At 50.8% G+C, this 213,916-nt stretch overlaps 76 protein-coding genes across 76 annotated transcripts; 39 read left to right on the plus strand and 37 right to left on the minus strand.

The window, feature by feature from the left end:
• Nucleotides 1-6,001: 6,001 nt before the first annotated feature.
• CTAM01_09055 (uncharacterized protein) lies at nt 6,002-6,247 on the plus strand (the record flags this gene model as incomplete). The annotated part of the gene is made up of 1 exon (XM_060525075.1): nt 6,002-6,247. One exon carries the CDS (start codon nt 6,002-6,004, stop codon nt 6,245-6,247), a length of 246 nt encoding a protein of 81 aa, XP_060380257.1.
• A 1,210-nt stretch (nt 6,248-7,457) lies between these two features.
• Nucleotides 7,458-7,790, plus strand: CTAM01_09056 (uncharacterized protein; the record flags this gene model as incomplete). The annotated part of the gene is made up of 1 exon (XM_060525076.1): nt 7,458-7,790. The coding sequence occupies one exon, from the start codon at nt 7,458-7,460 to the stop codon at nt 7,788-7,790; it is 333 nt and encodes a 110-aa protein (XP_060380258.1).
• A 600-nt stretch (nt 7,791-8,390) lies between these two features.
• CTAM01_09057 (uncharacterized protein) lies at nt 8,391-10,015 on the plus strand (the record flags this gene model as incomplete). Its single annotated transcript, XM_060525077.1, has 3 exons — nt 8,391-8,629; nt 8,723-9,914; nt 9,995-10,015. 3 exons carry the CDS (start codon nt 8,391-8,393, stop codon nt 10,013-10,015), a joined length of 1,452 nt encoding a protein of 483 aa, XP_060380259.1.
• Nucleotides 10,016-10,944: 929 nt separating this feature from the next.
• CTAM01_09058 (SNF2 family domain-containing protein) lies at nt 10,945-15,303 on the minus strand (the record flags this gene model as incomplete). The annotated part of the gene is made up of 10 exons (XM_060525078.1): nt 10,945-11,591; nt 11,655-11,961; nt 12,018-12,068; nt 12,154-12,865; nt 12,917-13,021; nt 13,075-13,127; nt 13,184-13,263; nt 13,319-13,396; nt 13,469-13,659; nt 13,712-15,303. 10 exons carry the CDS (start codon nt 15,301-15,303, stop codon nt 10,945-10,947), a joined length of 3,816 nt encoding a protein of 1,271 aa, XP_060380260.1.
• Nucleotides 15,304-16,257: 954 nt separating this feature from the next.
• On the minus strand, nt 16,258-17,106 carry CTAM01_09059 (glutamine amidotransferase class-I; the record flags this gene model as incomplete). The annotated part of the gene is made up of 2 exons (XM_060525079.1): nt 16,258-16,545; nt 16,633-17,106. The coding sequence occupies 2 exons, from the start codon at nt 17,104-17,106 to the stop codon at nt 16,258-16,260; spliced, it is 762 nt and encodes a 253-aa protein (XP_060380261.1).
• A 619-nt stretch (nt 17,107-17,725) lies between these two features.
• Nucleotides 17,726-19,008, plus strand: CTAM01_09060 (exopolyphosphatase; the record flags this gene model as incomplete). Its single annotated transcript, XM_060525080.1, has 2 exons — nt 17,726-17,834; nt 17,918-19,008. The coding sequence occupies 2 exons, from the start codon at nt 17,726-17,728 to the stop codon at nt 19,006-19,008; spliced, it is 1,200 nt and encodes a 399-aa protein (XP_060380262.1).
• Nucleotides 19,009-19,540: 532 nt separating this feature from the next.
• CTAM01_09061 (S1/P1 Nuclease) lies at nt 19,541-20,480 on the minus strand (the record flags this gene model as incomplete). The annotated part of the gene is made up of 2 exons (XM_060525081.1): nt 19,541-19,583; nt 19,645-20,480. 2 exons carry the CDS (start codon nt 20,478-20,480, stop codon nt 19,541-19,543), a joined length of 879 nt encoding a protein of 292 aa, XP_060380263.1.
• A 359-nt stretch (nt 20,481-20,839) lies between these two features.
• CTAM01_09062 (uncharacterized protein) lies at nt 20,840-21,130 on the plus strand (the record flags this gene model as incomplete). Its single annotated transcript, XM_060525082.1, has 1 exon — nt 20,840-21,130. A coding segment is annotated over one exon (291 nt), but the record flags the coding sequence as incomplete, so codon positions are not given.
• A 704-nt stretch (nt 21,131-21,834) lies between these two features.
• Nucleotides 21,835-23,670, minus strand: CTAM01_09063 (uncharacterized protein; the record flags this gene model as incomplete). Its single annotated transcript, XM_060525083.1, has 1 exon — nt 21,835-23,670. The coding sequence occupies one exon, from the start codon at nt 23,668-23,670 to the stop codon at nt 21,835-21,837; it is 1,836 nt and encodes a 611-aa protein (XP_060380265.1).
• A 950-nt stretch (nt 23,671-24,620) lies between these two features.
• Nucleotides 24,621-28,784, plus strand: CTAM01_09064 (DNA-dependent RNA polymerase; the record flags this gene model as incomplete). Its single annotated transcript, XM_060525084.1, has 1 exon — nt 24,621-28,784. The coding sequence occupies one exon, from the start codon at nt 24,621-24,623 to the stop codon at nt 28,782-28,784; it is 4,164 nt and encodes a 1,387-aa protein (XP_060380266.1).
• Nucleotides 28,785-29,610: 826 nt separating this feature from the next.
• On the plus strand, nt 29,611-31,215 carry CTAM01_09065 (methyltransferase; the record flags this gene model as incomplete). The annotated part of the gene is made up of 9 exons (XM_060525085.1): nt 29,611-29,793; nt 29,848-29,882; nt 29,939-30,024; nt 30,086-30,108; nt 30,162-30,291; nt 30,357-30,394; nt 30,451-30,488; nt 30,554-31,117; nt 31,173-31,215. 9 exons carry the CDS (start codon nt 29,611-29,613, stop codon nt 31,213-31,215), a joined length of 1,140 nt encoding a protein of 379 aa, XP_060380267.1.
• Nucleotides 31,216-31,965: 750 nt separating this feature from the next.
• Nucleotides 31,966-33,240, plus strand: CTAM01_09066 (uncharacterized protein; the record flags this gene model as incomplete). The annotated part of the gene is made up of 1 exon (XM_060525086.1): nt 31,966-33,240. One exon carries the CDS (start codon nt 31,966-31,968, stop codon nt 33,238-33,240), a length of 1,275 nt encoding a protein of 424 aa, XP_060380268.1.
• A 2,996-nt stretch (nt 33,241-36,236) lies between these two features.
• On the plus strand, nt 36,237-39,272 carry CTAM01_09067 (uncharacterized protein; the record flags this gene model as incomplete). The annotated part of the gene is made up of 1 exon (XM_060525087.1): nt 36,237-39,272. The coding sequence occupies one exon, from the start codon at nt 36,237-36,239 to the stop codon at nt 39,270-39,272; it is 3,036 nt and encodes a 1,011-aa protein (XP_060380269.1).
• A 757-nt stretch (nt 39,273-40,029) lies between these two features.
• Nucleotides 40,030-41,883, minus strand: CTAM01_09068 (cytochrome P450; the record flags this gene model as incomplete). The annotated part of the gene is made up of 6 exons (XM_060525088.1): nt 40,030-40,149; nt 40,223-40,712; nt 40,771-40,896; nt 40,996-41,342; nt 41,407-41,603; nt 41,682-41,883. The coding sequence occupies 6 exons, from the start codon at nt 41,881-41,883 to the stop codon at nt 40,030-40,032; spliced, it is 1,482 nt and encodes a 493-aa protein (XP_060380270.1).
• Nucleotides 41,884-42,864: 981 nt separating this feature from the next.
• CTAM01_09069 (methyltransferase domain-containing protein) lies at nt 42,865-44,644 on the plus strand (the record flags this gene model as incomplete). Its single annotated transcript, XM_060525089.1, has 12 exons — nt 42,865-42,909; nt 42,979-43,032; nt 43,095-43,185; nt 43,259-43,281; nt 43,360-43,378; nt 43,435-43,563; nt 43,625-43,647; nt 43,726-43,763; nt 43,841-43,978; nt 44,066-44,328; nt 44,400-44,556; nt 44,614-44,644. 12 exons carry the CDS (start codon nt 42,865-42,867, stop codon nt 44,642-44,644), a joined length of 1,011 nt encoding a protein of 336 aa, XP_060380271.1.
• A 202-nt stretch (nt 44,645-44,846) lies between these two features.
• Nucleotides 44,847-47,032, minus strand: CTAM01_09070 (uncharacterized protein; the record flags this gene model as incomplete). Its single annotated transcript, XM_060525090.1, has 6 exons — nt 44,847-44,891; nt 44,944-45,710; nt 45,767-46,222; nt 46,286-46,412; nt 46,475-46,761; nt 46,831-47,032. 6 exons carry the CDS (start codon nt 47,030-47,032, stop codon nt 44,847-44,849), a joined length of 1,884 nt encoding a protein of 627 aa, XP_060380272.1.
• Nucleotides 47,033-47,762: 730 nt separating this feature from the next.
• CTAM01_09071 (major facilitator superfamily transporter) lies at nt 47,763-49,598 on the minus strand (the record flags this gene model as incomplete). The annotated part of the gene is made up of 1 exon (XM_060525091.1): nt 47,763-49,598. One exon carries the CDS (start codon nt 49,596-49,598, stop codon nt 47,763-47,765), a length of 1,836 nt encoding a protein of 611 aa, XP_060380273.1.
• A 2,635-nt stretch (nt 49,599-52,233) lies between these two features.
• CTAM01_09072 (amino acid permease) lies at nt 52,234-54,042 on the minus strand (the record flags this gene model as incomplete). Its single annotated transcript, XM_060525092.1, has 2 exons — nt 52,234-53,497; nt 53,627-54,042. The coding sequence occupies 2 exons, from the start codon at nt 54,040-54,042 to the stop codon at nt 52,234-52,236; spliced, it is 1,680 nt and encodes a 559-aa protein (XP_060380274.1).
• Nucleotides 54,043-54,718: 676 nt separating this feature from the next.
• On the plus strand, nt 54,719-56,367 carry CTAM01_09073 (uncharacterized protein; the record flags this gene model as incomplete). The annotated part of the gene is made up of 5 exons (XM_060525093.1): nt 54,719-54,961; nt 55,390-55,449; nt 55,618-55,817; nt 55,942-55,972; nt 56,113-56,367. The coding sequence occupies 5 exons, from the start codon at nt 54,719-54,721 to the stop codon at nt 56,365-56,367; spliced, it is 789 nt and encodes a 262-aa protein (XP_060380275.1).
• Nucleotides 56,368-56,702: 335 nt separating this feature from the next.
• On the minus strand, nt 56,703-58,529 carry CTAM01_09074 (uncharacterized protein; the record flags this gene model as incomplete). Its single annotated transcript, XM_060525094.1, has 1 exon — nt 56,703-58,529. One exon carries the CDS (start codon nt 58,527-58,529, stop codon nt 56,703-56,705), a length of 1,827 nt encoding a protein of 608 aa, XP_060380276.1.
• A 1,045-nt stretch (nt 58,530-59,574) lies between these two features.
• On the minus strand, nt 59,575-60,026 carry CTAM01_09075 (uncharacterized protein; the record flags this gene model as incomplete). The annotated part of the gene is made up of 2 exons (XM_060525095.1): nt 59,575-59,709; nt 59,829-60,026. 2 exons carry the CDS (start codon nt 60,024-60,026, stop codon nt 59,575-59,577), a joined length of 333 nt encoding a protein of 110 aa, XP_060380277.1.
• On the plus strand, nt 59,626-60,515 carry CTAM01_09076 (uncharacterized protein; the record flags this gene model as incomplete). The annotated part of the gene is made up of 2 exons (XM_060525096.1): nt 59,626-60,401; nt 60,452-60,515. The coding sequence occupies 2 exons, from the start codon at nt 59,626-59,628 to the stop codon at nt 60,513-60,515; spliced, it is 840 nt and encodes a 279-aa protein (XP_060380278.1).
• A 956-nt stretch (nt 60,516-61,471) lies between these two features.
• Nucleotides 61,472-62,541, plus strand: CTAM01_09077 (zinc-binding dehydrogenase; the record flags this gene model as incomplete). Its single annotated transcript, XM_060525097.1, has 2 exons — nt 61,472-62,233; nt 62,299-62,541. 2 exons carry the CDS (start codon nt 61,472-61,474, stop codon nt 62,539-62,541), a joined length of 1,005 nt encoding a protein of 334 aa, XP_060380279.1.
• Nucleotides 62,542-63,994: 1,453 nt separating this feature from the next.
• On the plus strand, nt 63,995-66,105 carry CTAM01_09078 (uncharacterized protein; the record flags this gene model as incomplete). Its single annotated transcript, XM_060525098.1, has 6 exons — nt 63,995-64,272; nt 64,328-64,692; nt 64,753-64,859; nt 64,914-65,265; nt 65,325-65,645; nt 65,705-66,105. 6 exons carry the CDS (start codon nt 63,995-63,997, stop codon nt 66,103-66,105), a joined length of 1,824 nt encoding a protein of 607 aa, XP_060380280.1.
• Nucleotides 66,106-66,825: 720 nt separating this feature from the next.
• On the plus strand, nt 66,826-68,388 carry CTAM01_09079 (glycosyltransferase family 2; the record flags this gene model as incomplete). The annotated part of the gene is made up of 1 exon (XM_060525099.1): nt 66,826-68,388. The coding sequence occupies one exon, from the start codon at nt 66,826-66,828 to the stop codon at nt 68,386-68,388; it is 1,563 nt and encodes a 520-aa protein (XP_060380281.1).
• Nucleotides 68,389-69,648: 1,260 nt separating this feature from the next.
• Nucleotides 69,649-70,269, plus strand: CTAM01_09080 (uncharacterized protein; the record flags this gene model as incomplete). Its single annotated transcript, XM_060525100.1, has 2 exons — nt 69,649-70,007; nt 70,149-70,269. 2 exons carry the CDS (start codon nt 69,649-69,651, stop codon nt 70,267-70,269), a joined length of 480 nt encoding a protein of 159 aa, XP_060380282.1.
• A 1,195-nt stretch (nt 70,270-71,464) lies between these two features.
• Nucleotides 71,465-72,949, plus strand: CTAM01_09081 (TRI11; the record flags this gene model as incomplete). The annotated part of the gene is made up of 3 exons (XM_060525101.1): nt 71,465-71,893; nt 71,957-72,606; nt 72,691-72,949. The coding sequence occupies 3 exons, from the start codon at nt 71,465-71,467 to the stop codon at nt 72,947-72,949; spliced, it is 1,338 nt and encodes a 445-aa protein (XP_060380283.1).
• A 1,303-nt stretch (nt 72,950-74,252) lies between these two features.
• CTAM01_09082 (amino acid permease) lies at nt 74,253-76,161 on the plus strand (the record flags this gene model as incomplete). Its single annotated transcript, XM_060525102.1, has 4 exons — nt 74,253-74,603; nt 74,672-75,127; nt 75,227-75,988; nt 76,045-76,161. The coding sequence occupies 4 exons, from the start codon at nt 74,253-74,255 to the stop codon at nt 76,159-76,161; spliced, it is 1,686 nt and encodes a 561-aa protein (XP_060380284.1).
• Nucleotides 76,162-77,088: 927 nt separating this feature from the next.
• On the minus strand, nt 77,089-77,405 carry CTAM01_09083 (uncharacterized protein; the record flags this gene model as incomplete). Its single annotated transcript, XM_060525103.1, has 2 exons — nt 77,089-77,204; nt 77,327-77,405. The coding sequence occupies 2 exons, from the start codon at nt 77,403-77,405 to the stop codon at nt 77,089-77,091; spliced, it is 195 nt and encodes a 64-aa protein (XP_060380285.1).
• Nucleotides 77,406-79,701: 2,296 nt separating this feature from the next.
• Nucleotides 79,702-82,041, plus strand: CTAM01_09084 (uncharacterized protein; the record flags this gene model as incomplete). Its single annotated transcript, XM_060525104.1, has 4 exons — nt 79,702-79,859; nt 79,925-80,034; nt 80,096-80,120; nt 80,286-82,041. The coding sequence occupies 4 exons, from the start codon at nt 79,702-79,704 to the stop codon at nt 82,039-82,041; spliced, it is 2,049 nt and encodes a 682-aa protein (XP_060380286.1).
• Nucleotides 82,042-82,527: 486 nt separating this feature from the next.
• On the minus strand, nt 82,528-86,112 carry CTAM01_09085 (bifunctional P-450/NADPH-P450 reductase; the record flags this gene model as incomplete). Its single annotated transcript, XM_060525105.1, has 6 exons — nt 82,528-83,242; nt 83,304-84,910; nt 84,975-85,658; nt 85,710-85,745; nt 85,800-85,918; nt 85,992-86,112. 6 exons carry the CDS (start codon nt 86,110-86,112, stop codon nt 82,528-82,530), a joined length of 3,282 nt encoding a protein of 1,093 aa, XP_060380287.1.
• A 1,679-nt stretch (nt 86,113-87,791) lies between these two features.
• CTAM01_09086 (uncharacterized protein) lies at nt 87,792-88,076 on the minus strand (the record flags this gene model as incomplete). Its single annotated transcript, XM_060525106.1, has 1 exon — nt 87,792-88,076. One exon carries the CDS (start codon nt 88,074-88,076, stop codon nt 87,792-87,794), a length of 285 nt encoding a protein of 94 aa, XP_060380288.1.
• Nucleotides 88,077-88,572: 496 nt separating this feature from the next.
• On the plus strand, nt 88,573-89,614 carry CTAM01_09087 (scavenger mRNA decapping enzyme; the record flags this gene model as incomplete). The annotated part of the gene is made up of 2 exons (XM_060525107.1): nt 88,573-88,642; nt 88,707-89,614. 2 exons carry the CDS (start codon nt 88,573-88,575, stop codon nt 89,612-89,614), a joined length of 978 nt encoding a protein of 325 aa, XP_060380289.1.
• A 46-nt stretch (nt 89,615-89,660) lies between these two features.
• On the minus strand, nt 89,661-90,800 carry CTAM01_09088 (uncharacterized protein; the record flags this gene model as incomplete). Its single annotated transcript, XM_060525108.1, has 5 exons — nt 89,661-89,729; nt 89,785-90,020; nt 90,083-90,129; nt 90,200-90,279; nt 90,351-90,800. 5 exons carry the CDS (start codon nt 90,798-90,800, stop codon nt 89,661-89,663), a joined length of 882 nt encoding a protein of 293 aa, XP_060380290.1.
• Nucleotides 90,801-92,038: 1,238 nt separating this feature from the next.
• Nucleotides 92,039-94,099, plus strand: CTAM01_09089 (hexokinase-1; the record flags this gene model as incomplete). Its single annotated transcript, XM_060525109.1, has 3 exons — nt 92,039-92,226; nt 92,402-92,419; nt 92,536-94,099. 3 exons carry the CDS (start codon nt 92,039-92,041, stop codon nt 94,097-94,099), a joined length of 1,770 nt encoding a protein of 589 aa, XP_060380291.1.
• Nucleotides 94,100-94,856: 757 nt separating this feature from the next.
• Nucleotides 94,857-96,128, minus strand: CTAM01_09090 (uncharacterized protein; the record flags this gene model as incomplete). The annotated part of the gene is made up of 1 exon (XM_060525110.1): nt 94,857-96,128. One exon carries the CDS (start codon nt 96,126-96,128, stop codon nt 94,857-94,859), a length of 1,272 nt encoding a protein of 423 aa, XP_060380292.1.
• A 2,023-nt stretch (nt 96,129-98,151) lies between these two features.
• On the plus strand, nt 98,152-99,385 carry CTAM01_09091 (uncharacterized protein; the record flags this gene model as incomplete). Its single annotated transcript, XM_060525111.1, has 5 exons — nt 98,152-98,215; nt 98,282-98,442; nt 98,629-98,685; nt 98,724-98,795; nt 98,855-99,385. 5 exons carry the CDS (start codon nt 98,152-98,154, stop codon nt 99,383-99,385), a joined length of 885 nt encoding a protein of 294 aa, XP_060380293.1.
• Nucleotides 99,386-107,035: 7,650 nt separating this feature from the next.
• On the minus strand, nt 107,036-107,938 carry CTAM01_09092 (uncharacterized protein; the record flags this gene model as incomplete). The annotated part of the gene is made up of 1 exon (XM_060525112.1): nt 107,036-107,938. The coding sequence occupies one exon, from the start codon at nt 107,936-107,938 to the stop codon at nt 107,036-107,038; it is 903 nt and encodes a 300-aa protein (XP_060380294.1).
• Nucleotides 107,939-108,764: 826 nt separating this feature from the next.
• CTAM01_09093 (uncharacterized protein) lies at nt 108,765-109,484 on the minus strand (the record flags this gene model as incomplete). The annotated part of the gene is made up of 2 exons (XM_060525113.1): nt 108,765-109,018; nt 109,100-109,484. The coding sequence occupies 2 exons, from the start codon at nt 109,482-109,484 to the stop codon at nt 108,765-108,767; spliced, it is 639 nt and encodes a 212-aa protein (XP_060380295.1).
• Nucleotides 109,485-110,126: 642 nt separating this feature from the next.
• CTAM01_09094 (uncharacterized protein) lies at nt 110,127-111,283 on the minus strand (the record flags this gene model as incomplete). Its single annotated transcript, XM_060525114.1, has 3 exons — nt 110,127-110,382; nt 110,454-110,853; nt 110,935-111,283. 3 exons carry the CDS (start codon nt 111,281-111,283, stop codon nt 110,127-110,129), a joined length of 1,005 nt encoding a protein of 334 aa, XP_060380296.1.
• An 8,244-nt stretch (nt 111,284-119,527) lies between these two features.
• On the plus strand, nt 119,528-119,887 carry CTAM01_09095 (uncharacterized protein; the record flags this gene model as incomplete). The annotated part of the gene is made up of 2 exons (XM_060525115.1): nt 119,528-119,605; nt 119,849-119,887. 2 exons carry the CDS (start codon nt 119,528-119,530, stop codon nt 119,885-119,887), a joined length of 117 nt encoding a protein of 38 aa, XP_060380297.1.
• Nucleotides 119,888-123,037: 3,150 nt separating this feature from the next.
• Nucleotides 123,038-124,672, minus strand: CTAM01_09096 (uncharacterized protein; the record flags this gene model as incomplete). The annotated part of the gene is made up of 3 exons (XM_060525116.1): nt 123,038-123,351; nt 123,661-124,266; nt 124,393-124,672. The coding sequence occupies 3 exons, from the start codon at nt 124,670-124,672 to the stop codon at nt 123,038-123,040; spliced, it is 1,200 nt and encodes a 399-aa protein (XP_060380298.1).
• Nucleotides 124,673-124,927: 255 nt separating this feature from the next.
• CTAM01_09097 (uncharacterized protein) lies at nt 124,928-126,868 on the plus strand (the record flags this gene model as incomplete). The annotated part of the gene is made up of 3 exons (XM_060525117.1): nt 124,928-125,313; nt 125,455-125,787; nt 125,839-126,868. 3 exons carry the CDS (start codon nt 124,928-124,930, stop codon nt 126,866-126,868), a joined length of 1,749 nt encoding a protein of 582 aa, XP_060380299.1.
• A 694-nt stretch (nt 126,869-127,562) lies between these two features.
• Nucleotides 127,563-128,075, minus strand: CTAM01_09098 (uncharacterized protein; the record flags this gene model as incomplete). The annotated part of the gene is made up of 1 exon (XM_060525118.1): nt 127,563-128,075. The coding sequence occupies one exon, from the start codon at nt 128,073-128,075 to the stop codon at nt 127,563-127,565; it is 513 nt and encodes a 170-aa protein (XP_060380300.1).
• Nucleotides 128,076-128,998: 923 nt separating this feature from the next.
• Nucleotides 128,999-131,781, minus strand: CTAM01_09099 (fungal specific transcription factor; the record flags this gene model as incomplete). Its single annotated transcript, XM_060525119.1, has 2 exons — nt 128,999-130,118; nt 130,172-131,781. 2 exons carry the CDS (start codon nt 131,779-131,781, stop codon nt 128,999-129,001), a joined length of 2,730 nt encoding a protein of 909 aa, XP_060380301.1.
• A 2,336-nt stretch (nt 131,782-134,117) lies between these two features.
• On the plus strand, nt 134,118-136,649 carry CTAM01_09100 (ankyrin repeat protein; the record flags this gene model as incomplete). Its single annotated transcript, XM_060525120.1, has 4 exons — nt 134,118-134,781; nt 134,840-134,864; nt 134,919-135,497; nt 135,578-136,649. The coding sequence occupies 4 exons, from the start codon at nt 134,118-134,120 to the stop codon at nt 136,647-136,649; spliced, it is 2,340 nt and encodes a 779-aa protein (XP_060380302.1).
• Nucleotides 136,650-137,643: 994 nt separating this feature from the next.
• CTAM01_09101 (uncharacterized protein) lies at nt 137,644-140,147 on the plus strand (the record flags this gene model as incomplete). Its single annotated transcript, XM_060525121.1, has 5 exons — nt 137,644-138,183; nt 138,238-138,728; nt 138,819-139,180; nt 139,412-139,862; nt 140,108-140,147. Coding segments are annotated over 5 exons (1,884 nt in total), but the record flags the coding sequence as incomplete, so codon positions are not given.
• Nucleotides 140,148-140,723: 576 nt separating this feature from the next.
• On the minus strand, nt 140,724-141,413 carry CTAM01_09102 (mitochondria fission 1 protein; the record flags this gene model as incomplete). The annotated part of the gene is made up of 3 exons (XM_060525122.1): nt 140,724-141,053; nt 141,188-141,298; nt 141,375-141,413. 3 exons carry the CDS (start codon nt 141,411-141,413, stop codon nt 140,724-140,726), a joined length of 480 nt encoding a protein of 159 aa, XP_060380304.1.
• An 820-nt stretch (nt 141,414-142,233) lies between these two features.
• On the plus strand, nt 142,234-143,112 carry CTAM01_09103 (uncharacterized protein; the record flags this gene model as incomplete). Its single annotated transcript, XM_060525123.1, has 3 exons — nt 142,234-142,260; nt 142,368-142,500; nt 142,655-143,112. The coding sequence occupies 3 exons, from the start codon at nt 142,234-142,236 to the stop codon at nt 143,110-143,112; spliced, it is 618 nt and encodes a 205-aa protein (XP_060380305.1).
• Nucleotides 143,113-143,749: 637 nt separating this feature from the next.
• CTAM01_09104 (uncharacterized protein) lies at nt 143,750-144,478 on the minus strand (the record flags this gene model as incomplete). The annotated part of the gene is made up of 1 exon (XM_060525124.1): nt 143,750-144,478. The coding sequence occupies one exon, from the start codon at nt 144,476-144,478 to the stop codon at nt 143,750-143,752; it is 729 nt and encodes a 242-aa protein (XP_060380306.1).
• Nucleotides 144,479-148,255: 3,777 nt separating this feature from the next.
• On the plus strand, nt 148,256-149,476 carry CTAM01_09105 (uncharacterized protein; the record flags this gene model as incomplete). The annotated part of the gene is made up of 1 exon (XM_060525125.1): nt 148,256-149,476. One exon carries the CDS (start codon nt 148,256-148,258, stop codon nt 149,474-149,476), a length of 1,221 nt encoding a protein of 406 aa, XP_060380307.1.
• Nucleotides 149,477-150,137: 661 nt separating this feature from the next.
• On the minus strand, nt 150,138-152,613 carry CTAM01_09106 (uncharacterized protein; the record flags this gene model as incomplete). Its single annotated transcript, XM_060525126.1, has 4 exons — nt 150,138-150,938; nt 151,000-152,337; nt 152,389-152,459; nt 152,529-152,613. 4 exons carry the CDS (start codon nt 152,611-152,613, stop codon nt 150,138-150,140), a joined length of 2,295 nt encoding a protein of 764 aa, XP_060380308.1.
• A 1,291-nt stretch (nt 152,614-153,904) lies between these two features.
• On the minus strand, nt 153,905-154,213 carry CTAM01_09107 (uncharacterized protein; the record flags this gene model as incomplete). Its single annotated transcript, XM_060525127.1, has 1 exon — nt 153,905-154,213. One exon carries the CDS (start codon nt 154,211-154,213, stop codon nt 153,905-153,907), a length of 309 nt encoding a protein of 102 aa, XP_060380309.1.
• Nucleotides 154,214-155,060: 847 nt separating this feature from the next.
• CTAM01_09108 (fungal specific transcription factor) lies at nt 155,061-157,776 on the minus strand (the record flags this gene model as incomplete). Its single annotated transcript, XM_060525128.1, has 6 exons — nt 155,061-155,164; nt 155,285-155,986; nt 156,040-156,149; nt 156,222-156,839; nt 156,908-156,990; nt 157,375-157,776. The coding sequence occupies 6 exons, from the start codon at nt 157,774-157,776 to the stop codon at nt 155,061-155,063; spliced, it is 2,019 nt and encodes a 672-aa protein (XP_060380310.1).
• A 1,137-nt stretch (nt 157,777-158,913) lies between these two features.
• On the plus strand, nt 158,914-159,423 carry CTAM01_09109 (uncharacterized protein; the record flags this gene model as incomplete). Its single annotated transcript, XM_060525129.1, has 2 exons — nt 158,914-158,987; nt 159,045-159,423. Coding segments are annotated over 2 exons (453 nt in total), but the record flags the coding sequence as incomplete, so codon positions are not given.
• A 313-nt stretch (nt 159,424-159,736) lies between these two features.
• CTAM01_09110 (uncharacterized protein) lies at nt 159,737-159,961 on the plus strand (the record flags this gene model as incomplete). The annotated part of the gene is made up of 1 exon (XM_060525130.1): nt 159,737-159,961. The coding sequence occupies one exon, from the start codon at nt 159,737-159,739 to the stop codon at nt 159,959-159,961; it is 225 nt and encodes a 74-aa protein (XP_060380312.1).
• Nucleotides 159,962-161,189: 1,228 nt separating this feature from the next.
• CTAM01_09111 (uncharacterized protein) lies at nt 161,190-164,407 on the minus strand (the record flags this gene model as incomplete). The annotated part of the gene is made up of 3 exons (XM_060525131.1): nt 161,190-161,333; nt 161,410-163,820; nt 163,906-164,407. Coding segments are annotated over 3 exons (3,057 nt in total), but the record flags the coding sequence as incomplete, so codon positions are not given.
• Nucleotides 164,408-166,191: 1,784 nt separating this feature from the next.
• On the minus strand, nt 166,192-166,667 carry CTAM01_09112 (uncharacterized protein; the record flags this gene model as incomplete). Its single annotated transcript, XM_060525132.1, has 2 exons — nt 166,192-166,438; nt 166,540-166,667. 2 exons carry the CDS (start codon nt 166,665-166,667, stop codon nt 166,192-166,194), a joined length of 375 nt encoding a protein of 124 aa, XP_060380314.1.
• A 341-nt stretch (nt 166,668-167,008) lies between these two features.
• On the plus strand, nt 167,009-167,553 carry CTAM01_09113 (uncharacterized protein; the record flags this gene model as incomplete). Its single annotated transcript, XM_060525133.1, has 2 exons — nt 167,009-167,381; nt 167,414-167,553. 2 exons carry the CDS (start codon nt 167,009-167,011, stop codon nt 167,551-167,553), a joined length of 513 nt encoding a protein of 170 aa, XP_060380315.1.
• A 4,051-nt stretch (nt 167,554-171,604) lies between these two features.
• Nucleotides 171,605-171,901, minus strand: CTAM01_09114 (uncharacterized protein; the record flags this gene model as incomplete). Its single annotated transcript, XM_060525134.1, has 1 exon — nt 171,605-171,901. The coding sequence occupies one exon, from the start codon at nt 171,899-171,901 to the stop codon at nt 171,605-171,607; it is 297 nt and encodes a 98-aa protein (XP_060380316.1).
• A 2,018-nt stretch (nt 171,902-173,919) lies between these two features.
• CTAM01_09115 (uncharacterized protein) lies at nt 173,920-175,282 on the plus strand (the record flags this gene model as incomplete). Its single annotated transcript, XM_060525135.1, has 3 exons — nt 173,920-174,195; nt 174,264-174,994; nt 175,045-175,282. 3 exons carry the CDS (start codon nt 173,920-173,922, stop codon nt 175,280-175,282), a joined length of 1,245 nt encoding a protein of 414 aa, XP_060380317.1.
• A 628-nt stretch (nt 175,283-175,910) lies between these two features.
• Nucleotides 175,911-177,780, minus strand: CTAM01_09116 (uncharacterized protein; the record flags this gene model as incomplete). The annotated part of the gene is made up of 7 exons (XM_060525136.1): nt 175,911-176,063; nt 176,125-176,363; nt 176,420-177,025; nt 177,084-177,228; nt 177,289-177,428; nt 177,486-177,680; nt 177,732-177,780. 7 exons carry the CDS (start codon nt 177,778-177,780, stop codon nt 175,911-175,913), a joined length of 1,527 nt encoding a protein of 508 aa, XP_060380318.1.
• Nucleotides 177,781-178,605: 825 nt separating this feature from the next.
• On the minus strand, nt 178,606-179,094 carry CTAM01_09117 (endoribonuclease L-PSP; the record flags this gene model as incomplete). Its single annotated transcript, XM_060525137.1, has 3 exons — nt 178,606-178,898; nt 178,983-179,022; nt 179,056-179,094. The coding sequence occupies 3 exons, from the start codon at nt 179,092-179,094 to the stop codon at nt 178,606-178,608; spliced, it is 372 nt and encodes a 123-aa protein (XP_060380319.1).
• Nucleotides 179,095-179,839: 745 nt separating this feature from the next.
• On the minus strand, nt 179,840-181,277 carry CTAM01_09118 (uncharacterized protein; the record flags this gene model as incomplete). Its single annotated transcript, XM_060525138.1, has 4 exons — nt 179,840-179,962; nt 180,104-180,690; nt 180,750-181,041; nt 181,203-181,277. 4 exons carry the CDS (start codon nt 181,275-181,277, stop codon nt 179,840-179,842), a joined length of 1,077 nt encoding a protein of 358 aa, XP_060380320.1.
• Nucleotides 181,278-181,923: 646 nt separating this feature from the next.
• Nucleotides 181,924-182,770, plus strand: CTAM01_09119 (nitroreductase; the record flags this gene model as incomplete). The annotated part of the gene is made up of 2 exons (XM_060525139.1): nt 181,924-182,361; nt 182,423-182,770. 2 exons carry the CDS (start codon nt 181,924-181,926, stop codon nt 182,768-182,770), a joined length of 786 nt encoding a protein of 261 aa, XP_060380321.1.
• Nucleotides 182,771-184,010: 1,240 nt separating this feature from the next.
• On the plus strand, nt 184,011-185,730 carry CTAM01_09120 (uncharacterized protein; the record flags this gene model as incomplete). The annotated part of the gene is made up of 5 exons (XM_060525140.1): nt 184,011-184,139; nt 184,208-184,450; nt 184,525-184,719; nt 184,797-185,173; nt 185,250-185,730. 5 exons carry the CDS (start codon nt 184,011-184,013, stop codon nt 185,728-185,730), a joined length of 1,425 nt encoding a protein of 474 aa, XP_060380322.1.
• Nucleotides 185,731-186,235: 505 nt separating this feature from the next.
• On the minus strand, nt 186,236-188,094 carry CTAM01_09121 (FAD binding domain-containing protein; the record flags this gene model as incomplete). Its single annotated transcript, XM_060525141.1, has 2 exons — nt 186,236-187,332; nt 187,491-188,094. The coding sequence occupies 2 exons, from the start codon at nt 188,092-188,094 to the stop codon at nt 186,236-186,238; spliced, it is 1,701 nt and encodes a 566-aa protein (XP_060380323.1).
• Nucleotides 188,095-190,652: 2,558 nt separating this feature from the next.
• On the plus strand, nt 190,653-192,706 carry CTAM01_09122 (uncharacterized protein; the record flags this gene model as incomplete). The annotated part of the gene is made up of 9 exons (XM_060525142.1): nt 190,653-190,910; nt 190,962-191,063; nt 191,120-191,200; nt 191,268-191,351; nt 191,406-191,493; nt 191,561-191,654; nt 191,720-191,787; nt 191,844-192,072; nt 192,136-192,706. 9 exons carry the CDS (start codon nt 190,653-190,655, stop codon nt 192,704-192,706), a joined length of 1,575 nt encoding a protein of 524 aa, XP_060380324.1.
• Nucleotides 192,707-195,387: 2,681 nt separating this feature from the next.
• CTAM01_09123 (cysteine synthase A) lies at nt 195,388-197,362 on the minus strand (the record flags this gene model as incomplete). Its single annotated transcript, XM_060525143.1, has 7 exons — nt 195,388-195,960; nt 196,024-196,384; nt 196,436-196,496; nt 196,563-196,653; nt 196,710-196,833; nt 196,909-197,101; nt 197,170-197,362. 7 exons carry the CDS (start codon nt 197,360-197,362, stop codon nt 195,388-195,390), a joined length of 1,596 nt encoding a protein of 531 aa, XP_060380325.1.
• A 1,188-nt stretch (nt 197,363-198,550) lies between these two features.
• On the plus strand, nt 198,551-200,899 carry CTAM01_09124 (MFS drug transporter; the record flags this gene model as incomplete). Its single annotated transcript, XM_060525144.1, has 9 exons — nt 198,551-198,736; nt 198,825-198,958; nt 199,012-199,261; nt 199,424-199,599; nt 199,659-199,858; nt 199,924-200,281; nt 200,339-200,404; nt 200,466-200,519; nt 200,584-200,899. 9 exons carry the CDS (start codon nt 198,551-198,553, stop codon nt 200,897-200,899), a joined length of 1,740 nt encoding a protein of 579 aa, XP_060380326.1.
• A 1,213-nt stretch (nt 200,900-202,112) lies between these two features.
• CTAM01_09125 (L-amino-acid oxidase) lies at nt 202,113-203,885 on the plus strand (the record flags this gene model as incomplete). The annotated part of the gene is made up of 1 exon (XM_060525145.1): nt 202,113-203,885. One exon carries the CDS (start codon nt 202,113-202,115, stop codon nt 203,883-203,885), a length of 1,773 nt encoding a protein of 590 aa, XP_060380327.1.
• A 303-nt stretch (nt 203,886-204,188) lies between these two features.
• Nucleotides 204,189-206,084, minus strand: CTAM01_09126 (uncharacterized protein; the record flags this gene model as incomplete). Its single annotated transcript, XM_060525146.1, has 1 exon — nt 204,189-206,084. One exon carries the CDS (start codon nt 206,082-206,084, stop codon nt 204,189-204,191), a length of 1,896 nt encoding a protein of 631 aa, XP_060380328.1.
• An 842-nt stretch (nt 206,085-206,926) lies between these two features.
• Nucleotides 206,927-207,928, plus strand: CTAM01_09127 (short chain dehydrogenase; the record flags this gene model as incomplete). The annotated part of the gene is made up of 1 exon (XM_060525147.1): nt 206,927-207,928. The coding sequence occupies one exon, from the start codon at nt 206,927-206,929 to the stop codon at nt 207,926-207,928; it is 1,002 nt and encodes a 333-aa protein (XP_060380329.1).
• Nucleotides 207,929-208,146: 218 nt separating this feature from the next.
• Nucleotides 208,147-208,775, minus strand: CTAM01_09128 (uncharacterized protein; the record flags this gene model as incomplete). Its single annotated transcript, XM_060525148.1, has 3 exons — nt 208,147-208,185; nt 208,247-208,494; nt 208,586-208,775. The coding sequence occupies 3 exons, from the start codon at nt 208,773-208,775 to the stop codon at nt 208,147-208,149; spliced, it is 477 nt and encodes a 158-aa protein (XP_060380330.1).
• Nucleotides 208,776-209,338: 563 nt separating this feature from the next.
• CTAM01_09129 (glyoxalase/Bleomycin resistance protein/Dioxygenase) lies at nt 209,339-209,941 on the plus strand (the record flags this gene model as incomplete). The annotated part of the gene is made up of 1 exon (XM_060525149.1): nt 209,339-209,941. One exon carries the CDS (start codon nt 209,339-209,341, stop codon nt 209,939-209,941), a length of 603 nt encoding a protein of 200 aa, XP_060380331.1.
• A 1,085-nt stretch (nt 209,942-211,026) lies between these two features.
• Nucleotides 211,027-213,606, minus strand: CTAM01_09130 (uncharacterized protein; the record flags this gene model as incomplete). The annotated part of the gene is made up of 3 exons (XM_060525150.1): nt 211,027-211,603; nt 211,763-211,826; nt 212,007-213,606. 3 exons carry the CDS (start codon nt 213,604-213,606, stop codon nt 211,027-211,029), a joined length of 2,241 nt encoding a protein of 746 aa, XP_060380332.1.
• Between the last annotated feature and the right edge of the window lie 310 nt (nt 213,607-213,916).

Below are 213,916 nucleotides of genomic sequence, written 5' to 3' on the forward strand. Positions count from 1 at the left end.
TAAACGAGGCAGTGACCGGTCATCTGATGATCTCCATGGTCATGAGTGTGGCCATGGCGTTGCCATAGCTCCCCCACAATGAGCCCAGTTATAAGATGATTTGAGTGCTGGGTTCTTTGTGAAACGGTAGATGTCCCGGGTAGTATTGGATGCATAGTTTCGACTCGGCAAATCGGGGCGGCGAGTTGAAGTTCGTCTGATAGAACGCGGGTAACGATAGGCGCGCGACTGGTCATTGTACGTAACTGGACCCATGCCAAGAACAAACAACGTTCGCGCCAAATACTCTTTGACGGCAGAGAGACATCTCGTCCTACGAGTGTTGTATCAACATTGCCCTTTGAGGAATGTCTAACGAAGCTTCCAAGATCAGATTTCTGCCTCCTTCAAAGCAGCAAGAACGCAAAACTTCTTTCTGCTCGTAGATGACGGCACGGTACGAGGTCAAGTTGCGACAAGGAGATTATCGGCGATCGCCTACATACGAAGTAAGCAATACCCGAGTCGGCAAGACCGTAGAGGTTGATCGAAACACCCGTGTGAAGATGTTTCTTGCTGGCAAGAGTTTGTGCTAGTTGAGTCTGCCTACATAGCTTCTAAAGGCTGCATGGAAGGGATTTGGTGAGGCTGGCAAGTAAAGCATTAAAATGCCAAGACCAGGATGCGTGCTGTTTGAGCAGAGGTGGCGCATGATCTTGGGCATTAGCCAGACTGTATTCATTGATCTTCAAGTTTGGTCGCACGTGTCCGAGCCTCGATTTTGAACTCGGAAAGTTGAGTCGCCTCGGGACTACGGGATAACCTAGGTTGCTCAACTCAAGTGTGCTCAGGTGTTGTAGGAGGTCCTGCCAGAACCCTCCGAGGTATGAATAGGGCCGTCATCTGGAAGTTTAGATGGTTGCGAGAGGGTAACGGTTTTCTCAAACGAACTCAGAGGGCTTGCAGGTTGCAACAGGTCAAAGACCCGACATGCTTACCGGCTTTGCCCTCTAAGTGGCTGAACGGCGAACGCGGACTAGACCTTCCAAGCTACCCCGAAATGGAGCTGCCCATAATGTCCGTTCGCAAACGTATTCGCCGTGCAGAATATCGGTTTCGGTCTTTCGTAACGCTAGCCTTGGAGGGGCGTCGAGCACAGCCAGGGAAGATGGAAATAGAGGAAGAGTAATTATCCGCGTATGTGAAGGACGTGATGACAACATTGAATTCGGACGAATGGTCCCCCACAGAACCGATAGGAGCGCCAGGACAAAGTAGTCAGGCGCCACGTCAACTAAGATGCTCTGGGTCAGGACTGGGATAGTTATAGGATATTTACAGTTTCCCCAACCTCCGCAGGATTACAAGACCTCGGGGTCGAAAGGTAGCCGAGATGGATACTTAGGAAGCGCATGAATGACGAATAGTGTCCTGCTGGGTAGTAAGTTGGTTGAGGAGAGCCCAAATATGTGCGCCTGACTGCTTGGAGCGGGTTGTGTGTTGGTTGGCTGGCAGGGACAGCCCAACCTGGCTCACCGACAACAATGGTCCAAGTCCCGGAATGAAGGTTAAGCTTTCCATCGCCGACTAGGATGGCACGGCTCGAGTGGGAATAATCGATGCAATCAGCCAATCATGGGAATGTTGCGCAAGCAAGATCTGGACGATGCTCGGCAGATGGCGATTTCAGCGTTAGACAAGGGTCGGCGGGCAACCAAATTACCCCGTTTGAGCAAGGACTGCGGGAAGAATGAGCCCGGTTCAGGTGCTTGCGTGGTGGTAAACGCCCGAATGTGGCACCAGCTGAATCGGGATTGGGAATACCTAGGCTCAGGGTCAGGGCGACGGTCTGCCACGACGCTGCGTGGAGGCGGAGAGCGGCACATAAGAGGTGTCTGTTCCTTTTCCGACGCGTGTTGCGCAATTGACAATTGACACCTGAAGGACAGACACCAAAGGCTTTGCTTTTCGTCCAAAGGATTTCAAAAGTCGGACCTAGAGCCAAAAGAGGGTAAATTTGTCTTCGTATTCTAGGCACATACTGCAAGCTACCGCAGGCGACCGCAGGCGGTTTGAAAGAGCAAAGGCTAACAGACGGGGTCAGAGCTTTTTTGGATTGTTGGTCCACAGGATGACCGACGCGAGCGAGAGTGGTCTGCATTTCTTCGGTGATGGTGTGCGGGTGACGAAAGCATACTGAGTAGCGTTGCATGTAATGACCCTACTGAGGCACGATATCCAAATGGCGCTGAACATACCCGTCTCATGGTGCGGTTTCCGTAGATTCAATCTCGATAGCAGCAAGCCATCATGGGACTGTAGAGCCTGTTCCTATTGTGTTAGGACACACACTGCAAAATGCGAGAAAGTAGGTACCTAGCTAGGTAGGGAGATTGTGTCGGCGTGAAGAGAACCAAGATAACCCCAATGGCGCCGAGACCTGTCTCGCGCTTGTGTTCTCGGCTCAACACACTGTCTGCATCTGCAACTCACAAGAGATTGCGAACTGGGCTGGAAGGATGAACCAGCCCACATTTGATCCAATGGGCGACGGAAATGGGGGTCATGTCTCTGTCGCTGTCGGCTACAAAGTTTGGAGAGGGAGGAATGTGGTGCTGGTTGTCCCATCGAAAAAGAAAAATACGGACGTAGACCTGTTCCCAAAACACAACCCAGAAGGGGGAACACAGGGCATGGTGCCTAGCGTCTCGGATCGGTAGCCATACCAACGACGAGGATGGGGTGGACGGGTAGTTAATACCCTACCCAGCTTGCCAGGATGTCATGTATAGATATGTGCACTTTGGATTGACGCTTCGGATAACGTACAGTAGATACGCTTCGCTTGAGCTAGGTACGCCGGCCAAGTTGCCGTCAGAGATGAAGATGGCCGTCGGCGCCGTCCTTGGTCAGTTGTTGCTGCTGCCAGCGAGGCGCGGAAACGGTGGTGTTTCACCGCTCTTGGAGATCGTGAAGTGCTTCAAGATGACTCGGATCAGCGAGATCAGATGCCTCGAAGGAATTATGGATAGGCCGCCGATTGTCCAAAAGAAATCGGAGAAAATTAGTTGTCTGCAAGGTGGTGAGGAAGAGGGAGACAACAGTCCCTTGGATGAAGTTCGGAGTCGGTGAGTAGGAGCTGAGGAGCGTACGAAGTACCTTGGCTTACTCATGGGGTGTCTCGAGGTACGTAGCCAAGGTACCGTCATTCCAGCAAGCGAACAGCATCCGTCATTGTTCCTCACCTCGTTGGACAGACCAGACAGGGAGTCGATCTCTTCCCGTGGCTCGTGCTTCACATGGGGCATCGGATGCGACGCTCGGGCCAGCCACTGTAAGGCAAGTACCTACAGTGGGGACCCATTAGTTTCAATACAACCCACCAATTTACGCGTCCTAACGCGTCTTCTACTATATATTACTTTTCTTCTTAACTACTATAACTTAAGTAAATAGAGGCTAGAAAACGCGCTTTTAGACTTGAATTATTAGGAAGTAGGAAATTAGGTTATAAGCTAACTAAATATTAATAAGTAGCTATTATTACGTTAGTTATAAGTAGTAAAAGCTATTATAACGTAGTATCGCTTTTTAATTACTCCCTTAGTATAATATAAGTAGTACTTTAACGGTTTAATACTACTTATTCTTTTAAGAGCCTACCCCGGCTAGGCTAGTTAAAAAAACTTTTAAATATAGAGAAACGGGCTATAATTAAGTTTATAAAAGTTAATTACTAATAACTATATTAATAACTTATTATAGAGTAAAATAGTAAAATAAGCCTTAATATAATTAAGTAAGTTCTATATAAAGTAAGATATTATAAATAAATAGTTATAAAAAAGCCTTTTATAATATTAAAAATAGTAGTTTTACAGCTCCGATTTATAAACAAATAGTTTAAAAACCCTAAAAAATTAATAATAATATATAGTTTAGTAAAAAGACTTTATATAAAGATTTAATTACTAATTTTTTATAATTTAGGCCTAATTTTTTAATAAGAGCTTATACTAAAATAATACCTCTACCCCGATTTAATAAGTATTTAAGTTATTATAAAACCGCTAAAAAAAAGAATTTATTAATCTTATAAACTATATTAAGGTAAATATATTTATTATAATATAGGGAATAGTATAAATAGAGGATAAAAGTAAATTAGTCTTTTTTATTCGTAATAGCCGCTCTTAATAATAAAAATATAATATAAATAACTATATTAACTACTTAAAAAAAGGGTATTTATTTATTATAAATAATATATAGTATTTTATTTAAAATAATACCCCTATTTATATATTAAGTTAAATAGTTAAGTAGCTCTTAACTTAGGGAATCTCCTAGCTTAAATAGCCCCCTTATTTACTTAATCTAAACCTAATTAAGTATTACTAAAAGCTTATAAAGGGTAACCTATATTACTTATACTTAGAAACATTCTACTTAAAGAAAAATAAGTTAGATATAGAAGAGTTTAAATAATAATTAACTGTAGTATAGGAAGCTATTTTATAAAAAAAGATTTGGGCTATTATATAGTCTTTATTACGTAGACTTTACGTAGTAATTAAAGTATAGGGATAGTATATACGGTACTAAAGAGTAAGTTCTGGGCTTTCTTTTAACTATACTTTTACTATATAAATCTAAAATCTAATAAATTAGTTACTAGTGGAAGTAGTATAGTAAAAATGCAGGTGGTTAGGAAAATGGTGGGTGTATTGAAACTAATGGGTCCCCACTGTACGTAGTGACATGACAAGGACAGGGCAAGAGCATGAGCCGGGTAGGAAGATGAAATCAGGGGCTGCTTCTTATTCCTGTTCGCCATATTACTGTGTCCCTGGGCTTTGAAAGGTACGCTTAGTACATGATATGATGTAACAACGAAAGCAGCGGAGAGAGCAGTAATAGCGATAGTAATGGTGGTTAAGACGCTCGCTCAAGTTTAAAATGCCGGGTGATGGCGGCAGATCATGGCAGGGAAGGAGGGCATGAGAACCCCAAGAACGGTAGGCAAGTGCGTCCAATGCAAGCGGCTGCCCCGTGCAACAAGCAAGGAGCAACTATAGGCACATCTCGTCTCTTCGGAGCTGGGTCTTTCTTTACCATTTTCAGGTGAAGCACTTCAGCGACCAAGATGAAAGTCTGTCAAGCCGAACATCAATACGATCCCGAGATGCTACCTACTGATGGGCGGAAGGCTGAGCGCTATGCGAACCAGCCTACCAGGTGTATGAGGAAGTCTGGTTGGTGTTCAAAGCGTTGAGGGCCGGCTCTGGTGTACCTGAGGTTAGGTACCTTACCTCAAGAGATATTGCCCATTCTCTTCTAACCTAATTGTGCCCATTCGTACCTGCCTCATATCTATTCGTTCCTTCTGTAAGGTAGAGGTGCGCTGTACGAAGTACGTACTGGTTGGTTAGTGGTGCCTCTTGGACAGATGGAAAAAGGAAAGGGAAGCGCATCTCGTGCCCTGTGCACCGTGACCTGCACCTGCAGCTCTACGAACAACCACCATGGAAGGCAAGAACCTAGGCTACCTTACCTCATGTCTCTCCTTCCTGCTCACGTTGCTGCAACCTCAGCTCCTGCCCGTCGTCCCTACGTAGGTAGTCAGCTCAGCTCTATCCGTACAAAAAGGTACATTGGCTGCGCCAGCTCCTGCCTCATTTCTGGGTTTGCTTGGTTCTTGCCGATCATGAGCTGTTCCCGCCCGTGCTCCTTGCCTCGGCCATGTGCCCGTCGTGCCTTCCAATTATCCCAGTTTATTATCCCGTGCCACTTGCGCATTCTCTTCATCTGTGACACCGCATCGCACCCTCCAATCCATCTCACCAACTCACGTTGCGTCGAGACGGGATCTTATTTTCCCATTACAATGCAACTGCGCATCTTCACGATACGTCATGAGCACTCATTTGTTGCCGTAATGTTGCCGCGGCCCTCGGGGCTTTTCGATACATGCTTTGCACACGTCAGCACCAGTGCCGGGCCTTTACCGAGCCAAGCGATCATGGCTCCTCCGTCTCAACCTGAAGCTCCTCTATACAATTCCCTCCATACAACGCGAATCGGCGCATCCGTTGCCCGTTTTCGGCTTCAACCTGAAGGGATGGTCGAAAATACAACGTCCCGTCCACGTCACCTGGCAAACCGCAAGTTCGGGAAACGCACCGCTAGAGAGTCCCTGCGCACCCGTCAAAGCCACACCTCCTGTCTTGACCATTCCTGCGTTCCTCTACATCTACATCTCTACTGAGCTCGATCATCACTACGTTCGAACGGGCTTGGTTCTGCACAAGTTGCTTTATTATGCAACGCGCGTACAGACTCTGTCTTTGCGGACCACCACATACACAGCAATATTGCCTCGACCACCAGCTGAGCTGTTCCCTTCATAGCGAAGCCAAGGAGTGGACGGTCCCCATCCCCCACCATCATGCCGGCACTTCTATCTCCACCCACGGATTACCAGGCATTCAGTGCCGTTCCCGGGCACAGGGCAGCGAAGGTCAAAGTCGCTCAGCGACGGCCATTCCGCATCCGTGGATTAACTTAGATCTGGTTATGGCCATCGCGTCACTGTCCCATCAACCACTCAGTGACATTCATGTTTTGGAATGTTTCCAACTCGACGTGACTTTAGCCGACGGCGGCTGACGGGCGAGATTTCCGCCAAAATACCTACAAGCTACAACGGCATTGGTTGGCCGGGTTTCTTGTCCCTCTTGCCTCACCGCATCCAGGCCCGATTTCGCAAACGAAACTCTCGTTAAACCAGAAACTATTCGCTAGCTGGCGCTTGAGGTTTCCGCCATTCGTCACTTGTCTCGGTTCGCTGAAGCTAGTCATGGGCCTGCTTAGAGCTCTGCTGATGAGCAAACTCGGCCAATACCACCAACAAGGCAGAGCAGAGCACTTGCATACTGTTCGGCTGTCTGCTGCATAGGTCGAGGTTGTCGGCTTCTTTCTGACCATACGCATCGCATCGTGAGAAAGTCACGGCTGTCCTGGGGATCACACGGAATGGACGAATGCACATCGTCATCACTGATCGTCGCCTCGTTGTTCCCCCATCCGCCCACATCGCTGCTTACCTCAGTTTGGTACCATCACCTCAGATGCATAACCGCCCTGTTTGGGAAATAGACACGCTTTCTTGCTTTTTGTCCAACAAGCGCCTGGCGAACCAGACGAGAAAACGAGTCCAGCAGACCCAGACTGCTAGCCCGCCATCCGACCCAACCCAGCCGCTTTGCAGTGCTCCTTACCCCTGTGCCGCCGACTATACGGAGTACCAGCAAGTGACTTGTCTCTTTCATGTCTCTCGTTTTGCTGAGGTCGCCGACCCCCAAACCAGCGAGGATTATAGGTAGCAAACGCCCTCCTATTGTCTACCCCCCTCGGCTCAGCAGTACCTATCAACCACCAAACTCTCACACTCTGCCACACACCGACGCCAACGAAGCATGCTGGCTCGCTCGACAGACGCCCTCACCGCTCTCCACGCCCCCAATCACACGATCGACGCACAAACACACAGACACCACCACACCGCACCGGATGCCTATTCCCTTGGCCGCCTGTTTATTGGCCAAGCTGACATCCGCCCAAAAGCCTCAAATCACGACGCTAATAGCCTGTCTTGCTTTTTTGAGCGCCTCCGACCCCCGTCTCCCCTATTCGCGGTCAAATGTCTCGCCTGCGTCCGTCCCTTTTTAAGCTTCTGTCGCCCTTTCCTGAGCGACAATCCGATACCAGGCGGAGGACGGACCTCATATTCCACAGACCCTGCTCATTGAAGGCTGAAGGCTTACCAAAATAGGACTTACGTACCATCACCTTTTCCCTATAACCACCAACCTATCCTCTCCCACAACCTCTGGCCATCTGACGAGAAGAAGGAAATTTGTATCTCCCAGCCAATCCAATATTCAACTTCCATCCTGGTCCGTACACGACCGGAAATTTCCCCCGCAAGACCGTGGCTCGGGTAATCGCTGTACCCAAAGTTGTAACTGTTTTCGGTCATCGAGGCAAACAAAGCACCACGGAAACAAAGTTTCGCCCACTGATCTACGAATATCTTAAAAAGGGCCGGCCGATCACGAGAGGGGGATCTACGGACATCGAAGGGAGCGTTACACATTGCAGGGAAGCTGAATGACGGGTCAAAAAACGAGCACATCGCAGATACCCGCAGTTGGACAAGGACAAAAATCGAGGGGCATACAAGCAGATTCGCAGCTTCATCGCCGACTTTACAAACGCCAACACCAAGCACGAGGGTCGTCTAAGTGGTCACGATCATATCATCATGAGGAATCCGAAGCCTCCCACGTAAAACGAATCATCCCGCCGACTCCAAGGTTACGTCCGGTGTCCAGGAAACCACAGCCGTCATGGCACCGTGGCCCCGCGCACTGGACAACATTGGTGCATCACAATCACCAGCTGCGTCGCCGCCCGAAGTTATCAGCAGCCGTATAGATACGGCTTATACCCGCATTCCCGATGGGTTGACCGATCACCAGTGGACGATTATTCAATCCACGTCACTTGCTGCCGCTGCATTGAGTTTTGCGTCTGTAACTTTCGCCTTTTACTGGTTTTCTAGGAGGAGGCGTAGCTTCAGACATGAGTGAGTAACGTTCAATCGGGGGTGCATTGCCTTCGCTGGACAAAGCTATTCGCACCAAGACGGAAAACGGGCATTGTACTGACAACTTGACAGTCTCATCATGCTGCTCATGTCGAGTGACATGCTGAAATCGCTGTGGTTCATCATATTCCCGATCGTCGACTTCAAGAGTGGTCCAGTTGCCTCGAGGTCATCATTCTGCCAAGCCAGCGGCTTCTTCCTCGCAGTCGGCATAGAGGCATCGGACATTGCTGTTGTGCTTATCGCTTTGCACACAGCCATTTACATCTTCCGACCGCGGCATTCCGGGCGACAGAGCGGATTGTACCCCCACCGTCGTCTTGCCTTCAGCGCTTTTGCATTCTTCCCACTTTTGATGGCTTCATTGGCGTTTATCAACTGGCCCGGCTACGTCAACAACGGGGAGTACTGTTACCTGCCCGCCCGCCCCGAATGGGCAAGACTCGCCCTGAGCTGGGTTCCCCGCTACATGATCTTGCTCACCATTGTTGCGCTTTACGCCTACATCTATATCTATGTCACTCTTCGCATGCGGCGTTTCGGTCGACTCAGTGCCATGCGACGTGCGAGTGCAACACATATGTTGGACGATGGGCAGTGGGCCCATATTCCATCGGTGCCAGCCACCCCAACATCACGCCGCGGGTCGGAAACCTCGGTGGAAGACTCGGATCAGCAACGTACCTCTTCCACAAACACTACTATGACCACCGAGATTGAGCTTCTCCACAGCCGGCAGAAGATTCAATGGAACTGGCCGAGCTATGGAAACGAGGACGATGGCCGCATCCCGGAATCCAATGATAATGTCTCCCCCCGTGTATTCGAGGCCAGCACAAGTCCACTTTCCACCAACTTTGAACCTATTTCGCCTCCTCCGCAAAGCTACATACGCCGGGATACGGTCGACTTGAATCCGGCCCAGACATATTATGATCACGGAAGCTTCAGCACTCAGTGGCAACCACCCAGCAGCCCAACAAGCGCCCGAGCCAAGTCGCTCGCCAACATCTGGTCAATCCTCCGTCGAGGCACCTCCCTCGACTCTGACATAGACCACAACAATACTCCCTTTCTTTACCATCCTACTATTGACGGCACAGGAATGGCAAAGACTCGCGACAAGATTCGCCGCCAACTGCGACTACTTTTTGTTTACCCACTTGTATACATACTCATTTGGGCGGTTCCTTTTGTCGCCCACGTCATGCGCTGGGACAACCCAGAGCAAGCTGGCCCCTTCGTGGTTGTGCTTTTATCACTTGTGAGCCTGTCGATACAGGGTCTTGTTAACGCATGTCTATTTTGTGCCGTAGAGAAGCCGTGGATAGACACGCAAGCCAGACATCGGAGGACGCCGTCTAAATTACGGCGGGATAAAGACGAAGCCCGGCAACGGGCAGGAAGGAGAACATCGTTAGCGTAGTCATTTTTCGCCTTGATACCACATGAACTGAATGAACAGATATCATTATCACACTAAACCAATTTTTGATTAATGCCCCGAGCATACTCTGGTCGCTATGCTGTGCTCGGCGGTGGGGGGTTCATTTATCGGCAGCATCGGAGATGCGGACCCACAAACTCCGGCGCAGGAGGGCTGCACGCGCGGCAAGTTCGGTCCTTCGGCCCCACTAACGCCGTAGGAGCTTAGGACCGAAGTATGCAATGATGCCGACATATTTGCGACAGTGGTGAGACGTCCACCAAGACTGCATATGCCGGCACAAGAAAACGCCAAGTTTGCATATAAAGGTGTCCGACGCGGGGAATCGGCGAAGGATTGAATAGGATTGAATACGAGAAGTCTATTTTGAAAAGCAGTCTATGTGTTATGTGAGAGACGATGGCTGAAGTTGTTCTTCATGTCTCCTGAGCTCATTGTTTTAGAAGAATGTCTCTCTGACCTCCCTTGTAGCTTCTTCGTTTCCTCACGAAAAGCTCTCCTCTATCATTGGCATCAAGCTGTCCTTTCCAAGCTGTCCTTTCCACGCGCACTCCTCCCTCATCCAGGGTGCGTAAATTCCATCGCTTTGCCAAGGTAGACCAATCTCCTCTATTTTGTCAAAGCTCAATGTCCCAGTATGTTCAAGTTTGGTTGGATATGTTCCGGGGATATATGGCACCTTCTCGTGGTGCATTTAGAGAAGCAAGTGGTAGAAGTCAGAAACGTGTGTCGCAAAAACTGAGAAGAAAACGAGATGCTGCTTGCATCATGTCGCGCCGTGTCGTATGAGGGCAACTCCAAGCTATGATCTCGGTCCAAGTATGCGGGAATTCTCGGTTGTAGAGGTTCACTCCTCTTCCGACTCGTCAGAAAGCGAATCAGTAGCTTCCTCCTCGTCATCGGAGACAACGAATCCCTCAAGATCACCCTCTTCTTCACTGCTATCATCACTGCTATCATCACTGCTGTCGTCATAATCGTCGTAATTATCGTTGGCGTCATCATAGTCGGCAGAAACGTGGTGAATGGCTCCGTTTCTGAAAGTGATTTTGCCGAGAAGATTACCAATGTCCTCTAGGCTGAGCTTTGGCGCTCTGATCGTGTCATCTTGAAGGGCCGCATCGATGGCGTGTATCTTGCTGGCTTGCATCTGTAGCATACGCTGCTCGATGGGCGTATCCACGATAAAGCGCACAAAATGCGTCTCCTTGATCTGGCCGATGCGGTACACGCGAGCAAAGGCCTGCTGCTCCACGCCATGGTTCCACCAGAGCTCCATGAGAATGACACGGTTTGCCTTTGTGAGATTCAGACACTGACCACCTGCTCGGAGCGACACGATGAGGACTTTGATCTTGTCGCCGTTCTGGAACTCGTCCACGGCCCTGTTGCGTTGCTCGGTGTTTTGCTTGCCGCTGAGGTATGCAAAGTCGATTTTCTCAGCTTCGAGTAGCCGACCAATGAGCTTCATGACGACGTTGAACTGGCTAAAGACTAGAAAGATTTGGGTCAGTGATGAGCGATACATGAGGCGGGATAATGCAGCAAGGAGCGTACTGATTATTTTGTCATCTGGGGCTTCGGCCTGCCATCTCAGTACTGTCTCCTTCAAAGCCGTCAACTTGGCACTGGGGGTAAGTGGCAAATTTGGATGCCTGTCTGCCACTTGCAAGAATCTGACTGCATGCTTTTCGTCCTTGTCATCTTCTGTGTGCTGGAATCCGGTGTAGTCGAACCCCTTTGCGTACTCCTTGTCATTGAGGGTCTGCGTGGTAGACCCCGCATTTCCATCCTCCTCGTCGTCGAACGGCTTCAATTTATTGGGACGGCCAATCTCTCTGCGACATCTGGGACATTTCCTACCCTAAGAACACCTCAAGTCAGCGTTGGTCAATACTGCGGCAGTTGAATGGCACATACATTGTCTGCGAGGTGATCTACCACGCATTTGGGGCAGAAAACGCAGCCGCACTGTAAACAATGTTAGCTAGGTGAACAGGGTTTTCAAATTTCAAAAAAGAATGGATCCATTTGCTGGAACGATTTGATGACTTACTTTGCTGCCCTTGACTGGATTCAAAGGCGATCTTTGGTGGCAACTAGCGCATTTGGACCTTTTCATCTCCAAGACCTTTTCCAGGTACTGTATCTGTTTGGACATGTCGAATGCAAGACCAAAGTCGCTATGACCAAAAGGCTGAAGCTGTGAATCCTCCGTGTTGACATCCATGCCTTCTACATGTCCCGGCTGTGTTCTTTGCGAAAGGTAGCGCTCCGGGACCAGGCCATCCTCATCTTCTTCGGCCTCATCTTGGCTGTCGACCTCATCAGTGTCATCAAATATCTCAACAGCGCCCTCGCCGCCATTGAGCTGAGAAAGGCCCTGATTCGTTGCTTTGCAATGGACTGACTCATCAGTCTGGGTGATGTGTGTGTCAAGTAGTTCTTCGGTGCCATTCACAAGCTGCGGATTATTCAGCAGGCTTGGTTCTTCAATGAGACGACGGTTGCCAATCCGCTGCCTCTGAGTCCAAGAGCCGATCTGATTGTAGACGGTACTGCCACCTTTGAGGTCGTTCAACTGTTTCCGAGTTGCTTCCAAGTCACGCTGAGTAAAATACTTTGCCATCATGCCTTCTAGTAGAAATGGATGAGTCGATGCTTGGCGTAAGCGAAGTAGCATCACCAGATAAGATTTCATCTGGATGGCGGCGGTCCCCTTCTCAATGTCACGGTTGATTTTTCGACGAAAGCATCCCTCTATCATCCTGTTTCCTGTAAGAAGCTATAAAGTGCATGAGAGAGCTGCCTGGACTCACTTGAATATCACCATCTCTTCCTTCGAAAGTTTGAGATATTGGTGGGTAGGCTTAGTCGTTGGCAGGTTCAGAATCGGTTGGCCAAGGAAATATTCGCCCGGAGTTCTGACAGAATGTGTTAACGAGAAGACCTCTTAGAATTGAGCTGTGACTTTTACCTTCTCATCATCACATCATCGATAAGTTTGTCGTACTTTTTCCTAGCCGGAGTCTGACCAGAGTAAGTGTTATATACCTCTCTAATATTTGATGCAAAATGATACTCACTCCTGCGCGAAACTTGCGTTCAAATTCCCGGAACTCCTGGATTCCATGGCATTTGATGAACTTCAAGTAGGAGAAAAACTCTGTGAAAACGTGAGAAATATTCTGTCAAGATGTCTAAACGTCTTGATGACTCACCAGAGTCTGCGTTGATGAGTGGCGTTCCAGTCACCGCCCACCGGTACTTGGCCTTCAGCCGGAAGCTCGCATAAGCAGCTGCAGATATTGAGATTTCAATTAGCCAATGCTCTTCCTGTATCCAACGACCACTGCCGAGATGATGCTTACAGTGTGTTTGGTGGTTCTTGATGGCATGAGCTTCATCAAGTACTACCCGATGCCACTCGATTCGATGCAAGACGCCGGTTGACTCCTCAAGCCACTTCTTGTACTTTTTAGGGTCAGCAATCTCCTTCCGCTTCTGTTCCATTGTCTCGACGCAAGGAATGCTACGCCTCAGCTGATGATAGCTAGCGAATCTGTATCTGCCTATCAGCTTCCAAAGCTCAAGTTTGTTGTTCCATGACTTACACAATATTGAAGTAAGCTAGCGGATCAACATCCATCTTGTCTTTCTCTTTGAAATGGATGATGTGCCTGGCGAACTTCCTATTGCAGTGCTTCCTGACCTCATCCATCCATTGGGAGATCGTCTGCCCTGACGGGGCAACTACCAGTGTTGGTCCTTTCCCCTCGTCTTGAAGTTTCTCCGATGCTTGGTTTCTCACAATGCATGACAAAGTCTCGATTGTCTTTCCTAACCCCATTGCATCTGCGAGAATTCCACCCTTCGGCATTTTGGGGACTGTGTTTAGCTCTCGGTTCCTCATCCAAGCTCCAACAACGAGTTGGTGATTATGCATATCAGACAGCATACCCTTGACGTCCCAAAGGCCGTTCTTGGCGCGGACGGCACGTGGACCAAGACCCTTTGTCGCCTGGAGAAGTTGCCTTGCCTGGTCTCTCAAAAGTTCTGGATTGAAATAACCCGGCGCCGCATCCCTCAACTGCTTTAGTTGCTCGGCTCTTGTGGTCGCGATGATGACTGGCGCATCAGGCAGCTTACCTGCATCCGCTCGCTCCTGGATCGCGTCGACTGTACGTAGTATCTTGTTGATTTGGCGTTGAATTCCTGTGTCCACACCCTCTCCTCCCGCGTCTTTCAAGGTCTGGTCTGACTTCTTCATCCGTTTGACGTCGCGTGCCGTTCCTTGACATGCTCCCGGTCTCTTTTTTCCATGTGCTTTGCGGTCGTCGTCTTTCTTTTCGCGGTCTAGGCGTTTCTGTCCTTCGTGACGCCATAGTTTTTCGTGGGTTTTGATTAGAGCACTTGGCTTTCTCTTTGCTTTCTTCTTACTTTCTCCAGCCGTTCTCTCACCTAGATTGCTGGATAGAAATGGTGCCGCCTTTGGCGCGTTGTTCTCAGCCTTGGCTGCTTCTCGAGCTTGGCCGAGCTCCAAGCTGACCAGGTACATTTCCGAGATTTCTTCTCTGGTGATCGCACCGTTCAGCGCTTTCGAGTGCAACTTTGCCTGTCTTTCCTCTAGTCTCTTGATAGCAGACTCTTCATGTTGGGAAGAGGTGATTCCAAGAACCGAAACTTCCGTTGCGGGTTCTCGCCCAGTGTCTTCAAGCATAGGACTAAGACGAGTGTGCTCGACTTGCTCTGTCTTGACCATTGACGATGGAGTAAGATCAATTGTCCATGGGCCTCGTGGCTTGGACCATTCCTCTCGCGCTTTTGATGATGCTTCACCCTGGTCGATGATCATCAGATCAAAGTCATCGTCAGACTCCTCAGACTTGATGGGTACAGCGGCTTCATGAGAGATCTCAGCGTTCTGAACTCGCTCATCACTGAAAACAAAAAGATCGTCCATCTCGCTGTTGCCATGGTATGACGAAGTTGCAGCCTTTCCACTGCCATGAATGTCGCGACGACTTTCCTCGATCATGTCTTCTATAGACTCATCGAAAATGTCGGGCTCTGCTTGTGTGGCAATTGCTGGGCGAACTCCGCCTTCCACCGGACCGTCGTCGTCGTCGTCGTCGTCGAAACAGAAAGGCTGTTTCTGACGCTTGGCGCCCTTTGCCACTGCATTTCCAGATTTGAAGCAGCTCATGATGAAGAGCTTCGGAGTACCGCAAGTGCAAGATGTAGGCAAAATTTGGAGGTTTGAGGCTTAGAATAGTGGCCGAATGACGGCAGAGGAAAGTAGCCGATGAACGATGAAGTAAAGCTGCGTAACGGTGAGAACTTGGAACTCTCGAAGGGTCTGACTAGAAAGGCAGTAGCTACCCAAGCCTCTAAGATCAGTCAGGTAGGGTAGAGGAAGATAGTACGTGTGTGTGAGAGAGATAGAGAAAAGATGTATGAGGGAAAAGATAAGTGAGGGAAAAGATGTGAGAGGGAGAGGATATATGAGAGGAGGGGTATATGAAGTAAAGATGTATGCGAGAAAAAAGGTAAAGCGAAGGAGTAAGAAGGTGCTGTAAGAGTCTTTCGGCTAGGAAAGCGCGCCCGAGAGGGCAATTGGTACGAACCTGCTCAATGGCTTCTTGAAGTTTGGATATTTTTGACGAGGACGTGCTGAGAAGAGTGTAATGAGTTGAAGAAATTGTGTCAGGTACTGCAAGATGAAAATAAGAAGCTCAAGATGTTGGAGGAAGAAGGATCGGGTTTCGAGGTTGGCAGTGATATGGAGAAGTTGAAGAAGATAAGAGTCGAGAAGGGTGAGGTTGTAAAAGAGAAGGAAGAAGTCTACGATGGAGAGAGTAAATAAGGTAGGTATGTGTAGATGGCATTTGAGGAAGGAGGTAAGAGAGGAAGGAAGGAAGGAAGGAAGAGCGCGTAGTCCGTAACTACCTATGAAATACCAGCCGTCCTTCTCAGACGGAGGTAGTTGCGATGTTGGCTTACTCTTGCGCCGAGGGACTCCAAGCGGTAGGAGCCCTAAGCACGCTCAAGAAGGATTGCTGCACAGATCAGGTAAAAGACATAGCAGGTTGGGGGAGTGAGGTTGGTATCCAAAACAATCGCTGGTCTATTGAGGTAAAGAACTATGAACGAAGATGCATCATTCTCTAAGGAAGCGAAGGAAACCACGAGCGATATTGACACCGTCATGCTCAATATTTGCGCGATTGATGGCATCAGTAAACATCGCCTCGTCAAAAATGCCAGCCTTGTGGCGAACGTTGAGGATCTCACTGACGATGGGGCCGGTGAACTCGGGGTGGCCCTGGACTGTGATGAACTTCTTTGGTGAGTAGAATCCCTGGACAGGGCACAGCTCCGTGTATGCCAAAGACTCGGCGCCCGCTGGGTTCTCTGTTACGACATCGCGATGCATTTGGTGGATGCGCTGTGGCATGTGAGTACTTGTCCATAAAAAATGACCGCCTTTACTCGCGCCAAGTTGAGGGACGGCACGCCTGGGTTGAAAGCTTACCATCTTCTCCAGCTGGAAAATCTCCTTGCCCTTGGGCGTGAGGTTGACATCCACAACGGCAACCTCCCAGCCGAGGTCGCTCCTCTTTACCTCGACACCTAGTGACCGCCCGACGATCTGGTGGCCGAAGCATACTCCAATGACTCTGACCCGCCCGCTATCGATACACTTCTTGGTAAACTCGACCAACTTCAAGATCCACGGGTCGTTGTCGAATGAGTTGTGCTTGCTTCCGGAAATGAGGATGGCGTCGATGGAGTCTAGGTCTGGATAGACGGCATCATCGCCGACAGCGTGGTATACTGAAAGGTCAACGATGCTGTCGAGCGGCGCAGGCGGATCGCTGGCCAGGGCGGCGGTGCGCAGAAGTGCGGTGAAGACACCGCCATATCCGCCGTACTCGGCGTTAGTTTGCGGCTGCGGTGTATCAGCCTCGAGGATGGCCAGGCGGATGCGGGGTGGTTGAGAGCCCATGTTGATTGATTTCGACTAGAGTAATGTATATATACAGGACAGGGATGAATATGTTGTGTGAATGAGATTCAAAGTATTGCTGCAAGATGAGATTGGGTTGTTATTTACGACGAAAGACAATCAAGCCGGGGGACAAAGCAGATGATGAAGGAATCGTGAGAACAAAGCACGGGAGCAAGTGACAGGTGGTGGCTGTCCAGATGCCGGCGCCCCGACCGCGGTCCCGCGGCGATGGTGGGGTTCACGCGGGTCGCGGTTGAGTCAAGTGTTAGAGCGTCCACCCCAAGGTACCTGAGTGCCCCGCGATCCGATAGCGGGGGAACTTACAGCGATAAGGGACCGCGCTATGGATAAGATAGCGATAAGACATCACACCGTTGAAATCCACAAAAGTCAATTGGACCGCCAGTCAGACTTACTGCGTACCTTAGCTGAAGGGACCTAACGCTGTGCAACGTTCCGACGTCATCCCCACCACCGCCACCATCAACAGCTCCAAGCTGCGAGGACCGCGCCTCTTGATACTCCCCGCGGCAACCTGCATATGCAGTTCCCCATGCGTTAATACTACCAACGCTCGAAGCCTTGTTCCAATACACCGACCTGTCATAGTTCTTCAATGCCTCCAAGGGTCTCCCTCGGCGCTTTCCTCGCCAACGCGAGATCAGCCTTGACGGCTCCGCAACGGGCCAGTCCCTTGACGTTGGTCGTTGGCAACGAATCTGCAGGTACGAGAGACACCCAAGGCTTGGCATTCCTATATTCATGTGTAAATAAGCTAATGATATTATTATTCGCACCCAAAATTCAGACCTCGACTCTCTATGCTCTGCCGTCGTATACGCCTACCTTCGCAGCCACGCTGCGCCTCACACCCTCCATATCCCCATCTCGAATCTACCCCGCGATGACCTCAAGCTCCGTCCCGAGATGACAGCTGCCCTGGCGCATGCTAAGCTCAAGCCGAGCGACCTACTCACCCTAGACGAGATACCACAAGACCTCGCCGCGAAGGACTCCAGATGGGTTCTCGTCGATCACAATGCCCTGACGGGAGACCTCGCCAAGAAGTACGGCAGCAGTGTCGTCGGCTGCGTAGACCACCACGCCGATGACCACAAAGTCCCCCAAGACACGGGCGACGAGCCCCGCGTCGTCGAGAAGTGCGGAAGCTGTGCGAGCTTGGTGGTGGAGTACTGCCGCTCATCGTGGGAGGACCTCGCAAAGTCGGAGAGCGGAGCTAGCGAAGTGGACGAGCACCTCGCCAGGCTGTCGCTGGCAGCAATCCTGATTGATACTATGAACCTCAAGTCCAAGGATAAGACGACGGAAAAGGACGCTAGCGCAGTCTCCTTTCTGGAAAAGTTTACGAGCGGACGCGACGCGTTCTTTGACGAGATATCCGCCGTTAAGGAAGACATATCCTCGCTGGGATTCCGCGACGTATTCCGAAAGGATTACAAGCAGTGGGAGGATCTTGGCGAAGGTTTTGAGGCGAGCAGCCGCCATCAGGTCATGGGCGTGTCGGCCATTGTCCAGAACCTGGATTATCTACTCGACAAGGCTGGCGGCGATGATAATGTCCTGCTGGGCGAGTTTAAGGAGTGGGCCAAGGAGAAGAAGATGGATGTCGGGGTCATCATGACGACGTCGCATCCTGGTGGCAAGTTCCAGAGAGAGCTTCTCTTGTGGGCCTTCAACGAGGACGCTATCGAATACTGCAAGAAGTTCTACCAAGCATACAAGGATGATTTAGGCCTGGAGAGCTGGGGCGAGGGCAGACTCGATGAGGTTGGTGAAGGGGAGTGGAGGATGGCCTGGCACCAGAAGAGTCTGTCCAGCTCTCGCAAGCAGGTTGCGCCTATGCTACGGCAGACAATCAAGGGCGGCACCAAGCTTTGAGACAAAGAAGATGTGTTAATAGTGCGGCACTTAAACATGAAGCATGGAGTTATTATTCGGCGGACTACATCAGCTTGGGACAGGCCACGCTGGGATGTACGCAGGCAATCCCCAGTCACCTCGAAAGGCGAAATAGAGTGGTGATGGATGGCTAGCAGCTAAGTATCTGTAAATAATGGCACTATCCATTTCAAAATTCATCGGACTGTTCCTCATATCGAAAACAAAGCGAAGAAGCACGCTGGGTTTTGAGAGAGCAAGTCGTAGAGTCGAACAGCAGTGAAGCTCCCAGTCGCTGCTTCATAGCTCAATGTCTAATCACAAAGGCTGGTATAAACCACAATCACTGCCTTTCCCAAAACACGAAGCCCATCATATGGTCTCAAAACAGACCAGTGACCATCATCATATTATGGATTATCTTGTTTGGTCTGGCACCGCTACATCATCATTCATCATCTCAAATTTCATTGGCTTTTGTCTTATCCTTGGTATATCCAAAAAAACCTCATCTTATCCCCGTCGTGCTGCTTCAAGCCAGCTGGGCAACAATGGCATCCAGCCACTTGGCAAGTCTACACAACGTTAGTATCCCAACTCCATCCAACAAGCAAAAGACCAAGGGGCGGAGCTTACCTGTAACCCTGCTTGGCGACTTGCATGCTGACAGTAGGCTGCGCATTCGTCGTATACGCGCCACTAATATCCTTACCCTCCACAGCCTCACGGCCATCCGGCAGAACGACAGAGCACACAAACTTGTTACTCTCCGTCGCCCACGCGAGCGCCTGCGACTCGGGGTCCTCGAGGCTCAGCCCGCCGATCCAGCACTTTGACGCCGTCTTGAAGTCGCCAGAGCTGATCTCGGTGCTGAGCTTCGAGGCCCACGACTTCGCGACGGCCAGCACGCTGCTTCCCGTGCCCGTGATGGACTGCGGGATGTTGGTGTCCCACGCGGCGTGCAGGTTCGTGCTGGACCCGTTGAACTCGACGGCGATGCCGTTGCCGCCGAGCTCGAGGTTCTCGCAGTGCAGGGGCTGGCCGATGTCGCCGGTGAAGTGGATGACCATCTTGGCGGCGATCTGGCGCTGCTCGAGGGAGAGCGCGGGCTGCTGGAGCAGGCGGTTGGTGTAGTTTGCGTGGGCGGAGACGATGCAGCCCGTGGGGCCGCAGTCGCGGTCGAGGTCGATGCCGCACGAGTGCGGGGGGTCGTCGAGGGCGTCGATGTAGTGGAAGGTGGAGGTGAAGGCGCCCTCGGTGGTGTAGCGGTACGAGTCGGCCCAGCTGGCGACGTTGGCGAGGTAGTCGTCCGTGGTGTCGGCCAGGAGCTGCTGGAAGTAGGTTTTGGTCTCGGGGGCGACGAAGTTGGTGGCGATGTAGGCGATGGTCGCGTGGCCCATGGAGCCCCAGGCGAGGGCGGCCTTGGGGAGGGCGGCGGCTGCCAGGAGGGTGAGGGCGGTGAGGCGAGCCATGGCTTTTTGTGCCGTGGGATTGCTACCGTGTGAGAAGAATGAGAGACGAGGGGAGAAGGAGGAGGAGGGCAAGGAAGATGGATATGAAGGGCGGGAGATGTGTCCTTGGCGAGCGGGAAGAGAGGAGGAGAATGTCACGGTGAGGGAGCGATGTAGGTTATATGTAGCATTCTGGAGACTCGAGGTCCCTTCCGGCCCACGTGTGGCCAAGACCGGCGCGCATTAGTCCACTTCCATGATGGATGTATGTTCCATGGAGGCGGTAAAGGGAGTAAGATAGGCTGTGTTGGCACGGCAAGACAGGCGAGGTGCGGGAAGCAGGCCTTGGAGGCTGGGTTGGTGATGCAGCATTTCGCAGACCAGGACCCCCATCGTGTTGGCCCTCCTGCTTGTTCGGGCATCGCGAGCTTCACATAAGTACCGGGCTAAGGTTAACCTGGAGCGTCGATCCAGACTGCGGAGGGCGCATCCTAGACGCTCATTGGTCGACAAGATCCGAGTTGCACAGCTTTGCAATCAGACATTGCCATGCTATGCCGATATCCGGGCGCGAAAGAGAGAGAGAGCGGAGAGTCAGGCACTGGGAAATGTCTGCGTGTGATGGACCAGGGGCCGGGATACAACCTGCATGTTCAGACGACGCAGATTGACTGACGAATGCCATCTCCTCATTACTCACCCGTGTCACCACGGCTCGGCTGATTGTTCAGATGCTTCTCTTCTCTGCAGCAAGTTGAGGCGGAAACGCTGGCGCATTGAAGTTGGATTACACCTGCATTAGTGCCGAGGTGAAGTGGGAAATCCAAAAAAAATTGTGTCAATGTCAAATGATAATAAGGTAGACTCCGATCCTCCCCCGCAATCCTGCCGGGCTCACCCAGAGATAAGACGGAGCACTTCCCGAATAGGAAGGTCTGGGATTAGAGCTCGGGCGGGCTGAAAAGAATTTCATCGTCACCAACGCCGGAGGAGGCGAGTTGCAGAGTCGCATTGCCCATTCGTGCAGGTGTTTAGACGAGTGCGATATTTTGTAACATGGCCGTCTATCCGTAGTTGGCGTTGTTGTTATTACAGTATGGTACATTTGAAGTTTGCTTTTGTGTTGAGTGTTGTACATGTAGAGGTGAAGCCTCCATCTCTGCCGCGTCTTCCGCAGCTTCATTGCTCGTCGATATCACAATCGGTCAACATCGGTGAGCGCCGAGTTCCGCCATCGGACCAGAGACGCCCTTGTTTGCAGGCGCGCTATCTCGCCAAGAACATTTCTCCTGCCGTCACCCGTCCCGTCGACGTATTCCACTTCGGACCTTGAATCTAAGCTTGGAAATCGATTCCAGCTTCCACGTGAAAGGTCTCAAGCGTTCCTTCGCAACGCCTCGAGCTCCTTGAACATCTTGACAAACTCCAACTCCACAGTCTTCTTGCCGTCGTTGGCTACTTTACTGCCGGATACCATGTGAGCGCTGATGTGTTCCGCATTAGGGTCGGCGACACGGATGCAAGCCTTGATGTCGGGCCAGATCGTCTCGTCTGGCAGCACTGGGGGCTGCTCAAGAATCATCTCGGGTACACATCTCCGGAGGGCGTCGATGCTCAGAGACCTCCTGTTAATGCGCGCAAAGATGTGAAACACTTCTCGGTATAATGCTGACCCTCTGCGTTCGCTGTATCGTGGGGGAAGACTCCAAACCTCCCAAAATTGATCCATGTTCCGCTGAATGGCATACGCTCGGAGAAGACGTACGAGTTGCGTTTCCGAGGGACAAGATTGCATGCCCTTGAGCATCACAAACTCCAAGTTACTTTGAATGCCCCGCAACTTTCCTTGCTCAGGTCCGCCTCGCGCGGGTGATGTTGCGATCGCCTCGATAATTGTCGTGAGCATTTCGTGGTCCATGACTGGCATTTGCCGTTGGTGCATCGTCTCAATAACCTTGGTGGCGAGGTCCGCCTGATCCTGGCCCTGATCCCCCTCCGCTGTAGGCGCCTGGAAGATGCCCCTCAAGAGCCCCAAACAGTCCTCGACCTTCACCTGCTCCCCCTCCGACCGGATTTTCTCAATTCGCTGGCGATGTTTATTCAGCGGGTCTGTGACAGGGCTCGAACTTGCTGAAGGAGTAATACCTGCGTCTTTTGCGCCCACAGCCGCCTGCTCGGTGTCTGTCGAAGGCCGAGAGAGACTTGTGGAGAAGTTTCTCCTCTGCGACGTGTTTGCGTAGTTGGGTTTCCGCGCTCGGATCGTGGTCGTCGGCAAATCACCGTATCGGTTGTGATAGGAAGAGTCTTCGTCGGCCAGTTTACGTTCTTGAGCCTCGCTTCGTACGAGCTGTTGGCTCCATAGTCGTTCGAGGTCTAGTTCGTTACGCCGAGACTCGGTCATGACCTGGACAATAATGGTAGATCCAGTGGCTGGTCCACCGAAGCCAGACATCTTGCCTTGAGAATCGAAGCGTTCGCTTTCGCTGTATGTGGATCCACTGGTACCGAGGTTGACGCAGATCCATCCAGTCGAGATTCCATCGTCGCCGCCCTTTGCAACCATGGCACTCGAGCCGAGTAGCTTTGCCTTCCTCCTCATTCTTCGTAGCTTTGTCTTCAGCTCGCCCGGGCCAATCAGCCCGTCCGCGTTTGCCTCGATCTTGTGGTGAAAACGGAGCCACTTCACTAGCCGGGAAGCCGAGACGTGCAAGTGCCGCTCGCTTCGCGACGTTGCAAAGAGCATGAGAAGGTTGGGTCCCAAAGCAGGTGGCGGGTCGAGAGCGCGCAGGTCGAGGAGAGAAAGGTCATCCAGTCCCATTTCTTCGTAGACATACTTCAATAGAGGCTCGAGGATAGGAGGTGGGTTGCTCGGCAGTTCGGGTAACGGTGACACATCTTCTTTCGGTGGATGTATAGGCGCCTCGACCTCGAGGAACCATGGCGTTTCTTCTTTTTCGCTGACAACCTGGTCCCCGACGTTCTCCCCAATCTTTGCTTCAGCTTCGGTTGCATGGGCAGGAACTTCGCCTGACGTCTTGGGTGCCTCGGGCAGGCTCGAGAAAGCTCTTTGCAGGTTCCGAGGTCGCAGGCTTGCGGTAGTTGTAATGGCGGGAGCTCGAAGAAAGGTAGCTGAGTTGGAAGTGACGGCTCGTAACACAGTGTTGCGACACTGGAGACAGCCCAAAGCTGCAAACGCAGGTCGGGAGGCCATCTTCGCGTTAGCTTCCTGCACTCCTCGAAGACTGTGGTTGAACCCGGGAGCTTCCTGACGACAAGAATTGTTGGCGGCCAAAATTCTCGTCCTTCCAGAGCTTGGACCGTAGTGGCTTGGGAGCGCGAAAGTAGATTTTGGCGTATTACCTAATCACCCGGTAAAGTGCCCCATATTTCCGGCCCGTCGCTCCATGAGCCGCGAACTTTGATTGACGGGAAGGTACTCTCAACGGCATGAAATTGCACTGCAATGGCCGTGTTCGAAGGTATCAGTTCCCGATCAAAATGGCCGTTGATTCATGACTTACGTCACTCCATTTCGAGTTGCCTCATTAGAGCATACTGCAAGTAACTCGAATATTTGCGCTTTGGGTATGGGCCGGCGCAGTGGTTCTTGCCTCCCATCTTTTGAGGTATGAGACGCGCGCCTGCCATGTCTGCGTACCTAAAGATATGCTTACCTAATAGATGGGGACGCTGCTTAGGCGGTCACACTGACGAATCAAAGCTCAAGAATCCATGGACAGTTTGATTGGCTTTCTATCCCACCGTCCCCTTTTTGAGTGGACAGAAAATTCCATTCCAACGACGTTGTCCATTCCACCCCGGCGGGTGGAGTGGGACGACCCCGATTGCCCGAGTCAAAGGACAGGAAAAAAAGGACGGCAAAATTTTGATAGCTCGCGCCTCCTATCGACAAGCTCCCGTCCGCCTCCCCCCCAAAACTTCTCCCTCCACCCAAAATCTGTTGCATCCGCCTTACTGTGTATGCGCCCCAGCATCGCAACGCATTAGGTTCATTCTCTGTACTTTGTAATATAGCCACGTTCTTTTCATACTCCTTTATACTTAATGCACCGATACCTCTCCTAGATCTTCAACAGATTTCCTGTTGTTGAAACGACGTCACTTACCCCGGTCTGTCCTTTCGTCGCGTGAGCTTTCAAGATGCTCCTCAGGAACAGCCGGAGAAGTCTTTCCCTCCACCACGCAACCGTCTTCCGACCCTCTCGACCGACACCAAGATACCCATTGACGACAATAAACGCGAGCGTCAGAACCAAACGTTTTTTTGGCACACAGAACGATGGACGGCCCACGGCCAGAAGAGGTAGCCTCAGCGGCGGGCGGAATCTTGCCACCGCCGTAGATGACCATCAATCCATCGCGAGCTCCAACTACGACAGACTGGACAGTTCTGTCCTGTCAGCATACCAGAACGTCTCGGCTCGCCCGAGATACCACGAGCTGCGCGCCTTCGACCCCGCCTCGCCGCTGGTACTCCAAGAGAGCAACGCACCGCAACAACCTCGCGGGAAAATAAACAACTTTGGCGTTCCTGGCGATGTGGACGAACTGTTGCCGATATTCGATGCCTGCATCCGTGTCGGCAAAGTCGATCGTGCACAAATGGTCCTCAAGCGCTTGGCTGCTGTCCCAAGCTTCCCTGGCGAAGACTTGATTTTCCTCCACAACCGATTCATCCGAGCCTCCCTCGAGCAGTTGCGCCTCCATCCCGACCGGAAACAAGCCGAGAGCCTTCACAAATGGTACGAGTTGCACATCAACACCAGGGGCCTCCCTCAAACTGCCGAGACTATCGCTTGCATGCTCAAGGCCTCTCTTATCTCCGAACGCGACGCCAGCAGGCGTCACCGGCTGGTTACTCGCTACATGAGACTGGCACCCGGCGAGGCGGGCTTGCAAGTCCTATCGATGGCCGAGATCCTGAGCGACCAAGACCTCGCAGTCATTACGGAAATCTGCCCCATATACAACCTCGCGCCTGAAGAGGATACTTCAGCCGCTGAAGTCAATGATGAGCATGTTGCCATTGAAGAAAGTGAAGCTTTGAGTTCCGCTTCCACGAAGCCTATGCCGAAAGTCATGGCCACACCTCAGAAAGGCTTCGGACTGAAGAGTTTAAAGCAGACTCTGAGCCTTTTCGACGAAATCCCTCAAGAATGCGACATTTCCACACTTCCCCTTCGCGAACGAAGGGAGATCCAAGCCCGCCTCGAGCGCGACTGTGTTGACGCAGCTGTAGAGCGATGGCGCGAGGAGAACGAATCTCTACAAAAGATGGGACTCAATACTTCGGTAGCTCATGCATCACTCAACTCCCGCTTGTACGACTGGCAACTTGCACTGGAGGCGCGACTGAAGGAGGAAATGGTCAAAATCGAGAAGTCCGAGGCCGTCGCGAAGAAGACGCCTGAAGACTACGACCGATGCGTGTACGGACCCTTCTTCAGACTTTCTACGCCTAGTCGTTTGGCCGCTGTCACCATTCTCAGCACCTTGAGTTCCACTGCCATCACTGGTGTCGACCGTGGCATGGGTCTTGCTACCGCCATTAGCGGCCTCGCAAAACTCACCGAAGAGGATATTCGAAGTCAACTCGCGAGCCAGAAGGTGAAGAAGGCTGATAAGAGCAGAAAGGTCGTCATGGCTAAACCTGCGGAGGTTGCAGACGACAAATCATCAAAAGAGGTGGCCAGCAATGAATTGTTTAGCGATGAACAAGCCAGAGAAGCTGTGCTAGCCGATGCGGCCTGGCCCCCTGCGGTGAAGGCTAAGGTCGGCGCGGCCTTATTGTCTGCTCTCATCGAGACTGCCAAGATCAAAGTTGTGAGGGAACATCCCGAAACGAAAACCCTCGTCAGCCAGTTCCAGCCAGCGTTCTCTCACGCTACTCAGCTCAGGAGGGGCAAGAAGATCGGCATGATCTTGCTCAACAAGGAGCTCGTCAACATCATGAAGCGAGAACCTCAGGGAGACTTCCTGGCTAAACATCTACCTATGGTCGTGGAGCCGGAGCCCTGGCAGGCCTTCGACAAGGGTGGCTTTTTGGAAAGCAAAGCGAGTCTTGTTCGTATCAAGCAGGGCGACAAGGACCAGAGGCTGTACAGCGAAGCAGCGATCGCCCGCGGAGACATGGACCAAGTGTTCAAGGGATTGGATGTCCTGGGCAGAACCCCTTGGCGGATTAACAACTCAGTTCTCAGCGTTATGCTTGATGTTTGGAACAGTGGCGAGGAGTTGGCAAACATCCCGGCATTGAACCCCGATATCCCGACGCCGCCCGAGCCCGCGCCCTCTGAGGACCCCTCTGAACGCATCCTCTGGATCAGAGCTGTCAAGGCCGCCGAAAACGAGAGGGGTGGCTTGCATTCCGTTCGCTGCTTCATGAACTTTCAGCTGGAAATCGCCCGTGCTTTCAGGAACCAAACTTTCTACTTCCCTCACAACATTGACTTCCGGGGTCGTGCCTACCCACTACCGACATACCTCAACCATATGGGTGCCGACCATGTCCGTGGCATTCTTCGCTTTGCTAAGGGCAAAGAGCTCGGCGAGCAAGGTCTAAAGTGGCTCAAGGTTCACTTATCCAACGTTTTCGGTTTCGATAAGGCCAGTCTCAACGACAGAGCGGCGTTCACTATGGACAACTTGGCCAATGTCATAGACTCAGCCACCAATCCGCTCAATGGCAACCGCTGGTGGCTCAAGGCCGAGGACCCTTGGCAATGTCTTGCAGCTTGTTTCGAGCTCAAGGCAGCCCTTGAATCTCCAGAACCAGAGAAATACGTCTCTAGCCTTCCAGTGCACCAGGACGGCACCTGCAACGGTCTTCAGCACTATGCCGCCCTCGGTGGTGACATTTGGGGTGCTCGCCAGGTCAACCTCGTTCCCGGCGATAAGCCTGCTGACGTCTACTCTGCCGTTGCCAATATTGTCAAAGACCACATTGCCAAGGACGCGGAGGGAGGCAATCCTTTCGCGAAGGCTATGGACGGAAAGATCACGAGAAAGGTGGTCAAGCAGACCGTCATGACCAACGTTTACGGTGTCACATTCGCCGGTGCCAAGAAACAGGTCTGCAAGCAGCTTGATTCGCTGTACCCCAACTTGCCGAAGGAGTGCGGCTTCGAGAATATCGTTACTGCATCTTATGTGGCTACTCTCGTCTTCAAGGCTCTGTCGTCCATGTTCCGCGGTGCTCACGATATTCAGTACTGGCTCGGTGAGATTGGCGGCCGGGTTTGCAGGGCTTTGTCCGCTGAGCAATTGGAGCGGATCGCGAATGATGGAATCGTACCCGTGCTGTCCAAGACCAAGGCTGTCGAGAACAGAACCTCAACTGACGAACTCCTGGCACAATTCCGCGCGACTATTGTCTGGACCACACCGCTACGCATGCCCATTGCCCAGCCGTACCGCAAGAGCGGAACCCGAATCATCAAGACGTCCCTCCAGGATCTCTCCCTCACAATTCCCGAGCGCTCCGATCCCGTACACCGCAAGAAGCAGCTGCAAGCATTCCCTCCCAACTTCATCCACTCTCTCGATGCTACGCACATGCTGCTGTCCGCGCTGGAGTGCTCTGAGCTTGGACTGGACTTTGCTGCTGTTCACGACTCCTTCTGGACCCACGCCGCTGACGTCAACACGATGAACCGTGTTCTTCGTGACGCCTTCGTCAGAATTCACGAGGAGGATGTTGTTGGCCGTCTCGCTGCCGAGTTTGAGGCTCGTTACCGCGGCTCCATTTACATGGCAAAGATCAATGTCGGAACCGACGTCGAGAAGAAGATTGCGGCCCTGAGAAAGAAGAAGAAGGTGTCGTTCAAGGATGAGCTCCTGGCTGAGCACAAAAGACAGACGCTCCTGCGCTCCGGGGACCCCGAGCTGATTGCGGAGGCCAAGGAGATGGTCACACCCGCTAGCATCTTTGAAGAGATGGCGGCTACCGAAGCCCTTGTGAAGGGCGAGGACCTGAAGGCCATCGGCCTCGGTGAGATTTCGGAGGACGCGGACGAGACCGATGTCAAGATGGATTCAGGTGCTGGCGATGAAACCAACGATGCCGAGACATCTCATGCCATCAATGAAGAGCTCCTCAGCGGAGCCAGCTCCCGATTCGCCACGAAAATGCTGAAGAACATGGAAGAATCGCACTTCAAGCAACATCTTCTCGCTAAGCCCGGGAAGTCGACCTCACGTCCTAAGACGATTCAGGTCTGGCTTCCTTTGACCTTCCCCCCGATTCCCGAGAAGGGCGACTTCGACGTTCAAAGACTCAAGGAGAGTGAATACTTCTTCTCATGATTGCGTTTCTGGCCTTTGCATCAGAGCGGAAGCGAGGCATGCTCGTCATGCATGAAGAGGACGAATTATTGGGGAGATGTTGATTGCATATTCTATTTGATTGCATCCGCGATGGCGTTGATGATTGTATAAAAAGGGGGCGTTTTTCTGATGGTCTCGAAGGCGGCGTTTAAAACACAAAGAAGCAAGACAACTCCCAAGAAGGTGGTTTTGGGCATGTGTACGATGTTTGATAACTAGACAACTGTATAAATATGGTGGATGGGATGACAGAGCTCTTGGCTTCAGTTGTTGATGCCAGGCGTACCTCCCACTACACAAATAAAGATTTGTAAAACAGACATTTGATTCGCTTAGATAAGGGCGAGATCCCAACACGCAGTCGAAATGTCAAACGTAAGCTAGGGCGTAGTTATGTGTTACTGATTGCCTGCTAAACTTGCTAATATCGGAGCGACACTGGTTCTCGATTCTGACGATACCTAAGTATCTTGCCCAGTATTGGAGCTTTCTTCCCACGCCGAAAAACGCGAGGTTCGAGGATGAAAGGATCACCATGCTGTTCTCGGTAACAGCACCCTCGTCAACCGAGTCAACTGTGATTGGATCGCAGCAGCAGAGCCTGCTCCAACGGCTTGCGCCAACAGCGGTTCCTTTATCCATGTCTTTTGCTGCACGCCCACCCCCTCTGTTTGGTGCGTTGGTTGGTAAGGCTTGTTTCCCCCCCTCCTCTCATTCTTTCTTCTCTCTTTCTTCATCAGTCCTTGCGAAACGAAGCCAAACTTAATTTCAGTAACCAGGTCTCAGTCGCCTGTTTTTGTGAAAGATGGTTAACACGCCAGAGGCCCAGCCGGCTTCGCCTCCTGTCGCGACCTCACCCCCGGCGCCGGCTGCGGAACCCGCGACAACGGTCTCACCTCGAAGCCCACAAGGCAGCTCAACACCGGCGACCAACGCTCCCGCTGCAGTTGCGGAGTCGGATGCATTGGAGGCGGAGGACCCGGTGACTGTTCGTCACCGATTGAGTCTCAAAGTGACCATGTCCGCTGATTATAGGACCTAGGAAACGGATGACGGCGCTTCCATCGATGACCAAATGTAAGTCTTCCTTGGTCTCTACCGGAGACGTGTTCAGACAGATTGACGTCCGACAGCTCCTCGTACACGGCTTCGCTGGCATCGAGCGCCGTGGACTATCCCATCGAGTTCGGTCGTCGCTACCATGCCTTTCGACCGGGAGGTAAGGAGTCTTATTCGTGCATTAAAAACATACGGGTACTCTGACCATACTCGTTCCTTAGCTTACTTCCTGCCGAATGACGATGTAAGAAAAAGAGCGCTTCCCGTGGCGACAAGGGTGGGAGCTAATGTTTGCAGACTGAGATGGACCGCCTGGATATGTCTCATGACCTTACACTAAGGATGCTGGGATACAAGCTGTATTTGGCGCCGATTGAGAAAGAGAAGGTCAACAGAATCCTTGACATTGGAACTGGTACCGGAATTTGTGAGTCGCTGACGGACTCGGTTTTGTTTCCCGACCCAATTAGGATGACACTAACAAGATCTTAGGGGCCATGGAGATGGGCGATCTCTTTCCCAATGCGGAGGTATACAAAACTCTTGTTGTTGAGCACCTCATAGAAGCTGAACCAGGCATTTTTAGGTTTATGGAAACGATCTGAGTGCTATCCAGCCAGAATGGTGGGTTCCGCCAAAGCAACAGAGGAACCAAACCCATGATTATAAGCTAATGGCCGTGTCCATAGGGTTCCTCCGAACGTCAAGTTCGAAATCGACGACGTCGAAAGCGACTGGATCGGTGATCGGAAGTACGACTTCATCTTCTGCCGCTACATGATTGGCTCTCTCGCCGACTACCCAAAACTGATCAAGAACGTCTACGACAACCTCAACCCGGGAGGTTGGGCAGAGTTCTCAGACATGAGCGGCAAGTACTACTCGCCAGACGGCAGTCTCAAGGAAGAGCACGCCACGCACAAATGGAACAACATGCTCATGGATACAATCGCTTCCATGGGCCGCGAGGCACGTCCAGGTCCTCAGCTTGAGGGATGGGTCCGCGAAGCCGCGAATTTCCAAAACATTACGCACAGAAAGTTCATCCTTCCCATCGGTCCTTGGCCAAAGGATCCGCACTACCGGGAGTTGGGGCTGGTCAACTTGACCCAGATTTTGGAAGGACTCGACGGGTTTTCCATGAGGGTGTTTTGTGGCGTGCTGGGCTGGACCAAGGTTGAGGCCGAGGTTCTGCTTGCCCAGGTACGCAAGGAGTTGAAGGCGGTTCACACCTTCCATGCTCAATTTGACATGTAAGTCCGATTAGAAAGTTCAGTCTGTGGATGTTGCAGCTAACAGGGTGCGTAGTCATAATGTGGTGGCTCAGAAGCCTTTTGAGGAAGATTCTTGAGAAAGTCGGCTTGGGAGATTTCTGTTCTATATGAATTGCTCAGAACAGATCGTCTTATTCCCAATCATGCATTTCCTTGTGATGATGCGCATGAACGTCAATGGAGCTCAAGGAAGTTATCCCAATGTCGATAAGGTAGCTATACCAACATAGTAAGAAAGTACACAGCAGCACTCTTGCTGAATTAAATAATGGCCTTCGAGGCTGTGAGACCGGTGGCTTTGTTTCCGTATGACTTTGAAATTGGAATGAAAAAGGTTCTTGGGTCTGCGGGGGGGACCAAGTAATACACATATTGAGGGAAAGGTATTCCTAAGGCAAAGTGACCTTGGGTGCATAAAGCTCACCTCACCTTTGAATCTTTGCATTCTTATGCAATGGAAAGAAAAACTCTTCAAGGGGTGTGCAACAACACCATTATGGATCAAAGACGGGACTTTTGATCACAGACCACGGATATTCCGACCTTTGCGGACTCCAGAAAGTTCAAAGTAAAGTCACCAGCCACCCAGGTGCCGCTGAAATCACTGATTGAGGCTTGTTGACTAGTTATAAAAGGCACTCACCCTCATCGCTTAAATTTCTTTTCTTTCGCAATCATTGCTCCTATACTTCTCCCGCCATTTGCGCTTGGCAACATCAATTTCTTTAACAACCTACTTGCCTTACCTTCAGAACGACCCGCCTAGAACATAACACTCAACACACTTCACTCGGAATAGCCTTATCATACCAACTGGCTAGTCTCAAATGATGGACGATGCTTCGAAAGACGCCACAAATAAGCCTTCACCCGTGTCCGAAGTCACGCAACTTGCGTACATGCCCGATGTAGTGGTCCTTAACATCGTTGACATGCTGCTCAACGATGGCGACATCCCTGGGTATCTCGAGAGCGATGAAGAACGGTATGATGTCTGTACCGCCGCCAACCCGGAGGGTATGCGCAGCTGGGGAGTGCAGAACGCCACCAACTTGGCAAAAGTTTGCATGCGGTTCTACAACATCGTCAGTCCAGCAGTCTTCAGACACGACATTCAGCATCGTTGCGCATCCTCCTTGCTACTATCGGCCAAAAGAAACAACCTCGACGGTGTTTTAGCCTCACTTCGGCACGGCGCCAACATCAATCAGACTGATCAATCATTGATGCATGTCGAAGAAACCGAAATCATGGAGGAACATCGATTTGAATGCTTGTTATTTCCAGTCAAAACATCCTTGACCGCACTGCATTGGGCTTCATTGTACGGATACAAAGAGCTGGTACATCACCTCCTCAAATTTGGCGCCGATGTCCAACACAGGGCCGACCTGGGCTTTTATCACTACTTCAGCTGCGACCCGTACGATAACTGCTGGAAGGAGTATGAAACCGACATGGATGACCCTCATCGAGCTTTATTCTGCGCGACGAAGGCAGAATACAAGAAGTCGATAGATCGGAGCTCCGCTCAAAGCCAAAGGGAAACATTACCTTCGCCAATGGGCGCCAATCCGCTGTTCTTCGCCTTGAGAGGCAATTTTGACAGCGAAAACCGCGCGTTGTGGGAGGCAACTTCCACAGAATACTACAGATTCGGTACCGAGCCTTTTGTGGCCGATGACATAAGTGGCTCACGTCTCGACATTGTCAAGGCTTTGATCAAAGCCGGATCATCCCTGGTCACTCGCGAGAAAGACAAAGTCCATGCTCTACATCAAGCCTGTGCCTATGAGGACGTTGACGTGGCTCGCTTCCTCCTAGAAGAAGTAGGAGTCGATCCCAATACCGAGGATTCAAAAGGCGACACTCCTCTTCACTACGTGGCTGCCAGTCAGCAATACCCATGCTATGCCTGCATTGAAAGCAGCTACGAGCCCAGACGACGTACGCAAGAGATTGTGAACCTACTCATCAATAGAGGGGCAAATCTTGATTCCAAGAATCTCGACGGAAGAAAACCCACTGACTGCGGCTTGCTTTCCATTTACAACAACGAGGAAGAAAGAGAGGTGCTTGGTCCATTGGTGTTGTGCGCTTGACCACCTACGCAATGTATCTTGCTGTCGAGCGAGCACCAAACGCAGACAAGACGTCAAATGAATAGAGGCAAATAGAATAAACCTACTTAAACTGAAGCACTTGGTGATTGGGCCCTAATGAAATATTTGTATGTGATCTCACCTACACACATTGGCGCAATCCACAAATTCCGATGTCTCTGCAATGATAGAAACAAACACTTTCTTGCTGATTGAGCAAGGGCGCGGCCTGATTCATTACAGCATGAAGTTGGTCGCAAACTAACACCTCAAATAATCATCACGAACTTCTACGATTCCATCGTTGTTGCAGTGCTCATTGAGATACCAAAGGTACGTAAGTAGGCAGACACAGCTGCCATTGGCGAGCTACTACACTAAAGCGTCAACAAAGGACAATGTTAAATGTCGCGTGTTGAAATACTTTGGAGACTATGAATTGCCAGCGACTGAAGTTATGAAGGATGAGAAATCTTTGGAAGCTAGCTTGCACTAGATTGGTGTATGCATTCTCAGTGTTGAAGTAAGTCAAAGCACCCACTTTTGGGTACCCCCCCCTTTTGGGCACCCTAACAAAACATAGTATCTAAACATCAATACTAACTATAATTAATTAATTAATTACCTTCTACTACTATAATAATATAATTAAAATTCTTATTAAGTAATTCGACCCTTACGAATTAATTAGGACTAATTAAACGGTTACTAAAGTCCTCTTAAGCTCTCTATATATCTTAAATATTTATAAACTTAGTATTTAAGTTTATTAATATACTCTTCTTTTTCCTAAGCCTTATATACTTAATCCTAGCTTTAAAAACTCGAACTTAGTATTAAAATATAGCTAATTAGTAAGCTTATTTTTTAAAAGCCTTTTTTATTTTTTTAAATAATAATTATTAAATATTATTATTTAAACTAAGCTCTATAAATAGTTTTAAATAATTATAGAGCTCGCTAACTTTTTTAAGAGTTAACTAGTTAATAATAGAAGTTATTAATACCTAGTTAAGTAGTTTATTAGTATTACCAATCGTTTACTTAGCTTTTATACCTCTTTTAAATAGTATAACTTATATAAATAAGATTATTAAGTTAAAAAGTAGCTTAGCTATATTAAGTAATTATAGTTTAGTTATTTTTTATTTATTTTATATATTTAATAATATTAAACTAGCTAAACGAGCGAGCTAGTAATAACTTAAAAAGTATTACTTTTTAATAATAATAAAATTATTTATTATATCTTTTTTATTAAGCTTTTTTTTTATAATAAAACTTAATAAGCTTAAAAATAGCTATATTTAATAACTAAAGGATATAGGAAGTATATAGTAATAAAAATAATAAGTAAACGTTATTTTTATAATACTCTTATATAAATTCTATCGTTATATAACTCCTATACTTATTTAGTATTAATAATCGAGGCTAGTTTAGTTTACTAAGCCCCCTAATAAGAGAGGTCTTAGTTTATAATAAGAATACTTTTTTTAATTAGTAAAGGGTAGTTTTATTAATCATCTAGTTATTATTTATTACTATAAACTTCTAACTATTATAAATAATAAGTTAAAAGGGGAACTACTATTATTAAACCGACTTTTTTTTATAAATAACTAATAATTTAATAGCTTTATTATTAATAAAAATATATTTAATAATCGTTATTTAAGTATATAAACTAAGCTCTTTTTTTTATACTACTATAGCCTTTATTATATTTAAAATTAGCTTATTAGCTCCCTTACCCTCTATTATATTAGTTTTATTTATATTATACTTATTAGCCTATTTAATACTACTAATTTTTAGTATATTAAATAATTTAAACTATAATTTAATTATATTAGTAATAGCTCTATTAATACAGTATAAATTTATTAAATAACTTTTCTAAACCTTTATTAATAAATTTTTTTTAATAAAAGCGTCGATCTATTTTTTTTTAAGTAGTTTAGTATCTCCTTAGGATTTTAAAACTTGCTTAGTAAATTCCCTAACCTATTTATAAGTTAGTATAATACCTAAATAATACTAAATTCGAATTTACTAAACTAATTAGTTTTTTTATTATAAAAAAAGCTTTTAAAGTTTTATAAATACCCTTACCCTCGCTTAATAACCTCTTTTTTAACCTTAAAATATTATCCTAAGAACCCCGAACTCGATCGAGGCCTTTTTAATAAAAAAACTATTTTTAATAATATTAAATACTTATTAGAGCTTATTTTTGGTATATAATACTATTACTTATTAATTAGTAAGTATATTAAAAAGGAATATATTTAGATAATTTTTATAATTATTATATTAAATTAAAATAATAAGTAGGGTTTTAATGTGGTAGCTGGGAGGGATTTTTTAGGGTGCCTAAAAGGGGGGGGTGCCCAAAAGTGGGTGCTTTAACTTAGAACCTAGAACTAGCTTTCGCAAAACTATCGACTTATTTCACAAAGGGAAGACATAGAATGTCTTGGAACTTTAAGCACACAATGCCTTGATTGCAGGAAATTATATGCAGCTTTCTTTGATGATTGTGTTAGGCAAGCTAGGTGGAGTTAGTAAAAAGACGACATGTCTTGCAAGCAAACCACCTGGCTGAAAGGGCTTTCGTGACCTTCTAGAAGTAGAAGAAATCAGGAAAACACCTTTCTGCCTAAAGTAGATGATCAGGAATCTGGAATCTAAAGACTAATTCTAGGTTATTAAGAGGAACAATTCTCCCACATTGCTCTCAGACACACCAACTCTTGATGCCAGGAATCTACAAGCTGTCAATCTCATCTGATATCCATACTCAGAAAGCGAGCTCAACTTTTCCACAATCCCTCACACATATCATCTTAATTGACACATTTTCGTGTCTTCTCTCTATCTCATTACATCCATATCTTTCCATCTTATCATCTTGTCATCTCGTCATCAACTTCCCTTGTCGTCCCCTCCATCTGTGCTCTCTCCGCCCTCTATTCAAGGACGAATACGACAAGATGTCCCAGGGGCAGGGTTCAAGCGGCACCGTGCTCGACCCCGACAAGCGCTTTGCTGGCCACGAGAATGCCTTTGCGATTCGCCAACGCCACCTGGCATACCGAACTGCAAGTCTCTTTCTAATGCACACCAATTCGATCAATCCTGAGCATGGAAAGTACACCACATACTCCCATGTAGACGACCTGCCTCGGCTCCAAACATCCCAAGCTCAGACGCCACATGAGGTGAAGTTGACTTGCGACACCTTCATCTACTTGCAGAATCTCACCCCATTGCTCATCAGAGATTCCGAGATCATCTCTTTAACCCCTGTGTGTTCTTTCAACACTACCTTGAAGCCGCGTGAGGATGTAAACCCTTATGTTCGGCCGGATTCGAAGCCTTGGGTTGAAGTGCCTTCCACGCAACCTCATCTCAAGAAAATCTTGATCTCAAGTAATCCAGGTTGGGCCAATCATCGGATCCAGACCGCTCACGATAGGACACATTGGCCCTCTTTGGACGTCACCCTCGATCGTGCGACGCCTCTAGTCGACATGCCGAAATGGCTGGGAGGCGAGCTCGGTCCAGCTGCTGCTCTGCAACATCTTCTGCCTAAGGAGCCAACACATCGCGAATGGCGTTCAACATTCACCATCGACGTCCACTGCAGAACTGTGTTTCATCTGCTCGAGCGGCTTCACTTGACGGCGGCTCGAAAGCTCGATCAATCTGTTGAGGAGTCCATGGTAACGCTGCACGATTACGTCACGTTGACAAGTCTGAACAAAATCAACAAACGATGGGCATTCGGATTCGGAAAGAGGAACTTCGGTAGCATCTTCAAGACAAAGATGGTTGAGATCGATCATGACTTCCTCCGTTTGCCCTTTCATGATACGCACTTGAAACAGAACGTCCTTTCTGCCGGACGCAGGAGAATCGACTCTCCTATGCAGATCAGAACTATGGAGGCAATCTATCAACAGTTATCAGTGTGGAAGCGAGATGGAGTCCCTCTCGACATCGACGCCAAATTCTCGTCTGGCCGGTTCTACTTATTTGAGTGGAAACATAGTGATCTCAACATTCTGCCAGGTTCTACTTTCGGATCATCGGGAAGGACAGCCGGATACGACGAGTTGGGTCGCCTGGAATTCCAGAGAATCTTTTCTTCGCTTTCCTGCGCTTTCGAAACCTACACCAAGAATACCCGGAAATCGTACTCTATGATCAAGTTAATCTTCGCTAAAGAAGGAATACTGCCACCCACCTACCATGACAGAGTACTAGCCCTGAGCAGAGATTTGCGCAATCTCCAGATGGTGCTGCTGCTTCTGGGTCAGGTGAAGCTACATTTCGGGGACATCTTACGATCGCATCTTGTGTGGCTCAGCCAAACAAAGGCCGACGAAACCCAACATGTGTTCAAGGACAAGGAAAGCTTTCGAGACCACGTCGAGCGCGCAGTATCGGGCAAGAAGCCCAAGTTCAAGGCTATCCGAGCGTATCTTGGTGCCGGCGAGGGTGTTACTTTCGGGGAACACCTGACCATCGATCGAAATCAATACAATCGCTGGGTGGCAAAGAGGCAGAAGATGATGGCTCAGTCCAAATCCTCGGCTGATACGAAAGGAAAAGGGCTTCCTTCGACACCTGACCGTGGCTCTCGCAATGCTTCAACGGGTAGCACGTCACAAGCAACGTTGATCGAGCAACAGATGAGCCAGCTTCGCCTCGATGAACACCCATCTGAGAAGTTCAGGGGACCGGATGAACCTGAAGATCCCATCGATCCGGAGACCCTCGCAGTCGAAAGAGAACGGTTCGAAAGCGGCTGGGTGCCGGCGGCGGAATCCTATATCGGCATCGTCTGCCGATATCAGGATGCTTTGAGGACGATCATGGCTGAATTAGGAGCCGACTTTCTGTCTTTCTTCTATGGTGCTCGCTTTGAAGCCGAGGAAGGTCCCGAAATCCTTATGGTCAACGCAGAGCCATGGTATAAAGACTCTAGCGTCCTCAATTTCAAAGAATTCTTCAGCAAGTTCCCGAAGACAAATGGCGATCGTTGGTCAGAGCAAGAGTTGTTGACTATGGAGGACAACATGATGGCTCGCGTCTACGGCCCCAAGAAAAAGGACTGGCCGCCCAAAGATAAGTTGACTTACAACGGAACATGGCACGCAGAGACTATTGTGCTATCTTTGCATCACTTGGCGACGGAATTGTTTGAGCGGATGGACCAGACTCTTGTGCGCGAACCCACGAGATCAGCCCTCTTTGAAAGCCATCTCCTCCCCAAGTTACAGGTGCTCGGAAATTTCCTTGACCTCTCATCTGTTCTAGCTGTCTCGAAGAGATGTTGCCCCAGCTGCAACATGATGGTAGAAGTGACTGAGACCAGCCGCAAGATGCAGATTCTCCGCCCTGGTGATCACTCGGATTGGTTCAGCACCTCTCTACCCCCATGGCTTCCAGAGAAAATCTTTTCCAAGATGGAGGCTCGAATCTTTGAAGAGGTGTCAAGAAGATTGGCAACGCCCTTATCGGAAACCGAACTTCCAAGGTCTGGTAGCAGCGGAGGATCGGGACCGGCGCAAAGTATCCCTGATGCCCCTAGCCGCGATCACATGTTCGACGTCATGGTCTTGAATTGGAGGTCACTAGTCCGGGGGTCTCCAGCTTCATCCGTAGCGCCGTCTTCTCCAAAATTGGGTATAGCTGATGCCCTGGCTAGAGGAGGAGGTGGAGAAGGATGGGGATTCGGATCCAGGGGCTCGACTAACAACAATCGCAACAACAGAGGAAGTGCGGGTTCGCGGGGAGGCGGTAGCTCTCGTGGAATCAGCTTCCGAGGCGTCTCGCGCGGAGGTAGCTCACAAGGAAGCAGCTCACGAGGAGGCGGCAGTGCTCGTGGGAGCGGAAGTGATAGAGGCAGGGGTGGGCCGTCTGGACGTGGAGCTGGCTGGATTCAAGTCGGAAAGCGTGAGCCATCAACGACAGTCCCAAGAGAGTCTGACCCTCCATCCCCGAAGAAGCCCAAGTGGTGATGTACTTAGTGTGAAAGTGAGCGCGGGCGGGTTCAAGAATGGGCGGGAGCGGGTAGAAGGGTTGTTTGATGTCATTTTCTGATGGCTTGGTGCTGCTCAAGAGGTTCGGCCTGTTACCTCGATAGTTGTCCTCGGGTAGGTTTGCCGTTTCCTACCCCAAATGTACGTGACGAATGTCAGGGACCGAAATAGAAAAAAAAAAAAAAAAAGAACAAAAAGGATTCGTTTTTAGAAGGAAGCAATGCAATTCGAGAACGATATCATTTGCACGAGTAGTCGATGATCCCTTTTCAACTTGAGTCACTGACTTTAGCAATATAAAAAGCATAGACTTTATCCAATGATTTAATTAGTGTGTCCTCCAAGAGGTTCTCCGAAGCGCAAGGACATGTGATTAGTGCTGGTAGAAGTCAAGATTAAATCTTTCCTGTCCGGAATTATCAAAGTCGAGGCAACCTTAATCTCGAAATTGGTCTCAACTTTCACAGGGTGGGCGGAAGATAATCGATTGAAAAGGAGAGCTTCACAAGCGATAAACACCGTGAAATGGGGATAGTGGCTTTCGATGCACATATTCCACAGGCTTTAAATCGCGCAGAACGTTATTGAATTATTGAACGTAGTGAGAGCATTGACGTAGATATTCTGTGAGAATTGCTAAACCTGAATCAGTAGAATCTGAAGCAGCACGCCGGTTTTTCAGGTTCTCTGAAAGCCACACCATGGAGCTTCAAGGCACTAAAAGGATGCGTCATCTCTATGCTCTTAGCCTAGTGCATCCTCGAATCCAATATTGGGACTGCAAGAAGACACCGCTGCAGACTGAGTGCCACGGATTTGTTGGATCGATAACAACGAGGTCGAATCTCCTCAAGAGCTAGAAAGAAAAATTATCAGCATGCGGCTTCGTAGCTATTGGGTACGAAAGATACAGGATCCGAATGACTTACCTCCACGAAGACCTTGTTCAGCTCCATCAAAGCCACGTTTCGCCCCAAGCACTGCCAGCGACCATAGCCAAAGACAAGCTCTAGAGTACCCTCCATCAAGCGCAGCCTTTCAACGTCGGATTCTAGCCATCGTTCTGGCCGGAAAACGTGGGAGTCTTGACCCCAGATATCCTGCCTGCGAAAGATTCCCCATGCACAATATCCGATACGGGTGCCTTCTGGAAGATGAATACCCTTGAAGTCATCGCCAACTCCTCCATTCGAGACTTCCTTCGACATTTGGCCGACTACTGGTGGAAATATACGAAGACCCTCCTTGATGACGGCTTGCAAGTATGGCATCTCGCGAGCCTCTGCATCGGAGACGATGGGCCAAGACAGCTTGGCAGCGTCGATTTCGGCTCGGAGTGTAGCAGTTACTTGGGGGTTTGTGATTATGTGAAGAATGGTAGCCCGAATGGCGGTCGCGGTAGTATCAGAACCAGCTAGTCTTTTCAATATTAGTGCATTTGCCACGGTACGGTCGCCGCCTGAGTGTTCGATCTTACAACTGCATAAGAATCTCCGACTCAGCCTCAGCTTGTGTGAGCCCTCGCGCGACGAACGATCCAAGCATATCTTTTTGGACCTTCTTGTTTGGACCGAAACGCTCTGATGCAACTTTCTTGGCAATGCTAGACCCGGCGAAGAATTCCAAATGTGAGCAGAGGCGACGCGTAAAAGTGGCTGCATGGGCAGCAAGTTTTGCGGAAGAGCATGTAACTTGAACTTACCCCATCGTCTTTCCCACGCCGATTGCATCTTTTTCGGAAGGCATCATGCTCCTGAAAATAGGCGAAGAGAGGAGTGCAAGAAGCCATGGCAGAACACTCGTCACGAGAATTGTTGGCATGTTTTGCTCCATAGTCTTGATGTACTCATGGACATCCGAATCAGTTGCCAAGTCTCCAAACGGCTCACCGAAAGCCAGGTCAGAAATGACATCGAGGGTGAAGTATTGCGCCTTGGCTCCAAAGTCAAAAGCTTCGTCGCGAGAAGCATACTTCTCAATCAAACCGATGAGTCGGAGGACGTTTTGATCAATTTTGGCTTCGAGATCTTCGACTTCCTTACCAGAGTACTATCTATCGTCTTAGTTCACTGTGCCTTTCTCTTGTACATCGAGCATTTATGCAATTGCTTACACCTGCGGCCATTTTTGACCGGAGTTTATTATGCAGCTCATCATCTCGGGTGGATAAGACATTGTCTTGGCCAGGCTTGAGTCGCATTCCATCATACCAATTAGATCGCTTGTAAGTCGTCCGCACATTAAGCATACGCTTCATGAGATCCGGATCGCTGGTGATGAGATCATTCGGCCCGACACGAACTATTGACCCTATTTGGCAAAGATGGAAAACGGTTATTTTTCACAAGCGCTTTAGCGCAGGCTAAGGGGTTGAAGTATAAAACACACCATATTTCTCGCACGCCTCATAAAAGTCGAGGTGTGTCCTACCGCCGCCGACAGCGCGAACGAGCCACCATTTCGAAAATCCGGCGCTCGGTGGCCCCTTGATGTGCCGGAGCCGTAAGTATTGGCGAGCGATGGATACGACGCTGTACGCGATGAAGGCCGAGACTGCGATGCTGGCGTATGCGAGGTATTCCCGACTCATGGTCGCACTCGAGCCCACGAGGAACCGATTCGTGTATGAAAAGGTTGGATCATGGGATTGTGAGTGTGGATAAGAGGAGGAAACAGTGTCTCGGGCCACACATGGGAAGGGGAAAAAAGAAAGTCTGAGAGATCCTGAGACGAACTGCCTTCTCGGTCAAGGATGCCGCGGCACGGTGGAGGGCACGGGGAGCCTGGGAGGAGCTGGGGAATATTTTGACCGAGAGACTGCACCGATACGACGGTCAAATCCTTCAATGGCCCTGGAATAGCATACAATAGCAGCGAACATGACGCCGAAATGTTACCAAAGTTTCTGACGAGTTGACGACCCATGGCGATATCATTGTCGGTTCGGGGTCTCTGCCCAATAGCGTCTACACTTGCGACGGGTCTGGACCCCCTAGTCTTTAGGCGGCTTAGATGATTGACACGGCAGACTCGGGAATGCAATCTTCCCGCACGGAGCAGGGGCCGGCGTGACGGGGTTTCGATCCAATGAGATTGTTGCCGTGTTTTGCAATGCGCTGCTATCCCTCTCCTCCTCCTCAATCGCATCGGCAATGACCAATGCCAACGGATGCGTCTAGCGGGGGTATGATGCAACGTTTAACGGGCACGGCTTTGCCCGGGGGGCATTGCCTGAAGGAGGAGAAAGAATGCAGAGAGGGGGCAAGCGGTGAGGTCGCATCTCCTGATCTGCACCGTTAGATGCCATCTGCTGGTTCATTACGAGAGGCACAGCCCAACCGTCCAATTAGACTCTGCCTAATCTTCGATCTGGCGGTTAAGGAAGCTTGTGGCTTTTGTTTTTCTGGAGATTCTTCTGCCCTTCACATTTTTTTCGCGTTTCACAACTTTTCTTCAATTGCACATGTTGGTTTGGTCGCCGTTGAATTTTGAATTGACACCCCATTAAAAGGGTCTCATCGTTCGGTTCCTTCTTGAGCCTCGACCCTCCGAGGCTCCGACAGATTTAATCATGGCGGATCCAGCACCGGCGGAAGCCGGCCCGCTCGAAGCAGACGTCAGTTCGACGACCTTTCAACATATCTGCTTGCACTCGACAGACCTTGATGCTGATTCTTTTCGATAGAATGGAGAGGAGAACGACAATACCAATGATGACAGCGACTCAGCCATGGGAGTGGTGAGTAGCGGTACCTCGGTCTAGCGGTGCAATGTTACGCGTAAAGCTAACCCGTGTTGCAGTCTGTGCTCGGGTCATCTGCATCCATGACAAGCAGTATCATGCGTTACCGCGAAGAAAATGGAAGAACATACCACGCATATCGAGAGGGCAGTAAGTGATTCAAAGCTCTTCAGCTTGATAGCATCTCACATGTGCTATCGTACTGACCATAGCTTTTGCTTAGGATATGTTTTGCCGAATGACGCGGTAGGTGGTCTTTAGCAGCTTAACCGCCCTTCTCCAACCTCAACTTGGAACTAACGCGTCGCCTATCTGGAATCGCAGGTCGAAAACGACAGGCTTGGTAAGTGACATAGTATTTGTTCTCTCATCAAAGAGATACTCATGCCTGCGTAATAGATCTTCAACATCATTTATACACACTTACCTTTGATGGAAAGCTGTTTGTATCGCCGGCTGGCCGAGACAAGCCTTTAAAAAGAGTACTAGATGCTGGAACCGGAACCGGAATTTGGGCAATGGACTTTGGTAAGATAGCTGTATCCGCGAAGCTAATAACTCAAGATAGCTAATGCCCTATTCCTGGCAGCCGATGATCATCAAGAGACACTAGTAAGCTCGCCCAGAGCCCAATAATGACTCGCCCAGAGCCCAATGATTCCTTGTCAGGCAATATCTAAAGACTGGCAGATAACCGGTGTCGATCTCAGCCCAATACAACCGCCATTGTAAGTACCTTACCATCAGGATAACGATCCTGCAAATCAAGGATTCACGATGCGTTGATTCACTAATCAATGTTCAGTGTACCTCCCAACGTGACATTCTACATCGACGACCTAGAAGATGACTGGACATACTCCTACAAGTTCGACTTCGTCTTTGGCCGAATGCTCACAGGTTCCATAGCAGACTGGCCCAGGTTTATCCGCCAAAGCTATGAGTAAGTTCTTACTCACTGCACCCGGGCTTTAACACTGAATATATACGCCTCCGCGGCTCCGCCTTCTTGTCTGACGGTATATAATAGATACCTCGAACCCGGAGGCTGGATAGAGTTGTCCGACATCCTCTTGGATCTTCAAAGCGACGACGGAACAGTTAGCCCCGAATGCGCAACCCAAAAGTGGGCAGGGCACATGCTTGAAGCGGCAGCGATATGGAAACGACCACTCGACAGCTGCAAATTCTACAAGGAGCAGCTCGCCGAAGCGGGGTTCACCAATATTGAGGAAAAGATTTACAAGTGGCCGTCGAACCCCTGGCCAAAGGATCCAAAATACAAAGAGCTAGGTAAAGCGGCTTCCTGTTCAGCTCTCACCCGTGACATAGGACCAAAACGCTGACTGAATCGCTTTCCGAAGGGGTGTGGACGTACGAAAACCTAGGAAATGGCTTGTCGGGGCTTAGCTTGGCGCTTTTTACTAGGGCGCTGGGTTGGTCGGCGGAGCAGCTTGAGGTGTTCCTGGTGGATGCTAGGAAAGACATGAGAGACAGGTCTATACATGGATGGTGGCCAGTGTGAGCAACTACCTTTTCCCTTGTTACGAGATCGAAGTCCAGCTGACAGTATCTCAGATATGTGGTTTACGCACAAAAGCCGGAATGAAGTCAAAAGCAACCGAGTTGAGAACGCATCGAATGGAACGACAGTACACACGCACGACGAATATAGTTAACCCGCGCCGGCACGCAGGCATGGTATTCTGTGCTTGAGCCCAGCAAGTCTTCAAAATATTTACCTAATCAATCCAATGACCTGGATTATTTATCTGAAAAAGAGATTGCAATTAAAGCTCCCTCATTGTTGTTCAGAGTGAGGCGATACCATACTTTTTCTTGATGATATCCGCAATCTGCACTGAAGTTAGTAATCGCGTACTTAAGCGCTTCAGATGCCCTTCTTACCTTTTCTCCAGAGGCATAAGTCGTTGCCGTCGGCGCTGCAGTCAACACCATGGGCCAATAACTAACATCAATAACCCTCAACCCCTTAACCCCATAAACCTGCATCTCCGTATCCACCACACCTCCTTCTTCCTTGGGTACCATAGCCGCAGTACAACACGAATGGGCGTTCGAAGGTGACATGTTCGCAGCCAGCAACGTCTTCATCTCTTCTTTAGAAGCGGTATCATACGGTGCCGCCATCTTGGGCCCAAGAATCTTCATCGCCGGCGCAGACATGATCTCCTTCCCCTTCTCAAACAGCGCCACAGCGAGGTCGAAGTCAGTGGGATCAGAAGCAGTGCGAAAGTCAATGACGGGTTGCTGCAGCGGGTCCGTGGAGTTAATCTTCACCGACCCCCGGCTCAGCGCCCGGAGGAAGTAGAGCGTGATACTATTGCCGGTGCCCCAGTGGACCATGCCGAGGGGCACATCTTGTCCTGCGAGCTGGTCGAGAACGATTTCCCGCTGCTTCTTGTAGCCTTCTTGAACGGATGCAGGGGTACCTGGAGCAAGATACTCGGTGGGGTCGTGGGACTTTGCAGTGGCGAGGATGTCGCGCCAGGAGGAGGTTGTGTTGGCTAGCGGCGGTACGGCTAGGTTTGTGCTTAGGGTTCTGACGATGGTGTACGCTCCCTGCTTTTCGGCGTCGTAAAGGGCGCGTTGTTCAGCGTCGTATGTTTTGTTGGTGTCTAGAGCTCCAGAGTTGGGGAAAACATTGTTTTCAACTGTGTTGTTCCCTTCAGTCACTATACTTTTGCTCTCGAATTGAAATGGTACCAACATGTGAAGGGAACCTTTAGTTCACCCTGATCCATAAAGTTCTCGCCGACCCCAGGCAGATCTGCAATGGTATCGATTCCAAAGCTCTTCAAGAATTTCTTTGACCCAATGCCAGAAAGCTGTAGAATCTGTGGTGTATGGAGCGCCCCAGCTGCCAGCAGGACCTCCTTCTTTACGTAGACCTCGAGGGGCTCACCACCAGTTGAAGGTAGATACTCGAGACCAACGGCCCTCCTTCCCTTGAATAGGATCTTGGATACAGTGTGTCCAACCAAGATGTGGTAGTTGGGACGAGAGTCTTTGACGCGTTGGTAATGATTGATCCGCGCGTGGCTCCGGGTCCGGGTTGTTGCGTCGGCGAGGGTGGGGAAGTTGAAGAGACCGACAGCCCGGTCGCCGCCATTGGGGTCCGGGGAAGGGGTGAGGCCGCTTTGTAGAGCAGCTTGCCAGAAGTTTTCTACGTGATTTTAGTGGAAATTACATGTCGGAAACCTACTCCTCTTTGTATTGAGCTACATACCAGCACCAGGGAAGTAATAATTAGGATACGAGGCACGGACAGGTCCGTTGTGGCCGTGAGCCGACTCTACCCACGAGATGTTGGCAGCGTCAGCAAAGTTTTGAGGCGGGGTCGTGAAATTCTCGCTCTAGCAAAGGTGCGATTAGCATTCCCAGTTCCATGCTGAATGTATATCCAGATGGAACTCACTTTCCGAAAGTACGGCAATAGGTCATCCCATCCCCAGCCTTTGGCACCCAGCTGCTCCCAGGCCGCATATTCTGACTTTCCACCGCGCACAAAGACCATGCCGTTGACGACAGAACCGCCACCTACTACTCGACCGGCAGGCACTGAAAAGACGCGGTTGTTCAACGCAGACTGTGGTGCGCTATTCAAGTTGGGCCAAAGGTACGGAACAGGGAAGAAGGCACCTGGGACGAGGACGCTGTCTTCATCCTTGTCGAAAGGCCCGGTCTCGATGACTAGGACTTTGACTATATCACATGCATTAGGTGGAGGATTCACGTCTGAGGTAGATGAACTATGGCACGGTCTCTACTTACTGCTGGGGTCTTCGGTCAGCCGATCGGCAACGGTAAGACCCGAGACGCCTCCGCCGGCAATGACAAAGTCATAATCAGTCGCGGCAACCACATCTCGCGAGGCAATTGTGGCGTAGCGAGGGACCTGTAGTGCTAGTGAAGATGGGCTGAACGCCAGCAGTGCCAAAATGGCCTTCATGGGTGTTGTGAGAACACTAGGCATCTGTACTACTAGACTCAGACGAGGTTGAAAGGGTATCTTGAGGAGGTGAAGGAACAACGACGAGGAAGGACCGATGAAGAAGGAACACGCCGGAGACACTCTTTAAAGATGAGCTTCTCGTCAACGAGAATGGCAACGATCTCGCCATTGTCGCGATGCAGAAGCCCTGTACGTGCATATGCCAGTAAGCTGAAGTCTAAACGATGTTGCATTGGAGTAACTCAAGCCGGGAAAAGTCGCAGGAACGCCAATCGGAATGTGCTGCATGAGCTAGTTTCTAAGAACGATGGGGATGCTTAGGCCTAGAAGAGCGCGTGTTTGCTTTGTTTTGTAGAGGTAACGAATTGAAGTCGATCCTCAAATGACTATGAAGGGAATGACTGCATTCAAGTCGGGTTGTTCCGTGCGGGGAAGGGCTCAAAGTGCGGTATCAATGGAGGCTGGCACAGACGCAAGTAAGCAGTTGCTACGTCAAGCCAGTCTTGGCATAGTCTTCGTGATAGAGGAGTGGCCGTTATGGTTAAGCGCAGACGTAACCATCATCGTAAAGGTTGATTGTGAATTGGGAAGAATATTAAATTACGACCAAATCTTTCTGTGAATGGTATCTCTAACCACGATCTCTAAATGAAGACTCGACCCATCGTGCCTCGTACAGGGTTTCGGATACCCATGAATCAATTACGTGAAATCATTACATCAGCAGTCTTGGTACATCCAAACTCGATCCTTAAATCTTGCTAGGCAGGTTGTCATTGTTCTCCGCAGGGCGGATCTGAACGTCGTCAACCGCAAGAGTTTGCTGGTCGTTCAACTTGGGGTTCCTCAGGAGGAAGGCGAATGCGATAAGAGGGACCGTCAAGCAGATACCGGTAATGGTAAGAAGACGCTGGACGTGCTGGTACGAGTCGATAATGGCCGCGCGCTCGGGGGTTCCAACGGGGTACTCGGCGATGGCAACAAAAGGCTGAGCGTAGGTTACGGTAGCCAGAGAGTCATTGCCAAAGGGTGCAAGGTTCTCTTGAAGGACGGAGGGCAGAACCTGAGTCCAAATAGCGCCAGATACTGTGTTGCCGAAGGCAGATCCAATGTTATAAGTGGCGAGGTAGAGACCGGTCATGATTGCAAGGTGCTCGTGCTTCAGAGTGGTCTGGAGCGAGGCTTGCGCAGGATAGGGGAACATGCCACCTGCAATACCGAGAAGGACCTGGGCACCGATGACACCGCTTTGTCCGGCGGAGGTAGGAGAACCACGATAGTGGATCAACAGACCGAAAGCGACCATGAAGAGCATGGTACCGGCGATGATAAAGTATTTGAGGCGGCGGACCTTGAAGACGATGAAGCCCAGGATAAAGCCGGTGATGACACTGCAGAAGGAGTACAGCGACGTAATCCGGGTAGCGGACGCAATGCTGAAGTCGAAAGCAACGATACAGACGGTGTAGAGGTAGTCTCCCTGCATGTACCAAGCCCAGTTGAGACCCAGTGCAATACCGAGAGGGGCCAGGATACCACGGTCGCGCATCAACTTGAAGGGAACGAGAGGGTGCTTGGCCTTCATCTCCCACACAGCGAAGACCGGGATGCAAAGGATACCGATGACGAGGGGGGCAATGACGTGAGCCTCGCGCCACGTTGTCGAGAAGCCACCGGCAATGGTGAGAGGAACCAAAATTAGGGCGAAGATGGCGATAACCAGGATGATACCGATGACATCGAGCTGCCAGAACAGCTCAATGAGGAACTTCTTGGGGCCGAGCATGCGGAAAGGAGACGAGTAAGAGTCGAGCAGTCCCTGCTTCCTAGCGCGGCGGCCGACAATGGACAGGCTGATGATGAGGGGGAGGGCACAGACAGGGTAAATGATACACCACATGCCGATACCCCACTGCCAGGTGCTTTCGCCGAGAACCAGGGCGGAGATATTACCGCTGACCCAGGTGTTGATGATGAAAGGAAGCGCAGGAATGTAACTGAACAGCAGACGGGCGCGGGTGGAGGTAATATCGGCGATGATGACCTCGACAAGCAGCATGATCATGGTGTAGCCAACCTGGTAGATAACGGCGCCGGCGGCGAAGGCCTTAACCTCAGTAGCACATGCCTCGACAATGGTACCGACGACGTAGAAGATGACGGAGACGCAGATGAGTTCGACACGACCAAAGACATCGGCAATCTTGGCGGATGTGGGCTGAGCAGCAGCGGCGATGACGGAGCGAAGGACGTTAACGGTAGCCAGAAGGGAGTGCGTAGCGTAGCTGCTCGTGGCGGTGGGTTGGTAGGCGTAGCGAAGGGTTCCATCGAGACCATAGGCATAGGCGACCAAAAAGACGCCGAAGAAGATGAAGTAGCGGTCGGTAGTGGTGATGGCGGCAGAGAGGGCCTCGATTCTCGCAACACCAGGCGACTTCTCGCCGTAGATGTTGTTGGACTCATACGTGGGAGGAGGAGGGCTGTTTTGGGATAGAGGAGCATTCTTCTCTGCGGAGGTGAGATCGGCTGTGGGCGAGACGATATCCGAAGGAGACTCAGTCTCCTTCTTACGACCAAAGAGACCCATCTTGAGTGACTACGATACCCAGATGAGATGGATGATGAGAGGGCCTGGGATGAAAGTTAGTACGAGAACAGAGAGTTTTCGCGAAAGAGTTGTAGTTGAGATGAAGTTGAACTTCGCAAGATCCCCGGATGAAGTCGGCGAAACTCCACTTCCGCGCCGGCAACCTTGAGGGACCTGACGGAAGCTGACGTTGAAGGACGGCGGCACTTACTCGGGAAGGAGTCGGGGCTCCGGTGACGTCTTGCGGTCTGTGGCAGGAGCTGCGACACACCGAAGGTCAATGCGCCGAAGTGAGCGTTTACCGAGAAGGTGAGAGATTCGGGGCCTAGGTGAAGGTCGCGTCTCTGGTTTTCGAGTCTGCTCAATTGCACAGAGCGCACTGCGCAACTATTTGTTTACAAGCAAGAAGAGCAACGAGACAAGGTCAAACTGATGACCTGACCGGGGATGTAATGGATTAAAGAGGGAGAAAATTCAGAGAGAGGATCCGCCTGCAGGGACGACAGGGAAGACGAGGTGGTGAGGTTACATCCAGGACCCTTTTTAACTTTCCAGACATGGCGAAGAGAGCTTTATCAGTGTCTCTCAGGCTCGCAGACAGCCTGCACGCTGCCCAATCAAGGCCGCTCCATCCATCTTTGCCCATCGGAGCCATTTCGGTGGGCAGCCAGAGACTGGCACGACTGGGAACCTACGGGGAGGGGGCGAACCACTGAGCCAGTCGATCCAGCCTGACGCAGCTTGCGCTAGCCGTGATGATTTTTTCGCATCTTGTTAGTTATTGGACTAGCGCCGCTTCGATCCCTGGCCCCGGGTCTTCAAGCCTCGGAGTTGAAGTCCTTGAATGTGTCCAGCACTCCAGGTTGGTGGCGTGAAACTTGGTGGTGTCGGGATCAAGGACTCAAGCCATCAGAGAATTTTTTATCAGATCCATCTTATCTGATTTAGCGTGCGCCTTTCGCACCACAAACCGCTGCGATCGATACCGCAAACGGTAACGTCCTCCAAGCCGTCGTGGCGCATTCCATGATCCGCCCACCCATTCCTCGGCACGAAAGTTGCCAAGACAGAGAGTTTGAGTTGGTCTTTCTCTTTTGTCTCATTCTCACTCATCATCTCTTCTTCACTTGTGAAAAAGTACCGCCGCCAGAGAGAGGGCGTCAGCAGAACATCTGCTTGACTCGATCAGGCTACCCGCAGCCACCACCAACGACCTCGGCGCACTTCTGTCCCAGGAAATCTTCTAACTACAGACTCCCAGCCCATCTGACGACTACAGCGTTGCTACCTCGTTGTGCGCACTATTTTGACGAGCAATTATTGCAACAAGCGTTAGGATCCTATTCCCAGTCTGCTACCTTGTAAAGGACCACAAATTCAACCCAGTTCACCTCAAAAGTCGCCCACAAAGACAACCCACGAATCCACGACCCTGTGTCTCTAATTCTGGCCCCCACTCTATGACCAATCTCCGCATGCTCCCGGCTGGCTCAGGAACGGGGTGGCCAAGTGATCAGAACATCGGTCGACCCGGTCGCTTTTGACAAATGGATTGCTTTGCACCCGCGCGAGCCACGAGGCCGCCTTTTGCGCCTGTCAGCACCACCGAAAAAGGGTTCCCGCCAAAGAAAAGACGGCAGCGACCTCGGCGACTAGAGGTGGTTGGATCCTCCATGTGGGCAAAATCGGCTCATGCTCACGTTCAGAGTCTAGGTCTCTTGACCTCTTCAGAGAATACACCCACCGTACGACCCTCTGTCATCGCTTCACTTGATTTTCTGTTGCGGAACGCTGTCCACAAACCATTGATAATCCTGTTAGTCCGGAACTTCTTTGCAACTAGGCTAGGGGGCCAGGACTCAGGATACCTACTCCAAGCTTCCCCCACAAGACGGCTGCGAACATGTCGGCCGGTGGGCAGAGCTGAGATATGATCGCGCATGCCACCAACACTACAAAAACGCCACAAATGATGCGTCTGACTGCCGTCTTTCCACTAGGCTACCGGTACTAGTCAGCGGCACTAACAGAAGTGCCGTCTGCATCAGTGCATCATGGTCTCTGCAAAATACCTCGTTGTCAAGTACCTTTTAGGCTTTTTCCTGGAATTCTACCTACGGCACTAACTAAGGATCTAATCTCTTCTCAAGGCAGGAGGGTCAAGAGACACATGGAAAAGACTATGCAAAACAAGAGGGTCGGCGGGATTTTGCAGTAGCATCGGAGCTGGGGTTCCAGGCGGCGCCCGAGCTCCCCGGCCACCGATCTGTGGGTATTGACCAGAACGTCGGGTGCGCCAGGAATCTGGCTATTGATCAAGGATTTTCACTCGTGAAAAACTAGTTGCTCACCGCTGGGTCTGGGGACACGGGAATTTATGTTTCCACCGGTCTGGAACCTAAGAGGGAGTTCTCCAAAGATCGGGGCTTTAGGAAGTAGTCGTTTACCGCGACAAGCTTCTGGTCTAGATCCAACTCCCACCTCAGTCACCTCCTTTCAGCCCAACTCTCACGAGAATTTGTCGCCGAAGGAAGTGCTAGCAGCGAGGAAGAAGATCAAGTGATTCATGCTTACTACGTGTACTGTGTGTACAGTCGAACGCCCTGCCACATCGCCGAAAATTGTGTGCCGCGCTTCACGCGATCCAAAACCAAATCCGTTCCAACCAGTTGCGAGGCTTCACCACCGGCCACGTCGGCTCAAGCCGATCAATCTCCGCCTTGCCCGACCAGATATCCATCTCGGAAACTTTTACGAACTTGGTCTTCTTAACAAACTTGTAGCCTAGAAAAAGTGACAGGAAGATTGGAATGTCGATGTACGGCGGCAAAAACGTCTTGGCACTGAACCGCCCTGGGAAAAACGCATCAAACCCATTGAAGAACGCAACGACGAGACAAAAAACAACAGCAAAGTACGCAAGAAACGGCTGCATCGGGGCCTTGTACGGCAACGTATCGCGATCGATACCATTATGTCGCAGGCACTGGTAGAACCGTAAGTAGGTATAGCACACGCTAGCCCACACAATCAGGGTGCTCACGGCGCTGAGGTTGCTGATCCAGAAAAACACCTCAGCGGCGCGATTGTTCACGTTGAGGTAAACTAAGCACCCCAGCGCCGATGTAGCAGCGACGCAGGCGTACGGTACGCCGAAGCGCTCCCATTTAAGGATCGCGGGCGCCTTGCCGTCGAGTGCAGCAGCGTAGAGGACCCGCGTGGAGGCGTAGAAGAAGCTGTTGCCGGCGCTCCATGCGCTGCTGAGGATCACGCCGTTGATGATGGAGGGCAGCGTTCCGATGCCGGCGTTGCTGATAGCGATGACAAAGGGGCTCTGCGCGGCGCCGGGACTGCTGCTGCTGATCGCGTTGAGCAGATTAGGGTCCTCTGAAGAGACGCACAGCCCGACGAGGAAGATGGCGAGGACATAGAATATTGCGATGCGCCAGAAAACGCGGCGAATTGCCTTTGGAATATTGCGGCGCGGGTTCTCAGTCTCGCCGGACGCGACGACGACCATCTCGCTGCCGCCATAAGAGAATGTAGCCTGAATGAAGACTTTCCAGAAGGCAAGGAAACGGCCAAGGGCGCCGGGCCGGAGATACTCGTTCATCGGGCCGGGGTCGTGCCAGTAGCGGAAGCCGATGGCGTCTCCACTGGGTCCGCCACCCACGGTGATGATGAACATTAGGATGATGAGGCCGACGATTGTGATGAGTTTGATGGCGCCGAAGAAAAACTCTGCTTCACCGTATATGCGGACCGGGAGGCAGTTTACGAGGACCATTGCTGCAAAGAAGATGGTGATGAGGGCGGCTTGCGGTATGGCGTGGTCCCAATAGTCAAGGATGACCACCGAGACGGTAACTTCGATCGGAACGCCGATGGCGAATTGGTACCTGTCTTACGATGAGCGCCCGCTCATTCCAATAGTCTTGGAGCTGGAACTTGGATTCCCGGTGTCTCAACAAGCATAGTTATCTGTTCATCTCCGCGCCCCGCGAAGTCTTCAGGAATGAGTCGCTTACCAGTAGTTCCATCCCAAAGTGAACCCCAACGCGGGATCAACGAACCGCGCAGCAAATATTGGCACAGCACCCGGAATAGGTAGCCATGCAGCCATCTCACCGAGGCAGTTGATCACGCAGTACAGGTTGAACCCGGTCACCGCATAGCAGATGAAGGCGGACAACGGCCCGGCCAGCGACAGAACTTGGCCGCTGCCGACGAAAAGCCCCGTTCCGATGGCTCCCGACAGAGCCAGGAATTGAACATGCCGCGACTTCAGTTTCCGGTCAAGTGTTCCGATGTGCTGTAGCTCTTGTTGTTGTTTGAGGTCCGCTACTGTTGCGCTTCTTGTTGTCGTTGCTAGCTCGATGTCGCTGTGCGCGGGGTCTCCTGCTCTCTCTGGCCTCCCTTCTAGCTTCTCTCTAGTAGTCTCCATCGGTTCTGTGCGTCTCTGGCAATGGGAAACGTATCCTAAAGCTTGCAGAGGCGTAAATGATTGTGCTTCTCAACTTGAAGCGGCATCCGACAACATAAGATCTGTTTCTTTAAAAGACAAACAGGATACACTCAAGCGGGCGCATTAAACAGCAAGGAACAATTTAAGTAGTAGCAACAAGCGTAACACGATTTCCGTTTATCGCTTACCCCGTTTCTCCAATCGTCTCTCTCCTACCTCTATGGATCACGCGTTTGGCTTGCAGATCTCTGCATTCTGATCCTGCACAAGCGGCACATGCGCAATTGAAAGTGCGGGGTTGATAGGAAACCACCTCTCGATGGGCAAACAACGCCAGAAGAAGACAGGATGAGAGTGACGGTCATACTGAAAGAGCACAACGGTACAAACATCCAGCTGTCGTGTAGTCATCAGAGCATCTACAGTCGTGGAGATAATTAGCTTATAGGATCCCATCAAATTTCATCATAATGTAAAGATCCCACGAGACCTGGGTCCAACAAGGCCAGGCACTTTCGACATGATACTCCTTTGTACTTTAGCTATATATGGGTCCATGATCCGAACTATTTTATCACTTGCGCACATCTATGCATATAAATATATATATATCGAGGGCGACCCCGAGTGGAAGTACTATCCCTCGGCCATTGTGATGCCGGCGTCCGTCCTCGACCAGACGTTCAAGGTCGTCAAGGAGAACTTCTATCACCTCTTCAAGGTGCATGTGTTCTACCAGACGCCCAAGACCGCGCCCAAGCACAGGGTGAAAGAAACCTTGGAAAAGACTAAGGGCCTTGTCAAGCTCTTCGACCGCTTCAAGGCTGAGCGCCACAAGCCCGAGACCGCGTGGAACATTATACTCATGTCTTACACCACGAACAATCGCCGACTCAACGTACAATATAGTCAATTACCAGTACACGATATTCCGATTTAATCTTTCTAGCTTCTGATCATGTCCTGAATCATGCGCTGCCTTTCTTATACACTCAGTCACATTGCATAGAACCGTGCTCATAGTAAGTAAGGTCACAAGCTTAGACGCCGGGCGAGGTTCTGGTGCATCGAACCGTCAAGGGTTCCAAAATGTACCACTGACCACAACGAGATCAATCCCACCCTGCTTTGGGTCCCTTGGATTCTCGAGTATAACAACATCGAGGAGAGCAGAATTATCACTACATCTTCAGTGAAGGCCCGGAGAGCTTCTTTACTCCAGCAGACAGGTTCTCTCACGACTCGCCTGGATGTTTTACCTAGACTTTCACCTACCTAATCTGTTCACTCGGCAAGGTGACTCCACTTGCATTCTCAAGGTCGTAGACGCTCTCAATGAAGCTCGTCTGGAGACGACTTGTATGGAAGCCACTTCACTGGAACTTCGTAAGTACCGGTGATATTGAGAACCAAGAATGGACGTTCTCACTGAGACCATCTCGAATACACCTCCCGGGCCCAGCTAGGAATTATTGGAGCTGATAGTCCCCCTGACATCGAGTCGGTGAGATAATGTGAATTTCCTTAACAAACTTCCATCTGACCTCTTATCAGGAGAATTGTTCCAACTTTGGCTTGCAGTGCCAGGTCATTGGACGTCTCTGGCGTTTGGGCCAGAAGGGGGAGGTGTCCTGGAAAATCCTCCAAACCCAGTCTACTTTTGACCCCTGGCTTAAGACCAAGAACATGAGGGCGTACGTGAGCACCGTCGAGGCGGAGGCTGCTATCGATACTCGCATCACTACATCTAGTAGGTGAGATAATATGAATTTCCTTGACGAATTTCCATCTGACCTCTTACCAGGGCCCTACCATTACCAGAAATTCTCTGTCGTCAACACCAGCGAAAACGCTGTACTGAGACAAGATGGGCCATAGGCTTTTCAACGCCAACGCCAGCGCCGGTGCCGTGAGATGAGCCTCCATTTCCTTTCTTCCTTTGAGTTCCTTTTTATCAGCACCTCCATTCCCCTCACGTCTCATCACATCAGCTCGGGGAAGTAGGCCACACCACCCTAAAAACATCCGAGGCTAACAACAGATGAATAGAACGAAGAGAACGACAAGGCTTTCGGCGACAGGGAGCCTTCAGGTGACTCTTGCGCCCAAGGCGACTGCGAACTTTGCGAGCTGACTGACGACTCTATCACTACGATCGACTCTGATCTCTATATGACTTTGCACTCCGTCAACCAAAGCATTGGTCGTCGTGAAAAGGTGCGAATGGCCAAGGAAGCTATTGCAGAGAACCAGAGTCGTGTGCATTTTCTCAAGTACGAGACGGAATACCTCGAGAGAAACTAGTCGGAAATCGAGTGCAGAGAGTCCGACTGCAAGGCTATTCAAGAGTTTATCGAACACATGGAAAATCACTGAGGCATGTCACTGAGCTCCTACCTGGCTATCGACTAGGCAATCTTGCATGAGCAGCGTGACCGCGCTCTTCAACATTGGGTACCTTACAGATGGATAGAAGGAATTACTCGAATTGGTCATCATGAATGGCCAGTGATATGGCTTGGAAATAGGGAGAAGCGATATGCTGCATCACGCAGTTAGGGCCACCGGAAGATACCACAGAGGCCTAGTCACCTAGTGACCATAGCTAATTCAACACAGCACCAATGAATGTGATTTGTTCAACGACCAATAATTATGTCCTCCGCAATCTTCTCTGCCAAAGCGTACACAGCAGACTGAGGGTGTCCCGGCAGAGCAAATGGAAAAGCGCTCGCATCAGCGACTCTCAGCCCCTGGACACCAAACACACGCCCGCGGCTGTCTACCACCGCCTTGCCCGATGTGACGTCTTCCTCTTTTCCCATGGCAGCAGTGGACACAGGATGCCACACTTGCCCCACGTTAGCCCTCACATACTCCAGTATCTGTTCGTCGGTCTGCACCGAATCTCCTGGGAGCAGCTCAGGGCCAGTCTTGAATCCGGGAGTATTGGCGAATGGTGAGGCCCAAGCCGTACGTAGCCGCTTGACGGCCGTGACAGCTATTTCTACATCGGCGGAGTCGGATAACCAATTCAAGTTGATGACCGGCTTCGCGTCAATGGAAACTGACGATATAGTGACGTTACCGCGGGAGAAAACGAGAGGGAGGTAAGCAGCGAGAGTCCCGCTAGTTTGTCCTGGCCCAGTTGAGAAGGATCCTACGATGAAGGAAAGCTGAGGCCAGTCAGAAGGAACCGAAGCAAGCTTGTCGCGAGTTGTTTGCGTGAGATTGGCGAGAGTAGAGTTGGGAAGCCGCTCGTGCGCCAAAAAGCCTGCAGCGGAACTGTAGGGACCGGTGCCAAATTTGAGATACTCTTCGACGAAGCCTGGGTTGAGGGCTGGATCATTAGTGAGAGATTGTGCAGAAGGCGTGCTAACGGGGTACGCGACGAAGATCTGGATTGGGTCTTGCAGGTTCTGTCCCACGCCGGGGATGTCGGCGATGACCGGGATTGAGAGAGCTTCCAGTCTTTCGCGAGGACCAATCCCAGAGACTTGGAGAAGTTGCGGAGAGTGAAACGTGCCAGCGGTGAGGATGACTTCTTCATTAGCAGACAGGGTGTACTCGACCCCTTGGGAGTTGACGCTCACACCCACAGCCTTGGTGCCATCGAACAGGATCTTAGTTGCCAGAGTGTGAGTGTACACAGTGATTTCAGTGTCCTTGATAGCCTGTCGTAGAAAGCTGCTCTCGCTCGTAGATCGCTGCGTCTTTTCCGGCTCGATCGTCGAAGGCACCCACGCGCCGTATCCCGCGAGCGTGCCACTGCTGGATCCCTTGGGGCTGATACTCAGTCCGAGGCTCAGAACCACTTGAGCAAGCCACGTAAGCGTCGGGTCGACCCAGTTATTCCAAGAAACCTGCAACGGGCCTCCCTGCTTATCGTAGTCGCTAGGATCGAACCTCACAGTCGCATTCGTGTTCTGCCTCTTCTCCTCGTTCGGCGGCGTGAGGTCGACAGAGCGCTTGAAAAACCTGAGCATGTTCTCCCAGCGAAACGTCTCATCGCCAACTGTCTCGGCCCAGAGGTCATGGGATCCCTTTGTTCCGCGGATATACGACATGGTGTTGATCGCAGAAGACCCTCCAAGCGTTTTTCCCTGCGCATAGTGCACCCGTCGGCCTCCGGCGCCTGCGATCGGTTCCGAAACCAGGGACCAGTCCATCAGGGGCTGCGGTGTGAACTCTGGCGATGGATCGATGAAGGCAATGCCGGTCAGCGAGAGGAGGGGCACGACGCTGTTGTTGCCATTTTCGACCTCGTAGAAACCGCCGGCCTCGACCACAGCGACGGAGGCCGATGTTGCGGCGAGGCGCGACGCGATAGTTAGGCCGGCGGTGCCGCCGCCGATGACGATGTAATCGTAGCTTGTATTGCGGCCGGGGTACCCAAAGGCCGAGGAAAAGAGGCGGTCTTGCGCCGCCGCGAGGCTCACAAGCGACAAGATGAAAGTCCGCAGCATTATGTTGTGAAGGGTGGGTTTGTCGCTTGATACTTCAATCGATGAGCGCGTTTTGCTCGAAGAATCTTGAAGGAGTGAGCCGAGCTGAACTCCCTGGGGAAGTCCATGATGAAGGTCAATGACTTGAGTCTATACTTATGTATACCCTCCGAATCGCATCATCGTACGTGGGAATCCATCATGGATTGAGTCGTCGGAACGCGGGTCATATGCGCCACTACTGTGGAATCAGGCTAGCATGCTTAAAGACCCCTGAAGATGGGCTATACGGGCGTCGTGAGGTTGGTTCAGAAGTGCTGTAAGGTCGGCTCGGATTCTGTTGTTGGATTTAGCCAGCTGTCAGATTCGATAGTCTTTGGTCCCCTAGCAAGACGTCAGCACAGCGTAGGATTTCCTCTCGGGCATGGTGACAGATTGGGGGATGAATACTGGAGGGATTTAAGGGGAAAACGGGCCGTCGCTTAGTGGATGGGATACGTTACATTGTGCGCTGACAGATCCCACACCATGCTGTTTCTTGACGACTGCTCACTATGGTGCCGGTATGTCAAGCTACAGAATATGGTCTGACAAGCCAAGGCCACGAGTTGATGGTTGTGTATCTATGGTAAGTTGAGGGAAGCCATTTCCGTCGTTGAGAAACTAAAGGGATTCTCGAATCCGCAGGAAGGCAGTAAGGGGTTGGATTGAAAGACAGAAACAAGAACATAAAATAGGAAGATTATTCTCACAAAGCAAGAACCAAAAGCTGATTGCTGCCGACCACAATGGACGTGACTGACCTTGTACAACCTTACCTTTTCAGCCAATCGTTCATTGAGCTACTTTTGTAGGTTGGCCATTCCTTGGCCTAAGGCTTTTTTGCCCAGTGGGAGGCACAGCAACTACTTACTAAGTAAAGTACTTTAGATAAGCTGCATCTCACCTGCACCTCGTAATCTCACCATGCCAGGCTTCCTTATCATGTTCAGTCAAACTGTATTCAACCATATCGATATCATCACTTTCAGAACGCGAACCTCTTCCGTGGCGGACGGAAGCGAACCTAAGACCTCCTCAAAGTCAAATCGGCCGTGATAAGGCTGTAGCTGGGTCCATGGAGCCACTCGTCAGTGGTATTATTCCGGAACTCCGAGGTACCCGGAATGACCGGCCGGAGCGAGACGGGGAGCACGATGGCCTGGCGGCGCGAGGAAATTCGAACCGTCGAGATCATGACCATATTCCGATGGCACCGAGAGAGCATATGCAGCCGGAGAGGATGAGCACCCCTGTATACTTGGTGCTTTTCTCACTAACAGTAATATGCCTCGCCATGGCAAAAGTCGCCTTGGATGCTTTTCTTCCCCCAATCAACTGGTGGATCCCATTCCCATCTCTAGGGTCTGTCTTGGGCGGTAGAGGATCCAAGTCGTCTGTAGCCCAGTCGTCGTCATCTTCAGAGTCCTGGTTCAGAGGAGCCACCGAGACCGCTGCCATTATCTTCAAAACCATCATAGTGATCCTTGGTGGCAAGTACATAATCACCAACGGATCTCAATGTCTCGTCGACTTTTTCCCGGCAGAATCTGGTCCGCGATCTCTCTTGGAAAACGGCACTCTCCGACAAACCCTTACGCTTATGAGCTATTTCATCCTCCCCACCGCAACGTCGGCTACGGTCTCCTCAGTTGTCCCAAACGGCTTCTGCAATCCAAAGGCCAACATTCTACGCTGGTGGCCGCCTCGAACACGAGGTGACATCAGAGCAATATTGGAGGGATGGAGCGGCCTCGCAGGCCTTCACTTGAAAACGGGCGGCAGCATGACGCAGATGTCCAAGTGGAGATGGAGTTTTGGGAGAGCTTTCATGTGGTTGTTAGGGGTTGGCACATGGACGACGGTTGAGATTTACTTCGGTCCATGCCGATATTATCTTCTGGCTTGGCGATTCTGGTTTTCGATAGTGTCGGTTTCTTTAGTTTCGTGGTTTCTTGGCAACGCTGAGAAGTTGATTGTGACGAAGTGGTCTTCCGTGGGACTACTGCATGTGGAGTTAGCAGTGTATCTGGCAGTCTTCCACTTGATCGGGCACGCAGACTTGGATGGTTTCTGCTCAAAAGCGGATTGTTGGTAGAGTAAGAGGTCTCGAAGAGATATCATGACGCTTACAATGCGATCGAGATGATGAAATGAACGCGATAGACAGGAAACTAAAGAGTGCGTGCAAATGACCTGTTTTAGGGAGCTAGATATGACTAAATATTCAGAGTCCAACCTCCCCAGTATAGGAGCTCATTTATAGTAGCCTTGTTTTGATTTTTTATCCTATCTAACAAATCAACAATACAAAAAAAACCTCCAAGCACTACACCTTGGAATATAAATGCGCTAACGAGCTGCCAGAACTCGGTAGAGATGCGACGTAAGAGGGCAGGGTATGATCTTAGAGTGCTGACATGACATGTCAGCCAGCCAAGTACCCAGACGAATCACAGTCGGCTCCAATTCGCAGACTTCATCATCGGTCAGCTGGTTTGCGAATAGCCTCATTCATCTCGAAGACCAGTCTGTGGCGATTTGCCATGGATTGTCATTATCGCCGTTGTCGTACGATAGTTTTTGTGATGATTAAGCAACAGCACGTCATATTTACTGCACCTTACTCGCGTGTAACTGTCCAAAGCATTGTAGTCGAGAAAAGGCGGGGTGAGGCGTGGAACGCGCGGGGTTGGCTCTCTTTATCGGCGTTAATATCCTTACAAATCACAGCTCACATACCTCGGCACAACTTTCTGCCCACAACTACGTCAATGCAGCTTTAATTGAAAGACTATTTCTTGAAGTCCGGTCTCCTAGTTATCAGACACTAATTACTGGCTTTTGGACCATCCTCAAGCTCACAATCCAAGACCACTCACCAGACTTCATCTAAGAAGCTCCTCCAACCCACATCATTCACCATGACCCAAAACAAGACCCTCATTTTTAAGAAGATCCCCACCGGTCTCCCGGTAGCAGGGGAGCACCTCACCATCGAGGACCGCCCTCTTGACCTTAACGATGCTCCCGAGGGCGGCCTGGTCATCGAGGTTCTCTATGCCTCCTTCGACCCCTACCAGCGTGGCCGCATGCGCGACGCCGGCAAAAAATCATACTCCCCCGCCTTCGAGCTCGACGGGCCCGTCACCAACAGCACAATCGGCAAGGTTCTCAAGAGCAACAGCTCCGACTTTGCGGAGGGCGACCTCGTCTACTCCCACACTCCCATCGCTCAGTACGCCCGCGTCACACCTCAGATCCTGCAGCAAGGCCGCAAGGTGCAGAACCCCCACAACCTGGACCTTGGGCTCTTCCTTGGACCTCTCGGAATGCCGGGTCTGACCGCCTGGTCCGGCCTGCACAAGATTGGACAGCCGAAGAAGGGCGAGACCATCTTTGTTAGCTCGGCTGCGGGTGCTGTCGGCCAGCTCGTCGGTCAGATTGCCAAGCGGGAGGGACTTACCGTGATCGGTTCCGTCGGTTCAGATGAGAAGCTTGACTTCATCACCAAGGAGCTTGGCTTCGATGCCGGATTCAACTACAAGAAGGAGAAGCCCGCCGAGGCTCTTCCCAAGTTGGCTCCCAACGGAATAGACATTTACTTTGAGAACGTCGGTGGAGATCACCTCGAGGCTGCCCTCACCAGCATGAACACCGAGGGCCGCATCGCTGTCTGTGGCATGGTAAGTAGTGGAATTGAGACTTTGATACCTACATGGACTTGAATAGTACGCTAATGCGTGGACAGATCTCAAACTACAACACCCCTGCCGATCAACAAAAGGGCATCAACGGCTTGATGCAGCTCGTTACCAAGCAGATCACCCTCCAAGGTTTCCTCGTGGGTAACCCCAAATTTGGCCCCGCCCACTTCAAGGATCACCAGGAGAACTTGCAGAAGTGGCTGTCTGAGGGCATCGACAACGCTGCTGATGGTTTGATCGGCATGCTTACCGGAAAGAACTTCGGAAAGGCTATTCTTAAGCTTTAATGAACCATATCGTAACGTTTAAGTGAGAATGAGAAGTTATGACTGATAATATCTCTCGTGCAAAATTTGGTTCCATTGCTAGCTGAGTCGTTTCAAATAATGGCGGCTACGCAACTCAGGTTATGTCGCAGAAGGAGTTCTTACTCCACCCGCTCTTCTTTGCTTCACGAGTGCAAGTCTAGGCCGGCTCACTGCAAACTGTGGGATAAAAAGTCCCGTCCATCACGAGCGGAGATTCGATATCAGTCTGTTTTCGAAAGCTGAGATTGAGTACTGTTTTTGGCTCATACTTGACGTGAGACACGAAGTTGCTGGAGAGTCGAAATGAGTTCGGCTCCCCAAGACCGGGTTGTCTAGATACGACATTCATTGCCGGTCGAACAAGGTTTTTCCGTTTCTCGCAGATCACGCCGTGTATGTTTACCCTCGGAAACAAAACCGCCCAAGTGCTTTGGCTCAAGGCTCGCCAAATTCGAGGTTCCGCAGCTGCTGACATGGAAGTGGAGAGACTCAAGAACCCCGTGGGTATCAAATAGTCCAACATCAACCGACTAGCGATTTAAGCTTAAAACTTGGCCAACGTCATTTCCGCAAGCGAACCCTTGCCCGCCGAGAAACACCAAGCGACGACCAAGACAACACCAAGACTAAAAAAGGGTCTTACTCTTCCCATAACCTTTCAGCTTGCTGCAATTATTTTTTGTCCAGGTCAAAGGAAGAAAAGTTTTGGGCCGCCCAGCCTCGGCTTACTCTATTAGGCAACCCGTGCGGGAGGATGTTGGCTCTTCGGGCTCGGCGATGATTTTCGCGATCCACTGCCGGAAGTCAGCTGGCTATCGACTGATATCATGAAGACATGTTCTCTAGTATTCGAGTCATTTCACCTATTGTATTTCAGAGATTGACCAGAGCTCGTCGTTGTCGAAGAGCTTAACTATCTTCACAGGCCTGTCTAGATCTGCATCTGCCTCTCCGAAGGATGGCGAAAAAGGAGAAAAGGAAACGTCAAAATTCGCAATCATTGAAACGAAAGTAGCATTATGAAAGAGATTTGGCCAGTCAACCGACGACATGGCATCGGGCCGTTTCCTGCAGTTGGCTAGAGAAATCAACCAATGGCGCTTAACCACCAACACCCAAAACATTCACCCGGGGAAAGATGTGGGTAGCGCTGTTCCAAGACGCAAAGTCTCCATATCGATGTCTCTTGTTCGTCTGTCAGCTTTCCCAACTCTCAATATGACCTCAGCCAAGTCATCCTTTACCAAGTACCGTCTCATCGGTGGCCAACGATGTTGGTCAAGACGCTAAGCCGTGAGTCAGAAGTGAGCAAGTACAAAGCTGGACGTACATCCTGCAGCCACGCTTTCCCCAAGACCTTCAAGGTTCGATTGATCGTCCACCACTACATGCAATTTCCAACTTGTCGACTTGGGTCGGTATAGGAATAAACATGGCCGAGCACAGCACGGCTGTTGAGCCCAATATGACCGAGAAACAGGAAAAGCGCGAACAACCTAGCGACAGCGGCAGCCGAACGCCGTCATCGGTCGACAGCAACCGCGTCGTCGACCAGAAATCAAAGTCGCCTGGAGGCTTGATGGGATTCTTCGCCAAGATGGGCGATCTGCCAGAGTGGGGGTTCCGCGGGAAACGTCTCGAGGGCAAGCTGCTCAACTGGAGTATTGGATTCATCGCGTCTTGCGGTTTCTTGATGTTTGGTTATGATCAGTACGTGTCTTTCGCTCCAACCTTTAGGAAACCAGGTTCTAATACTAGTATCCAGAGGTGTCCTTAGCTCGCTTCTGACTCTCGATGACTTTCAGAGGAGCATTACCTTGATGACGCCCCTGGACCAGTCAAACGCCCTTTGCTGGCTCGACTACCCCGAAAATACCCAGCGGGACTACAGCCAGTGCACCGGTGACCCGAACACGCAAGCTGCAGCCGTGGCCGTCTATCAGATTGGGTGCTTCCTGGGGGCTTTCCTGATCCTCTTCTACGGAGAGACCTGGGGTCGCAAGTCGTCCACGTTTTGGGGTAGTGCAATCATGATCTTTGGCACAATTCTGCAGGCTGGAGCGCATGAATACGGACTGTTTTCGGCTGGAAGAATCATTGGAGGGGTTGGAAATGGAATGGTCACATCAAGTAAGACCACTCGCAGTCCTTTCTCTTGTCTACTAAGGTCATGACCTAACCAAAGTGCAGCTATCCCAACGTGGCAATCGGAATGCGCTCGACCTCATCAGCGCGGATTCCTCATCACGCTCTCTGGCGCTCTCATTTCTGGTGGTATCATGATTGCATACTGGGTGGTAAGTTCTCTTGCCCCACAACTGTCTCATTTACGCGGACTAATGTTGCAATAGGATTACGGATTCTACTTCCTCGAAGGCACCGTCCGCTGGCGGTTCCCCGTAGCTTTCCAGTCATTCTTCACGATCATCGTCATGATTGGACTCCTCTACCTTCCAGACTCGCCCCGTTGGCTAGCCATGAAGGGCCGTATGGAAGAAGCTCGTGAAGTGACGTCTCGCCTTCTTGGTAAACCTATTGATGACGAGGAAGTCACCCTCGAAGTCAAAGCCATTCAGGACGCCCTCGAGGTTCAGAGCCAAGGTGGGGGCTTCAAGTACAAAGAGCTCCTAACAAACGGCCCTTCGCAAAACTTGAGGAGGACTCTGCTCGGCATTGCCGCACAATTCTTCCAGCAGATCTGCGGTAGATTCAGTCGAGACAACTGCCCGTTATTAGACTTTTTGACTAACACGTTCTCACAGGTATCAATCTGATTACTTACTATGCTGGCTTTTTGTTCGAGAATTCTCTTGGGTTCGGTCCCGAACTTTCTCGACTTCTCGCCGCTCTCAATGGCACCGAGTATTTCCTAGCTTCACTGGTTGCTTTACCACTAATTGAGAGAACTGGTCGACGCAAGCTGATGCTTTTCGGCGCATTCGGCATGATGGCATCAATGGCGATCCTGGCTGGCACTGTCTCAACGGGCACAGTTGCAGACAATGGAGCCCCCAATCTTGAGACTCGCTATGGTGTCACCGCAACAGTCTTCCTCTTTGTCTTCAACTCATTCTTCGCTATCGGTAAGCCCCTCTCACCATTACCAAGACCTCTTTATGATATCACACTAATGTTCAAGCAGGCTGGCTTGGAATGACTTGGCTCTATCCTGCCGAGATCACCAACCTTCGAATCCGCATCCAAGCCAACGCCCTTTCCACCTGCTCCAATTGGCTTTCCAATTTCCTGATTGTCATGATCACACCCCCTGCTTTTGCAAACTTGGGCTATCGGACATATGTGATGTTTGCGGTCTTCAACGCCGCCATCATCCCCTGCGTGTACTTCTTCTTCCCTGAACCCAAGGGACGAAGCTTGGAGGAGCTTGATGTTATCTTCGCCAGCGCGCACGCCGACAAAGTCAACCCTGTCAAACGCGCCAGAGAGATGCGTCACGTTGAGGGGAGGGAGCTTGAGAACGAGCTGGAAAAGTATTTTGGCTCAAGTGAGATGGTAGAGGATGCTCGTCCTATGATGCACTAAGATTAGCGAGAGTCATTGTATATAGGCTCTCGAGAGTACTATGTTTCACTTCCATTATTCACACCTGAGATACCGACTTTGCTAATACTGTTCAATTAACTATTCCCATATGACGTAGGGAAGAATTTGACATGCTCAATGACAAATGAAACGACTTCGCCTTGAGTTTCCAGTCTTACTTGGGAGATCCGCAGCTTAGGTAAAACCTTGCTTCCATGAAGCGCATGGGGGTGCTGTTCTTTTGCCCGTTCCTAAGTATCAATGTAGTCCATCAATAGTCGATGTTCCAGACTTCGACGCCTTCGAAGCCTTGGCGAGACAATAGCCTTGTCTCTGAAACAACTCGCAACAAGGCTATCGTCTTTAAGAACAGTGAACAGCCCTCGGGTTTACTGGCCTGTTTTCTTTGCCAATTCATTTGCACCTTGACAAAGGTTATTGTTTTGTTTCCATTGAATCCGATGTAAGCATTGCCTTAGCGTTTCTTTCGTAGAGAACGAAGGATTATCGGTCACCAACAAAGACTGGATGCGAAGGTGTGTGTCATTGTTTCCAATGTCTAGCAACGCAATAGACTTGTTCAGTCTCTGCCATATCGTGCTACTTGTATCATATAACTAGGGTCAACGTCGTTGATCTAAGACATTCGGATTTTGGAGTTGTCAATACATCCCCCAGCATCCTCATCTCACTTGTTCGATATCAATAGTACGACTCAAAATGTCTTACACTGACGACTACACGGACAGTTCTGACACAGAAGGTTCTGTATCATCAGTTCACTCGATACAGCATGCTTCTGGCGCCCAAGTCCGTCCTGCAACCCAAAACAACCCCAGTTCACTTCTGACTACGATACTAGGATTCCCTCGAAATAATCCAAAACAGTTCATCTTGTTCATTCTTACCATATTGCTATCTTGGAAGCTGGAGATTTACAGCAAATTAGCAACGCCGTTTTATGACTACACTGCAGGGGACTGGGCCACGATTTTCCAGTACACCTTCGTCCTTCGCTACACTCGCCTATTCTGCAACATCTGGGGAAGCTGGCGATACGAGCCATCCCCCGTTCAGGCCTGGCCAAAATGGACCAATAGAGACGTCACAGTGATTCTCCCCACGATTGATCCAGGTAACGTAAAGTTTGTAAAATGCATCATCTCCGTACTTGAGAACAGACCAGCAGCCATTCTCATCGTCACCGTCGGCGCCAAGATGCGCCGTCGCTGCGAGAAAGTCGCCAGGCGCTACAAGAAACAATACCCTTCCACGAGAATCGGTGTGAGTGCCATCCTCCACCCCTCGAAGCGACGTCAGGTGGCTCATGCCGTACCGCACGTCGATACCGAATTCACGATCCTCGCCGACGACCACGTTTACTGGCCCAGCACTGAGTTCATACCCTCGGTCCTTGCGCCCTTTGAGGACAATAACATGGGCGTGGTGGCGACATACAAGCGCGTGCTTCGCACGACACCTGGTAAGTGGTCCGTCATCTCTATTGTCAACCTCATCGGATGTTTCTACCTCCTTCGCCATAACTGGGAGCTACGCGCCTCCAATGCCATCGACGGAGGCGTCTTTGTCGTCTCTGGCCGCACCGCCGCCTACCGAACCAAGCTTCTCAAGTCAATGGGTTTCATGGACAGATTCTGCAGGGAGCGTTTTTTCTTTGGCCTTTTCGGCGGTAAAGGGCTTGGCCCCGACGACGATAACTTTCTCACCCGCGAAGCCTACCGACATGGCTGGAAAGTCAAGTTCCAGCAGACCGAAGATAGCGTGGTCGAGACGTCGCTGGGCGACGAGAATGCCGTCAAGTTCCGGGGCCAGCTAGTTCGCTGGGCTAGGACGACGTTCCGAAGCAACCCGTGCATGTTGAGGCGTGTCAGCGACGTTTACACCTGGAGAATGCCATATACCTACGTGGCGGTATACGCAGCGGCGCTCTTCAACTTTGCTTTGTTCTGGGACGCAACTCTCTTCGTGTCTCTGTATCTTTCATGGCATACCAGGGGTGTTTTCACGAGCGAGATGGGTCTGCTTGCGCTTTGGGTCCTGTGGACCAAGACTATCAAGCTCTGGCCACACATCCTTCGCCACCCTTCCGATATCCCCTTGATACCATGCCAGATTCTCTTTGCTTATGCTCACTCTCTAATCAAAGTTTGGGCGCTCTTTACGTTTTGGGATTGTGCCTGGCTGGGCAGAAACTTGGACGCCGTCGACGCGGAGTCCAAGGAGTTGAGAAAGGAACTGGATAAGCACTTTACCTTTGCATGAGGTAACTGGTAGAGTCTTCGCGCTGGGCAAGAATATTCACTGATTTTCTGGGGCGTTTTGGTTAAACTTACTTCTTCTATTGTTGGGTTCTCTGCTCAAGTAAGTAAGTCAGGTGAGGTTAGGGGAGTTTGGATTTCATTCTGGGATACCCAGTTGCAACATTTACGTATCATTCGATCGAATTAAGCTGATTTCATTGATTGACCAGTATGCCGATCTTCAGTGACGTGTTCAGTACTGTAATTCCTCTTGTAATCCACCCTGTTCAGCAGCGCAAGGATACTTACACACAACAAACCCAGGCTTCGCAAATACCCGACTAGGCAGCAACACCGTCCATGCAAATTGAGTAATCGAATTCACGCATCTAGCGCTTATTTGCTTCCGTTGAATCTAGATCTCATTACTTGACATGTGTCTTGAACTAAGAGTTGCTTGGAAAGAGTTGTTACACGATGAAAGTACTTTTTTTGAAGCTGCAAGACAGAAACAACACTCTACGTTGCAAAAGGCCACGTCGGATCGAGTTAACCAAGCTGATAGATCCTCTCCTTATCTGTGGACGGAGTCCACTATTGTATTGATACTGTGTTCTCCAACCTGTGACTCACAAAGAATCCAAAGAATCCATCTTCGTCGATGACAAGGTACCTCTAGCGCTGAACACATACGCCCGTGGCTAGTAAAAACCCCATACTTGCGCAGGTCGAAGTCATCACTAAACTCCCTTCGAACCAGCAGGCACAGCATTCAAGTCTGCCTCACTTCTTGACGCAGCCACAATCTGTGTCCTGGGCAAAGCGCGACTACTTCCTAGTGACCTCTCCTCCAATTGGCCTGTTTTGGCAGGACGGCATACTAAAGCACGTTAGTTTGCCTAGGAAGGATTTGGACCCATGTAGATCGGCAGTCCAGGCATCCCATCTTCCCCAATTTAGGATTCCGGGATGTTATTCAGCCCTGTGGCTTAACGCTTTTTTGGACGCTGGACCTATAAGATCTTCTTGTACCACACCGGAATTCCTATTCCAGGCCGTTGGTTGTGTGTGGCTTTGCACTTGGCTTGATACGTGCATGTAACATATCTCTTGTCACTCCAAATGAGGACAGGTTTTAGGCACCACCTTAAGGACCTGATCTTAATATAAGTCTACTCGTATTACCAAGAATCTAATCCTCAAATTTTGGTCTAGGATCTTCATCCCGTAAAACGATCAAAGCAATCAACAACAACCAAACACATACATCACCAAAGCCAAGATGTCCTCAGCAGCCAGAATCGTCACCCTCCGGCGTCTCGAGATAATTGCCTTCCCACCAGCCTTGATCCTCCTCATCGCCCACGGGATAGCATCCGAGCGAGCCTTCCCGGCCTTGGGTCTCCTCCCACTCGCCGCCTCGGCCCTCCTTGGCCTCTTTGTCCTCAACCGCGATGCCGTCGCAGCTCTCGGCTCACCGATCCAAGCCCTCTCCGAATCCAATATCTTCTGGGCCGACTGCCTCCTCGCGGTCTTCCACCTCTCGTTCCTGATCCCGAGTTGGATTCTCCTGACGGATCCGTGGCACGAGCCACTCATTGTGCTGGGAACGTATTGCACTGTATTCATGATGTTTGACTTGTAAGTACTCCTCTTGTCTCGGAGTTGACCGAGCTTCTCAAGGCTGACAATTTTCTTTAGGGGCGTCCATTTGTACATTGTCCTACCGCAGGCTCTTCATTTTCTCGTCAGTCGCAGCTGCGAATGTCCCCACTGCCGTAGTGTCTCCAAGACTGGCTTCTTCTCGTCTACCGTTTCCGAGTATACACCACTTAGCGATGGCGATGAGCCACAAATGGAAGCTCGGGATCTTGAGGAGGGTAGCGGGTCTCGGCGCCTTTGAGGGGTTCACAAAACAAGATACAGGATATTCCTTGAGCGTATCTCTCATCGTGGGAGATGCAAACTTAGCTCGAGTTTCACTGGCAGACCTGAGCAGACGTATGGCAGCCTGGCGGGGTGTTAGATTTACACCTCATCCCACACTCTATAGATGTAGAGATCGGTGTAAAATTTTCCCTTTCCTCAAAATAGTCGGCTGCATATATAGGCAGCAACACTGGGCTCTGATTAGCTTTGTTGGACTTCACTTCATTCTCGGTGCCAATTGAGTCGGGCGACGTAAACTATCTGGTTACGAAGTATTTCCGATGCCCGTCAATCCAGAGAGAATTCAAGCCTCCGCAGCCAGACTTGTGTTGTAATGAGCAAGAAGTCAACTGACCATTGCTTTTCTCGAGCATATGATTAGATATCTTATTTCGACAAATCCAAGTCGGGGATGACTTGATTAGTGATATTGGCGTAAGGTAGTATGCAAAACTCCAGAGTAGTACTTCCAACTCAAATATTGGACCCCTAACAGCAGATTGGACAATCATGGCAAGGTTCAAACTTTGAATGATATCCCGTTTTCTTACGTGCTCACTTTATGCTTTCATCGAGACCAGACACTGAGGGGAAGATTACTTCATCACAGGTTGTCTTGTTCCTCCTCTCTTTTTTAGGCAAAGTTTCGGCGGAACAGTGAGCGAGAACGATAGCGAAAAAAGTCAAAAGCTGAGAAGGGATGCCTTGGTGCACTCTAATCCTCCACTCGCATTCTCATCTTCCGCGACGTTCTTGGATAACATGATTGTGTGAGCCCAATCTCCATCATCTACCCAAACTCCATTTGCCTCCTCCAGTCAGTTCCGTGTATGAAGAGCTCTGCACATATTATAATGATGCTATCCACAGACCTCACGAACCATGTTGGAATGGGTTATGCTGCCATAGGTTTAATCCTGATCCTCATTACCTATGTAAGCATTGTCTTCAAATAACAGACAGCGGATAGATGCCTATCCAATCAGTAGAGCCTCTATCCTACGATGATCTTGCAAGAAATGCTGTGCTATCTTCATTCAGTGCCCAGCAACTAATTCATCCAGACAATCCACACAGCCTTCATCAATCCCCTTCGACACATCCCAGGCCCATGGCATACTCTCCTCACCCACCTACCTCTCAAATACCACGTCCTCACTGGCCGCCGGATGTACTATGTCCACGCGCTGCACGCCAGCCACGGCCCTATCGTTCGCATCTCTCCCCACGAAGTAGCCGTCGCAGACCCAGCTGGCTTTTCCGCAATCCACCGCATCGGGGGCGGCTTCCTCAAGGCGCCGTGGTACGAGGAGTCTAACTCGCCTGACGGGGGCGAGCCGAGTATTTTTGCGATGCGTGATCCGAGGAAACATGCTATCCGCAGGAGACTACTCGGCAGGGTCTTTACGAAGGCTTCGCTCAGGAAAGAGTGGGAGGGCGTCGTTAGAGAGAAGGTGAATGCAGCGGTAGGCAAGATACGTGCAGAGGCTGAGGGGGGTGGGTGCTCGGATGTCTTGAAGTGGTTCACCATGATGGCGACTGATGTCGTGGCTCATTTGTGCTTCGGGGAGTCTTTCAATATGCTCGAACTGGGCGAGGTATGATGTTACTCAATTCCCTCGTACGTTTTGCTGGCCAGTACACTAACGACAAGATGAAAGAAAAACGACTACATGAAGATGCTGGAGCTTATATCGGTCCAAAACATCACGCGTTATGAGCTGCCCTGGCTGCACCTCGTCCGCTCTCATATGCCACTCCTCAAATTCTCGACAGATCTCGTCGACGCACAAGCCGTCCTTGACAGCTACGGTAATCGCGCGCTTGAGAGCCTCCGCCAGAACAGCGATCGTAACAGGACTCTGTTCGCGACCTTGCTGAATGCTCTCGACGCAGACGATATCAGCAGCAAAGAAGAAAAAGAGAAGGGCGGCAATGCGAAGTTAACGGAAGAAATGGTGCAGAGAGAAAGCCGGAGCATGATCATTGGCGGCTCGGACACAACTTCCATCACGCTGGCGTACCTAGTTTGGGCGGTCATAACGCGACCTGAGTTGAAAGTCAAATTGGAAGATGAGGTCGCGGGGTTGACTCTCGATTTCGACGATCATGGGCTTGAAAAGCTTCCGCTGCTCAACGCCGTGATTGACGAGACGTTGAGGCTATACGGCGCTGTCCAGGGACAACTGTCGAGGTCGGTGCCGGCGGGCGGCGCCACGCTTGGGGGCTACTTTGTCCCCGGCGGCGTGACTGTGGAGACGCAGGCGTACACGCTTCATCGGGGTCCGGAGGTGTGGCCGGATCCCCTACGGTAAGGCTCTCCCTGATTAATTTACGAATATGGTGTTGCGACGGAACGGCGTCGAAAAGAAGCAACCAGCTGACGTGACAAAAGCTTCGACGAGACACGATTCATGGACCAAACCAAACTCACGCCGAACCAGAAACTTCTCTTCTCGCCTTGGGGCGCGGGCTCACGGATCTGCCTGGGCGTAGAGCTCGCGAGAATGGAACTTAGACTAGGTGTGGCCGTGCTCTTTCGGGAGTGCAGGGGTCTGAAGATGGCGCGCGGGATGACGGATGAGATGATGGAGATGGAGAATTTCTTCATGATCAGCCCTGTCGGGCACAAGTGCGAGGTAACTCTGCCCTGACCTGATGCGCCGGTGATTAGAAAGAAAGAATCAGTGTGTGGTTTGTGGTTGCGTACGCAGTAGTCTGGTTCGGGGTTTCCGGATCGCGCAATTCGAGGCGGTCATTGAGAAGTGGGCAGAATTTTGGAGTAATTGACTTACGGCGGTTGCGTTTTTAGAATGCCATACCCGGATCGGTTGCCGCGACGCGGTGTTTGGCAGGTTTCCCACCGTTTGGTAGATCTTGAAGATGTTGATCAATTTGGACCTCTACTTACATCGATCTGTGTGACGCAGAGGGACGCCAGGGCTTCCTATCAACTATGCTATCAGTTCCCATCATTATCGAGAACCCCTCGTCCCTCTCCCGGTCTTGCAAGTAAGATCCCGTCTTGGCCAGGTCCCTCGGGAGGCAGCACGTGGGGATGGACCCTTTCTTGCAAGTGCCCTTTGTCACGGGCATTACTAGCTCGGCGCAAGTTTTTCTCTCGCTATTCTTCCAGAAGAATTGTAGAAGATTTTCAGATGAACGACTCATGCGTTCGCCTCCCTGTTCGCAGATTGCAACCGGCGCTTCTAGCCACTCACAAGTCTAATGGGTGCTGAAATGAGTGGAATCGGGCCCGCCACATACCGCGCTACCGCGCTTTGTACCTCCGTACCGCCGGCGCAAATTGGATGGGGCCCACAGCACCCCGTCCTCCGCGACCCCGGACCCGCCCGCCTCGGCCAACTTGGGAAGAATTTTTACGTACCTGGAATTGCCATCGCTCCATTTCTCAAAGCTTTTCTGCGAGACCGGAGATGGGATAGCTTCTGAAGCTTCGTGTCTATTCTTGTTGATGCGTTGTGTCAAATGCGACACGTTTGAAGTGCCATCAAGACCCTCACAGCATGTGGTCATCGTATCAACGTGGCAGAGGACTACATCCAGACCGAAAGCAGACCGAGGTGAAGAGGTGAAGCGCGGCCAAGCTCGGTGAGAGCGCCCAGCTTCACGATCTGCTGCAAGCTCTCATCTTCGCCCCTCATGCCCCCACACTACCCAGGAACGCCCCGCGAACTAGCCCAATGATGCCATTGTCTAGTGCCCAGTCCTCCGGTCTCGCCCTAGGGATGCGAAAAAAATCTTGCAGATGGGATTGACTCCCGCTAGGTATTTCATATAATCTGGATATGGGCCCCTCCACGTCTAAAAGTCCGTTCCCTCTGGACAACCTTTCGACTGTTCATTCCTTCAAGTTTCGAACAAACATAGGCATTTAGCCCCAACGGAACAATCGCCGGCTTCAGTCACTGTCCTTGAGAAACAGGATATGCAGCCATGACGGCGTACGATTCCTCCCGGCCCCGGTCCATCGGGCCCGCCGCCGACGACGATGTGGTCCGCGACATTGAGAAGTCTGGTGCCGAGGACCACCACGACCACCATGACGACAAGGCTGCCATCCTGGAGCCCCAGCTCAACGTCGGCGGCCATGGTCGCACCCAGCGCCGTCTTCGCGACTACCAGGTCACCATGATTGGTTTCTGCAGTGGTATCGGAACTGGTCTCTTCATCGGAACGGGCTCGGCCTACGCCAAGGCCGGCCCGGCTGGTCTTCTGCTCGCCTACATCATCGTCGGTGCCGTTTTGTGGTGTGTGATGCAGAGTATTGGAGAACTTGCGACGCTGGTACGTGACAAAAGCAGACGCTCTCTCACAGTTATGACGCGTAACGGCAAATTGACTCTTGATTACAGATTCCCACCGCCGGTTCATTCCCTCACTGGGCAACCCGCTTCATCGACCCGGCCGTCGGCTTCTCCCTCGCAATCTCCTACGGCTACTGCTACACAATCTCCATCGGCGCAGAAGCCTCGGCGGCTGCGATTCTGGTATCGTACTGGACAGACATAACGCCCGCGGTCGTCATCACGATATCCCTCGCCCTTATCCTCTTCTGTAATCTGCTCAGCGTGCGCTGGTACGGCGAGACCGAGGTCGTGGGCGGCTCCATCAAGGTCCTCTGCTTCATCGGCCTAGTCTTCACCTCCATCATCATTACCGCCGGCGGAGGTCCCAACCACGAGGCCATTGGCTTCCGGTACTGGAATAACCCGGGTGCCTGGGTTGATTACAACGGCATCACCGGTTCGACTGGTCACTTCCTGGGCTTCCTCGCTGCCTTTGTGAACGCGTCCTTCTCCTTCATTGGTGTATGTTATCCCCTGCCGCAGTCTCTCTCTTTTCCCCCTCAAGAGAAGAGAGTCAGAGAAGCTAGAAGATTCGCGAACAAAAACTGACACCAAAAACAGGTCGAGACAGTCGTCATCAGCGCCGCAGAATCAATCAACCCCCACAAAGCCATCCCCAACGCCGCCCGCCGCGTAACATGGCGCATCGGCTTCTTCTACGTCCTCGGCGCCCTCCTCATCTCCCTCATCGTCGACCCCCGCGAAGAAGGCCTCGTCTCCGACTCGGGCAACGCAAACTCCTCCCCCTGGGTCATCGCCATCCGCCAGGCCGGCATCAACATCCTCCCCTCCATCGTCAATGCCTGCATCCTCGTCAGCGCCTGGAGCGCGGGCAACTCGTACTGCTGGGTCGGCTCCCGCATGATCGTCGCCATGACGACGGACCGCCAGCTGCCGCAGTTCTTCGGCCGCACGACCAAGCACGGCGTGCCGTACGTTGCTGTCATCACCGCGTGGTTGTTTGGCCCGTTGGCGTATCTTAGTCTTGGGTCGGGCGGTGCCGCTGATGCGTTCAACTGGTTGCTGAGTTTGAGTACCGTTGCTGGGTTGATCGCGTGGGCCACGCTTTGCTTCTGCTACATCCGCTTCCACAAGGCGATGAAGGTGCAAGGTGTCAGCCGTGATACTTTGCCCTGGAAGGCACCTTTCCAGCCGTTCGCTGCCTGGTTCGGCTTCATTGGATCGACCATTATCGTCTTCGTAGCTGGCTTCTCCGTCTTCCTTGCTGGTAACTGGTCGACCTCGGACTTTATCTCATCGTATATCGGCATCCCCATCTTCATCGTGCCCATCATCGTGTGGAAGATTGTTCATAAGACCAAGGTATGTTTTCCTCTCCGTTCACACGAGTTGAAGCGCAGTCCACTGACTATGCTTAGTTCGTCCGCGCTCACGAGATCGATCTCTGGTCTGGCCGTCTTCACGAGTCAGAGTGGGCCCCAGAGAAGGCCAAGCCGACGACATTTGGCGGGAAGGTCAAGGATTGGTTCTCATGATCGACACAGACATTGGAGTCGGGTGTGCCTCCACATTGCCGCCATTCGCGCGCCTGAAGATAGAGGTTGTGTAGCATTAGTCTTAATAATGGAACTACGGAAACGTTTCCGAAGACTCAAAACATCAATCTCCCCGTGTGTGTAAAATTGATCAAGCCAGACAAGCTAGTAGATACGTTACCATTTTGGCCATGGGAGACCTGACATTCTGTCATCAAAGCCATGCAGGAGGCAGTTTGAATCGCAATCAAGCTACCTATGGTCCAGTGACCCAAATCACAAGGGATAAGTCTTCCACGAGCTTTTCTCCGTGGGCAAGTTAGCTATCCTGCCACGAAATGAGGTTATCATCGGACCTAAGCTATCTTCTGCTAGGAGATGATGATGGAAGATCTCTCTTGATGCTATGGGGAGCAAGTAGTCCGAAGCGGGTGTGCAAGTAAGTATGCGTCTGTTTCCTTGTAGACCTTCCAGTCAGGCATCACAAGGAGGGGCTCTTCTTACGTCTCATACGAGGCCTCCTCTATCAACACTAGCCACGACCGTCGCACGCTGGTGTCTGCAGGGCAGTTGTTTATCTGACTGAACCCAACGCCCTCCATCGGGTGATTCCACATCGTTTTCCATCTCGGAAGGTCGGGCCCGGTACAAGAACGTCATTCCAAAGTTGCTCAACCCCTGTCAGCCCATCCAAGAAGGGCGAGAGGAGAGCCCAAGTCATTGAAATGAGCTAGCCTGAACTTTGACCGACGTCAAGGCAAAGATGTCCAGATTATCGATAAGCTGACCACCAGACTACACAGTACATGAGGTGGTCTCGAGCAGTCGATCCCACCCTCCTCCCCGTTATCGCTGCCCTGGCGGGTTTCGAACCCCAGGTTTCCGGCGGTCATGACCAAGATCGTTGCCAATTTTGACTTTGCTTGACTAAGTGCAGTCTCGCTCAAACGACTTGCGTAGTTGGCCCTCGTCGGGTCCCTCCTGCACGTAGGTGTATCCACCATACGCGATGTTGGTCAGCCGGGAAGTGAGGCTTGTCAGCCGTACGTCGGTAAAGTGTGTAGTCAGACGTCACACCATACACCGCACATCCACACACACCTTACGGACACGCATATCCCGTACGCCTACATAAATGACCTCGTAGTACACACACAGCCCTTATCCCCCGCGTTTTTTCGTGTCCACGTACCGATAACGGAGTCGCCGCTGTGCTGCGCCGCAATCCGCCCATGCATCTGCATTCCACGATGTGTTTACGACATGGGGTTCCAGCTACATAGGGGTTTGGCTTGATAGTAGCGAAAGGGCAATGGACTAAGACTTCGGGGCTCATGGTTTCCAAGCGGGGCGGCAACGGTGCCCGTTGTTCCGGACCAAGCTTACATACACGTGAAGTTCAAAGTCGTCGTCAATATCGTGCTAGTGTGATTGTAGCAATAAGCGCATTCGAGCGACCGACACCAAAAGCATGCATAAGAGAGCCACGACACGCTTGCTCACCCACTGTATCGTACACACGAGAATCCAAAACAAGGCCAGGGAATGATGTTATCAAGATGAATGAATCAGTTCGCTCTATGGCTATTCTACGAGAAAGCTGCAAAAGCTGCAAAAGTCTTGTCGACTCTTCGGTTGAGTTTCGAGAGTCTCGTGGGCCGGAAGGGCTTGGCGTAAGCAGGCCCGTAGGACGGCAGATCGGCTGGCTCAAAGAGGTTTGGTCTCCTCCTGCACCAGTCTCGGCCGTTCCGGTACAACGCACTTTTGCGCTGTTGCTGATTTGCTTTTTTGGCCCGTACATTAAACCCCCCTCTCCCCTGCTAGAGCTTATTATCGTTCCGGTTGTGCTGTGGTGGGAGTGACTTTTTGACTAGCCTTACCACGCATGGTGGGATTGCAAGGGGTTTCGCGGTTTCGAAGAGACCCTGGCTCGCCATGTTGGCCCTGATTCTTGAGATTCTAAGGAACTTTGTGATCAAGGCCAAGGAAGCTCTGCATTGGAAGTGTTGGATGTGTTACCCGATCCTATTACCTGGGCTGCATTCATATATGTGTGTCTACCTGTCAGGCGCCTTTGGATCTCCATTGATTGGGATGCTGGGTGGGTATGATCTGCCAGGCGAGGTTGGAAGAATATCCTCATCGAGCGACTGGCAGCCGTTGAGATAGGTATCCGTCTTCAATCGATAGTCGCCTGTAGATCAGTCGCCAAGGTCCCGGATGGTCAGGGTACAGTAGGTCTGGTGTCGCACAAGAACTCTGCGAACGGCGTCGCCAAGATCGCGAATGCGTGGCAGGCCAGGCAGGGTCCCTAGAGCGCTCTTGTTTTTGCGAGAAAGTCCCGCTGGTGAAGATCACGAGTGGCTGAGACGTGTGCAGTGACATCGGGTTATTTCTTTGGAATCAATAACGAGACTCTCTTTCCAACCAATCTTCTTCGGTCGTAAAGTACATGCTCATGACTAGCAAGGCAGAAGGGTATCATGACCCTCCGTCACCTCGACTCATCTATGTCTTTCTGAAACGTCTATTGGTAGTGTCGATGACAACGCTGCCTAGCATGGTACGAAGAATGAAGGCATAGCAGACACCCCACATGATGAGAGTTATGATGCGATCTCGAGATTGGTTCGCAACGACGGTATCTTCTCCTGGACTCCTGCATTAGAGACGCTGCACCGCCTGCAGCGGACATCATAGAGTCCGCTCTTTAGGGCTGAGCGTGAATCATCGTGGCACATCGAAATAGACCTCTCCAGAGGCCTCACCGTCGTCATCGGCCACCCAAGATCGCGGTAGACTCGCCATCAAATCTTTGGCTCCAACGCAGGGAGGGTGTGGCGTAACAGACACACCTCCATGCTGACAGGCGAACCAGTCAGAGAGTCTGCGACTGATCCCCAGAGACACACGTCCCCTAGGCAGACACACACTTGATATGCAGGTTGCATACAATGTCTCTTTCCCCCCGGTCCAGTCCTCGCACTTCTCGGACGACGTTGGACAGGCACGTCAGTAGGACCTCGGACTAAGTGGGTATGTTTGAATTAGGCAGGGCGGGTAAGGCTGGCAGTTGGCTTCTGGACGGGATCCCGGGTGTGTCCCGTGTGCCAGTAACTCGGCTGTGGTGACCCCCCTTTCCCACCCTTGGTGGTCCCTTTGCTATCCCCTGGCGTCAGAAGTAGCGCCGGCTGCACCCAATCCAAGGTCTCTGATCGTGCCGCCTTAACGGGCGCTTCTCTTGTTTGGGAATCTGACTCCGAGAAGGCTGATCAAATCGAAAGACGCGAAGGAATGGGGGGTGGTGGTGGTGGGCAAGTCCTTGTGGTACATGGAAGAGGGACAATATTCAACCTTGTTGTAATATGTGTTGGGGGCCATTTCCGGCCCCCAAACTTCTTCTTTTCCCTTGGAAAGTTGTTGTTAATAGTATGGAATTCACTCTTAAAGACGGGAGTTTCGCCCTACCAAAAGCAAATTTCCAAGATTCGCAAATCTCTTCTTCTCTATTCTCGAAAAGTAGGAACAAAACGAACCACAATGACTTCGTCTGCGTGCACCTACGGCGGAACCCAAATCAACTTCCTGATGCCCCGGACACCTGGTGTGGCATGGACCGAACCAGCGGGACACCCAACGGCCCCCAAGTATGATCCCACCCCCATCCCGACATGCAGGGCGGCGAACACACAGATCTGGTTGGTGGCAAACGAGAAAGGACAGGACATCGGCCGCTGACATTTTTTGATTTTCTGATTTGTAGCAGGAATGGAGGCAACAATGACAGGCCGCAGATTCTCACGTTTGCTTTACAGAAAAGGCCACGGGCGACTCGGGCGAGTGCCAACAAGGTCCGGACGGGATGCATTACTTGTAAGCCGGTCTCACCATAGTCCATGTTTTGAAAGACTTCTCTTCTATATTCTAATAGTAGCTAATCAAAACATCATCACAGGCAAGTGAGTATTCCTCCTCGGAGTGAGAGAGATAGAGAGAATGCAGGAATAGCTTCTCACGCCTTGTGGTCCTAGGCGCCGACACGTAAAGTGCGATGAAGTGAAGCCCTCATGCCAGCGATGCGTGAAATGGCGAGGGTTCTGTGAAGGATACGACTCTCCCAATAGCTCTTCGGCCTCGCCCCCTAGCTCAGACGACGCAGATAACACCAACAAGACAGCATCATCATCCTCAACAAAATCATCATCATCCTCCTCCTCCTCCGTCGCTCGCGTCTCCAAGAAGAAGCCGCTCGTCGCAAACACCCGCCCCAGATCGCAATCTCAACTAATCGACATCAGCCTACCACTCGAACCCACAGAGAACCTCTTCGTCAACGTCTTTGAACGCCAATACTTTGACTACTGGCTCTCCCGCCGCTACCGCCTCGGCGGCGGCTTCTTCGACGAGCAGCTATGGGCCGAGACCATCCCGCAGATGAGCCACCAGCACGCCTCGGTCCGGTACGCCGCCATGGCCGTCGGCGGCATCGGTAAAGCCCTCCACCACAGCCTGAAGCCGACCACGCCCGCCCAGCTCGGCGCAAACGGGCCCCACTACGGCCTCGCCCTCTCGTACTACGGCCGCGCCATCCGCGAGGTCCACAAGGCCGTCGCCGCGCCCCGCGACGAGACCAACAGCAGCAGCAGCCTCCGGGCCGCCATCGTCTGCTGCCTGCTCTTTGTCTGCTTCGAGGTGCTCCACGGTGATCGTAAGGCGGCGTTTGCGCTTATCAATAGCGGGCAGACGATGATGGATGAGCTGCTGCGCCGGTGCGAGGAGGATAAGAGCCGGGATAAGAGCATTATTGGCGCCGAGGCCGTCGAGACGGAGGCGCTGCATGTGTTTCAGCGGCTCATCCAGCAGTCTTGGTCTTGCGGTGTGCTTCGAAGGCGGGAGAGGCGCCCCGAGAAAGTAGAGGGCGATCTTGTCGCGGAAGAGAAGAAGGACTCGTACTCGTCTGAGTCGTGGTGCTGCCAAGGAGGACCGGGGAGGAAGAGCGCGATTCACAAGATGCCCGCCATCTTTAGTAGCCTCCAGGAAGCTCGTCGATGGTGGGATGTGACGCAGCACTACGTGACGCACTCCTCAGACATCGTCTGCCGCGTGACCCAGCTAGGGTTAAGCGAAGACTTCCTCTCCGAGTGCAACGAGCGCATCCGGAGACAACTAGAAGAGAGCGAGCGCTTAAGAACCGGAGCTGTCAGCAAATCATCCTCATACTCATCCTCATCTGCGGCTACGGGAGCCGAGGACACCGCCTCGCGCTGGCAAGACTTCAGAGACGCCCTAGCACGATGGGCAACCGGCTTCGCACCCCTCTGGACCGCCGCCCGCAAGACCAAGACCTCGGACGAGAGATCCTACAGCCAAGCAGCGCACCTCCGCGCCCAGTACCTCACCCTCTCCAACTGCCTCGAGTCCCCCCTCGGCTGCAGCTACGAGCGCGTGGCCCGCCTCACCCCGCGCTTCCGCGAAGTCATCCAGCTCTCCGCCGGTCTGCTCGACTACCAAAAGCGCTCCTCCTTACCCGGCGAGATCTTCACCATGGACATGGGTCCCACCTGGCCTCTGTTCCTCGCGGGGACGCGGTGCCGGGTGCCGGAGCTGCGCAACGAGGCGATCCGGCTGCTGCGGGAGAACCCGCGGCGCGACGGGCTGTGGGACAGCCGGTTTTTCTACGCGCTGATGATGAGGAACAAGATGTTGGAGATTTCGAACTCGAGGGAGGGCACGCCCGAGGAGCAGTGGTGGCGGCTGCAGCATCGGTCTGCGTGTGTTGACGAGCAGGGGGCGTTGATTGCCAAGGCGATGGATAAGAACCCTTTGACGGGGACGTGGGATCTGGGGGAGGATAACGTGAGGAGATTTCTGTTTGATTGAAGAAAGATTGTTTCTTTAAAAAGGGGGAAGAGGCTGGTCTCGTACCCCTTCTTGCTGTATGGATGATGGAGAAGGTGGACATTTTGGTTGACTCTTCATCTGAGCCTTGACCTGTTGGAAGGTTAGTTTCTGAACTTCAGACTGGCATTGGAAAGATTTGTTAGACAGACATGTCTTCAGATTGCTGAATCTTGGGTGGCCATTGTCATGTAAATCCTCAGGCTAGATTGGATCCGTTCATGCCTGATAACTACCAGTAATGAGTATGTACCCAAAGACTTGTATCCTCACAAGGAACCATCACGAGATAACGGGCAATGATAAAAACCCCCATTTATTGGCTCGTGCAGTAATGAGACATGCCTGCTTGTTCTAACGTTTAAACGTAAATGTGATTTCAAACACTCAGAGGGGAGTGGTATCCTAAACTCAACACAAACCCCTTCCAGCCCATCAAATCAAGTCCCTACCCATCAAGGAACCCCTTTAGTCAAATACATCCGTAGCATACCTCTCATTCCGAATCCCCTCAAACCACTTCTTCGCCCCTTCATAATCCAAATCCCTCAACTCAGCAAGTCCCTCACCCTTGCCCTCCTTCGCAGACTCCAGAATGACCCTCACGCAAGCCTCCTCAACCGCCTTCCCCACACTCCTCGTCCCGCACACAAACAACTTGGCCCCGCGAGCCCACAGCTCCGATACATCCTTCTTGTCGCGGTACATTCTGTCCTGCACATACCGACAACCTCCCCCCTGTCCTCCCCCTTCCCCTTGAGAAGTAGCGCGAGAATACGCCCTCCGAACAGAAACAGCACCCATCTTCTCCCAGGCATCGAATTCCTCGCGGTACAAATCATCTGCGCCCGGTCTTCGGCATCCGTAGAACAGCAAAGCAGGCGCAAGCGTCCGTCCCGCAGCCAGCATCGCCGCGCGCTCTTGTACGAAACCGCGGAAGGGTGCGATGCCGGACCCAGCGGCGACGAGAATTAGTGGGGTATTTTCCGGGTCGCGAGGCAGGTGGAATGCGGCGTGTGAGGGCCGGACGGCGACATGCAGCTTGTCGCCCTTCTTGAGAGCGGCGAGATAGCTTGTTGCTACGCCGACGTGGCGGCCTTGGCCCGATAAGGATGGCGAGTCGAGAACGGAGTAGGTTAGAGTTGCTTGAGAGGGATTGCGAAGTGGAGAGGATGAGATTGAGCTGAAGGGATCAAGAAGTTAGCTGATATGTGTTTCGGAAGAGAGAAGCAGAGAGAACATACTATTGGCGAACACGCATGGGAGGGAGCATGGCGAGAAACGCGCCGATAGGCAGCGCGATGGACGGGAATCTCTCCAGGAGATCTAGGACGGTAACCCGCTTTTGGGTGATTTCCTCTTGATACTCATCGCCGGCGAGCTGCTCCAGCTTCTTGATGGTGTCATCATCTTGGGTCGCTTCCATCAGAGACAGAATATTCCGCTTCGTCGCCGGCTGCGCGAGCTCCACATACGCGCTGAGAATATCCAAGGCAGAGATCGTCTGGTTGACTGGCAAGGCAGTCCTCTTATCGCCAGAGATGGTGAGGCACGCATCCCACGCTAGCTGGAACCTCCTAAATACTCTCTCGACATTGCTACGTGGGTTCAGGGGCAACACCGCGAGATAGTCTCCCGACCTGTACGTCATATTTGACGGGAGCTGGATATCCATGTGTCTCTTCTCGGGTTCACCAGGCGAAGTCAGCATCTTCTCCTCCATAACGACAGCCTCCTGGACATCGGACCGCAGCGTAGATGTGCGCGGGTTGGAGATCTGCACGGCGAGGCCGGATTGCAAGCCACTACCGTCCTGCGCCTCGTTCACTTCGTACTTTTCAGCAAGAGCCGGCCACAAGATTTCGTCTTCCCAGACTTCAAAGTCGGAAAACATGTCTCGCTCGGCTGCGTCGGTAAGACCCATAGGAACGAGCCTGCTGCCTCCATGCTCCTCCATGGTGGTATCAACTAGATGTGGGATGCGGTGGAAGGTTTGCACCCAGTCATGGTGACCACAGCCAAAGACGGCATAGGGGACATCCTGCAGCTCCTGGTCCTTCAGGCTCTCGAGCCAGGCGACGAAATGGGCTGCGTTATCTGGTGGCTGGCCTTCGTATGAAGCAGTGATGATGACCACGGGCTGGTTTTTGACGAGATTTTCGCGGGCGGTATCAAGAGGCTCGACGACCGTGGCATCGAATCCGTGGGAACTCGCGTCAGTCGCAAGGCGCTGGGCGAGGGCCTCACAGGTGCCACTGTTGGAGCCGTAGTAGATGCTAATGGGTCTCCCGTTTCGTGCGGAGGCCTTGTTTCCGTTGGTCTGTTCACCGTTCGCCTGAGCTGATGGCGAGGGCCGATGAGCCAGCTTGGTCTTAATCGGTCCCCTACCCGCGAGTTTGTGCTCCAGCTCTGTGGGACTCATGCCGTGCCGCAGAGTCGCGCGCATATAGAAATCTTTTGGCTTGATTGTTAGGGACTCGGAGATCTTGAGCTGGTAATTCGGGTCATCCATGGTAAAATTGAAGTTTTGCAGCAGCATGGCTGTGGCGAGCAGAGCCTCTTGCCAGGCAAATGGTCGGCCGATACAAGCGCGCATACCGTTGCCAAAGGGTTTCCACGAATTCGGAAATTCCTTCTGGGTTCGCTCAAAGTTTTCGTCCAGCATTCTCTCGGGCTTGAACTCGCCGGCATCGTCGCCATAGACGATTGGGTCAAGTTGAGATTTGCCGAGCAGGCAGGCAATGGATTCGCCCTTCTTGACTGGGTATTTGCCGCCGATGAGGGTGTCTTCCTTAGCTTCAACGGCAAAAGCCGGGATCGTGGCGCAAAGACGGAGAGTCTCGCGGAGAACCTAGCAGATCGGAATGTCAGTGTGATTGTCTTAACGGATCGTGTATAGAGCTGTCGAGACTTACGGCATTTAGATAAGGCAGCTTTGAAAGGTGGTCTATCGTGATGGGGGCTTGCCCAATGACATCGTCAACTTCCTGCTGGGCTTTTCGGTACGCCGCTGGTTGGCGCAGAAGCTCGAAGAATGCAAAAGACAGCATGCCGGAGGTTGTCTCATGGCCGGCAATAAGAAACGTAATCAGGTTATCAATGATGCTAGCATCGGTCATCTTCTGGCCCGTCTTAGGGTCCACGCCGTTCAGCATCGCAGACAACAGGTCCTTTCTGTCCGATGGGTTTGCCTTGCGTGATTCTAGAACTTCTCTGGCCGTTTTACGTAACAGCTCAATGTCGGCAAAGAACTTTTGCTCCGTGCTCCGGAAGAAGTAGTTGGCAAAGGCTGGTCTCTTGTCCCTGTTGCCGCATTCTGTGAGAGCGTCGCCCATGGCGTTGATGAAGGGGTGGAGTTCCTCGCGGTAGTACGAGTTGAAGCGGAAGTCCATTGAGCAGAGGGCAATTGTGTCGAGGGTCAGCCGAGTGAAGTCGTCAGTGACACGAATCGGGGTCTGGCTTCCGTGGCGGGCCCATTTCATGGCCATTTGGGAGGCAACGTCGGCCATCTCGTCAAACATGCCGCGGATGGTGACGGGACCGAAAGCTGGGATAAGGATTCTGTGCGCGATGCCCCAGTTGGGTTCCTCTGGTTTGGCCTGGAAGTTCGTTAGCAAGAATGTTGCTGTGGGTATAGAGGGGATTCTTACGGTGAAGAGACCATCGTTGGCGATGTGTCTGACTTCCTGTAAGGACAATTAGCCTTGCTTGCTGTCCGGGGGACTCTTGGTCTTTCTTACGCGAAGGACATTGTTCAAGGACTTTTGGAAGCGAGTCTCGTCGCACACTTCGTTGACAAGGGCGTTTGTGGATACGAAGACTACAGTCATTCCTGGCATGCGTAGCCGGTAAACCTCGCCTGGAAGTATGGTTTTAGCAAACTTGAGTTGGAGTGATGGAGACACGCCTTTAAAGAAGGTGGATGGGCTTACCGTATGTATCAGCCAAACGATGTAGGTCGTTCAATGGATTCTCAGGATTGAACTCGGCAATGTGTCCTAAGAAGGGGAGACCTCTTGGTTCGGGGATAGGCACCTCCTCTTTGGTCGCCATGTTGACAGTGGTTGACGTCGTACGATTTGGGATACGGGGGGTGACTCTGGGTAGGTGGGACGAGGACGAGGGGACAACGTCCAATTTGTACTTCGAAAAGACGTCCAAGACTCAAGTCGAGTCTAGTTCGAGCCCGTGTCAAGGATAGAGTAATATTCCGGAGTTGTTGCAGGGTGGAGAGGTAGAGAAGGGAGATGCGTGTGGAGCTGTGGAACAACTCGGTGAATTCCCACCGTCTCTAATGATCCCTAGCGATGATCTTAATGGCTAATGGCCGACGGCCTTTCGGTTTCTAGTAGTATCGTGGCGGCTTCTTGTCAACCCAGAACGCTGGGCATGTGGAAACGCTAGCAACAGGAGTGAGTAGGGAATTGTGAGAGATGTGGACGAGAAGATGATCAAAAGCTGGCTTTTAAGAGGATGATTACGATGGTATGGGGTTGGGCGGGTCGACATGTACGTTGGTCTGGATACAGCGCCAGGGGTATTGGATAGAGATGCGCGAGGTGCTCGTAACCTTTAGGACGAGTCCAACTAAGGTATTCGTACTTGGAGCCCCTCAATGTTTGGCCACTTATCGACGCTACTTGGTGTGTCTCCCCCCGGTTTTGTAGTACATTAGTTGGTACGGATAGCGGCACGAAACGAAGGATCTTTGCCCGCAGCGGTTAGTTGGAAATGCCTGTCCTATTTGAAACTGTTGGTTGGGACGCGCATCTACGGCCCAAATCGCATAGCTACCTACTCACATAGGCCGCGATTGTACCATGGACTTTACAGAGACAAAAAACCTTCGCGACAGGCTTAGCTTTTGTGTAAGGTGCCTGGTGTCTCCCAGCTACACTAGGGCTGATGGTGCGTGAGAAATGGCTGGCATACGAGTACACCCAGTGGCTAAGGTCTGAGACATCAAATTTGGCCGCCGCAAAAATGTCTCTCGCTCGCATTGTGCTGCCTGCCTGCCTGCGGTGTCATTCAACTCTTGCGGGGGTGCTTGTAACTGCTCTCGGGCGCCTTTCCAAGCCGCGACGCACCTGTGAACAATTCCCCGAAGCCGATGCATGTTGGTGGAGGACACTTGTCGTTTAATCGACAATGCCACGACCTGGGAACCAAAAGTGTTTGAGTCGTGATCCAAGGCCGGGGAGTTGCAACCGGAGCGGGCGAATAGAGTTCGGCGGGTTTCCAACGCCGACCCTCCGGTCGATAGACTCTCATGATGCAGCAATTGGCGGCGGACAGGCCCGGGCTGGGGTGGATTGCTCCGCTAATGACTCTCGTCTTTCGACCCTGAACTCTGTTCTTGCGGGTATCGGTGGTCTCAGTGCTGCGGTCCTTCTGCCGCTGTGGAGGTAATTCGATGCATCGTCACTGTCATAATCAACAATGTTGAACGCAGTAATCGCGCTCGTTGCGCGAATATTGCCGGGTTACACATCGTCAAACCGCCAAGCAGTGCGCCTTGCATAGTGTGGGAGGTTGACAAGCCGGCGAGCGATTTGTGCTGTTTCGTCGCGCTGCGCCGTCGCCGCCGAGAGTAAGGCGCGAATTTCCCGAGGCGAAAACGCCGAAACCGCGGCGATATGGCTTGTCCTGTCCTCCTTTCTCGATCGCAATCTGTTCGAATTCATCAAACGAAGTACTACGTGGTCAGTGCAAGATGACACTGTATCTCAAAGTCATCGAATGTCTTCGCCCGATGATTGATTTTGATGTGTCGTCTCCACCACTGTCCACGGCTGTGTTGAATACAGGCCCGGGACGGGGCTTGGGAGAGGAGTCGGATAGACTTGAGCTCCGGAGCGGCTTTGGACGGGCCGTGCTTCGATCTTCGATTCCGGGTCAAGCAGGCTGTGGCACCTGGATTTACACGTCAGCCTTGACACTGAGTACATCTCAGAGGTGGTATCTGAATACCTGGACAAAACAAAAATGACAAGACATAGTATGCAGTCGTACGTCATCTTATCTCATTGTTAGGCAAATCTGATATTCGTGGCTTGTATGGATCTGTACTCCGTATTAGCTGTTGGTTTCGCAGTGTGCCGCTCAGAGAGCCGAGTGCAGCAAACATCGTATGTCGAAAGGCTGAAGTGATCATGGAGTGATGAGATGACTGGAAAGAATTGAGTCGAAATCATCAAAGCCATCAGGGTACGGATATTCTGCACCTTCCTCCCAAATTATCGACACTGGACGGAGGCAGGGACAGCGGACGACGAGCATCGGCGACAATGGCAGGAGCTGGTGCCCCACCGCGGGGTAGCCCGTCGCGGGGTCAGGACCTGCTGCGGCGTATGTAGTACTCATGCCACTCGGCCACATCAACCCGGGTGCCAATCCCGCCATTTTTTTCCATCGTCAACTCCCGTCCCGTCCAGCCCGCCGCGTAAACTTCCTCACCTCACGATAAGGTACAATCCAATTTCGAAGGTTCCGCTCAAACTCCCAATCGACACCATGGCAGACGTTAAAGCAAACGCCGAGGCGTTAATTCCTAAATTCAAGCTCGATCGCGTCCTCAACCAAGGTATGATCTAGCCACACCGCCACCACCAACTCCCGGGCGCCAACACTGACGATACCCTCACCAGACCAAGCAGGCCGTCGCACCTCCCTCCTCGGAACGATCGACTCAAACCCAGCCCTCCTAATCCTCGAACGCGCCCCCTTCCCAGCCGATCCCTCCTACCTAGCCGCAACCCCAACAACCCTGTCCTCCATCACGAACCTAGGCGCAAACGACATCTACCACTGGTACCTCGCCAACACCTCCTCCACCTCCACCGACACCTCCCTCGCCGACCTCAAAATAAACCTAATCTACCCCTGCACCGCCGCCCACATCAAAAAATACAGCAAACAAGGCGTCCGCTTCGTCACAGAGACGCCAGAGCTCTACGCCTCCCACATCCGCCCCTACATGCAACGCAAGCGCGGCGACGGCCGGCTGGACTGGGTCTTCAACATCATCGAAGGCCGCACCGAAGTCGAAGACGTAATCTACCGCACCCAGCTCGGAACCCAAGGCGACGAAGGGTTCCTGCTCATCCCGGACCTCAACTGGGACCGCAAGACGATCGAGGGCCTCCACCTGCTGGCTCTCGTCGAGCGCCGCGACATCTGGTCCCTGCGCGACCTCCGCAAGAAGCACATCCCCTGGCTGCAGCACATGAAGGCCAAGTTGCTGGCTGCGACGGTGAAGCAGTACCCCGACATCGAGATCGACCAGCTCAAGCTCTACGTCCATTACCAGCCGACGTACTACCACTTCCACATTCACATTGTACACGTGCAGCTGGAAGCCGGCGCGACGCAGGCGGTCGGCAAGGCCGTTGGTCTCGATAGCATCGTGGAGACGCTCGAGATCATGAAGGGAGATGAGGAGGCGGGTATGGATGGTATTGCACTAAGTTACACACTTGGCGAAGCCAGCGAGCTATGGACAGAGGTGTACGAGCCCCTCAAAAACTCTAAGCAGAACGGTACAACTTCTCAATAGCGATGACAAGATCGTTAGGGCCGGCACCGTGCGGACAGTCCTTCCACTAGCCGCCGTCCCGGATGCAGTAAATCTCCTCGTTGAGACGGACGGTGCAGCTCTTGGTGACGCCAGCCTATACAGTTGATTAGACATAGATGAGATAGGAGGGAAATGTGGGCAAGACTTACATCCTTACTCCGGCGGACGCTGTCACGCAGCATACCAACGCCGAAGCCACCATCGTCCTGGGTAGCACAGTCGTCAAGGGCCTTGATGTCAATGGCGTGCTCCAGAGCGCAATCCTCGACCAGAGTACGGTCAGGGATGGCGCTGTATTCACGGGTAAGACACATGGTGAATCCGAGGTTGATCTTGGGATCGGGGTAGAGATGGATGGCGCAAAGCTCAATAATGTTTCCCATGCCTGTCGTCGAGGTTAGCATTCACATGTAGTGCGGCTTGTGTTTTATGTAAGAGCAAACGTACACTCAGCAGGGCCGTGCTTGCAGTCTACGCCGTCATTTTCGGTCGGTCTGGATAGTGGCATCGTCAGTCACAGTGTCGTCGGCCATTGCAGAGCCCAGAAGGAGGGTCGTTACTTACGTGCCGATATATGAAAGGGTAAAATTGACCTTGTCGAGGGACTTAACCATGGTAGGCAGAACCAAATCTCTCAAGCAGTCCTAAACACGGATGGCATTAGCATCCTCTCCTCAATCATAGAAATTTCATCTCGACATGGAGTATTGCATACCCTCGCATCCGGACACTTGCTCATAATGTGCGCCTCCAAAGGCACCAAGCTCTTGGCAACCTCGACCGGCGGCTCCTGAGGCACGATGCGAGTATTGCTGCTGCTAGTGCTGCTGCTCAAGGGATGGCGCAGGTAATTCCACAGAGAGTAGGCGAACAAGACAGCCATAGCCAGGGCGGGCAAGATGCCCCTTCTCCGGGTCATCCGCGCAGACATGGCCGGGTAGGGAGGAGGTGTCGATGTGCGGTATCCGTAATAGTCTCGCTTTTCGTCCATGACAACGGGGTATTCGGACTCGGGGTATCGGTACGGAGAAGGAGTTTTGGATGCGGGAGTAGTCGTAGTCGTAGTCGTAGTCGTCGGGTCGATAGTAGATTGGGATCGAGCTTCCTCTTGGCGCTGTTGACGGTAGACGGAGCGGTGTTCTGAACAGCCTCGATGCGCCCCCATTTGGAGAAGAGGAGCTGCAGATGTTCGAGAGGTCCCCCCGAAGCAAAGTTTAGTAATGACAGGATCACGTCGCGAGGGGTGGTGGTGGTGGTGGTGCACTGGCACCGGTGTGTGAGTGTCTGTGAGATTGCGACAGAGACGCAGGATGCGCGCAATGCACAATGCACTCTTCAGCCAATAAGAGTCTAGGATCTCTACAGAGAGACCCTTAGCAACGACGGAGCGGACGTTGGTGGAACGTCGACGCTAGCTGGATGGGGAAACGCTGGATGAGATTATCAGAGTACATGAGATTACACAGAAGTCTAGCACAATGCCAAAGTACTCTTATATCTCCACCTTGTAAGCTCCGCGTCCAGCGGCACGCCATCAGCATCAACGGGCAACAGCGGGGGGCTTCCTGTTCCTGGCGAACCTCCCGTCCCGTCAGCTCCTCACTGCCTTATCTTATCAGCTGTTGCATTCCATCGTCAGGTGCGAGAGGATCCATTGGCGCTGATGTAACAGTGCGAGGTACTTCTGCCCCTCGACTGTACCTACCCATCTGACCTCATCAGACCTTATTTGTGTCGACTGAACAGTAAAAAACCTCTCACTTATTCGTAGAAACCACAAGAAGAGATGCTGAATGTATGAAATATGTCAAGCAAGCATGAGATGGTAAAGGTACCTGAATAAAGTACCCGTGCAGCTTCATGTCATATGTACCTACCTGGAGGAAGTGACTCAGTGGCCCGCTGTTGCTTTCAAGTTTCCACTGAGGAGAGGACCTCTCCCCTTCCTGTTCTGGGCTGAGCTACAACGGCAAGGACATCAGGTGTGGATGATGGAGCAGGCGCATCTCAGCTGAGTGTAACGTGCCCTGCTCCATACTCAATGCTCCATATTGTCATTCTCCCATCTCCTTTTCCACACATTGCGCAACTTCAAACGTCAGAGTCAACTTTTAGATTTCTTTATTCCCGACAACGAAGCCGTTTTCCACTCTCTGCCTGTAAAGCTTTATTTCAGCCACCCAAGCGAGCATACCTACCTAATCCGCAAACGAACACCCGTCCAGCAAAGCAACCGGCCTTGGACCCGGCGAAGCAAAGCAAGGGTTGCAGAGTGACATACACAGTAGACAAAACTACAGATCATTATACAGACACACAATCGTAGGAAACAGCCTCATCGCCTCGTCGCCTCGCGCCTCACTCACGCCTCACCACCGACCCCCGCGTTTGAGCACAAACGACATGGATCCCGGCTCTACCCTGCAGCACTTCCTGCAGCCCCTCCAGGTCGATGCCCACAAGATTCATACACTGTCCAGCCTTTTCTTGTCCAATTTCAAAGACCTCGCTCTTCACGCCCAGGATCAGTTCCTCTCCACGCCCATCTCAGAGTCCATCTTACGACATGTCAGCCAGGAAGGTCGTGGAAGGTATGATGGTTCCCTCCTTTAACACCTCGATTCTTTCTCGACTCCGCCCAACTTCCTGAGATGCCAGTCATCTCTTTTAGAGAACCCTTTCAAATTACCCGGAGTAGTGGAAAGTTGTGATGAAATTGGTGTGTGATTTGCCATCTTTGATACTGAAGCTAACGACGCATTATAGACACTTGGCCATCGACATGTACGTTGCCTGCGCCCTCCCCAAACAAGCTCTTCCAACCGTCTCCCTCAATGCGCATCTCGCCATGTTGCAAGGCTTCTCTGAAGAATGAATCAAATCGCTAACCTCCACGTCAGCGGCGGAACGAATCTGAGGGTAGGCCTCGTCGAGCTCGGGCGCAAATACTCCACAGACACCAACAAGACAACCTCATCCAAGCCCAAGCCCAATGGAACCTCATCCTCATCAACCCTCAAACTCAAAGAGGAAGCATGGCCCATAGACGATCGCGTCAAAGCAGATGCCAAAGGGGATCCCCAGCTCCTCTTCGATTGGATTGGCGCCCGTATCGCATCCGTCGTCCGCAATGCCCGCAAGGAGTCCCTCCTGCCCGATGATGATGAGTCCATTCCCATGGGTATCACTTTCAGCTTCCCCATGATTCAGCGCTCTATTGCCGAAGCGCAAATCATGACAATGGGCAAAGGCTTCAGTATAAAAGGCTACGCAACGCTAGGTCCTTTGCTCATCAGGGGCTACGACAAGGCTCGCAATGCCCAATCCAACGGAATCCACAGCAGCCCTCTGCCCCCCATCCACGCCGCCGCTATATCAAACGACTCCGTCTCAACACTAATCACCTTCATCTATCTATTTGACGAGTTCAAGTCCAGTCCCAAGACAAATTCAAAGTCTGAATCCAAGTTACCGTCCCTCATTATCAAAAAGGCAAGCATGGGCCTCATCGTCGGTACAGGCTGCAATGCCACCATTTCCCTTCCTCTCACCGCCCTAGGCCCCGGAAAATGGCCCGAAGCCGTGAGTACCCTCCCTGGCGAACCCGCTGGCCACATTCGTATCGCCGTGAACACGGAATGGAGCATCCGCGGTACGGCTCCACCCCTACGCGAACTGGGCTTCATCACAGCATGGGACACAGCCCTTGACGAAGCCCTCGTCGGACCGGGCGAGATTGCTGGCTTCCAGCCCCTGGAATACATGACGGCCGGCCGCTATCTCGGCGAGCTGGGTCGCCTCGTTCTAGTTGACTACCTCCGTACCGTTCTTGGCTTCGACGAATCCTCATTACCAGAAGGCTTGCTCACGAGGTACGCGCTGACGACGACGTTCCTGAGCCACTTTAAACCTGCCGATGACAATCCTTCCGACCCGTCCCCTCTACAGTCGATGCTGGAAAAGCAGTTCCCAGTAGGAGAGATAGAAGCAGGAACGGGACCATCCACCCCCTTCCAATGGACACCAACAATCGCGGCAGCCCTCTACCACATCGCAAAAGCAATCGAGATCCGTGCCGCAGGCATCGTCGCAGCCGCCACCTTCGCCCTCTTAAAACTCGCAGAAGACGTACCACCTCCTGTCCCAAAGGGCCACCACCATCATCATCAAGACGAAAACCACCAACACGATCACCACCACCAGCAGCGGAAGCAAGGCATTCCTCCTAGTATGGAGCTAGGTGTCGGTTACACGGGTGGCTGCATCTCCCATTTCCAAGATTACCTCGCCGACACACAAGACTTTTTGGACAAGATCGTGAAGCTAGAATACTCTGCGGGCGGGCCGGAATCACAGTCGCCTCTGCCGGTGAGAATCGTCCTGAGCCCTTGCCATGACGGCGGGATCAAGGGCGCCGGAATCCTCGTGGCCGCCACGAGGAAAACGTTTCGGCAAGAAACATAGTATGTTGAGAAGGGAAATGACATAAAGACTTGGCTCCAGTCGTGTGAACGAGAGGTTATCTGCCCGCCTCAATTACCTGCTGTACCATGAGGTATAATCATCTTGAGAAGGAACAAGAGAACTGAGAGATGGGATGAGGCATATCGGGAGTGCCTTTCACGTATGGATGACGAATACGCACTTACTCTACGGAGTAGAGTATGGAATGATACATCAATAGACTGGCATACAGGGCACGAACTCAACAAGCAGACATCATCATGATGCAAGAAACCTTTCGATTGACTCGGCAGATCAGCTAGACACTGCTGCTGCTGCTGCTGCTGTACCCGAGACGGTTGACTCGAGGCCCGTCCTCTTCTCCGTACTATTAAAGACAGTAAAATAAAATGTGATTCCCTCGCCTTGTGCTTCACAGTAAACCCAACTCTCTCGCCATCTCTTTCTCTTTCCAGAAAGAATCCCTCCTCAGTTCAAATATGTACGACGCAAGCGACCTCCTATGCAATTCGAGCGATGGTGAAGAAGCAGACGCTATGCTATGCATGTTGTTTTTTGATATCATCGGCGGCAAATCTTTTGACCCTCTTCTGTCCACGTGCGTACCAACCCCCCCTCCCCCCGCGCCCCCGTTTTGGTTCTCGTTGCCTCCCAGTCAATGCTCCTCTTATCCCCAGGTGAGGCCGTTTCATTCATTAAAATAAAGAAAACAGAAATATGCCTTTTGTAAATGGGTTGCAATATCCGATGATGGCGTCTAGCCACGCATCGCCCTCGTAGATCGATAGTTCAGCCGAGGCGGCAGGGTGATTTCCATGTCGTCAATGCCCTCGTCGTTGTCGGCCTCAATCGGCCCATCGTCTGCCTCAAGTGGCTTCGACATGTCCACCTCGATCGTCTTAGCAACTGGAGTCTTGGTATCGGCCTCAATCTTTGCATCAACCTCGAGCTTCCTAGGTGTGATGGGTGGGTTGCTGTCCTTGGCGGCCGTGAGCTCCCGCCGCATGCTCGTTGGTCGAAGAGTCCGCACCTTGTTCGCCTCACTGGCCGCCTTCAGCAGCTCGGGCTCCTCTTTCTGGACTCGCTCCATCTCCTTCAGGGCTAGCTCCTTTGTCTCCGCCAACCGACGTTGAATGTTGCCAACTTCTTCTGAACACTCTCCATCACGCAGGAACTGGTGTGCCGCGTGCTCGCACTGATTTTGCACGTATTCAAGACACTTGTCCAGCTCGTCGTAGGCATCCGGGCCCCCATCACCCATCATTGCACCACCACCGCCGGCCTGTCCGGCTCTCGTAAATGAAGGACCCCTCCGACCGCCGGGTCCCATCCGCCTTGTGCTCATGTACCGCAAGGACGGCAGCGCGTCGGAGGCACTGGTATTGGTATCTGGCTGGAGATCGCCAGCCTTATCGCCGTCTTCGTCTTCGGGTAGTTCTTGTTCCGCCAAGCGACGAATCTGTGCCACCTTTGCTGCCATCTTGGCCTTGCGCATCAGGTTGCGGCTAGCTGACACAAATTTGACTAGCTCTTCAAAAAAGAGCTGCACATAGCTGTCGTAGTAGACCATAACCAGTTTTCGTGATCGGTACTTGATCGGCGCGCCTTCCTCAACTGAAAGGACGGAATTCGGTCGGGGTCTCTTCTCTACTATAGCACGAGCTCGAGCTTGTGCCAGGGCCATTGCTTGCTCGGTTTGTTTCTTGAGGGCAGATGGCGTGCCGCTGCTTGGGCTAGAGGGCTGATCGTTGCTTTTCGGTTCATCTTGGGGAGGTGTCTTGGCGCCAGTGGCTCGTTGAGCGTCGGCCTTTTCGGCATTCAATTCGTCGTCGGTTGGAGGGATAGCATTGGCGGGTTCGTCCTTTGGCTTGAGTGATTCGGTTGAGCCGCGGTTCTTGATTGATCGCGACGAGCTGTCTGCACCAAGGGCAGCGAGCTCAACTTGACGTTGGTCTATTTGGTCCCCAAGCTCGTCGAGACGATTGAGCCAATCGGGGACATTGTTGGCGATGTTCTTGAGGGCGTCCATGACCAAGTCTTGGTCTTCGTTCTTTTGTGAGCTGGCCGTGATTGCTACAGCGAGTACTAGGCGTTGAGTGTTTGGGGACCCTCAACGTCTAGTTGTAGAAAGTGTGGCAGGTTTGAATCGGGATGCTGTCCAGCAATGGAACGTAGCAGCGAATGAAGCAGGTTTTGAGGGGATTCTTTGGTGGATTCTGGGGCGATGATCGGCGTTGCAGAGTCGTCGACAGGGAATGGTGGGAAGAGAGGAAGAGATCGACGCGCTTATGGGTGAAGCATGGTCCGCCAGCAAGCGTCGGCGTATCTAGAGATCCTTCTCTCGCGCGAGTGTGGTGGTGCGACAATCTCCAAAGTCGGTAGATGCTCAATAGTCGATGATTCCTACAGCAGGCGATGCTAGAGCAAAGAGTAAAAAAGAAGCCTTGCGCTTGGACTTGGGCGGCAATCAGAATCGAGGCTAGCGGCGGTCTCGTGCCGGCAAAGACGTAGCAAAAGTGAGTCGGGCAGAAAGTGACAGACAGTAAAATAGGTGGTGAGGAATGCTGTGCTAAAGGCGTCGGTAGAAAAGGAGCCGTAATTGGACGAGTGTGATCGGCAACTAGAAGCAGAGGCGAGATCTGCACGGGAAGCGTCCAAGCCTCGGATTGATGGGAAATGTGGACGAGGGTGGAAAAGGATAGGTGAGATATAAAGTAAGGTATGTGGATGATGAAGGATGATGGATTGGTGGATGGATAGACAGGTAATAAGCGTCGGTAAGGAAGATAGTTTGGGGGGGACAGAGGCTAAGGTATGGGTATCCGTACTACAAGCCTACGAGGATCAGAAGAGAGTTAGGTCGGTGTCGCTCATGTGTGAAATGCGGCCAAGTGGATGGATGTACCGTTTCTATGCCTTCGTATGCTTGGCGGCCAGGTATGGGGGTCAAGGACTCAATGGCACTAACAGAAGCCGCTAGCGCTGGGAGGGGAAAGGTGAAGAGGAGAATTTCGGCGGCGGCTTGTTTGTCGAGGTGAGGCGGCTTGATGCTACTCTGGAGTCTGAAGGGGGGAAGTCGGCAGGGGGGAAGACTCGTAGTGTTTTCGATCTCAACGGCTGGATCGAGGGTCTCAAACAAAGACTACCGTGTATCTGTGAGGTATGGCGCGGATGTTGTGCCGTATGGAGGTTTGTGGCGAGGTTTGTAGGCAGATGATTCTGCAAGAAGACAGTGGCACAGATGTGTATCTGCTTCGGAAGATGCTTCGGAAGATGGTGGAGAGGGGGACACCCAAAGGCTACGTTATGATGCACAAAGAACAGAGAAAGACGAGACAAGATGGAAGAGGGAGCATCAATTATGAGGAAGAGAGGGAACCCCGAGTTGTGCGATGTGAATGAAGGATGGTGGGGTGGCAGGGCGGGAAACGGGGGAACCCAGGGACTTTGTTCAACAGCTCAGGAGGAGATTGGAGAGGGGAGAGAAAGAGCGGTAGAGAAGGCAGCCGTCAAATAGAGAGAGGTACGATTATTCGTCTGTTTCTCTCTGTGTAAGGTTTGCTGTGTGTGTTGTGTATACTGTACTTGTTATGTGTGCCAGAATGCGTGTGTTTAGTAGGTGTGTGTACGGAGTATGCGAGAGCGATGCAGAGAGGATGCAAAGCAAATGCAGCCAGTGCAAAAAAGCAGGAGAAGAGGAGGAGGGGAGGAGAGGACCTGAGATGGAACCAGAGTCTTGAGGTACGTACTGCCAACGTGGAGTCCCATCGTTAGAGAGCAGGGGGGAGGGGTGGATGAGGAGAAGGGACGGACGAGGGCAAGGAAGGACCACCGCTGCATCGCATCGGCCTGGAGACTGGAGACGGAAGAGAGCGAGTGAGGAGGTGGCAGGCCGGGCAAGGGCCAAGAGGACATACGGACACTCCACACCAGGGGCGTGGTGTCAGCAAATCAGCGGTACGTACGGAGTACCCATACCCGTACCTTCTTTCCGCAAGACAGGGGGATCTCACGGGGGTACTGTTGTCGCTGTGAGGAAGAAGGAGCCATGGATGAAGGATGATAGAAATGGGAAGGGGACAACGGACGGGAAGGGGAGGAGAAGGGAAGGGAAGGGAAGGAATGGTGGAAGGATGGATAGAAGGAAAGAAGCGCACAACTTACCTACCTACCTACCTATAGGTACCTACCTTAGGGAAGAAACCGGACGGTACGTACTCTGTGAGTCTGTACCGCAGACTGGAAACACCTCACCTCCAGGTCACACCCACCACCACCACCACCACCTGCTGCCTCAGCATCTCAAAATCAAGATGGAAGGAACGGACACGGAGTATTCTGCAGTACGTACCCACGAACGGTGTAAGGCAAGGTACGTACGGAGTATTCCATCTTCATCTCGTCTCATTGGATTCGTCAACGTCAACGTCCACCCTCCCTTCTCTTTGCCTCGCTTTCGAATAATCAGATTCCAATACAATACGACCTACAAAGTTGAAGTGCTTCGGCTTTGGCTTCAAAAAAGACGGATGCCGGGGTTCGGATGTACCTTCCAATCTCTCGGCTCTGGCATCTCACACTCCCGTCTACATACACTTGATAGACGCTTCACGCTTGATCTTATGATCGTTTCGAACGCACTCAGTCACCCACACTGTCCACACATGCAAGGGAGAATCGGAAATCTCCATTCTCGGTCACAACAAAAACAGGACCCTGGACATCCATGTCCATCTCCTTCTCCATGTCTGCCAGCGGATAATACTGGACGACGACTTGACACGGGGGAATGGCGGCTCATCGTCTTTTGAAGCCCGCCTCGTCTCCATAGTACATGGCACTATGAATACTAGCGACTCCATCCACCTGCAGGCCGCACGCCGCACGCCGCGCGAAGATCTTGAGCTTTACTTTTCTGACGGGGCCTGCCGCTACTCACTGGCCCTTACCCAGTACGCTACTGTACTATGTACTACACTAGCCTTCAACCCTCCAAGTCAAATCTTTCGAAGTCGAGAATATCGATTCAAAGCAACATCTACTTCACTGTCTCCCACCACTTCCTGTACCCTCACTGCGAAAACCAGCCGTCATCACTGGGGGCGCATTGAGCTATCGTTCAATGACTGGCCGCCATTGCTTCAGGAACAGAACGTGGTCCCGCGAGAATATCACTTTGGTGTGGTGTTCTGCATCACTTGCTCTATCCGTCCCACATGGCTTCAACGCGGCAGAAGTGATGGGCACGCTGGCACGTCGCATGGAACGTATTCGCGAACACAATAGCTGCAGATCCCGACCCCAGCCAGCTCTTCTCCATGTACGCTGCCTGTACGGAGTAATATGGAGTATTAGTGAGGGCGGTTATGAGGCAGTGGGCTCAACGGTCGACGTTCAATCTAATGTCTCGCCGCCAGGGACTACCTATGGCAGTGGGGCTCGAAGTACGCACACCCGCACACAAAAGTCTATCAAAAGTCTAACTAGGTACGGTCAATCTCGCCATTGGCAGAAGCCAGAATGTTTCTCTACCCAACCACCATAGGCTTTTACAACATGGAGCTGAGATCTATCTTTCATCGGCGCGGATGAACTGCACATTGATCACAGCGATGAGGGAGTCTCGTCACTGTGAGTCAGTCGTTCTCAGTGCAGCCATCAATTGGCCAAAATCACAGCAAGAAATCCAACTCTCAATTGATTGTTGAGAACGGTGTGAAGGGACACTTCTCCTCACATAACACAGCGGCTCTCCACAGACCGGCTGACACAACGTTACGTACTTGACCTTATCTCAACCTTTCCGATTTCGATCGAGGCGTTGGTGTACGGCCACGGATGGCCAAGCCCCGGCGGCCTAGCACTGACATGCAGCTGCACCGTCTTGCGGCAACATGCAAAGTGCGGCACGGAAGTGGCAGAGTCAGAAAAGCGCCTCCTCCGGCCGCCTATGTACCTACCTGACTGACCACCCGGCCATCACCCACACGATACTTACCATGCAACGCCCCCGACGTCGAGGAGGTTTACGGCCGTTGCTTGCACTACCTACACCAGACGCCCAGAGTCCGCGTCCTGTTCCCCCGCCGAGTCGCAGCCTTTTCTGATGAGGAGCGCAACGCCATCAGCCGTCTCTGGAGACAACACAAAGGCACCGGCTCTGGCACATGACATCCTTGCCTTGCCTTGCCTTGCCTTGCTGCTCAGGGCTCAAGCAGTCTTCACAAAAGCCTCAGGGCTCCTCTTCGTGTTTCTCGATTGGAATGATGGATGCCCGACATACCCAAGCAGCGCTAATCAGAGACATACTAGTGGTCTACCCCGAGACCTAGTCTCATAAGAAAATGACGAGTCGTCAATCTTCTTTTGCACCTAATGCGTTTTCACCTAGTGGTGCCTTCTTAGCCCTATCACGTTACGAATTCGGCACATCGACCAAACCTTCTTGGGCAGCAGCCGTCACCGCCCCAGCCTTCATAGAAATTCTCAGTTTCTCACATCGGACGTGGCTCCGACATACGGTGCCGTCTGCGCCGTTAACTTTGCACGGGCGCCAGTGGACCATCGACTGCCCTTGCCATGTCCGTGCTTGAGGTCTTATTAACAGCGCCAATAATAAGGAATTAAATACAACCTAACATCAGAGCCTGCGACTGGCTGGTGTACGATCGGCGCTGTTGAATTGCAAAACTGCAAAACTCTCGGGCGGCCGTGCCATTTCAACTGTCTATCACGGGAAGAATACCGCCTGCCGGACAATGCGAGATACCGTGTCGGCTGCCGGCCGAGAAGATCGGCGACCACAGATACGACAACACAAAACCGCCTACGAAAGCAGGCCCGAAAGGATCGAAAAGCGAGAAGAGTTGATGCTAAGGGCATGGATCATACCATATTAGCCGTCAGTCCTGCTCAGTTGCTGGCTATGCTTGGAAACCAAACCAAGCGCACTATACGTCCGGGAAGTCCTCATCGCTCAACCTCTGGATCCTCAAAGCGGTTTCGAAAATCACAGTCTGCTGCAACCCTCTTGTTCTTCCCCTCCCTCCCTGTCAGTAAGTCGCTCGACCATGGCGAACGCAGCTCCGAGCTTCCAGACCGCAGCCACAAAGTGTACGGATAAGGGACCAAACACAGTGTCTTCCAGGCCTTCTCGAACAAATCATTTAGCGGAGACAAGCAAGGATGAAACATCTCAAAGCAACGGGCCCCGTCGATCGCCACTACTAGCTAGCCCTATTCCTCCTCGACTCCGTAGGTATTCGTGCCATTGTCCAGACGCTCATTCTGGCCATCGGCGGCTGGTCAACGGCTTCAATTTCGGGTCTCACCACGCCTAGGGAATTTGCCCGACTTCATTCGTACTGATAACTCAGATTAACACTATTGCGAGGCAAAAAAGGAGACGCCCGGAGAGTTCAATCTCGCAGCTCGAACCTTGTCCGCCGCTCGTGACCTTGCACTGCAGAACTGTCCAAGTCTGGCTTGTGCCTTGAGTTATTAACAGCAACAATTGGTAGGCAAAGAAAGGTCCAGGGTCCAGTCCCCAACGCTGATGGCAGTTGGATGAGGATGCGACGGCACTTTCTTCCAGTGGCACCTTTAACTCCAAGCCGAATCATCCAACGCTGCTGATAACACTAACCGGAAATGACGCTCAGAGCCTCAAAAGGAGGATTCTCTCCATCACAAAACGCACACGTCTTCAGTGCTTTCGTTGGTGAGAACCGCATCCACGCCAATAGCCGGGCCTCAGACTTCCGATGGACGAGGCCGGCGCAGCCTCCCTCATTCATCAATCAAAGCGGGGAGACGACGCTGTCTCTGCAGCTCATGCATCCAACGGCCACCTGTCCATCCACTCGATGCCTGCAGCGTGCGATCCTCTCTTGCGGCCTCCTTGTTCTCTCGCTTGCTCATGCATGCCGCTGCAGATCAAGCGGCCTGCCCGCCTCTAGTCCCAACCATCTGACCCATCATTCATTCAGTTAGTTTTATTTTGATGCGTTGGCGGTTTTGCCAGACCGCCAGCAACTGGTTCTACGTCTTTTCACTTCTGGCTCTTGGCTCCTGCGCATCCTATGCCACCCGATATGGGCTCTCGCTCAAAGAAGTCTACGGAGTAATACATAAGATGAATCGCAGGTGTTTTTGGCTGACAATGCCAATGTTCGTCAAGGCCGGTCGCCTACGCACTGCGGATACACAAGTCGAATACTCTTCACAGTGAGCGAGGCAGAGGGAACGCAGGTGGCTGGCGGCACTGACCTTGTCCACGGTTAAGAGCTTATTCACGCGTACTCATAGATGAAGAAGGTTAACGACACAAGCCACAATCGCCCGGCTACCGATCTGATAATTACACCTTGTCCGGGCTTCCACGGGGTTTGTCAACGAAGGGTCTGAGAAAACGGACTACCTAGGATGGACGTACCGGTCTGTATCTATGCCTACACACAACCCGCTATAGGGCGTGTCTAGCCAGTGTGGTGATAATCGGTGAGCGCATCAGTCAACTCTGCTGAACACATTATTACCCCGCAAACTTGTTGGTTACAGCCAACTGATGTTCTGACGCAGCAGAAGCCCAGTCAGTCTCCAATCGGACCGTCTAACTAGAAACGGTCAAATGAGAACACAACGAGACGGGCAGCCTGTCAATTGTAACGAACGAGCTGCCCGGCTCCCTCCGCCCGGAGCAACCGGGGCAAAGTCAGGCAACTCATTGAGACGATTAGTAGAGGTGCCCGCGAAACAGTTGATACTGGTGTCAGGGAGACCCCCGTTCTCTCAAGATGCGCCAGTCCACCCTGACCAAAGCAGCTCGTACACCTATTTCTCCGAATTCTACGAAGTAGAGGTACATAGGTACAGCCTATAAGTCGTCAGGAAGTCTGCAAGTTGCCAACGATAAAGCGTTCATCAGCCCTGTGTTTCCATGAAAGCGGCAGCGCCATTGAGTTGACCCTCCAAACGCTGACCCCTTATTCGGTGGCGGCAAGCTCTCTGGGCGGGCAGCTGAGGGTTTATGATGCAAGTTCAAGTCGGCCAAGTCTTCCGGTATCATCGCGGCCGCGAGTATAGCGGGCGGAAACGGCTTGGAGAAGATGTGTCCTGGTGGAGCTCCTATTGCAAACTCGGTCCCATGTTGCGGCAAGCAGAAAAGGGCAGCTTTACCCTGGTTCACGTTGGGAGTTCACGAATTGAACACGCAATGCAGCTCATCGGCAGGGCGACAGGGTGAGGACTGGGTACCAGACCCGAAAACCACGGTGAAGCATCTTCAGCCATACAAAGACGTCGCCAGCACCCACACGCCCGAGTTTGTTCAGAGAACGGCGACATGCATATTGGCCGCTGCGCGGTTTGCGATATCCCATGACGAGCGGCAGGTTTCTCCGAGTTCGATGCGGCGCCATGTCCGATCTCAGAGAGACTACATTCCACTCGCGCAGGTGGGCAAGAGTGGCCTTGCGTATCAGGAAAGTCATCAATCTGACGTTTGACACTGCATGTTGTCGCTCATAGCCTTAAAACACGCGCATTGCGGCATGCTACCTCCGTCCGTGTTGGAACTGACTTGCAAATGTAACAGGGCTCAGTGCACTGAGCAAGCAGCATAGGTGCCGAAGCACATGTAGGAAAAAGCATTTTGTTCCTCCTTTGGCCAACCTGCAGTAAGTAACTCTGCTCCTTCTTCAGCACTCGTTCTGGATAGCACTCGGTACTCAAGTCGATCCGCGGGACGAAGCGACTACGCGTACGTGTTCGAGAAAATCCAGGAGGAACCTTGGCCGAATTGCAGCGTCGACAAATTAAAGTGTCTGAGGACGACGCACGAGCGCTGCTTGACTCCTAACTAGGCTTTTACTTGCAAGCTCATTATGACGGGGCAGAGGCCACTTTGAAGCTCTGATCGATCTGAAGTTCTCTTCACAGTGTGGCAGCTATCCTACGAAATCATCTCTCATCTGCATGTAAACCTCCCAGGGGCCACCCATCCACACCAACAGCTTCCCTAGCTGCACCGCTTACATGAGTGGCAGCGTCCCCTTGAGAGGTGCGATACAGTCATTTTTTGGGAGGGAGAAGGGCCTGCAACAAGGCGGATCCTCAATAGAATCGGTTGGCAGCCTACGAGCTGTCGTATGTCGACAAAGAACGGGACACGCTGGAGTAGGAGGCAACGAATCAACACAAGCGAGCTCCATTGATTCACGGCACCTGATCTCGTGATGCTGCCTCGGCGGTTAGGCGAGCAATGCATGTGCCGGATCGTCTTTCGTTGGGGGGCTATCGGCTTGTACGATGCGGAGATGATCGGGGGCCGACCGCTGATGGAACGCCGCCTCCTTTTGCATCCGGCGCCGTCGACAGCCTCACACGCACGTGGGAGACAACTGATGAAGCGCGCGCGGGGGAGCTTCCGCAGTGATTTATGAGTTTAGAGCTCAGTGAGCTGCGTCGTCTTTACGAAAACAACTTGGCCCTGTCGCGCGGTTTAGAGTTTGGGGACCCTGGCCATTGACGAATCCAGAGTCAGAACAGGGCCCGTCTTGTTCGCGCAGTGCGCGCACACGATGTTGCAAGAAACTCCGCGCGCTTCCGCCAACGACCCATCAATCACATACTCAGGACGGAACCGTCTAGTGGCAGTTGGCACCGAGTCACCCACAGCACGCAGGGGATACCGATCGCTAGCTGCAGCTCGAACTATAGACGGATGCTACATTTTTGCCCTGACATACCCACGCGTTCAACCGACACGCCGTATTGCCTCTAACGCGAAGTTAAAAAAAAAAAAAAAAAAAAAACGGCGAATTGTTGAACACGCCATTGCCGTCGCGATTCACGAAGAAGGGGAGGGGCCCGGGGCCGAACGGGGCATATTCTCGAAGCACGAAGTACAGACATACTATGCATCTTGTCATCGCACATGGGGCTGCATATCCTCTTCGTGGGGATGGCCTGATATCTGCTGCCCTTCCTCGAGTCTCGTGTCTCGTGTCCTGAATGACCCGCCGGAACAAGAAGGAAGCAGGCTGCTGGAGTCTGGACAGTGAGTGAGTGAAAACAAGAGAGAGAGAGAGATGCCCCTGCTCTCTTCCTTCGCCTAACCTCTTAGTCAACTTGTTTCTCCCTGTAATCACGCTACGCGCAGAAAGACGGCCGGCCGCCCGCCAAGTATTCGCGGAATCAGCGCTGCCAGATCCGGAGTGGGGAGCGCTCTCCTTTGTGGTTTAGAGCTATCATGGCTGCCATGTGGAATTGACTGACTAGCGACGGGGACAGGCTGGGAAGTTGTGGCTTTACGATTTGATTTGATTTTTTCTTGCTCTCGAGGGGTTGGTGGCTATCGTCTGCTAGCGTCCGCCCACTCAGAGCTTCCACTCGAACTGGGGATGTTCATCCGCTCATCGGTGCGATCGCCCTATTCGGGATGCAAAACCCGTCGATTTCGTTACAGTAGCAACGAGCAACGGAACAAGTTTGGTGGATGGGGGGAAGAACAGACGTGGTCAACCGTCAACAAGTGTTCTTCATCTCGTTTCAACCCCGTAAAGTCGCTCCCCTATCCTCTGAAGCTCGCCTGGGATCGGTTGACTTGCAAGAGGTTGGAGTACAAGCTTGGCTGTTCTGATCGGAAGTGCCATGTGGTTTGTGGCAGGGCTATCCATGAGCGGCCGTCTTCGAGACGATTCTTTGTCGATATTGCTCTCCCTCGCTCAATTTACCCTTTTTCTCCCTCTGGAGTTTCTCCTCTCCCCCACCGGGACAGAATTGCTGTGGATACAGACTACCGACCCGACCGTATCCGACCTTCCAGAGGCCGCGTTGACGAAGAGTAAAGACCAAAACTAAAATTGAACCTAAGCTTCCGACGCGGACGGGAAGCAGCAATGCCCGCGTCGTTCGGCGCCTTGCTTCATCCATGGTTCGGAGAATTGTTACCATACTTGGTACGTACGCGCCGCATCGCGATCACGCAAGCCCGCGCGTCCAGCAGCGGCTCTATCGTATCGTGGAAACATGCATGCATATCTACTGTGTGGTAGTGATGGTTACTCCATACGCCGGCAGCCGACTCTTTCGACCAACAGGCCTCGACAAGTTACAGGTCACAACACGTCGCAACAGCAAGACCCTATCCGCAAGGATCCCAATTCGCCAACTCGGACTTCATGGGGAACTTTGCTTTCTCTCCTTCCTCTCACATGCGTGAGAACATCTCCCATCCCGCGCAGTCATGCAGATCCCATCGGACGTACCATTTTCCTAAAACGGGAGCCGGCCATTGGGGCCCGCTGAGTACCACTCCTTGCCCAGCTTACTTACGGAGACTTGGGTGTTGGAACACTCGTTCAGAGTCTCTTTCTCTCTCACACCCCTGTTCCAACAGCGCCAGCAAAGGGAACAAGGCCTGCTTCGGGCGAAGAGTCGCAATGTGGATGATGTGTCCGGTCTCTTTTTTTTTTCTCTCTCTCTCTCTTCTGATCGACCGGTGAACCTTTGAAGAGGGGGTGTAAGCACGGCACGGCTCGGCCTGGTAGCTTGACTTTTTCCCCCCTCGACGTGCGACATGCAACATGGTACCTACTAGTACTTGGTAGTCAGCCATCTGCTTTTTCTGTGACGAGTCTGACCAAGTTATGAGAGTTGTTTCGGTAAGTACGAAGACCTGGGGGTTCGGACTTTCGGTCTGCTGCTTGAGGCTAGCGCTCCGTTGGCACATCTTCCACGTTTTGAGGCGCAAACAATTGTACGATGATGATGTGAAGGCGCGCATGAAATGGGCTCAGAATGATGATGTTCTTTGGGTAGCTTGCGACGCCTCCTGTTGGACCGTAAAGTCTATAGCCAGTGATGTCTTGATTCTACCTTGCACACGGAGTAGTCAACGGATCTAATCCAATCATGGTCACCGAGACCTCTCATCTACGGCCACAGCTCAATCTTCTCCCACCCATTCACCCTCTCCGCACCCTCCGTCTCCTTCCCCTCGGCCTCGGCCCCGACAAACCGGTACAGATACCGTCTCGGGTCCTCCGAGGCGCTCAAGTCCGTCTGATCCACCTCGGTCGGCACAATCACCACGACCCGGAAATTCTCCCTCGCGACCTCGTCCTCCAGGTCCTCGACCTTTTGCCCCAGCTTCAGCGTGTCCGAGGGCGGGTTCGCGGCGCGGGACGTCCCCGGGACCGGGTTCCGGAAGGTGCCGCGCATCATGGGCGATAAGTTTCCAAAGTGCGCCGTGACCTCGCGGGCGAAGGACCAGTCCTGTTCCGAGGTGCCGATGACGGTTTTGCCGGAGGGGATGTCTTGTTCGCGGCGGCGTTTGGCGTCTGCTGGGGTGACGGTGCGCATGCGGGCTAGGAGGTGCTCGCGGAGCGCTTTGGCGCCGGAGGAGGAGTCGATGTCCGGGCCGAGGAGGAAGGCTTCGCCGCGGATGCGCCATTGGACTTTTGCGTCGGTCCAGAAGCATGCTTCTACGGGGCCGCCGCCGCCTGATTTTTTGATGTCGTCTTTTTCTCCGTTGGAAGTTAGGAAGTCGGGCACTTTTGCCATGCGGGCGTCGGTTGTTAGGGTCAGGAGGTCGGATTCGTAGAGGGGCGGGTTGAGGTCTGCTGTGTTTTTTGGGTTGACTGGGAGGGAGGCCCAGAGGCCGCGGAAGATTACGGTGCGGAGGCGGGGGGTGAGAGAGGAAGAGGATGAGGAGGAGGAGTGGATTGTTGCGAGGTTGAATTCTGGTGAGGCCATGTCGTTTACGTTTTTGAGGAAGGGGGCGCGCCAGGGCGCTGGGCCTGGTGAGGCTTTTGCTGTTGATGGGGAGGAGGACATGTTGCGCGGTGAGCTGGGTGAGGATTGGAGGTGGTGGGTTAGTTGGGATATGCGGCGGGTGGAAAGGGTTCGGATGGTCATGAGTTTATGGGTTGTGATGGATTGTGATGAATGGCCGATGGACGGGGATGAGGTAGGTTGTTTTATGAGTGAAGTTGAAGGGTGAGGAATGTCGTGTGAGGTTTTTTGAGGTTAGGTGGTTTTTTTGGTCTATGATTCATCATTGGGCCACATGGTGAGTCGCGCCAGCCTTCACGTCTGTACTCGATATTGGTATTTTCAATCATTAAAGCACTTTGATGAGACTTTATTGAAGACTTTTTATATGACATATATAGCTAACTTGATCTCGGGTGCTGACAGCAACGAAAGTTATGGGCAGGTTGCGAGCTTTGGCGGGGTCGTTGAGAAATACCCCGCTGTCGTCATGACGTCGATGAGGCCGCGGAAGAGGGCGCAAGTCGACAGACATGCTGTGTTCATTCGTTCGCTTTTTGATTTGTCTGGGTTTTCTGAACCGATGATGAATCCATGAAGAATTCCATGTAAGTTGCCCTCCTCATAGCTGTCATATATTCGATCCAACCCGCCGACCATGGGTGGAACGATGTGTCGTACTTGTCAGGATGCAGTTCAGTCTCCTTCCACGCATCGAATGACTTGTCCGACACTCTGCACGCCCGTTTAAATCGAAGGATTGACGATGCAAACTCCGAGGGGCTGTTACAATGGTGTTTAGTCAAGTAGAGGCAGCTGGCACAAATAGCATAGAAATGCAAACGTACTCCGTGAGCGTGAGGTCTTCGACCGATCTCTCTTATGCCCTTCAAAGACATTCATCAACTCCAGGGTTGGAGTATCCTTCGTACTGCAACTTCATCAAATGTATGGTAGCTGCTTCTAAATTAAGCGCGATGGGCCAGATATGGTCTTTGCCATTGTCAGAGGCAGTCAACGGGGCCGTAAGAAGGTAATGCATCACAATATCTCCGCCTCCGGCTTCTGTCTCCTTGATAAATTGACGTACTGCTTGAAGGCGGGGAAATGGTTTCTCTGTCCAAGTCAATGGAGCCATGAGCCCTAAACACGGGGTGCATTGTTAGCTTCCATCAAGTCACAAGAGAAACTTACTATACTTCCAGGGGAGCCCTTTTCACTTACTCGACATAAGAATCCCAGAGATGCGATACAAAGTCTTGCCCTTCTCAGATTGCCACTTACCCTCTACCTTTGGGTACGTGTTAGAGCCCTCGCCCTCGTCGGAGCTATCGTCTGAATTCTTAGCAGGAATGATGTGCCCTTCCTGGCATTTCTGAAGCCTGCGGAGGCTTCTCTTCAGGCTGGCAAGTTCCTCCTCCAACTCGTTGCTTCCTGCGAGATCGCGTGCCAACATCACCATCGCGAGTTCAAAGATAAAGGTTGTCGCCCTAGTAAGGCTGGCTAAGTGGATTTCTTTATCATTAGATGTCTCTTGGGCGTCTGACTCCAAGATTGTGAGCTCGTTATTGTGTTGGTTAGCATTCTTGCTATCATTTGATAACTCCATCTTTTGCAACGTGACGTGGGAAGATGGCGAACATAGGATAGACCTAGATTGAAACACATGGTAATGACGAGCGAGAGAAGATTAAATATCCATATGAAGGTTCACTGTTCGCTGTTCTTTGTCAAAGAGTCTGGATACCTTTGGTCCATGAATTCTCAGATCACAATAACGCTGTTCATGTCTTTGTTGAAGACATCATCTGACATGGTCCACCTCGCTAGCCCCTCGCGGTTACCAGTGATGCTTTCCTATGTGTTATCGAACCAGACGCTCCATAGCAATCTGACTTGTAGCTGGGTCATGGGCTTTGGCGGGGTTGTCAGGGCGATACCTCGAGCATTCAGTGACCAGAGACCCCGATTGATAGAATACTGAGATATCTACATGTATAATTCAAAGAAACCAAACACCTACTGTATTCAAGGGCCAAGCAGTCAGACGTCTTCTTCATTTAATCGCGTTTGAGGCCTTACAACATCTAAACTCTTTCCAACACGCCATTTAGTCTTATATTTGGCGGCGAGACCAAATTATCTTCAACTTAGACCGCAACGCCATGAGCATAAGTACACGATTGAAATCACTAAAGCCAGATTTCCCCGTCAATTTCTGTCATCAGCCTACGAGAGGGCCGTCTACTATTTAAGCCTCTATCTCGCCCTCGCCGACGTCATGACGCTCGGGTTCGTACAAGTCATGCCCTACCGCGGCGAAAATCTTGCCTACTCTCCCAAAGATTTCCCTAATCGTCCGATCTCGAATGCGCTGTGACTCCTCATCGATGACTTTGGTGCCTTCTTTGTCCTCGCTAGAGAGCGGGTTCGGAGCCGCGTACCACGCGCCGTTCACTATAGCCGCCTCGTGTTCCTTTAGGAGTTTCGCATCTTCCCGCTCAAGCCTCCGAGAGTGTCAGCCAAGTGAAAACATATTTAGCGGCAGAAGACAGATGATAGAGAAATGTCAACATACTTCCCCTCACGAAGCTTATTTAGCATGCGGCTGAGGGCCTTTTCAGAACCTTCATCTTTTATTCGTTTGAACTGCAAAAACTCCAAGGAGATGGTGTATGCTGCTAAGTTTGTCACCCTGATATTGAAGTCTTCGTGGGCAGCATCGGACTCTATAGCCAAAAATCCGTGATTGTATCCCCACTCGCGTGCATCTCGTATCAGTCCATAAATTGTGCTGTCTCCGCCGTTCCTCTTTGCCTCCTGCATCAACTCGAGCGTCTCGTTGTCTTTTTCGTCTTCGGCCTTCTCGGTATATTGATCCTTTGCGCTATCATCGGGGCCCTTTCTGTGCCTTTTGAGAAATCGCACCAGTGGCTTAACTTGTTTGAGTTCCCCCGGTCTTTGCTCCATGTTGAGCCCTATGCACGGGGTAAGATGATTAACTTCCATTAATCTTCAAAAAAAACCGTTCAAAGCTCCAGAGGGGCCCTGGTACGTACAGCACATGAGCTCGTATGCAATTCCGCTCAAGACATTGAACCTTGCCGTATGCCACTCATGCGGCAGCTCCGAATGCCCGTCGGAGCATTGATAATCATTGTGACATCTTTTAAGTCTCGCAAGGCTCCCTTCTAGACTCCTTAGCTCTAGATCGTATTCAACGGAGTATTCTATTTTGAGCTCGCGTGCCAAAGTCTTGGTGGTGAGCTCAAAGATGACGATCATTGTTCTCACTACGCGGGATAAAGGACTGATTTGTGTGAGAGATGTCTTTTGAACCGTGGCTCCCTCGAGTGAGAGTAAGCGGTCATACAGTTCCTCGGCATGGAGGATGGAATGCGACTCCATCTTTGGTGATGCGAGTGACGAAATCAAGATAAGGAGCTAACGAAACATGAAATCGGGATGGCGAGGGAAAACAGGTCAAATACATTTGGGGGCTCACTGTTCTCCTTTGTTGCAGAGTTTAAGTGTTTTTTGGACGATTGATCAAACCACAGTAGTGCTGTTCTAACATCTTTGTTGATCTATGTTCTTCTTCAGATCACAGTGACGCTGTTCGTGTGTCTTTGTTGCTCGACGTTACCTGACATGATCAACCTTAGCAACCCCGGCGGCAAGCAAAAGTACTTTCCCACACGCACAACCAGCTTGGGCCCAGATTCGAACGACAACGCGACTTGCGGCTAGGATGTGAGCTTTGCCGGGAGTAGCCAGGGAGAGACCTCGCTGGCGTCAAGACGCTGGCGATTTTGAGGCTCAAGCAATGGATAAGTTCTCGTATCTCGTGGGGAAACCTCAACAGCGCAGCCTGGCTCTCTTGACCAAAAGCTGCCGCGTTTGCCACGTTTCTCTAAAGTCCGGTTCAGCTACCTTCACCAGAGGCCCTTTCAGAAAATAATGCACCAAGAATAGGTAGCCTCGACTGTGGTTTCAAACTGGGCATCTGATTGCTTCACCTCAGATGAGTAAGGTATCCTATATATACTATACTATGACATCGACTTTTGCATTAATTCATCAAGTCACCGAGGTCCATTGGACTTGGACTGCGAAATCTGTGCCGACAGTTGTCCCGACGCCATTATAAACAGTTCAAGATCTTGCTTACTTGAATCGACCCTTGAAGCGGCGAACTCTGCCCGCCCCAGTGACGTTCCCATTGAATCTGAACTACTTGGATTGTTCTCTCTCTCACGAAGAGCGGATAACTTTTGGATGGATTTACGCAGCATTTCTGGCGTTATTTCGGGAGCCTCTGCGTCTTCCTCCTCCTCTTCTTCATGGTTAGAAAGTCTGGAGACTGATCAGACAAGTGTGAACCCATGTATGAATGATATACGGGAGACATGAAAACGGAAACCCACCCATTCTCACGAACTTGAAATAGCGCCTTTCCCACTACCTCTGCGAGAACTTTTGGGTCAAACTTTTCCTGCGGTATCATCCGACTCTCTTGTTGCATTAGAGACAGTTGCCCTCTTTCGATCGTGTTGAGAGCACGGTTGGTGGCCGTCTTCTCAGAAGGGGGGTGCAGCTGTATCAAAGATGCAGCGTTGTCAGCCAAGCTTCGGATGATATGATTGATTTCATCTTTGCGACCCTTGAGTGGGATGATTGTGGACTCTCTATCTCCGTCTCCATATCCATCTTCTGCCCGTTGGAGCCATGTATGCAAATTCTCAGTCTTGGTCTTAAGAGAGTCTGGAAGTGGCCTTTTTACCCAGAGTGACCAAAGAGACGGAGATATAAGCCCTGTAAATAGGATTAACTAGTAAGCTTCTATCGATATATTACAAAAGACACTATTGTTAATAAGTATATAACATAGGGAAGAAGCTCATAGAGGCTAATTACTATTAAAGTTTAAAAAATAAATTATTAAAATTTACCCTTTTTTTAAAATATATTACTAATACTTTATATATACCTAAGCTACTCTTTTATTACTTAGTCCCCTTTTTTATACCCCTTAAACTATTCTTAAATTAATAAGGTTTAATTAGCGAGGCTTAATAAGGTACTCCCTCCCCTAAGCTTTATTTTAAAAGCTATTTATAATTTATATATACTATATTAATCCTTTATTTATAAAATTCTTTAATATATAATATAAAAATAAATAAAAGTAGTACTTATTAATTTAAATATAAACCTCTTATTCTAAATAATAAATTTAGTTAGCCCTATAATTCTATACCTAAGTCGCTCTTATTTATAGTCCGTTTTTATAATTACTAATACTTAAGTAGTCGTTACCCTATTTTTATTTATTAATATTAACCCCTTTTTAAGCTATTATAATTCTTAATTTTTTTATTTATTTATAGTTATTTTAATTATATATAGTTTTTCGTTTTTATTAGCGTCTATATTACTTTTTTATTACGTAGATCTTATAGTTAATAAATATTTTTTAGATCTTTTAATTTTTTTTACTCTTTATATTTAAATTAATCTCTTTTAAAGTCGTACTATATTTATTACTAATTTTATTTTAATATAAGTATAGCTCTTTTTAGTAGCGTTATTATAATTAATAATAAATTAGTTATTAGCGCTATAAGTATATTTAGTAATAATAATAATAGCCGTCTATTTAAAAAGCTTAATATCCTCTTTATTTACCTTAACTTTATATATATATTACTATTTATATACTACTTATACTAATTATTATAAACTCTTATTAAAAAAAAAAAAAGATAAATATTAAGAAGATTGGGGTTAGCTAAGTACGCTTATTCCCCTACCCTATTTATATTATATATAAAGTACTTAATTTAAAAGCTAAGTATTATAATTAACTAAGTTAATAATTTATAGCCCCTAGTTCGCTCTTTTATTTAATACTTTTTTAAAATTTAGTATATATTATATAGAGTATACTATATAAAACTATTCTTATAAAAATATAATAAGTACTTAGTATTATTATTACTCTATTACTTATTTTATATATTAATTAATAATATTATAAGTCCCTAAGTTTATAAAATCTATAGTACGAACCTTTTAAAATACTACTCTTATTTTAAATAATAATATTTACGATTTAAAAGTTTATTATTTTATTATTATTTTATTATTATTATTATTTAGGTTATTAATATTATTTTATAATTTTAGTAAACTTATAGAATTATTATTAGTAATATATAAAGGGTACTTAAGCGCGCTAATAAAGAGGCCCGTTCTACCCCTATTATTAATAATAATAATAATAAAATAGCTATAAGCTCCTCTTATACTACGTTTTTATTCTATAATAACGTAATAATTATATTACTACGTACTATTTATAATAAAGTGCGCTATTTAAATAATATTCTAATTATAGTATAATTACTCCGCTTATACTCTATATTTATAACTAATTATTTATAAATTTATTAATAATAGGGTAACTACTTTTTCTATAATAATTTTAAAAATAAGGATAAGAGTAGCCCTTTTGTATATAAAAGTAGTTCTTTTATAAGTTATAAAAAATAGGGAAACTATTTATAATTAGTACGTTTATATTACTTAGTTATAACTATATAGCCCCCTTTTTTATTATTAATAGCTAGTTTACTACGTTATTAAGCTTATTAAAAACTAAAGCGTACTATTTAATTAAAACTCGTTTTTTATATATACTAATTAATACTACGTTTTTAATATACTTAATTAGCTCTTATATATCTTTATTATTATTATATCTTTTTTACTAAATTAGGTATTATTATCTCTTTTTTAGCCCTCTATATTATATAATATTTTTTATTTTATAGAATAGCTCCCTATTTATATTTTTAATAAATAAGGGCTTCTAAAGGGCTTTTTTATAATATTAATATAGCTTAAGTAAGGATATATAAAATACGTTATATATTCTATATTATATTAATATATTTAGTTAGTAAATAACCCCCGCCGTTTTAATTATTAATTTAATTTTAAATAGGCCTAGATATTTATTAACTAACTTCTAACTAGGGCACTATTTTTTAATATTCTTTTTTAATAATAATACTTAGTTACTTATTTTATATAATATATTTATCTTAGTTTTATTAGCTTATTATTTATATATTTTATATACTTTTTATATAAGGGGTTATAGAGCTTTTTAATTAACCTATAATTAGGTTATATACTCTTTAGCTAAAATATTCTATATACTATTTTAAGTCCCTATTAAAATTAATATAAAGTAAGTAAATAAAAACCTAAATAGGGCCTTAATAAGCACTTTATAAATTATTAAGTACTAAATATTATTATATATAAACTTAGCTAAGTAAAAACGTTATATTTAATCTAATTAGTCCTAAGTATAAAAATAATAAAAGTACTACTCTAAGTATTAGTTTTACTATTCTATTTAACTATCCGTTTATAAGTAGAACGTAATATTAAAATACCTCTTTATTATTAAAAAATAATAAAAATAAGTCTAAAACTTATTTATAAATAATAAGCTCTTATTAAAAACGATTCTTTTAGGTATTCTAAATTTTATAAAAATCCTCGTAAATAAGAAGTTTATAAATCCCTAAGCTATAAAAGTCGTCCTCGTAATAATATAAATACTATATTTTATAAATCGGTTTATTATAATAAATACTACGTTATAGGGGCGCCTCTTAATTAGTATAGTTAATATAAATAAGTTTATAATAAAATTTAGTAATATCTTTTATTATAGCCTAACCGGAGTAAATAGGGAGTATAATAAGCTATATAATTTATAATAATAAAGCTTTATTTACTAATATATTATATAAGTATTAATATAACTTTTTATATCCCTACTTATTCTATCCTAATAATAATAACGTTTTAATAATACTATTATTTATTTTATATTATAATATCTTATTATAAATATATTATATTATATTTTAATAACTTCTCTCTTTAACCCCTTATATAATAATATATAAATATAATTACTATAATATAATAGCCCTCTTAAGTTATATACTTAGCTCTATTATTACTTTTTTTTAACTAAATAAGGCCGTTAGTTCTTTTTAGTTTATTATTTATTCTTTATAAAAACGTCTTTTTATTAAATAGTTTATAGTTAATTTATTATTAATAACCTCTTTTTATTAAATATTATTTTAAATACTCTTATTATATTAAAATCCTATGAAACGAGTAATTTATAATTTATAATTTTAATAATAAGCTTAAGTAGCTCCCTAAGTATTATATTATAACTTTAATACCCTAGGTTTATAGCCCCGTTATACTTCTTAAAATACTTTTTAAAGCTTTTTTAAGTTAAAGCTCTTAACTTCTTTTATTTATTTCTTTATATTATTACTAATTCTATTTTTAAAATACTTATTATCCCTTCTACTTAAGAGCTATTTTTATAGCTCGTTTTTATATATTTTATTATTATAATTCTAAAGGGCTCCTATATATTTTTAATATTATATAAGTCTTTTTTTATTTTTAATAATAGCTCCTCTATTTTATTATTATTATTATTTTTATTATAATTAAGTTTTTATAATAATCTATTTACTAGGTTTTTAATACCTAGCTTAAACTTAATTTTAATATTAAATACTATAAGTTCGTTTAATTAGTATAATTATTTTTTATTTAGCCTCTTTTTAATATTTAAAAACTATAAGTTAAAATAGTTTATAAATACTATAACCTAATCTTAATTATAAATAAAGTAGTATTACTAATTTTTTAATATATTTATAATAACTAATAGCTCCGCATTTTTTATACTATAATAGCTCTCTATATTTATTAATTTCTTTAACTTATAAATAATTAAGTACTAATTATTTTTAAATAATTATATAATTACTAAGCTAATAGCTCGAGCTAAAGCGTCTATTTATAATTACGTAAATAGAGTAAGGTTAAAATATTATAATATTAGTATATTAGTAAATATTATTAATAACTTCTTAAATAACTTTATAGTAAGTATTAATAGCTTTAATTCCCCTAGCTTTACTTTTTTTAATAAGTTTATTAAAAGTATAGTTATTTTCATATAATTATTAATAAATTTATAATAAAACCCTATAAATTTAAAGAATGTTTATATATTTTTAACGCTCTTTAGAAATAATCAATTTATTATAGTTTTAATATATATAAGTTCTATTTTTATATTTTTATTAAATATAATATACCCTAAAAATCTTATATATAATATATAAAACTCGTATTTACTACTATTTAAATATAAGTTTTATTACTATAGCTTTTATAGTACGTTATGTACGTACTTTTTATATATTACGTAGTCGTTACTATATATTAAAATATTATCTAAATATATAATATAAATAGTATTAACTAGGCCGCTTAGAACGTTATTAATATATACTTAGAAAGTTATAAATACGTTAATTAGTTTAAAAAGTATAACTAAGTACTTAAACTACCCGTATTTAGTATAAAAAGCCGTCTTCTATTTATTACCCTTAGTTATATATATATAGTAATATACGTTTTTAAAATCTAGCTTTATAAAAATAGAGGTATTAAATAATCTATTTAATATCTCTCTAATTAATAGTAATAGCGTTTTATTTTTTTATATAATTTTATTAATTACTCTATAATTAATATAAAGTTATAGCTCTCCTCTTTTTTTAAATATAAAAAAAATAAGTACGCTAGCCGGGCTTATAAAAGGGTATATCCAGCCCCTAGCCTCTACTTTTATTAAATAGTTTCGTAAAATCTCGAGCTTATAATTTAATAATAAGTAAATAAGTCCTTATAAAATAAGTATAACGTCGTTTAGTTTAATATAGTAATCGTATAATACTCTATTTAGTAATAAAATAGCCTTTTTTTTTAAAAATAAGTTATTAAAGTCCTAATATTATAGCTTTTAATCCTTAGCTATATTTATTAATATTACGTCGCTATTTATAACTAGGTTAATTATAATATATATAAGTATTACTAAAACTAAGTCGTTTAGTAACCCCTTTCTTAGGGTATTTGAATAAATATATTATTTATAAATTAAATACTATTACTTCTTTTATTTCTAACTAATTAGTAAGTTAATATTCTCTAGCTAAGAGAAACTAAAAATAAGTATAAGTATTATAATATTAATTATTATAAAGCGATATAGCTATATTTTTATTATGTTATTATTATTAATAATTCGAAGTTATAAATAATAGCTCCTTAGCGTCTCTATTTATTTACCCTTAATATTTATTAATTATAATAATAAGTAAATTTATAAATTAATATTAAAATTATTAAATAGCCTAATACTAACTACGTTCTTTTTTATTCTTAAATTAATAAGGGCGCTTAGCTTTTTTTATATACTATTTAAATATATATAAGTTAAGATATTTAAGTATTACCCTTATTAATTACTAATTACTCTTTTTATTAAAATAGTATTTAAGTTTATTATTAGTTTATACTACTTAGTTAGAGCAAGGTCTAATTAATAATTAATAGCTTTATACCCTTTTTAATTATATTTATAATATATAACGCTAAAGTAGTTATTAATAAAGTACTTAGTTTTATTATAATTATAATACTACTAATACTACTCTTATAATTATAAATAATCCTTTATAATATAATTAGTTTTTTTATAATTATAATATATAGTATCCTTATTAAGTAAGTTATAATATATTCTTTACGTAATTAGCTTATTAATACCCTTATATTTCCTTATTAACTTATTTAAGTTTAAGTTAAAATATTACTTAGGGGACGTTTATAAGCTCCCTATTAATAATAAAAATTACTTAATACGTTTTATTAATAATACTAATTATAAGCGAGTTTATAAAAGTTTTATTTATAATACTATTATAAAGCGTAGTTTAGGCCGTAGCTTACCTATGTGGTGGTTTTTTTTCTGGCTTTATAGGTACAAAAGATCGACTTTAATGGGATTACGCTTTTAAGGGAAATTATACGATATAGTATATTTTTTAACTATATAATATGCGTAATATATCCTAAGTACGCGCTTAACGTAATATAGTAATTTCGATATGAAAACTGCTATTTAATTTGGGATGGGTAAGCTGCCCTCTTTGGCTGCTTGCTAACGATAGGCTGAGCGATATACTTACGCGGCGGCGCCGGCTGGAAAGGTTAATAGTAGAGGTTGGCTGTAATAGTTAGTTGTAATAGTTGGCCGTAATAGTCGGCCGTAATAGTCGGCCGTAATAGTTAGAGGCGGCCTTCTTTAATTGTAGAGGTTCTGAACTTTGATAGTAACGTAGAGGTTTTTAGAGAAAGGGCTAAATAGGCTAATATTTATTACTCTTCGTATTAGAGCTCGCAAAGATTTTTTTTATCCTTATCGTTTTTAATATCGCCTAAAGCTGCTCTCTATTTAAACTAAACAAATCTACTAAACAAATCTACTAAACAAATCCACTAAATAAATCTACTAAATAAATCTACTAAATAAACTTATTAATACACAAACTACTACTTGGATAGCTAGTTAGATAACTAGTTAAGAGGTTGGCTAGTTAAAATACTACCTCGATAAGAACCTACTCTACTCCTAGCATATAGTTAGCAATTAGTGGGCTAGAACTCTCTTACCTAAAGATGCCCGTTGATAAGTCTGCCCCTCTCGGGCTGGGCGCCCTCTTCGGCCAGCTCGACGCTGTGGCCATCGTGGCTAACGTGGGTACGCCTAAGAAGTGGCGAAGTACCTTCTGGGGGTGCGGAATTCGGCTGGGTAATATTATAGGCGCCGTGGATAGCCGGGCCGGTATGGATACTAGGATCTAGTATATCGATGCTAGCCTGGCTATAATGGCCACGATAGACGGGCTGGAGGTATATAAGGTTAGGGTAATAAGCCGGCGCCTTAGACGGCTCTTATGGGACCCCCTGGGTAACGATAATACTTATATAAAAGAATAGATTATGCTGGACCTGGCTGCCTACGCGGGCTGGCATTAGGAGGTCCTGTGCGCGTTGGAGTGGGTGAAGCTCGCCCTGTAGGCGGCTGGAACTTGGGAGGACTTTACGCGGCGGAAGGTTGGGAGTTGATAAAAGGGAGATAATGGTTGAGTTAGTTGACTGCTGTTTTAATTAGTAGTTAGGTATGGAGCGTAATATACCTAGTTTTCCTTAATACGTAATACACGGTACGGCCCCGGCGGATTGCTCCGTCGGGGGGGTAGCTTACTTATTAATATTAAGATCTTTTATTTTTTTATTAAAATATATTTTAGTTCTATTTTAAGCTTATTAATATAACTAATAAACTTATTAACCCTCTTTTTTTAACTTTACGAAGTATTATTTAAATATATATTTATTATTATCTTTTAATTAATAAGATTAAATAGGTTATTTTATAAAAAGGTCTTTAGTTTTTTTTATATAACTTAGTTTATTATAAACCTAAGGACCTTTTTATAATTAAAAATATAATATATTTAAGAAGTTTTTATACTACTACTTAAGTAATTAACTATATATATTATTTTATTATAGTCTATTCTTATTTATTAAGCTTATAAATCGAAGTAATAATAATAATTAAATAAGAAGCTCTATAAGTCCTATATTAATTTATTAATATATAATAAGTTAAAAAGGGATAGTAATTTAAATATAAACGTTCTACTTATAATACTTACTTAAGTTAAAAAAGAGTTAATAAATAGAGGTTTAAGTAATATAAACTCGTTATTTTATTATTATTTAAGTAGCGCTTTAAATACGATTTTATTTATTAAACTATTTTTAATCTAGAGGTTTACGTTTTTATTTATATTAAAATTAATATCCGAGGTTATTATAATTAAAATTATAACTCTTAGTATAAGGGTTAAGCTACTTAAGGAGCTTTATAAGCGTTCTAAATTTACTTATTTTTTATATAAATACTCTTTATATATTATTATAAAGATTTTTTTTTTAATTATTATTCTTATTTTTATAGTTCTATTAGTTTATTATTAATTATTTAGTTTAAATATAAGCGAGCGAGGGTAAGAGGTTTATTATTTTATTTAAAATTCGTTAACATTTTTAATAATACGGTCCCTTTATATTATTATTATATAGTTCGTCCTATTATACTCTATTCTTATATTATTTATTAAAAAAAAGGTAATTCTAAGGGATTTAATAAAAATAAGTTATCCTTTTTTTATTATTATAATACTAATTATACTCTCTCGTTATATTTCGTTTTTATAAGTATTTTAAGTTTTTAATTTAGTCCCCTTTATAAATAAAAATTTTAAATTATTAATAAGTATATAATATAAAAAAAAAGCTTATAAAAACTAATTATTATTAAGGTTTAAAAAATAAATTATTAAAATCTATTCTTTTTTTAAAGCGTATTATTAGTATTTTATATATACTTAAGCTACTCCTTTATTACTTAGTCCCCCTCTTTATGCCCCTTAAGCTATCCCTAAACCGATGGGGTCTAACTGGCAAGGCCTGATAACTATATAGGCGATTCACGTACGACTACTTACTTGAAATAAGAATCGTCATCGTACTCAAGATCTTGAGCGTTTTGCATCGCCCCTCGCTAGATTTCTCCAAGATAGCACGCAGACCCTGACTGCCATTGTAATGAAGGTTCATCCAGAGCTTGAGTTGATTGTGAATCTGCCGAATATCATGCTGCTGGATACAGAAGTCTGACTCTGGCTCGCAAGGCAAGGTGTTCGTAGTGTCTTTCAAGATAGCGATAATTTGTGCCGTAAACAATGTCACCTGAAGTGGTCCTCTAGGGCCTTCCCCTAAGCACGTTAAGTCTTTTCTTGTGCTTATTTTCACCTTATTTTGTGGCTCCATCTTTTCGGTTGGCAATGTGAGAGGGTTACGCAGATCGAAAGAGCTGAAGAACAGGAGAACGATGTATCAGAGCAGATTAAGTATGTTTGAACAGGTCCACCGGCATCCTTTGTTCAGGACTCCTGATATATCTGCCGATAAGTCAACTTCAAATCACAGGCCCGTTGTTCATGTATCTTTGTTCAGCCGTATAACCTGCCTTGGTATGCTTCGTTAGCCCGCAGCGTCATATACCGAAACAGAGAACAAAGCCTTAGTCTATGACCTTGTTCATTCATTCACCGTGAACGTATATGGAAAATAATAGAAATTTATCGATAGACGAGCAGATGTAAGGCCCCAGATCTTCCAGAGACTCTAGCACAGCAGAGACCGCTATTATCGTGCGCAGGAAGATGCAGGATAGTATACCTAGACCACACTGCTTTCTTGTATCGTGAAGTCATGTTACCATTTGGTTCTGGGGCATTAAAGTGATTGAGAAAGTTACGCAGAGGAACACGATATAAGTAGTGAGATAAGAGCATCGGGAACTTGAAGTTTGTAGTATCATGGATCCTAGGCATTCTGCTTTTACTTGATTCTACGGAGAATCAAGTCAGCTCAGGCTCAGAAACATTCATATTACGACATTGAAATGGCGAAGTAGCATATCCCGGCTCTCGTCTACATGCGTACTACCCTACAGCCCACCTCAACTTTTGTGCAAGCAACATCTCTTGTTTGGTGCAGCAACGAGTAGACAGAGTGTGTGTTCATAGTATAATTTGGGCAAAAGCCGAGCTGGTTCTTTGGTATCAGTGTCTCGCCTCACTTCAAATTACTAGAAGAAAATCCTCCAACTGCTATAGCAGCAGTTACCACTCATCTCTCTTCACTCCCTCCTTCTAAACATTAGTCCCTTGACTTCTAGAAAATATCATAATTTGGAGGACGTATCATTGCATTGATCAATCTTTGAAACGGCTCCTATTCCCCCTCCCATGTGATGTAGACGGATTGAAGCTCCCGCTCTCAGCCGCGTATATCTGGCGGGCAAATTCGACGTTGAAACCCCGGCAAAGTGTCTCTTGAACGAGACACAGATTAGTTATCGGGCAGCTTCAACTTCAATTTCATTTGATCATGGGGAAAGGTTTCCTCAGACCATGGACGACCCCTGAAGTCAGGGCGATTAGAAAGAATACTCTTCATACTGACGTAGAATTCTTGGGTCGAGATGCTGCGAGAATATTAATTTAGTAAACAACAGCGTGTTAACGGAGAGGACATGAAATTTGTGCCTTACATATCAAATTCATAATTTTGCAGTAGATGGAGAAACTCGTCTTCAAAATTAGGCCCCTGGCGCATAACTTCCCCAAGATAGTCTGCGACTTCTTCAAGAGTGACTGGCCCTTCTCGTGTCATCTCAAAGATTTGGGTATCATCTGGATGAGTAGGAGGACACTCTACAACCATGATCCCTGCGGCTGAGTTGATTTCCTCGGCATCACTACCAGCAACTTTATCTTGCTGACTGGTGTTCGATGGCTGGCTTTCTGTGTCCGAATCAGGGTTTGAAGGGAGAGCCGCAAGAGAGATCTCTTCAAGATGACCTCCGAGGTGACTTAGAATAGCAGTCTTGCCACAACCGGTGTCTTTCCGGCATAGCGGACACTCGGATTCTTTCCACTCGGGCCCAAAGTGGTCGAGAGCGAGGTGTGAGACCCAATCTTCACGAGTGCCGAAGACACCCAGATGCCCACACGAGGGTTCTAGGCATTGCCAAGGCATCAAGTCGTTGTACAAGTGCCGTTTCCATGCAGACTTATTTTCCACAGCAGTCGCTCTACCGCACGCCATGCAGAGAAACCCACCCCTGGAGCTCCTGGGTAGAGGCGGCAAGCGTACTGAGGTCCCTTCACCGCCGTGGTATGACATGATTGTCTCGGCGTAAGATGAAGGAATAGATGATCCAAGGCCTGAATCTGTGAACTTAGAGCTCGTAGGTTCCAAACCCTTGATCTCACTCGGATGCATCAGCCGAGGTCCCTTTGGATCCTCACACCATGCCCAAAAATTCTTGTCCCTTTGCTCTTTGCCTCTCAAGAATCGCTCATAATTGGCCTTCCCGAGACTGGTGACGAGCTCCTCATTCGCTTTGGGAAATTGCTTGCCTATGAGTTGTCTGTAAGGTTCGTGCGGTTTCCACTTGTGCCAAGACGAGTCAAGGGGTTGCCTCGCGTGTTCAATATCAAAGATGGGTTCAGAGAATAAGCTATCGAGGTCCATCAAACTTCTGGTGTCTGCTTCAAGATCTGCGGTAATTTGCGCGATATCGTCATCATCATACTCTGATGATCCAGTCGAAGATTCACTCTTTAAAAGGTCGTCTTCGGCTTCTTGTATCAGTTGCCGTAAGTTTTCCACCTTGTTCGTAAAGCTTTCTGAAAGTTGTGTCTTTCCTAAAAGGCCTGTCGCCCAAGTTGATGCTACGAGCCCTAAATGTTGGACAACGACAATTAGCTTCGGTGCAACTTCGATTTGAAATATTACTCGGCGAACTTCAGACTTACTTTCAGTGAGAGTCGACCCTATACTGCATAGAATCTCAAGCGTTGCACCTCGTAACCGACAAGATCGATCGAAGATTTCATCGGAGGCTGCGCTGGAAATCCCATATCCGTCTGACCAGAGCTGAAGTCTGTCGGAGCTTCTTCTAAGACTAACAGAGTATGATCGTGATTCTGAAATTCCATTAAATCTGTCGATCAGATATTTGTTGATGTCCTGAAACACGGCGACCGTTCCTTCAGTCAGGCGTGCAACAAGGCTAGCACCCACATGTGGTGTTTCTCCGGCCGCCGCATTTAGGAACAACCGGATGAGATAGCTCGTGTCAACGTTTCCTTCTTTCTTGAGATTCAAAGAATCCATTTTCTTCATCGACAGACGTGGTTGTGGATAAGGCAGTGACGGCGAAAGTGCGAGCGGGGTAACAACATGTTCCAACATAATCGCCAGCCTGCCTCCTTGAGGCGCAATGGTGCTTTAACCAATGAGCTGACGCCTTTTGCCGCCTGTTATGCCAGACCTGGTGTCAACAGCCTGATCTTTGCATTTTGAGGTGGTAGAAAAGAACACATTCCTAGGATAGAGTCATGAACTGGAAGATCTGAAACGGATGTGCAAATGGATCCATTCTCTCTGACTTTGGGCCTCTTGCCGTTGGTCGGCGGAGCAATCAAGGCATGCTCTGTTGTCCGCAAGAAATTCAAGACGTTTCGACACTACTCGAGAGAAGTCCGGCGCATCCAAAAGCAAGTTGACCGTCAACTGAACTTCTTTACGAATGAGATACACCTGCTGCTTAGACGAACTGTTGAGAATGAAGAGACGATCGCCTCAATGCTTGAGAATGAGAACACTCAACAATGGCATAGCTCTCAGATTGAGGAAGAGATGAGAAAAGCACTCGATAAGGATTATGATGTCTGCCAGGGCGTGATTGAAGACATCGTCGGCGCGGCGCAAAGCTTTCAGGACGACTTCCGCTGCTTCGACGGACTCACGGCAGAGTGCCGACAGGCAAGTGGAACATGGCATACGAGAATGATAGAAGAGAGAACTGACATGCCATCACAATTCTAGGGTGAAAGTCTCAAAGATGCTGTGCGTCGGCTTCGCGGACGGGTGAAAATCTCACTGGACGAATCCAGGTTCGAGAAACATATCCAAGATCTGCGAGCGTCCATCGACGACCTCAAACGTATCCGAGAGCAGAGGAGTGAGCTGAGACGGAATAAGAATGAGCTCATAGCAACGAAGCAACCTCCTGGGAAACTAAGCCAAGAATACGGGCATATCGGTCAAGTCAGGAGAGCGTCGAAAGCCTTCCACGAAGCCCTTGCCGAAGCTTGGTCTACCTCGAGTACTTCCACCGAGGTACTCGGCATGCGCCATACTGTTCGACTGTTTCTGGATACCACGGTCAAAGACGATGTTCAGATGCATGTTGCTATATCCTGCATGGGCCATGAGCTTACTGATAGGTGAGCGTTCCTAGTGCTTATACCTTCCGGGTAGTATGCTGAAGATCATAGAACGGTGGTACAGGAAAGACTTGCTAGAATTCTAGTGCGATCACAGATACGGACGTGGATTGCTGAAACCGACAACTCTACGTCAGGCGTACCTGATCCAGACGAAAGACCCCGGCAGAAACGAAGAAAGGTCCGCTTTTCGGAAGACGTGCGAGAAGAGGCCGGCAAAGAAGATGATGAGTTTGACGCAACGAGGGGCGTGAACCATCGCCAGGGCTCATCAGTCAACTTGTGCTCAAAGGGTCTATGCCCAGCCTTGAATAGCGTCTTCAACTTTGCCTCAGAAGGGGTTTGTAGCGATCAATGCCTAGGGTACATTGACAGCTCATCGCAAGATCCATTCCGGCATTCGATTTACCCTGGATCTGTGGACAATCACAACCACATCATGACCACATCTCAAGCTCTGATGTCAATGAACGACGTGTTGATGACTCCTGCCGAGACCACGCTTTCCATTATCGACCAACTAAAGCTGGCTCGTGACATGGTGAGCGCGGTTCTCAAATTTTACTCCACGCCGTGGCTGAGAGAGTACTTCACCCTACGGGACCTCTCCTTCTTTCAGATGAGCGGGGACTTTTCGAGGTGCCTTCGGACCCTCCATCTAGGCTTCGACTTTGTCCAGTCATCCGCTGCAAGCCTACCACGAAGCATGGAGGGAATAGAGGCGACGGCCGTGCAGGACAGCAGCGACGGCAGCCCTAACGAAGTAGAGAGCGCTGCCGAGCGCGCAAAGTTGGAGTACGGTATACGCAACCTGACGCTTTGGAGTCTCGGTATCACTCTGCTTCAGATCGGACGGTGGTCTAGCCTAGAGGCCCCGGAAGACGTTCTCAGCGTTCGGAGGCTGTCGCGGCAGGTCCCTACTTTGGGTCCGAAGTACAGGGACCTCACCAGGAAATGTCTGGAGTGTGACTTTGGATTCGGTGACGACTTGTTGAAGCCGCGCTTGCAGCAGGCTGTATACGAGAGCGTGGTTTGCGAGTTGAGCGATATGATCAAGACACTGGATGTCAGCGATGATTGAAGATGTTGGACAGCTTCCTGAGGGAATTGACGTTTGGGCTGCGACCGGGTAGGACAAGTCATACCCGCAGTCCACAACCTTCAAGACCACGGGAAGACGTCATTACATTGTTTCACGGTATTGTTGTCTTCCTCAACCTCAAGAAATGTTCAGGAATGTTTCTTGATGACGTCGCGTCCTCCCTTCCCATGAAGCTGCTTTGCAGAGACCACCAGGTCCGGTGATGAAAAGATTCGAGTCAATATGGAAGTTATGACTTGACAAACTCTTGTTCTCCCAAGGGCCTCCAAAGTACCCATAAGAGACTAAAAGAGGACTAAGCTGTCTCGAGGTGAGATCTCCCCAACAAGCCGGTCCTCGAAGTTGAACCTATCTCGCGCAGTACAACTTTCGTTCGCACCGTGAGCGGTCCACAGGGTCCCGGGAGACTTCTATTCTTTGATGACATGGCTCAAGTTCCCAGCTATTCTGAACTCATAAGACACAGACCCATTCACAAGCGCATCGTAATATATTCTCTTTCCATCCTCCACGTAGGCTATGCGACGATCCTTCCGAGACGGGAGCCGAAAAGAGTGTCCGTCAAGTAAACAAATACGTGGCAACAGTAGGCACATGATGTGAAAACAAAACGGGAACATACCAATAGCTACTACTACGAACTCTGCTACCTTCAGTCCTTTGCGAGAAGTCTTTACTTTCGGCGTCCGAGGCACCTCCGAAAGAATGACACCGGATGCTGCTTTTCCCCGACCGTGTCGGCGGGCAGAATCGTTTTCAACTTCCACAACCCCTCCAAATAGTCAATATCCCTGACTATACTTTCATAGATTTGACCAAACTCATTCAGTACCGCCTTGACCCAGACCTCCTTCCACTCGCTGCCTTGCTTCTCTATCAACTTTGCAATAACCTGGTTGACAGTGTCATCCAGCGCAGTGTCATTCAGTGTAATCCAATGCTTCACGGCTGGGTCGTCTGCAAGTTCCGTAATCTTAGGACGGACATCTTCGTTCGTCACAGTCCAGTGTAGCGGTACCAAAGCTCCGCAGTCTGGATCGCAGTAGGCACCTTTGGTCCTGTCCATCTCTTCACGCAGTTCCCTGACCTTGGTGATGAGATAGTCATAAGGCCTCTGCTGTGCCCACACAGCCCAAAGTGACGGATCCGCGAGTCCTATGTATGAGGATGAGATGGTAAGCTTCATGTTCTTTTCGAGTCAATAGGCAACTCCTGGAGTGTTCCGGCAGCTGCATGACCACTTACTCGAACAAAGAACTCTTGCAATGCTGTTCAATTTCCGAAGCGTAAGGCATCGCAGCTTTTTATATATCTCTAAATAGCTATCCCAGTATCCATTAGGAACCTTGTAGTCGTTCGACCATCTTTTGAGTCTTTTGTAAGCTTGTCCTAAGTCGTGCTCCTCATAGAAGAAGTCGAGTGTTCGACCGCGAAGATGGTAGTCAATTGTTTGGAAGACAATAAGCATTTTTTCCACCAAGGGTGCCACACGAACCGGTTCCATAAAGTTTTTCTCCGTCGTTGCTGCGCAATTGGTGTTGTTTGAAGTAAGCGCTTTGCTAGTACGCGGTGGCGCCATCTTTGGCAGCGCGAGAAGTTGATGAGGGTTAGGAAACAGCTGGGAAATTGCGAACAAGACCGAAATATATGTTCAAGTTTGTAAATGGACAGGTCTGCCGGGATTCTTTGTTTAAGCACCTCAGACTTTGTCCACCTCGATGATTCCTGAAATCGATATAACGCTGTTCATGAGTCTTTGTTGGTCTATATAACCTGCCATGGCTAACCTTGTCCACTTGGACGTGGTAAGGGGATGAACAGTCCCGTCGCTTCATTCTTCAAGAGAACAAAGGAGCCTCGAAATGAGAGATCGGTCATGCAAATGCCTGCGGACTAGAAGACGGCCCAGCCAAATCCTGGTCAGGGGTCATGTTGAAAATCAATCAAGCCTCTCCAAGTCGCGGAGATTTCAATCTTGGGAGCGCATAGTGGCACAAAATTAAGATGGAAGACGCGGCGTTGTTCTTACATTCATTCATCTATTCTCAATTCATAGGGCCGCACATAAGTCTATTGCTGGGAAGGTAGATTACAATGGAACTCCAAGTCCTAATCCAGCCCCGGCAACCACCCATGGGTATCCAACGAACTCAACCCCTCAAAATTCGGACTCGCCGTATCCTCAGACGACTGCCTCGGCGGTTGCGGCTGCGGTTGCGGCGGCGGCTGCATCCCGCCATTCCCGCTCGAAAACATAAACATCTGATCGCTCGCCGCCATCCCGCCTCCGCCTCCGCCGCCGGGCTGAGACGTGGCCATATTCCACGCTTCAAAGTTCTGGTGCCACTTTGCGCCGTCGTTGAGGAACCAGTCCTGGTCTAGGCCTTGGAAGACCTGGCCGGGGGATAGTTGCTGCTGTCGCGACGCGCTGCCGGGTCCGGCGCGGGGTGTCTGTGATGGGGCGAGGTTGTTGTTCATTGGTGTGAAACGTTGTTGCTGTTGGTATGTCGGTATTGACTGGGCGAGGCCGGCTTGGGACCAGCCGCCTAGAGAGTTGGGTCCTATGCCCATTCCGTTGTGAGATTGATGAGAGGGTGGTCTCGCGCCGCTGATCTGCGCAAGAGACGCGCTCGCCATGAGCAGATCCGTCGGACTAGGCGCCACATCCTGCTCGCCAGTCTGCGGTTGCGCAAACTGGTTAAGCGGGCTATACTGATCCGGCTTCCCCATCACCGGCGAAACGGGACCCTGCGTCGGCGAAGGCGACGACGCAACAGTGAGATTCGACCTCGGCGACGGCACGTCCGAGGTACTAAACGTGCCGTACGTCTCGTCCGTCCTCCGTAGCACGGCCTCGGCCTCCTCGGGCAATTCGACGTTCCATTTTCGCGCCAGCACGCTGATGATGCTTAGCGTGCGGCGCGCGCAGAGCCAGTCTTCGGCGATTTCCTCGAGGTGCTTCACGCCGTGGATGATGTCGCGCTTGGCTGTCTTCTCGGGGAGGTTGAGCATGTGAATCGTGCAGGCGCTGTGGACCATGTAGACGGCGATGTTGCAGATTTGCCGGAGGTTCCAATTTTTCTTGTAGAGGCGCATGAGTTTGGAGATTGCGCCGGCGTTGGCTGTGCAGATGCGGCGTGGGGAGACGTGAGATGGGAGGGGTGAGGCTGCGGGTGTATATTTCAGGAAAGGGCGGAAGAGGTGGATGTACTGGAGGTGGAAGAACATGCTGGGATAATGTTAGTATCGTGAGTTTGTTGAAGAGTGTGGTGGTGGGCTTACTGTACGAGGATTACGTTAGGGAGTTGTCCTTCCTTTGGTTCCAGTTCGTTTGGTAGTTCCTTTCGCCAGTCCTCCAGCCTCCGGTGAAGCTCGCTCAGCTTCTTGAGTTCCACCGATTTCCCACTCGAGCGGCCAATGTGACTTGGATGATAAAAGAATAAAAGTAAATCGCTGCTTATCTCACAAAGCTTCGAGAGTTGTAACCCCACGGCTCGCGTCCTCGACGGCTGACTGCACGTCTGATCGAACCCCGTATCCGTATAAGGCGCCCACAGTTCCGCATCCTCAGAGGGAAAGACGTCGTACTTGGGCACGTTGTACGAGTTCTTGGGTATCTGCGGGAGGCGACCCAGATAGTTCGACCACGCCTTATCGAAGAGGAAGCACCCCCAAAACGTCATTCGCCTTGCGTCGACGGCGTGCTCGCCGAGATTCTCCTTGTCATTAGACATGCCGCCGTCGTCAAAGTTGAGGCCAATATCCTGGGCCATGCGGAAAGCCATGCCCGAGTACACCCAGCCTTTCGCCTCCCGCCCGCAGCCGGCCTCCCGGACGGACATGAGCGCCAGAGCCTGGACGGTCGTGAGCTTGGGCCGTTCGTACTCGTCATTCTCGACAATCAAACGCTTCGCCTCGGCAAAGAAATGGTCGCCCTTTGTACGGCTGTCCCCCGGCGCCCCGTACGCTCCCGGCACACTGGTGAAGTGGCACCCGAGGGATAGCATGGCGTTGACTAGGAGTGGTGAGCAGTAGATGGTGCCTTTGTAGTTGAGACCGTGCTTCCCCTTGAAGAAGTCACGATAGAATAGTGTTTTTGATAGTGTCGTGAAGTATGTGTAGTGCCAGTTGAAGTACATGTTCATGAGGTGGGCGATGAGTTCCTTATCTTGCGTAACTCTCGTCCAGCTAGTGACGGGATCCTCATTGGTGAGATTCGCGTCGGATTCGGGCTCGTTTGTGTTGGCGTCGCCTGAGTCGCCGAGGTAGATGAGATGTGATGTGCCTCCGATGAAGCGTACTGAGCCGTTCTCGAGGCGTAGTTCGCCCATCTTGCGAGCGAGTTCCCTCTCACCCTCGATGGGCATGTCGATCGTGTAACCGTCGTCTCCATTGTCGTTATCCTCGGCTTCCTGAAGCATAGTCTCATGTTTCAAGATCTGCTCAGCGACAGTGTCAAGGCTGTCGCAGGTCCTGATCCTCTTCACAATGTCGGGGACCTCATCCTCGTTTGCGTTGAGAATGGCCTCGATGAGAATCTGCAGTGTCGAGTTGCGCGCCTTCATGCTATCGACCTTTTCCTTGTAGACGCCCTTGCGGCGGTGGTCCGAGTTTGGGTCATAGACGCACTCGGTGCCGTAAACGCTGGCGCACGCAGCGCAGCTGGGCACGGCTCCGTCGCATTTCGATTTCCTCCGGCGGCAGGCGATACATGCTGTGCTCACGCAGCGCCGCTTCTGTGACGCCGAATCGCCTCCTCTGCGCGACGACTTCTTCTTGGCCGCCGGTGGTTGTGGTTGTGGTGCGGACGAGGATGATGAAGAGGGCTGTTCCGGGGGATTGGTCAGGGAGCCGCCGGATGTGGACGACAAAAGGAGATCTTGATCGTCCATCTTTACAAGACACGTCTCTGGCTGCCGAGTTCCGAACTAATGAGATGACGTTGACGCACCGGAAGTGGTGAGGTGAGCGACCGGAGATGCTGAGTCCAACTTTGATGCGGTGCGCGGAGATGTGGAAATCAGATGGGGACAGCAAGTCCCCGGGAGACGGGGTGGATGCGACGGGCGGCAGCAAGCTGAAGTGACAGCCCAGGGCCCCCACCGGAGCAATAAGAATCAAGAGCTGCAAGACAGCGATACCCGATGCCGAAGGAGAGGGTACCGCAGGGACGGGAGCGAGAACCGTGGAGGGAGAGAGAGGGGTGTGGAGGGGTGGTTCGCGGGCTGCGGGCGTCTCTCCTCTCGGTCGATGTTGAAGGTACCCTGTCGTTGAGATAAAGAAGCGGCAGGCTATTGGGCGTGCAGAGCGTGCGAGTTGGCGCGACGCCTGATAACGAGCCAAGGGAGTCGATTATCGAGGCTTGGCCTTTGATGACGATATAATACTTAAAGACTGGTGGGCTGCCGCTATCTCATCAGTTTTGAAGCAGCTGTGCTCTTTGGACGATATTGCAGCCTCGAGTCAGCCTTGGGTTGGTTATCATAAGGGCGCTTATGAGTTGTCTGGTACACGGTCATCAGAACGTGAGATTTCTCACTGAAAGGATGACTGAGAATAACGGTTGGGCGAGAAAGCAGCACATGTCTTGGAGCAAAGGTGACGATGGCGCATCTCAGCCACGGGCAGTTCGGGGGACTAACGACAGTATTGCATATGTGGATTGGCTACTTGCATATTACGTACCAGAAAATGCTTTGGTTTGAGGTGGCTTATGCGTGAGGTGAGTGTAATGCCTAAAAGCCGCAATGCGTTAGGGAAACGCTGAGAAGGCGGGAGGGGCAATTGGACGGCTCGAAAGGGGGCCGAAGCGGATAAGTAAAGTTCGCGCCGGCGCCGGTGGGAGAAGCACTGCGGCTTCTATTGCTGTTCCGGGTCTCTGGAAAGTGTGATGAGAAATCCAAAATGTTTGACTTGACGACTACCTATGGCCGGAATGCACAGAGGCTGGGATTAACTTGGGTTGCGGCAGGGCAACAGGCGATTGCGGTAGTGGAGAGGTAGATCCGGCCTAGGCACGTTTGTTCCGGCGCAATGTGGAATCAGATGCCGGGTTGCTGCGTAAGGCCGCCGGCGGAGTATAAGGTTGTTGAGGGAAAGAAAATGCTTGCCTTTTCGTCATACTGTACTGCACTGCACAAGGTAAGGTAGTCTCAACAGGGGCCAGCTGATGAGTCTCTCCCGCGTGCCCGTGACTGCAAGTTGGTCGCAGAAAATGAGCAATTGAAGAAAAACTTGGAAAAGAGTTTTGCTGACAATTCACCTCCAGAGTCCTGACGGCTGGGACGACTTGAATACCTCCGCGGCCCGCAGCTCCACGAATTGGGAGGCGAGCCGGGAAGAAAGGGATACCCTAGTCACCCTGTAATGCGGCTGGCGTAGTGGGGTTTCCACTGTACATCGCAGTCTGTATTCGTAGTATATCCGTAGCAGCAACACTACTAGGAGTCTAAGCTGTAGACGGATCTAGACGTGTTGTAAGATGCAAATGACTTTCCAGTCACCGGTATTTGTTTACATGAGCTTGGGAATAAAGACATGTTAAGGTGTCGAAACGTCCACCTGGAAGTGTCAAGGATTTCTTACTATCATTCACGCAGTATTCTATCCTTACTTAAGTATGTTTTAAGCAACTCATATCTCGAAGATGAGTACTCATGGTAAGTATGTTATTGAAGTCGGGAACTTCTCGGCAAGTAACAGTGGACTCGGACATGTTCATGGCAATTTGCTTGATGATACCATTCTCAATGAAACAGCAGAGAGACATGATGCTCTTCACCCGAGTCCCTGCAGAGATCCGCTAGCGCAAGACATTTTAAGGTCTCGCTAAGCTCGTGCACGTGCCACAACCCCCACCAACCCTCATCCCCCACCTTCACTTTGATCCGTGCGCGCGGGGCTTCCCCGGCCGCGGAACGGCCCTCGAATGTTGAAGAACTCCCGTTACTTTGGACTCCCGATACTTTGATCGAATACCCGTCTGGCTTCCGGTTCTGACGTCTGTCGATCGACCCTGGACTATCAGGCTCTCCAGCCTTACTATTATTTTTGAGCTCCATTGTCGTGGAGCCTAGACGCCACCATCGTCTGGCCACAAGTTGTCACAGATTGGCGGTTCTCTGCCCACACAAACTCGAAAAACCTTGGCCTGGAGCTATGGCCTCTACCCGCAAACACGATACTTCTGAGTCGCAGCCTACATCAAAGTGCTAAATGCGGCAACCCAATGGCCGAAGCCCTAACCGTAATAGAGGTCGCCCTCTGCATTACTGAAGTAGTCGAGCGCCTCTGCAAATACATCTCGGCTGTCAAATCCGCCAAAGATGACATCCGCAAGCTCACTCAGGAGCTCCTCGCCCTCAAAGGCGCAATGGACCACTTCCACACACAAAACGAGCGTAGCATGGATAACCCGCTACAGGAGCAGGCTCGCGCCATGCTCAAGATGACTCAGGAGACCCTCGACGCCATACGAAAGAAGCTCGGTACGCCAAAGACGTCGTCCTTGGGCCGCGCTGCCCAAAGTCTTGCCTGGCCTTTTCGGCAGGGCGATGTAGAGACGTATTTTGCTACTGTCGAGAGAGCCAAGACCTGGTTCATCATGGTACTGATGCGGGATTCACTCGATACTACGGCATCTGTGTTGTCAGAGATGCAGAAGCTGACGGCGCTTGTGCATGAGGATATTATTGCGCGCAAGACGGATCGGATGCTGGAGGAGACGGCTGATTTGCTAAAATGGCTTTCGCCTGTCGATAGTGAGGACAAGCTTTTCAGTTCTAGGCATGATCGCGCACCGGGTACTGGCAGATGGATAGTCGATAAGACGTTCCTGGAATGGCAAAGGAGCACTTCCACTGATCGGCCAGTATTCTGGATCACTGGAAGGTGTAAGTCATGCCACCCATCGTTGTAGTCCGTGCAGCATCCCACTGACGCAACAAACAGCAGGATCCGGCAAGACGGTGCTTTTGTAAGCATACATAAGACTCTCTCTCGTTGTCCATGCCCTACTGACTGATACAAGCTCGCAACTCGTTGAGGACCTCAGAGCACACCCTGGCGATGAGGCCTCGGAAGAGAACGGCAACATAGGCGTCGGTTTTCATTGCTGCTCTCTAGACGACGCGGCATCCCAAGCCGTGCCGAACGTCTTTGGCTCCATCCTGGCCCAGATAGGAGCGACGAATCCCAGTATCCTCGATCACGTCCGGCCACTGAGGAAGTTGGGGAACAACCTGATCCCGCAGAACAACCTGACCGTCGAACAGATCTACGGCGTAATGGGCGAAGCTCTGGGATTATTTGATGCTTTTTATCTCATGATTGACGCTCTCAACGAGACGAGCCAAGAACCTGTCATTGTCGAAGCCCTCTTGCACCTCTGCTCGAAGCACTCTAACCTACGGGTCCTAGTTACTTGTACGCGCGAGCCGGCGCAGCTTGAACCCAGCATATACGTCCGACACATGAGCACACAGTCTATAGATTGTGATATCGAGGTGTATGTGGAGAAAAGGCTCTCAAGCGAACACAGTTTCCAGTCCTTGAGTGCGAAAATACGGACCGAGATCAAAGACAAGGTCACATCAGAAGCGGATGGGACGTGAGTGTTCTGGTTCGACTCTGTTGCGGTCAAGACTTACAATGCTGCAGATTTCGATGGGCCAAATTATGCATGGATAGACTCAGCACCCTCCGCACTGGAAGAGACGTACGACGAGCTCTGGTCGATATCCCGTCCACACTCAATGGGTTTTACGCCGGTATCCTCACCCGTGTACCCCAACAAGACCGGGCCATGGCCCGCGAGGCTCTTGCCTGGCTCTGCTTCTCTCTCCGGCCGCTTCATCTCAATGAGCTCGCCGAAGCTATCGTCCTCGAAGGTGACGAAGTCGACATTGACGATGACGACCGACTCACCGACCCCTCTGCCATCATCGAGATCTGCCAGGACCTAGCCCACGTAAGCGACCACCATGTCACCCTCGCCCACGACTCCATCCGCACATTTCTACAATCAGAATGGATACGAACTTCCTCTGCCTCGGAATACGCGCTGGACGCAGCCGCCTGTCACCAAAAGATCATGCGCAAGTGCCTCGCCTACCTCAGACTCGAGCCCTTCACCACAGGCCCCTTGGACGAGCTCCGGCACGTGAAGACCAGGTTCGCAGCCTACCCGCTGCTCAATTACGCTACAAACATGTGGCCCATCCACTCTGAGCGCTTCCCCCTCGCAGACGAAGACGAGAAGCTCATCCTCGACTTCTTCGACACCAAGAAGCTCTCGCACGGCGGGGCCTTTGAGGCGTGGGTGCAATTCGTTCTGCGCTCGTCGGACCTGGACGTCATTCGGCACACGGAACCGCTCTACTACGCCGCGTCGTTCAACATGACGTCTGTCCTGCAGTTGATACTGAGACCTGAGTACAAGGTCGACGTCAACAAGAGAGGCGGACGGTTCTCGTCGCCCCCGTTGTTTGTGGCCCTTTGGAGGGATAATGTCGAGGCGGCCATGTTGCTGCTCAGGGCCGGGGCGAATCCGGATTCTTGGGATACGAGTGGGCAGACTAGTCGGCAACTGGCCACGAGTCGAAAGCACCACGATGTCGTCAAGCTCATGGAGGAGATGAGTCCGGCGGGGGCAAAAAGGGCGCCGACTTGGAATTGGGATAGGAGAGCTGAGGAACAGCGGGCGATGGAAGACGCTCTTGCACAAGCGAGACTGAGAAGCTATATGGATGAGGGCTCCTGAGTTGATACCGTTGCAAAGCATCTTTTTACCGGAAGGGGTTACTGCAGTTGAATAAAGACATCCTGAGCGTGAGTATCAAGTACACACAACTCGGCTGGGGTTGATCCCGAGGCAATGAACGGTTATTGACAGTCCTTCCAAGCCACACTCTTTCAGCTGGAACAGTGTCCATAAGGTATGTGGTGTAAGTGTTTAGGTTATGATATCCACCTGTAGCGAGGGGTCATACCTGCTTGGGGAATGTCGGAAGACTTGGTGCGAGGTGGTGATGCAATGTAATGGGTGGTAAGAGACGCACTGCCACACCGAAGCCGGTAGAAGGTGAGAGGTGCTTAAAAGTGGAGACACTGATCAATGCCGTTGTGGCTCGTGGCGGTGTTCCGGACAATGCAAGATTACTAAGCCGGGAAATAACCCCCACTACAACCATCACGTCACGTCTTCCGGTGAAGAGGTACCTCCCCCAGCCTAGCAGCGCAGCGCTAACTGACGTGACGGGTGCGCTTGCACTCTTTCTTTCTCCAGTCCACTCACTGTCCACCGCATCATCCCGAGCTTGAGCAGTGCCGCGGGCCTCTCTTTTTGTGATCCCAACAACCTCACCCAACACCCTCACACCTCTCCTCCACCACCTTTCCCTTTGCCTTTTTCCTTTTCTTCCTCGCACCTTACTCCGCAGCAGTGGCGATCGGTCCTCTTCCGTTCACTTTTGTGACCTTACTATTGGAGATATGCGCATGCCCCATTGTTCGGCTTAGCTCAGGTACGTCTTTCTGGTTCCATTCTCCAGCTCCATCACCCACCACCCCCAAAGCGGCAGCCGGTCACAGACCCGAATTACATGCCAAAGACACAACTCATAGCACACACCTCTCACATCTACTCTTCACTGGTCATATGCCTTTTGGGGTTTCCGTAAAATTCAAGCAGGCTGAGTTACTGACCTTGTGCACTCTAGGCTTTCTGCTCTCCACGCTGCTCTCACCTGCCAGGTACCTGCCGACCTCAGATTACAACGCTGTCCTACCGCACCTTCCGTTCTCCACCGATAACGACCCCAACATCGCTTCGGCTGACGTTCTGCACACTACACCGTACACCAATACCAACTTTGCATTGCGCCTGCCCCAACTTTGGGCATTCCTTGAGAGCCTTCTTTTCCACTCTGATCCACACCTTTGGCTATTATCAACAAGCAGTCGAAGCTGCACAAGAGCTTCAGCGCCAGTCACCCGACAACAGCGCAACTCTTGCCCATACCCAAGCTTCTGCCACCAACAAACGACTCCATAAATCATCCAGTCTGGCGTTCCGAGCTCTTCGCGCCGCCGGCCTCGCTGTAGGCCTTGGTCTAACAGCCCTCGCCGCCTACAATAGCAACCAGGCTGAGATGGACTCACACGCCTCAAGAGGCGGGCACTTGGTTGCCACGGATGGCCGAGAGGTGGTTTACTGTCACGCCTGCTCCCATGAGTGGTGGCAAGACGAGCATGGTCTGCAGTGCCCTCGCTGCGAAAGCGAGATTACAGAGATTGTAAGATATATATTCACTGCGCCCCTCCTGCCACATTTGCTGACATACACCCAGGTTTCTCCCGAGAACGACCCTAGAGAGATCGAGGACGGGCCTCCTCTCCACGATTCCCCGAGACTCAGACGTCACATCTACGACGACGATTCGGATCCTGAAGAGGCCGATATAGAGGAGCATCTGCACCGCGGCCCCGGCGGGTTCGTCGTACATCGAGCCATCTGGGACAATTCCCAGCGCCCGGGACAGAGCCCAAACCCGAACACCCGCCAGCCCCCCGACGTGAACGATGGCGACCAGATTATTCGACGCTTTATTGATATGGTGAATGATTTCGGCATGGGCATGCCACCGCGACCTCCCGACGAGACTCGCCCTCCTGGCTTTGGCGCTGGTGGAAACATTTTTGGCGGTCAGGGCAATGTTCGCACATTCCAGAGAACAGGTCCCGGAGGCACCACGAGCTTCACGATCGCCACTGGACCCATCCATGTTCACCAAGGAGGAGCCAACTCGCCTGCTGGAGCTGGAGGCGACCCCTTCCAGTCGTACGTCAGCCTTGAACCTCGTGGCCAGCCACCGCCTGGACCTCGAATCACAGTCGTTTCCATTAGAACGAATGCTGACCAACTTCCTAGTATCTTCAGCAGCGTCTTAGCTGGAGCAGGACCCCCTCAACCGACCGGAATGGGTCCAGGCCAGGGACAGCGGGCGCCTAATCAAGCGCCCACACTTCTCCATGAGATTCTCAACATGCTCAACCCAGCCAATGCCTCGCACGGCGATGCTGTGTACACTCAGGAGGCCCTGGACCGGATCATCTCTCAGTTGATGGAGCAGAACCCGGCATCGAACGCGGCACCCCCGGCGACTGAAGATGCGCTCAGCAAGCTGAAGCGCAAAAAGGTCGACAAGGAGATGCTTGGCCCCGACGGCAAGACCGAGTGCACAATCTGCATTGACGACTTCAAGGAGGGGGACGATGCCACAGTACTGCCCTGTAAGCATTGGTTCCACGACCAGTGCGTCGTCATGTGGTTGAAGGAGCACAATACTTGCCCCATATGCCGTACGCCGATTGAAGAGCCCAGCGGCAGCAGCAGCATCAATGACAACAACAATAACAACAATTCCAATGCGAGCGGTTCAAACAACGGCGGAAACAACAATAACAACCCTTCGCAAACCCACCCTGGAGCAGCAGCGTCTGGCTCTTCAGAGAGCCACCAAGACTCATTCTGGCCTGGTAATGATCCGGGACACTGGGCAAACTCGATGAGAGGGATTCCCCCTCGATCGAGCTACATGGACACGACCCCCCCGGTTCCTGCCGACTCCACGAGACCCCAGTCGTCATTTGTCGATGAAGCCTATGGACGCTACGGGGCTTCCAGCACCGGCCGCAGTGATCCGCAACGTCCCCAGGAAACGAGTCGAATGCCCAGCTTCCGATCCGCTAGACGAGACTCTCATTCGCCCCCGAGCCTCCGCCGACACCAGTCCGATGTGTTTCGAGCTAGACAGCGGAGTCCCTCGTCTGGAAATTGGGACAGAGGTCAAGACAGCAACCAGGACAGTAATCAGGATGCCGGATCCAATCACGGCCCGCTTAATTGGCTGAGAAACCAGTTTTCTCGAGGATCGGGTTCGGGAGACAGCAACCCGCGTGAGAGACGGAGACAGTGAGCTTGTAGCATTGATTAATGGACCGGAATGGATTTGGGTGGTTTGCCAATGAAAGATTTGAGCGAGCCACGCGGCTCCAACGCGGCCGGTAGGCATATCACGAATTACGACAAGGGTCGACGGCGTTAAGCATTGGTCACTGAGACCATTATTTCTTTTCTTGAGCTCGACCGCGCCGCCGTGGGTCAGACTTTTAGGACCCGCAGGGCGTCTTCTGTACATACTTGGGACCTTGTCACAGGAAAACAGACAGGCATCCTCCTCTTGGTGGCGAGGGTTAGGCAGGATAAAATCTCGTACTGCAGTCGGCATGATAACAGGAAGCATCCGTCCCAATGTGAAATGCATGTGTTCTGGAATGGGTGGCTGGTAGCGAAGTCAAGAGATCCAAGTAGATTCAAGTGACCACACCAGAGGATGTATCGTAAAACCCAGTCTCACCCCAATCTCATTAAGGTCGCCCCAATAGTCACTCCAATGCAGAAGGAATTGCGTGCGTTTCTGTTGCAAGTATATTGCTCGTGAGGTAGAATAGAGATGTGTATACGCCCCGTACACCGGTGTCAAACAAATAGCCGTCGTCGTTACTTCCATACAAATACACATTACCAGATACTTGAGAGAGAGAAGCACGAGATGGTAAAGGATTCGACACAAGCGGTGCGCGATGCAGCCGTAGCCATACCCGCACATGTGTCGTCCTTTACATCCCCCTCGCCCCCCCCTTCGAATGCAATCGCTCCTTTTCATCATCGTCTTCATCTCAGGTGCCCGCCCCTCACACCGACACCTCATAGGCCATCCCACACACACACTCTCTCTGTCTCTCTCTCTCTGTCTCTCACGGGTTGTCACACCTATCTCCTCTTAACATTCCTCACCAGAAACGCACCCACCACACCGGCCGCGACCGCAACACCACTGATGATCGCGACGCCCATGAGCCCTTCCTTGGCGACCTTGTCGTCGACGAGCTGGCGCAGGTTGGAGGCCTGGAGGTTGGCGGGCTCCTTCTCGAGGAGGAGATCGTTGTAGCGGCGGGCCTCGCCGTAGTTTCCGAGCTTGTAGTTGCCGAGGGCGAGGTAGAAGAGGCACTCGCGGCGGCGCTCGGGGGAGACGCGGAAGATTTCGGAGAGGAGGCGGACGCCTAGTTGTTGGTCGTTGCGGGAGTCTGATTTTACGAGGCCCTGTTTTTGCGAAGGAGTCAGCAATTGCTGGAAGGTAGAAGGAGATGAATATGGGGTATGGGAATTTGGGGGGAGGGGGGCTGTATGACATCGGCTACATGGGAAGGAAGAGAGAGAAGGGAAGGCTATCGTACCCATGCGTAGTTGAACTTGGTTTGGACGCCGACCATGTCGCCTTCCTTTTCGTACTGGGCGCGGAGGACCTGGAGCTCGGATGCCTTGAGGGGCCTGCGATGCGAGGAGGGCTTGTTAGTTCACAATGATATCGCATGGGCGGGTGTCGCGGGGATGGGAGGTGGCCTTGAAGATGAGAAGACATACGTTTCCGCGTCGAGGGCGTCTGCGCAAATGATCAGTCATGGATTACTTCCCGGCGACATCATGTTCACAGCATAGAAGAGGAGGGGTGGGGAGGGCGACTTACAAGGTAGATCAACCATGGCTGCGATGATGCGGTTGACTCGTGGCTATGGGAACGTCGTGCGTAAAGGTATTTTCTTTTGTTTTGATGGATCGTATGAGTGTCCTCAACTTCGTAGTGTTGTCGTGGGATGGATTGTTCGATCGTGTCAAGGTTCGAAAGCAGCTGTCACGATTGCAAGGTATGACAGGGCTGAAGATGCCAAAGCGTTGAAAGATGCTGAATGCAGAAATCGAGAAAAAGGTGGCAGGCTACATACAGCTGGGAAGAACGGGATCGGGGAAGAGTGGCTGAAGCTCTGACATTTGAAGATGCGTGGGGACTCTTCCGGGCGGGCCACTCTGGGGCGGCGGCGGCGACGGCGGCGTCATGTGTGGCGGATGACGATTGCTGGAGACGAGCTGAGGTGGGGCTGTTGAGTCTGTGACAGGGGTCACTCTCTGTGAGAAACTTAGTCATCACTGATTGTCGTCCGGGTGATGCCGCGCGATAAGGTAAGCTGGTGGCAGACGGACAGCGACAGTTTTTTGTTTGGGGGATTTCTGTAATGGGTTTAGGCTGGTTTGTTCTGCCGTGCCTTATCCCACCTGCACGATTTCTAGTCGCATCCATCCATCGACCCAAGTCAATCAATTAATGACACCAAACACCACCCACGAAAACAACGCGACATCACGACTCTGCGTCCCCACGCATACGCACCTCCGTCTAGCCGCTTACACAATCTTCCACGGAGACAACACAAAATAATCAGTCAAGATGCTTTTAGCAGAGGAGCCCGCGACGGTAAGGTTGCCCCCTCCATTCCCCCGTCATCCCGCACCGTTGACGGCATCTACTTTCTCCTCGGAGAAGCGAATCGCTAACACGAGACATGTCCTTCGCGCCAACAGCTCATCTCGCACACGATCGACAACTTCAACATCCAACCAGACAAGCAAGCCATCGCCCGCATCAATGAATCCCTCTCCACCCTCCAACAGGCCCGCGAGCTGCGTCTCCGCGAGGCAGAGAATGCCCTCAAGAGTACGTCCTGGTCACCATCTTCCGTCTCCTCCAGAATACAAGCCAGCCTCCTGTCGCCCAACAATCACGACCCACCCCTTGCTCCAAAGACCACAAACACCTCCAAACAAGATCGCAACAATGGAAATATCGAACCAAACTAACATTCCCGCAGAGCTCTCCCGCCAACTAAACACAATGACATCCCAACACGCAGAACTGACCTCAGCCCACTCCTCCACCGCCCACGCCTCCGAGATAGCCCGCCTCGACACCACGAAATTCCGCACCGCAAAGGCGGCATCCGACGCGGAAATGGAAGCAGAGCGCCTCGCCCAACAGGCCGCAGACCTCAACGCCCGCCTGCAGGAGCTCGAGATCCAAGGCCTCGACGGCTCCGCCGACGACCAGGCGCGCCGCCGCGACCCCGTCGACGACGAGGTGCTGCTGCGGCTCAAAGTGTACCGCAGCCTGGGTATCGAGATTGAGCGCGACGGGAAGGACGGTAGCGGCACGGGCGAGTTCACGCGCGCGGTCGTGAGGAATGATCGCAAGGGGGATGTGCATGTTGTCAATATGGACAAGAAGTTTTCAAAGTTCTTTTATGCCAATTACTTTTGGCAGACTTTGTAAATGAGGGGTTTAAAGGGGAGGTTGGGTCCTGTTTTGGGTTTGATGACGGCGTTTGGACTTATGATCAGATACCACGTCTTGAATAATAGACACTTTTCTTCACGATTCTACAAAAGCTGAATAATTCCCCTGTCTCCATGAATGATGGAAAACACAGCCCGTCACTCACATGAAATATGAACATGAAATCCAGTTTCTTCAACAGCGGATGGCCGCATTCAAATTGATGGTTTCTTCATTGTTGATTCAATGATCGTCCGTCTGGACTGTTGTTGAGAGTGATACAGCCAAACGCCTACAGACTCCGAGTTCCTGGCCTTAATCCTGTCCGTAGATAGCCTCGCCGGGCCAATATTCCCATTCCTTGCCTGAGACTGTCCTTCATAGAGGATATCCCGATTCCACCTGACCTTCCTACCATTGCCCGACCCAGGGACTTGATTCATGCCCTGTATCCCGGCTGTAGGCAAAGGAAAATGATCCACACAACTCTCTTACACCACGCACTCTCGAGGGCATACTTTTCTCGTCAACTTCGTGGCGAGGGAGTCGAGATAAGAACCATGATTTTCTCTTTCCGCATCCATTAATGATCACTTTTCGTCATCCACCGGCACACCAGTAGCAATCGTTTCTCTCACGCCACGGCAACCTTCCTTACCGACTTGGTGGATAATGATGGAAAGTAGTCGCCATCGACACCATCAAGTGCTGTAAAGGCAATGTGCGTGTTGGTCGGTGTCCGTGCTCTTGAGCTGTTGGGCGACACAATAGCAGTATACCCGCCTCGGTTGCTTTCTGGGCTCCGGTTGCGACCTCCCTTCATCATGAGGTAGCCATCGCCGCCACCTGGAGTGGTAGGTCCACCGCTGGGGCTTCTGTGGTGATGTCGTTGATACTGGCGATCGGGCAACTCGAGACGTGAATTGATGGTCATCCACAACTCATCATCGTTTCCGTTTCCTAGACGCCAGCCACCTAGACCCTCATAATCCCGATCGATACCGACAGATGGGAATAAGCCGATGCCTCCTGATTCCGAGATGGGTGTTATTGTGCCGACGGAGACGGCGGAGGCAGAGGACGGTCGTCTTGCGCGACGCGAGGCGGAACGCCGTGTGGGCGTTAGCGACGGTGACGGACTACCGGACCCTGGTGCCTTGGAGGCATAAGAAAGATACCTAGGACGACCGGTAATGTACGACGGGAGCAGAGATATCGCGAGATCAAAGTAGACGAGAATGACTCGGAATATGAGCACAGTGAAGGCGAGTGTTGTCGTAACCCCGGCAAATATCGCTAGCGGGATGGTGAAGAGAAAGAGGAAGGGGACAATGATGGCGTATACGGGGTTGATGAGAGCCATGGCTGCGATTGGTAGACGTAAAAGCCGTTTGATTTGGGGTCGTGATGATTGATATCTCGATGAGCCTCTCGTTCACAACATCTCCTCAGCTTCCTCAAATTTGGCCGGTGCGTGGTTTATCTCTCGGTGAAGCAGGAGGGTGGCTCCGGGTGTGACCAGTAAGTCCCGGTGACTGAGTCGTACGATCCGGTCACTGTCGTTCGGTCGTCGGTCCGATCGTTCGATAACGTTGTAATACCCAGCCCACTGTCGACGATTCCCGCTCCTTCAACACTTGGAAACATAAACGGGGGGGAAACCAGGAAAAGTCGTGTGGATGGAAACCTGGCGGTTTTGTATGATGCGGCAACGGAATGTCAGGTATTGCGTAGGAAGATTTGGTGCACACCTAAAGTCAAAACTTCAGAGACATGGCAGACGGGAGAGGTATGCTCAAGAGAATTGGGATGAGACGAAGGGGAGCCGGGAGCGAGCCTTCAAACCTAGAGGTTGGTGGCTCTCTGGGGTGTGGCAGTACGGAGGGGGGTCTGAACCACACCGGAGAGAAAGCGAAAAGAGTACGCAGCACTCCGTACAGAGCAGGGGTGCAGTCGCTGTCGGATCGAGACTTTGTTTGGTCTCTTTCACATGCCGGAAGCTAGCGGCAAAGCACTAGCACCGCCCTTGTCTTCTTCTGCCCTTGTCCTTGGTCTCCTAGCCCTTCTTGTCCGAGGGGGCGTTCGATGCAGTGTAACGCTACCTTATCAGAGTGAAAGGAAAAACTGGAGAAGCCGAAAGCTGCACTATCACAAGCTACAGGGTCTCGAGAGGAGACTACACCTATTGCCAGTGACTTGGCTGATGATGGAATGCGAGTAGATTTTGTGGTGATCTTGACTGTGTGCTCGAGCTTTCGTTTGCCAGGAGAGTTTTTCTGCCCGCCATGTACGGGGGCTTCGGCAAGGAGAGAATTTGAGCAACACCTACTTTGTCGTCGTAGGGCCTGTGGGCTCTCTTTCGTATTCCACAGGGTCATCGTTTTCCGAGCCTGGCACGCCTGGATACTTCAGGCCATCCAATATTGAATGTTGTTCAAATCAAACCCCGCTGGGACGACGGATGAGGGAACAGAGTTTGCAGTTCCTGGACGGTGTCTTTTTTCCATGTGAAGAGCGACGTGTTTCTGACTGACAGAAACGGCTATGGGGAGGAAGCGGAAAACAGAGTTTGCCGGGTGAATCAGCGTCTTGACTTATGCGCCTCCGGGGGTCGGAATCCTTTGCCTGCGAGCTATTGCCCAAGTAATGCGCCCTGGTGTTCATGGGAGAGTGACGAAAGACAGCAAGCGTGCGTTCCGGACTTGGGATGGGCGGACATTGTGTGCGTGTGTGTCTACGAATAGGTATCATGCCGCTATCAGCGTCGCCAGACAAGACATTGGTTGGTAAAGACAAATGCAAGTCCACCATGTGGTTGGTAGGCAAAGAGATAAGAGGTTCGTTTCGGTGAGATGAGTCCGCTTGTTGTCCGAAACCGATCGCCGCGTCTCCGCATTTCCATACTCAAGGCGTGCCAGGGTCAGGGTCAGCGTTGTATGGAAGGTCTGGGGAAAGTGCAGGGGAGAGTACCGTAGGCATCCCGAACTGTAGACCCCGCAAGTCCAGAACACACGAACGTTGCCAGTCAGAGCTCGACAGCGACGAGCAACGGGCAAAGAGGGGCAGAATGGCTCGAGAAATGTAGCTTTTGCGTGCCGTCGAGGTAACGTTAATTATGTGTGTAATGATTTAGCGTTCTCTATGTATGCAGCAGACCGCGGTGGTGTGTGAGCCGCAAAGATTGGACCGATCTTGTCAACGGTAGGCCGACATAGCGAAGATCCCTCGCAAGGGCGAAACGCTCGGCATGGCGAACTTTGGGAGACGAGCCATGACCATGACTGCCGTCTGCCGCACCGGGTTGGCCCTGGACGGGCGGGCAAGATGGTCTTGATTTCCCCGCGATATCAACATCGCGCAGTTGATTTTCTCCAGTCACAGCCCGGATAGCTGGATGAAAATCCTGGGGTGCATGTGGGATGTCTTGGTTGTGCAGTCGGTGTCAACTCCATCTACCCCAGACCAGACCAGCACGACCATTGGCGGTTGTCTTGGGGAAAGAAGTGTCGGTGTACTCCGTGGTTTATAGCATTCTTTGCAAGATTCCCACGGCCCATGCTTCCCTTGTGTGGTTGTTAGCCAGCGCCATTGGTATAAAGGCAGACGCCACAGCAAAAACAGGCATGGTGATCGTCAGAAGCCAAAGCTCCCCGAACAAGCTTGCGACGGCCAACGAGCGCAGACTACGGAGGGGTCGAGGCACGGCGATGCAACCGGTAGAGTTCTTGTTGTCCTAGGTGCAGACCTAGACGCAGCCCTAGACCCGATAGACTGACAAGCGGGCGATGGGACTTTGGGGTCTCTCTGGCGATAGGAAGCTGTGGAGGTGTATTGGAGGGTGCGGCCTGGACTGGTCACGTATGTATTGGTTCTATGTGATTCGCCAGCTTGGGGTTTGCCGGTGAGGATTCGACGGGCATCGAATGTGTCGTCGTTGTAGGGTGGCTGTGTCTGTGTTGTGCGTTTCTGCAGCTGGTGCATGCGCTACACGCCGAAGATACCGACCGACGTGGTGTTTGGCTGCGGCATGACTTTCGAGAGACGACACAGAGACTGGGGTCTGATTCCATGGTAGGGCATCTTTTCAAGATACCACGGTGGCAGTGACGCTCTTCTTCCGATTTAGAAAAAAGTTTGGACGAGACAACGAAGAGGATGAAAAAAAGGCAGAGGATGATGATGAGGCGCCTTGGGATTTGGGAAGCTCGACGCAGCAAGGGTCTCGAGTGTCTCCTTCCTGCCTTCCATACTAAGCTCCTTCCTATCCATCCGCGCTCTTTCCGTGTCACACATGGAGGTACTTGCCAGTCCCGCCCCCTCCCGGTCCCTTCCTTCCCCCGGCCGTCCCCGTCCATTTCCCGTCGTTCCTTCCAGACTTCGCGTAATCCAATAGAAATGGAAATGAGAATGGAAATGGAAGTCGCAGAGCCCATGTTCCATCGAGTCGCTCCTGCCCTTGACATCATTCCACAGTAGCCCCACTAATTGTTCGTTCCAGAGCTGCCTGCTCTCAGAGGCTCAGAGGCTGCTGCCCCGCGTTTCTGCTTGTCACTGCCACAACATCATCGCGCCCTTTGATGTCGATAACATCGAGATGCTCCACTCCAAAAATATCACATCACCGCACATCATCACTTTTGCGCCAGTGTGACAGCCTCTCTGCGGCTCTTTGCACTTCTCAGTTGACGGGTATCCATCTCCGGTACCTCGGTCAGCGTTCTCTTTACACCACCGCCGTCTCCCCTACGCCCTGAACGTGCTTCGAGGTATTCGTCCACGCCGTCGTATTCGCAACCCCTCCGCCGCCGTCCAAGACCGTCCCAGCGCACCGCGGTCCCTGCTTGCAACCGTCACCCAATCCCATAGTTCCAGTCGTCCCGTTCCTGGCCACTCATTTGCGTTTGCAAGACGGCCAAAGATAGTGGAAGGTTCCGGGGTGCAGTTCACCGGTTGGAGGTAGCGACAGTCAAACCATCTACCTATCGTGTTATACCTCTCCTTTGAGCCACAGCCGTCTCTTTCTGTTTGAGGCCAGGCGATCACCGTCATTCCCGCTTGCCCGTAAAGCTCAACGCAGTACGAAAACACCACCAGCTCGAGGCCAGGCCAAGCACCGACCATCCGCCAGTCAAACACCGCTATGTGTGGCCAACACGACGGTGAGGAGCTTACCCGCTCCACTGTCGTCACCTCTGTCTCGACTTCATCAGACCCCTTCCCCTGGGAATCTGGCATTTACGATGCTCATTGCCACCCCACGGACACCATGTCCACCATCGAGGCTATACCCAGTATGCGCGCCTCGACCCTAACCGTCATGGCCACCCGGAGCCAAGACCAGGCCCTCGTTGCTGAGGTTGCTGCGTCCCACGGTGTGCAATCAAAGTACGAGCTGTCTCAGGGCCATCTGATTCCCTCCTTTGGCTGGCATCCGTGGTTCTCCTACCAGCTGTTCGATGACACCGTGCCCGAGACTGAGAGGACGTACCATGAGGGCCAGCCAGACGCAAAGAAGCGCCATTACCAGGCCGTGCTAGCCCCCGCCCCTGAAGACCCCGACTTTCTCGACGCCCTGCCCACCCCGCGTTCTTTGTCGGCCTTTTTAGCCGATACCCGGGCCCGTCTCCAACATCATCCCCTGGCTCTAGTCGGCGAGGTTGGTCTCGACAAGGCCTTTCGCCTGCCCCAAGGACGAACGGACGCCGACGAGTCCTCTCGTGACCAGGCCCTTACCCCAGGTGGTCGCGAGGGGCGTCGTTTGGCGCCTCAACATGTCAAGATGCCCCACCAGGTTGCCGTGCTGAAAGCTCAGCTGGCCCTCGCCGGTGAGCTTGGCCGTCCTGTGAGTGTCCACGGCGTCCAAGCCCACGGTGTTCTCCATGATACCCTCTCTTCGCTGTGGAAGGGTCACGAGAAGGAGGTCGTCAGCAAGAAGAAGCGTCGCCTCGTTGCCGAAGGAGCCGAGGACTTTGATTCCGAGGACGAGTTTGAAGAGGATGAGTTTGGAAGGAAAGATATCCCGCGAAAGCCGTATCCGCCGCGGATATGCCTCCATTCGTACTCTGGACCTGCTGAGATGCTGAAGCAGTATACTAACCCAGCCATACCCGCACGCATGTTCTTTTCCTTTTCTTCGGCCATCAACATGGGCACCAAAGCTGGTGCTGACAAGATTGCTGAGGTTCTCCAAGCGTGTCCTGATAATAGCATTCTGGTTGAGAGTGACCTACACATCGCCGGTGAAGAGATGGATGCCAGGCTAGAGGAGATGTACAGAAAGGTGTGCGAGATTAAGAAGTGGACATTACAAGAGGGGGTGGAACGCATAGGGAAGAACTACCGGGAGTTCATCTTTGGTTGACGTGGGTACAAGACCCAGAAATACTACCATGGTGCCAAATACCTCTCCGTGATGGGCAGTAAAAAATGTTCATAATGTGCCTATGATAGACGTCGAACAAGGCAGAACGGACATCGCATTCACAGCAACTTCCACACCCACCCGCAGATTGCGCATCCAATGCATTCGCATCCAACAACCACATGCGCGAAACCTCTCGATTCCCTTCTCCCTCTTTATCACCAGCGATTTTCAACGGCCACGGACTTTGGGATGACGGCATGAATTTCGCTCACTAATGCTTGCTTTACTTTGCACTCTTGGTTGGATACTTGATGTGTTCGAATCAGTTCTTGTTAATCGTGATTATCTCTTCATCTCTCAATGGCCATGAGTATCTAGATCGACATCCAAACAATCCACGACACTACTCCTGTGTAGCCCGCGGGCCAATAAACGCCGACCACCTAGATAGTATATATATACATAGCAAAAAAAAAACACAAATAAAAATGCGTAAGAGAGAAAAAAAAAAATAGATGTGATATAGATGCGGGATATCTCTACTAAATATCAATGTTTTATACTCAAAAAAAACCGACTCTCTTTTCACTACACTCCCTATACATCCCCTCTCCTTCTCTACATGCTCGGACAAAAGACAAGACTACTTTACAGGAGTCTAGTTCTTGGTCTCTCCCAGGACATCATCAATGTTGGACGCCGTATCCGACCCCGCGCTGGGGGTATAGTCGCTGGACCCGGGCGTGTAGCTGCTGAATCCGTCCGAGACGATCACCGACGGCGCGGCGTGCTCGTCGTAGGCGGGGAGCACGTCGTCGCCCATGTACTCTGCGAACGCAGTCGTCGGGGAGGGAGGGGTGATGATGGCGGGGCGCTGGAAGTGGGAGGGCATGAGGTGGTGCTGGTGCTGGCACGGCATCTGCTGCTGTTGCTGCTGCTGCTGCTCCTGCTCCCTCATCCTCTGCCTCCGCTCCTCGGCAGCAACCATCTCCGAAACAAGCGTCGCAGCGTTACGGAACTCGGTAATCTCATCCGTCATGCTCTCAATCGTCTCAAAGTCCCTCTCCGACTCGGAAATGGAGGGCCGGCTGTTCATGAACGCCTGCTTCTCCTCGTCTCCTGCCGTGGTGCCGGCGGTGGTGAACATGCGGGACCAGAAGTCTGTGAGGGTGGCCTTGAAGGCTTCCTTGCGGGCTTCGCGGTAGTCGCGGCGGAGGGCGCGGCGGGAGTTTTTGCGTTCGCGGCGCTCTGCGCGGGACTCGTCGCTGTGGCGGGAGGATCTAGAGGAGGAGCGGGAGAGGATGCCGGCGCGGAGGAGGGCCAGGATTCCGATGAAGAGGAGGACCGCGACGGAGATTTTGGCGGGGAGGGGGAGGTGAGGGGGCCCGTGAGGGGGTCCATGAGGGCCTCCGTGCGGGCCGCCGTGAGGGCCTGGGGGAGGAGGGGGGAATCCCGGGGGCTGTTGGGAGTGTTAGTCTTTGCTGGTCTTGCGAAGAGGGGAGAAAGGGGGATGGACTTACGCCGTGGTGGCCGTGAGGGCCGCGGTGGTCGCCTTCGTGGTCAAGGGGGTGCTCATGCTCAAAGTCGGGCGGGGGTCCCGGGGGTGGAGGGCCCGGGGGACCGGGAGGACCGCCGTGGTGAGGGCCATCGAAGGGAGGAGGAGGAGGGCCGTGGTGACCGTGGGAACCGGGGCCATCATGAGGAGGCGGGGGAGGAGGAGGAGGACCGCCGTGGTGTCCGTGAGGTCCGTCAAAAGGAGGAGGGGGAGGAGGCGGCGGTGGGCCGTGGTGGTCGTGAGGAGGTCCATGAGGAAGCTCGTCGAACGGCGGGGGAGGAGGGCCGTGGTGAGGTCCTCTCGGGGGAGGCTCAGGGGCATCCTCAGGGGGTCCATCGGGAGGACCCTCGGGAGGGGGCGGCAGGCAGTGGCAGAAGCCTGGAGGAGGGGGGCCAGGTGGCGGGGGCTCGGTGTGGTTTCCCTTGGTGTGGTTGCCGCCGTGTCCGGGGAAGGGGAAGCCTGGGCACGAAGGGGGAGGACCGTGGGGACGACGGTCGTGGTGGTGGCCTTCTCTTCTGCCTCCGGGGTGACGGCCCTTGCCGTGGAAGCCGGGGCCACCACCTCCGCGGACGCGGTGCATGAGGGTGTCGATTACGCACTTCAAGGAGTCGCAGGAGCGGAAGCCGCGGTGGCTGGGAGGGAAGATGCCGTGTTCTTGGGCGAGGCGGGATTCCTTCTCGTGGATGGCGTGCTTCAAGGCGTGGAGCTGATGGCGCATGCACTCGAGGTCGTCAAGCTCCGCCAGGACCTTCTCATCGAGCTCGGGGTGCTCCTCGGGGTGGTGAGGGCGGCGGTGGTCGTCGTCGTCGTGGCCGGGGCGATGGTGAGGAGGACGCTGTCCCTGCTCGCCGGGGTGGTTGTCCGGGTGGTTGCCAACATGGTGGTGAGGCGGCGGGGGGAAAGGAGGATCCTCGAGGAGTCCATCCTCGTCGTCGCCCGGGCGGGGAGGGTGTCCCTCGAACTCGGGGAGCGTCTGGGAGGGCGGAGGCGGGTGGACGTCCGAAGTGCGAACGTTGCCGGCGACCTCGATGATGGCGGCGGGGGCGGTCTGGCGGAAGCGAGCAACGAAGGCGAGATCGGAGGCGAGGGTGCGGCCGGAGAGGGACTCTAGGGTGAAGCGGAGGAGCTGCTCGTCGCCGGCGCAGGTTGCGGACCAGGAGGCGATAAAGGTCGACCCGTCGTGGTCGCCGGCAAAGGTGCCGCGGCCGAGGGTGTGACCGCCCTGGGAGAGGGCGTTGTCGTTTATCTTGATGTTCGGGTAGGCGCAGGGGGAAGGGGCCTCGAGGACTTCCAAGTGGAGGGTCTGTGATGTGTTAGGTTTGAGATGCTTTGGATGGTCAGGGGATGAACTAACGTAGGGCTTGGTCTGGTCCTCGTTGAAGCCCGGTGGGATGTCAAAGGTGACAAAGGTTGATGGTGAGGCATCTGGAAGATATTAGTCATGATGAAATGACGATGAGACTGCGGAATGGGAGATGAGAGGAGAACACATACCGGTGGCCTTTTCCATACCAATCTTGGACGGAGCAGCGCCGACGAGGGCCGGCGCGAGCAGGAGAGCCTGCGCCAAGCCACGCATGATGGGCGGTTTGAGGGATGTTTGGTTGTTGGATGGGATATGAGGTTTACCCTCGTTGAGACTCAACGGTCGTCAACCCCTTGCTTGTCCAAGTAGGTTACAAATCCCCAAATGTTCGTATTTGAGAAATCCCTCTGCCTGGACCAAATGGGTCCTTGTCGTCAGTCGTCCTTTTGTTGTTGCGATGCGTTGAGTTGAGTTAGGTTAGGTCGGGTTGACGAGGAGTGAAGGGTGAAGGATGACGGAGAGTGGACGGCAGGGTAAGGTGATAAATGGCTGCCTGGGTAGGTGTACGTAGTAGATATGTAAGTCGTCGAGTCGTGTATTGGCTGGTGGTGTGCGTTGGTTCGGTGTGCCAACTTATTTGCTGCTAGTCCAGTCGTCTTACACCGTCGATGATGTCTCACACTCTCTCACACACACTCACAAACCCCCCCTTAGGGAACGAAACAAGTATGAAAAAAGAACGAGTGGAAGGTATTCACACTTTCCACGGAGAATGAAAAGTGATGAACTGAGATTGGTGAGGAAGGAATGAGAAAAGAGAAAGAGTGAAACTTGAAGGATGGCAAAAGATGGAAACAAACACACCCAGGGAAGGAGAGAGGCAGTGTCGAGGGACGCGCAGTCCCTTCCCTCGAAGGTAAGGTACGAAGTACACTGACAGTGAGAGCAAAGAGGCAAGTGGGCACATTCAGGGACACTCGCACCTGCCAACCTGCGCTGCGTAGATTGGGGCTGCGTGAGCTGCGCAATCCTCTCGGCGCCGCTGGACCGGTGGTGGCCAATCAGCGTCGATGAGCTGACGAGTCCCTCGAATTCGGTCAGGTACGTACTTACTGCTTGGCTCGTGCACTCCGAACTGCCAGTCCCGCGCCGGGACCCACTTTCTCAAAGAGCCAATGGGAACCAGCGCATGTTAGCTAAGCACCGGACTGGTGGGGTTGATGCGATGGCCCTGGGAATTATTTCTGCTCCTGTTTCTTCTCGACCAAACACAACACCAACACTAGTACCAAGAAAGGTAGTATATGGTGTTGCCGCCCTGCTGAATACGTAGTACGGATACACTGCAGCTAGACTCCCAGACTATCAGAATGTGCAGAGACTGCTGCATTGTCCCGTTTGCTGTGAGACTGGCCTCTGCTGTTGGTCCCGTGTGTTCTCACTGTTGAACAAACCGCACTGTCGGGTGGATCCCGAACCACGGGCTAAGCACCGGAACGTGGGGGGCGGCGCTAGTCTTCCGAGGCGACGAGGTCTCCACCGTCGAGGCGATGAAGTTGTGAACTCATGGGAATCCGGCACTGCTGCGCTGCACCTCTGCTGGACGCGCATTTTTGCTTCCCGACTTCCTGGACGGCCACGCCGCTTCTGGTCCTTTGCCTAGGGGTTGTTTGATTATTTTCGGTCCCTCGGTCCACGATCGGGTGGAACTATTTGCACCCATGCCATCTACGCAGTAGAACGAACGGAAATGGGTGGCCATGCGCATTACAGCCGACCCATTTTGGCATGTCACAGACTGTCCGTCCTCGTTGCCGCCGTGGGCGCGCGGGTCCTGCGCGACTGATAGCCGAATCAATGGCCACGAGGCCATCCACCTTTAAATGACGACGGCGTGGAACATGTGGTACGACAAAGTTCGGGGGCCCAAAGAGACCAGACCAAATGCAGAGAGAAGGGGGAGGAGAAGAACCTGATGAAGAGAAAAGAAGGCTCGTTCGCCTATGATTAAGCAATACACTAAGGTAGTCTCTTTCCAACGTAAACCTACAAGCATGTCCCGTGAGAACGCCCGAATGTGGGAATACCCGTCCGTATCTTGTAATGTTACGAAAGATGGATGAATATGCCGGATACGCCCCCCTTCCTCCGTTCTCCCCGGCCAACCCCCTTCTCGCCCCGCCGTAGACTGCTAAATGGTTGGTTTAACCTACGGATACGCATGCAGGGCCGGTAAGGGAGATAGATGAACGAGACGAACCAACAAACAGAACAAAACAAGCCTGGACAAAGACCACGCAACTCCTCGAGGCTCAAGCTTTACACCACTGACCACCCAAGAAACAAAATGTGTAGTCAACAATCCCACCCATCCACGCGTCAACTACTACGCAATAAGAGTTGCATGTATGTAACATGGCTCTCGGACTCTTTCGCCCCCCCCCCCCCCCACTTACACCCCCCACCCCCCAAAAAAAAAAAAGTGTTATCCAAAAACCCCCCCCCCCCCCCCCCCAACAACCCACAAAAAAAATTTCATGTATGTAAAAATGCCCCCCGGCCCTTTCCCCCCCCCCCCCCCCCCCAACCAGGGAATCAAGTGATCTGCGAAACAATCGCAACTCTGCGGTTCTGCCCCCTAGATTGACAGGTAAAATCGTAGAACAGACCCCGCCATAGCCTAGAGAGCATGAACAAGCAATCATACCGGCACCGATGTCTTACAGGGGTGGCAGGAGGTCCTTCAACACTTGCACACGGGCCCGCGCTACGTCGGACCCTTGCTCGCCCTCGCCCATCAACACCATGATCTTGATCATTTTTGCTGCATCACGTTGATTAGCACACAGTGGACATGAAGCCAGGGAGTGAGAAAACACAAGTCACAGAATGACGGAAACGAGAAAGAGAGAAAAGACAGAATAAGGGGGGTAAAACAACTCACCAATGTCGCTCCTAGCCCTCTGGAACAACGGATCCCGATCCGCCTCCTCCGCCGCGACAGGGTCCTTGCCCATCTCCCGCAGCACGCTCCCGATACACAGCGCCTCGAGGAACGCGCGGTGGTTGAAAACCCACCACACCCTCGCCTCGAGCTCAAAGATGTCAAACAGCAGAAAGAAGGACGTAATCGCCTCGTGCGCCGCCTCCAGCGTGCCCCGCGTGTTCGAAGGACACTCTGCGCTCTCGGACGCGTACACGAGCATGATGTTGTGGTGATAATTGCTCGTCAAGAACAGCGTCTGCCTCACGACGCGCTTGTTCGTCCGCGCGAGGCTCGCGAGGCTCTCGGCGTCCCAGGACCGGAAGACGTCCGGGAAAGAGCGGTAGACGCAGCGGAAGTCGGCGATGAGCTTGGACTTGTGGCGGACGGTGGCGCAGATGGGGAGGTCTAGAGAGCGCGGGGAGCAGATCGTTTCCTGGACGAGGTTGGCGAGGGTCCAGGAGCCGCGGATGTAGGCGATGTCTGTCGGGTCCGAGGAGGCGATGGCGGAGCCGTCGTCGACGAGGTCTTCGACGGAGACGTCGGTGTGGGTCGCGGACGGGGGGAGGGAGAGGAGGACTGTGAGGAAGGTGTCTTGGAGGAGGACGGCTTGCCAGAGTTTGCGGCGTTGTTGCTTTTCGAAGATGGGGGCGTCGGGGGTTACTGTGATGGTGTTAGGTTTTGGTGCTCTTTGGTAGTGATTTGAACGTTCGTACCGATATTGGGGTCACGATGTAGACCCATTGCGTAGGCCTGCCGGATGAGTATGCCGGCAAACGCCCACCCGTCCGAGGCGTGGTTGTCGTTGATCAGGAAGTACGTCAACCTGGTCCAGTCAGTACCAACTTTTCTCAAGATGGCTACACGCAGATTTCACGCAAAAAGGGGGCTCACTTACAACACCATGGACTGGATAGAGCGCAACGAAGCAGCACTCAAGTACGAAAACATGCGCAGCGCCTGGTTACTCGCCGACGCGTAAAACTCCGCCGTCTGCTTCGCATCGTTTGGCGAACTCGACGTCACGAACTGCGTGCCCAGCGCGAGCATCACAAAGATGAGCCCCACAAACGCCGCATCGACGCGGTTCTTCTCCTCGGCGCTGAGGCTCCAAAAGTGCTCATAGTCGGCGTAAAAGGTCTGCCGGTGGATCATGGGGTAGACCGGGTCGACGCACTCAAAGTACTGCGCCAGCAGGATGTCGGCCTGGACTTTCTCGGGCAGGACGGAGATGACCTCGGGCAGGCCGCCCTCGCAGGTCCAGTAGTTGGCAAAGGGGTGCTCGGAGCCGATGCCGAAGACGTTGCTGGCCGTGGGGAGGGAGTAGGGGACGTTGGAGAGGAGGCCCGTGGAGGAGGAGAAGGCGACGGAGCCGACGGAGCCGCGGGAGGTGAAGCCGCGGCCTTCGATGAGGCCTCTGTCTGCTACGTTTGGGATGGTGGAGATGTCGCCTGGGCCTTTTGGTTTCGGGGGTTTCGTCATGCGGCGACCGTTGGCGAGGGATCTGGTTGTTTCTCTGCTATTTTGTTAGTTGTGTTTCGAGGGTCTCGGCAATAGTCGCGAGAGCTGTGTGAGTGTGCTTACTCGAGTATCGTCGCTACAGCCGCATATTGGCATTCCGTCTGGCGTTTGATACATGCTAGGCAGTTGGGTCGACCTCGGTCACACTGCGTGCGTGTTAGTATGAGCGTTGGCTTAACTTGGTGGGTTTGACAGGCCTGCTGCTTCCACTTTGAGAGCAACAGCACTTAATCCGACGAGGTTAACATCGTATGCATGCCATGTGTCAAGCCTGAGAGCATCAAATATCGTATCCCCACGTCGTGCAAGTAGCATCATGTGCCCAATGATCAAGAAGACCTCTTGATATGACATTGAACTTTAGTCGCATTGGTACACTCGAACCAACAGCACAATTCAGTGTGGGGGCATAAGCACGCAATGATGAGAAATCAGATCAGATGAAAACACCGAGTGAGAAAAACAAGGCATGAAGCATAGATGACAAAAACACGGGCAGTAAAATAAAATGAAAAATGAACAGAACGAACCTTTGTCTTGCGCTCAACGCACTCAAAGCACGACAACGTAGGCTTATTCCGCTTCTGCTTCTTCCTCGCAGGGCCCTTGTCGCCGCCGTCATCGGGGCTAGCCGAGTTGCCGTCGACGCTCTCATCCGGGTGTTGGTGATGAGTTTCGTTGCCGTTGCCGCTGCCGTTGCCGTAGCTTTTCGGTGTCGCCGTTTGCTGCCGCGCGACGGGCGTCGAGTACGACGGTCCCGATGCCGCTGATGTCGTCGGTGAGAGTGCGGCAGCTGCTACTCCTCCGTTTTGTGGATGAGTGAGTGATGGTAGACGCCCATGTTCTGGTACTGGCGATGCGTAGGCTGTTGAGGCCGAGCTCGGCGTGAAGGGTTGCGGCTGGGGATGTGGGAGATGATTTTTGGGCGCCATGACGGGCGGTGGGAACGTTGTGCGCGTCTCAATTGAACGACTTGAAGGTGTGAATCAACGATTGAATTACGTTGTTAGATGAGCGGCCGGTGCCAAGACCGGTTTGATGCCGACTGTCAATGGCGCCGCGAAGATGAGTGAACAGGCAGTCGAATCAATTCCCGCTGCTTGTTCCCGCTTGCGGCACGCCCACGGCGATGCTTCACCGAAAGAAGCTCAATTGAGCCGGCGGTTAACTGTCCGGGCGGAGCGTCGTAAGAGAGTTTACGGGATAATTGGACACTGTGACCGATTCGAACAATTAGATTGCCCGGACGTCGCAACCGGCCGGGTTGGTTGAGAGCTTTCCAATGCGGTGCCTCCGTTTCCGCCGGGAATAAAGGCCAAGATTTGAAGAAGCGGAGGACAGACGGAGTGGATGAGCAACAACTCGGCGCGGCGGCGGCGGGCTTTGCGCAAAGTTTCCCGGGAAAAGTATAGTGATTTGATCCGTGTCGGTATCGGTGTCGCCGGTGCTCAAAAAGGCCGGAGGGATGTGTGTGTTTGCGCGGTGTTGCGCTGGGAATAAACAGGTGATAGAGGCAGTGTGAAATGCGGCGCGGCGGCGGCGGCGTCACACACAACGAAGGGGGAGATTACGATGGGAATAAGGAGGGAAACAAAAGGGAAAGGGAGAGAACGTGCGGAACGCGGCGGGAATTGGGAATGGGAGGGGAAACTCTTTGGGACTCTCAGCCTGGCCGGGACTGGGGCACTTGGCCGGGAGCGACACGGCGGAACGTCTCGCTCTCTTTCTCTCTCTCTCTCCAACAAGGGCACTCGAAGAAAAGAGGGGAAACGCCGTTCACTAGGTATCCGACGAGCTAATCCAGGTCATGAGATTGAGCAACCAAAGTTCATATTGGAATCAACAGCTTCATCAACGTAAAGCCTTGCCTTGAACGTCTTGAACCAATTCCATTACTTGGTACCGGTTCCCAGGTTCCATGATCCAACACGATGGATGACCAATTCACTCACGGAGGGAAATCCGCCATCGATGGGGGCAAAGAACGAATACGCGCAGCATCAACGCGCCCGCCCGCCCCTTGATCATTGCAACGGGCAATACAACCCCCAGCCGTCCCATCTTCCAGGTTACCTTACCTTTGCCTCTCCATCATCCGCCTACCATCGGATCTGATAAAAACGTTGAGCGGGAAGACACCGAGGTGAGGACCCGTACCCGCGGTTCATGGCCATACAGCAAGACCTGTGTACGAATACAGCAAACCCTCCTCTTGGAAGCCCATCCATCCAAGAGGCCAAGCCCCCGAATCCAACTGCCGGCCGGTCAACGGCGCAAGGCTTGCTTCTGTGTTGCCTGCTTTGATCATTGATGGCTGGGGGTTTCTTTTGATCCAGGCAAGCAACTCAACCACTCAATCCATCCTTGGTCCCTCCACCCCACCCACCACCTCATGGGCTCTCCCCATGGCATGCTACAGTGGTGGGCAGATCAGCACTAAACCACGCTGGGGGGCAAAAAGGCTTGTCTTGTCTCGGGCCCCAGAAACCCAGGTCAGATTCGCCGGGAAAGCCTCCCCGAGTGCCGCCATTCCACCATTCCATCATGCAGACGGGTGTGATGCCAGTTCCAGGACCTGAATCATACGAACCCTTGACATTTCTGAAATATCCTGTATATCCGTAAATACGTTGGGTTGATAACAAGCTCAAGAGCCTCGCCCCTGAAGAACTTGAGCTTCTTGACTTGCTTCGTGAGAGGGTCAGAGAAAGAGAGAGCTGGTCAGACGCAGGCACTGCGTATCCTAGGTGTAGACACCATTCGCGGCACGGAACAAGCTCTACATTCTCAAAAGAACGGGTAGCTTTGCATAGCATCCTGCTAGAACACCACGATGTCTTATCCAATGCGCAGATATCATTGACGGAATGGATCAAGGTGAATGAGAACGAAATGCAGCATCCAATAGATCCATTCTCATGCGTCCTCTCTCTCTCTCTCTCTCTCGCAACTGCACAGATATGCTGCCATGCTTCTTTTGCCTGCCGCGAACTCCCCTGCCCCAGTGGAGTTTTCCTCTCCCCATCTGCGCGTTCGCACTTCTACCCGAACATCGACGTCACCAGTGCAACCAGAAAGCGCCCCCAACTGTCAACCAGAAACCCTTTTCGACAATGACCTCGTCTCGAGTGCCACAGCTTCAATATGAGCCCCTTACTCGCAGCCTTCTGCTTCCCAGGCTCTTTGTCTCTCAACAGCTCTGACTGGCAAAAGACCACGCTGAGGCTTCAGACGACATCCACCTCGGCTCTCTTGCGAATCGCGCCTTGACCCCAGGAGACCGCCGATGTCGCCTGCCGGTTTTTCGGGTACGCGACCCCTGCGAGATAGAAAGCCCACACAAAGCGGCCGCCCGGCTATGCGTCCGCCCTCTGGGATCACGGACTTTATGAATAGACGAATAGCAGATGCAAGCATCCAATCACAAGCCGCGTCGATGGTTTAGTGGTAAAATTCTCCGTTGCCATCCAGCAGCGTCGGGGAGCCGGGGGTTCGATTCCCCCTCGACGCATTTCTTTTGCGATGTATCCCATTTTGGTACTATAGGGATACCCTATTTCCTCTTTTGCCTCTCTTCGTATATCTTCTGCATCTGTAGTCTTGTATTGAGTGAATGGTGGGCCTATCGTCACCTTGAGTGCATGTTGAATCCGGGTGGCCGAGTGCTGAATCCTCATTTACTCATGCCCTTTATATACGTGGTTTATTGGTAGAGACGCCAATTTTGCTAATTGTTGTCAGCTGCTTCTGGTCATGGAAATATTCAACACTACCCAATTACTAACGTTGACTCGGATTCGTATGTTTTGTTGGTTGTGCTCAAGACATCGACATGCAACTGAGAGTCACAACAGCGGCAGGCATCGTCCAAGAGACAGCAGTTTTCTTTCTACTCAACTCTCCTTCATCAAGTCTCTATCCGCTACCCAGGCCTGGGAGAAGCCTCGAGCGAGGCCTGTCTGGTACATTGCTTATCCTCAACCCGCTGTCCATCCACCAAAACACCATAAAACCAACACAGCAAAACCCATCAATCAACTGGAGGCATAGAACAACTGAAGCCGCAGCACACCTTTTCAGAACAAAACTCGCAATAAATGGGGGAGTTCCTTTCGCTTATCCGTGGCTGTCCCCTCACTCCAGCCCCTTTGAGAAAAATGAAATCCCTTTTCCACTAGGTAACCGGTAACCCTGTTCCAGCACTCCATCCATCCGTCTCTCGTCCTCCATTATTTTTGACATCCCAAAGGCCGTATTCTCATCTACCATGAACCCTTTCACTATATTCCCAAACTCCCCAAATGCCATATGTGCTGTGCCGCGCTGGCCAAGGTCTAACCAAAAATCAGAGCGCAAGTCCTGTACCATCGCCGGTCCACCGGTACAGAGCAAGAAGTTCCCGTCGACGCTGGTGCTGCTCATGGAGATCCTCCGGCACCCGACCCCTGACCTGCGCCAAAGCACTTCGCATAACCTTGCTAAAGTTGCGCTACAAAGGGAGAATAGTTAGCACCCAAGTCTCTCGAGCACGGAGAAGACATGGGGGAAAAGAGAAAGAAGCTCACCTGATACTCTGTATTCAAAGTCACAACGCAGGCCTCGTGCGCGCGCACAATCGTCTCGCACGCCTTGACGACACTGGGCGACGCCTCAAGCTGCAACTTATCCGCGATAAGGAGCAGCAAAAACGATCCTTGGAGCAAGTAGATACCGAAGAAGAACGGCATGAACTCCAAGCCCGGGTCGAACTCGAGAATGTGGCTGATAGCTTCGGCCGCCGAGACAGCGTGGCCAGTCGCCGTGATGAACCCTTGCGACGAGATCCAGAGGTCGTTGTCATCGATCAGGTTGATGGGGTCCCATTTGCCCGCGAGCAGAATGTGCAGCACGTGCATCACGTGCGTACCGTACGCCATAACGATCTTGGTCTGGATGTCGCTCTCCGTCATGCGGTTGAGGGATGAAGAGGCGGTTGTGTGGACGGAGTGGACAGAGGGCGTGCCAATGTCAGCAATCGGACCGTGGTCTACGCTACCACCCTCAGGATTGACTACTACGTCGCCGTTATCATCGAGGTTCATGTTGTTGACCCGCGTGAGATGAAGCTGCTCGAACCGCCCGAGGCTCTTTTCATAAGCCTCGAGATGGCGCGTGATCTCGCTGGCTTGATCGTCCCACTCGCGAGCCGAGCGGAATCCCACACCGAACCGCGGATGGTTTCTGGCGTGGTGGAGGTCTACGATCTCACCCAGGATCGTCATGAGCGGCAGGAAGTAACCGAATATGCTGTGTCCCGTACACTCAAAGTGCGGACCGCGCACGCGGCCGCTCGATACGCCGCCGGCACCGGTTGAGGCGTCTCCGCCCAGGCTAGGGTCTGTCGTGACGTGCGCGGGTCTGAACTCGCCATTCTGCCACGCCGTGTCGTCCATCGGCTGCAGCAGACCGGCGCACTCGAGGTCGAGGAGGAATAGCGGCCTGTTATAGCACAGGGCTAGATGGCGGTCGACGATGTACGTGAGCCACCATATCCTTCGGCGCTCCTCGCGCTCCTCCTCCGTGATGACGCCCGGGTGCCCGCTGCCTGCCAAGTCATCCTCAACCTCGCCGTCTGCGCCATCACCATCGTGCCCGTTGCTCTGGTTCATGGAGAGAGGGGTTGGCGGCAGTTCACGGCCGAGCTTCAGCTCCCTGGCCAAAGACCAGGCCGCATTCCACCACCGCAGGCTCGCGCCCTTGTACTCGCTCGCGGAGACGACTGTCGCGAGGTGGATGTAGGTAATGACATCGTCGAGGGTGCCGGCGGCTCCGAATGGACCAGATTCGCCCGTCAGCGCGTCCATGCTGATTGACCCAGGAAGCGCAACGCCGAGCCCGCCAAGTGCTACGCCATCGATGGCGGGGCTGGTCACCGGTGATGTGTCCCCGGAAGGTGTATGAATGAGCGGCTTGAGAAGGCTGACGGTCAGCTCCAGCAGCCTCTGGCAGATCTTGCCCCGTGCTGAGGGGACGCTGGTCAGGAAGGGTGCATCGCTCGTCTGGGCTGCCACCCAGAGTATGCTGGCTAGCAGAGCCGGCTGGCATCGTCTCGGTTTGCTGGGGTGGAGGAAAGACCTCTTACGGAAGACGAAGCCCAGGACGTAAGGTGACATTGGGTGCATCTGTGCCGAGGACGAGGATGCGAAGTAGAGGTCGATCAGGTCGCATGCCAGAGCCGCCGGGATGAGGTTTCCAAGATGGGGCATCAGAGGATGCAGGACCGGGTATCGTAGTTGCTGTTGACCGGGGTGGCCGTAGCTGCTCGGAGGCATATGAGACTGGTATTGCGCCGCCGGCGGAGAGGACATGGACATCCACCCGGGAGACGTCGGCTCACCACCGAGGGGGTATGCACTGATCGGGCTGGCTGCGATGCGGAATGACGCGCCGTTGGTATATGCCGTTGGGCTCTGGGTCTGCATGGGATACGGTATTTCGGGATATGCTGATATGCCACCCTGATTTGGACCGTACGCTGCGTGGGCCGGTCCCGGCATTATGTGTGCGCCCAGGCCTTGCCTGTCGTATCCTCCGTGGACGCCCCCGTAGCCGTTGAGATCCATGGTTGTTGGGCTTTCGAGTTGATCTCTGTCCATCCCGTGATGAGCTGCCAGGTGGGCTTGGTGGCTCACCATATCTCCCATGCTATCGAGTGAGCCGGTCCTTTGGCTTTGATGCATGGCTTCCTCGCTGAGCTCGTCGATGGCCTTGCCGATGTGGCCGTGTTGAGAAGTCGTCGTGCCTAGTGATGGTGCTGCCTTGGCGTTATTGGACTCGGATTGCTCCGAAGGCTGCCCATTGTCGTCGGAAGGCGATTTCGGGCACTGTTCTGCGCCCGTTGTGCCTGCTTGCGCGGCGGCTTGCGCGGCAAGGTCTTTTCGTGATGCCTTGCCTCTCTTCTTCCTCTCGCGGATGTACTCGCAGCCCAATCCGAATTCTGAAAACATGTCAGTCAGTCTGGTCCAGTCCAGCCCAGCTCCCCCACGCCACGCCGATCATCTATTCAACTGATTCTTTCTTACCTACACAGTGGGCACAGGGATGTTGCCCATCGCACTTTGTACGCAGCTGGTTGCACTGATCACAGGCTCGACTGATTCTCCTACGAACGGGGCCGGATGTGCTAGAAGAACGACCCGCGGGTCCGCCGCCGTATGGGTGTTGACGGTGTTTTGTTGACTGAGGGCCTGCTCGCGCGAGGTGTGGGCTGTGGACTCCCCCAACCTGCTGTTGAATCTGTTGCAGCGCATAGTGCGAGCTCGGCGCGAGGGGGTCGACACCATTCGCGTGGGCATGGCCGTTGGGAACATGGTGGGCGTTGGAGAAGAGGGTGCTGGACTGCATGCCATGGTATGGCGAAAAGCGGTGGAGCGGGTTGGACAGCATCTTGTCTTCTTCGTGCTGGGACCAAGCCCGCTGTTGGCGATGTAGTGGCTGAATGGTGAAAGTGCTACTCGAACAACGAGCAACTATCTGCCTTCTCTCATGCAGATAGAGACGTGAAAAAGACTGCGAGATGGGCGACTGGAAGGATTCGAAGTGGTTAGACGAGTTATGTCAACCAGCTTTGGGCGATGTTGCTCCCTTAGACTGGGGCAAGCGATAGATAATATGCGAGCCTCCAATAACACAAGGTGACTTCTGCTTCGGTCAGCGCTGCTGTAGGCCGTTTAGGATAGTTGGGGGCGCAAAAGGGGGCGGGACGGAGAAGAAGGATGGGCATGGGGTATAGTAATATGAGCTAAACTGAGAACAAGTGGTGGGCGTGAGATCTGCAACGTTGTTGGAGAACGGCGCAGCATAGAGCAACGACAATCATGGCGGGGTTGATGTACAGACGGCTTGGGTGACAGGGTAAGGAAGACGGGACAAGCGACAGGGTGCTTGAAGGAGTGCGGCGCAGAAGATGATTGAGCGAAAGAGAGCTTTCTGTGAAAGTGGAATATTGGGACCGAGACCCAAGTTAACTCACCCCTTGGAGATCAACCCGTGAAGTTTATGAATGTCGGTCGTTGCCGCAATTGGGGGAGTTCCAAATAGTTGAGTCGTTTGGTTGCGTCCCGTGTCTCGCGTGTTGTGCTGCGGCGGGAAGGGTATCTTGAACCTTTGGTTGGTAAATCCAAGTGCGAGGTAGTAATATCAAGGCAATTCGGAAGCTTGAAAACAGTGGTTATTCCGAATCTGTATCACCAGGATTGTATGCGACGTTGATGTTCGTTTCGGTGGTCTGGCTCGGAGCTCTCCTCCCTTCAAGTTCTCGATGTCCACTGCGGCTCTCTTCGACGGATGGCCTGCGCTCGAAGCTTGGCACGTATGTAGAGATGGTTCAATAGAACCTGAATGCTGTTCAAGCCGTTGAGTTACTGCTCAGTTTAGCTGGTCCGCTTGCTGTATGATAACGTGGACCATCGCATTTACATTGGTAGAATACTGTAAACGGCGGGATAAAAGGGCGAAAGGTGTGGAGGAGGGCGGCTGGTGACAGACAGGGCGGCGGCCGCAGAAGCAGCGAGAGGATGGATGTATGTACGGGGCACGCGCGAATGATTCGAGAAGAAAATTAAAATTGAGAATAGGATGCTCAGCGGCAGCGCATGCGCATGTACAGAGAGACGTACAGACGTACCAACGGCGCGTCAGGTAAGGTTCTCGAAGGGGGAGAAGAAGCGAGATGGTGACTTTGTGGTTCCTCGGGCTTAGCTATATTATATGGGACGCTTGTACATAATAGCATGCGAGGACGGGGCAGGGTTGCAATGAGGGGAACAGGGGTGATGGCTCGACGATGGGCGACAGTAAGGTGAGGAGCAACGAACGGCATCGAGAGGAAAACTGGCGACGGGCGGCCATTTACGGGTGTGAATGTGGAGAATCAACGAGCATCTTTGGGCGAGGAACAGGGCCACATGCCCCAAAAGATGCTGCGCCGGTCTAGAACGACGGGCTCATCCCATCCATGGTCCATCCTCCTTCTCCCTATGATGGATCATCTCGTCCTGGTTGGAGCGACGGGGTTGTATGAGAGAGTGTGTGTGGCTCAGCATTGGGTTCGGTTGGTTGATCAACAATAGCAGAACAAGGTGAAGGTTAGAGCCAGCCCGGTGAGGGTGATGAACGCGTTTCCGGTCCATTCCTCTGGAAGGATCAAGGCATGACATGGCGGTGACAAGACGGCATGGACTGTCATCAAACCTTTTCCTCCCCACCGGGACAGGATCCCCACTGCTTCCATGGTCTTGCTCGGCTTTGTTTTTGGCCTGCCTCGGGACAATTACCTAGTCACAACATGGCAGTCACTGTTGCTTGGGTTAGGACGTCGGCCGAAGATAGCGTGGTGTGGCAGCTGTACTCCGTACGAAGTAGCGAAGAGGGCGGGGGTGTTGGCGCGGCACATTTTGGGCTCTGGGGGTAAACGAGGAGGTGGGAGAAGAAGATGGGGAATCGTCTCTTGGAAGCTTGAGTCTCTCTCGCTTTCTCCAGTCTTCAGGCTCGTCTCCAGACCTCCACCGGCGCGGCCCCAAAGTGGGCTGGGAGCAACAAGCTTGGTACGCTGGACTGTGCCATCCCGGCCAATAATGCCATTCGGCTTGGCGGAAGGCTATCTTTGCTTGTTCAAGTTCTCGTTCGGTCTGAGTGCAGCCGAGTAGCAGACGCACCGCCGTTGTTGGAACCAGTCTCGTTGGTCCGGTATAGCGACGAACACGCGGCCTCTCCCTCTGGCGTGCCTTGTACATAGGGCTTTGGCTTGCCCGCCCCCGCCGGTCTTAGCGGTTTGGTCTCTCATCCCTATGTATAGCGAAGTGCCGATATAGGTACAGAATTGTGTGGCGTTGTTCGCTGCTACGACGAAAACGGCAGACGTGAAGAAGGTCCGGCCATTTCGGAGCTACTCGTCGGTCGTCTAGCTTTGAGGCGCTATATGTGCCTTTCGTTATGCTTTCTATAGACGGGGTGACGGAGTCGAGCTTCCTTTCCAACATCTGAACCAACCGTAAATGGGCTTTTGCTACTTTTTGCTGGTCGTATCCTCCCAGATGGCGTCACTACAAAGTGCCCAGCTACGAGCCGCAAGTCATACAGTGGACATGCACTTGTGTGGTGGAAGGGTCAACCGATGGCATTATCATGCTCACCCTCCTGATCCAAGCTTGCGATGGGATCAAGACGAAATCCTTCGCTCGAAAGAGCGCGCGCAAGCCAAGGGGACGACGTCCCTGTCGAAAGCCCCGGATTCTCGTTGGATACTTTGATGGAAATTGCCCAAACGGGAGCCAAGGACATGGGGGAAAGACCCTTTTGGTTGGCGTCTACTCCGTAGAGAGAATCTGTTGCCGTCATGACAATAGCGCACGGAATGGAGCCAAAACTAGGCGGAAGCGGACCTCTGGAAGGGTGGCGTTTACGGGTGGTTCTACAGCCTCTCGCCGTTTCTTCTGTCCGGCACGACATCGCTATCCGTCATCTGTCGAGCCGCGCCACATATGCAACCTCTACTGCGTTCACTGGAGATGAGTTGTCTCGTTTCCCCAGTCTGCACTCTCCAGGTTTCTGACGCAGGTGCTCGGTGCTGGTGGGTTGTGCTGGAGCTGTCGGTACATGGCAGTACAAACCCCCGTTCAGACGAAAGACGCATAGCAGGGGTCTGTGCGGTAGAGGAAGAGTTGACCTGACGAAGAGGTGTGCAAGGGACATGGGAGGAGGAGAGGATTGGATGAAGAGTACTCTGTAGAGACGGAGGAGTAGAGATGGAGGTTAGTATGAGGAGAGGGTACTTGGATGACACCGAGTCAATTTGAGTGCTGCTAGTCACGCGGAGGGCCCACTCCGAGGGCCCGTCCAGTGTCTTCTTTGCTGCATTCAAGTTCAAGTTGTCGCTGTTAAACATGCCACTTTGTATCTGTAGTCTTCAGGATGATCCTCCAACACTCTTCAGATGAAGTTTTCTCTTTACATCTAGAAACTCAAAGACTTTGTCAAGCTTCATTAAAGACAGAGATTGCCTTCTACCCCTTGATGCTCATGCTCTTCGACGGCGTGTGTGTGTTAAGAACAACATGTGGCAGTCGCTCCCCTGACAGCATCTTTGGGCAAACTCTCTTGTTAGCCCCCTCCCAAATTCCATCAAGCCTTCCTTCGAAGAAGCTTCTTCGTACACTAGACACGCGTCAACAAACTCTGGGGATTGGAAAGGAAGGTGCATCCCTCCGCTAGCTAGCATGTCCCCTTCAAGGTAAACTAGGACCATCTATACCGCGAACACTGCCACAGCCACAACATACCCTTAACAACCCCATCCCTCCGGCAAGATCGTCAAAACCAACGCCACAGTGATCACCAACCTGTTGGTGGTTGTGGTCTCTTTGCATCAAGTCGATTGGCTTGCCTTGTTCGACCGTGGTGAGACACCGTTACTCCGTACGCTCTGGTTTTCTACGCAAGTGCGAAACTCACCACTGAATGTCAGAGCCTTCCTGGTCCAAGGCTCGCGATGACAATGACCCGTTTCCTCCATACGCACAATATCGGGGAAAGTCCCGAACGAAGACGCTTGCAAACCTTCAGCTCCGGTTCCGCAGGTCGAGTGCCGGTAAATCCAAGGGCATCCCTACTCCTCCGGACCCAACGCCAACGGCAACCCCATCGCCCCCGGCACAACAGAAGAACCCTTGGGGTTGCCAGAGTCAGCACCCTGTTGTCCGGTGATGGTGTTGACTTAATTTCAGCTAAGGCAGCTGTAAGGGGCATGCTGCGGCCTGCTTCAAGGGCTGCGCAATCGTGCCCAAACCCAAGAAAGGGTTTTAGGTTTTCCCAAATCAATTTCTTCCCGTGGCGACGTCGACAGCAACTTGTCAGTCACAGCTGAGTAATGGGCAGAAGTCTTGCTTGTTCTCAGTGGATCAAGTCAATAGCAACAAGTCTTCTGTGTTATGCACAAGCTGGACCAGCATTAGACTCATCGAAAACGGGCTCCCGCATACCGTCGCGGTACCCAAAGGAACATCCAGCTTGGCTCTTCGTCATCCATCTCAACTGGCTCGCGTCCGCTTCAGATGCCTTCTGCAGGCTGCCACACCAATCTCACCTCCCGTACAGAATAGATGCCCAGTGACACCCTCGCGCTTGAGATGAGCATGGAGAAACGGTCAATCTGATCCGGTCCACTAAAACGCCTCCCACCGCTTCTCCGCACATGCGGAGCAAAGGATGTTTCTTTCTCCTCACCTCCCACACCCCGTTGCAGTCATCCCGCCTCCTCCCCACACCACGCACACCACCTCTTGGGCTGTTACCACCACCACAACCAAAGATTCCATTCGGTCCTGCCCGTGGGATACGCCGGGTGCGGGACGGTGCCGAATCTCTCGCAAGACTGGTCTTCAAGGTGCCATCTTCACTGTATCTCATTCTCGAGCTTCCTCGGCCCTTTGAATGAGGCACACCTGCTCGTCTTGCCGACCCGAGTGCCTCGGGTTTCAAGTGCCTCGGAGCAGGTTGAGTGAGCGTCACTTTCGCAACCTCTTCCTCAAGTGTGTTGACCTTTGCTGGCTATTGGATCTAGAAGGCCCGAGGTGAGCATCAGCTACGAGCCCTGAGACCAGGTATGGGCATCCTCCTGGACTGGCACGAGTTGAAGAACTGTAGAAATTGGAGGAGCTAGCTGACGGCGACAGTGAGAGTGCGTGTGGGGCCTTTGGAGAACTTTTGATGGAGGGTCGGCCCTTGGTCCACCACCACCAGCCATGAACCCAGCACCTATGATGACGGCCCTCCCTCACAGCCTCTCAAAGCTGGGGGACCTCCTTTCATCAAGCCGGTCTTGGAGTGACTACTACTCAAGTCACCGACAGACGAAAACCCTCTCCATCCTGGTCGATGTGGTCGAAATCTCAGTCGCGCACAAAGTTGGGTGGCGGGATGCCATCCTGTGCCGTGTGTGTCTGGCTAACACCTCGCTACCAAATTTCGCATTCGAGTTTTGCAAAGCTGCCCGGGCAATCCATGACTGAGAGAGCAAGTGACCACAACCACCTGCGTAATCATTTCAAGGTTTACCATTTTCTCCTCAAGAAACATCACCTTCAGTGTATGGCATATCGTATTCTAGATGACTCCCCAAACGAACATACTCATCGATGTTAAGCTCCCCTTTCCCTCGGAAAACAATTAGCAACGGAGGAAATCCGACTCTCTAACGATGACGGATGAACGAGAATCCGGCCAGAAGAGTATGGCGCCACCAAATTAGGTTGCTCAAGTGTGCCACGAGGTATTTAGCCTGAATACGGCACGGCGGTCGCGCGTGGCGCCATACCATAACGGTCGTCGGTCCGAAATTCCCCAAGATGCGAAAAGATCGGACGCTTCCCTTGTCACCTCTCATTCGTGGCTTTTGGATAGAGGCCCCTTCTTTTCCTCCGCGAACCAATCGAGGCCCCCTGTTCTACCCCGAATCATCCACACTGCTCATATTACTCCAAACCCCAACATCACCAACCGCTCTTCAGATGTTCATGCTGTACGGAGTACATTGGTTGCCAACGGCAATGGCTTCGTTCTTTACTCTTAAAGTCTAGAGGCAGGCTTCTGTCGGCTCTGTGGCCTGCGTCAACGCTTCGGTTTAGTAAGTGCTGCATGTCTTGGTCAGTAAGTACCTTGTTTACTCCGTGTCTCGGTACCTTAAATTCGGTTACCTTAGTACGACTCCTCTAAAGTATCCACGGCAGGTATGCTCTGGAACCCTGGTCTTGTCTCCTTCCGTCCCCGGCTGTATCGTACCTTTCGGATGACGGTGTCATCGTCTCCTTAGCTCATTTCCGTCAGCTAAACGAGGCTTCTTCCGTTCGTCCTTCACGGCCACGTGGCAACGACACATGCCGTCTAGGCTTTCCAGTCATCTGGGGACATCGGCCGGTGAGCTAGTGTACCGGCAGATCGCCCTCATACCGGGCACTCTGCCTCGTCAGTAACTAGTCTTATGCTTACACCTTTGCCATCGCCGAAACTGAAGAACTCAAGCCCCGCATAGAGCTTCAAATACTATCTACCTATTTGAGACACGAGCTCAGTTTGCGGTTTCCAATCTGGTACGCGGCGGAGGCAAGTGCCCTGTCATCCGCTGGTATTCAAATCTCGTGCCGTCTTGGCTTAGCTAGGCTACCAAGAAATCCTCTCGACCAACAAATCAACATCAAGGGATCTGACTTCCATTGGCCACTGCTACTGTGATCGGTCTAAGCCAGAACGCCGCAACTCCACACATGTTGTTACGCTGCTCTGGGGGTAAAGTCAAGTGACGGCGAGTTGCCAACAGGATCTCGTGTAGCCCTGCCCTCAGGTCGCCACATACTCTGCAACTTGATGGAAGGCTGAGGACTATTCCACTCGAAGCAAGTTGCTTCACGGGCCCACCTACATTCTCAAAATCCTCGTATCCATGCCTGTATGATCCAATATTCGTTGGGGCCTTCGGCAGCTAGACCGCCCTTCCATCTAACGAGGATTACGTTCTAGATTCTCTCTCTGGAGACCCCTTCCCATCGTGTTAGGGCCGGACTGTCTAGTGACTTACACATTTCCTCCCATTTCTCCCAGATGTTCATCGACCGAGGAACCAATAAGGCTCCGATCTCGCTTGCTGGATCCAAGTTCCAGGGAGAGACAAGCGATCTGGGCCGCAGGTCCACTCCCGGCTTCTCGGGACCGGCATCATTCTCGGCCTCCTTAGTGGACTATCGGGGAGTTTCCCCGGCCCTTGCTGCATGTCGCATGAGACCACAGGCGTGAAAAGTAGACTTTCGGGACGAAAGTTCCTCCCGTGACCCGTAACTCCAGTCTGCGCTGATCTTGAGGTTCCTTCACACCCGTGGGCCCAGCTTCAATCCAGGCCGTGGCAGGGACAGCGTTTCTTGACGAGAGATGGGGAAGCCGGTCCAAGAGGTGGTACACCCATCCAAAACGAAGAAACACCATGATTTGACGGGCCGCCCACGAGCCGCTCAGTAAAGGAGAAAGCGGCATGCGACGGTGCCTGGTCAATGTGGGCAATGATGTGCTACTCTCGGGCGTCTAGGCCCGATCACACCTAATTGTTGCAACCTCAAGATAACCTGATTGGACCTGTCTAGATGATCATCCGATCAAGGAGCATTCACTGAAACCGTGTCGTTATCTACTAAGCCAACCGTCCCACGCCTAGTATTTAGTAGAAAATGAATCTATTGCGTTGCCACCACACGGCTTATCCGGGCCTGCTAACAGGACCCCTCATTAAGGGTTCTTCCTGCCAGACATAGTGAAGGAAGTCTCCAGATGACCATGAGCCAGGCCCAAGCAAGCTTCCGGCATTTGAACCTCATGTTCTGACACCTGCACTCAAAATCCGGGGTCGGGGGAAAGGAGAAATTTTACTGCATGCAGTGAGTGGAATGCTGCCTTTCCCCCCACCCACGTGCCGGCTAAAGTCGAATGTTGAGGCAACTCGGAGCTGAACTGATGCAGTCTACTCTATTTAGACAACGAGGAATTTTCGAAGCGTCATTAGCGGGGAAGGTTTCCTCGCAAATGTTGTGGCGGCGTCTGTACTTATGCTTCATCTCAAAGCTACAACTAGGTGTCATAAGGGTTAAGCCGATAGTCGAGAATGAGAGAGTCGTTCTAGCTGAGAATCGTTCTAGCTTTGATGCCATTGTCTATCCTCTCAAAGTTGCTGGTGTTAACATTCTCCAGGGCACCGGACATGGTCTTTGCTAGATTTGGCTCAGATCTTGAGCATCCCAGCTTCGTGTTACCGGCCATCGAAATGGATCAAATCGTCACGCAGCTGTTCTATCTCGCAACGCCGACCAACCCTGCGAGCTTCTAGGAACGATTCCTTCCGTAGACCTTTGATAGAGCAATAGATACTAGCACGCATTGAAAGCTGCCGCTAACAAACTGAGATTCTCAAGATGTATGAGGATACACCCTGCCTTCTCGAATAAGCTTAGGCTATCAGCCTCGTTTGGTATCCCATGGTAGTCTCAAACTTGGATTCGGTTGATGGCGATGTTACACCCCGCATTCTTAACTCTACTACGGAGCCATGGCTCATCCATTGGAAATGGACTCAGTGGAATCACTTTAGCGTAAATAGAATAGTCGGAAGGAAGGGAATCCCTCTTGATCTTCCCCGTTAGGAAGCAATGATGATTGACTCTCGTGTGCTGAAGTTGATCGATAGAAATTTGACCCTCGAAACTTCTATTGGCAGGCTTTCTATTGCTTCTAGAGTCGAGCACAATCTATAGTTGAGTACTTGATTAGGAGGTAATAAGACTTTCTAGACATTGCCTTCAAAAGGATTCAAGGAGGTATGGGGCGAGCAACAAATCCGAGATAAAAGCAGTAGAAACGTGTTAAATGGAATAAGAGTGAAGGCGATAGAGGAATGAAAAGCGCCTGGGTTAGACTCAAAGGACATATTTAAAATAACCTGATGTTCATGCCACAGATGTCGAGTGGTCCCGGAACGGGTTCACCAATAAGGAGTCGGGAATTGGATTTTATCGGTCGCTTATTTCGTAAGCGACGTGTCGTCGTAAAAACAAGACCTTCACATTTGCCCCATGAGCCAGCTAGCTATCTGACGCTGGAAGGATCTTGGATGTGAAAAACATGAACGACCGTACCTTATGGAGAATGAATGGCGAGCGGAATACATATCGCGATCTCTGCAGAAAGACTAGAGGCCTATCGGACGCTATCGTACTCATTCTTATCAGTGGTGTGCAGCTGCAATGCTCGTCGTGTCAGCCATGGGTCGCTCTGAGGAATATAAATTCCGCTACATCGTGTCTCTGGCAAATTGGACCAAAGCGTGGTCCAGGTGGGTGAACATCAAATGAGGGGATCAACCTATCTTTTCCTATCTTTGGGAACTACGATCTGGTTTGACCTCTTATCATAAATCAAAACTTAATTTTTTTTTTGGTAAACCTGCTATTTTCATTCTTGACACGTATTGGACCAGGTTTCGTTTTTAGTGATTGCTTGAAAAAATGGTGATCAATTCTCACGGAGAAAAACTCAGATTTACGGACGAGGTATTGTCCGACAGTAGCCTGCCACCTTTACAGATCGAGCTGCTAGATGTTTCTTCATCGTCATCGGCTCCTCACACCTTAGGTGACTTCACTTTACCAGCCTTTCAGACAGCAATTGTGACACCAAAATTGGGCCCAAAGCTCAACCAAGAGGTTCAGCTAATTCCCGTGCAACATCCAAGGCCTGGTGAAGTTGTTGTGAAGATAGCTTACACAGGAATTTGCGGCAGCGTAAGTGCCCCCCTCAACCATTTTTATGATGGCTCTGAACAAATTTTATTCACAACCTTTACTTACAGGATGTTGTCTTCTCTCTCGGCCCTGAGGACGGCCTCCGTGGACCAAACCACATCGCAGGCCACGAAGGCATCGGGCATATCGTCATGAGCCACGACAAATCGCTCCTCGGCAAACCAGTTGCGGCAAGATATCTAGCATCTTACTGCCGAAGTTGCCATTACTGTATTCGCGGCGTTCCAGAATCCTGTCATAAGCAGACGACATTTCCTCGCCACCACAATGGCACATTCCAGCAGTACATGACCGCACCTTATACCTCACTTATGCCTCTGCCAGATTTTATCTTTGATGAAACGGCGGGTGTGAGTTTTGGTCTGTATACTACGGCGCTGTGCTCTGGTGCCGCGGCACTCAAAGCCTTGAAAGCGGCGACTCCTGCCCCCGGGGACGTGATCGTTGTTAGCGGGGTGTGCGGCGGGATAGGACATCTGGCCGGCATAATGGCTCGCAACGTGTTTGGGGCAAAGGTTATTGGCATCGATTTGCCGTGGAAGGTTGAAGCATTGGGCTCAAGGGCTGCTGACGTCTTTGACGAATTCATCGCTGCGCCTTTCAATGCGTCGGAGAGGATTGAGGTTATGGAGAGGATAGCAGACGCCTGTGCTCGATTGCGCCGTGTAGGAGAGGCTCGCCGCGGCGCAGACTCTGTTCTAGTCACATCAGGTGACGAAAGTGCTTTTGAAGGGCTGATTGACTACGTTTGCGACGGCGGCTCGGTGATTTGCGTAGGGTGAGTTTACTTCCGGGCTATTTGTGACCGACGTTGCTGACATCTTTCAGTGTGACGAAATCACGGGGCAACTTGACAATTCCCTTGGCCTTGATGGTTGAGCGCTCCATCAAGCTTCAAGGTCTGTTGATGGGTGGATGGGATGAGAGTTATAAGGTCATGGAGTATATCAGGGATGGTAAAGTGAAGCCTATAGTTACGGAAGTCTGTCTTGAGGATACACCATCCCGAATGGCAGCTTTCGGGAATCATTTAAACACGGGAAAAGTGGTTGTTAGGGTGGACTAGGACAAGCGCTAACTTGAATTCGAAAGTGTCTGCCACGAAACTCGCGTTATCGAATCGAGACCCTCGTCAGTAATTGCAAGTTGTGGTCAAAGTTCCTGCCTTGTGAGGAAATTCTTGAGTCGATTACTCGTCAACAATGAGGTGAGCCTGACACCCCGAGTAGGCCTTGCCGAAAGTCGCCTACCACGCCATTCTTCACACTGAGTGTGATACCGAGACCCGAAGGCTTCAATTGGTATGCCGGGATCGCCTATACCATTGCCATTTATATTCCGACCATGACGATATTGAGAAACTGACGCTTCTGACGTGAATGATTGAAAGTAACGGGAAATCAAGAATTTAAGTCGTGATATTGGTGTGTAGCCTAAGGTACCTATATTGTTGTGCTTGCCGATGCTATTCAGGCACGTGGGTAGAACATTGAGTGTTGTCGACTTCACGTTGAATCGAATACAAGAAACGTCATTGGACACATCTGAGAAAACGATCTTGCTTGATTTCTCTCCACAGATTCACTACGCCAATACACTGGCCCCTTTCCCATGCCAACAATTCCAACCCTCGGAGCCTTAAGTACCTTAGTGTCTTCCAACTGTAACCCCGGAAGATGTATTGTAATGTCGAACTAAGTTGACTGTTCCCTCTTAGACTGCATCCTTTCTTCAATAACGACGGCCTTGTCTGGACCAGACTCAGAGACTGCGTGAATGGTTCGAAGGTTCTTCTGCCACGTCCGTGAACACCATGCAGGCACATTCTCTTCAAACAATTTATCAATCTGTTGGAATCAGCCATGCGCATGGGACTATGAATTTGATTTTCCGAGCAGTGCAACTCACCTCCATTCTGGAAAGCCCCGTGAGTTCTGGGACACAGGTGTATGCCCAGACCAGAGACAGAACAGTCATGCCAAACCAGATGTAGGACACCTTGACTCCGAGGTCTCCGGCAGTCTCATCAATCATGTAAGGCGTAACAAATCCAACCAGCCACGTGATGATCCAGTATGCCGTCAACACGATGGAAGATTGGTAATTTCTCGCACGGTCGGACAGAGGCTCTGCCATCAACAGCCAGCCTACTTAATTCGTCAGTGGAGTTCTCTTCTGCAGCGTTCTAACGCAGACAACTTACCCCCGATACCCCAAGTTGGTGCGTATGAAGCGATAAAGAACACTGCCCCAACGATCAGCATCATCTTGTCAGCTTTGCTGTCCGGAGCAGCGCTATGGATGACGCCGGTGAGTAATTGGGCGAGTCCCATAAGGATCCCGCCCGCGATCAAAGATCTTCTCCTTCCCAGACGCTCAATGAGATACATGGAAGGTGCTGTGAAGACGCAATTGGTGATGGCGAGAACCAGAGAGATCAGGTACGAGTCGTCGACACCCGCCGCGGCAAAGAAGGTTGTTCCGTAGCCGAACCAGAAGGTGATGCCTGTGGATATAGTGAAGAATGACATCGCCACGCCAATGAGAGTTCTTCTGAGATCGGTTCCTCGGAAACACTCGATGAATCTTGCGCTTCCGTGCGTATTCTGATCTGTAATGTAATTTTCGATTTCGACCATGGCGTCGTCAACTTCTAAGGAGTTAACGTCTGCATTGCGGAGAATGGCAAGAGCACGGCGCGCTTCGGATTTCTGGTTCTTCTTGGCAAGGAGGAGTGGCGACTCGGGACAGAAAAAGACACCAATGACAACGATCAGTGCCAACACCAGCTGGAATGCGATCGTAATGCCTACTTCCGGGTCAACCTCTGCCAATATGTGGTCATCTTATTTTCGCAACTTACTTACGCCAACTCCGGGAATCGTTATACTTGGAAGTTGCCAGGCTGATGCCACAGGCTATGACATTGCCTGTGGTGAGGAATTGGGTGTAGAATGCCATCAATTGTCCTCGATTCGTTGGCGTAGAGCATTCCATGAGATAGGCAGGAACCTGCATCATAACAATCAGCTGTCGTTCAAACTAACAAGAAGTGTGAAGCTGAGTTCTTACTGTGATAGAGATGAGGCCGAGAGCAATACCAAGTAAAATACGACCCACGATGAATATGGGTGGGGCAAGTCCAGAGGTCTGGAGCGATACGCCTGCAGCATAGCTGATTGAGGCTGTGAACAAGTTGCCGCGCCGGCCAACTGCGGAAGATCAGCAAGTTTGACAACACTCTAAGTTCAAAACGCCTAAAGACTTACGCAGATTGGTAAGAGGTGCTACTAGCTGACATCCTACAAGAGCTCCAACGACGAATAACGCAGAGAATACGCTCCGAGTATATGGAGTCAAGTATACGTCTCCGGTGACGCTATGTTTGACGCCGTAGATTCGGGTGAAGTCTTCGGATCCAAGCACGCCGTTCAAGTACCCGGAATCATACCCAATGATAGTTGCTAATGCAGCTTCTTAGAGACGCCACGATTGTGTTGCCAGGACGAACTCACCAGACGAGAAGATAATGCTGTACACGAGAATTTTGCGGGCTGATAACATTTTGGGTAATAGATGAGGAAATTCGAAGATTGATGGGCTGCCTTGCACTCGAACTTTCTCATTTTAGTGAGCGCATGCCTCATGATTTAATAAGTCAAGCCATCGATACGTATAAACTAGACTGATAGACCCAGCCTTCTGGCCAGGGTCACTTGGAGGCGTCTATAGAATTTGGTGAAGACCTTTCCGTAAATGGTCTATCAATCATTCTGTTGGTCTCGTCGAGAGATAGGAATTCGCATTCCGTCTAAGGGGGCAAGGCCATCTCTTATCTCACTGGCCTATGAGCTTGGGCTTTGCGACAATCTGTCAAACTCTAAATTCATAATAGCGATGACTTCTTATCAGCTGCACCATGACTAGATTGCATGGCTCTGATCTACTATCAAGCTGAGTCTTGCCTTACAGTGTACTGCAGGACGTGGAGGCCTGTCAACCCTGAGTTTGGCCTGTTCTTGATGCTGATTCGAAGAGTCGAAATTGCCGAGTCTTTTAGACTCCTTCATCAGATATCTGTTATCAATGAGATTCCAGAGTCTGGCCTAATCTTAACGCTTGACAGTGTTTGAACTCGCCGGAGAGATGAAGTGAAGACGTGATTCTTCGAGTTAAGGTGCCATAGGAAGTATTTTTACTTCGGCGGGGATCAATTTTGAAAAGATTGCATGCCTATATGGGCGAGGGTCTCATGCGCTCCCGTCGTTTCGTTTACGAGTTGCGGAAATGCACTTTCAATGTCCGCATTAAAAAGCCCATCGTGACAGCCACAAGAAGGCACGAGAAGAAATATCTTGAAGTTTCAATTCTTATTTGCGACGATATCTCTCAGACAGCATGAGCCACAACTTCGATTTCCACGCGCATGTCATCTTCTCCCAAACGTGGAACGCTAACACAGGTCCACAGAGGTTGATGATCCGGCATCCACTTCCTAAAGTTACGGACCATCGCTTCCAGAGCTTCATTGTTGATTGGGACGTGATATGAGTTGACACGGTAGACTTGGGTCCATCCTTTGCCGCCAGCGTCCTTAAGACATCGATCCACATTCTCGAAAGCTAGATCGATTTGGGCGTTGATCTCCTTTTCGAACTCTCCAGTGATCGGATCCCAACCACCTTCAGTAAACCGAGTTAGGCGTAACTTCGATGGAATAGGCAACAGATGAGCCTTTGGGGGAAGGATGTGGTGGGAAAGCTCACCTTGTCCCGAGCATTCAATGCGATCGCCGACTCGTACTGCCTGGCTGTAGGAGTACCTTTTCTGCTTTTCAACCCCCTGTCCCTCGTACGCAAAGAATTGTAGATGAGACATGACTTCGGGCTTCCTCAATTGCGGTGACGTGATGGCTCAGTGTGAAAAATGACGACAGACTTGCAACTAGCAGATGATCGATGAAGACGAAAGGGTTCGTCGCAAAGAATTGGATGCAAGAGAAAAGGTCGGTAAGTTCCAGTAGAAGAAAAGTCCTCCCTGCGGCTTTTGCAATGTACACAAGTTCCATATCTGGAGAATACCGACGAGTCCACCAGGGCATTTAAGGAACTCCGCGAATAGCGAAATACATAGACACCCCTCACGCACTGGTAAGACTTTGAGGCGCGGAATTCAAGTCCCTCGCGAGATAGCATGGGTGCACGGATCGCACCCTTCTATCCCAACAACCCGAATCCGAGGCGGAATTTGAATTCCTTGAGGATTTTCGATATCGAATTAGGCTCTCACGTCACACCCAATGGATGAGCTGGACCCTAATCTGAGTCTTACCCCTAACAACTGTCGGAGTTGAAGACTAGACCTCATTCTTTTCTCCCACCTTCCCAGCTTTTCGCAAGCCAGTCGAACTGATCAGTGTGGCCACAACAGCAGCAGCGAAGCATGTCCAAAATCCGCTCCAGTAGCCCTGCAGCAGAGAAGAATTGAATGTCACGGAGCCGCTCGTAGCCATTTTTTCGCTTCCAGCAGCTTTCTGTACCGAAGCCGCAATCATAGCAGTGACAGCCAGGCCGATGCTGTTGCCTGACTGCGCAACAGTGTTAAAGACGCCACCTGCGAGAGCCTAGCTCTTGCCCGGGAAGTTATTCGTAATGATCAGGTTGTTGATGTTGAAGAGGAGGTCGGTGCTGATGACGCTGATGATCATGGCCGGGAAGGCAGACTTCCAGTACATCCACAACACATCCTGTAAGGCAAAGATAAGAGGTGCCGCGATGCTCATGATTCCCCCGATGAGGCTCAGCATACCCGCGTCGACTCTGTCCATGAATTAGGCTGCGACGAGGTTGGTACCTAGACCAGAGACAACCACTGGCAGAAACCGTACAGCCGTCTGCAAGGCATCTAGCTGCTGGAACTCCTGATAATAAAGAGTAGCCCAGTACGAAAAGGCGTTGAACCAGGACCAGGTGAGTAAGACGGAGAGACAGGCGGTTGCAAACTTGAGTCGGTGCCAAATGCTATTTGGAAGAACGGCTGGGCGGCCAAGTCTCTCCTGACGACTCTCCCAGAAGACGTAAAATGGAACAAGCAATCCGGCAACAATTGACAGGGCAATGGAGTGAGGCCGGCGAATAAAGCTGGTGACGCCGTTTGTCAGCTCGGAGAAGAGGTAAGACAGGAGAGCCAAACAGGCACTAGCAGAACCGACGCCGACCCAGTTTAGCTCATGGGCAAGACGGTGGACCATGCTCTTCAGTTGGACTCGATCCGATCCCGGGAGACGCCTAGGCAGACAGAAGAAGGCGAGGATCATGAATGCCGCATTGATGCTGGTGGACGTCCAGTAGCCGGCGCGCCGACTCGCGGCCTGGACAAAGACACCGCCCAAGACGGGGCCCCATGGCGAAGCCAACTGGATTACCGCCACCAAAGACCGCGAAAGCAACATTGCGGGTGCGACCCGCGGGTAAGCTTGAAGTTATGATGCTCACAGCGGGCGGCATGCGAAAGGACATTGCAACACCTTGCACCCGTGCGGAAGGCGATGAGCTCTCCTCCAGTGCGACTGAGCGACACTGCCAAGGTGAAGACCGTATATAATAACAGGCCCGTCAAAAAGACGGGACGGTTACCAACAACGTCGGCGATGGTGCCAAGGGGAAGGAGACCGCACGACAACCCTAGAGCATAGACAGATGCTGGCCACAGTTGCACACTCGGAGCAATGTCGAGCTCCCTAGCTACCGCAGGCAGAGCCACGGTAAGCAGGCCGGAGTTGAAGGTATTGAGAACACGGACGCGGGCGTCACTAGAATGCCAGCCCTATGAAGCTTACTTGGAGGAGCCATATGTTCCGAGGGTGTCGCTTCTGGGGAGGGTAGCCTCAAAGTCTTGTCTGCTGCCGCCAAGGTCTGCTTGTGAAGCGGCACTGGCTACTGTGGCTCCCACGAGCGGCTATGTTGACGTTTCTTTCCATCTCGCACCGATGTTTGACCACCGAAGTCGAAAAAGGTATCGGCGTTGGCCTTCGTCTTGATGATGGTTTCTAGTTCGAACATTGTGTAAGACAGAACAGAAAACGAAGGTGTGAGTAGGTGTCGACTGGTATGTGAGGACTATCTTCTAGCCGGGACCGAGAAAACGAGGCGTTTTATCCCATGATTCCCTCCTCTGCTGACTAAATGCCGCCATAGTAGGTTCTTTGGCTGATCAGATGAGAGATTGTACAATATGACGCCAGGATTATACCACTAAACACAATGAGAAATTGTTATTGTTCGCCAGAGTCCATAGTTGGTAGACATTTGGTGGAAGCTGGCATGTAGATGCTCAAGTTCAGGACAACTTGGAAACTGGAGTTTGCGCTTATCAATCAATTTATTAAACTTCGCCGCCTACCAAACAACCTGGTCCAGTAGCGATAACAAGTACTAGCATTGTTCTATTCATGTCACTTCCTAGTCGAAGTTTCATTATCCGTAACAATGCTATCAAATGTTCTTTCCCCCTTTTCCTCTCGGCAGAAACTCCGCAGACTGGATCTGAAATTTTGAAAGCAGAAGATATCTGATTGGGTAGTATTACGAAACCGAAACAGAGTTCACAGATGCTGACTTTCGTACTTCGTATTATTACCTATGATATCGAGTAGTGCTTTCTGAAGACCTAGTATCTGATATTTATTCAACAATTGCACCCAGTCAAATGGCAGCTTCACTAACAGTTCCTGAGACAGATCACTCCATTCCTCGGCTTACACCTCTGCTTGCTGCTTGGTTCATCGTTCTACCTGCCGTTACTTTTGCACTATTTGACCTTGGTCTTGGAAACCGCTACAGCACAATCCCGGCTCAAAACATGACGACCCCTTTCCTTGACACCATCGCGGCCCGCCGATCCTGGTACGCCCTGGGAAAACACCTGACCATCGATCAAGGCAAAGTGAAGGCCATGGTCGGTCATGCTATGCAGTCGGTTGCTAGTTCATTCAATTCGCAATCCAACCGCGCGGTCGTGCTCTTCGGCTCCGAGCATGACAAGCTGTGGGATATTGTGACTAACGTGCTCAAGGCCCAAGTCACTACGGATCAATGGGTATCTACGAGCCAAAAGACAGCCGGATTCAAAGCCGCTGTCGGAACTGTATGTCACTCAATCAGTCCATCCTCCACATCAAATTCACCAGCGTGATCTAGACATGCAGACGCACTTCAACGAAGGTTATGTTCTTTGTGGACGGCGAGATAGTCCAAAGTTTCGCCAGAAAGTTTCCAACTTATTCAGACCAGTTCCCGTCTGGGCGGCACAGTCGAATGCCATGTTGCAGCACACCATTTGGACGGCGCTGTCAGCCGAAGGGCTCGGCGCCTACCAACAGCATTACAACCCCCTGATTGATGAATTGGTAGCCGCAGCCTGGTCTCTGCCACCTAACTGGCGGCTGACGGCTCAGCTTGTGTTTGGCGAGCGGATCGGCCCTAGTCCGGCGCTGGGGAAGCAGAAGCCATTAGATGATAAACTGAAGGTCTTTGGCGCAGATACAGGAGTCTAGGGCAGACTGGGGTCCATGAACATAAGCTATAAGGCTATTTAGACCGTTTGTGAATTTTCAAAACTAAACAAGACCCAGAAGTTTGAAGCAGCGCTTCCCTCAGCGTACCGATACAACCCGACCTCGACCTTCTGCTTAATATACTTGTTGTCTCTCAGCTGAGTATTTAGGTTTCTTGCTACTAGATGATAAATGTATCAACTTCAGGATTGAAATAAGGGACTTCATATACGCAGTAATATGCAAGGCAATCGGGCTAAGAGCCGCTCTCTGTACATTGTCCAATGGGCCATGGCACCTTTATTGGATACCGGTGTGACAAATATGAATAGAAATGTTGTGCTGAGAAGTTTGACAGCAAATAGGCGCCTTGGAAGACCGAGCCCGAGGCCGAACTGGAAGAAAACAGGGTGGCATCGGCCTCGGCTTCGCGGGGTTCGGGGTAGGCGGCTTGAGTGACTGTTACTGCAATTCCAGGGGAACCACACGGTCCATCACTGTCTCAGCCGAATTACCAGTGTCAGGCTTGTTCGCCCTAGGTTCTGTCCCCCTCCATTACACCATGCTAGGCCCCTAGCTAGACACAAGCTAATGTACCCCGCGATCCAAACCTCACGACGCCCAATTGCTTGGTGACTCTTACAGGTAAATCCAAGACATTTGTGTGATCAGGGAGTCTGCTGAAGATCTTCTATATAATATAAGATAGTTATCTATAGTCTCAAGCGGTGATTAAAAAGTAATGAATGAAAATCTCTTAATTAATCTGTCTAACCGGACCCAGAAACTTGATGGTCCATTTACCTTCGCCTTGAAACGAGAAGAATCCTGATAACTTAGCTTTGCAATCGCAACGTTCCGTCTTCTCAACTCAATTCTTTTCCTGGCCGCTACTGTTTTGTTCCTTCTTTGGAAAGTAAGCAAAGTGGGATCTAGGCCACCCGGCTATCCGCCCGGTCCACCAACATTGCCAGTGCTAGGCAATTTGCATCTCGTTCGTGAACCAGTCAACCACACTGAGACAGCGGTTTTACTAATAGCATGGACATAGATGCCGAAGTTGAGGCCACATCTCCAGCTGCAGAAATGGGCCAAAGAATATGGGTAAGACTTCACATTTACCTTTCAGAAGAATAATCCAAGGAACACAGCAGAAAAAGAGCCGAGGGAAGTGAAAGTATAAATTTTGACTGGATGGAGCGGTAGGCCGATTTACTCATTAATACTCGGCACAAAAGTCATGATAGTCCTATCATCAGATACAACTGTCAAAGAAGTGTTGGACAAGAGGAGCGGCAATTACTCTGACCGGCCAGATATGTTTATCAGCCAGAAAGTAGCCAGCGGCGATCTCCGCCTTGTTGTGATGGTAAGTCGACGACAGATGGGACAAATGACAAAGGTACAGAAGGGAACTAGCAAGCTGACAATTTTCAGAGATACGGAGACAACTGGCGCATGATCCATCGCATGGTGCACAACATCTTGAACATCAAGGCTGCTGTCACTTACGTCCCTTACCAGGACCTCGAAAACAAGATTCTTTTGAATGACCTCTTGGAAACTCCTTCCGATTTTCTCCAGCACATCAGAAGATTTACCTACTCTCTTTCTACACAAATGATATACGGTTATCGCTGTACTGATAATCATGACCCAAAGCTTCAGCAGCTGTTCGAGGTAATCATGTCTTCTCATCACAGCTGATGTTAACAAAAAGTAATTCTGCGCAAAACTGACTATTGATGACGCAGAGTTTCGAGAACTGGGGCAAGTTGTCCGGAAGCTCTAGCGCCCAGTTGGCAGACATCTATCCTTTCATTCAGAGCTTGCCTAGTTCTATTGCACCGAACGTTAGATACGCCAAGCAACTGTACAAGATAGAGAGCCAGAACTATCTCCGACATTGGATGATGTCGAAGAAAGCGCTCGACGACGGAACAGGACTGGTGAGTGCCATACCTAGTCTATGACTCGGGACCAAGGGATTCGTGCTGGGACCCCTTTTTGACAAGTGACTCAACAGCCCTGCTTCTGCAACGATATATATCGCGCTCAGACGCAAGAGGGCTTTAGCGACGATGCTGCTGCTTATATCAGCGGCTCGCTGCTCGAAGCAGGCTCAGACACAACGGCAGGAACTCTCTATGGTTTCATTCAGGCCATTATCGTCTGGCCAGAAGTACAGATAAAGGCCCAGGAGGAGATTGATCGCGTGGTTGGTCATGACCGTCTACCCACCATCGATGACTACCAGAATCTGCCTTATATCCGCTGCTGCATCAAGGAGAGCCTGCGGTGGATGCCGACTGTTTTCCTTGGTGTACCTCATGCAGCAGTTAGGGATGACGTTTACATGGGTTACAATATCCCGAAAGGCGCGACTGTAATTAACAATGTGTGGTGAGTCAATCCTTGTAGAAGTCACGTACCAGCGCCCTTGTCGAAGCGGCAAGTCTAATGCCTCGGCGCAACACAGGGCCATTCATATGGATGAAGAGCGCTCACCAAATCCCCGCGTATTTGAACCCGAGCGCTTCAGGGACGATCAGACGACACTCTACCAATCCGCCATGGGAGACACGAAGAAGCGTGACAATTTTGTCTTCGGCGCGGGACGACGCCTTTGCCAGGGCATTCATATCGCTGAAAGATCCCTATTTCTGGGCATGTCGAGGCTCTTATGGGCATTCGACTTCTCGCCTGCCCTAGATATTCGAGGTAATCCGGTGAAATACGACACCGAGGACCTCGTCGGTGGCATTACTGTGCAGCCATCTGAATATCCCGCCCGAATCAAGCCTCGGTCGGCGGGGAAGGCCACTATCATAAGACACGCTGCTGAGAAGTGCAAGCAGTTGCTGGACCCGGTCACCATGCAATGGAAGCAGGTCCCAGAGGGCATGGCCTTCAGTACATGGATGCCAGACAGCAACTATGAACACTCCGACGACATGTAGCTACTTGTAGTATGACTTGAGATAGACAAATCAGTTTAGTTCAGGGATGTATAAACTTCGAATTTCCTGGATGTCCGTGCCCTGATTGAAGCTGAGCGAGATTGAATGGGAAAGAAATGAAGACATCTCATTTGAGAAGTTATCATTGAGAAACATATGGTCATGGCTAGACGGCATTTATAGTTCAAGGGAGTGATCTACATGGCGGGCAATATTAATTTCCCCAATACTGAGATTGTGATTTCATGAAGCACGAAATTAATCAATGTCTCATGCTAACTCGGGAACCCAGAAGGGACCAGTGATATGAGGGCATGTTCTAGATTAATGACGCATACTAAGAAATATTTGAGGTTACGAGGATAAGGCAAGGAGGCCGAGACAAAAGACTACAAGGTCAAAGATGGATGGATTGATGCAAATTGCAACTTTACTATCAAAAAGTGAGGTTTTCCCGAGCATTCATTTATGGCGTCGCCTCTGCGCTAACTTTGTTGGGAATGCTCTATGCCTTCACCCCCGATTCAGGCACTTCTATTCCAGGCTTTGCATCCCCGATGACCGAATTCTTCACCTCCGTAGTCATGTGCCCAGAGACAGTCCGTAGAACAGTATCTGCGATCGCCGGTGAGTTCACTGTCTCAGCTCTCCAGGCGACATGCTGGTCTGGGCGAATTAGAACCAGGTTTCGCTCATACAAGGTTCTAGCTTGCGCCTCTCCCGGAAGATTGATCAGCGACAGACTCAAGCCCAAATCGTTCGCGGCTTGGATAAGATGACATTGTCCCACATCAGTATCCGTGAAGCAAAGAAGTGACCAGTGTTTGCCAAACCTGTCAAATATAGCGGTGCCATCGGAAAGGAAAATGTGGGGAGGTCGACCACCAGGCCATGTTGTTGGCGTGTAACAACGCGGATCCGAGGGAGGCTCGCTGCCGTCGTCTTCTTGATGTACAATAATGTGTGAGTTGTACCGGTATCCCATCTCAATTCCAAGGTCCCTGTTTTCTCCATCATGCCTTTGATAGAATTCGTCAACACGCTGTCTGAGCAGATGTGCTTCTTTTGTGTCGGTATCGACACGACGAGGGTCACCGCCGCCGAGCAGCGTCTGCAACTCATTGTGAACCTTGAAGTGATCATGGGACCGCTCCACATTTTTGAGGGCTACTGGCTTGCGCTCTAGCTCATACGACCTGAGGAGCTCTGGCCCGCCCTCACCATTGATGACTGAGGCGAGCTTCCATCCGAGGTCGAAGGCATCCCCAATACCCATGTTCATCCCATACCCCCCGGTGGGAATATTCTGGTGTGCCGAGTCGCCGGCAAGGAACACATGCCCTTCGCTGCTTCTCCATTGGCGTGTCACGGCGACATTTGGCCTCCAGATGGAGCGCACCAGAATCTCGTCGATCTGGAATTTGTACGGCTCGTAAAGCCCTCCAAGGACACGGTAGACTGCATCGCGAGATTCGATCTTTTCGGGCTCAGCATCAAGGGGCAGGAACAGATGGGTCGTCCAGGTATCTTTCTCGTCTTGCGAGATGATGGCCCCTTCAAAATTGCCTGACTGGCCGAGAAGGAAGATATGCCAGAATCTCCCTTGTTTGTGTAGTTTTGTTAGATCATGAGACTTGAAATGAACTAGTAGGGCACAAGAGGGTCTGGAAAAGGTTATTAGAGTTTGATCAATATTCGCCATACCTTACTGGTCAAAACTCACATTGGGCCTCCGTCGAGAGGAATCGACAATGACGTACGCGTTCGACTAGAGGCGCCGTCGCATCCCACGACATGGTCAGATCTTAGAACGGTTCTCTCTCCGGTATTCATGTCTGTGATTGTCGTGTGTGCGAAGTCCTCTTGCTCTTCAACGTGTTCAACCCTGAAGCCATAGTTGAGGTCAATAAGAGGATCGTCGTCGCAGATATTCTTCAGCCATCTTTCAAAGATGGCTTGAGACACTCTCTGCCAGGGCTCTTGGGGCTGTGTGCCGTTATTTGTGTTCTGGATTTGACATCTGAATTTGTCTACTCCTGGGAGGTCCCACTGCGTGAGCGGCTTTTCAGCAGAGAGCCCAGTGGATATGATGACATTCTGATCGATACCCGGCGGCACGCCTTGCTTTCGGAGGTCATCGGCGAGGCCCAGCTTGTGAAATATCTCCATTGATCGAGCGTTGGTCAGGTCCATTTTGGGCCACTTGGTGGTGGTCTTATTGCGTTCGAACAGTTTCGACTTCACACCATAGAAGGAGAGAACTCGCGCAAGTAGCAGACCGATTGGTCCACCTCCCGCAATGACAACGACTCCCCTGGGCAGCAGCTCCATGTCAGGTTTTGGCGTCGGTTCGTTCGAGACCATGATCTCTTTGCTGCAATTCGGCGTGTCTGTTGAGATCTGTTTCTTGCAAACGTCTTAATGTCTCTTGGAGGACTGGCTGTAGTTATTTCAACACACGCAATTCATGCACATAGGTAGGCGGAGGGACCCTAAGATGGACCTACATATAAGACCCAGACCACCATCGAATGCAGAAGAGTGGACTGTCTCCATTAAGACCTTGGCCAGATGCCGGACAGGATATTGTGTAGCTTAGATAAGTGGCTCTAATGATTAAGGACATGCAATATACCATTCTAAGCCCTGGCTTACGTCTTTCAGGGTCTTGGGTGGCGGCAGAGCCGATCCATGTGTTACTTGATAGGTAATTCTCACCGAAGGATTGCCGTCACTCCACACTCGCTCACTGTACAGCTGACTTGCAATAGGGAAATGGTTTCTGCAGTTTCTTACCGTGCTCAAATCAAAGTGGCGCATACTCGTAGGTTGTCTAAGGTGAGACCAAACGCCCCGCTCGACGCGGCCCGGCTACCTTCACCCGGCCCCACATAGGCCGACGAGAAGTGGACCCCGAGCCCGAAGCCGAAGCCTAAGCCCGATAATGCGCTAGCCGTAGCCGTGCTCACACCCACAAGTGTGATCCTATTTTGGTGCTAATCCATCCTTCTTTGAATACAACCGGCTTCTCAGTACATTCAATATTTCCATTATTCCGGGGTTACCTCGTAATCATTCACCAATTTCGGAAGCAGGTGTTCTCACCACTTTGGCACAGTATTTCCTGGAGTCATGGGCTATCGCATCAGTACCCCTGTCAAAAGCCTAAGTCAACCCTAGGCTTTTGAAAAACGCGTCACTTCTCTATATTTAGGAATCTCATGGATCAATCGCTTTGTTTTTGATAATTTGAATCTTTTGCGCCTAGCCAGACTCTCCTTTGGTCGCTTGCGGAAGGGACAAAGTCGTTCTCATTTTCAATGGCCAAGCCGAAGTCGATACCCGAGGCTGTCATCGAATGAATCGACAGTTTCCAGTTTCCTGCTGACTACACTGGACGGCATAATGCCAATCAGCTCTGTCTCTGCTGGCGAGTAGATACGCTAAAGAATTCATCTCTCGTGAGTCTCTGACAAGCCGTGAGGCTTGCTTCCACCGATAGCGGCCACGCTTCTCAGGCTCGTCATGTTCCGATTCACACTGACGTCGCAGACTCACACGTATGGGGAGTCATGTCGTTGATCGAAGCAGGCACAGAACCAAGTCGCTGCCAACATTGATATACGTATCACAAGGTACCCTCAATGGCTCGAACCGGTTGATTCGTGGAGTGGCGAAAGGTCAATTGTAACTATTGAGATTGTGTGCAAGGGGAGAAGAGAGGGCATTGGAAAGTTGATCAAGTGACCGTTGGTAGCCCCTGCGACTGCCCTGACTCGTAGTCGTGTTGGACTTCCAGTCCGACAGTCAGTCCGCTGCATTGTTCGGCCGCCAACACATGCTCTGGTTTTCCGAACGGTAAAGAAGCTTTTCAGTGTACATTGACCCCAACCAAGACCGGCGCTGGCGTGATGATACCAAAGAACGTCAGGTTGGAGGGTCCTTGAGGGCCATCAAGGTTAATTATGTACGTACTACTAAGCCAGGGGGGTAAAATTCAGTAAGACTCATTCCTAGTCCACCTGCCGGCTTAAGGAGTCGGCGTCCTATCCCTGTTCTTAGAGAGGGCACTTACACAGTACCTGATCCTGTGGTACCTGCTCCTGCCAGGGGGTTGTGGGGACGTGAGTCTAAACTCAAGCCCCATGCTGATCCCTGCAAGTCAAGCTAAGCACTAGGTCAAAACGGCTTGTGGGACTTAGGTCCACTCAAGTCGATCAACCCTGGACAATGAGTGACACTGGTGGATCATATGGGCAGCCAGAGGCAATTCGCTGGGATCGGACGGGCTGTTCATGTACAGAGTACTATCCAGGCTGAATGAGCTCTGTCTGTCTAGTATGACCTACCTAGGTATGAAGACAATGAAGCTCAAGATATTAGGACTTGACCCAGCCATCCGGGACGATGACTGGCCTAATTACCTTATATCTTGCAGAACAGGGAGGAATGGTGTTTGAGGCATGCATTGCTGAGACTTCTATTTCGTGGTACAGTCGGCTGCCCTGTTCTGCTCACGACGGACCTTGTACCTCGCTTGTACAGTCGGAAGTGAATGATCAGGGTAATAGTGTGGGGCAGGATACTCGACGGCTTGCAGGACCTTGGGTACTGACTTGATAGGCCGTTTACCTAGACAGAACTGGACGAGGGTTTCCCATTGACTTACAAGCAAGAAACTGCACGACCCTGAAGGTGAGGCATTTTATAGCAGGCTGAAGGGCGTTGTCTGCTGTGCCTTTAAGCAGCTGTGGAGGCGATGCTCTAGGGGACCGGACATCTAGGACTAGCAGAAGCTCGATTGGATACTGCCAACGAGCGGCAGGCTAGCTATAAAGGAGGTGTGTTTTCTTCGACAGCTAGTTTGCTGACATGCCTTACGCTGTCAGACATCGTTTTCCATATCATCTCGAATTTTTACCATGGCGGCCCATGCTACCGACAATGAAGCTGCAGTCCATGAGGCTACCACTGGAGCTGAACCGGGCGTCAAGCCAAGGAACGCCCTCCTCACTAGTGAGGCTGTGGATGACATCTCTGGGGATGATCATGAGCAGCGCATGAAGGACCGTGCCCTTCTCTCTGCCGAAGAAGAGAAGAAACTCTTGCGCCGCGTCGACTTCCGCTTGATGATCTTGTGCGCTATTATCTTCATGATCAAAAATGTCGACTCGAATAATGTCAGCATCACCTATCACCTCATTAGAAGCGGCAGAACTGACGCATGGCAGGTTGCAAATGCCAGAATCATGAACAAGGGCACTCCCCGGAACATCATGACGCAGCTCAAAATGACAGCCGATGACTATAACTGGGTCAGCACAATTTACAACGTGAGTGCTTTGAAGCTGATATACTGAATCGCGGTCAAGGCCAACATAATTCACAGATTCCGTTCATGATTTGCGAGATTCCCACCAACATGGTCGTGAAAAAGATGCTCCCCTCACGATTCCAGTCGCGCATCATGGTAAGCCCCGCACCGAGGAGCATCTTGCCTATAACCTGGCAATAGCACGACTTGCTGATCTCCATAGGTAACTTGGGGCATTGTGTTGGCTTGCCACGCTGCCGTTACATCTAGTGCTGGCCTCCTAACCGCCCGCTTCTTCCTTGGTCTTGTGAGCTGCCACCGATGTGGGTCCACATGATCAACGATACTGACTACCCAACAGGCCGAGTCTGGCATGTTTCCAGGTATTATTCTGCAGATGAGCTACTGGTACCGCGCCGATGAGATGACTCCTCGGCTCTTGATTTTCTGTGCGTGATCCTCCTCTCCATAATACTCTAGGGCTGTGAATAGAATAGGCCACTGAAGTAACAACAGACTCATTCGAATTCTTCGCCAACATTGTTAGTGCTGTTCTAGCCTATGGATTCAGCGGTATGAACGGGCGACATGGCCTGTCTGGCTGGCAATGGTTGGTTTGCTTTTCCTCACATTGGCTGCCTCCAGCCCCTGACCCATCGCTAACTGGACTTGTAGGTTCTTCCTAGTTGAGGGTGTGATTACGATTGGCTTCGGCATTTTGCTTCTCTTCATCTTCCCTGATTGTAAGACCGTTAAGCTCAACCATATCTGAATGATTTCTCATGAGACCGGTATTCAGTTCCCGCGCAGGCCAAATGGTTGTCCGACAAGGAAAAGCGGTTCCTCCAAGCTCGCCTACCACCAAATGCCCCTCGCTCTTCCGAAAGCAATTTCAAGGCGAGCGAGATCTGGGACACCATGAAAGACCAGCGCCTCTGGTGGTTCGCGTTCATCTGGGCCACTAAGACGATTGGTAGCACCGGTCTTTCGTTCTACTTACCCACCATTGTCGCCAGCCTGGGACTTGCGTGAGTGACAATCGATGCCGCAGCAAATGCCCGTAGTGCCTAGTCCTAACTCATGTTTGACAGTTCCATCGCCGAAAGCCAACTGCTCACCATCCCATCCTCAGTTCTGGCTATTATCCTCATTGCTATCAGCGGTTACTTGACCAACTCGTTGGCTGTGCCGTACCCCCTTGTGGCACTGGTGTACCTGGTCTCTAATTTAGCGTGCTACGGCGTTATGGTCGCATACCCGAACAACGGAGGCGTGTATGCTGCCACGCTGATTGCTGCGGGTGTCTCGCTGGCCTGGTTCGCTACCATGTGGCCATGGCGTCTTCAGACGACGTTCAGGGCAACGGGTTCGGCCTTTGCCATCGCATGGGTCAACGCCCTTGGCGGGATTGGTACTATTGTTGGTCCCCAGATCTTTCGCTCCAAGTACGCACCCGAGTATACAGTGTCGTTCGCGGTGGCCATGGGCATGACTGGCGCATGCATCCTCGCCATCTGCTGGACCTGGTGGATTACAAGGGAAACGGAGAGGCAGACCCGTCATCTGAGAAAGAGGCGTCTCGCCGCCCACAAAACCAACGAGGTCATTTTGGATGATGTTGACATCGATGCTGACTTCAAGACACCGAAGGTGCACACTTAGGCGATTGTCAGGCACTTTGTGCCTGCAGCCCGCTCGACTAGGCCCTGGGCATGATATGATCAGGTTCAAGGTAGCACGAGGTAATATCAAAATATATGTAAAGTATGTATGTATATATATTAACACTCTTTTGGCCATGCTGGGCTGAAGTTTATGATGTCGAGCGTGTTGCCGGCTTTCTTATGTTCACAGGCTGCTTGGGGGTCTGGTAGTTCAGGGCCTCCGAAAGCTCGTGCAGAAGCCTGTGAATCATGCCAGTAATTTCTTTCCGGGAGTGAGAGCGACGGCGCATGAATGACGTTTTGCGGCGATTGTTGCTACCTCAGCCCAGCAATCTGTTCAAACCAAAGGATACAGGCGCGGTCACGATGAGCCATGCCCCTGATATTCACACCTCGGATTTCCGCAGCAGCTCGGAGAGCCGAGCAGTTGCGAAAAGATCCAACAGTGAGAGTGGGGCGGCTTCACGCCCCGATAAGACAGACGACTGCAATCCTGTCCATGCATAGGTTGACAGTAACGGTTTCATTGCGAATAGATGCACGAATGAGAAGCGTGATTTCTTGACCGTGTTGTTCTAAGACCACAGACCTTTTTGATCCCTCCAAGGCCTCGTATGATCACATCTCTCAACGCCAGGGCATATTAGTCCTGGCACCCAGCCTGTGCGCATCCGCGGACATATCCAATAGTAATGCCAGAGTTATAGCTTCGATGCCGGAAGCAACATCAGCGGTCCAACTTACAGGTCCAAGCATGACTGACAGCTCACTCAGCTTCTTTCAGGAAGCTGCTCCATCTAACATGTCACACCGTGGTCAAGAACCACTTACTTTTTGTCGGCAGGTCTTACCGATTTTGGACAGACCTCCATCTTACTTGGCAGTGCTGTTGCGTTTTCTATTGCCTGGAAATGCTCCCAGTGATAGTCCTCTGGTGTGCAAAATTGGGGGGATTAGTCCTGTATCACTGTGCTGTGAAGGTGGGCACAGGGATTGTCTTCCTCCGGGTTACCCTGGATGCATTCATAACCTCTCGGTGTAAGTGGCAAAATGCATGGGACGATCACCTTCTTCACGAGATATTCTTGTCTTAAAGTGACTGTGAGTTTCTAACATGACACAAATATGCTACGATTTGTTCAAGCTGCTCTCGTTCTCAACGCTAGCTGCTCAGGTACCTCCATATGCTATTTACATGAAAATGATGATATAGACTGGAGTTTTCAAGAATTTCCAACATGTAGTAGGCCTACGAGCGATGAATCTTGGGAAAGTGATACAAAATGACTTTCGAGTTGACGTGAGGTCACAAGATTGGGTTCACCATTGCGAAGGCGGGTAGGGTTTACACCAAGGTAGGGTAAGGTAAGGTAGGGACGAATCTCGCACCCAGTGTGTGACGACCACAGACTGGTACATTTCCGAGCTGCAGGGCTATCCACAGCGCTGCATTAGCCATATCCAACGCAGCTTTCGCCTCGAGCTCAGGTACATCAAGAGCAGGTTTTAATAATTATCCAAGGCGATTGATCAAGTTATCATACGTGGAAGATCAGAAGGCGCTGTAAGCGTAGTTCGCCTTATACAAAGACGAATGATTCTTCTCTTAGATTTTTTTTTCTTAAAAAAGAATGCCTGAATCTATGCGGCCGCATCAGTTGATCAAGTTTGAACTTGAAGTTGAGTTAATTAAGGGCGAACCTTTGGGGTTTGACTGAGCCGATGGTTAAGTTGATTACCGAAGTTGCGTTGAGTGCACAAGTTGCACCTTTTGTGGGGCCAAAAAGTATCCCACCCGGGCCTTCAGCTCGTGTCATTGTACCCAACCAGTGACATTTTGTATGCCACTGGCTGACGTTGAGAGATTCGATCGCTTTGAAAATGCTCAACCATTTCAACGATTCATGGTGCAGGCAGATGCATTCACTGCCAACAAACAGGGCGCAGGCGTATGGCTCGTATAATCCTTCTCCGTGGAACGACAACATTGGAATGAAAATGGCAGGCAAATGTGACATCTGCTCACTTTTCGTCAGGAGATAGCTCGGTTGCCGAGCAAAAATCGCTCGGCCGAGCAGAGCTCGCAGCTGTCTGCTCTGTTAGGTTAGGTTGTCAACGAGGAAGCAGACGGCCATTGACAGGCGTGTAATCAGATTGATTGATTGATAAGATGCATGTAAGGTACTTCGACGTGATAAGATTGGACGAGCATGGTTCATGGGTACCGCATACGCGATCCCCACGCTGTAACCCTCCGGGTCTTCGGATACTCCACGTCTGCATCAAGAAGAAGCATGCGCCGCCGTATTGGCATACATTTGAAAAAGCCTTGGTAGCCCTTAGCGTGCGCCTCAGCCTTTTAACCGAAGTAACCTTGGTGACTTCGTGACATACGCTTTCCAACTCTCTTACGAAATAAGCTTACTTACTACCTCGTTCACAATCTGGCAAGGTCGTCCATTGAATGGAGGGGAAGTCGGATCTGGACATGTACGCGTACATCTCCATACTTGGTGACCAAGGATGTACGATGTACCGTCTCTCAAGTGAGAGGCACCCGTAGCAAATGCAGGCAAGGAAACGGCACAGAAACCTGATACAGGTGTTCACTAAAACAATCTAACGATATACTACTGGTGTTGCATGTAGCCTCCAATCTATCCTCTTGAGTACATGTACCTAGTGGGAAACAGATCCCACAGACTGCCCATGGCGAGCTGGAAAGTTGGGCTTCCCGCAGGGATCCTCCAACTGCAAGCCCACCTTCCGCATGGCCCGGATCCCGCCGTTCATACTGTCTGCAGCGTATCCTTTCGCGCGGAGAACACTGGTGGCAACGCGGGCGGAGTCCCCATCATAGCAAATGATGAGCGAAAGCTTGCCCCGAAGCTGAGAGCAGATGTCTTCGTTCTCAGAGCTAAGCTTGGCCTCAAGCTCTCGCCAAAGCGATGCCAACACTTTTGGATCTGTGAAGGGGCTCGGAGTGCCTGACTGAATAAGAGGGAAGTTTACAGATCCGGGGAGACTGAACTGGTCGAAGTCCTCGGGTTGGCGCAAGTCAACCACGATAGTGTCTGGCGACGGAGCTATGATTCTTTCCCAGCCTTGCCGCTCATCAGAACGTCTCTTAGACAAGAAGAAAAGGAGATCTCTAGTGAGAACCTTGTCCAGACGGTAAAAGTCGTTTAGGGCCATTAGTGGATCCTTTTCCCAGGCCGAGTCATAGCGGTACAAGTCAACATCACTCAATTCCTAGGCGTTGCTGGATTAGCAGGATGTAGCATACCGCGGGTATGATGAAGAACATATGCATACCGAGTTTCTGATCGGAGGGAACTGCTCAGCTTCCAGCTTGGCAAAATACTCATCCATGTATTGGTACGGGAGGTCGCAACACAAAGTGACGCAGTGAATCTGGCCGTCTTCCCCTGCAAGCTCACTCAAGGTCCCTTCCTTCTTTCTTTTCTCAATGAACTGATAAAGTCCTTGGAGATTAAATCCGGAGGAGGGGCCGCAAACAATGCCGTTCCGGCAAAGTTCCAACGAAAGCGAGTATGAGGGGTGAGATGCAACCTCCTCGATATGATCCACAGCTGACTTCCAGGGAAAGTTGACCGGAGCTAGGAGAGCCAGGGACCGTGGTCCTGGAACTCTGTCGCCTGCGGCAGTGCACACGCTGTGAATGCTGTTAGAAGGCACTATGAAGCGGGCGCATTGGATTCCTTACCCCAAACGGAACACAGATGGGTTCTTCTCCTTGAAGAAGCTCCCTAAGCCTGACATTGTGCCTGGATACCATAGTTTTAGTCTTGTGGCGTTGAAGGAATCTCAAAGCTTTTGTAGATTGGGTGTACCAGAAGTTCCCATTCCTGCGCAAATGAGGCTTATTTCTGGGAGTTGTTCCAGAATCTGCGGACCTGTCCATCGCATGTGAGATTGCCAGTTCTAGAAGGCTTGATTAGCAACTGTAAAAAATTCGTGACTTTAGGCAGAAATCTCACCAGATCGTTGTTATACTGGTCCGGGTTGAGCACGGATTCAGATTCCTGGGCCCAGCGGTACGCAGCTCGAATGCCGCCACGCTCGTCGTTCGGTTCGGGTTGCGACGGACCGCCGAATAAAGTACTGTGACAGAGCCATATTGAGCATCATCATGGTGCACAGAAAAGGATGTCACTTAGCCAAATCAGCTCAACTTACATGTTAAGACCAAAGAATTGCATCAATTTCAACTTCGCTGCTGTCGTCTTATTGCTTAGGAAAGCGTGAACATCTCCCAAGTCGTAAAGAACGCGAGACATCAAAGCCATGGAAATGACTGTTGACCCAGAGCTGTACTCAACTACCGTCTTGGTCTTATCGGGCGCAATTCCATGCTCCAGGAGATTGAGAGCTTCGTCGAATCATAGATCAGCACCTCTGATTTTGTCTTTTGTAAGAAGGTCTTCTCGACTTGATTACCTGGCATAGATTTGACATTGTTTGCTGGGTGCATAGTCATCATTTTGGCGTAGATGCGGACGCCATCTTTTCGGTAAGGATTGAGGGAGTTGGGAAGCTCCACAAGAGGCAGTGGTGGTGCCCTGTCAGGATTGAAGTAGTCCTTAACAGAGTCAGGGCCCTTATAAACGTTGAGATTGTTTCGTGGCTGCATCTCGAGATTGTTGTTGCAAAAAGAAGTAACTAATGTGTGAGAAGTTTCTGTTAGGAAATGTGTAGCTGGGGAAACGTTCAAGTGTAGGAATGATAGCCGATGAACTTGGTGCTCCAGTCGGAATGATGTTATATTTCAGGGCAGACTGTTCTATGTACTCAACTAAAGCAGCGAGCCTTGATATTCTCGCATATTCATGGCTGGACCAAACACCCAAATACACCAATGAACGATCTATCTGAACCATTCGACCGCTTCCGAGCCTGGCGATATTACATCACGTCTACACTCTACCCTCTCCATCGGACGCGGCAGGGGGCCCAAGAACTCACGAGTGATTTTCGCCGTCAGAAATCGATCACACCAAACAAATGGCTCACTGGGTCAGTCATGACTCAACTGACAGGAAGTCAGCTTAGCTATGAGAGGTTCATGTTGAAGCTTCCCATACTTACACGATGATATTGTCAACGAAGGGATCGCGAAATGCATACCCCGGTCGCGAATTGACGCCCCACATTCCCCTATAACCTATAGACGTTGTGACGGCCAGGTCCGATAACACCGAAGGGATCCTCTTTTGTCCGAGTGCGACCTGACATTGTTTGTTCTGCGTGATGATCTGCATCATGTAACCTTGAAGGCCCGTCCCATGGAACTATTAAAGTCTTGGGGGTGTGGATCTATAAAGTAAAGACCTGGCATCGAGCGACATACCTGTCAGTGAAGACCACATCGCAGTAGGCATCCAGACTGTGACGGCGGATGGCGTGTGGAGCAAGCACAATCTATTAAACTGTTAATGGCAACAAGACCGATGAACAGCGGTAAAGATCTCTACCAAACTCAAAAAAGGAAAACCCGGCAATTCCAGCGCAACGTCATTACCAAACACTTTCCTGCTCCACTGACCCTGGCCACTGAATTCGCAATGCTGCGCGTACGGCTGCGGAGTGCTTTACTGCCAAGCAACAAAACGATCTGCCAAGAGGTTCAGAATGTCCTGCCACGTCATTTGTAGCTTTCGAAAGAGTTTGACGTTGGTCTCCATGAAATCTCCGGGCTATAATTTGCTCCAAGATATCGCTACAGACACAAGTAGCCAGATAGTCAATGGATGAATAGATACGAATTTTTGAAGCATCTTTCGCCCAGATCCGCGCATCTTACCAGCTATCTTTTCTAACAATGTTTAAGAGCACCAACTCAGCGAACCGCACCACTCAGGAGGCTGCGGACATCAATGCCAGCAACCCCGAAAGCTCCCATACGCCAGATACGGCGCTGAAATCGCCGACGCCCACAGACAAGAGAGCAGAAAAACACATATTCAATGAACAGACAAATTATGTGTCCAAAGTTAAGGTCATCACGGTAAGTCACCCCGCCTCAAAGGACGTTCAGATTGCAATCTTGATTTTACCCCCCGATGTGATGAAGTGACACACACTCACAAGGACAGATTTTTCTAGCATGCGCCAGCGTGGATCTCGTAGCACTGATGGACCAGACCACCTTGGCAGCTAGCCTGTCTATTGTTGGCAATTACCTCCATGCAGGACAACAGCTATCCTGGCTCGCTAATGGTTATTTCATGTACGTTTTGTTTCGGCTGATGACGACTCTTCCTGATCGATACGTCTGCATAGCACATCCACAGTCGGGCAACTCTTGTACGGCCGTCTGTCGGACATATGGTCGCGTAAGGTCATTCTAATGGTCGGGCTGGCCATCTTTGGCCTTGGGTCTCTTGCATCCTCCCTGGCCCAGACAGCTACACAGCTGATTGTTTTCCGCTGTTTTACGGGTCTTGGCGGTGGCGGACTCATGACAGTTGCACAGATGATCGTTAGCGATGTAGTGCCTCTTCGTGAGAGGGGGAAATATCAGGGTATTTTGGTAAGTTTCTCCAGCCGGTCACTTTTACAACTCCACCCTAGACTCTATTCCCTGCCAGAGTATCAGATTTGATCAGATATTCTGTTCTCGCCGGGTAGATGAATACTCACGCCCCCATCCCCTGCAACAGCCCCTGTTCTGCTAACATCTTGGCTTCTCCAGGGCGCCGTCACTGCATTGGCCAACGGAATAGGCCCGGTCATCGGCGGCACTCTATCCTCCAAGGGGGGCGACTCATGGCGCTGGATCTTCCGTCTGAATCTGCCCCTAACGGCGCTATCTGCGGGATGCGCACTATTCTTCATGCCCCTCAGAAAGGTCGAAGGGGACTGGAAAGTGTTAGTTGTCTTCTTGTTAACCCACCCCGCACAAGCTGACCAAATGCATCTCAACTTAGAAAGACACGAGCCATTGACTTCGTAGGCATCTTTCTTGCATTGGCTGGCACCACGAGCTTGATGCTTGGTTTAACCTGGGGCGGTGGCGAGTACCCCTGGGCCTCTGCAGCCGTCCTCACTACCCTAATCGTTGGCGCCTTCATCTGCGTCATCTTTGTTTTGTGGCAGTGGAAGGGACCAAAATACCCGCTCGTGCCTCGTAAGATCCCACGTATCCCTTGCTTACGCTTATTGAACTAACCTATATCCTTCGTACTTACATAGTGGACATCTTCCGCGCCCGAATGACCATTGGTGCATGCATTACAATGGCCATAAACGGCTGGAACTTTGTCGTTCAGGTCTACTACATTCCCACTTTCTATCAGCTCGTCTACAACTATGGGGCCACTAGGTCTGGTGTGATGCTTCTTCCCATCACCCTGGTTCAGACCGCGAGTAGTACTCTCTCTGGACTCATCGTCCACTGGGTGGGACGTTACCGCGAGTGCATCTTGTTCGGCTGGCTCTGCTGGTCGGTCGGTCTGGGTCTCATGTCCACTCTCAACGAAACTTCCGGCCTAGGAAAGCAGATCGGCTATTCCCTGCTCATTGGCGTGGGTGTGGGAAATACTCTTCAGCCGTAAGCATCTAGATTTCGCCCGATGACCGTGTTGTTTACTGATGCGGACGTCGACAGTGCCCTGGTAGCCATCCAGGCGGGCGTCCCAAGAAAGGACATGGCCGTTGTCACATCCTTCCGCAAGTTTGTCATCTCTTGGCTCTGGACTGAAAATGTGACGGTGCGACTGACTCTAGTGACACAGCTTTGTTAGGAACTTGGGGGCTACATTCGGACTTGCCATTTGCGGCACAATTTTGTAAGTCGGCTTCCCAGAGGCATTCACGACTCGCTCTATCAAGCGACATACTAACATTCCCAAGAAATAACATTGTCAAGAACTCTATCAATGGCCTGGATCTAAGTGCAAAACGACGAGACTCCCTTCTCAGCAACCCACAGCAATACTTGTCGTCGCTTTCCGACGAAGAAGCGCAACGTATTCGCGACGTTCTCGCGCCTGCGTATCAACGATCGTTCAAGGTCATTTTTGAGCTTGGTTCTGGCTTGGCAGCAGCAGGTTTCTTCGTCGCATGGGTCTTGATGCCACACATTGATTTGGCCCGCCCTGACGACCACAAATTAAAAGAGGAGAACCATCAAGCGCAACTCAAAGAGAACGCAGAAAAGTCCCCATGATTATTGGTGAGGCTGGCGAAGAGTGTGCTACGTCTCCAACCAGGGCATCTCTAGGGCAATCCGAAAGAAAGCCTCCAGCAATAGGAGGTTGGTAAAGACTTGCGGGGCAGGCCGGAGTCGGCTCAGCTTCTTTTGCTCGACAGGGCAAGATCAGCGCTTTCTGAAGCTGACTGACTTGATTTTTGGAATTACATTGACTGAAAGCGCTTGGTCGGATTGTTACGAATCTCACTAGTAGCACTCGATCGAGCTTGACTTGGAAATCAAATAATTCTGCCAAAGTGCTTTGCGTCTACATGGTTTGATAAGGGTTGACTGGAAGCAGAATCCTAGCGTTCAGTGACACCATGGCTGAACATGAGGCCATATCCCACCGTCTGCTACCTACATCATGTAACAGTAAACCCAATGCTGATTCGGCAACGCCTGTCCTTGATTGGTGATCGCAAAAAGACCCAGAAATCTTCACTGTGCCCAAAGCTGCTGACACAAGATCCTTGTTGATGTATGATTAGATTGATAAGCATTCTAGCCGCCATGTACTCCATCAGACTAATGCACTCCGCGGACCACAAACCTAAATCTTCCCGGGGTGCCAAGGTCATCTAAATACACGCCATATGGTATCTCCGAAGTGGCCCGACTGTCCGAGGCGGCGAGGTGTTTCTACAATGCAACCCGAATCCGAGCATTTCCCTTACGTGGAATATGGGAATATGCAATGCAACACAGCCCCAGCCGTTGGAACGCCCAAGTGGGCCAACGCAAGTACCTAGTCTGTAAGTACACATCCGTACTCTAATTTCTAGGGTCCCGAAAGTAGGCAAGATCGTGACATCAAGGTTCGTCTTCAACTATCGCCTCCCTGGACCCGACAACTACCTGACTACATGCAACAATTTTAATCACTCAGTCACAGTGAATTTCCGACTGGGACTCGGAGGTAACTTAGAACTCGGGTTGCAGCTATACAGGCAAAACTTTTCAATCATTGTCACCAGTCCTGAGTACGTGTCAATATGCGCGATGAAAGGTTTGTAGATGGATTCAGTCCCACATCCCAGTAATAAAAATATAAGCAATCGAGTTCCGATTCCGGATCTCAAGATTCATCATTGTCGCCCTTCCAAGTCGCTGGTCTCCCCAGAGTGACAAATATTGTCTATACGCAAACATCACAATTCTCTATCTATCAGCTCAGCCATTCCCCAAGATGATCCTTCATACAAGCTCAGTCGTGCTGGCTGCCCTGTATGCCGGCTCAAGCCTTGCAGCCGCCGACTCCCAAAGACCACTGCTAAAGGACTTTGACGCTCTGGGCGCTTGGTTTGAGGAAGTAGCCGCTATCAATGCCACTTCTGGCCTTCAAGATGCCGAGCAAGCCAAGAACACCACCGTCGCCATCATCGGAGCGGGTATCACGGGCCTAGCCACGGCCCTTATGCTCGATAGTGTTGGTGTGCACAACTGGGAGATACTGGAGGCTAGTCACCAGATCGGTGGACGCTTGCGGACTATATACGTCGGAAACACCCAAGAATGGGCAGAAATGGGCCCTATGCGTCTTCCATACAAGATCAAGTACAAGAGTGACAATGCGACCCTCGAGTACTCTGATCATGCCATGACGTTCCAGCTCGCAGATTGGCTCAATGAGATGAACGAAGACAGTCACACCGACCTGAACATCAGCTTTATCCCTTGGATCCAACACTCGCCTAATGAGTTGCTAGCGTTGGGCACTGGCAGACATCCCGATGGCAGCATTCCTACTCGTGCCGATATTGCTGCAAATTCGAGCCTTGGCAAGCCAGCACCAATGAATACACAGGAGTACAAGGACGTCAAAGCGAAGATGAGCGAGATTCTTCTTAACGAAGAAACACTCAGAGAGATCCAAAGAGACGTATGGAGAGTGCACGGGCGCGCTATGAAGAGAGGGCTCGACGATGTTAGTCAGCAAAGCATGATGCGCAATGTTTGGAACGCGAGCGCCGAGGTAGCGGATGCCATTCACGGTGCTACTGATTACGACGTCTTCTGGGACGAGATGCATCACAACTCGAACTTGGCACAGGATGGCAGCAAGGGCACCTTGGGCGAGACAGAGTGGCGATGTGTCGATGGCGGCTTTAGCCGCTTCTCTGATGCTTTCCTACCACACGTCCAAGACCGCCTCATCCTGAACCGTCAGGTCCGGGCGATTGAGGCTGTCAAAGATGGTCAGAACATGGTCACAGGCACAAAGGTCTCTTGGGTCGACGTTGATTCCAACAGAACCCAGACAAAGCCAGGCCCTCAACAGAGCAAAACTTACGACTATACAATGCTCGCAGTGCCTTTCACCATGACGCGAATGATGCGCCTTCCGTCCTTCTCGCCCACGCTGTCGCGGGCGATGGCTGAGCGTGGCCTCCGCTTTAAAGACGCCTGCAAAGTTGGATTGCTCTTTAGCGAACGTTTCTGGGAGAAAGGTGACCGTCCCATATTTGGTGGTTACTCAACGCCTCCTGACGCAGCTGTTGGAGCTCTCTACTATCCGGTGTACGGGCATAACGAGTCGGGGCGCCCAGGTCTCATTCTGCACTATCGTGGAGGCGATTGGAGCAGCCGTTTCGCCAGTCTCAGCGAGGAACAACACGTTGGTATGGTCCTCGACGCTATTGCTTCTTTACATGGCGAGCAAGTTCGAGAGCTATACACGGGCGTCTATGAGCGTTTGTGCTGGCTGGACGAGCCATTCATCGCCACTGCTTGGACACGCCCGGATGTGGCTCAGCATGCGTTGTACATCCCCGCATACCATCAGACTGAGTCGAATGTTATTGTACTCGGTGAGCATACGGCTCCCACACATGCGTGGATCAGCTCCTCTCTTTACTCTGCCGTTCGTGGTGCCGTTCAACTATTGCTTGAGATTGGTTTAGTCGATGAAGCTAAGCAGCTGAACCAACGGTGGATGGGACGATGGATTGATATGGAGTAGAATATAGTCGCCTGAATGTAGAAAGATTTAAGGGTTTGTGGATAAAAGATATTTGTTGAAGGAATGTCTATGAGAGAAGAGCCGGTGGCGATAACTTGAGATAGTCTAGATAGCAGTGTAAGACCCGTCGAATCTTGCCGACGTAATGAGATTTCACTCAAAGACCATTGCAACAAGCGACGCTTTGAAAACCATCTATGTGAACCGCTTTCTCGTCCTCGAGTCTTCAATCTACCAAGCCATTGTCTTGCTGGAGCAAATCTGGATCGCGATTGAAAATAAGATAGCATATGTGCAATTCATCTACATAAGAATTGGGCCACCGCTAAGACTACCACCGACCTCCGGCACTTTCAATATGCCTTCGCTCACCAGATCGATCGCTAGCCTACTCAAAAGTCCATCACAGCCCCTCGCCGCAAGTATGCCTACCGCCACCGGCAGCTTCTCAGTATGACCGGTGAGGGTGCTGAAGCTGGACACCTCACCCACTGGGTATATCAAGTCAGGGCATCCGGAAAAGACAGACATTCGGGCCGCTGAGAAGCCAGCGAATGGCGCTGGTGGCGCTATGTCGTATCGGTTCCTCGGAGACTGCGTCCCAGTCTTGCCAGCATATAGAATGAGCCCGGATGAGCATTGCAGGGTGTCATTGACCGGAGGTAGGACTTGATCATTGAACCAGTTCATGAACATTGTCTTGTTCTGCATAGCCTCATCCCAGGAGTAGTTGGCAGCCCAAGCCCATCGTGCCAGTGGGGATGGGTTTACAAACGGCTGACGACCGTTAAATTGTTTGGCATAATCTGCAAAGAATGGCTGGACCACCGCATCGTCTTGACCCTTCCCAGTCAGGACTGGGTAAGTGATGTTGAAAGTCTCGGTGAAGTTGAGTTCGGCGTTGGGGTTGGTTTCGCGCGTGCTCCAGCGCTGAGCCACATTCAAAGCGCTCACGTTCCCACCCACAAACTTAGCCAATGCGGTCGCGAAGTTGTTTAAAAGTAAACCTGCCTCAGTGCTGGAGTTGGGATACGACACCGTCATGATCTTGGTCGGATACTTCGGCTTCAATTCCGCCAGAGAAGTGTAGTCGGAGCCATATGTGACAGCCTGAAGTTTATCCCACAGCTTTGGGTCTCGGGCAAGGAAGCCAACAGTATCCAGAGGCTCAGATAGCGGCATGATGTGATCGGCACTCACAGCTCCGTGCGATGCTCTATTGCCAAAGACGCCATTGACGCCTGCAGGGCTACGGACGCTGCCCCCTGTATCAGTTCCGACGGCAGCGTCGAGCCAACCATAAGAAGCAACAGAAGCACCTGCGCCCGAGCTCGAAGAGGATGGGTCCTGATAGCCATCTCCCCTCGGATTGAAAGGACTATGGTAGTCAACCCAGTCGACAGTAGCAACCTCGCTCGTTGCAAACTGGGACAACTTCTGCGTACCTACGACGATGGCGCCGGCTTCGATGAGTCTCGAGATGGCTGTTCCCGTGACGTTATTGGCCGGGTATAAATGATACCATGCGCGGTTCCCATTTGACTGTTTAACTCCGGCCAGCGAGAAGATGTCTTTAACGGCAATGCGGACACCAGCCAGTGGCTTGATATTTGAAGGCTCGTAGTATAATCGTGAAGGCACGCCGATGGTGAACGTAGCTGAACCGGGAATTTTTGCTGACAAGACTTGAAAAGTGCCATCACTGTTGTCTAGCAAGGCTTCGGTGAAGGCACCGGCAGTATCGTCGTAAAGACGGTACGCTTGATGTAGATCTCCGGTGCCTTTGCGCAGAAAATAAGGGCCCTTCGGCACGTTAGACCTCGTTGTAAAGTTGACCACTGCCGAAGGTATCTCATTGGTAGTCTGAATGTCTTGAACTATTGATGTGTCCGAGTTGTTTGTCTGATTGAGGAGCAGCCGCATGAATCCGGATTGAAATACGTCGTCAGTCTCCTTCCAAGCGGTGAAAATTTGGGACACATTATCTCCCCGGCTCGCAGCTGGCAGGACCGCGACCGGAACAAAATCCAGGATATCCTCGACATCTTTAGGGACACCAGATTGGAGCGAGAGAGTTGCAGCGATGTGGGGGCTGATGAAGTATGGGATTCCGTTCAAAAGAAGAGTTAAGCCAGTGGATGTGATCTGCGATATGGCTAATGGCAATGCCATCAAAAGCCATACTCGGATCATTTGCATTTTGATCGTTGCAACCAACAGATGTAGAAAGTTGATTAGGTACACGACTAAGCTCAGAAAGTGATATCGCCCACAGAGAGGATGATTATTTAACGAAAGCCAAGGCCACGCTCAATCACCAAACATACGAGGTACGCCCGAGGACGGCAATTTGGCTAATCTCATGCCTCGAGTACTTGCCGTAGGTGATCGCCCGAGAACCGGGCTTGCACCCCCCCTCCCCTCTTCTGCCAAGTTATCATAGACGAAGTAGCTCGGTGCATTCTATTTTTTCGAGGCCCCATAATGAGTCCACATGGAGTCAACTTCACCTTGAGAGCTGCAGAAACGTACAGGGATCCGCCAAGAGTTGATGCAAAAGTGGTACCTTGCTCTCGTATCTCAGCGCTGCAGAGAAGTACATGTATTCTCCACGCAGGATATCACCATGGGAAGTATCACCGGGGCTTTCTCCGATGCGTTCGTACCCGGATGGCGTAGTCAGGATCTCATTGCACACCGTACTAAAGCCGAGCTTACACGGAGTGCTAGGATCTCGCAGGCACAACTCACTCTTTACCGTAGCTATCACTGCTAGCTCCTGCAAGGGCATCACCCCTGCTACCTCATTGTAAAAGTGCGTGATCATTCCAGATACGCTGCAGGATTGAAGGGAGTGGCGTATGTCGCGCGGTACGCGGCGAATGATTTTCCCCGGTCTATGGCATGTAATGTTGTCTTCTTTACTTTCGTAGATTCAGGTGGGGTAAGCGACACGGACTCATACTCCACAAAAATCTTGTCCGTGCATGTTGACACTATCACGTCACATCTTACACCTCACGAACTCCCCCGCATACTCAATGGCGTACATTCAATCTATCATATACATCGTTGGTCTCTTGACGCTCAGTCTTGCCGGCCTTAAAGCAGTGAACTGGATTTCCATCTACACCCTTCCTTCGAGACTCCGCATCTATGCGCACATCTCTCCGAACGGCGATGCGCCCTGGGCCCTTGTGACGGGTGCTTCGGACGGCATTGGCCGCGCTTTCGCATCTGAATTGGCGACACAGGGGTTCAATGTCGTACTTCATGGACGAAGCCATGCTAAACTTACGATCGTTGCGTCTGAGTTCCGAAAAAGATACCCCGCAAGGTCTTTCCGCATACTGGTGGCAGACGCGAGTGCCGTGCCAGGTGTAAACTACAATAGGGTTGAGCGGCCACTTCAACCCGTCGATTCATCACAGGCTCCCCCGGATTTTGCATCAATACAAGCAGAACTCCGTGATTTACATCTTACTCTAGTCATCAACAATGCGGGAGGTGGTCCCACCAACCCGGTCTTCTCGCCTCTCGTCGACTGCTCAACGGACAGGATCGCCAGCAACGTCAGCCTAAATGCGCTCTTCCCACTTCATCTTACAAGAGTGCTTCTACCGGTTCTCCGCCAGAACGCGCCGGCCCTGGTGATGAACATTAGCTCCATGGCAGACGAGGGATTCCCTCTACTAGCGTCTTACAGCGCTAGCAAGCAGTTCCTCATGACTATGACACGTGCCGTGGGTCTTGAGCTGAAACTTGACGATGATAGTAGCAATGTGGAGTTGCTAGGTGTCCGGATAGGTCGAGTTACGAATGTTTCGCACTTGAAGGAGGCTCCGTCGCTATTTACGCCCGATTCTCAGACTATGGCCCGAGCCGCCCTGGCACGAACCGGTCGTGGGCATGGGATAGTTGTTGGATATTGGGGCCATGCGCTGCAGCAAGCCAGCTCTAGCTTCTTACCGAGGTGGGCTAAAGACCAAGTCATGATGGCTATCATGCGTGAGCAAAGAGCTGGAGAGTTGAGAAAACAGTGAAATAAGACATGTAATTCTCAAGCAGGCGGCGCTTATGGAAGAGCACCTGTCAATCTGTCTCTGTATGGCGTGCAATCATAATGAAGGGGTGAACTTAACAAGTACTTTGGCAGAAAGTCTTTTGTTATCAACGTTGACGATATATTAACCCAGTCTGCCCGCTACATCAATGATGTATCTCAAATCTCCTGCTGCAGAGCTCCCAATGACCAGAATACCTATTCCGTACTCAGAATCGCCGCTGGCGGTGATTTTTCCTACCAGGAAATGCATCAATATGTGGCCAATGAAGCGCCTATCAGAGAATTGATCACTCACAGAAAACACCTCAAGAAAGTCGATACGAGGCTCGGTTAAGCGCTGAGTTGAGGAGCCCATGATAATGTGAGCAGCAAACGGCGAGTCGAAGCTCTTCCCGTTCACCAACTCCATATGGACCGATCCAAGCAAGACCAGTTCAGTCTTACTGCTCGTGCCCATGCGTTGGGTTGCCGCAAACCCTTTCGATATACTGTGCCTCCTTGACGTCACTGAGGACCATGCACCCTCTCTGCATTTTGATATTTCTGTTGAGCATAGCACGCATAGGGCTTTGGTTAGCATAGAAAAAGACGCCCTTCAATTAATTAGATCACCGCGGGGGAAGACTTATCTTACCTGCAGCTCCATTAAATGTCCCGCTAGGACTGATGAAGGTTGCTTGATTCGAGAATACCTCGGTGGCTAGTCGATCTCCTGCATCCTCAACTTTGGAATCCGCGAGCTCATAGAAAGTAGCGATGAGGCTTTTGGCCTGGGAAGTGATAGAATCAGACAACCAGTCGGTGGCATTCGTGACGTAGCTCATTTTTTGTCAGGATTTGTTCGAAAAGTGATTGATATCATGACAGAGTAGTATGACAATGAGGCCAAGTAAATCTCGAAGAGAGAAGGTGTGGTGTAACAAGCTTCGAAGTAAGTAAATTCTTATTCGTGGATATAGCATGGCGAGCTGGAGATAAGAGAGAAATACTGTCAGCGTCAGATCACACAGCTGTGGCTCGACGGTACGTCGCGTTTTAGGAAAACGCGAAGACGCGTTTGCCCATTCGCTTTTCGTCGCCTTTTCGTCTCTTCGGGATCGGGCTCGGGTTAGAGTTCTGAAGGAGACCATCAAAGGATTGAGACGTTAGTCTCGACCAAGGTAGTCGGTCAGCTGGTGCTATCGCCTACATTTCCTCAAAGTGCCTTAGAAACGAGGGGAAACAAATGTCGTCAACTTTCCTGCTTCAATCTTTCACTTACATGAACTTTTGCTCAACACAATTATCTACCGCAATAGCTGCACGCCCAAAAGCACGATCGTCATCAACCTACAAAGTACTCCAAAGCTGAACTTAGAAGAAGACTGGTCAGAATTGGAAAGAAAGCATGTCAGAAATTTGCAAGGTTCTCGACTACGATGCTCCAGTTGGCAAGGTCAAGAGTCCATCGGGCCTCGCCCACGTTGTACTACGAACCGGCAACCTCCCCCGCATGGTTGACTTTTACACCACGTTCCTCGGGGGCAGCGTCACCTATGGCAATGAGTTGATATCATTCATCACCTACGACAACGAGCACCACCGTATCGCTTTGATCGGGGTTCCAGGAACGGCGATCAAAAACCCAGCGAGCTGCGGCCTTGAGCACATCGCCTTCTCTTTTGATACTCTGGAGGCTCTGCTGCTCGCCTACCGCCACCGTAGGATCCGGGGCATCGAACCCGTCTGGTGTGTCAACCATGGCCCTACGACTAGCATCTACTACAAAGACCCGGATGGCAACATGCTGGAAACGCAGGTCGATAACTTTGATACGGTCGACGAGGCCACTGCGTTCATGATGAGCGACGCCTTTACCGAGAACCCGATTGGTGTAGACTTTGATGCCGACGAGATGATTGGGGCCCTGCGCGCTGGAGGGGACGAAAAACTGTTGAAGAAGCGGCGCGAGATTGGCCCGCGCGGATTGCCGGACTTTTCGAGCATGTGATATTATTTTGACTTAGCCGATGAGACTGTTCGTACTTGTTGTATAGTAGTAGTCACAATTGTCACAAGGAGTTTAGCTTGGGGTTACTGCAAGACTGAGAGTACAACATACCGGGCTCGGCTTCGGCCTTGGCTGTGAGGCTATTGGACTGTCGGGTCCAGAACTCCATGTTATTACGTACCCTTGATCCGGGTTCGGCCCTGGTTTCCGAGCCCGAGTAAGTTGAAGTGTCGCATTTTGGGTTCATTTGACAAAGCTTCTGTTGGATTCTGGGTAGTCGGTAGAAAGGGTGGAATTAGAAAGCGGTGAAGGTACTTTGTCACGTAACAGGGATAGTAACCGCATCTCACGAAGTGCCCGTCACGTGCTGAATCACGTGTCTATCTCAGACATCGTGTACATAGACCTTTTCCTTTTGTCTATTTCTACTTTGATAGTTAAGCGACTTTTACCACACTCCGTATGCCCATTGCTGCGTGCCATAACTCGTGACATACTTAGAAACGAACTACTTAATACCTACCTCGTTTAGAATCGTGGGCTTTACCTAATTCCTACTTTTTCTGTATATAATCTATACGTAGTCATATCATTAATTGACTCCGTACTAGCTGTATAGCTGCCCCTGCTGACGTGTATACTAACAATTTCTATTTGCTCAATCTACGAGAAAAACGTTTTCGTAGTGGCTTGATTGGGGCAACCATGGCCTCTATTAACTAAAGTTCCTAAGAGCGTTTTCTGATGGTGCATGCAATGAACCAGGTAATTAATGCTAGGAAGAGGCATCACTTGAGGCTTTGTTATTGCTAGCAGCCATCAAAAAAGCTCATTCAACTTACGATCAACTACTTCATTCACATGGGATCTTTCGCCTGTGAAATAGGGGAATTAACCATCGACGTTTCATTTCAGTGATACGCATGCCCAGTAAAATAATTTTCCTCACCTCATCCTGTAGAAAAACAAGCCTCATGCCTTCAAATTTTTTGCCATCTTTAATTATACATTAATGGATAATCACTGATGTCTCGAACAGAACAAGAATCTGGGTCATGGAACCGTTGGTGATCCTGAGAGGTAGACTACCACTGGACTTGGATTGAGTCTTCCATGTTGGGTACCGTAAAACCAGCGAGGTCGGAGTAAATCGTTTGGCCATTCTGCGAAATTTCTATCTCTCGAACGCTCGCGACGCCAGACACAGGGTGGTCCTCTTCGCTAACGGTTTCCGTTCGCGAAGGTTCGTGCTGGGGAGGCAAACTAGTGCCCGTGATGTTGGATGCACTGACGTCTTGGCTAGCAGTGATTGGATTGCGTGCGTAGACACCCGTCACCTCTGCTGACCTACCCTGCATAGAGGCATCACTCTGCAGGGACATTTCCATAGATGTCATGAGATCATCATAGCTCGTTGTGTTTTGGTTATTCCGGCTATCGCCCTTGTTCTTGTAACTGTCGACAACTCTCCGGGCCTGTCGGACAAATTCTGTTGTCTTTGTAAAGGCAGCTTCGCCGGATGTGACATATTCGAGGCGACCAAAGAATCCAACGACTGTTTCCATGAGGGCTATGTCGCTCTGGTTACGGCTATCATATGGGTTGGACACCACATGGACGAAGATTGTAGTCAAGGCTGTGAATGGATAATAGAAGACGAGCCTTCCAGCATGTGAGAGGTCAGAAATAGTGAATCATCTGTAAGAGAGTAGCGAAGCGAGTTATCTGTCGTAACTGCGAAAACAACCGAAGCTGTGTGGGGGTTTATGGATCGTCCAACAACCAGATTCCGGTAACGATATAGAAGAGTGTAAGACATACCATGCCGGAGTGAAGCTCTCGATGTCCAGGTGCTTCGTGAGCAAGACAATGGACCTTGCAGCCTCTATGTGCGATACATGAGATTTTCTATCGATAAGGCGTTCCGCATCACTTTTTCCTTGATTGAACATGGGTGATCCACGTCGAAGAATGGAGCACAACACGTAGTAGTAAGATGAATGTAGAACAAGGATTTGTACCCGTGATCCCCCCTGTCTCCCGAGGAATTTACCAAGTGGCCTACCAGGCCGGACCTTAATAGGAATAGATTTCAGCCAGCTCTCCAAATCCTGCAGCAAGCGATTCAATGCTGGCACTAGCCGAGATATTGGCATGAAGAGAGCGCTCGCAGAATACAAGGACCGGGAAATGTCACCACCGATACGCGCAAGCTTTGTGAAGTGTCGGAAAAAGTCGACGTCTAACTCTCCTTCGCCTGTCTCTGTGACGTTGGTTGCTGAACCCGGACGGGCCAAGTCGATTCCTCGCGGGAAAGTACAACTAATTTCTTCGTCGCATATGACCGCAGGTCGACCACAGCGTAAGGCAATTGACTTGTCCAGACAGTAGACTGCCCAGAAGACACGATTGCGCTCTCTCTTCTCAACATCAGAGAGACTCCATTCGGGAGACGGGGAGCAGTTGAGTCCAATGCTCTGGGCTAACCGTAAAGCGACCGAGGAGAGAGTATATTCGAGCCTCTGGGGACTGGACAGCCCTTGTGCGAAGACGGCCATCAAAGCCACTGCTTGCACAGCTAATAGGTCGGTGGCACCGTGAACGATCTGGGACTCGTAGGATAGAGCTGATCGGAAGTATCCCCAAGCTTCAGAAACAGATGTTCGAAATGCCTCAGAAGTTTCATCGGAGAGTGAGGCTCGGAGCCCGGAAGCTACCACGACATTCAACAGCGCCAACCAAGACGGCTTTTGAACAACATCAGAACCATCTCCCATTTCAGCCAGCTGAGCGTGAAAGGTATTCCGGTCTAGGATGGGGAAGACAACTTGAACCTGCGTGAAATAGGCATCGATATACTCAAGCAGCTGCGGCCGAGAAATGTCTAGAATCCGATGAGGTGTTGATAGCGCGAGTGGCAAGTCTTGCGTGATGCACTTCGGCTGGCGAATATGGCTAAGGATGGCGTTTCGTATGTCCTGAACTGTTTCACAAAGGAGATCTGAGTCGGGTACTTTCTCTCGAATCCATTTCAGACCGAGGTCGGAAACGGTGGAGATGCCGGAGGAGGGGCCGGTGTATTCGTCGCCGTCGGTGGTTCGGCCCCACAAGGCCGGGCTGGTGTCTTTAAGGCTCTCCAAGTCCTCATCGCTGTCGAGGATTTTATCAAGTAGACTTTCACCTAGGGTAGAGGTGGAGTCGGCTGGAGTTTGGAGGATGACCTCGCTGTCGCGGGCCATCTGAGCAAAGAGGCTAGCCATGGAGTTGGAATCCATGGCTTGCCAGTCAGACTGAGCGGCAGGAGCGGCGATGGTGACGCTCCAGTCCAGAAAGTCTGATGCGGCGTCCTTCTGCGCCGTTCCATCCGGCATGCGGTGTGTTGAGCCGGTGGTAGACTGGACGCACAGCCCTTGTTCAACATGGCACGCAGCGGCGCCGGCATCGGGCTGTCTCGGCAAGGAACGCTGGCCCAGGTCGATGACACTCGGGCTTTGGTCATTCTGAGAGGTGGAAAGACGTCTGTTGTCAGCGTCGGCTTCCGTCCAGCGACGTACCCGTCGCTCGCCGGCGTATGAACAGTGACTGGCTCGTTGTCTGCAGTTTTGGCAGACGGGTCGGACGCGGTCGCACTTGATTTTCTTCGCGCGGCATGCCTTACAAGCCATGGCTCAAACATAAAGCGGAAATATATAGTATAAGCCACGCGAAGATGGCTAGGTATGTGGAAGGGCGGTTGAGAAACGAAGAACAACATGAAGAATCTGTTGGTAAGTCAACATACCCACTTCCTGGCACCCCCCTGTTTCTGGCACCCACAAAAACGCGAAAATCCACCACAACCCAATGCCCACCCCCAACCTCCTTTTATCACAACATTTTCAATTCGCGTCCAAATGGGCTCATCTTTTGCACATGTCTTCTTCTATATATAATGCCTCAATATACCGAAGATCAGCTTCGTCAGGCTCTCGAGGA

This window comes from Colletotrichum tamarilloi, assembly GCF_030869305.1.
Source record: "Colletotrichum tamarilloi strain Tom-12 chromosome Unknown Scaffold_34.1, whole genome shotgun sequence".
Taxonomy (NCBI): Eukaryota; Fungi; Ascomycota; class Sordariomycetes; order Glomerellales; family Glomerellaceae; genus Colletotrichum; species Colletotrichum tamarilloi.